The sequence below is a fragment of the Anomaloglossus baeobatrachus genome, chromosome 3, assembly GCF_048569485.1.
Source record: "Anomaloglossus baeobatrachus isolate aAnoBae1 chromosome 3, aAnoBae1.hap1, whole genome shotgun sequence".
NCBI lineage: Eukaryota > Metazoa > Chordata > Amphibia > Anura > Aromobatidae > Anomaloglossus > Anomaloglossus baeobatrachus.
Genome location: NC_134355.1, coordinates 632665497 through 632953854, shown reverse-complemented (window position 1 = coordinate 632953854; position 288358 = coordinate 632665497).

Below are 288358 nucleotides of genomic sequence, written 5' to 3'. Positions count from 1 at the left end.
TTACAATGAATACTAATAGCAGGAACAATAAAAAGTCAGGGAGCATTTTGTGCAGACAAACTATGTGACCTTCTATTGCCAGAAACCACATGACTGTGACCCGTGGCAGCAGCCCAGTAAGTGACACATCGCTGGAATCAGGGTCTCTGTCTCTACATTATGCTGCTTTAAGATTAGGTTGCAAAAACATGGTGATGGATTCCCTTTAATAACATTTTATTATGAAATTGTCCTTCAAGCAATTCTGAGCGGTTCAGCTAAGGTAGCAAAAAGAATGCCAATGTATCATTCATTATTATTCACTTTTTTCACAATTCAACTTTTAACAATTTTATTTCAATTACCACTTATAAATCTATGTTACATATAAGCTGCAATTTACATATAGCTTTCATGTAATATGTTACAATTGTGTTAAAACTATAAAAAAAAAATAAAAAAAAGGCAATAGCAAAAAATTGAAAGTGCATCAAAATGGTCTTGTTCTGAACCTGACAGCTCGGTGAATGGAGGGAAGGTGGGGGGTATGGGAGGACTGTGCACCTACCTTTATGCATGTGTCAAGTTAACAAAAAAGTGGGAAATGCAAAATTATATGTAATTAGATTTGTTCGGATCCGTTGCTGCCGTCTCCTGCCTTACGCATTGTAATTCATAGGCTGTCAATCACTGCAGCGTGTCACCGGTTTCACTTCATCACATGACTTGTTCCGTGTAACAGAATCTGATAAGGAGACAGTTTGATTGCCTGCAGCCTTTTAAGCTTTAAAATAAATGCCTTTATTGTTGTCAAGCATCCGTCCATGATGTGTTTGATCATCATCAATAGGGCTGCATAAAATGAAATGAAGTCTTTTTTCTTCTTTCATTTCACCTTAGTGTTGTGTTTTTTGCATAATATTTTCTAATTAAGGAGGAAAATTGTTAATACATTATGTCGACTAATTGCGTGCCTAAGTGTACATTCACAAGACTGTCCCGTTTTTGCGGTCCGTAAAAAAACGGTCCTGTTTTTCCTCATATGCATCCGTGTGATATCCATGTGTAGTGATGGGCGATCCCGAACTGAAAAGATCGGGGATCGTACCGACCACATAGTGATCGTGTACAGGATCCCGATCACGAGCTTTCCTGGGAAGCTCGTGTGGAGACACGGGGGTCAGTGGGTGCTCTCGTCCGCTGACCCTGCCGCCTTTAGAAAGACCGCATGGCCGAGGGCTCATCCCTACTGAACACCCGACCTCCATAACCGTGGGCGGAACACTACCCAGACAACACAGGGTGAGGGAATCACAATATTAAGACTTTATTGGATCCCCAAACAATTAAAGGCACATAGAACATAACCAGCAAAACCACAGAATGTAACCGGCAACAGAGTCTCACCCTTCCGCTGGCTCATCAGGGATTAGAATGTCCGTGCCTCAGAGCTTCCAGGGCTACTTACTCAAAACCAGCAGCACCCTGCTTTCGGCGGGCACCCACTGAGAATGGAATAACGCCAGATTTAGGAAGCTGGCTGAGGACCGCAAAGCCTGTAATCAGGTGACATGATTGTCCCAAGCTGCATTTCTTCCTTAGGTAGTCCTTGGTATCTCAGCCGAATCCTTGCATTCGATGCCGAAGTCCATATAGTATTATAATCCAGGTTCGGTAATGGCTTGCCAATCAGATCCGCAGATCCTAGATTGGTATCATGTAGCAAAAGTCTACCTGGGCAATGGACAGTCCTCCTTCTTATACACCAGAGCTCTCCATTTAGACTATTGGCGTCTTCACGATTGGTGGATAGCCTTATCTTGGGCTCTTATTGGCTAGATTTCAAGCCGTATACAAAATATCCCAAGTACTAATGGTCTCTGGCAGAGACGAGGGAGGGACAGCTTAAGTTACATCACATCTAGCAATACACATAGTGATACAATGGGAGGTTCGCATAATTGATTTGTCTGGGTATCTGACCTTCACTGGCCAAGGCAACTACATGAGTCAACAAGAACTTTAACACTAGACTCCTAAAGGTACCGTCACACTAAGCAACTTCGCTAGCAACATCGCTGCTGAGGCACAACTTGCTAGTGATGTTGCTGTGTGTGACATCCAGCAACAACCTGGCCCCTGCTGTGAGGTCGTTGGTTGTTGCTGAATGTCCTAGACCATTTTTTAGTTGTTGCTCTCCCGCTGTGAAGCACACATCGCTGTGTGTGACAGTGAGAGAGCAACAACTAAATGTGCAGGCAGCAGGGAGCTGGCTTCTACAGACGCTGGTAACCAATGTAAATATCGGGTAACCAAGGAGCCCTTACCTTGGTTACCCGATATTTACCTTCGTTACCAGCGTCTGCCGCTCTCAGCTGTCAGTGCCGGCTCCCTGCTCCCTGCACACGTAGCTGCAGTACACATCGGGTAATTAACCCGATGTGTACTGTGGCTAGGAGTGCATAGAGCAGGGAGCCGGCACTGGCAGTGTGAGAGCGGCGGACGCTGGTAACGAAGGTAAATATCGGGTAACCAACGGAAGGGCTTCTTGGTTACCCGATGTTTACCGTTGTTACCAGCGTCCTCAGAAGCCGGCTCCCTGCTGCCTGCACACGTAGCAGAGTACACATCGGGTAATTAACCCGATGTGTACTATGGCTAGGTGTGCAGGGAGCCAGCTCTAAGCGGTGTGCACTGGTATCCAAGGTAAATATCGGGTTGGTTACCCGATATTTACCTTAGTTACCAAAAGCAGCATGCTTCCACGTGTAGCGACGCTCCAGCGATCCCTGCCAGGTCAGGTTGCTGGTGGGATCGCTGGAGCGTCGCCTAGTGTGACATCTCACCAGCGACCTCCTAGCAACTTACCAGCGATCCCTATCAGGTTGTATCGTTGTTGGGATCGCTGGTAAGTTGTTTAGTGTGACTGGGCCTTAAGAGTCTTGTAGAAACAATGAGGGGCTTATCCCCCATTTATCAACAAACTATCATCACATGTGGCTGAATTTTAAGAAACTTAACCCATGCTAGGCACTGACAGAGTACATGTCGTCACAGCTCATGTTACAGATCGGGTCCACATCGGGTCCAGGGGCTGTAAAAAAAAAAGCACAATATTAAAAAACATTATTTAATATAACAGGAATTAATAGCGCTATATAAATGAATAAAATTATTATTATTAATTATTATAATTATAAAATGCAAGAATCAGTGACGAAGTTGAAGTTACGCAGGGGATGGATATTTCAGCAAGACAATGATCCAAAGCAGCGCTCCAAATCTACTCAGGCATTCATGCAGAGGAACAATTACAATGTTCTGGAATGGCCATCCCAGTCCCCAGACCTGAATATCATTGAAAATCTGTGGGATGATTTGAAGCGTGCTGTCCATGCTCGGCGACCATCAAACTTAACTGAACTGGAATTGTTTTGTAAACAGGAATGGTCAAATATACCTTCATCCAGGATCCAGAAACTCATTAAAGCTACAGGAAGCGACTAGAGGCTGTTATTTTTGCAAAAGGAGGATCTACAAACTATTAATGTCACTTTTATGTTGAGGTGCCCATACTTTTGCACCGGTCAAATTTTGTTTAAATGCGGATTGCACATTTTCTGTTAGTACAGTAAACCTCATTTCAATCCAGAAATATTACTGAGTCCATCAGTTATTAGATATATGAAACTGAAATAGCTGTTGCAAAAAAACAAATTGTTGTAATGAAAAAAGGTTAACATTAATAGGGGTGCCCAAACTTTTTCATACGACTGTATTGTTTAAGAAATAAACATCAAAAAAGCAGGGAGGGATGTGGGGGGGTGTCAGAGACAACAGCGGCCGTTTAGCGCTCACGGGCGCTTCGTCGGGTCCATGAAGCGCCCGTGAGCGTGAAACGGCCGCTGTCGTCTCTGACGCCCCCCGCATCCCTCCCTGCTTTATTGATGTCTATTTCTTAAACAATAAATGAAGATTTTTACTTAGTAAGTGTCACCTCCTTTCTTCTTTTATCCCCATTTCATCAGGCATATCATCAGACAGTTACTTCAATTTCTTGATATTTTAGCCCCTTTTTCTCTTGTTTCTTGCAGACCCATTTCCACCCATCAGAGCCTAATCTATTTACTTTTGTCTCATCGCTCCAAATCACCCATTTCCAATCTTCTGCTGTTAACTTTTCATACTGTTTTCCAAACTCTTATGTTGATGTTGAGTTGAGGCTTCTTCACCTTTTTATTAGAACACCTTTCCAGACCTGTGTAATGTGCATCGCTCGGTCCTTGCATGGACCTCTGTGATCTCACTAATACAAAGCATACAAGCTGCCTCCACTGCTGTTTGTTGCTCCAAAACTGATAGACTTTGTGATGAGCTAACTTGTTGACTCCGATATTTGGACAAAATAGGAAACAGAGGAAAGCTGAACATGCCCAACAATGTGAGTCACCATGCATCCATGGAGTGCTAGGATGGAAAAGTACACCAGGTGGACTGGAACACAGGAAAAAGAGGATCGGCAAATCCCAAAAATTTTGCTTGGACGTTATCTCTTGGCTTTTGAATGGATGGATAGACTTTATTTCGTATTCTTCCAAATGTCATGATACTCACATGATGTAATTTGACAATTTTCTTGGCAGAGAGACCACTATTGATGAGCTGGATGATGCTGTTTTTCTTTTCTGGGGAAATCTTCATGGCTGTTCCTCGATTCGAACAAGGGACCTTTTGATCTGAAATAATAATATATAACAATATTTATTCATTTATACAGCACGATTAATTCTATAGGGCTTTACAGAAATCAACCTTATAATACACTGAGCTATAAGGGAATGTGAGAACAGTTTGTAATTTGTAGTATACAGGAAGAAAAATATTTTCCACCACCAGGAGCAAAACAGTAACAATGCAGTGACATGACAACAATCTGCATAACTAATCTTATGCTAACTAGTTGCAAGTCAAATTGATGTACGAGGTAGCCAAAATGATTGTCTATAAAATGAAAGTATTCTCACGTTCTAAGCTGAAGTGGATGGTGAGATATGGAGCCTGAAAATCAAAAGTTCAAAATAAAATCAAAAGTTCAAAACATTGTTTGCTTGTCAGTGTATGTCCACCATCCTAGCATTTTTGTACTTATCCTGGGCCCCTTCTTGCTTCATATGTCTCCCATCCTGACATATTTGTCCCCCATCCTGGGGGCCTTTCTTGTATATATGTCCCTCATTCTGCCGTCTTTCATGCATTAAAAAAATAAAAATGTTCTATTCACCTTCTTCGGCTCCTGCGTCGTGCGTTGATCTGCTTTGTTGACGGGGCAGTGGCCGGCAGCTGACATTGATGTGTCTACATTGTTGACCCAAAGTAATCTCCTGCAAGACCGAAGGTCAGTGGGCCCTTAACAGAGAGGGGTAGGTCCTCTCCTATAGCATGAATGGAGGAGTGCTGTCATACGTAGCCCTTCCAAAGTGCAGGCTAATCCCTGTGGGTGGAACGGATAGGCTTAAGGACTATTTGATTCGGTTTGTGCAGTGTGACATCAGCGGGAGAATGAGGGGCCTAGTGGTGTCTATGGAGCCCAGGTGCCAGAAAAGTGGTTGGCTGATAAATTAAATGTTGGAAAAAGGTCTGGAGGGAACCCTGTCAGAACCAGAAGCGGTGCAGTGTTATGCGAATGGAAAACATTCCTGTTTTGAAGTTAAGTAAAGATCGGTTGTTTGAAGGAAACATACTGGTGTCCGCTTTGTTGACTCAGACAATGTACGGACCGTGGCGAAAGCATCCTTGCACTGGGGCGGCGACTGCTTTGCAAGGGAAACTGAGTGGCTGCGCTGTGGCCTGGTGATCCCTGCCCACATGGCTATCACTGTCTCCCTGGGCCATTCTATACTACCATGCTAAGATGGTGGACTAGTCGGGGGATATATCGCCCTTGCAACTAGTCCCGGCTTTCATTAGCATAAGATAAATGATCTTTAGAAATACTTTTTCTAAAGATCTCTTTATCTATGCTGCTAGATACAGGGATGGTTAGGCAGGGATTAGCAATATGCACAGAACTGCTCGTGGTTCTGGGTGCATATTGCACCTGACAGGTTCACTTTAAATGTCAGAGATTGATTGCGACATTTAAATGGTTAACAGAAGCAATTGGAGCTCGATTCCGGCTGCTGCAGTTAGTGGCCCATCCCGGCTATGTGGGTGGAGTGAGCTCTGCTTCTGAGCCTTCTGCACACAGGCCAGGCACACCTCAGTGCTAATATACACGTACATGATTTTGCACCAGTAAACTAAAGCAGTTGCCTGCAGAATTAAAAAATAAATGCTCACATTGATTTAAATAAATAAAAAAATGAGGTTCGCCTCAACGATTTAACGATGAAATACACAAATCACAGATCTGACAAAACAACATGTGTTTAATACCTGAATATTCTGCCTTAACGAGACATACTTCAAACAAATTAAGGTAAATTAGTTTAATTAGCAGTGTGTATTTTTCCACAAGAAATAGAGGAAAACATATTTAATTCTGCAATGTTAAACGAAAAAAATAATGGAATCATAAATAAAAAGTCTTAATTTGTACAATTTTTGCTCCAACTGACAAGCTAATACTTTGAGGCATGGACTAAGGCTATACAATATTTTAAATCAAGCTGATTCCAACTTTCCTAAACAGCAGCTGACAGATTCGCTGGACGAGGACTCATCATGGATTAACTTTTTGCCACCAAAAATGTTTCATCAGATTGGGATGCAGACTTGTTTGCTGGCCTTGTTGTTGGGTTGTTAGAGCTTTCAAACAGAAAATTTTACAACCCTATTGTCTGTGTTAAGACAAATTATCATCACAAAATGTACTTTCATCTGAAAACAACACCTTGGACCACTGAGCAACAGTCCAGTTCTTTTCCTCCTTGGCCCAGGTAAGACGCTTCTGGTGTTGTCTATTGGTCATGAGTGGTTTGACACAAAGAATGTGACAGTTGTAGCCCATATCCTGGATACGTCTGTGTGTGGTGGCTCTTGAAGCACTGACTCCAGCAGCGTCCACTTCTTGTGAATCTCCCCCAAATTTTTAAATTGCCTTTTCTCAACAATCCTTTTAAGACTGTGGTTATCCCAATTGCTTGTGAACTTTTTCTACCACTCTTTTTCCTTCCATTCAACTTTCCATTAATATGCTTGGATACAGCACTCTGTGAACAGACAGCTTCTTTAGCAATGGCCTTTTGTGGCTTACCCTCCTTGTGGAGTGTGTCAATGACTGCCTTCTGGACATCTGTCAAGTCAGTAGTTTTCCCCATGATTATGTAGCCTACTGAACCAGACTAAGGCACCATTTTAAATTTTTAGAAAGAATTTGCAAGTATTTTGTGGTAATTATTCTAATAATTCTGAGATAATGACTTTTGGGTATTCATTGTCTATAATCCATAATCATCAACATTAACAGAAATAAACACTTGGAATCACTCTATAATGACTCTATATAATATATGCGTTTCACTTTTTGTATTGAATTACTGAAACAATTTAACTTTTTGATGATATTCTAATTTATTGAGAAGCACTTGTATGTTTCATTAGTTTCAAACATTTCAGCATTATTTCCTTGGACGAAACAGAGTCATAATTTATCAGTGAATAACAGTTCCATCAACAGCCAATGGAAACGATGTAAAAGCCATATTTGTGCTTTTGTGTAGATTCAGCAAAATGGCAGACATTTCTCCAAACAATACAAGGCCATCCAAATGTGAAAAAATAAATCACTATACACACTTTATTGTTCACCTTTCAGGTCCTTTAGCTCCTCACCATCTTGCCTTGTCCTCGTTGCATTTTCAGATCACCGCTTGCACTGAATTCAGTAAGCCTTTAACTTTGGGTTAATTTTTTTCCACATATGCTTATTATGTTCTGAGAAATGGAAAGACCCCAGAGCCCAATAAATGGCATTTATTTTGATAATCTGTGCCAACAGGACAATTTGAAGAATTGCTTGACCCGTTCAGTTCTACCATTGATATTGGCGTTTTCGGAGAAGGTTAGTATGGTGTTTGGGCATCTTGAAGGGGTTTTCTGGGACTTTTATTTAAAATATGAGGGTAAGAACTAATAGACAGTTAGTAGCTAACTACCTTCCTGTTCTGCACAGAGAGGATCTCTACCAGCTCAGCTGACAATTACCCCGCTTCACTTCACCACTTATCAACAGCGTAGAATCTTCTTTCCCGGGCTGCTATGCCAATGGGGCGTCACCGCAAACACTTGCTGATCGATAACAGGCAGGATTAGCGCTGGAGAGGAGAAGCTGCTCTTTCACGTTGTCAGTGGAAGTAGCAGAATGTCAGGCAGGAGTGGTCCGTAACCACTCTCTGGCAGCTGCGATCTACTGCAGGGATTGAGCCCTGCAAAACATTGCAGCTGTGGTCAGAGCACTGTATTGTAATATCCTATGAAGGGACTAAGTGAAAATGTAAAAAAAATAAATAAAAAAGAGTTAAGAAAAATTACAAAATAAAAAAAATTACAATAAATTGTTGTATTTGTGTAAAACAAATTTAAAATCATCAAAAAAGTACACATATCTGGTATTGCCCCATCCGTAACAACCTGATCTATAAAACTAAAAAATGAAGTCACTTGTGGGGGAGCTTCACTGTTTAGGCACTCCAGGGGCTCTGCCAATGTTACATGGAACCCGTATCAATTTCAATTAAATCTGATCTCAAATATGACGCTCCTTCACTTCTTTACTTTCTACTGTGCCTCAAAAGTAGTTTTTGACCACATATGAGGTATCTGCGTAATCAGGAGAAATTGTACAAGTTCCATGGTCCATTATGTCCTGTTACCTTTGTGAAAATGAAAGCTTTGGGATTGAAATAACATTTTTGTGGTACAAAATGTATTTTTTCATTTCCACAGCTCAACGTTATAAAATTCTGTCAAGCACCCAGCGGTCCAAGGTGCTCACCAACCATATAGATAAATTCCTTTAGGGGTCCAGTATCCAAAATAGGGTCAGTTGTGGGGGAGCTCAATTATTTAGGCACCTCAGGGGCTCTCCAAACGTGACATGGCGTTCACTAACGATTCCAGCTAATTTAGCATTCAAAAAGTGAAATAGCGCTCCTTCCCTTCTGAGCCCTGCCGTGCGCCCAAACAGTAGATTTACAACACATGTTAGGTATCAGCGTACTATTAGCATTTTATTGTGCATTTTTTTCCTGTTACCCTTATGAAAAAAAGCTATCTGGTTGAAGTGACAACTTTGTAGCAAAAATTTACTTTTTTATTTTCACAGCTCAATGTTATAAACCTCAGTGAAGCCCAAAGGGGTTCAAATTGCTCACTAAACATCTAGATAAAGTCCTTGATCGGTCTAGTTTCCAAAATGGGGTCACTTGTGGGGGAGCTCTAATGTTTAGGCACATCAGGGGGTGTACAATCATGACATGGCATCCGCTAATGATTCCAACTAATTTTGCTTTCAAAAATTCAAATGGTACTCCTTTCCTTCCGAGCCCTGCCATGTGTAGATTTACACCATTCATAGGTATCGGCGAACTCAAGAGAAATTGCACAATAAATTGTATTGTGCAATATTTTTCCTTTTTCCCTTGTGAAAATAAAAGATTTGGATTTTCATTTTTTCCTCCCACATTGCTTTATTTCCTCTGAAGCACCTAAAGGATGTTGTTCTTGGATGTGGTTATGAATACTTTCAGGGGTGCAGTTTTTAGAATAGTGGGACTTTTTGGCATTTTTTTAGCCCCTATGCCTCTGAAAGTCAATTCAAATGTGAAGTGGTCCTTAAAAAAATGGTTTTGTAAATTTTGATGGAAAAATGAGAATTGCTGATAAACTTTGAACCCTTCCAACTTCCTAACTCTCTGGTTTATGGGCAATAAAATTCAAAGTTTAAAAATTGCACAATTTTCACCAAATTTCAGGGGTTGTTTTTACACATAAACACAAAAAATATTGTCAAAAATTTACCATTAACATGATGTACAATATGTCACAAAAAAACAGTATCAGAATCACTGGGATCTGCTGAAGGTTTCCAGAGTTATAACCTCATGAAGTGACACTGGATGGAATTGACAAAAATTGCCGAATCATCAAGGTGTTTTCAGGCTGGGGGCTGAATGGGTTAACGCTGGACAGAACACTAACCCTAGGAGTTGGGTAGTGGGAGATCTTTCTTTGCCTTTGTTTTACAATAGTAGTGTTTTAACAGGAGAGGAGTAGGACATTTTAAAGAGGTTGTCGTGAAAGTAAGCAGATCACAGAGACTTCTGTTTAGACTCCGGCAGTCAACTAGACTCATACTTACCAACCGGTAAAAATGCCACCCCTGAAATGTGGCCCTGGACTGTGGCTTAGCATCATGACAGTAAAAAGAAAAGCTTCTGCAGTTCGAAACTGGTTATCTTTCATGAAATATCTTTTTTTCTCAGAAGCCTCGTAGATATTCTTGGAGAGTTAGCAAGTATGGCTATAGCCTATATTTCAATCCAACTGCTGCTCTTTTAAGGCAAATTTGTCAGGAAGGTCTTGGCACCTAATGTGAGAGCAGCATTATGTAGAAATAGAAAACCGGATTCCAATAATGTGTTCCCTCAGTAACGCTTGCCGGGAAGGTGAGTGTGTGTTGTTGACCCACTGGACCAAAGACGAGATCCAGGCTTACCCTGACGATGGAGGGTCTTAACTAAGTATCTATTGGGTATTTGCAGCACCCTACAGGGCAGGTGGTTTACCTACTCATTGCCGGGCCATTGCGGGTCGGGTCAGCCTATTTTACAGGTGGCCTTGCCCCGTTCCGTTGCCCTGAGGCGTGCAGTAAATGGTGGGGAATGCGAGGCATTGGGGAAAGTTTGTCATGATGCCACCTGTGGTTTGCGGCGAGGGAGTAGCCGCCGCTGGAGAATTTCTCACCGGGACAGGTTTTATGGCAGCCAGGATGGTGTCACTCCCCACAGGCGGAGCGGGCCACGGGCGTATGATGAGGATTATAATGGCCATTGGCGCCTAAGCGCTGGGCGGTGACGCCTGTAAGGACAAGCCAACACAATCTCCGCGAGTTCAAGGGGTCTTTACTCACAACTTCAGCTGTCAGCCCAGTCGTACTATTCACCAACGTTATGGGCTCCGGATGATCCTGGATCCATGGGAGATCAGAACCGGTGCTGTAGTCTGTGGGCCCTTCCTTCCTGTGCTTTGTCGTGCGGGTCCCTGTGGCTTGAAGCACTTAGAGTCCTTTCCGTACTAGGTAGAGTACTGTTCCCTATGCCAGTAGCGTGGATCCCCTGGAGTCTGACCGTGATCGAGGCCTCAGAATCCTAGGTGCCACTTGGCTCTGGAAACTTGGGTGGTCAGAGAAGCATGAAACCCCTCTGTCTGGCAGAGTCTGATGATGCAACGTGGAATTGCACCATCCTAGGATGCTGCACCCTGAACTGCGCTGGCCCCAGGAGAACTGACACGGTATCTCTACAGCAACCGTTAAACTCCTATGTTCCACAGAAGCTACTGGGAAAGACGTCTGCTCACTGTCACTCCTGCTGGAGAACTCTCTATTGCTGCTGTGTGTGACTAGTCAATCCCCCTGGTGGCTGCTTCTCCCCTCACCCATGACCTAAGCTAGTGGATTGGGGCCCCAGCTGTGATGGCATCCTGGAAATGCCACACTGTAGGTGACTCCTTTGGTACCCAACCCTAGCCCAGTCCCCAGTGGGGAAGGGGCAACCCTTATGTGTATGTGGTTGTGTATGGTGAAACCGGCACCGACCTCCCCTGGATCCATGATCGTACTACACCTCGGTTGGAGCGCAGTACCATCTGGCGACTAGAGCCTCAAGGGCACCACATATTCACCAGATGGCAAAAAAGGGCTTGGTTGACCTTAGATGCTAGGTGCCACTCCCAGGGTAGTGCTCAGGACTGTGGCAGCTGTGCAGAGCTGAGTGACAGCAGGACAAGGGTATGGTCACAAATGGAACGGCATACACAGGACATACTGGGTAGACACAGGAACTCAGACAGGACAGTGATGGGAACATAGGAATAGACAAAGGTCATCAGAGCGACTCCGGTCATCAAGGTACAGGTTCTGGATTTCAGACATCAAACTCAGGTACAGGACATCAGGATGGAGACCAGACATCAGACACAGGTCATCAGACACAGATCAGCAGGCACTGGACATAAGACTCAGAACATTAGACTGCAGACAGAACCCAGGAATGGGTGAAGGGTTCAGGACGGTACAAGGACACAGAGACAGAGATGCATATATAGCGCCCCTGAAGCCATCAAGAGCTACACGGAACTGCATCCTGTCAAAGATGTGTCACGGGCGGAGGAGGGGACGCTGCGCTCTCCCACTGCTCGGGTCCGGCCGCCGCTGCTGCTGCTCGGTGGTGGCTCGAGCGGTGGGCCGGATCCCGGGGACTCGAGCGGCGCTCCTCGCCCGTGAGTGAAAAGGGGATTTGGATTGATTATGGGGATTTATTGTCCGTGACGCCACCCACGGCTGTGGTGATAATGGTGACACCACCGCTGCTCTGGACGGGGATCCCGGGAGCGATGACAGGGAGCAGCTTTGTTGTTAGTTCTCCCCTCCATGGGTAGGGGGTTGGTTGTCCCAGGGCCCGATGATGGGGTAGGGATGGATGGCAGGCGGGTTACGGGGCCTGGCGAGGTGCAGGGTTGCAGGGGCAGCGCTGTGCCGCATGGCACGGTGGTACTCACTCAGCCCAATGATGAAGACACAGTTCTCGGTAAAACACTCGGCTGGATGGACGGGTCCCACAGACGGCTGCGGTGTTGTTTCTCCCGGCAGGTTGATGGTGACTGCCTTTCCCTGCACCTAAGTACGGTTGATGATTCCCATGGGTTCCCACCGGTAACCCGCTCCCCAGCTTGGATATGGGCTGGAGGAGCCCCTCTTTGCCCACAGGCTCTGGCCCTGAGAAACGGTTGCCTTGGCGGTGGCGGTGTCTCCCTCTGTTGGTTGGACTGTTGCCTTCTGTCGGGACTTGACTGTTTGGAAACCCAGGAGGTCCCCTTCACTAACGGATTCGGCAAATTCACGGCGACTCCTAGCCTTGCCGGGGTCCGAAAAGCCCCTGCCAGATGGTGCTGGCCTCTCTTTGTGTACCGGTCCGTTACCGCCGGGGCACCGCCCGTCCACGGTCCTTACGGTGACTCGGATAGGCCACTCCTGTAGACGGTCACCACCGTCTGCCTTCCTTGCTGTCAGTCAGTTGCTCCACTACCACACTTTCCTCCTTCCACTTTCACTGTCAAAACTAGACTGTCTGTTTTCCCGCCTCCAGGACTGTGAACTCCTCGGTGGGCGGGACCAACTGCCTGGCCCACCCCCTGGTGTGATCATCAGCCCCTGGAGGAAGGCAACAAGGGTTTTGTGTCTGACTTCGTTCTGCCTGCTGGGAGTGTGGGGTGTGTTGATGTTGTGCTCTGTGGCCCCTGGCTTGTCCAGGGCGCCACATTTGCAGTTCTTTCCCCCAGGGACCTGAAATACCAATACCAGTTTCACACACAACATTACACATAAAATTCAGTAGGCTGCCCTCCCTAATTGGGACTGGGCCAAGGTCGGGTCAGTATGGGCACCCCGTAAACATGCTTGGTCCATTGTGGGTAATAGGATGCCAGGCAGGCTAGGGGCTCCCCAGATCCACTGTATCCGGGACTCAGGGTGAGGGAGGAGTAGCAAGAGCAGGAGCACACACACAGGAAAGGAAGTGGGAAGATTAAGCTTTCTCACAGACTGGTAGGAGTGATTCAGCCTGTCACGCAAGCAGTGCAGCTCCAGACACTGAACTGTGAGGAGCTCAGGGGTGACCTGTCAGGCTGCAGGCGTGTGGTTGCCGAAGGAGTACGGTGGAGTACTCTCGGAACCATAGCACCGACGGGGTACAGAGCCCTAGGTCAGGCAAACGCTCCAGGCAGACCTGATAAAATCTGCACAGTGAGGGTACCATCCAGGACCTTACTGACCGTATAGTCCGGGGGCACAAGCAGTGACGGGAGAACCAGGGACCGGAACAGAGCAGCAACCCTACATGGTTCAAACTGCCCGCCGTATGAGCTAAAGACTGAGAGACTACCAGGAGGGAACCCCCAGACGCTTTAAGCCACAGGGACCCACCAACTAGAGACGGGTGCAGGAGAAAGAAGCCACCAGGTCACCGTACCGGCACTGGGACTAAGGTGACCAGTGGTAAGGACCAGCCTTCTTTGGGTTGCCAGCCATAATAACGCTGTGAGTAAAGGAACTAGTTACACTGCAATCCCTTGTGTAGCCTACCTTCTTTCTGCACCTAACTCCATCACCTATCCCCTGGTGCCCGGCCCTACTTGCGGAGTGCCCAACATCCAGGCTGTCATTAACATCAGCCCCAGCGGTGAGAGACTGTGCAGCGGCGGCTCCATCTACCTAGCCGCAACCTGCAAGTGGCGTCCCGACAAAAACCTTTTATTGCATCTCCCCTGTAAATATTCCCCTTTTTAAAATCGACCCCCAGGGTCACAGAACCGGGCAACGGCCACCCAGTGACAAATCCCCTGCAATACACCGCCCGGGACCGAGTGCTCAATAGCCCTGGGGCGAGACACAGACAGGCCAGGTCCAGGAATACAGATGGGACAAGAGCAGACAATACTGGATACAGGCAGAACTGGAGCTAGCACAGACCAGAGCAACCAGCTGGAACAACACACTCGTAGTAGGTTAGAAACCTAATGACTTGATCTGGCCCTTCCCATCAGGGGGAGGGATCCTTAAATACTTAGTGTCTCCCAGTGATAGGCTGGGAATAGCTTGCAAGGTGTGCACACTTTCCCTTAAAGGGACAAGAAGCTCGAGCATGCACTCCCTGGGCTGGAGACCAGGTAACCCTGCTCGGCCATGCTGGTAAGCATAGGACCAAGTAGACATAGGTGGCGATGCAAGAACAAGCTGGCGGCCAGGGAGGTAACAGGGGTGATATCCCTGCAGGGCTAGGTGGAGAGGGATGCTGGCGCTACACCTTCATGTGCTCCTTATTGTAGTTTTTATCAAAACACTGTTTATAAGCACAAGATTATAACTAAAGGACAAGTAAACTTTCTGCCAGGTAGACCAACCAAACCCCCACCAATGATTGGCAGCTTTTAGCCTATGCACAGAGTACACAGAAAGCTGCCAATTAGTGGGTTTTACAGCGCTTAACATTCATAGAACTGATAGCTCTGCCTCAGATAAAACAATATTTAATCGAAAATGCAGCAAGCTGGAAAGTAAGCTGCTGTCAGACGGAAAACCAAAAGTCCACTAGCGGCTGTGACTGGTATTGTATTGTGAATGAAACCAAACTGCAGTGCCAGACACAGCCTAATGCAAGTGTGTCACCCAGGGCTATGGGGTACTCGGTCCCGGGCCATATATGTATGGGGATGTTGTGTCACGGTTGTATAATGGCCGATGCCCGGATCCGTGACCCTGGGGATGCTTTTTAATGGGGAATTTTTTACAGGGGAGTGAAAGAGTTTGTATTGTGACGCCACCTGCGGGTTGCGGTTATGGTGGTGGAACTGCCGCTGCACAGTCTGTTACCTCTGGGGCTGATGGTGGTGGCAGCCTGGATAGTAGGCCCTTAGCAAGTAGGGCTGGGCCCCAGGGAGTGAATATAGGGGTCTGTTGTAGAAAGATGGAAGACCACACGGTGGGGATGCAGTGCAACTTCTGTTTACTCATTGTAAGGTGGAGCTGTGGCCCTGAGGATGGCTGGTTCAGACCCCTGGTCCCTTTTGTCCCAGTGCCGGTGTGGTGACCTGGTAATCTCTGTCCCCGGCACCTCTCACTTGTGGTTAGGACCCCGTAACCTGGAGCGTTTGTGGGTCCCTTATTGTCTTTTGCCAGTCTCTCATCCGTACGGCGGGCAGTGCGAACCCTGTAAGGTTGGTGTTCTGTTCCGGTCTCTGGCTTCATCTTTATTGCTGGTGCCCCCGAATTCTTAAGTCAGTGAGGTCCGTGAAGGTCCCCTAACTGTGCAGGTATTTGTCAGGTTGCCTGAAGCTGTCGCCTGACCTAGGGTCCTGTGCCTCGTCGGTGCTTTGGTTCCAGAGTAGAGTTGAGCGCGGTTCGTGGTTCGTGGTTCTCCAGTTCTAGGCTCGAGTGATTTTGGGGCATGTTCTAGATCGAACTAGAACTCGAGCTTTTTGCAAAAGCTCGATAGTTCTAGAAACGTTCGAGAACGGTTCTAGCAGCCAAAAAACAGCTAAATCATAGCTTGGTTTCTGCTGTAATAGTGTAAGTCACTCTGTGAATCAAACTATTATCACATTTCAGTGTATAGTGTGCGTGAACAGCGCCTTCAGATCACTGCTGTTTCTATAATGGCGATCGCCATTTATTTATTTTTTTTTCTTGTCTTCCTTCCCTAAGCGCGCGCGTCTTGTGGGGCGGGCCAGCATGTCAGCCAATCACAGACACACACACAGCTAAGTGGACTTTGAGCCAGAGAAGCAACGGCATGTGTGATAGGATCTGCATGTCACATGTCCCTGCATTATAAAACCGGACATTTTCTTCACGAACGCCATTATCTGCCTTCTGCGTCTTTGGTGTCAGACATCAGTGTCGCAGCTCCGTCCTCCTGAGTCCTATAGCCGATACAGCTGTATGCGCTGCATACACAGCGCTGGACAGCTTAGGGAGAGCACATTCTAGCAGTCCTTTTAAGGGCTCAAAGCGGCAGGGTCAGAGAGCCATAGGTGACAGGTCCTGCAAACAGCAACAGCGTCTGTGTAGCCCAGGTCAGGGATTTCCTCCCTGCATTTCACCATTAGGAGGGAATAGAAAGGCAGGCTTCCATTCCTCTACCCAGAGCACCACAATCCTGCCACTGTACCCTCTTGTCCTCTGCACACTCCAACTCATTCTAACTAAGCCATTATACTAGCAAACACTCAGTGTACCTAGTGGCATCCTATACGTGGCTATTGGACTTTGCTTTAGTCCCACTAGTGCCAAGACATTTGCAGAGCGCATCTGCCTGCGTTGCACACTCCAACTAATTATAACTAAGCCATTATACTAGCAAACACTCAGTGTACCTAGTGGCATCCTATACGTGGCTATTGGACTTTGCTTTAGTCCCACTAGTGCCAAGACATTTGCAGAGCGCATCTGCCTGCGTTGCACACTCCAACTAATTATAACTAAGCCATTATACTAGCAAACACTCAGTGTACCTAGTGGCATCCTATACGTGGCTATTGGACTTTGCTATAGTCCCACTAGTGCCAAGACATTTGCAGAGCACCTCTGCCTGCATTGCACACTCCAACTAATTATAACTAAGCCATTATACTAGCAAACACTTAGTGTACCTAGTGGCATCCTATACGTGGCTATTGGACTTTGCTTTAGTCCCACTAGTGCCAAGACATTTGCAGAACGCATCTGCCTGCGTTGCACACTCCAACTAATTATAACTAAGCCATTATACTAGCACACACTCAGTGTACCTAGTGGCATCCTATACGTGGCTATTGGACTTTGCTTTAGTCCCACTAGTGCCAAGACATTTGCAGAGCGCATCTGCCTGCGTTGCACACTCCAACTAATTATAACTAAGCCATTATACTAGCAAACACTCAGTGTACCTAGTGGCATCCTATACGTGGCTATTGGACTTTGCTTTAGTCCCACTAGTGCCAAGACATTTGCAGAGCGCATCTGCCTGCGTTGCACACTCCAACTAATTATAACTAAGCCATTATACTAGCAAACACTCAGTGTACCTAGTGGCATCCTATACGTGGCTATTGGACTTTGCTATAGTCCCACTAGTGCCAAGACATTTGCAGAGCACCTCTGCCTGCATTGCACACTCCAACTAATTATAACTAAGCCATTATACTAGCAAACACTTAGTGTACCTAGTGGCATCCTATACGTGGCTATTGGACTTTGCTTTAGTCCCACTAGTGCCAAGACATTTGCAGAACGCATCTGCCTGCGTTGCACACTCCAACTAATTATAACTAAGCCATTATACTAGCACACACTCAGTGTACCTAGTGGCATCCTATACGTGGCTATTGGACTTTGCTATAGTCCCACTAGTGCCAAGACATTTGCAGAGCGCATCTGCCTGCGTTGCACACTCCAACTAATTATAACTAAGCCATTATACTAGCAAACACTTAGTGTACCTAGTGGCATCCTATACGTGGCTATTGGACTTTGCTTTAGTCCCACTAGTGCCAAGACATTTGCAGAGCGCATCTGCCTGCGTTGCACACTCCAACTAATTATAACTAAGCCATTATACTAGCACACACTCAGTGTACCTAGTGGCATCCTATACGTGGCTATTGGACTTTGCTATAGTCCCACTAGTGCCAAGACATTTGCAGAGCGCATCTGCCTGCGTTGCACACTCCAACTAATTATAACTAAGCCATTATACTAGCACACACTCAGTGTACCTAGTGGCATCCTATACGTGGCTATTGGACTTTGCTATAGTCCCACTAGTGCCAAGACATTTGCAGAGCGCATCTGCCTGCGTTGCACACTCCAACTAATTATAACTAAGCCATTATACTAGCAAACACTTAGTGTACCTAGTGGCATCCTATACGTGGCTATTGGACTTTGCTTTAGTCCCACTAGTGCCAAGACATTTGCAGAACGCATCTGCCTGCGTTGCACACTCCAACTAATTATAACTAAGCCATTATACTAGCACACACTCAGTGTACCTAGTGGCATCCTATACGTGGCTATTGGACTTTGCTATAGTCCCACTAGTGCCAAGACATTTGCAGAGCGCATCTGCCTGCGTTGCACACTCCAACTAATTATAACTAAGCCATTATACTAGCACACACTCAGTGTACCTAGTGGCATCCTATACGTGGCTATTGGACTTTGCTATAGTCCCACTAGTGCCAAGACATTTGCAGAGCGCATCTGCCTGCGTTGCACACTCCAACTAATTATAACTAAGCCATTATACTAGCAAACACTTAGTGTACCTAGTGGCATCCTATACGTGGCTATTGGACTTTGCTTTAGTCCCACTAGTGCCAAGACATTTGCAGAACGCATCTGCCTGCGTTGCACACTCCAACTAATTATAACTAAGCCATTATACTAGCACACACTCAGTGTACCTAGTGGCATCCTATACGTGGCTATTGGACTTTGCTATAGTCCCACTAGTGCCAAGACATTTGCAGAGCGCATCTGCCTGCGTTGCACACTCCAACTAATTATAACTAAGCCATTATACTAGCAAACACTTAGTGTACCTAGTGGCATCCTATACGTGGCTATTGGACTTTGCTTTAGTCCCACTAGTGCCAAGACATTTGCAGAGCGCATCTGCCTGCGTTGCACACTCCAACTAATTATAACTAAGCCATTATACTAGCACACACTCAGTGTACCTAGTGGCATCCTATACGTGGCTATTGGACTTTGCTATAGTCCCACTAGTGCCAAGACATTTGCAGAGCGCATCTGCCTGCGTTGCACACTCCAACTAATTATAACTAAGCCATTATACTAGCACACACTCAGTGTACCTAGTGGCATCCTATACGTGGCTATTGGACTTTGCTATAGTCCCACTAGTGCCAAGACATTTGCAGAGCGCATCTGCCTGCGTTGCACACTCCAACTAATTATAACTAAGCCATTATACTAGCAAACACTTAGTGTACCTAGTGGCATCCTATACGTGGCTATTGGACTTTGCTTTAGTCCCACTAGTGCCAAGACATTTGCAGAACGCATCTGCCTGCGTTGCACACTCCAACTAATTATAACTAAGCCATTATACTAGCACACACTCAGTGTACCTAGTGGCATCCTATACGTGGCTATTGGACTTTGCTATAGTCCCACTAGTGCCAAGACATTTGCAGAGCGCATCTGCCTGCGTTGCACACTCCAACTAATTATAACTAAGCCATTATACTAGCACACACTCAGTGTACCTAGTGGCATCCTATACGTGGCTATTGGACTTTGCTTTAGTCCCACTAGTGCCAAGACATTTGCAGAACGCATCTGCCTGCGTTGCACACTCCAACTAATTATAACTAAGCCATTATACTAGCACACACTCAGTGTACCTAGTGGCATCCTATACGTGGCTATTGGACTTTGCTATAGTCCCACTAGTGCCAAGACATTTGCAGAGCGCATCTGCCTGCGTTGCACACTCCAACTAATTATAACTAAGCCATTATACTAGCAAACACTCAGTGTACCTAGTGGCATCCTATACGTGGCTATTGGACTTTGCTTTAGTCCCACTAGTGCCAAGACATTTGCAGCACGTCTGCCTGCGTTGCACACTCCAACTAATTATAACTAAGTTACATTGTCAGGGATATTTATTCTTTATTATTCTGCTGTTAATAAAGCTAGACCACCACTGCAATCTTCACCACCTCTCAATTTTTACTACCACATTTTCAGTCCACAATCTTGTCGCAATCAACATGAGTGGCAAAATGACAGATGCTGGTGGAAAGGGGAAGAGGCGTGGTGGAAAAGGCAAAAAAGGTTTTGTCAGTGGGGAAGGTGGCAAAGCTCCATTATCATCTGCTGCAGATAGACCATCTACTAGCAAAAGTAAGATGTCTACTACTTATTGTGGACAATCCGATGTGCTCCCTTTTTTACGGACACGAACAAGAGGAACAAAGGTAGATGATGGGCAAAAAAGGAAAATGCTTGAATGGATCTCAAGTGGTCCAACAAGTGCCCTCTCAGCCACTTCAAGTACCGCATCCAAAAAACACCAGTCCTCTGAGTTGTCATCCCAATCACACTTGATTTCTCCCAGCTCTGAAGTCTCCATCAGCCCTGCACAGTATGGTGGAACTGAGATGGCTGAGTCTGCAGAGCTGTTCAGTCACACTATAGCCTGGGAATCAGAGGTCTGCTCCCAAGCTACAGTGAGTACAGAACAGGAAATGGTCTGCAGTGATGCCCAGAACCTTTGTGACTCTGATTCAGGCCGTGAGGACCAAGTTTCTGAGCATAATGTTGACCCTTTGTCACAAACTGTAACACCTGTGGTTATAGACAATGAGGAACATACTGATGAAGATGAGACGCAGATACCCGATTGGGATGACAACTTAAATATTCGGTCAGGGCAAGAAGAGGCTCGGTCTGAGGGGGAGGGGAGTGCAAACACAACAATTGATGATGACGTTCTAGATCCCACCTACTGTCAACCCCCAGTCAGGCACTCGAGGAGGTCAACAGAGGCGGTGGAGGAGGATGCAACCGACGACGAAGTTACCTTGCGCCTTCCTGGACAGAGTCGGAGCACTGGTAGCACGTCTACAACTGCATCCTCAGCCACCACTCTGCCTATGAGCATTATTCGGGGTGGATCAACAGGTCGCATGGCCTCTAAGCCTTGCCTAGCCTGGTCCTTTTTTCACATCGAAAAAGATCGCCCAACTCATGTGATATGTAACATTTGTCATGATTCTGTTAGTAGAGGTCAAAACCTCAGCAGTTTGACAACTTCTTCCATGAATCGTCACATGACTAAATATCATAAGTCCCGGTGGGAAGCTCACCGTGCTGCAATGCGGCCTAGCGGAGCGAACCATCCACCGCCCGCCCCTTCCAGTGCATCCGCGCGCTCTTCATCTTCTAGGACTGTGGGGACAGCTGTCACACCTGTTTTTCCACGCAAAACTTCCACCACTGTAACCGCAACAGGCAGTTTGCTTGTAAGGTCGTCAGTTGGTTTGGAAGGGGAAACAAGTGAGTGTGTACAGCTCTCTCAGACATCGATAGCACCAACGTTGGATGAAGGCAACATCATGTCTCCGCCTGCACTTTCCTCACAAACCAGCATTTTTCCAGGGACACCCTACTCAACACCGTCTACACACAGCAGCCAGATCTCTGTCCCTCAGATGTGGTCAAATAAAAGGCCACTTCCTCCGACCCATGACAAAGCTAAGAGGTTGACTCTATCCCTCTGTAAGCTGTTGGCTACCGAAATGCTGCCTTTCCGCCTAGTGGACACACAGGATTTTAGAGACCTTATGTCTGTCGCTGTGCCCCAGTACCAGATGCCTAGTCGCCACTACTTCTCTAAGAAAGGTGTGCCCGCGCTACACCAGCATGTCGCACACAACATCACCGCTTCCTTGAGAAACTCTGTGTGTGAACGGGTGCATTTCACCACCGATACTTGGACCAGTAAGCATGGACAGGGACGTTACATGTCGCTGACTGGGCACTGGGTAACTATGGTGATAGATGGTGAAGGGTCTGCTGCACAAGTCTTGCCGTCCCCACGACTTGTGTGTCAATCCTCTGTCTGTCCAAGTTCCGCCACTGCTTCTGCATCCTCTACCTCATCTGGGTCCTCCACCTCCGCCCCAAGCCTGCCTGGTCAGGCCACCAGCGTTCTCACTGCGCAGAAGGAATCACGCACCCCTCATTACTATGCTGGCAGCAGAGCGCAACGGCATCAGGCGGTCTTTAGCTTGACATGTCTTGGTAATAAGAGTCACACAGCTGAGGAGTTGTGGTCAGCTCTGCGGTCCGAGTTTAATAAATGGTTGTCTCCACTCAACCTGCAGCCTGGTAAGGCCGTGTGCGACAATGCTGCAAACCTGGGTGCGGCCCTTCGCCTGGGCAAGGTGACACACGTACCTTGTATGGCTCACGTGTTGAACCTTGTCGTGCAGCAATTTTTAACACACTATCCCGGCCTAGATGGCCTTCTGAACAGGGCACGAAAACTGTCTGCTCACTTCCGCCGTTCAAGCGCCGCAGCTGAGCGACTTGCATCGCTCCAGAAGTCTTTCGGCCTGCCGGTTCATCGCCTGAAATGCGATGTGGCGACACGCTGGAATTCAACTCTCCACATGTTACAGCGACTGTGGCAGCACCGCAGAGCCCTGGTGCAATACGTCATGACGTATAGCCTGGGCCAACGAGATGCAGAGGTGGGGCAGATCACCCTGATGGAGTGGTCTCAGATCAAGGACCTATGCACCCTTCTGCACAGTTTCGACATGGCGACGAATATGTTTAGCTCTGACAATGCCATTATCAGCATGACGATTCCAGTCATTTACATGCTGGAGCACACGCTAAACACTATTCGGAGTCAGGGGGTGGGACAACATGAAGGGGAGGAACTACAGGAGGATTCATATGCGCAAGGGACAACAACATCACCAAGGTCCAGACGTTCATCATCACCAACGCAGCAGGCATGGGACCAAGGGGGACAGGGATCGACAAGGGCGCATAGTAGCAGGCGAAATGTTGAGCAAGGTGCAGGAGAACATGAAGAAATGGAGGACGAACTGTCCATGGACATGGAAGACTCAGCGGATGAGGGAGACCTTGGTCAAATTTCAGTTGAAAGAGGTTGGGGTCAGATGTCAGAGGAAGAAAGAACGGGTAGCACCTCTATGCCACAAACACAGCGTGGACTTGGTCCGCATGGCTGCGCAAGACACATGAGTGCCTTTTTGTTGCACTACCTCCAACATGACAGTCGTATTGTCAAAATTAGAAGTGATGATGACTACTGGATTGCCACACTATTAGATCCCCGGTACAAGTCCAAATTTTGTGACATAATTCCAGCCATAGAAAGGGACGCACGTATGCAGGAGTATCAGCAGAAGCTGTTACTAGATCTTAGCTCGGCTTTTCCACCAAACAACCGTGCAGGTGCAGGGAGTGAATCTCCCAGTTGTAACTTGACAAACATGGGACGGTCTCGTCATCTTCAACAGTCTACCCGTACCAGTAGGACCGTATCTGGTGCCGGTAACAGCAATTTTATGGAATCTTTTCATAATTTTTTTAGACCCTCTTTTGCAAGGCCACCAGAGACAACAAGTCTGACACATAGTCAACGGCTGGAGAGGATGATACAGGAGTATCTCCAAATGAACATCGATGCCATGACTGTGCAACTGGAGCCTTGCTCCTTTTGGGCTTCAAACCTAGAAAAATGGCCAGAGCTCGCAACTTACGCCTTGGAGATTTTGTCGTGTCCAGCTGCCAGCGTTGTCTCTGAACGTGTATTCAGTGCTGCTGGGTGTGTGCTGACAGATAAGCGCACGCGTCTGTCCAGTGACAATGTGGACAGACTGACGTTCATCAAAATGAACAAGTCATGGATCCAGAAGGAATTTACTACCCCTGTGTCATCCTGGGGAGAGTAAATGCTTGTTGATTTGGAATGTGCTTGATGCAAATCAAAACATCCTGTTTGCAACTAGGGCACAAGTGCTGCCACTGAATGGGTGGGTGTGTGGGGCCCAATTTTTGGAAAAAAAGGGAGACTCCGCTTGGAGTAACCCTTGCTTGCTGTGTTTTTAAAAGAAGCCAAGATGAACAGAGCTGGGATCAGGAAAGACTTTGCTACCTACCCTGGTGTCATCCTGGGGACGGTTAATTATGGCGTATTTTTGAATGTGCTTGATGCAAATCTAGCTGTGAAGTGTACAACTGGGGCACAACTGCTGCCACTGAATGGGTGGGTGTATGGGGCCCAATTTTTGGAAAAAAGGGAGGCTCCGCTTGGAGTAACCTTTGCTTGATGTGTTTTTAAAAGAAGCCAAGATGAACAGAGCTGGGATCAGGAAAGACTTTGCTACCTACCCCGGTGTCATCCTGGGGACGGATAAGAATGGCGTATTTTTGAATGTGCTTGATGCAAATGTAGCTGTGAAGTGTACAACTAGGGCACAACTGCTGCCACTGAAGGGGTGGGTGTGTGTGGGGCCCAATTTTTGGAAAAAAGGGAGACTCCGCTTGGAGTAACCCTTGCTTACATTGTTTTTAAAAGAAGCCAAGATGAACAAGTCATGGGTCAGCAAAGACTTTGCTACCTACCCCGGTGTCATCCTGGGGATGGATAAGAATGGCGTATTTTTGAATGTGCTTGATGCAAATGTAGCTGTGAAGTGTACAACTAGGGCACAACTGCTGCCACTGAAGGGGTGGGTGTGTGTGGGGCCCAATTTTTGGAAAAAAGGGAGACTCCGCTTGGAGTAACCCTTGCTTGATGTGTTTTTAAAAGAAGCCAAGATGAACAGAGCTGGGATCAGGAAAGACTTTGCTACCTACCCCGGTGTCATCCTGGGGACGGATAAGAATGACATATTTTTGAATGTGCTTGATGCAAATCTAGCTGTGAAGTGTACAACTGGGGCACAACTGCTGCCACTGAATGGGTGGGTGTGTGGGGCCCAATTTTTGGAAAAAAAGGGAGACTCCGCTTGGAGTAACCCTTGCTTGATGTGTTTTTAAAAGAAGCCAAGATGAACAGAGCTGGGATCAGGAAAGACTTTGCTACCTACCCTGGTGTCATCCTGGGGACGGTTAATTATGGCGTATTTTTGAATGTGCTTGATGCAAATCTAGCTGTGAAGTGTACAACTGGGGCACAACTGCTGCCACTGAATGGGTGGGTGTGTGGGGCCCAATTTTTGGAAAAAAAGGGAGACTCCGCTTGGAGTAACCCTTGCTTGCTGTGTTTTTAAAAGAAGCCAAGATGAACAGAGCTGGGATCAGGAAAGACTTTGCTACCTACCCTGGTGTCATCCTGGGGACGGTTAATTATGGCGTATTTTTGAATGTGCTTGATGCAAATGTAGCTGTGAAGTGTACAACTAGGGCACAACTGCTGCCACTGAAGGGGTGGGTGTGTGTGGGGCCCAATTTTTGGAAAAAAGGGAGACTCCGCTTGGAGTAACCCTTGCTTACATTGTTTTTAAAAGAAGCCAAGATGAACAAGTCATGGGTCAGCAAAGACTTTGCTACCTACCCCGGTGTCATCCTGGGGATGGATAAGAATGGCGTATTTTTGAATGTGCTTGATGCAAATGTAGCTGTGAAGTGTACAACTAGGGCACAACTGCTGCCACTGAAGGGGTGGGTGTGTGTGGGGCCCAATTTTTGGAAAAAAGGGAGACTCCGCTTGGAGTAACCCTTGATTGCTGTGTTTTTTATAAATGATCCAAGCTGCACAGAGCTGGGATCAGGAAAGACTTAGCTACCTACCCTGGTGTCATCCTGGGGACGGTTAATTATGGCGTATTTTTGAATGTGCTTGATGCAAATCTAGCTGTGAAGTGTGCAACTGGGGCACAAGTGCTACCACTGAAGGGGTGGGTGTGTGTGTGGCCCAATTTTTGGAAAAAAGGGAGACTCCGCTTGGAGTCACCTTGCGGTGTTTTACATGATTTTAGAAGGGCGTGCCATGCCTATATCTGTGTGTCCTCCTCTTTTTCCTTGTCCAGCTGTTTTGTTTTCGCATGAGTATATGTCCTTGTCACTTTCCAATGTGTTTGAGTTGTTTGTCACCTTTAGGACACCTTTGAGGGTGTTTTCTAGGTGTTTTTCTGTGTTTGTGATTGCCTGCCATTGTTTCCTATGCAGTTCGAGTTCGGTTCGTCGAACGTTCTACGAACCGAACTCGAACGGGAGGTCCGTTCGGCGAACCAACCTCGAGCCGAACCGCGACCGGTTCGCTCATCTCTATTCCAGAGGTACCTGGCTGTACTGTCCTTGGCAACCACTCTCCTGTGTTGTGGGCGGGGGCCAGACCGTAGCTAAGGGGCTGCCCGTGTTCCCAGGGGGCAGGGCTTCAACTTCGCGCCCTTTCTTGGGGAAGAAGACGCTGGGTTGTTGTTTTTCGCTCCCAAAAATGGCGACCAAATGGCGGCTTTCCAAAATTTTTGCTGCGGAGCACCGCTGACTGTCCAGACCAAGGCACACTTCCACCAGGTAGGTGGATAGGTTACAATCCTGTTCGTGACGCCAAATTGTTGCGGGCGGGGGCCAGACCATAGCTAAGGGGCTGCTCGGGGATGCTCGGATCCGGGGCTTTACTGTGGCTCGAGTTGGAACCGGACCCGGGCTCGAGCAGCGGTCCGCTGCCCACAAGTGAAAAGGGGATATTTACAAGGGAGATTGTCTGTGACGCCACCCACGGTGTGTGCTGAGGTGTGGAACCACCGCTACTGTTGTGGGGCACCCGGGGGCGATGGGATGGCAGCTGGATGTTAACCCCTCTGTGGGTAGGGATGGATGCCCCGGGGCCCAGTGTATTATGAGGTGTTGCAGGGAGCAGTCTTTAGGAGGCAGGAAATAGGGAACTTACAGTTGGTAGTCGTGGTGCTAGATAAGGCTGTACTAATGTGGAGGGTCAGTAAACACAGAGTCCTTTTGTAAACCAAACTGCTGGTGTCTGGGAGCCGTGGGCGAGTAATGTCCGGGTTCCACACACGGTGCAATGAGCAGGGGCCCCTTCGTAGTCTGCTTAACTCCTCTGGTTGGAATGGGGAGTGCACTCCCCTGCACTTGTCTGGGTTCCCGTTCACGATGCCGGCGGGCCACTACCCTGCCCCAGTCCACTTCGGGTCCCCTCCTAATGCCTGACTTGTTCCCGCAGTCCAGGGGCTCCAACCCCAGACCGCTCTGCTCCTCTCTCTGCAGACTCCTTCGGCACACACCTTGCTCTTTTTCTTTCTCTCCAGCAGCCCAGGAGACACACTCCTCACTGCTCTGCCTCTCTCCTACAACTGAATTCGACTCCTCCCCTCCTGGTCTCTTCACTTCCTCCCCTGGGGGGGAAGTGTGGCTGCTCATATGCACCATGTGGGGGTGTGTGTGGAATTACCAAGGAGGATGCACTCTTCTGTGACTACCTGGCTAGGCCAGGGCGTCACACTTGCCACCTAGGTCACCGTTACACGACCCCGTCGGGAGACACGCCCGTTCCCTTCAACTGTCACTACCGGACTCCTCTGTCTGAGTGTCTCTCTGTGTCTCTTTGTCTACTCCCACCGGGCTGTCTTCTAGTGGACTGGACTAGCTCCACCTCTGGGTGGCCATCCATTGGGTCCGCACTAGTCAGTCATCCCTAATGGGGAGTTGGAAACTCAGGATGTTTTGTTGGTACTGGCACTAGGCTTCCAGGTCCCTGGGGGTAGGCCCTGCATCTTTGGCAGGATGCAGTACTTAGTAGTGCCCTGAGGGGTTCAGGGGCACTACACAAGAGTGGCGCTGTTTCTGGATAAAGACTAAACGAGTATATTGTATATCACGTCTTAAATTTAAAAAGATCTGTACACAACAGACAGTTTGGAGACTTTTTGTCACAGATTTCATTCTTAAGGAAAATTTCCTTTAAATTCACTTAGTAGAACCATTATGTAAGTTGAAGTAATGTTAGGTAAGGTGAGGGAACAAAGGCGAAAGGACAACAATAGGCCGGGACGATTAGTGCATTTGCTGTTGCGCGGAAGCCCTGATTAAGCTTTGTAATAAACAACAAACCCGCTTTTTATGTCCTTTTCACTTGTGTGAGAACTCTGGTGTCTGCTCGATACCTCTTAAGGTATTTGATGAGAGACTCAAGAAGTGACAGGCTAACACTTCACTTCCATCCAATTAACAGATCAAAGCCAGCGTTCACCACTCATTGAGGCCGGACGATTGAATTCGAGCACAGAACAAGTCCGGCGCTTTCGTGCCCCCTTTTTCATTTACAAAACGTGGATTTGAAAAAAAAAAATCTTAACAAGATGTTTGGGGTTAAAGTTCAGTTTCCATAAAGAGCAGAGTGGGAGCTCCGAACCCACCTAACAAAGGCAATCATATACAATGCAGGACAAGTTTACATCAAGAGTGTATTAAACACAAAACAGCGAACAATGCATAACCTGCATCCTTCATTATGTTCTTACAGATTGCAAAAGCCTCCTCATCTTGTGAGATCACAGAAATGAGAAGTATAGAGACATAAGATGGGGATGTTACAGACTTAACCATTTAAAAACAAACCTATTTTGTGCTTCTCAACCACAAAATTTTTGATTTATTATTTATCTTGGCAATGTAGAACGATATACTGCATCATCAAACTGTTAATAAATAAAATATACCATATTTTTTAGATTATAAGACGCACTTTTCCTCCCAAAAAAATTTGGGAGAAAAATGAGGGATGTGTCATAAAATCTGAATGTAGCTTACCAGGGGGGTAGTGGAGAGGGGTTACAGGAGGCAGGGCAATGCTGTGCTGTTCTTTGCGGCGCTGTTCTCTGCGGCGGGCAGCCCTGCTCTGTGCGAAGGGCAGCCCTGTTCTGCACGACTCTGTATAGTGGGCAACAAAGCTTTGTGCAGCAGCCATCGAGACACAGGCCATTCTGAAAATGTCGGCGGTAAGGGCTTTCAAATAATGGAGCCCAGAGTCGGCGCATGCGCAGATGGAGCTCTCGGTTCCATCTCTCATCAGCGCACACACCGACTCCAGACGCCATTTCTTTGAAGTTCGCATCACCGACATCCACAGAAAAAACAGTGCCACACCACCTGTAGCAAGCACCAGGACAGAGCAGCGCCAGCAACCAAAGCACAGAGCAGCGCCGGATGCCCCAGCCCAGCGCCGTAGCCCGCAGTGAGTATCTGGGCCCCCCTCTTTTACTGCTCCTGTATCCTGTGACCCCCGCATCACCACCGCTGCCACCCCACCTCCCCAGTAAGACACCACCAGATTATAAAATGGATCCCAGATATTTTTTTTAACCTCTTTTTATCTCAAAATTTGGGGTGCGTCTTATAATCCGGTGCATCTTATAAAATGAAAAAAATACAGTATATATATATATATGTGCCGCCCCCGTGGAAGCAGCAGAGTTGCTTGGATCCGGGTTCTCAGTGGCTCGAGGGTCTCGGTACCCGGGGGTCGTGCAGCCACTCAAATGAAGGGGGTATTTACAAGGGGTTATAGAGTTTGTGACGCCACCCCTGGTGCGCGGTAACTGGGGTGAATACCTCCGCTGCTGTTGGGTAGTACCAAGGGTGATGACGGGTGGAAGCCAGGTGTTGTGACCCTCCACGGGTAGGTGGGTGCCCCGAGACTAGTGGGAGGATGAGGCCGTGGGATGCAGGAATTGCTCTTGTACTCACTGAATCCATTAATCAGACACCGACAACCGGGTAAACCAAATCTCTGGACACCACTGCGGCTGAGGGGAACTAATTGGGGTCCCGTCCCCAATGGTGCTGCCTGGTGATCCGTGACCTGCCTCCTGGCACTAAGTATACTTCTCTGGTGGTCCCAGTGGTATGAAACTTGCCGGATCCCACTCCCCACTATGGCTAAGTGTGGGAGCTTGCTCTCAGGGTTCATGCTTGGAATTTTCTGGACCGTTTTGGGTGGAAAGTCCTATCCCCCTCGTTGCGCTAGTACCCCCGATTTTGGAGCAGTTGGGAACGAATCTTGAAGATCCGTTCTCCATGGGTAAATTATCGGGTTGCATGCAGCTACTACCCGACCTAGGGTCCACTTAACCCGTCGTGCCTCGGTCCTAGCCCGGTGATGGTGCAAGGCCGCCAATTGTCCTGCTTGACAGATCCGAGCCCCTTGCCACGATCTCCTGCGACTGGGGGTCCGACTTCTCTAGGCCCAGACCACCGCCTGCAACCTAGACAGTTTCCTTATGGGAGTCCCCGCTCCCGACCTCCTCAGAGCTCTTCACTGCTCGAGGGCTCTCCAACCGACTCTCTAGCTTACTGACTACACTCCTCACCTCCCCTCCCAGACTCCCCAGGTGGGCGACTCTTTTCCACTCAAGCCGTCCACTGGTGTGTCTCGTGGGTGTGGTGCAGGGTGTATCTAGGATTTCGATTTGCTGATGTATACACAACACCATCTGGTTAGGGACCCATAACCAAGAGGGAGGTGGATACTGCAAGGGAGGGTAGATTGTGCAATAGCCTGTGACGACCTGATAGTCCAGGGGCATCACATTAATAAATATATATATATATTGCTATTAGTAAGTCCGATATTACCGCAATAGTGTGACTATTTAGTGGTAGATACCAGTTCTGTCGACCATACATTGTATTTTTCAGACTATAAGGGCGGCTTTGCACGTTGCGACATCGCAAGCCGATGCTGTGATGTCGCACGCGATAGTCCCTGCCCCCGTCGCAGGTACGATATCGTGTGATAGCTGGTGTAGCAAAAATTATCGCTACGCCAGCTTCACATGCACTCACCTGCCCTGCGACCGTCGCTCTGGCCGGCGACCCGCCTCCTTCCTAAGGGGGGCGGGTCGTGCGGCGTCATAGCGACGTCACACGGCAGGCGGCCAATAGCGGCGGAGGGGCGGAGATGAGCAGGATGTAAACATCCTGCCCACCTCCTTCCTTCCGCATATCCTACGGAAGCCGCGGTGACGCCGGTAGGAGATGTTCCTCTCTCCTGCGACTTTACACACAGCGATGTGTGCTGCTGCAGGAACGAGGAACAACATCGGACCGTCGCGTCAGCGTAATTACGGATTACGCCGACGCTGCACCGATGATACGATTACGACGATTTTGCGCTCGTTAATCGTATCATCTAGGCTTTACACACTACAATGTCGCATGCGATGCCAGATGTGCGTCACTTTCAATTTGACCCCACCGACATCGCACCTGCGATGTCGTAGTGTGCAAAGCCCGCCTAAGACTATAAGTATATGTGGCGCCACTATGGCTTCAGGTGGCACAGGGTACTGCACCTCATCCAAGATGCAGTATTCATTTCAGATATGGAGGAGGTTATTGCCGGAAAACCAAGAACAGCATACTCAACCATCACATAACACGGGAGCTCTTCCATTTGGACTGGGCTAGGGTAGCTGCTGGGGTGACCATCATGAGGTATGGGACCTCTTGCCCACTAGTTCAAGAACCCGGGAGGCGGGGCACCAACAGGGGTAGTTAGGAGCCATCACCAGTAGTCAGTCTGTTCCGGGAGCAGCAAGCACCAGGTCGCACTCAGGAGGACATTAGCAAAGACACGGACAGTTCGGGGTCCATGGTCTAGAGCTGGAGGCTCGACCCGGTTTCTTAAGAAAGAAGGGGGATCCCACGGATTTCGGGGAGTGCAGAAGGCACTCGTGATCCGTTCCATGGCCCAGGAGCTGGGGGTGGAGGGAAACCGTAAAAAAAAGACACACAGAAGGAAACACCGGCCTCGACCTCTGAAGTATCCAGGATCGGCTGAAGCCTATCACAGTGTAGCTCGGTGCTCAAACGGCAGTGCTCTTTCAGTGAGTAAAGAACTTGAACTGCAGCCTCTGTGTCGTCCCGTTACTGCCAGCGCTTCCAACATTGCGCCCCTTCGCCATAGGCGACTACCATTCCTATCATCCTTCCTGGGGCCAAGCTCTGCTTGTGGAGAGCTGTGACACCCGAGCTGCGTTACCATCCGCCCCAGAAGAGAGAAGTCCCACAGCGGTGGCTAATAATTGGCTGCACACTACAGGTGGCATCACCCCCATCGTACCCATCCCCAGCTTTATTGACACCGCTGGGGTCCCGGAACCAGGCAAGGCAACCGCGGTGACCCAGGAGAAGAACCACGGCCTGGTGACGGGTAACCCTCAGACCCCGTAGGCTCATCATATACACACAGCTCTGCTACATATGCATATGAAAATGAACACGTATCAGCTACATATGCACATAAAGACAAATGACTCGCCCACCCCAGGACTATGGGACACCCGGTGCCGGGCCGGACTAGTCCGGTGGTAGTCAGTGGTGGCTGGGCCCGGCTCCGTGGCCCTGGTGGGTGTCAGTAGAATATGTGGCTGATGACTTTAAGTTTGTGTTCGTGACGCCACCTGTGGTATGCGGCTATTAAGCCGCCGCTGCTGTGTGAGGCCTCCGGGATGGTGTTATGGCAGCAATGGTGATACTGCTCCCCACAGGTGGAGCAATGCCCGGGGCACAGTTGGTGCTTGTGAGTGTCTATGCAGATGAAATGACAGAGGCAACTCCAAGGGTGCAGTTCAAGTTCTTTACTCACAGTTCATATCGGGGCAGCAGGACCCTTGGACTGCTGGAATCTCTGTCAGGGACCTCCGCCTTCTGGGTGATTCAGGGCGTGAAATCCGGTGCCCTTCACTTAGTGTCTCCTTCTCTGCTGTCTTCACTAGCCTTGCCTTAGTTAAGATGACCCTGGCTTGGCCTCCACTGCAGCCTCCAGGCTGGGGGGTCACCTGTCGGCTGATTACCCCTTTTCTGAAGGTCTGCTATGGGTTCTGGCCCTGGGAGCTTGCAACGTCCCTGGGCCTCGGTTTTTACTGTTTGGAGATTGTCTTTGCACTCCTCCAGTCTCTAGGGACCGTCCCCTGTCGCAGCTTAATCACTCCACCGATGTCAATGTGAAACAGGCCCCCGCAGCCCGCAGCTACCCGTAGCTGCCTCTAGGCCCTCGGCTTCGGTACCTAACAAGGACTGCTCGTGGCACCTGCAGGACTACCCGCGGCCCTGCGACCCTTTCTTTCTTTCTTTCCTTTCTCCTCTTCCTTGCCTGCCTCCGGCAGACCTCCTCCTCCCTCCTTTCTCTTGTTCTTCTCCTCCAACTACATGCTCGCTCCTTACTCTCTCACTCCCTGAGGTAAACTGACTAAACTAGACCTTCCTCTCTGTGTCTGCTCTCTGATGGCTCCTCCCACCTCCCCAGTTGCTAAGCTACCACCCTATGGGAGCAGGGATGGGTCTTACGACCCCTCCCAGCATGCAGCATGGGAGGGTTGCCTGCCACTTTCCCTGGTCCCAGTATGTACCTAACAATGGGTGTAGTGTGGATTTACCAGGGGACCGGAGTTCACTCTCTTCCTCTCCCAGAATGGGGCATCACACCGCTGATGGCGTGCAATGACCTGTGGCGACGGAAGCCTCAGGGGCGCCACACTAACACAACTCTGCTACTTGTCCATATAGACAAAATAATAAAGGAAGCTCTGCGTCACCGATTGATAGGTGCTCTGGAGTAAAATGTTTCAGAAAAAATAGGAATAACTCCGGCACACTATTTACCCACACAAAAAAAGGACAGTTGAGAGATTTTTTCATGCAAAAACTCGTTTTATTGATCAAAAATTATTTGCAATAAACGATATATGATGTTGTCCACAACAAGATGACGTTTCCGCCTACAGGCCTTCGTCAGACTGGACTTTATCTGAACATAAACAATAAGAAATAAAGATCAATCAGAATCAAAGGATAATCATGATACAGTACAAAATGTGTATACCAACATCCATGATACATGATAAGTACAATACATTCATGGAAGAGATACAATCGTCATTTAGATCCAAGTATTTTGTTTACAACATCAGAACAACAAAATAATTTTTTAAAAAAATATTATCATTACAACCTGCAAATATAGGTCAGAAATCAATCACGTACTATGTCATATCGGGCCTTTGTGCTATCATGACCAGTGAGTAGGTGACAATGGTGAGATGGCGGCTCTCCGACAGAAGGAAGTGGGAGAAATAAGATGATAAAAGGAGGGGAAGAAAAAGAAGATAATGGGAGAGAAGACTTAAAGAAAGAAAGAAAAGAAGATAGTAAGTATATGACTTACCAAAGCTTGTGTCTCAATTACAAGATCACTCAAGTGTAGGTTATAATCGGTTTGTAATTCGCATTATTAAGGGTCTGGCATACAGTGCCATGGACTTTGAAACTCATAAGTGCTCCCCATTGGACTAGTTTGTATTACTGGAGGCTACATATGACGGTTGTCAGTATACAGAATAGGGGAAAAAAAGTATTTTGTAAGGATAAATATAGGACAATTACCTGTTGTATCAATAAGGGTGTTATAGTACCGTATACATAGGTTCATTTTGGGATCATTGCCTCTGGTAACGTAAATGTGCTACATAATCCAAAACGTCAGCAGGAGAAACAGGATAAAACCTATGTTGTGGTTGAGTATAGGAATTATTAGATAAATAATACTGATATTTAAGGGTATGTATTTATATACACATGTATATAGCTGTCAGTTTTTCCACAATTATGGGTAAATGAAATAAAAACATATACCATATCATATCATCTTCAAAATACCTGATAATTATGATTGTTGGATATTTAGTCCTTATAGACAGGAAAGGTAAGTATGTACAGGGGTGTTTCTGGACCACTCTATAAGAGGGGAGGGAGGATTAAAAAGGCTACAACTCATCTATATTACTGACATAAGCATAATCGACAAGGCAATACTGCTGCATAAGGAATAGTTCATTGTTTACCTAGTGCAATGGACTGTATGTTCTATATCACCGGAGAAACCAGATATCTGTAAAGTCGTGGCACTAGTTGAGCACAAGAAAATGGAGAGAAAGAATTATAATATATTAAAGTGAATAAATAGTCAGAAAAAGAGGGTTGGTAGCGTTGACTAACCTATACCGCTGCTGGACGTGGAATCTATCTGAGTAATCCTACAATGTGAGCTGCTTCCAGCGTTCGGGCATTTATGTGGTGAGTGGGGGCGTGCACCGGTACATCATATCCGGTAGTTGGAATGCGGAAGTCTGGGGATGAAACGCAAGCTGCGCTTGCGCCGTGCATTCACCAGACCTCGCTTCCGGTTTACGGATCACTGAGGTTAAGGTCATGTGATGCTAATGTGTCGCCCTGGGACCAGGGGGTAGTCAGATCCAGGCCACGGGGTCACTTCTGTGGGTATCACGGTGGCGTGGCCCGGTCTGTGATCCCAGGCTCCACAGTAAAAGGGGATTTGGTAAGGGAGATTTATTGTCCATGACGCCACCCATGGTTGTGGTGATTGTGGAAACCACTGCTGCGATGAAGGTGCGGGACTCCCAGGAGCGGTGTTGGGATGCAGCTTAGGATGTTAACCCCTCCGTGGGTAGGGGAAGTTGGTCCCGGGGCCCGTTCGGGGATAAGCAGGGAGCAGGGCGCAGTGCTGCGGTGCGGTGCCTGAGGGCACGGGCGTACTCACAAGTAGTTCATACAGAGTCACTGGTAACTAGGAATTGCCGGTGTCCGCAGCCTTCGGTACGGGGGTGTTAGTGTCCCACACACGGTGCAGCAGCTCCTGTTGTTATTTCCCTGCAGCCAGGTGCCTTTCTCTCCACTCTCTTCCTCTTTCTCCTCAGCCGGGAACGGGGAATCCACTCCCCTGCAGTGATCCGGCTCACACTAGGTACCGTCGGGCCACCACCCTGCTCCGGCTACCTCTGGCCCCTTCCTCACTGCAGCCTGTCCCGGCCCTCTCGGAGCACGCTTCACTATCAGCCTGGGAGCTACAACTCCAGACTCCTCTTCTGTCTGTCTCTCCAAACACTCTGCTCCAGCCCCTCCCCTCTGCTCTGCTTTTCTCCTACCCTGGGGGATGTGGTTTGCCTTGCTGCACCGGTGTGAGATCAGATTACCAAAGAGGATTAACTCTTTCTGTGACAACTTGGCTTTGCCAGGGCGTCACACACCCCCTTGGTAAAACACGGCCCGTCCTCGGGCCGTCTGGCCACCAACATTTATTAAAACTGGAAAAAAAGGAAAAATAAACACATTACAATCATACATCTTCCCACATCGGGAGGTACGTTTTCTAAAACTTTAAACTGTTCTGCAGTGCACCCCGCACCTGCGGAACAGATGGCCTCCTCCTGAACTTGAGGGCGTTCAACAGGGGTGACAGTCCATAAAACAGTCAACTTTTTAACTTGTGGGTAGCTGTCCATGCTCCGCTACCACTGCCGCTGCCGCCACTCCCAGTACGGGGCACGGGTTCTGTGCTCTGCCTCCTGCTCAGAAGCCAGGCCCACTTGGATGCCCTCGGCGCCGGCTACAACCGACCTCGCTAACTGCCGAGGACTCCATCTCTCACTGGCCTGCTCCTCCTTTCTGCAGGTGCTCTCCGGCTGCTCCACAGCCGTGACGGGGTACCTGGGAGCGGCTGGCGCCACATCTGGGGCAGACTTCCAATCGGGTGCCACCTCCGTTGCGGCCGGGAGAACTGCCGGAGCCGACGTCATCACCGTGGCGGCTGGGCGGACTGCCGGAGCCGGGTAAGATGTCATCAGGGTTGCGGCTACTGCTTGTCCAGGAACGGAATTAGGCAAAGTCCTGGCGTCCCTGCCTTTACAGTCCTGGTCACATGAACTGCGGTTACTTCCTCCTGCTCCCCCTTGGTACTCGGGAGCAGTCCTTCCAGCAACTTTTAAAGTTTTCCTTTCGCTTCTGGTCCTCCGGAGCTTCACTTCCGCCCGCATTCTCAGGGGGCGGAGCCTCTTTATTTCGCGCCCACCGCTTGGGGAAGAAGGCGCTGGGCGGGAGATTTTCGCGCCCAAAATGGCGGCAAAGATGGCGACTTTCAAAATTTTTGCAGCGGATCACCGCTGACAGTCCAGAATAAGGCGCACTTCCTCCAGGTAACTGGATGGGTTCGATCCTATTCGTGACGCCAAATGTGTCGCCCGGGGACCAGGGGTACTCAGATCCGGGCCACGGGGTCACTTCTGTGGGTATCACGGTGGCATGACCCGGTCTGTGATCCAGGCTCCACAGTAAAAGGGGATTTGGTAAGGGAGATTTATTGTCCGTGACGCCACCCACGGTTGTGTTGATTGTAAACACCACTGCTGCGATGAAGGTGCGGGACTCCCGGGAACGGTGTTGGGATGCAGCTTAGGATGTTAACCCCTCCATGGGTAGGGGCAGTTGGTCCCTGGGCCCGTTCGGGGATAAGCAGGGAGCAGGGCGCAGTGCTGCGGTGCGGTGCCTGAGGGCACGGGCGTACACACAAGTAGTTCACACAGAGTCACTGGTAACTAGGAATTGCCGGTGTCCGCAGCCTTCAGTACGGGGGTGTTAGTGTCCCACACACGGTGCAGCAGCTCCTGTTGTTCTTTCCCTGCAGCCAGGTGCCTTTCTCTCCACTCTCTTCCTCTTTCTCCTCAGCCGGGAACGGGGAATCCACTTCCCTGCAGTGATCCAGGTCACCCTAGGTACCGTCGGGCCACCACCCTGCTCCGGCTACCTCTGGCCCCTTCCTCACTGCAGCCTGTCCTGGCCCTCTCGGAGCACGCTTCACTATCAGCCTGGGAGCTACAACTCCAGACACCCTCTTCTGTCTGTCTCTCCAAACACTCTGCTCCAGCCCCTCCCCTCTGCTCTGCTTTTCTCCTACCCTGGGGGATGTGGTTTGTCCTGCTGCACCGGTGTGAGATCAGATTACCAAGGAGGATTAACTCTTTCTGTGACAACCTGGCTTTGCCAGGGCGTCACACTATCGCATCCGTGCAATGGGAGTGAAAGTAACCCTGTGGTGATTGCCATTTACATTACATGCTTGTGAGTGGACTCAGTGGACGCCGATGCATCGAATCTACCGTGTCGCCACGATTATAAGATGAAGAGAAACATCAAGTTGTTGTGCAGGCCAGTGCTCTTAGTGAGGAGGATACATTAACGTTTCTGCAAGAAAGAAGAAAGTACCGGTACATCAGTGTTCATGAAAAATTATACAGCCCAGGAGCTGCAGAGGGGGGAACTTTTAGCTTTATAGCTAAATTTCTGATGACAGGTTCCCTTTAAGCTGTGAAATTTGATGTCCAGCCATCAAAAAAAGCTGTGGTATGGGCAATAGAGTATTGCTACAACGAATATCGGATTTATGTTTACTAATGCGGTCCCGGATATGTTGGGTAGTTTCACCAACATATCCGAGACCGCACGGACATTTGATGTAATAAATTACAAATGTACTGTCGCATCTCTGATCTGGAATATCTTGCCTGTTTTTGGATGTGTGAAAGAATTACCCTTAGTTACATTAGCACATTGTGCACATCCAAGGCATGGAAACGTGCCTCTCTGCTGCGTACCAAGAAAAGTTTGGCGTGGGACAACTTTAGATGATCCTAGATCAGCACGAACCAACTGATTCTTACGGTTAGGGGACCTCTTGTAACAAAAAAGAGGTACATTTTGAAATGCCTCTATTTGTGGGTATGCTGAATTGAGCAAAGGCCAGTGTTGGCATATGATCTTCCTAAGTAATGATTGAAAAGGGTGATATGTGTTGATGCATGGTATTTGATTCTTGGATGTCAGTGTCTGCTTAAATGTAGAACACTTTGTGTCCGCTACATGTCGTGGATATTCCCTTTGTTGAAATTTCAGGCTCATTTCTGCGTGTCTCATTTCCTTAATGTCTGGTTTCGTGACCAGTCTGTCTACCCGTGTATGTTGTGAAATGGGGAGGGCTTTTTTCACATGTCTAGGATGGTTGCTAGTATAGTACAAAAGGCTATTCCTGTCTGTGGATTTAACATAAATGTCAGTGACAAGGAGACCATGGTCATCCTTGATCACCATACAGTCCAAGTAATTGATCATCTTCAGATCATGGTGAATGGAAAAGGTGAGACCTGGCATAAATCGATTGAGGTCAGTAAAGAACTCCAATAGATAGTCTAATTCACCATCCCAAACCATGAATTTGTCGTCTATGTACCTTCGCCATATCAAGGCGTGTTTGGTAATGAGAGGATGGGAATGAATTGATCTTCGAAGAATCCGGAGGTCCGACTTCTCTAGGTCCAGACCACCGTCTGCGACCTAGTTTACTTCTCCCCTTGGAGCTCCAACTCCCAGCTTCCTCAGAGCTCCTCACAGCTTGAGGGCTACCACTCGACTCTCCTGAACTCCACTGACTGACATCTCCCACCTCCCTGTCTGACCCCTAGGTGGGTGGCCCTATTCCTGCTTAAGCAGCCCACTGGTGTGCCTGACAGGTGTGGTGCAAGACGTATCTAGGATTTGTGAATGCTGATGGAGGCAGTACTGTAGGATAGAGACCCAGAACCATGGGGGGTTGAATACTGCGCGGGTAAGACAGTTTGTGCAGTACCCTGTGATGACCTGAATAGTCCAGGGGCGTCAAAAGTATATGATGTGTATTTTAATATTGTTTTAGGGTCATTATGTGTGGGCCCCACACATAGTGGAGGCTACTAATGGGCCCTCACACATAGTAAGGTTTACTAAGGGGAACCTCATACATAGTGGGAGCAACTAAAGGGGAAATAATACAGTGCTGGGGGAGATTAAGGGTGCCATAATACAGCACGGGGGCTACAAAGAGGGACGATCTTACAGCATAGGGGCTACTAAGTGGGTCCTCCTACAGAGTGCGGGCTACTAATAGGGCTTTCCTACAGAGTTTGGGCTACTAATAGGGCCATCATACAGAGTGAGCACTTTTATGTAGACCATCATACAGAGTGCGAGCTACTAAGAATGAAACTATACTGTGTAAACTACTTTGGGGGCATCATACAGTGAGGGAGCCATCATACAGTGTAGGGGCAAATGTGGGGTCATCGTACAGAATGGGAACATGATACATTGTCATACAGTGGGGCCTACTAAGGGGCCATTATACAGTGTGGGGGATAGCGTGGGGCCCTGCATACAGTGTGATGCCTACTGTGGCCTGTGGGTACGATACATCATACTGTGTAGAGGGGAGATGTTTGGACATCATGCTATATTGAGGGGAGCTGTGGGTGTCGCAGGCGGAGGGGACGCGCTCGCCACGCTCGGGTCCGGGGCTTCTGATGCTGCTGCTCGGTGGCTCGAGCGGTGGACCGGACCCGGGGACTCGAGCAGCGCTCCTCACCTATGAGTGAAAAGGGATGGTTTGGTTAGGGAGATTGTTCGTGATGCCACCCACGGGATGTGGAGATGATGGCACCACCGCTGCTGGTAACGGGGATCCCGGGAGAGATGGTAGGGAGCAGTTAGGATGTTGTCTCCTCCGTGGGTAGGGGGTTGGTAATCCCGGGGCCCGGTGGTGAAACGGCAAGGCTGGATGGCTGTGGTGCAGGGTTGCAGGGACAGCGCGGCGCGGTGCCGGATGGCACTGGTGTACTCACTCAGACAATCACTGACAAAGTCTCTGGTAAACCAAAACGGCAGGGTTGGACGGGTCCCGCAGCTGGCTGCAGTGCTGTTGTTGTGCTCTCCCTGGACGGCTGATGGTGGCTGTCTTTCCCTGCACCTTTAAGAATGTTCTTGACTCCTGTGGTTGCCCACCGGTAGTCCGCTCCCTGGCGTATAGGTGCCGTAGGAGCCCGTTTTGCCCGCAAACGCTGGCCCTTGGATCTCTAGCCTGTGGCGATGGCTGTATATCCTCTCTAGGTGGACGGTTGCCTTTAATCGGGACTTGGTAGTTTGGGAAACCCCTGGGGTTCCTGTCACATTCGGATTTGACTATTGACGGCTGCTCCAAGCCTGGTCGGGGTCCGATGGCCCTGCCTGTGTGCTTAGCTTCACTCCGTTCCCCGATCCGGTACCGGCGGGCCGACGCCCGACCCCGGTCCTTACGGCTCTGCGGAGTACCACTAACTCCTGCAGACAGCCACCACCGTCTGCCAACCTTGCTGTCAGTGTCTGGGCTCCAACCCAGACACCCAAGTGTTCACTCCTCTCACTTTCACCTCCAAGACTGATCTGACACCTTTCCCGCCTCCAGGCCTGTGAACTCCTCGGTGGGTGGGGCCAACCACCTGGCTCCGCCCAACCTGGTGTGGACATCAGACTCTGGAGGGAGGCAACAAGGGTTTTTGGTTTGGCTGCTGTAACTGCCTAGGGTGGGGGTGTGTGTGTTGGTATGTACAGTAAAGACCAAAAGTTTGGACACAGCTTCTCATCTCTAGAACAACTGTTAAGAGGAGACTTTGTGCAGCAGACCTTCATGGTAAAACAGCTGCTAGGAAACCACTGCTAAGGACAGGCAACAAGCAGAAGGGACTTGTTTGGGCTAAAGAACAAAAGGAATGGACATTAGACCAGTGGAAATCTGTGCTTTAGTCTGATGAGTCAAAATTTGAGCTCTTTGGATCTAACCACTGTGTCTTTGTAGAAAAGGTGAACGGATGGACTCTACATGCCTGGTTCCCATCGTAAAGCATGGAGGAGGAGGTGTGATGGTGTGGGGGTGCTTTGCCTGTGACACTGTTGGGGATTTATTCAAAATTGAAGGCATACTAAACAAGCATGGCTACCACAGCATCTTGCAGCGGCATGCTATTCCATCCGGTTTGCGTTTAGTTGGACCAGCATTTATTTTTCAACAGGACAATGACCCCAAGCACACCTCCAGGCTGTGTAAGGGCTAGTTGACTAAGAAGGAGAGTGATGGGGTGCTGCGCCAGATGACCTGGCCTCCACAGTCACCAGACTTGGACCCAGTCGAGGTGGTTTGGGGTGAGCTGGACCGCAGAGTGAAGGCAAAAGGGACAACAAGTGCTAAGCATTTCTGGCAACTCCTTCAAGACTGTTGGAAAACCATTTCCGGTGACTACCTCTTGAAGCTCATCAAGAGAATGCCAAGAGTGTGCAAAGCAATAATCAAAGCAAAAGGTGGCTACTTTGAAGAACCTAGAATATAAGACATATTTTCAGTTGTTTCACACTTTTTTAAGTATTTCATTCCACATGTTTTCATTCATAGTTTTGATGTCTTAAATGTGAATGTACAATTTTCAGAGTTATGAAAATAAAGAAAACTCTTAGAATGAGAAGGTGTGTCCAAACTTTTGGTCTGTACTGTATGTGACTACCTGGCTAGTCCAGGGCATCACATGGGCTCATCACACTGTGTATAGAGCAGCTTTAGGAATATCATACTATATAGAAAGGAGCTGTTGGTACATCATACTGTGTATATGTCCCGGACGCGTCCCGTCCCAGAAGCGGTCGTACCGCTCGGATCCGGACATCTCTACTTATGTGGCTCGAGGGTCTCCAGACCCGGGGGCTCGGGGTCGCGCCGGTACGTGATGGGGGGGTTATTTACAGGGGAGTTAGGTAGTTTGTGACGCTACCCGTGGTGTGCGGTAATAGGGAGTACCGCCGCTGCCGTTGGGAGTAACCTGGTTGATGGAATGGGGGGCTGCCAGATGACGTTACCTTCCACGGGTATGGCCCCATGGCTCTGGATGGTGCAATGGGGCTGCAGGGGGAATCACAGACTCGCCGGTTGCAGGGGTTAATCAGGTACTCACTCAGTAGAAAGTAGACACTGACAACGTAGTAAACCAAGTCTCTGAATGCCGCTGTTTTACGAGGGGAGCTCGTCTGGGTCCCGTCCCCTCCTAGCACAGTATTTTAGAGTGTCCTTTGTGGCCCGTCAGCTTGGAGCTTTCCAGGCCTTGCTCCCTGCTATGAGTAGCAAAAAGAGCTTGCTCTCAGGAGCTCACGCTTGGGATTTCAATGGGCTGCTTTGCTTGGAAAGCCCTATCTCCCTCGTTTTGCTAGTGCCCCCGATCTCTGAGCTTCATGGGAACAGTCCATATAGGCCCTGTCCTCCGCAGGTTAATTGCCGGGTTGCCTGAAGCGTCTCCCGGACCTAGGGTTTGTGCACCCCGTTGTGCCTTCGGTCCCAAACTGGCTATTGAACTGTGGCTGCTGGCTATCCTCCAAGACTAGCCAAGCACCCAGTCACAATCTCCCGCGATCGGGTCTCCGACTCCTCCGGGTCCAGACCACCGTCTGCGACCTAGGCTGCTTCTCCTCTGGGAGCTCCAACTCTCAGCTTCCTCTCACTTTCCTCTCCTGGAGCCGACTAACTTGTCACCTCCCACCTCCCTGCCTGACCCCTAGGTGGGAGGCCCTATTCCAGCTTAGCAGCCCATTGGTGTGCCTGACAGGCTGTAGTGCAAGGTGTCACTAGGATTTGGGAGTGCTGGTGGAGGCAGTACTGCAGGATGGGGACCCAGAACCATGGGGGTTGAGTCCCGCACTGGAGATAAAGAACGTGCAGTACCCTGTGACGACCTGACTAGTCCAGGGGCGTCACATATACGGGAGCTATGGGCTCATCATACTGTGTATAGGCGAGCTATGGGGACATCATATTGTGTTTAGGGGAGGTGTGGCAACATTACACTGTGTATAGAGGAGCTGTACAGGGGAAGCTTCAGGATTTATTATTAAATTGAAAGTGGGCACTTATTGTTATAGGGGCATTTAGTGTATCGTGACTGTAAAAAGGGCACCCAGGACAATATTATTTTCTAAGGGTAAAATGTGAGCACTGTTTTCAAGGGCACTTAGGGCATTAATATATTATTAGGGTCAGTTTTACCACCCAGAGGGCACAATGTAAGCTTTTTACTATGTAATGGGTACAATAGTTAACATTATTATATAGAGCAGTAAGGGGAGGACTGTTATTGTGCCATACATCATTTTCAGTAATAGCAACACATATGGCAGCAACAGCTCAGCATTGTGGTATCAGAAGGATGAGGAGTTTGTGCAGGTTGGGAAGATATGGAGATGAAGCTAGAAATGTGAGAAGCCACCTGTTTCTGTGTTGTAAACTCTACTAACGAGTTGTGCCTGGAGGAGTTGTCATGTTGGTCTGGGCCAGATGGAAAAAAAGGAAAACTGAATGACTTCATCAGAAAAAACATCAGCTATAAATCACTTTTGATAACTGTACAGTAGTCTCTTACATGTTTTGCAGGACTGGCATCTACCATTATATGGCCGCTGGTGATGGGTGAACACTAAAATGCTTGGGTGCTCAGATACCAAGGCCAGGTATCCATCCACAGACATCTGTTTCGGGGTATTGCCCCTCATCAGTGGTGCCTTAGTACCTGGCCTTGGTGTTTCCCTTGTCATATCTTTAAACTCGTCAAGAGCTGGTTATTGACTAAAAGGGCCACTTAATATGGTGGTGGTTATGATGGTCTCCTAAAAGAGCTACTCCTTGGCTAGGTCCTTCCCGGAGGAATTTCTGGCTATTTTCTGTGTCGAGACTCCTAGCAGAGGCTCCACGGACCTTTTTGATTTGCATACTTCCCAGGGGCAATGCACCTAGGATTTCACTGTGTTTAGCGCCTTTGCTGGCTGTCGGCAGTGTTTTCTCTGGCTGGTCTCCCCGAGATCAGTGATTGTTTTGTCTTGCTGGTCTACTAGGCATTGCTCCCACCTGGCCAGAATCCTACTCGACACTGATCAGGGGCAATACCCCAAAACAGCTGTCTGTGGATGGATACCTGGCCTTGGTATTTCCATTGTCATATCTTTAAACTCGTCAAGAGCTGGATATTGACTAAAAGGGCCACTTAATATGGTGGTTATGGTGGTCTCCTATAAAGATCCACTCCTTGGCTAGGTCCTTCCCAGAGGGATATCTGGCTATTTTCCGTGTCGAGACTCCTAACAGAGGCTCCACGGACCTTTTTTGATTTGCAAACAGTAACAATTATGACTTATCCAGTGGATAGGTGAACATATTTGAATAGACTAAAAAACCCCTTTAAATAAAAAAATAATGATCTGGAATATTAAGCATTTATACATTTGTTAAAAAAAAATACCAACTTCAAGTCACATTGGGACTATTAAAATCTGTACTCAGCAAAAAGTATACAGTACTTTCACACTGGAAAATTGTACCTTTTTTTTACAATGAGTGTTATAAAGAAGGGTATTCTAAAAACAATGGCAAATTATCTGACCCCTCCCCATTCCTCCCAAACAAATATACGAATAAGTTGATCGATAAGTTTTTATACCCTAAAGTGGCGCCAATGAATATGAATATGTATATGAACCAGGTTCAGCCTTTGAGTATTAAGACTTTCATTGTAGTTATTGTTATTGTCACGGGGTGTGATACGTGTTAACTAGGAGTAGAGGCACCTAGACTGGCCCCCAGACAAGGGACCCTATGCTGTCCCTTATTCCAGAAGTATGCCAGATAGTGGCGAGGTCTGAACTGCCAGCATAGCCCTGACACCTGAATATCTCTGGTCTAACACCCCCGGGGAGGGCCAGGACAGGAAAAAGTAATCCCACAAATACCGACAGACAGGGGAAAATCAAGACTCAAACTCACTGCAAACACACACAATGGTAAATACAATACATGATCAGGGAGAAATAAAGTACAGGGAGGAAATAAACAACAAGGATATTACCATTGCACACCAAACAGCATACAACTGTTCACCAATATCTGTATCACCACACAAAAAGACCGGTATCGCTGCAGCAAAGCTAGAGTTATAGTAGGCATAAGAGACTAGGTTCCACCATTTTTTAAGAGGTGGAGGCGGCTGGGATAGGTTTTCAGCAACCTGTGATCCCAGCAGCAATTAACAAGCCAGCAGGAATTCACTTCTGCCAGACCGATCACCAGTGAGCACAAAATCGGTCGACGCTCGGCAGAGTAACTCAACAGCACCATGTGTCGTGTCAGACTCTGCAGTGGGAACAGAGTCTGAAGACTCGCAGATACCTGATGAGAGCAGAACACCGCATGACAGATATGTTGTAAAGAAATGCACACAAATTGATAAAAAAAAAAAAAGATCCTAGTACACTAAACAATTTTGTAAAGTAATATGAAGATACAAGAATGTTACCCGCAGGACATATTAACGTCAGTAAACGGTATTTTTACGTGGGATTTTTATGGTATAGTGCTGCATCCACACAGCGCTCGCCAACTCGTTTCTTTACAGTGAATGCAGGTTTATGAATGTTCCCTCGAGCACACATTTGTAAAAAGTGTAGATTTGTTCAGTTCCGCTGCTAACTGTTTAAGGTCATTGTCAACCTTTATAAATCTCTAGGCAAATCACTCCTCAGAGACTAATTCCCTCAGAAAGCAATTGTGGTAGGTCGCTCAGCGGGGAGAAGCTGAATCTTTTAAGGAAAATAAAAAGCAACTTTAAAGTTCAGTTTGAATTAGCGTCCACATTCAAAAAAAAACAAAAAACATCTTAACTTCCTATCTGTTCCTTAACACAAAAACATTCAGTGAACAATTGCTGAGAGATTTATCATTAATTCCTGCAGTTAGTGTTTTACTGTAATTTAGTATCATAAGAAAAAGGAAAATCTGCTAATTGCTGTCTTGGTGGGAATGTAAAACACATAGGCGGAGATTTATTAATACCGCCGCCGATTTTCCTTCAGTTTCGAAAATTGGAAGAAAATGTTAATACAGGCAGAGAAGTTAAAAAAGCCATGCCTAGTTTTTCTTATACGTTGCACAAAATTACCATGTGTAAAAAACATGAATAAATTAGGGACAGACTGGAAGAGAAAGAGAAAGGACCTCTACCCTTGAGGGCCCCTACAATGGATAGGTAAAGGAAACTAGGTAAAGGTAGAAGCTGTGGATTTGGTAGTGTGGTGGCAGCAGATTTATCAAAGGGTGTAGGATTTTCTGAAGAAATGGGTTTTCAAGTAGCTTATGAAGGTTTCATAGGTGGTGGAGAGTCTGAATGGTGCCAAAGAATGAATGTGCAGGATCGTAGAAATGTCTCTTCAGGGAGGATTCAAATTGTCTCTCCTGGAAAGGAGACAAACTCTAGCTCAGCGCCACCTATTGGAAGTAGCGATCCTAAAAGTCAAAAGTGGATTTTTAACAATCCTTTGCATATGACTTAGGATTTATGTCAGATCAGAATCCCAATTTGCAGACACGGTGTTTCGGGGTGCTTGCCCCTCGTCAGTGCAAAGTATGGGGTGTCTGATCTGGCTCATGAGAAGCTATGTGGGGACCACGGGAGAACACTATTCTCCTTAAGGAGACTTTGCAAGCCAGTCTGGCTGCCAGTAAGGGGACTTATAGCTGCAATGCCCCTCTGGGAAATATTCAAATTGTCTCTCCTGGAAAGGAGACAAACTCTAGCGCAGCGCCACCTATTGGAAGTAGCGATCCTAAAAGTCAAAAGTGGATTTTTAACAATCCTTTGCATATGACTTAGGATTTATGCTAGATCAGAATCCCAAATTTGCAGACACGGTGTTTCGGGGTGCTTGCCCCTCGTCAGTGCAAAGTATGGGGTGTCTGATGTGGCACATGAGAAGCTATGTGGGGACCACGGGGAACACTATTCTCCTTAAGGATAGACAATTTGCATATTTCCCAAAGGAGCAATGCAGCTATAAGACTCCTCACTGGCAGACAGATTGGTTTGTCAGTCTCCGCAAGGAGAAAAGTTTTACTCTTAAACACCACTATAGCTTCTCATACAGACAGATAAGATCTCATAATTTGCATTGATGAAGGGCAATCACCCCAAAAAGCACCATATCTGCAAATTGACGTACTGATCTGGCATCAATCCTAAGGGGCACTTTGCACACTGCGACATCGCAGGTGCGATGTCGGTGGGGTCAAATTGAAAATGACGCACTTCCGGCATCGCATGCGACATCGCAGTGTGTAAAGGCTGGATGATACGATTAACGAGCGCAAAAGCGTCGTAATCGTATCATCGGTACAGCGTCGGCGTAATTCATAATTACGCTGACGCAATGGTCCGATGTTGTTCCTCGCTCCTGCGGCCGCACACATCGCTGTGTGTGAAGTCGCAGGAGCGAGGAACGTCTCCTACCGGCCTCACTGCGGCTTCCGTAGGATATGCGGAAGGAAGGAGGTGGGCAGGATGTTTACATCCTGCTCATCTCCGCCCCTCCGCTCTGATTGGCCGCCTGCCGTGTGACGTCGCAGTGACGCCGCACGACCCGCCCCCTTAACAAGGAGGCGGGTCGCCGGCCACAGGGACGTCGCACGGCAGGTGAGTGTGTGTGTGAAGCTGGCGTAGCGATAACTTTCGCTACGCCAGCTATCACCACATATCGCTGCTGCGACGGGGGCGGGCACTATCGCACTCGGCATCGCAGCATCGGCCTGCGATGTCGTAGTATGCAAAGCCCGCCTAAGTCATATTAAAAGGCTCGTTAAAGGGTCACTTTTGACTTTTAGGGTTGCTACCTCCAATAGGTGGTGGTAGAGTTCATCTTCTCCCTCCCTTTGTCAATCTCCGCAAGGAGAAATGTTTTCCCCTTAGACCCCAGGATCTTAGAGACAGTTATGTGAGGAGTGGGCAAGAGAAAAGCAAAGAGGAAGATTTTGTGAGATATGGAGATCACTTGTGGACAGGTAGAAGGAGATTAGGTCAGAGAAGTTTTGAGGCTATGGGTTATGCTGTGTAAGACAATGTGAATATTATGAACTGGATTTTCAGGGGAATCAAGGGATTAGTCGAAGGTAGAGACAGAAGAGTAATAAGGGGAGAGGTGGATTACCAGGCAGCAGGGTGGATTCAAAGGTTGTTATATGGGAAGCCACAGAGAAACATGTTGCAGTAGTCTAGGCAGAAGATGATAAAGACATGCAATAGTATGACCCAAAACTGAGAAAATAGTGGATCCAGAAATTATATGTTTTCCATGTTGAGCTTTAGAAAGTGAGATGAAAAAGGATATAGCTAACAGACATTAAAAATCTGGATAACAGACAGGTGATATCTGGGCCAAAGAGGTCAATCTAGGTTTCATCAGACTAATAGTGGTAATGAAGGCTATCTATGAGCTCTCAGGCCAAATAATAAACATTGAGAAGAGTAGGGGCACAGAAACGTTTCGTCAAAGGCAAAGGACAGGTCTTAAAGAAGGAAGATGAAGAAAGGTTGTACCATAAGGCTTTAGTAGATAGTAGATCATTATTTTCAGTGTGGGGATCAGAAGCCAAATTTCAAGTAGACAAGCTTAACGCTAAAGTTAGATGGAAGCTGGAAGGAAATTTAAAGGTAGACGATTTCCTCATCCAGACCTTGTTGATCAGATGACTATTAAAGGAGAAGTTTAATGGTTGAATGAGTAGGTATTAGAGATTGGTTAGTCCTGGGATAAATACAATATAAAGGTCAGAATGAGGTGGGATGGAAAATGGTCAAGTACAGATTCGAGACTGTGGCTAGCCAAGGGTAAACTCTTGCCTAAGGTGCTACGTCTTGCCATCCTATTTGCTAAGGTATTCTGGATATATTTTATCCCATGCTTCCAGAAGCCCCTCCCACAAGTTGGATTGGCTTGATGGGCACTTTTTGCGTACCATACGGTCAAGCTGCTCCCACAACAGGTCAATAGGGTTGAGATCTGGTGACTGGGCTTGGCACTCCATTACAGATAGAATACCAGCTAGCTGATTCTTCCCTAAATAATTCATTCATAATTTGGAGGTGTGCTTTGAGTCATTGTCCTGTTGTAGGATGAAATTGGCTCCAATCAAGCGCTGTCCACAGGGTATGGCATGGCGTTGCAAAATGGAGCGATAGCCTTCCTTATTCAAAATCCCTTTTACATTGTACAAATCTCCCACTTTACTAGCACTGAAGCATTCCCAGACCATCACATTACCTCCACCATCCTTGACAGATGGCATCAGGCTCTCTTCCAGCATCTTTTCAGTATTTCTGCATCTCACAAATGTTATTCTGTGTGATCCAAAAACCTCAAACTTTGATTTGTCTGTCCACAACACTTTTTTACGATCTTCCTCTGTCCAATGTCTATGTTCTTTTGACCATATTAATCTTTTCCTTTTGTTAGCCAGTCTCATATATGGCTTTTTCTTTGCAACTCTACCATGAAGGCCAGCATCCCAGAGTCGCCTCTTCACTGTAGACATTGACACTGGTGTTTTGCGGGTACTATTTAATGAAGCTGCCAGTTGAGGACCTGTGAGGTTTCGATTTCTCAAACTAAAGACTCTAAAGTACTTGTCTTGTTGTTCAGTTGTGCAGTGGGGCCTCCCACTTCTCTTTCTATTCTGGTTAGAGCCTGTTTGTGCTCTCCTCTGAAGGGAGTAATACACACCGTTGTAGGAAATGTTCAGTTTCTTGACAATTTCTCGCATGGAATATCCTTCATTTCTAAGAACAAGCATAGACTGTCGAGTTTCACATGTAAGTTCTCTTTTTCTGGCCATTGACAGTTTAATGGAACCAACAAGTGTAAAGGCCCCGTCACATGCTAAGATATATCGGGTGATATGTCGTCGGGGGTCACGGATTCCGTGACGCACATTCGGCATTGTTTAACATATCGTAGCATGTGACAGCTACGAGCGACTGTTAAGCGAAAATACTCACCTTATCGTTGCTCGTTGACATGTTGCTCATTTTCATAAACTCGTTCCTCCTTCTGCGCGCCGGTTGTTCGTTCCCGAGGCAGCACACGTCGCTCCGTGTGACACCTCGGGAACGACAAACTGCAGCTTACCTGCGCAATGTGGAAGGAAGGAGGTGGGCGGGATGTTTACGTCCCGCTCATCTCCGCCCCTCCGCTTCTATTGGGCGGCCGCTGTGTGACGTCACTGTGACGCCGAACGTCCCTCCCCCTTCAGGAAGAGGATGTTCGCCAACCACAGCGAGGTCGTTCGGAAGGTAAGTACGTGTGACGGGGGTTAACGATTTTGAGCGACACGGGCAACAAATTGCCCGTGACACACAAACGATGGGGGCGGGTGTGATCGCTAATGCGATCGCATGACATATCGGCGCGTGTGACGCAGCCTTAATGCTCCAGATTCTAAACTAGCTCAAAGTAATGTCAGTTTAATAGCTTCTCTAATCAGCAAAATTGTTTTCAGCTGTGCTAACATACTTGCACAAGGGTTTTCAAGGGATTTCTAAACATCCATTAGCCTTCTTCTAACACAGTTAGCAAACACAATGTACCATTAGAACACTGGAGTGGTGGTTGTTGGAAATGGGCCTCTACACACCTATGTAGATATTGCATTCAAAACTAGACATTTGCAGCTAGACTAGTCATTTACCACATTAACAATGTATAGAGTGTATTTCTGTTTAATTTATTGTTAGCTTCATTGAAAAAAATTGTGCTTTTCTTTAAAAAAAAAGGAAATATCTAAGTGACCCTAAACTTTTGAACTGTAGTGTTTATGAGACTGTCCTGAGATTGCATTTGATCACTATACTTAGCTTTCTTGAACTTGTAGTCAATGACTGATGGTAATTTTGGTGCTATATTCATGTACTGATGATTGTTCTGGTGCAGAATTCATGCACTGATGATGGTTCTGGTAATATTCTTATACTGAATAGTCATATAAAATATTTAGTATCACTGCATTTGTAAAAGTCTTATATATTTAAATATTGAACTAATTAACTCAATTGGCAAGCATAAAAACAACAGTTAGTCCCCATCAACAGAAACATAAAAACGTTATGGGTTTCGGAAAATAGTGACGCAAAGAAAACCCATTTTTTTATAGTTATATTTTATTTAGAATTTTTAAAACCATAAGAAACCAAAGATAACATTTATTCCTGTAAAATCCATTTTAAGCATTATTCTGTATAATAACATGTATATGAGGTAAATTAAAAAACAAAAAAATGCCGCTTCCACCCCATAGGCTATGTTCACATGTAGCATTTTGCACTTTTTCACTGCTTTCCTTGTTGAAAAAAATGCTGCAAAAAAAACTTTGCAAATACGCTGAAAGAATTGATATGCTGCTTCTATAAAAAACACAGCAGTTTTCCATTTCAGTCAGGAAAAAAAACAATTGTGTGCATTAGATTTATGGAGTCTCCAAGCTTTTGCTGGAAGTGTAAAAATCAGCTTTTAATTTAAAAAAAAAAAAACATGAAAAAAAGCAGCAAAGAAATGCAGCAAAAATAAACAGACTCATAGAAATCAGCAACGTACGTTCGGATGGCTGGTATTTGGCCAGATACTGCTCCCCATATAAAGTCTATGGGGACCAGAATCAGGCACAAAGGAGTAGGAGCAAGCGCTTCATACTCACTGATCACCGGGCGGCTGTCACACTGCTCCTGCAGTAGCTCTTTCATCTTCCAGAGCCGCCGCTCATTAGACTCATAGCATATTCACGCCTTTCCTGCTCACCGGTGGCTGTGATTGGTTTCAGGCAGACACGCCCCCACGCTGAGTGACAGCTGTCACACTGCAACCAATCACAGCCGTCGGTGGCCGGGGTCTTTATCGTGCAGTAAAATAAATAAATAAATAATTTAAAAAAAAAAACGGCGTGTGGTCCCCCCAATTTTGATACCAGCCAAGATAAAGTCCCACAGCTGGGGGCTGGTATTCTCAGGCTGGGGAGCCCCATGTTATTGGGAGCCACACAGCCTAAAAATATCAGCCAGCAGCCGGCGGGAATTGCCGCATCCATTAGATGCGATAGTCCCGGGACTCTACCCGGCTCATCCCGATTGCCGTGATGCGGTGGCAATTGGGGTAAAAAGGAGTTAATGGCAGCCCATAGCTGCCACTAAGTCCAAGATTAGTAATGGCAGCGTCTATAACACACCATGACTAATCTGTAAGTGACAGTAAATAAACACATACACAGAAAAATCCTTTATTTGAAATAAAACACAAAAAGCCCCCTCTTTCACCACTTTATTAAACATACCAAATACCCCTCCAGGTCCGGCGTAATCAACACGAGGTCCCACGACGCTTGCATACTGATCCAGCGATGTCTGATACATAGTGCTCAATGCAGCCTTATTCCATGAATGAAGCTGCAGGGGTAATTCCAGGTCATTTCTCACGGTCGATGATGTCACCACATTACCGCTCGCGAGAACTTCAGGGCCTCACAAGCGGTAATAGAGTGACGTCACCGATTGACAGTGACCCTGCGAGAACTCAGACCCAAGGTCCCGCAGGGTCACTGCTGTATGAGAAATACTGTTGGGGGGAAAACACATACATCAGAAATAAAAGCTGTAATATATATCAACCTATCCATCATCTATTTATCCCTGTATCTATCCTGTATCTATCTATCCCTCTATCTATCCTGTATCTATCTATCCATCCCTCTATCTATCCTGTATCTATCTATCCCTCTATCTATCCTGTATCCATCCATCCATCTATCCCTCTATCTATCTATTATCTATCCCTCTTTCTATTTATCTATGTATCCATTATCTATCTATCTATCTATCTATCTATCTATCTATCTATCTATCCCTCTATCTATCTATCTATCTATCTATCTATCTATCTATCCATCCACTATCTACCTACAGTATCTATCTATCTATCTATCTAGCTAAGAAGACAAAGGAAGTGACACATTTTTTTTTTCAACGTGCTTTATTGCATTGAAAGCATAAAAACATTTAGCAACCCGCGGAAAAATCGCTGCAATACCACTGGAAAATCGCATGCGGTTTTCGGCTGGGGTTTGCTGCGCTTTTTTACCGCAGGTGCAGTGATCTTTCAGAGGGTGCGGAATTTTCTTAAGAAAATTCCATTTTCTAGTGAGCAGCCGAGCTGTGCAACTGGCCGTTGAGGGTGAGTGGGATGGGGCCATTTTGCAAGAAGAAGTCGGAGAAGAAGAGGCATGAGCAGAGGTTCATGATGATGGAGTGAAGGTCCAAAAAGGTGAATTGCTGGGAGCAACAATCTGTGGATATCTGTGAGTCGGACATCTTGTCCTGATCTGAGCTCAGGTTGCCCATGGAATCTGATTATGGATGAAGGGAGCAGTGGCTGTAGTCTGCAAGCCTCAGATTTGGCTCTACTTCATGCAAAATAAAAATTAAAACACACTTATCTAATGGAAGAAAGGCCCAAATGCATCTCTTGTGTCAGATGCCTGAAGGTCCTGGTTTTGCCAGTTGTATTATGAGTGGACTCAAATCTGGGACTCCGTGTTGTTGGCCACAGATGGACGAAGGTTTGGTTTCTCTCTTCCACTCGTTTATCATTTCCCTGCTGGATTTAAGAACTTTAAGCCGTGAGACCATTCCACACCCTTCTCCATGGATTTTGCTAAATCAGCCATGGACTTTGCCCAATCCTTTTATGGACTTTGCCCCATCTACCCTGGGCTGTGTCTCTTATGGGCTGTGTTGGAAAGAGGGGGATCAAAATCTGATGCCCCAACAGGGCTGAAGCATTGATTAAAAAAAATGGACTCTGTTGCGGGGTCCCAACCCAGTGGGACCAGAGTTGTGCCAACCCAAAAGGATAAAAAACACAATATCTGCCTTCCGGTTGAGAAGCTGTTATTATTTATGTGTAATAACGCAGCTCTTGTTTATGTTCTATTTGTTGTGTGGCGCCCTGGACAAGCCAGGGGCCACAGAGCACAACACCCACACACCCCACACTCCCAGCAGGCACACCAAAGCCAGAACACAAAACCCTTGTTGCCTTCCTCCAGGGGCTGATGTCCACACCAGGGGTGGGCCAGGCGGTTGGCCCCGCCCACCGAGGAGTTCACAGTCCTGGAGGCAGGAAACTGTAGTCAGTTTAGCTCAGGCAGAGCTAGAGTCTAGTTTTGACAGCAAAAGTGGAAGGAGGAAAAGTGTTGAGAGAGGAGAAAAGTGACAGCTAAGCACCCTGAAGTTGGTCCGGGTGTGTGGCCCGGACAGAGCAGCAAGGTTAGAAGACGGTGGTGACCGTCTGTAGGAATGGCCGATTGGAGTCTACCGTGAGGACCGTGGACGGGCGGTGGCCCGGCGGTACCGGACCGGTACACAAAGAGAAGCCAGCACCATCTGGAAGGGGCTTTTCGGACCCCGGCAAGGCTAGGAGTCGCCGTGAATTTGCCGAATCCGTTAGTGAAGTGGACCTCCTGGGTTTCCAAACAGTCAAGTCCCGACAGAAGGCAACAGTCCAACCGAGTGAGAGAGACACCGCCACCGCCAAGGCAACCGTTTCTCAAGGCCAGTGCCTGTGGGCAAAATGGGCTCCTCTGACCCATATCCAAGCCGGGGAGCGGGTTACCGGTGGGAACCCATTGGAACCGTACAGACATCTTAGGTGCAGGGAAAGGCAGTTGCCACCAACCTGCTGGGAGCAACAACACCGCAGCCATTTGTGGGACCCGTCCATCCAGCCGTGTGTTTTACCGAGAACTGTGTCTTCATCATTGGGCTGAGTGAGTACCACCGTGCCGTGCGGCACAGCGCTACCCTCGCGACCCTGCCCCTCCCCAGGCCACGTAACTTGCCTGCCATTCATCCCTACCCCATCACCGGGCCCCGGGACAACCAACCCCCTACCCATGGAGGGGAGAACTAACGACCAAGCTGCTCCCAGTCACCGCTCCCGGGATCCCCGTCTAGAGCAGCGGTGGTGTCACCAAAATCACCACAACCGTGGGTGGCGTCACGGACAATATCCATAATCAAAACCCCCACAACCAATCACCCCCTTTTCACTCACGGGCGAGGAGCGCCGCTCGAGTCCCCGGGATCCGGCCCACCGCTCGAGCCACCACCGAGCAGCAGCAGCAGCCGCAGCAGCAGCGGCAGCCGGACCCGAGCAGTGGGAGAGCGCAGAGTCCCCTCCTCCGCCCGCGACAACTTGGCATCACGAACAGGATCCTACCGTTCTACCGATTGGTGGAAGTACGCCTTGTGTGACCACCGGAGGTGTCCGGCCGGAAAATTTGAAAAGCCGCCATCTTGGGCGCAAAGAGTTCCCGCTCGAGCGTCTCCTCGAGTAGAGGAGGCGCGAAGGCCTAAACCCCGCCCCGATAGAGGAGGAGCCGGAAAGAGACTAAGGGGGACGAAATGGCGGCTGGTCGCATGTAAGCGCGGCTATAAAAGCAGGGACGCCAGGACCCTGTGGCCATCTTGTTCCTGGGAGAGGCCGCCAGCAAGATGTACATGCCGTCCCGAAGCACCGTAGCCCATACCTCCCAACCGTCCCGGATTCTGCGAGACTTGCACGATTTATCAGGGCTGTCCCGCACTCCCACGGCTCACAGCTGATGTCCCGGCTCCTCCCCTCAGTGAAGTGAATAAATTAAATTAAATTATCATCGGCACTGGATTTTCAGGGCGGCCGGGACTCGAACCCGTGGGACTGTGAGTTCATTGTTTCAAAGGTAGCAGCTCTAACCACTGAGCTACTGCCTCTATTGAAAGCAATAGGAAGATTTTGTTATCTTGACCTCTATACTGCAGGTGAGACACCAGAAGCAGATAATTCAGCTGCAAAGATGGATGGAGGGATGGACGAATGGAGGGATAGAGGGATGGATGGATGGATGATAGAGGGATGAATGGAGGGATGAATGGAGGGATAGAGGGATGAAAAGAGGGATAGAGGGAGGGATGGATGGATGATAGAGGGATGAATGGAGGGATAGAGGGATGAATGGAGGGATAGAGGGATGGATGAATGATAGAAGGAGGGATGAATGGAGGGATAGAGGGATGAAAGAAGGGATAGAGGGAGGGATGAATGGAGGGATAGAGGGATGAAAGGAGGGATAGAAGGAGGGATGAATGGAGGGATAGAGGGATGAAAGGAGGGATAGAGGGAGGGATGCATGGATGATAGAGGGATGAATGGAGGGAGGGATAGAGGGAGGGATGGATGCATGGATGATAGAGGGATGAATGGAGGGATAGAGGGATGGATGGATGGATGATAGAGGGATGAATGGAGGGATAGGAGGGATGGATGGATGATAGAGGGATGAATGGAGTGATAGAGGGAGGGATGAATGGAGGGATAGAGGCAGGGATGGATGGATGATAGAGGGATGAATGGAGGGATGAATGGAGGGATAGAGGGAGGGATGGATGGATGATAGAGGGATGAATGGAGGGATAGAGGGATGAAAGTAGGGATAGAGGGATGGATGGATGATAGAGGGATGAATGGAGGGATGAATGGAGGGATAGAAGGAGGGATGAATGGAGGGATAGAGGGATGAAAGGAGGGATAGAGGGATTGATGGATGATAGAGGGATGAATGGAGGGATGAATGGAGGGATAGAGGGAGGGATGGATGGATGATAGAGGGATGAATGGAGGGATAGAGGGAGGGATAGAGGCAGGGATGGATGGATGATAGAGGGATGAATGGAGGGATAGAAGGAGGGATGAATGGAGGGATAGAGGCAGGGATGGATGGATGATAGAGGGATGAATGGAGGGATAGAGGGAGGGATGGATGCATGGATGATAGAGGGATGAATGGAGGGATAGAGGGATGGATGGATGGATGATAGAGGGGTGAATGGAGGGATAGAGGGAGGGATGGATGGATGATAGAGGGATGAATGGAGGGATAGAGGGAGGGATGAATGGAGGGATAGAGGCAGGGATGGATGGATGATAGAGGGATGAATGGAGGGATGAATGGAGGGATAGAGGGAGGGATGGATGGATGATAGAGGGATGAATGGAGGGCTAGAGGGAGCAATGGATGGATGATAGAGGGATGAATGGAGGGATAGAGGGAGGGATAGAGGCAGGGATGGATGGATGATAGAGGGATGAATGGAGGGATAGAGGGAGGGATGAATGGAGGGATAGAGGCAGGGATGGATGGATGATAGAGGGATGAATGGAGGGATGAATGGAGGGATAGAGGGAGGGATGGATGGATGATAGAGGGATGAATGGAGGGATAGAGGGATGGATGGATGGATGATAGAGGGATGAATGGAGGGATAGAGGGAGGGATGGATGGATGATAGAGGGATGAATGGAGGGATAGAGGGAGGGATGAATGGAGGGATAGAGGCAGGGATGGATGGATGATAGAGGGATGAATGGAGGGATGAATGGAGGGATAGAGGGAGGGATGGATGGATGATAGAGGGATGAATGGAGGGATAGAGGGATGGATGGATGGATGATAGAGGGATGAATGGAGGGATAGAGGGAGGGATGGATGGATGATAGAGGGATGAATGGAGGGATAGAGGGAGGGATGAATGGAGGGATAGAGGCAGGGATGGATGGATGATAGAGGGATGAATGGAGGGATAGAGGGAGGGATGGATGGATGATAGAGGGATGAATGGAGGGATCGAGGGATGAAAGGAGGGATAGAGGGAGGGATGGATGGATGATAGAGGGATGAATGGAGGGATAGAGGGAGGGATGGATGGAGGGATAGAAGGAGGGATGAATGGAGGGATAGAGGGATGAAAGGAGGGATAGAGGGAGGGATGGATGAATGATAGAGGGATGAATGGAGGGATGAATGGAGGGATAGAGGGAGGGATGGATGCATGGATGATAGAGGGATGAATGGAGGGATAGAGGGATGGATGAATGGATGATAGAGGGATGAATGGAGGGATAGAGGGAGGGATAGAGGGAGGGATGGATGATAGAGGGATGAATGGAGGGATAGAGGGAGGGATGAATGGAGGGATAGATGGAGGGATTGATGGATGATAGAGGGATGAATGGAGGGATGAATGGAGAGATAGAGGGAGGGATGGGTGGATGAATGGAGGGATGAATGGAGGGATAGAGGGAGGGATAGAGGGATGAATGGAGGGATGAATGGAGGGATGAATGGAGAGATAGAGGGAGGGATAGAGGGAGGGATGGATGATAGTGGGATGGATGGATGATAGAGGGATATATAGATACACGACAGATAATAGATAGAGATAGAATCATAGATAGATAGAATCATAGATAGATTGAATCATAGATAGATAGAATCATAGATAGATAGATAGAGAGATAGAATCATAGATAGATAGATAGAGGGATAGAGATAGATAGATAGATAAATACTTTATCTCAATGTTGGTGAAAGAGTCAGATTCATTTGTTCCCATAAAACTACTATAAAGAAATGAGGAAAAAAATACAAATACAATTTTTTTTTTTTCTTTTATCTTCACCACCTTGGATTCAAACCAGCAACGTTCAAAACTTGTGTCCAGCAACCTCCTGGCTTTCCTAGCTGCTCTAGCTGTTGAGCCACTAGGATTGATGATGTCAGAGGGAGGATTTCACATAAATGAACCTACAATGCAGCCTCTTACACAGCAGATTACACAGGACACAGCTACATTGTACAGAGCAGCATCTCTATGTCCTGTATTCTAGAGGGAGAGGAAAAGAGGATTTTTTTTCTTCTAATAAAGTTACTAAAAATAATAAAAAAAAAAAATAGAATAATGTAATTTTATTGCACTTTTTTATAAAATAATAAACATCACAAATCAGCAAATAACATGGACATATTTGGTGTCCCTGTAATCGTAATGACCTGAACAACACAGCGATCAGATAATTTATGGGGATCGGTAAATGGCGGGGAAAAAAAGGCGCAATTTATTATTTTTCTTTATTAAAACCCATAAAAAATGTAATAAAAATGGATCACTGAGGCCGTGTTCACACATAGCGTAAATGCTGCATTTTTTCTGCAGGTGTCCGCGCCACGAGTGCAATAACAATGTTCTCTGATTATTGCGTGTTTGCGGTATTTTTTATACATTGTCCCCCTTATTTGATACATGTTTGTTGCTGATGTGAATCCTGAAGCTTATAAAGAAAGAAACACCAAATCCGCACAGTTCAGCGGCGTCTTTCCACGCACCAGGAGCGGAGATTTCAGGACGTCTCATCCACTTTGCTTGGACAATTAGTCCATATTCACATGTAGTGTAAATGCTGCATATTTTTCTGCTGTTTTTAATTGTCCAAGTAAAGTGTATGTGCTTCCATGAAAAGACGCTCCTGAATTCTGTGGTTTTCGGGGGGGGGGGGGGGGGTGTTTCTCTGGAGGTTTCTATGTGGAGCTTAAAAAATGCAGGAAAAAGCTTCTCTGTACAATAAAAACACTTAAAAACGCAGATTCACATCTGAACCAAAAACGCATTAAATAATGGAGAAAAGGCAGAACAAAGCAAAAATGGAAAAAACAGAGAAGATTGTTATTGTGTAGTTTGGTGCAGACAGAAACAAAAAGAAACAGAATTTATGCAACGTGTGAACACAGATTGATAGGCACAAATAAGCAACATGTCATATAGTGACACAGAAATATAAAAAAATTCTGACTGCTATGAATATGAATGAACAGTCCACGGCATCTGCTGAATGACCCTTACTGCCAAATGGGTGTGGCTAGGGGTGTGGCTAGGGGCGTGGTCAAAATTTGCCGCGGCGCGCTTTGTCCCTCTTTCCTTTCTTGAAAAGTTGGGAGGTATGCCGTAGCCCCCGCACATGGAACAGCGGCGTGGGTGGAGATCCAGACCGCGCAGCTCTATTAGAGGCTGCAGGTCAAGATGCAGCTCCTCTTGGAGGAGTGGGAGACCGACATGACGGAGGTCATAGCGACCGTGCGGAGACGCGAGGAGGAAGTTGCGGAAGGGAGGGTGAGTGACCCATGCCTCGGTACCCCTAGTGGGCCGGTCATCGTGGCTGCGGGACCCGGTCTGAACCCCCTCGCCCTACTGCCTCCCTCGCCATCCGTCCCGGCTGCCGTGACCCCGCCACTAGGCCCGCTACCACCGCAACCGGTAGCGATACCCAGCATGTCCGCCCAGGCGGACCGACCTGTAGCCGGAGCCCGTAGCCGACCGGAGGTGCTACCATGGAAAGCCCCGAAACCCGAACCGGAGGCATTCCCCGAGAGATTCCCCGAGCCGGAGCCGATAGACCGCTCCGTGCCGAAGGCCCAGCGGAAGAAAGCCCCTGTGCCCATCCCCTACACCTCGGCTGAGGTTGCGCCGGGTTGCCGCTGCAAGGCGGCGTCCAAGGCCAAGATACCGCGGGACCTTCCGCCCAGATCACCAGCAGTGGGCAGTGTTCAACAGGTCTCGCGGGGCCCGACCCGTGCGCCGGAGCTCGCAGCAGCACCGTACTGCGATAGGGAGCCGGTACCGTTGGGCCCAGAAATCGAGGAGAGGGAAAGGAAAAAGGCGGAGTTGGTGGCCCGTGCAATCCGGGAGAAAGAGAGTCTGAGACAAGCGACCTTCCGTGTCCGGGGCCCGCTGTATGAAGGCCAGGTGAGGCGGTTTGATGTCCGCCGGGGCTATGGTTTCATCTATGAACCGGGCCTGGAGGCCAAAGTCTTTATAGCCCGGCGGGATGTTAATGCCCACCTGCCAGAAGAGCACCCAGGCCGTAACCTGATGCCGGGCGACCTGGTGCAGTACACCCGGCACTGTGGGGAGAGGGGGTGGTTTGCGCTGGATGCCAAGCTGAGGGGCAGTCAGGAAGCCCGGGTTTCCGCCGCACCCTCTCCCCCAGCAGACACCGAAGGCTCGGAGTAAGAGCAGCGGAATGCTGTTGTCACCGTCCCCGTTGGGACCACAGTGTGTGTTTTAAAGTTTGAAAATGATAAGTGAATGAAACAGAAGAAACTTACCTGATTGTCAACTGTGATTTGGAACCGGTCGTAGCTGGCAGCTGGTCCCCGTTGGGACCCCCCTTCACCACTTTACATAAGAAACTACTTATGAACAGGCCTGAGAACTTGCAGGGCAACCACAAACTAGTGGCATGTAAATAAAAATGTTTGTTACAGCTCCCACCATTACCGCCTCCGGAGAGGCAGATTGGAGGAAGGGCCCGCAGTGGAGTAGGCTGGGGCCCAGCCACCACCGGAACCGGTGGCAATTCTCTGGGGGTTTCAGGGGTTCCCCATGGACGTGGGTCCCCTGAAAAGGACAGAACCCGCTCGGGCAACTTGTGCAGGACTGGGGTCAAGGGGTGCTGCCTGTTTGCTTACGGGCAGCATCAGGGCCAGGTTGCTTGGGTGGGAGAGAGCGGAAGCCGTAACCGTTTGCAACTGTTAGTAACGTTTAAGTAAGAGTACCTCCCGATGTGGGAAGAAGTTATTATAATTGTATGTCTGTTACCGTTTTTTATATTTTTCAGTTGGTGAAAATAAAACCGGTGATGGACGGGCAGCCCGCGGACGGTCTGCATTTAACTAAGGGGGAATGTGACGCCCTGGACAAGCCAGGGGCCACAGAGCACAACACCCACACACCCCACACTCCCAGCAGGCACACCAAAGCCAGAACACAAAACCCTTGTTGCCTTCCTCCAGGGGCTGATGTCCACACCAGGGGGTGGGCCAGGCGGTTGGCCCCGCCCACCGAGGAGTTCACAGTCCTGGAGGCAGGAAACTGTAGTCAGTTTAGCTCAGGCAGAGCTAGAGTCTAGTTTTGACAGCAAAAGTGGAAGGAGGAAAAGTGTTGAGAGAGGAGAAAAGTGACAGCTAAGCAGCCTGAAGTTGGTCCGGGTGTGTGGCCCGGACAGAGCAGCAAGGTTAGCAGATGGTGGTGACCGTCTGCAGGAGTGGCCGATTGGAGTCTACCGTGAGGACGTGTGGACGGGCGGTGGCCCGGCGGTACCGGACCGGTACACAAAGAGAAGCCAGCACCATCTGGAAGGGGCTTTTCGGACCCCGGCAAGGCTAGGAGTCGCCGTGAATTTGCCGAATCCGTTAGTGAAGGGGACCTCCTGGGTTTCCAAACAGTCAAGTCCCGACAGAAGGCAACAGTCCAACCGAGTGAGAGAGACACCGCCACCGCCAAGGCAACCGTTTCTCAGGGCCAGTGCCTGCGGGCAAAAGGGGCTCCTCCGGCCCATATCCAAGCCGGGGAGCGGGTTACCGGTGGGAACCCATTGGAACCGTACAGACATCTTAGGTGCAGGGAAAGGCAGTTGCCACCAACCTGCTGGGAGCAACAACACCGCAGCTGTTTGTAGGACCCGTCCATCCAGCCGTGTGTTTTACCGAGAACTGTGTCTTCATCATTGGGCTGAGTGAGTACCGCCGTGCCGTGCGGCACAGCGCTGCCCCCGCGACCCTGCACCTCCCCAGGCCCCGTAACCTGCCTGCCATTCATCCCTACCCCATCACCGGGCCCCGGGACAACCAACCCCCTACCCACGGAGGGGAGAACTAACGACCAAGCTGCTCCCAGTCACCGCTCCCGGGATCCCCGTCTAGAGTAGTGGTGGTGTCACCAAAATCATCACAACCGTGGGTGGCGTCACGGACAATATCCATAATCAAAACCCCCACAACCAATCACCCCCTTTTCACTCACGGGCGAGGAGCGCCGCTCGAGTACACGGGATCCGGCCCACCGCTCGAGCCACCACCGAGCAGCAGAAAGGCCGCAGCAGCAGCGGCAGCCGGACCCGAGCAGTGGGAGATCGCAGCGTCCCCTCCTCCGCCCGCGACAGTTGCAATATGTTTTTTTTTTATATTATCACTATTGATCTGCAGTGCTACTTTTTAGCCATCACAGTAATGATTTGCAGATATATAGGGTTTTTTTGTGTCTAGGGAATTGTTGGTAAAATCAAATTTCCCAACAATAGGATGATGTGTGTTTTTAACCACACATTTTACTTGTATGAAATGCAATGCAATGTCTTCAGGACTATTTACCTTTATACCTACGGTATAAAGGTTGGAGGTTTTTTTTCAGCGTTAGAGATGCAGCATTGTAACCATGTTATCCTTTTAAATGCATAGCATACAAAATGTTTGCAAACAAGAAATATTTGTTTTTAGAACTTTTGTAAATAAAGTTGTGAACTTTTTCAGCGTCTTCATTTAACACTAGAAGTCCCAGAAATTTCGAGCTCTCTGGGTTCCAAAGGTAGAAATGTTAAATGACCCCTCTCTGGGACTTCTAGTGTTAAACCATCAGTAGCCACCAACATGCAAATAATTAAAGAGGAAGCTTTGCATGTGGACCAGGTGGAGATGGAGGAATAAAGTACATAGGGTGATATTATGCAGCCCAGTCTCATCTAATCTTTTCAGCAAGGATTGGGTGATGATAAGGAGGAGAAGGTTAAGGAGGAGAAGGTTGAGGAGGAATAGAAGGAACAGGAGATTGTTGCCTGCGCTGCAGAGGGTACTACCCACATCAGAGGGAGGACATGGAAAGTTATCCTTCTAGTGGGGACAGGGAAGTCTAGCCTGTTGGGAGTCTGGCACACATAGCTGACTTTATGTTCCACTGCCTTTCCTGTAACCCTCACATTATATGCATCTTGGCCAACACTTCACCCTTCTCGACCCATTCTACAAGGAGAACTTTCCATCTCTCCTTCTTGCGGTGGAGAGAGCTAGTAAAATGGTACAATACCAATAGACCCTAGTTGAATAATTAGAACAAAACTTCCCATCTGACTACACTGGCAGCAGAGGTCATAGTTCCATGGGCAACCAAGGAGCCAAGAAGGAGAGATAAGGGATACACACAGAGGCAGAGGAAGGGAAAGACTATCAAAGGTCTAGGACAGTTTCATTAGACTTTCCCAAGGCCCAGGCCCTAATATGTGGGTTACTCTGAAAAGGAGGGAAAAGTTTTGGAAGATGGTGAAGGAGTACCTAACTGACTGTACCCGCATCCTCCATGATTCCTCTGTACCGTACTACTATTGTATATCCATAATGGAAACGTGGCATGAAGTCTCCCGCTACAAGTTGAGGTACTGGCCTGCCCTGCTGCTAACATTTTGTCAGAGCAGATTTTTGAGCCGACAGTGGCATGACTGATAGCATTTTCAGTTGACATGTGGATGTGCCTATCAAGCTGATTTTTATAAAAAATAATAAGGCCTAGGTTGGCCCAAGGTCTGGGTGGGCGGGAGTTCCTACTGTGCTGCCACAGGGCATCAGGCAGCCTCGAGGCTTTAAATAGACTGAAGTTGCAATATTTCTTCATTTATGTTCAAGGAGACATTTGCACATGAAAAGTACTGATCCAAGTCTCCAACCTTTCCTGGGGCACAGGAGATGCAAGGCCTTTCATCCATTCAATAAATGCAGCTTTACTGATATGAGTATAAGCTTTACTATTGTGCTGCTACCTGCATTCAGTGTAGGGAGACTTGATATTTAGGGATACTTTTGAATAACATTTAGGCAGAGTTGATTGCCTTGCAGTCGTTTGAAAGGTCTACTGCTGCTGCAACCTAAAAAAAAGTCCTTTGCAGGGCTACATAATTTATTTTCCCTATAAATATCATAAGGTTTTCAGGAATATATCAAATACTTAATTTAAAATGCGGAAGGCGTGTGGTTAAGGACGGCAAAGTGAACGTGCTGCTGATAGTGCATGCAGAGGCCAAGGCCGTGAGCCAGGTGAACCTGTGGCCTGCTGCAGCAGCACAACAAAAGACCTAACTTCCAGTACCACTTTGCAGGGGGCGTGGGAAATCACTCTTGAATCCAGAACAGTGAGAACAGGTGGTGATTGGATGGCAAATAATGCTTCCAGTCTGTTTCCCAGCACCACTCTGTCTTTCACATGGCCCAGTTTCAATAGCCAAGAGTTTGGACCACTTAATCCTCACCCTGATCCTCCTTCCTCCCACTATGGCGAGTCCCAAAAGACAAGTGTTCCAACACTAGGACACTTCAAGGAGCTCTTTACATTTCCATTTATTGATTCTGGCATTTTGCACTGTAAATTTCAAGAGAGACATGAGGAGATTGTGTGTAGTGATGCCCAAATATTTGAGCAGCCATGGTCACAAGAAGATGACAGTGGGGAGCAACAATTACTGTCTCAAGAGGTAGATGATGATGAGACACAGTTGCCAACAAGTCATGTTATTAAGTGAACAAGTCAGGAGGAGGACCAGAATGCAGAAGTGGAAGACAAGGTGGTGGACAATGAAGTGACTGACCCAACTTGGGAAGGTGCCATGCAGAAATCTCTTTCTATACTGATTGAGCTAAGAACAGTATTAATAGGGAACAAAATAGATGTAGGCCTGAAAAAGACTTTTGGTGTGAAGTTGCAGCAGCAAGGATTGTAAGGGAAACCACTGTCAATATGCCACTAATGCCAAACTTTCCATTGTCCAGCAAATCTCCCTAGATAAGACACAGCTAAAGCTAGTGTCACACATAACGACGACGACAACGACGTCGCTGCAACGTCACCATATTCTGTGACGTAGCAGCGACCATAGATGATCGTTAGTGACGTAGCAGCGACCATAGATGATCGTTAGTAAGCTGTTAAACATGTTAGAAAAAGCAGCGACGGAGCAGCGATCATAGCGACGTCGACGGTCGTTGTGTGGTTTCAGACGTAGCGTAGCGTCGCTGCTGCGGTGTCAAACACAAGGATTATCAGCTTATCAGCATGGCGCAGCGGGATAGCAGCGATCAAAAAATGACTTCGAGCATTCAGGAGCGAGCAACGATTTCGCAGCAGGGGTCTGATCGTTGTTATGTGTCACACACAGCGACATCGCTGTTGAGGTCGCTGCAACGTCACAGAATATGGTGACGTTGCAGCGACGTCGTTGTCGTCGTCGTTATGTGTGACACCAGCTTAAGAGCCTTATTAAAAGGGAATACAACAAATGTAGGCCTGAAAAGGACTTTTGGTTTGGACTGCAAACAAATATTACTGGCCTATATGACTTTAAGGAAAAACTAATACACTATCCCTTCACCAGCAGATCTCCTTACGCTATACGCAGCTAAGAGCAGCATTAATTGGGAATAGAATTAAATAAATGTAGGCCTGAAAAGGACTTTTGGTTTTATGTTTCAACAGCAATGACTGTAGGGCAATAATCCTTGCCTAGATGACTCTAATACACTATCTCTTCTCTAGCAGCTCTCCCTACACTAATTGCAGCTAAGAAGGGTATTATTAGAGAGTATAATATATTTGAATTAACCCCGAAAAGAACTTTGGAGTTAACATAGCAGCAGCAAGAAATACAAGGCAAAAATTCCTTCCTAGATGCCTCTAACACACTATCCTTCTCCAGCAGCTCTCCCTACATTATTTTGGGATACAGTGCACCAAGTATTGCGTTACTAGGTCTTATTTAGGTCTGACGACACCATGCTGGGGCCAATCACAATAATACCAGTAGCCAACATGGCTAATGCATTAGTGTGATAGGCAGGCAATTCCTGCATGTTAAGTGACGCTTAAAAAGCTGAAAGCTGAAAAACAGCTGCGAAACATGCAGGGTGGGCACTCAAGCATGGCGCTTGAGCACAAAGATATTCAATCTAGTACTGTCATGTCATGACAGGGCGAAGAGATGCCTGGTGTTTGATGCAAAAGAATGTAAGAAATCAGGGAAAAAGTTAAAAAAAAGGGGCCCTGACAATAGGGGGAGGGAGAAGGGGTAACTCCCTTGAAATTGAATGCCTATTGTTCCTAGATGGGTCCTTTCCCCCGTGCGCAATGACATGCCTAAGTCCTGGCTGACTCTGGGCTAGCCCTCGCTAGTGAGCTGGATAGCAAGACTCTAATCTTACTATTACAATAAGACAACACTGATCAAGAGACCAACAAGCAGGAATAAAACAACAAATGGAATTCTCCTGAAAGGTCTGCATAGAAGAACTATAATTGGAACATGAGAGAGTAAGTAGTGAGGTTAAATAATGAAAGGGAGTGGCAGCAAGGTGAATCAGCTGAGATTAGAGCTATATGGAATCTCAGCAGGACCAAAGAGGAATAAATAACACCTTCAACATCAAATGAAAATAAATCCCCTCTACTCATGTTAAAGATGACCTACCATCTGCTAATCACCGTGACCTATTAATCCATGATACTGCAATCGTTTCAGCTAGGCATGACACTCATGACAGTATGCCCCCCTTCTACTAGCGGCCTCTGGACCCTCAGGACTAGGTGTATTCGGATGAGATGCATTGAAGGACCAATTTCCGGACATTTACTTCTGATGGTGGTACCCACATTCTCCCCTCAAGACCATAACTCTTCCAGTGGATCAGATGTTAAAAAGAACAGTGAACAAAACGAAAATCGACAGTTGTCGCAACGTGAAACTCCAAATTACCATCAACAGTGACAGAAGGCGGGGGTTAGGGTGACGGTTCGGATGACGCAACATTTTTTTAAGCAATAATCTATTAAATATATTGTGTATTTTAAGTGCTTGAGGCAATTCAATGCGTAATGCCACAGGGTTAATGACGGCTATAACTTTATGAGGACCAATGAACTTAGGATCCAGTTTCTAGGAAAGAACTGTTAATTTAATATTTCTGGTAGATAGCCACACAGTCATTTACACAGGAGTCTAGACCTGGCAAACGTTTTTTGTTAATTTTTTTATCAGCTATGCTGTTATGGTCGCCAAGGGGTGGCGAGTGTCCGGGAGTGGACCCACTGGGCTGTACACCGGAATCCCCTGGAGGAGATAACCTGGAGCTAACCCCTATACAGGGATTGTCAAGCGCAGCCCCAGAACAACGAATGCACAACTGCCAGGACCAGTGGAGGTCGGCTCTGATGGGCTGGTTAGACTTTTAATGTCTGGTGTGGGTGGGCTCGAATGTGACAGCACAAAGGTGGTAACTCGGGCTTGACAGCATGGAGGTGGAGGCTCATACATGGCAACACAGAGGTGGTCGATCTGACGTGGCAGCACAAAGGTGGTGGCTCAGACGTGGAAGCACAGAGGTGAAGGTACAGACATGGCAGCATGGAGTTGGTGGTTAAGACATGGCAACACATAGGAAGTGGCTCAGATGTGGCAGCACGGAGGTGATAGTAGTGAGCAGGCAAGAACATGACTAGAGACATGAAACTGGTACTAGGACACGAAAAACCTGAACTAGACACAGTAGCATAATGGGATCTGAGAACTAGCAACACACTACATGATTAGGCAACATTGTTCTGGCACCTCCCTAAAGGAGAGGCAGTCTTAAATACCTTTAGGATAATTGTTGACCTCCGGGACCATTTCTGGGTACTGGGATGCCGGCCCTTTAAGAAAGGGGGTATGGCCATGCACGTGTGACGCCCTGGCAAAGCCAGGTTGTCACAGAAAGAGTTAATCCTCCTTGGTAATCTGATCCCACACCGGTGCAGCAAGACAAACCACAGCCCCCAGTGTAAGAGAAAAGCAGAGCAGAGGGGAGGGGCTGGAGCACAGTGTTTGGAGAGGCAGACAGAAGAGGAGTCTGGAGTTGTAGCTCCCAGGCTGATGGTGAAGCGTGCTCCGAGAGGGCCGGGACAGGCTGCGAGTGAGGAAGGGGCCAGAGGTAGCCGGGCAGGGGGCAGGGTAGTGGCCCCCCGGTACCTGGGTGACCCGGATCACTGCAGGGGAGTGGATTCCCCGTTCCCGGCTGAGGAGAAAGAGGAAGAGAGTGGAGAGAAAGGCACCTGGCTGCAGGAAAAGAACAACAAGGGCTGTTGCATCGTGTGTGGGACACTAACACCCCCGTACCGAAGGCTGCGGACACCGGCAATTCCTAGTTTACCAGTGACTCTGTGTGACATACTTGTGAGTACGCCCGTGCCCTCGGGCACCGCACCGCAGCACTGCTCCCTGCTTATCCCCATCACCGGGCCCCGGGACAACCAACCCCCTACCCACGGAGGGGAGAAATAACATCTAGCTGCTCCATATCATCACTCCCGGGATCCCCGTCCAGAGCAGCGGTGGTGTTCCAATCACCACAACCGTGGGTGGCGTCACGGACAATATAAATCTCCCTTAACAAACCCCTTTTACTGTGGAGCCTGGGATCACAGACCGGGTCACGCTACCGTGATACCCACAGAAGTGACCCTGTGGCCCGGATCTGAGTACCCCTGGTCCCCGGGCGACACATTTGGCATTACGAACAGGATCGAACCCATCCAGTTACCTGGAGGAAGTGCGCCTTGCCCCGTCCGTCAGCGGCGTCCCGCTGAGGAAAAATCCCGAAGTCCGCCATTTTAGCCGCCATTTTAGGCGCCAAAAACAACAGCTTGGCGCCTTCTTCTCCGAGCGGCGGGCGCGAAAAAGAGGCTCCGCCCCCTGAGAACGCGGGCGGAAGTGAAGCTCCGGAGGACCGGAAGCGAAAGGGAAACTTTAAAAGTTGCTAGAAGGACTGCTCCCGAGTACCAAGGGGGAGCAGGAAGAAGGAACCGCAGTTTATGTGACTAGGACTGTAAAGGCAGGGACGCCAGGACTTTGCCTAATTCCGTTCCTGGACAAGCAGTAGCCGCAACCCCGATGACATCTTACCCGGCTCCGGCAGTCCGCCCAGCTGCCACGGTGATGACGTCGGCTCCGTCAGTCCGCCCGGCCGCAACGGAGGTGGCACCCGATTGGATGTCTGCCCCAGATGTGGCGCCAGCCGCTCCCAGGTACCCCGTCATGGCTGTGGAGCAGCCGGAGTGCACCTGCAGAGAGGAGGAGCAGGTCAGTGAGAGATGGAGCCCTCGGCAGTTAGCGATGCCGGTTGTAGCCGGCGCCGAGGGCATTCAAGTGGGCCTGGCTTCTGAGCAGGAGGCAGAGCACGGAGCCCGTGCCCCGTACTGGGAGTGGCGGCAGCGGCAGTGGTAGTGGAGCATGGACGGCTACCCACAAGTTAAAAAGTTGACTGTTTTATGGACTGTCACCCCTGTTGAGCGCCCTCAAGTTCAGGAGGAGGCCATCTGCACAGCAGGTGGGGGCGGGAGAACAGTTTAGAGTTAAGAAAACGTACCTCCCGATGTGGGAAGATGTATGATTGTAATGTGTTTATTTTTCCTTTTCCCAGTTTTAATAAATGTTGGTGCCTAGACGGCCCGAGGACGGGCCGTGTTTTACCAAGGGGGTGTGTGACGCCCTGGCAAAGCCAGGTTGTCACAGAAAGAGTTAATCCTCCTTGGTAATCTGATCCCACACCGGTGCAGCAAGACAAACCACAGCCCCCAGTGTAAGAGAAAAGCAGAGCAGAGGGGAGGGGCTGGAGCACAGTGTTTGGAGAGGCAGACAGAAGAGGAGTCTGGAGTTGTAGCTCCCAGGCTGATGGTGAAGCGTGCTCCGAGAGGGCCGGGACAGGCTGCGAGTGAGGAAGGGGCCAGAGGTAGCCGGGCAAGGTAGTGGCCCCCCGGTACCTGGGTGACCCGGATCACTGCAGGGGAGTGGATTCCCCGTTCCCGGCTGAGGAGAAAGAGGAAGAGAGTGGAGAGAAAGGCACCTGGCTGCAGGGAAAGAACAACAAGGGCTGCTGCACCGTGTGTGGGACACTAACACCCCCCGTACCGAAGGCTGCGGACACCGGCAATTCCTAGTTTACCAGTGACTCTGTGTGACATACTTGTGAGTACGCCTGTGCCCTCGGGCACCGCACCGCAGCACTGCGCCCTGCTCCCTGCTTATCCCCATCACCAGGCTCCGGGACAACCAACCCCCTACCCACGGAGGGGAGAAATAACATCTAGCTGCTCCATATCATCACTCCCGAGATCCCCGTCCAGAGCAGCGGTGGTGTTCCAATCACCACAACCGTGGGTGGCGTCACGGACAATATAAATCTCCCTTAACAAACCCCTTTTACTGTGGAGCCTGGGATCACAGACCGGGTCACGCTACCGTGATACCCACAGAAGTTACCCTGTGGCCCGGATCTGAGTACCCCTGGTCCCCGGGCGACACACACGCACCCTTCCGGCACTCCTAGAAGGCCTGTGCATGAGGAGGCAGCTGTAGACCCTGGGGCAGAAACTGGGAGCATGGAACTGCCAGGCAGGTGAGGAGAGCAGTGAGCACGCCAGGGCCTGGGAGTGGGAGCGCACAGGGGTGCTTCACCGGGACTGGGCAAAACATATGCATTTATATCTATCCCCATAACTTTGTTCTATACCCCTTGTTATACAGAAGGGAGTGACGAAGAAAAATGTTCCTTCCCAGGAACCCTCAAACTCATCTCTACTGAAAACACAGAACTGAGGGTGAAAACCGCATGCACCAAACAATGGTGACTTACCAGTGGATCTGTGACCATAATGATTTAACGCAAATGTTGTCAAGGTACTGTATGTGAGATGACCAGTCTTCGGCGGGCTTTGCACACTACGACATCACAGGTGCGATGTCGGTGGGGTCAAATTGAAAGTGACGCACATCCGGCATCGCATGCGACATCGCAGTGTGTAAAGCCTAGACGCAAAAGCGTCGTAATTGTATCATCGGTGCAGCGTCGGCGTAATCCATAATTACGCTGACACGACGGTCCGATGTTGTTCCTCGCTCCTGCGGCAGCACACATCGCTGTGTGTGAAGTCGCATGAGAGAGGAACATCTCCTACCGGCGTCACCGCGGCTTCCGTAGGATATGCGGAAGGAAGGAGGTGGGCGGGATGTTTACATCCTGCTTATCTCCGCCCCTCCGCTCCTATTGGCCGCCTGCCGTGTGACGTCGCAGTGACGCCGCACGACCCGCCCCCTTAATAAGGAGGCGGGTCACCGGCCAGAGCGACTGTCGCAGGGCAGGTGAGTGCATGGGAAGCCGGCGTAGCGATAATTTTCGCTACGCCAGCTTTCACAAGATATTGTACCTGCGACGGGGGCGGGGACTATCGCGTGCGACATCGCAGCATCGGCTTGCGATGTCGCAACGTGCAAAGCCCGCCTTCCTGGTTCACTGAAACAAAACACCTAAGGTAAGTCTCTAAACTTCGATGTAAGTATTCAGTCTGAAAGGCTGAGGAAAAAAATAAATGCACCCCACAATGAGAACACAAAGCCCACCAAAATGTAGGTACAAATTGGGTCCCCCGATATGGAACCACATCAGGGAGGACCCCATGAAGGGTCATGATCTCCCTGATAAATATCTAAGCCAAAATTTTGACATTAGGAAGAGCAGATAAGGTAATGTGGTATGCCATCTTGCTAAACCTATCCACCACCACTAAAATCACCATTTTTCCAAATGGTCACAAGCTTTTAATGCAAGTCTATGAGAGCCACAAGGAGTCTCGCATAAACTTGCCAACTCACTCCACCAAATTGTGGTAGGTCACAAACTGCTGGAGACCGACGGGAAGAGAGCTGATAAAAGGTGGAGATGGTGGCAAATAAGTATAAAGGCGGCTTTGCACACTACGACATCGCAGGTGCGATGTCGGTGGGGACAAATCGAAAGTGACGCACATCCGGCGTCACTTGCGATGTCGTAGTGTGTAAAACCTTTTTGATATGATGAACGAGTGCAAAAGCGTCGTTATCGTATCATCGGTGTATTCTCCGACATTTCCATAATGCCGGTGCAGCGACAGGTACGATGTTGCTCCTCGTTCCTGCGGCAGCACACATCGCTGTGTGTAAAGCCGCAGGAGCGAGGAACATCTCCTTACCTGCGCCCCGGCTGCTATGAGAAGGAAGGAGGTGGGCTGAATATTTACATCCTGTTCATCTCCGCCCCTCCATTGCTATTGGCCGCCTGCCGTGTGACGTCGCTGTGACGCCGCACGGCCCGCCCCCTTAGGAAGGAGGCGGGTCGCCGGCCAGAGCGACGTCGCAGGACAGGTAAGTGCATGTGAAGCTGCCGTAGCGATAATGTTCGCTACGCCAGCTATCACAAGATATTGCACGTACGACGGGGGCGGGGACTATCGCACTCGACATCGCAGCATCGGCATGCGATGTCGTAATGTGCAAAGCCCGCCTAAGACCGAGGGCATGGAACTTAGGTTAATATTAGTAAAATAAAAAAATGCTCCAGTGGTGCTTTAAATGACAAGAAACAAAGAGTTTATGTAAATGGTGAGGATGAGTAAAGTGTCAGTCTTTGCTGACGACAGAAAAATTTGTAGGACAATAAAAGCTGAGAGAGACTGTATAACACAGCAAAAAGACTTATAAGCAAAAATATGGCAGATGAGGGTTCATTCTGAAAATTAATGTTGAGATGTAGAGTAACACACCGTGACTGGTGTAATCCTATTTTTGCATATATAATCAATGAAAATATACTCGGACTACAGACCAGAAGGACTTGGGTATTCTGGTTACAAATAAGCTGAGCATCAGCACTCAATGTCAAGGAGCAGGTGCAAAAGCAAACAAGATTTTAGGGTGTATAAAAAAGAGAGATTAGATCCCGTGATCCCAACGTATTAGTATCCCTTTATAAGTAACCTTTAAGGCCACATCTGTAATATGAGCTCCAGTTTTGGGCTCCACATTTTAAAAAGAATTCAGAAGTCAGCTCAAAGGTGGGAAACAAGATTGTTACAAGGAATGGAAGACCTCCCATATGATGAGTGGTTGGAAAAGTTGGGCTTGTTTAGCTTAGAAAAAAAATATCTCAGATCTCATTTATATGTATAAATACATGTGTGGTCAATATAAAGGACTGGCACATGACTTACTTTCTAAAGACAATACTAAAGGGGGCTTTACACGCTACAATATCGTTAATGTTTGATCGTCAGGGTCACATTGTTAGTGACGCACATCCGGCGTCATTAACAATATCGCAGCGTGTGACACTGACCAGCGACCTTAGGTGACCTCAAAAATGGTGAAAATCGTTCACCATGGAGAGGTCCCAAACTCAAAAATCGGTAAGGGTTGTTTAGCGTTGTGATTCATCGCTCATGCGGCAGCACACATTGCTATGTGTGACACCGCATGAGCGAGGAACGTCTCCTTACATGCCGCCGGCCCCAATGCGGAAGGAAGAGGTGGGCGGGATGTTTACATCACGCTCCGCTCTGCCCCTCCGCTTTGATTGGCCGGCCGCTGTGTGACGTTGCGGTGACATCGCTGTGATGCCGAATGTCCCTCCCCCATGAAGGAGGGATTGTTCGGCAGTCACAGCGACGCCGCCGACCAGGTAAGTATGTGTGACGCTGCCATAGCGATAATGTTCACTACGGAAGCGATCACAAACAATCGCATGCGCGACGGGGGCGGGTACTTACACGCTCGCTATCGCTACAAATTGCTAGTGATATTGCTACCATGTAAAGCCCCCTTAAGGAACATGGGGCACTCATTACATGTGGAGGAAAGACGATTCCGGCAGCTAAACAGGAAAGGGTTCTTTACAGTTAGAGTAGTCAGAATGTGCAATTCCCTACCATAAGAGATAATAATGGCAGATACGATGTCTTTATACAGAAAAGACTGGATGCCTATTTATGAACATACAGTAGAATATTGATGGTTAAAAATAAAAATATCTACTTAAGAAAAATGAGTCATTGACGGACTAATGTTTTTTTCACACACATTTATGTTCTTCAGCTCATCAATATTCTATTATGTACTATGAATTCCCCAAAAAGGTATAAAATAATTATCATTACAAACCAAATGACACTTAAAAAGAAGACGATGGAATATGTATCTGTTTTTAGACTTACGTTCACATCAGCTCTCTACTAAGGAGACTGAATCATGACCCAAGTAATGTTATTTCAGAAACAATGAAATAGTAATGAAGGTTTGGGAAGTCCACTCTCTCTGTACTTAGTGTGCAGGCGTCCTGCTGCGCTAATGCATTAAAAGATTTTGTTTTCCTCTTAAAATCCGCTCTTGAAGCTACTTTTATCTTTTCTATAGCTTCCTCTGACAAGGAAAGCTCTTCCAGCTTCTGATCATCACCTCTCCCTGTGGTTTCTTGACCTCATTGACTTTGACCAAGGATAAGAAAGAAAAGAACTGTGTGGTGGATCTTTAAGGTGATTCCTGTTTACAGAAATTTCTTCAGATGGCCATAGGCCAAAAAATGTCTGCAGTATGCAACAAACGTCCCAATTTCTGTTTTTATTTTTTAAGTAGAATGTGTCTTATGATTTGATCGAAAATATTGTAATTTTTTTTTTCCTGTTGCATTTGTGTCACCCAGGCAAGGGCGTACTCGCTCCCGGGCGGTTGCAAACGGGAATGTCACTTCGGGTGGCCGTTGCCCAGTCCCGTGCCCTGGGGACGCTTAATGAAATGGCAGGGGCTATTTACAAAGGATAATAAAGTTAATTTTCGTGACGACACCTGCGGTAGTGCAGCAAGGAAATAGGTGCCGCTGTTACTGCTTATGAGGAACTGGGGCCGATGGAATCAGCAGCAAGTGTGTTAACCCCCTCAACAGGTAGGGTAAACCCCAGGGTTCTCTAGGTGCTGGATGAGGTGGATAGTGCAGGAACAGGCTATGAGACCTCTTGGTGTTGGATGAGGTACACAATGCAGGAAACAGGAATACACACTGCTGGTTACCGTGGTGCTGAAGGAAGTGCAGGCAGAAAGGAATCCAAACAGGCAAAGTCCGAGTGAAACAGGGAGTCTTTACTGGGGACAGATTCCTGGTTCCGTTTGTCCCGGCTCTGTCTATGTAGCCTGGCTATGCCCCCCCCCCTCCCGTGCACTTCTCTAGCACAGCTCTGTCATAGTCCCTTGCAGACCCCGCAGCCAGCTTCTTCTCCTCTGGGCATCGTGCGATCGATCTCAGGCCTCACACCCAGACCTGACACTCAACCGGGCATCCTCCTCCTTCCTTTTCCTCTCTCTGTCTCTGTCTGGACTTGTCTGATTTTCTCCTCCACTTCACTCACCAACTCATCCCCTCCCATACAGTGACCTAGCTACAGGGGAGTTGGATTTACACCTCCTAGGCAACCTACACTTCCTGGACAGGCTTTACACCATAGGACGGCCAACCCTCTTGTGGTTCAGGGTTTTGAGAGTGTTTTAGGTGTGTGCGGGTTTAGCCAGAGCTAGGACTCCAGGAACCAGGTTGCAGATCTTAGTAGCATGACTGCAGGGGCGCTACACATTTTCTACTAATTTGCATGAAAAAATCAAGCCAAGGTGCATTGGATAACGTGCATGAAGCCTGTACCACAGCACTTGGGGCGTCTAGGGCTTTGTATGAGTGAATGGTAAAAACTCCCTGCATGATCCCGAAAGGTGCTCAATTACATTATGGTACAGTTCATATGGTAAGGAGGATTTGCTAAGCTTTGGGTCTGGATGAACAGCTTGTGTGACGCCCTGGGCAAGCCAGGGGTCACAGGTCATAACACCACCACACCCTACACCCCAGTTAGGAACACCAAGGCTAACCTAAAATCCTTGTTGCCTTCCTCCAGGGGCTGATGTCCACACCAGGGGGTGGGCCAGGCGGTTGGCTCTGCCCACCGAGGAGTTCACAGCCCTGCAGGTGGGGAAACCAGGCAGTCAAGCTAGGGAGGAGGAAGGAGAAGGAAATGGTAGAGGAGCTTGAGTGGAGGAGTAAGAGTAGAGACAGTGCAAAGGAACAGTTGGTAAAGCCTGAAGCTGGTCCGGGTGTGTGCCCCGGACTGAGACAGCAAGGTCAGCAGACAGCGGTGACTGTCTGCAGGGGGGACTGCTTGGAGGTTGCTGGAAGGACCGCGGACGGGTGGTGGCCCGGCGGTACCGGAGCGGTATACGAAGAGCAGTCAGCACCAGTGGCAGGGGCCTTTCGGATCCCGGCAAGGCTAGGAGTCGCCGTGAATTTGCCAAATCCGTTAGTGAAGGGGACCTCTGGGTCTCTCAACAAGCAAGTCCAGATTGAAGGCAACAGTCCAACCGTTACAGAGAAACACCGCCACCGCCAGGGCACCAGTTTCTCAGGGCCAGCGCCTGCGGGCAAAGTAGGGCTCCTCCGGCCCATATCCAAGCCGGGGAGCGGGTTACCGGTGGGAACCCATCGCAACCATCATCATCTTAGGTGCAGGAAAAAGAGACCGTCACCGTCAACTACTGGGGAAAGCAAGTGCAGCCGTCCGTGGGAACCGTCTTTCCAGCCGTGTGTTTTACTGAGAACTGTGTCATCGTCTCAGGCTGAGTGAGTACCACGGTGCCGCAAGGCACAGCGCTGCCCCCGCGTCCCTGCACCCCACCAAGCCCTGCATCACCCACCTCATCACTGGGCCCCGAGACAACCAACCCCCTACCCACGGAGGGGAGGACTAACATCTAGCTGCTCCATACCATCACTCCCGGGATTCCCATACAGAGCAGCGGTGATGTCAACAAATCACCACAACCGTGGGTGGCGTCACGGACAATATACTATCCCAAATCCCAATCCCCTTTCACTCACGGGCGAGGAGTGCCGCTCGGGTCCCCGGGATGCGGCCCATCGCTCGAGCCACCGAGCAGCAGCAGCAGCAGGCCGCAGCAGCCGCAGCGGCAGCCGGACCCGAGCAGTGGGAGAGCGCGGCGTCCCCTCCTCCGCCCGCGACAACTTGGCGTTACAAACAGGATCTTACTGCTCTGCCGTTGGGTAGAGGTGCGCCTTGTGACCGCCGGAGGTATCCGGCCGGAAAATTTCAGAAGTCGCCATCTTTGGCGCGAAAAGTTCCCGGTCGAGCGTCTTCTCGAGTAGTAGAGGCGCGAAGGCCAAAACCCCGCCCCGATAGAGGAGGGGCCGGAAAGAGGCTAAGGGGGACCGAAACAAGATGTCTGCGCCCGACGGAGCCGCTGGAGGTGCGGTGGTCGCAGCCGCAGTGGCACCCGTGGATGGGAATGGGCCTGCCCAGGTCCCGGCCGCGCTGGCGGGAGGTGCCGCGGCCCCCGCGCTCGCTCAGGTGATGCCGTTCTCCTTGCCCTATGCGCCCGGAGCTACCTGGCTACCGCAGTATGACGGGAAACCTGATGCTTTACAGGTCTTCCGGAAAAAGCTAAACTCGTTGCTAGAACTGTACCCCCTGACCGATAAGCAACGTGCAGCGGTAGTGCTGGGCCAGTTAACCGGTGCGGCTGAGCAGGAGGCGGAGACCTGGGCCGAGGGGGACCGGTTCTCTGTAGCCACCATCTTTGAGAAGCTACAGACTGCCTTTGAGACCCGGACTGAAGCTGAGCTGAGGATGCTGTTTTACCAGTGCCGGCAACGGTCTGTGGATAGCATTCGGGACTATGCTTTACGTCTGCAAACCGCCCTCCGCACGCTAAAGCGGGTGAATCCTATCAATGAGGCGGACAGCAACAAGATGTTAGTAGAGCAACTTGTGAAGGGGATGAGATCCCCTGAGGATCGCAAACAACTCCGGCTGTGGGCCCTAGAACACCCTGATGTGGACTTTGCCGTGTTAAAGGAACGGGCCATTAAAGCACTGCAGCCCCCAGCTTCAGAAATCTTGGAGCCAGCCCCATGGCCCAATGAGACGTCCCCCGTTGTGGTGGCCCCTGCCCTACCAACCTCTCCAATACCTACATCTCCAAGCAGCACGATGGAGGAACTGGCAGCCCAGGTCCGTCGCATGGACAGAGACCTCGCCAAGATTCTTGCTGCACTCCAACCTTTGACCAGATCTCAGCCTCCAGCACAGATACAGCTTGCCGACAGCCCTGAGGATGTCCCCTGAATGCAGCGGAGAAGTGCTAACAACCCGCGGAGCAGACCTCCAACCTGCTACAAGTGCCGTAAGCCTGGGCATTACTTCCGACAGTGCCCGTTAAACGAGCAACCCCTGGGGCCCCGGGCCAATCCTCAGGAGTAGAACCCCGTGGCCCCCCAGACTGGCAGGACCGGTATATCGGGGCCCGGCCCATCATCCCCGTGGCTGTGGACGGCATACCGGTGATGGCTCTCTTGGACACTGGATCATAGGTAACCACCATACCATACACATTGTACCAGCGGTATTGGGGGATAGACGAGCTGGCACCCCCAGATACTAGTATAACGCTAATTGCTGCTAATGGACTCCCATTGACTTAAGTGGGGTATAAACAGGTGGCTATGACAGTGGGGCAAGCTGAACTGGAACACCAGGGTATGATTGTGATCATGAATGAACCCAGTGATCATAACCCGAAGACAGTGGTAGGAACCAATGTGATGGAGCACTGTATGGGTGATGTGTTGGCCCTACTGCAACAGCTGGCCGCCACGGCGGCGGGGAGCCGACAGAGAGCTGTGCAGCGTGAGATCCGAGCCTTGATGTACCGCCAGCATGTAAACTCAACAGGAGGAGAGATTGGTGGAGTGAGAGTGATGGATGTTGCTCCGTTGATTGTGCCCCCTAGGAGTGAGATGATGATTTGGTGTAGGGCAGCAGTAGGGCCTCAGGGGCGTGACTACCCTGCCATGATGGAGCCCATACCCTCCGAGCACTGGCCCACTGTAATGGCCGCCCGAGGGGTGGTAGACGTAAAGAAGGGGAGAGTGCCCATGAGGGTGCTGAACTGTGGGGAGGAAGAAATCAGGCTTCCCCGGTATGCCACCATTGCCAAGCTGCTCACCCTGGATCCCCACACCATCCACAAGGCCATTCCCTCAGTCTCCCCACCTACTACCAGCACTCCCCCGCCTCAAGGGGAGGTAAATGTGTGTCGCCCTGGGCAAGCCAGGGGACACAGATAACAACACCACTACACCCCACACTCCAGGTAGGCACACCTGCTAACCAGAAATCCTTGTTGCCTCCCTCCAGGAGTCTGTGATGCACACCAGGGGGTGGGCCAGGCGGTTGGCTCCGCCCACCTAGGAGCTCACAACTCTGGAGGCAGGAAGTAACCAGGCAGAAAGCTCAGGGACATGAAGGAGTGAAGAGCAGATTAGCCCAGGCAGGGCTTGAGTAAAGAAGCAGAGTAGCCCAGGCAGGGGCTAGAGTAAACAACAAGAAGTGAAAGTGAAGGAAAGGAAAGTGGAAAAGGAGGAAAGCAAGAAGTGGAGAGAGCGCAGAGAGTGCGCAGAGCCTGAGAGCCCAGCTGTGTGTAGGGCTAGAACAGCAAGGTCAGCGACGGCGGTGACTGTCCGGAGGGGGACCGTTTGGAAGTTCCTGGAAGGACCCCGTTGGCTGTGTGCCCGGTGGTCTGGAGCAGTGTTCCGAAGGACAGTCAGCACCAGGGCAGGGGCCTCTCGGACCCCGGCAAGGCTAGGAGTCGCCCAATTTGCCGAATCCGTCAGTGAAGGGGACGTAGATCCCCCAGCAACCAAGTCCCGATTGACGGCAACAGCCCGACCATTACCGGGGAGACACCGCCACCGCCAAGGCACCAGTTTCCCCAGGGCCAGCGCCTGCGGGCAAAGTGTAGAGCTCCTCCGGCCCAGATTGCAGTCGGGGAGCGGGTAACCGGAGGGAATCCACCGCTACCATCAGTCAAACAGGTGCAAGGAAGAGAGACGTCACCGTCACCTACCGGGAGTGCAGGTGCAACCGTCTGTGGGACCGTCCTACCAGCCGTTGGTTTACCGTACAAACTGTGTCCGTGTCTCAGGCTGAGTGAGTACCACAGTGCCGCAAGGCATAGCGCTGCCCCCGCGTCCCTGCGCCCTCCAGGCCCTACACTTCACATCTCTTCACCGGGCCCCGGGATCACCAACCCCTACCCACGGAGGGGCAACACAACACCTGGCTGTTCCCATCACCATCCCCGGGACCCTCACACTGAGCAGCGGTGGTGCCATCACCGCAACCGTGGGTGGCGTCACGAACTATAATCCCAACAAACACCCCCCTTTCACTCACGGGCGAGGAGTGTCGCTCGAGACACCCCGGGATCCGGCCCGCAGCTCGAGCCACCAGGAGCAACTGCCGGACCCGAGCAGAAGGGGTGAGCGCGATGTGCTGACACCCTCCTCCCCGCCCGCGACAACTTGGCGTCACGAACAGGATCTTACCGCTCTGCCGTCTGGTGGAGGTGCGCCTTGTTACCGCCGGAGGTATCCGGCAGAAAAATTTCAGAAGCCGCCATCTTTGGCGCGAAAAGTTCCCGCTCGAGCGTCTTCTCGAGCAGTAGAGGCGCGAAGGCCAAAACCCCGCCCCGAGAGAGGAGGGGCCGGAAAGAGCTAAGGGGGACGGAAACAAGATGTCTGCGCCCGACGAAGCCGCTGGAGGAGCGGTGGTCGCAGCCGCAGCGGCACCCGCGGATGGGAATGGGCCTGCCCAGGTCCCGGCCGTACTGGCGGGAGGTGCCGCGGCCCCCGCGCTTGCTCAGGTCATGCCGTTTTCCTTGCCCTATGCGCCCGGAGCTGCCTGGCTACCGCAGTATGACGGGAAACCGGATGCCTTGCAGGCCTTCCGGAAAAAGCTTAACCCGTTGCTAGAGCTGTACCCCCTGACTGATAAGCAACGTGCAGTGATAGTGCTAGGCCAGCTAACCGGTGCGGCGGAGCAGGAAGCGGAGACCTGGGCCGAGGGGGACCGGCTCTCTGTAGCCACCATCTTCGAGAAGCTACAGACTGCCTTCGAGACCCGGACTGAAGCTGAGCTGAGGATGCAGTTTTACCAGTGCCGGCAACGAGCTGGGGATAGCATTCGGGACTATGCTCTACGTCTGCAGGCCGCCCTCCGCACGCTAAAGTGGGTGAACGCTATTAATGAGGCGGATAGCAATAAGATGTTAGTGGAGCAATTTGCGCAGGGGATGAGGTCCCCTGAGGATCGTAAACAACTCCGGCTGTGGGCCCTGGAACACCCTGATGTGGACTTCGCTGTGTTAAAGGAGCGGGCTATCAAAGCACTACAGCCCCCAGCTGCTGAAGCTCTGGAACCCGTCCTGTGGCCCGTCGAGACAGCTCCCGTTGTGGCGACCCCAGCCAAACCAACCTCCTTACTACCCGCAGCCTCGAGCAGCACAGTGGAAGAACTGGCAGCCCAGGTCCGTCGCCTGGACGGAGACCTTGCCAAAATACTTGCTGCGCTTCAACCTCTGACCAGATCTCAGCCCCCAGCGCAGATACAGCTTGCTGACAGTCCCGAAGATGTTCCCTGGATGCAGCAGAGAAGCGCTAACAACCCGCGGAGCAGACCTCCAATCTGCTACAAGTGCCGTAAGCCGGGCCATGTTTACCGACAGTGCCCGTTAAACGAGCAACCCCTGGGGCCCCGGGCCAATCCTCAGGAGTAGAACACCGTGGCCCCCCGGACTGGCGAGACCGATACGTCGGGGCCCGCCCTATCATCCCTGTGGCTGTGGACGGCATACCCGTGATGGCTCTCTTGGACACTGGATCACAGGTAACGACCATACCGTACACATTGTATCAGCGATATTGGGCCACAGACGAGCTAGCGCCTCCAGACAATAGTATAAATTTGATTGCCGCTAATGGACTTCCATTGACCCAGGTGGGGTATAAAGAGGTGGCTATGACAGTGGGGCAAGCTGAACTGCAACACCAGGGTATGATTGTGATCATGAATGAGCCTAGTGATCATAACCCGAAAATAGTGTTGGGAACCAATGTGATGGAACACTGCATGGCTGATGTGCTGAACCTTTTGCAGCAGCTAGCCGCCACGGCGGCGGGGAGCCGGCAGAGGGCTGTGCAGCGTGAGATCCGCGCCCTGATGTACCGCCAGCATGTAAGCTCAACCGGAGGGGAGATTGGTGGAGTGCGAGTGATGGATGTTGCTGCATTGACTGTGCCCCCTAGGAGTGAGATGATGATCTGGTGTAGGGCAGCAGTAGGGCCTCAGGGGCGTGACTACCCTGCGATGATGGAGCCCATGCCTTCCGAGCACTGGCCCACTGTAGTGGCCGCCCGAGGGGTGGTAGATGTGAAGAAAGGGAGAGTGCCTGTGAGAGTGTTGAACTGTGGGGAGGAAGAAGTCAGGCTCCCCCGGTATGCCACCATTGCCAAGCTGCTCACCCTGGACCCTCACACTATCCAGGAAGCCCGTCCACCCACACTCCCACCTACCACCAGCACTTCCCCACCCCAGGGGGACACCAAGGAGTGGCACCAACAGCTACATGTCGGCACTGATGATACCCCTACACATCACAGGGCAGGGGTACACAGGGTAGTGCAGGAGTACGAACAGGTTTTCAGTAAGCACCCCCTAGACTTTGGGCAGATCAAGGGGGTCCAACACCACATTCCCACGGGTGAACATCCCCCTATCAAAGAGAGGTACAGACCTATTCCCCCTGCACATTATCAGTGTGCCAAGGATATGTTGAAGAATATGAAGGAGGCAGGGGTTATTCGGGACAGTTGTAGTCCCTGGGCCGCTCCGTTGGTACTGGTCAAGAAGAAGGATGGTACCATGCGGATGTGTGTGGACTACCGGAAGATCAACCAGATAACCCATAAAGATGCCTATCCATTGCCTCGTATTGAAGAATCTTTGGCTGCACTGAGAACTGCAAACTACTTCTCGACCCTTGACCTCACCAGCGGATACTGGCAAGTGGCCGTGGCCCCCGAGGACCGGGAGAAGACCGCCTTCACCACCCCGATGGGGCTATGCGAATTCAATAGCATGCCGTTTGGGCTGTGCAATGCCCCCGGGACTTTCCAACGATTGATGGAGTGCTGTCTGGGACATTTAAACTTCGAGACCGTCCTGCTGTATTTGGATGATGTGATTGTTTATTCCCAGACGTATGAGGCCCATCTGGAGCACCTGGCCGAGGTGTTCGCGTCCCTTGCCAAGTTCGGGATGAAGTTGAAGCCCTCGAAGTGCCATCTGCTGAAACCCAGGGTGCAGTATCTAGGACACGTGGTGAGTGCGGATGGTGTCGCCCCCGACCCTGAGAAGATCACTGCCATCCAGAGCTGGCCGAGACCAACCACAGTGAGGGAAGTAAGGCAGTTCCTGGGTCTGGTGGGGTACTATCGGCGCTTTATAAAGGGGTACACGAAGATGGCTGCCCCCATGCAAGATCTCCTCGTGGGACAGACCAAAGGTGGTAGACCTATTGGAGCCCCACTGTTGTGGGAGGACAAGCATGAGGAGTCCTTTGGCCAGTTGAAGGCGGCCTTGACCGGAGAAGAGGTCTTGGCGTACCCTGATTATGGGCGCCCGTTCATCCTCCACACAGACGCCAGTAACGTGGGGCTAGGAGCGGTCTTGTCCCAGGTCCAGGATGGGAAGGAGAAGGTGATTGCCTACGCCAGCCGAAAACTCCGGCCGACCGAAAGGAACCCTGAGAACTATAGCTCCTTCAAGCTCGAGCTATTGGCGTTGGTGTGGGCTATCACAGAGCGGTTCCGCCACTACCTGGCGGCGGCGAAATTCACCGCGTTTACGGACAACAATCCGCTAACTCACCTGGACACGGCCAAGTTGGGCGCGCTGGAGCAGCGGTGGGTAGCCCGGTTAGCCAACTATGATTTCACCATAAAGTACCGAGCTGGTCGTGTCAACATCAATGCAGATGCACTCTCCCGGATGCCCCATTTGTCAGAAGAGGGGTGTGAGGATGACGACCTCGAGGAGATTGAGTTGCCTGCGTTTCACCAGCCGCCTACTGAGAGGGTACAAGTATGTCAGCAACGGGCGGACCTGGACCCGCGGCCCAGTCAAGAGTGGCAGGACGCCCAGGACCAAGCACCGGCTGTCCGCCTTGTCAAGACCCTGGTGGAACAAGGTGCTATGGGAATAGACCCTGCCGCTCCAGCCAAAGCCCAACGCTTGTGGAAAGAACGAAAACGGCTCTACCTACACCAAGGGAGGCTGTACCGTGAGCTGATCAACCCAAAGACCCATGAGAAAATATGCCAGTTGATCGTTCCTCAAGCTGAGGTTGCTACCGTCCTACGGGCATACCATGATGGTGCTGGCCACTTCGGGTGGAAGAAGCTGGAGATGCTGTTGCGGGAGCGGTTCTATTGGAGTGGGATGCGTGAATCGGTGGAAGCCTGGTGCCGAGAGTGCGGTCCTTGTACACTGAGGAGAAAGGACGAGACTAGCCAGAGGGCACCGTTACATCCCATAGTCACCCATCAGCCGCTGGAGCTGGTCGCCCTGGACCATGTTAAACTCACCCCTAGCCGAAGTGGGTACGCGTTGACCATGGTAGACCACTACTCAAGATTCATGGTGGTAGTCCCCGTTAAGGACTTGACTGGTCGAACCGCTGCCCGAGCGTTCCAGGCCTATTTTTGCCGACCCCATGGGTACCCCGAGAAGGTGCTGACTGACCAAGGCCCGGCTTTTGAAGCAGAAGTGTTTCACGAATTCTGCCAGTTGTACGGCTGCAAGAAGATCCGGACCACTCCGTACCACGCCCAAACCAACGGCATGTGCGAGAAAATGAATCACTTGGTCCTGGGGCTCCTCAAGACGCTACCGCTGGAAGAACGGAACATGTGGCCGGAAAAGTTACCCGACTTGGTCGACATGTACAATAATATCCCATCCAGCTCGACGAAGTGCACCCCAGCGTATCTGATGAGGGCCCGGCCTGGCCGCCTGCCGGTGGATCTGGAGATGGGGTTGGAGGCTCCGGAAGCACTCCCTTCAACGGCAGAGTGGGAAAGTCGGAGGAGGGCCCAGTACCGGCAAATCCAGGAGTATGTGGAGAAAAACCTCAGTCGAAGTCGAGAACAGCAAGAGCACCGGTTCAACCAGAAGGCGCCTGCAGGTCCTTTCCAGCCCGGAGATGTGGTGCTGAAACGGAAGAGAAAAGCCCACAAACTGGATGACCAGTGGGAGCAAGTCCCTTACGTCGTACAACCCACCGAGTGGGACAATGGGAAGACCTACCAGATCAGTCGTGACCAAGGGGGCACCCTGGCCACAGTTTCTCGGGACCATCTGAAGAAATGCCCCCCAGCGTTAAAAGCAGAGGCTGAAGTACCGGTTCCTCCACCAGTGGAAAAGGCAGCAGAGGTGATCCACACTGTCATGGGTGACTTCCCAGCAAACTGGCCTACACAGAACGGCGCGGTGATACTTCCAGTGATACTGTTCCCACAACCCGTGGATGAAGAAGTAGTGGAAGCGGTTAACCGTGAGCCAGAACCAGTGCCAGTGCCCAGGGATGAACCTGTACCCAGCCCCCCTGCACCTCCGCCTGCCCCACACTATAGCAGGGAGGAGGAACCGATTGTTCCCTCTACCCCACTGTCTAGCACCACTGACACCGGGCCCCGAAGGTCCACCCGTTCCAACCTAGGCAGACCCCCACTTAGGTACAGGGAGACCGTTCTATGAGTAAGAGGGGCCCGCAAATGTAAAAGAGTGTTGTGTGCTTGTTTGAAAAAGTTTGTTGAAAGTTTTGAAAAATGAAAAACACTGATTGAACCGAGTTTTCACCTGATTGTCAGCTGTGATTAGCAACCGGCAGGAGCCGGCACCGTTGTCCCCGTGGGGACCGTTAAAAGTTTATGCATGGGAACTAGCCATGGACAAGCCCGTGAACTCTGCAGGGCAACCACAAATGTTAGTGGCTTGTAAATATGTTGGGTACCGTTACCGTTTCCGCAATGCCGCCTCCGGAGAGGCAGGTTGGAGGGAGGGCCCTGAGCAGAGCAGGCCAGGGCCCAGCCACCAAAGGGACCGGTGGCTACCCTCTGGAGGGAAGGACAGATCCCGCTCGGGTGACTTGTGCTGGACTGTGGGTCAAGGGGTGCTGCCTGGGTTTTAGGGGCAGCATCAGGGCCAGGTTGCTTGGGTGGGAGAGAGCGGAAACCGTGACCGTACACCGTTGAAACGTTAAAATTAAAATGTGCCTCCCGTCTTGGGAAGAGTTGATTGAAAATGCTTATGATATGTTTAACCCTGTTATCCCCTTTTTACAGAAAAATAAAACCGGTGTAGGACGGCAGCCCGCGGACGGTCTGCATTTTGCTAAGGGGGAATGTGTCGCCCTGGGCAAGCCAGGGGACACAGATAACAACACCACTACACCCCACACTCCAGGTAGGCACACCTGCTAACCAGAAATCCTTGTTGCCTCCCTCCAGGAGTCTGTGATGCACACCAGGGGGTGGGCCAGGCGGTTGGCTCCGCCCACCTAGGAGCTCACAACTCTGGAGGCAGGAAGTAACCAGGCAGAAAGCTCAGGGACATGAAGGAGTGAAGAGCAGATTAGCCCAGGCAGGGCTTGAGTAAAGAAGCAGAGTAGCCCAGGCAGGGGCTAGAGTAAACAACAAGAAGTGAAAGTGAAGGAAAGGAAAGTGGAAAAGGAGGAAAGCAAGAAGTGGAGAGAGCGCAGAGAGTGCGCAGAGCCTGAGAGCCCAGCTGTGTGTAGGGCTAGAACAGCAAGGTCAGCGACGGCGGTGACTGTCCGGAGGGGGACCGTTTGGAAGTTCCTGGAAGGACCCCGTTGGCTGTGTGCCCGGTGGTCTGGAGCAGTGTTCCGAAGGACAGTCAGCACCAGGGCAGGGGCCTCTCGGACCCCGGCAAGGCTAGGAGTCGCCCAATTTGCCGAATCCGTCAGTGAAGGGGACGTAGATCCCCCAGCAACCAAGTCCCGATTGACGGCAACAGCCCGACCATTACCGGGGAGACACCGCCACCGCCAAGGCACCAGTTTCCCCAGGGCCAGCGCCTGCGGGCAAAGTGTAGAGCTCCTCCGGCCCAGATTGCAGTCGGGGAGCGGGTAACCGGAGGGAATCCACCGCTACCATCAGTCAAACAGGTGCAAGGAAGAGAGACGTCACCGTCACCTACCGGGAGTGCAGGTGCAACCGTCTGTGGGACCGTCCTACCAGCCGTTGGTTTACCGTACAAACTGTGTCCGTGTCTCAGGCTGAGTGAGTACCACAGTGCCACAAGGCATAGCGCTGCCCCCGCGTCCCTGCCCCCTCCAGGCCCTACACTTCACATCTCTTCACCGGGCCCCGGGATCACCAACCCCTACCCACGGAGGGGCAACACAACACCTGGCTGCTCCCATCACCATCCCCGGGACCCTCACACTGAGCAGCGGTGGTGCCATCACCGCAACCGTGGGTGGCGTCACGAACTATAATCCCAACAAACACCCCCCTTTCACTCACGGGCGAGGAGTGTCGCTCGAGACACCCCGGGATCCGGCCCGCAGCTCGAGCCACCAGGAGCAACTGCCGGACCCGAGCAGAAGGGGTGAGCGCGGTGTGCTGACACCCTCCTCCCCGCCCGCGACAAATGAGTGGCACCAACAGCTACACGTGGGCACTGATGATACCCCTACACATCACAAAGCAGGGGTATACAGGGTGGTGCGGGAGTATGAACAAGTTTTCAGCAAACATCCAGGGCCGGATTAAGGTTGGTGGGGGCCCCTGGGCAGAAAATCTGGTGGGGGCCCCATAAACGTTAACATTTTTAGCCATAACAGTAGAGCGCGAACTGTAGCATTTAGATATAAATTTAATGAACATTTATCTTCTCCTGTTCTGCCACATTCAGATTTACAGGACTACAATACAGATACAGTCCAGGATCACTCACAGCCGTCACTTATACACACACAGTACAATACAGATACAGTCCAGGATCACTCACAGCAGTCACCCATACACACAGTACAATACAGATACAGTCCAGGATCACTCACAGCAGTCACTTATATACACACAGTACAATACAGACACAGTCCAGGATCACTCACAGCAGTCATTTATATACACACAGTACAATACAGATACAGTCCAGGATCACTCACAGCAGTCACTTATATACACACAGTACAATACAGATACAGTCCAGGATCACTCACAGCAGTCACTTATATACACACAGTACAATACAGATACAGTCCAGGATCACTCACAGCAGTCACTTATATACACACAGTACAATACAGATACAGTCCAGAATCACTCACAGCAGTCACTTATATACACACAGTACAATACAGATACAGTCCAGAATCACTCACAGCAGTCACTTATACACACAGTACAATACAGATACAGTCCAGGATCACTCACAGCAGTCACTTATACACACACAGTACAATACAGACACAGTCCAGAATCACTCACAGCAGTCACTTATATACACACAGTACAATACAGATACAGTCCAGAATCACTCACAGCAGTCACTTATATACACACAGTACAATACAGATACAGTCCAGAATCACTCACAGCAGTCACTTATACACACAGTACAATACAGATACAGTCCAGGATCACTCACAGCCGTCACTTATACACACACAGTACAATACAGATACAGTCCAGGATCACTCACAGCAGTCACCCATACACACAGTACAATACAGATACAGTCCAGGATCACTCACAGCAGTCACTTATATACACACAGTACAATACAGATACAGTCCAGAATCACTCACAGCAGTCACTTATACACACAGTACAATACAGATACAGTCCAGGATCACTCACAGCCGTCACTTATACACACACAGTACAATACAGATACAGTCCAGGATCACTCACAGCAGTCACCCATACACACAGTACAATACAGATACAGTCCAGGATCACTCACAGCAGTCACTTATATACACACAGTACAATACAGACACAGTCCAGGATCACTCACAGCAGTCACTTATATACACACAGTACAATACAGATACAGTCCAGGATCACTCACAGCAGTCACTTATATACACACAGTACAATACAGATACAGTCCAGGATCACTCACAGCAGTCACTTATATACACACAGTACAATACAGATACAGTCCAGGATCACTCACAGCAGTCACTTATATACACACAGTACAATACAGATACAGTCCAGAATCACTCACAGCAGTCACTTATATACACACAGTACAATACAGATACAGTCCAGGATCACTCACAGCAGTCACTTATATACACACAGTACAATACAGATACAGTCCAGGATCACTCACAGCAGTCACTTATATACACACAGTACAATACAGATACAGTCCAGAATCACTCACAGCAGTCACTTATATACACACAGTACAATACAGATACAGTCCAGGATCACTCACAGCAGTCACTTATATACACACAGTACAATACAGATACAGTCCAGGATAACTCACAGCTGTCACTGATACACACACAGTACAATACAGATACAGTCCAGGATAACTCACAGCTGTCACCCATACACACAGTACAATACAGATACAGTCCAGGATCACGCACAGCAGTCACTTATATACACACAGTACAATACAGATACAGTCCAGAATCACTCACAGCAGTCACTTATATACACACAGTACAATACAGATACAGTCCAGAATCACTCACAGCAGTCACTTATATACACACAGTACAATACAGATACAGTCCAGGATCACTCACAGCAGTCACTTATACACACACAGTACAATACAGATACAGTCCAGGATAACTCACAGCTGTCACCCATACACACAGTACAATACAGATACAGTCCAGGATCACGCACAGCCGTCACTTATACACACAGTACAATACAGACACAGTCCAGGATCACTCACAGCCGTCACTTATACACAGTACAATACAGATACAGTCCAGGATCACTCACAGCAGTCACTTATACACAGAAAGTAGAGTTACTCACATATTTTTTTATTCATCCCAATGTTAAGGCAGCCAGGGCTGGCTCCAGGTTTTTGTGGTCCCCGGTTGAGTCTCAGTGGACCCCATCCACACACAGACACGCACATACACATACAGGCATACGTACATATACATATTTGAAGACAAATTCACAAAAATACATTTAAACAGACAAATATATGCACAGTCATATACACTGACATACATACAGACACAGACGCATTACAGGTGTTAATATGGAGAAGTCACAAGCAGCATCACTCACCTCCCCCGCTTGTTTCCAGCTCCTCCAGGACATGTGGCTGTGTTGCATGATGGCCATCAATAATAGACATGACTGCACACCATGCACACTGACACAGCACTGCTGTATATACATCACAGGAGGTGCTAGGGCCTACAATATATACATTACAGGAGGGGGCATAGATGTTGCTGGAGTGGCAATCAGCTCTGGTGGCGTACACATTACTGGGATGGGTGGCTTAGCGCTCTGGGGTGCCGCACAGACTGCTCTGATTCATATACACACACACACACACAGCTCTGCTTCACACACACACACACAGCTCTGCTTCACACACACACACACAGCTCTGCTTCACACACACACACACACACACAGCTCTGCTTCACACACACACACACACACACACAGCTCTGTTTCACACACACACACAGCTCTGTTTCACACACAGCTCTGTTTCACACACACACAGCTCTGTTTCACACACACACACACACTGCTCTGTTTCACACACACACACAGCTCTGTTTCACACACACACACAGCTCTGTTTCACACACACACACACACACAGCTCTGTTTCACACACACACACAGCTCTGTTTCACACACACACAGCTCTGTTTCACACACACACAGCTCTGTTTCACACACACACAGCTCTGTTTCACACACACACACACACACAGCTCTGTTTCACACACACACAGCTCTGTTTCACACACACACAGCTCTGTTTCACACACACACAGCTCTGTTTCACACACACACAGCTCTGTTTCACACACACACAGCTCTTTTTCACACACACACACAGCTCTGTTTCACACACACACAGCTCTGTTTCACACACACACACAGCTCTGTTTCACACACAGCTCTGTTTCACACACACACACAGCTCTGTTTCACACACACACACAGCTCTGTTTCACACACACACACAGCTCTGTTTCACACACACAGCTCTGTTTCACACACACACAGCTCTGTTTCACACACACACAGCTCTGTTTCACACACACACACAGCTCTGTTTCACACACACACACAGCTCTGTTTCACACACACAGCTCTGTTTCACACACACACAGCTCTGTTTCACACACACACAGCTCTGTTTCACACACACACAGCTCTGCTTCACACACACACAGCTCTGTTTCACACACACAGCTCTGCTTCACACACACACACACACACAGCTCTGCTTCACACACACACACAGCTCTGTTTCTCACACACACAGCTCTGTTTCTCACACACACACACACACACAGCTCTGTTTCTCACACACACACACACACACACACACACAGCTCTGTTTCTCACACACACACACACAGCTCTGTTTCTCACACACACACACAGCTCTGTTTCTCACACACACACACAGCTCTGTTTCTCACACACACACACACACACACACACACACACACACACACATACACACACACACACACACACACACACACACAGCTCTGCTTCACACACCACACATCTTTCTTCAGCTCTGCCCTTACCTGCTCTGATGCCATCCTCCTGCTGCTCAGGTATAGGCCGCCGTCCTCCTGCTGCTGTTCCGGTGCCGCGGCCATCCTCCTGCTCCGGTGAGTCTCCTCTCCTGGCCACGGTGCCGGTCTTCTCATATGTGGCCGCGGCGCCGGTCTTCTCATCCGCGGCCGCGACGCCGGTCTTCTCATCCGCGGCCGCGGCGGCGTCCTGCTGTGACATCCGCGGCCGCGGCCGCGTCCTGCTGTGACATCCGCGGCCGCGGCGGCGTCGTGCTGTGACATCCGCGGCCGCGTCCTGCTGTGACATCCGCGGCCACGGCAGCGTCGTGCTGTGACATCCGCGGCCGCGGCGGCGTCCTGCTGTGACATCCGCGGCCGCGGCGGCGTCCTGCTGTGACGGCCGCGGCATTGGACCCCGCAGCAGAGCAGGGAGCAGGCATACCTATGACCCCAGAAGTACAAACTACTTCCGGGGTCAGTCAGCGTCCTGCGCCCGCAGATACAAATAAATGTAGGTGCGCGCACCTCCCCCCCCCCGAAAACACAGCTGATTTATTAGACTGTCTTTACGGAGGGGGAGAGGGTGTGAAGAAGAAAAAAAAAAAATTGCTGACGGGTGGCAAGTATGGCCCTGGTGGTGGGGGCCCCCTTGGAAGCTCTGATGGTGGGGGCCCCGGGGCTGAAGCCCCGCCTGCCCCGCCTATAATCCGGCCCTGCAAACATCCACTAGACTTTGGGCAGATCAAAGGGGTCCACCACCACATCCCCACCGGTGAACACCCCCCTATCAAAGAGAGGTACAGGCCTATTCCCCCTGCACATTACCAGTGTGCCAAAGATATGTTGAGGAACATGAAGGAGGCAGGGGTTATTCAGGACAGCTGTAGTCCCTGGGCCGCTCCGTTGGTACTGGTCAAAAAGAAGGACGGTACCATGCGGATGTGTGTGGACTTCCGGAAGATTAATCAGATAACACATAAAGATGCCTACCCACTGCCCCGTATTGAAGAGTCTTTGGCCGCACTGAGAACCGCAAATTACTTCTCTACCCTTGACCTCACCAGTGGGTACTGGCAAGTGGCAGTGGCCCCGGAAGACCGGGAGAAAACCACCTTCACCACCCCAATGGGGCTCTGTGAATTCAATAGTATGCCGTTTGGGCTGTACAATGCCCCTGGAACCTTCCAACGGCTGATGGAGTGCTGTCTGGGACATCTGAACTTCGAGACCGTCCTGTTATACCTGGATGATGTGATTGTGTACTCTCAGACGTATGAAGCCCATCTGGAGCACCTAGCCAAATACGGGATGAAGTTGAAGCCCTCCAAGTGCCACCTGCTGAAACTCAGAGTGCAGTACCTGGGGCATGTGGTGAGTGCGGAAGGTGTCGCCCCCGATCCTGAGAAGATCACTGCCATCCAGGACTGGCCAAGACCAACCACCGTGAGGGAAGTAAGGCAGTTTTTGGGTCTGGTGGGGTACTACTGGCGCTTCATCAAGGGGTACACGAAGATGGCTGCTCCCATGCAAGACCTCCTCGTGGGACAGACCAAAGGTGGTAGACCCATCGGAGCCCCACTGGTGTGGGAGGACAGGCATGAGGAATCCTTCCGTCAGCTGAAAGCGGCCTTGACTGGAGAAGAGGTCCTAGCGTACCCTGACTACGGCTGCCCATTCATCCTCTACACAGACGCCAGCAATGTGGGTTTGGGGGCAGTCCTGTCCCAGGTCCAGGAAGGAAAGGAGAAGGTGATTGCCTATGCTAGCCGAAAACTCCGGCCGACTGAAAGGAACCCTGAGAACTACAGCTCCTTCTAGCTCGAGCTCCTGGCACTGGTGTGGGCTATCACCGAGCGGTTCCGCCACTACTTGGCCGCAGCAAAATTCACCGCTTTCACGGATAACAATCCGTTGACTCACCTGGACACGGCCAAGCTGGGCGCGTTGGAGCAGCGGTGGGTGGCCATATTAGCCAACTATGACTTCACCATCAAATACAGGGCCGGTTGTGTCAACATTAATGCTGATGCCCTCTCTCGGATGCCCCACTTGTCAGAAGGTGGGTGCGAGGATGATGACCTCGAAGAGATCGAGTTGCCTGCATTCCACCGGCCACCAACTGAGAAGGTACATGTCCACCAGCAACGGGTGAACCTGGATCCGCTGCCCAGTCAGGAGTGTCAGGAAGCTCAAAATCAGGCGGCCGCTGTCCGCCTAGTCAAGACCTTGGTGGAGCAAGGCGCTGCTGGGATGGACCCTGCCGCCCCAGCTGAAGCCCAACGCTTGTGGAAGGAACGAACCCGGCTGTTTCTACATCAGGGGAGGTTGTACCGTGAGCTGGTCAACCTGAAGACCCATGAGAAGATCCGCCAGTTGGTTATTCCCCAAGCTGATGTACCCACTGTTCTGCAGGCGTACCATGATGGTGCCGGCCACTTCGGATGGAAGAAGCTGGAGATGCTGTTGAGGGAGCGGTTCTATTGGAGTGGGATGCGGGAGTCTGTGGAGGCCTGGTGTCGAGAGTGCGGTCCTTGTATGTTGAGGAGGAAGGATGAAGCCAGCCAGAAGGCTCCCCTACGCCCGATGATTACACACCAACCGCTTGAGCTGGTCGCCTTGGACCATGTGAAGCTCACCCCCAGCCGAAGTGGGTACACTTACGCTCTGACCATAGTAGATCATTACTCCCGGTTCATGGTGGTTGTCCCGGTCAAGGACTTAACCGGCCGTACCGCCGCTAGAGCGTTCCAAGCTTACTTCTGTCGAGCCCATGGGTACCCTGAGAAGGTGCTTACCGACCAAGGTCCAGCCTTTGAGGCGGAGATGTTTCATGAGTTCTGTCAGTTGTACGGCTGCAAGAAGATTCGGACCACACCTTACCATGCCCAGACCAACGGTATGTGTGAGAAGATGAACCATCTGGTCCTTGGCCTCCTCAAAACGTTGCCGTTGGAGGAGCGGAACCTGTGGCCGGAGAAGCTGCCTGACTTGGTCAATATGTACAACAATATCCCGTCTAGCTCAACGAAGTGCACCCCAGCGTATCTGATGAGGGCTCGGCCCGGCCGACTGCCGGTGGACCTGGAAATGGGACTGGAAGCCCCAGAGACACTCCCCTCAACGGCTGAATGGGACACCCGGCGGAGGGTGCAGTACCGACAGATTCAGGAGTATGTGGAGAAGAATCTAAGTCGGAGTCGAGAACAACAGGAGCAGCGCTTCAATCAGAAAGCGTCTGCGGGCCCTTTCCAGCCTGGAGATGTTGTGTTAAAGCAGAAGAGGAAGACCCACAAGCTGGATAATCAATGGGAACAAATCCCATACGTCATCCAACCCACAGGATGGGAAGATGGAAAGGCTTACCAGATCAGTCGTGACCAAGGGGGCACTTTGGCCACGGTTTCCCGGGACCATCTGAAAAGGTGCCCACCAGCATTAAGGGCGGCGGCTGAAGTACCAGTTCCTCCACCAGCAGAGAAGGCAAAAGAGGTGATCCACACTGTGATGGGTGACTTCCCAGCAGACTGGCCTACACAGAACGGCACGGTGATTCTTCCAGTGATACTGTTCCCACAACCTGTGGATGAAGAAGTGGTGGAAGCGGTCAACCGTGAGCCAGAACCAGTGCCAGTGCCCAGGGATGAACCTGTGCCCAGCTCCCCTATGCCCCCGCCTGCCCCACACGATAGCAGGGAGGAGGAACCGATTGTTCCCTCTGCCCCACTGCCTAGCCCCACTGACACCGGACCCCGGAGGTCCACCCGTCCCAACCTAGGTAGGCCCCCACTTAGGTACAGGGAAACCGTTCTTTAAAAGGGGGAGGGGGAAGAAAACATGTGTGTTAAAGTGTGTTTGAAAAAGTTGTGAAAATGAAGAATTGATTACCGAACAGTCACCTGATTGCACCGTGATTTGGAAACCGGCCGTTGCCGGCACCGTTGTCCCCGTGGGGACCGTTTGATAAGTTTTGCATAGGAACTCCTATGGACAAGCCCGTGAACTTGCAGGGCAACCACAAACGTTAAGTGGCTTGTAAATAAAAATATGTTGTGCAGCTACCGTAACCGCCTCCGGAGAGGCAGGTTGGAGGGGGGGCCCGCAGTAGAGCAGGCTGGGGCCTAGCCACCACAGGAACCGGTGGCTACCCTCTGGAGGGGAAGGACAGATCCCGCTCGGGTAACTTGTGCTGGACTGGGGTCAAGGGGTGCTGCCTGGGTTTTAGGGGCAGCATCAGGGCCAGGTTACTTGGGTGGGAGAGAGCGGCAGCCACAACCGTTTAAAATGTTTGCAACGTTTAAGAACCGACCCTCCCGATGTGGGATGATGTCATAACTTGTATTATGTTTTTACCTTTTTATATATTTTCAGAAAATAAAACCGGTGTTGGACGGGCAGCCCGTGGACGGTCTGCATTTTGCTAAGGGGGAATGTGACGCCCTGTGCAAGCCAGGGGTCACAGGTCATAACACCACCACACCCTACACCCCAGTTAGGAACACCAAGGCTAACCTAAAATCCTTGTTGCCTTCCTCCAGGAGCTGATGTCCACACCAGGGGGTGGGCCAGACGGTTGGCTCCGCCCACCGAGGAGTTCACAGCCCTGGAGGCGGGGAAACCAGGCAGTCAAGCTAGGGAGGAGGAAGGAGAAGGAAGTGGTAGAGGAGCTTGAGTGGAGGAGTAAGAGTAGAGACAGTGCAAAGGAACAGTTGGTAAAGCCTGAAGCTGGTCCGGGTGTGTGCCCCGGACTGAGACAGCAAGGTCAGCAGACGGCGGTGACTGTCTGCAGGGGTGACTGCTTGGAGGTTGCTGGAAGGACCGCGGGCGGGTGGTGGGCCGGCAGTACCGGAGCGGTATACGAAGAGCAGTCAGCACCAGTGGCAGGGGCCTTTCGGATCCCGGCAAGGCTAGGAGTCGCCGTGAATTTGCCAAATCCGTTAGTGAAGGGGACCTCTGGGTCTCTCAACAAGCAAGTCCCGATTGAAGGCAACAGTCCAACCGTTACAGAGAAACACCGCCACCGCCAGGGCACCAGTTTCTCAGGGCCAGCGCCTGCGGGCAAACTAGGGCTCCTCCGGCCCATATCCAAGCCGGGGAGCGGGTTACCGGTGGGAACCCATCGCAACCATCATCATCTTAGGTGCAGGAAAAAGGGACCGTCACCGTCAACTAATGGGGAAAGCAAGTGCAGCCGTCCGTGGGAACCGTCTTTCCAGCCGTGTGTTTTACCGAGAACTGTGTCATCGTCTCAGGCTGAGTGAGTACCACGGTGGCGCAAGGCACAGCGCTGCCCCCGCGTCCCTGCACCCCACCAAGCCCTGCATCACCCACCTCATCACTGGGCCCCGGGACAACCAACCCCCTACCCACGGAGGGGAGGACTAACATCTAGCTGCTCCATACCATCACTCTCGGGATTCCCATACAGAGCAGCGGTGGTGTCAACAAATCACCACAACCGTGGGTGGCGTCACGGACAATAAACTATCCCAAATCCCAATCCCCTTTCACTCACGGGCGAGGAGCGCCGCTCGAGTCCCCGGGATCCGGCCCATCGCTTGAGCCACCGAGCAGCAGCAGCAGGCCGCAGCAGGCCGCAGCAGCCGCAGCGGCAGCCGGACCCGAGCAGTGGGAGAGCGCGGCGTCCTCTCCTCCGCCCGCGACACTTGGACCGGAGGCATTGGTGCAGTGAGATACAGCAGAGCAGGATAAGCCGGATGGCAGTTGGGATAGCTGGATTGGCAAGTCAGCATGTGGAGCAGTGTGGAACAGCAGACCTGGGTTTACCTAATAGAATGTAGAGCAATGTGGAACAGCAGAGCTGGGTTTACCGGGTAGAATGTGGAGCAACGTGGAACAGCAGAGCTGGGTTTACGAGATAGAATGTGGAGCAGTGTGGAACAGCAGAGCTGGGTTTAGGAGGCAGAACGTGGAGCAGTGTGGAACAGCAGAGCTGGGTTTACCTAAAAGAATGTAGAGCAATGTGGAACAGCAGAGCTGGGTTTACCGGGTAGAATGTCGAGCAACGTGGAACAGCAGAGCTGGGTTTACGAGATAGAATGTGGAGCAGTGTGGAACAGCAGAGCTGGGTTTAGCAGGCAGAACGTGGAGCAGTGTGGAACAGCAGAGCTGGATTTACCTGATAGAATGTGGAGCAACGTGGAACAGCAGAGCTGGGTTTACGAGATAGAATGTGGAGCAGTGTGGAACAGCAGAGCTGGGTTTACCGGATAGAATGTGGAGCAGCGTGGAACAGCAGAGCTGGTTTTACCGGATAGAATGTGGAGCAACATGGAACAGTAGAGCTGGGTTTACCAGACAGAATGTGGAGCAGTGTGGAACAGCAGAGCTGGGTTTACCGGATAGAATGTGGAGCAGCGTGGAACAGCAGAGCTGGGTTTACCGGATAGAATGTGGAGCAGTGTGGGACAGAAGAGCTGGGTTTACCATATAGAATGTGGAGCAACATGGAACAGCAGAGCTGGGTTTACCAGACAGAATGTGGAGCAGCGTGGAACAGCAGAGCTGGGTTTACCGGATAGAATGTGGAGCAGTGTGGAACAGCAGAGCTGGGTTTACCAGATAGAATGTGGAGCAACATGGAACAGCAGAGCTGGGTTTACCAGACAGAATGTGGAGCAGTGTGGAACAGCAGAGCTGGGTTTACCGGATAGAATGTGGAGCAACGTGGCACCCTCCTGTGTATGCTAATGTGACGCCCTGGGCATGCCAGGGGTCACAGGTCACAACACCACCACACCCCACACTCCAGGTAGGCACATCACAGCTAAACTACAAATCCTTGTTGCCTTCCTCCAGAGGCTGATGATTCACACCAGGGGGTGGGCTAGGCGGTTGGCTCCACCCACCGAGGAGGTCACAGCTCTGGAGGCGGGAGAAACCAGGCAGTTGAGTCCAGGCAGGACAGGAGTTGAAGAGAGGAGGGAGAAGTGGAAGGAGTGGAGGAGTAGCCTAGACAGGGCTAAAGTAAACAGCTAAGTAGAGGAGTTAAGAAAGTGAAAGTAAAAGTAGAAAAGTGGAAAAAGGAGGAAAGCAAGTGAAGTGACAGAAGAGAAAGAAAGCCTGAAGGGTCCAGCTTTGTGGAGGGCCAGATCAGCAAGGTCAGCGACGGCGGTGACTGTCTGGAGGGGGACTGTTTGGAAGTTCCTGGAAGGACCCCGTTGGCTGTGTGCCCGGTGGTCTGGAGCAGTGTTCTGAAGGACAGTCAGCACCAGGGCAGGGGCCTCTCGGACCCCGGCAAGGCTAGGAGTCGCCAGATTTGCCAAATCCGTCAGTGAAGGGGACGTAGATCCCCCAACAACCAAGTCCCGATTGAAGGCAACAGCCCAACCTGAACCGGAGAGACACCGCCACGGCACCAGTTTCTCAGGGCCAGCGCCTGCGGGCAAAGTGTAGGGCTCCTCCGGCCCAGATTGAAGCCGGGGAGCGGGTAACCGGAGGGAATCCACCGCTACCACAAGTCAACCATAGGTGCAAGGAAGAGGGACATCACCGTCACCTACCGGGAGTGTAGGTGCAGCCGTCTGTGGGACCGTCCTACCAGCCGTTTGGTTTACCGTAAAAACTGTGTCAACGTCTCAGGCTGAGTGAGTACCACAGTGCCGCAAGGCACAGCGCTGCCCCCGCGTCCCTGCGCCCACCAGGCCCTGCACCTCACATCTCATCACCGGGCCCCGGGATCACCAACCCCTACCCACGGAGGGGCAACACAACACCTGGCTGCTCCGCATCACCATCCCCGAGACCCCCATACTGAGCAGCGGTGGTGCAATCACCACAACCGTGGGTGGCGTCACGGACAATAATCATCCCCTCACCCAACAACCCCCTTTCACTCACGGGCGAGGAGTGCCGCTCGAGAAACCCCCGGGATCCGGCCTACAGCTCGAGCCACCACTGAGCAGCGGCCGCCGGACCCGAGCAGAAGGGGGTGAGCGCGGTGTGCTGACACCCTCCTCCCCGCCCGCGACACTAACAGGGTCAGAATGAGGGGTCGGCAGACTAGGCACCTTGCGGCTGCATGACACCTTCCTATGACTGCACATGTTCAGCTGGGTACAGGCACGCAAGTGAGCAATTAACACCATTCGCCGCCTGCGCTTTGGCCGACGTTTTCTCCACGTTTTCAATTTTATTTATGCCTTTAAGATGCAAATACAATTGATGTGAGCCCTGCCTGATACTGGAACAGAAGAGCCCTAATTAGTTCACTGCTTTGCCAGTATCTCCAGCAAGATACAGACTGCTTCCACGGAGCGCCATATTGGAGGACGGCACCACGCAATGAACGATGGGTGGCACGAGTACACTGTCCAGTGCTCACTGCTATTCAAGATAGAAGAGGAGACAGATTGTTGGTGGGGAGTCGGGATTAGGTTAAACTATTTTTTTACTTTTTCTTATATTATTTGGCCACTAAATGACCAGCTTTAGAAGACATCATATTATATGAGAGGCTGTGATGGACATCATACTATATATCTGGGACTGTGGTGGCAACTATACTATACAATGGGGGCCTGTGGTGGACATTATACTTTATGGAGGGATGGACTTACTGTATATTGGGACTATTGTGGATGCACTATAATGGCCGCTGTGGTGATCAACATACCGTGTAGGGAGGATAGTGTGAAGAGGAAGTACAGTTTGGAGACGCAGGCACTATAGGGCATAGTTTGAAGAGAGAATACAGAATGGATATCAATAGGGGGAGCATGAAGTGGGTGTAGCCCACACAGAGCAGGTGTTTTAACCTACTTGTTGCCAGGCCAGGGTGCAGATCCTTTGCGTCATAACAGGGTGGCCTGCCCCATTTCCGTTGCCCAGAGGCATATGCAATGGAGCGTTGAAGGGTGGTAGGGAGGCAGGATGGAGGACGGGAGAGGTATTGACGGTTAACAAAGTCTATTAGATGATTGTGACGCCACCCGTGGTACACGGCCAGGGATGGAGGCCGCCGCTGTAGGGTCTCTCACCAGGGCTGATGTTGGGTGCAGCTGGGATGGTGTCGCTCCCCACAGGCGGAGCAGGATTACCCTAGGGAGGATGACGGGGTGGTGGTAGTCCCCGTTGGCATCGCAGCGCTGGGCGCCGGCAAAGCAGATGCAGAGACAAGGGCTGCGGTTCCAGCTCTTTTTACTCACAGGTAGTTCAGGCGCTGCCCCAGAGTACCGATCTCTGCCACGATGGGCTCCAGCCGATCCTGGATAGTCGGCGGTCATTGCCGGTGCCCGTGAAAGTCTTTTAGTGAAGTGTCCCTCGGTTGCTATCCGGAACCCGGACTGAGCCCCCTGCTCCAAGCCACGGGCCCACGAAGAGAGAGAAACACTAACTCCTGTTGTCAGTGCTAGATGTTATCTCAAGCTGTGCGCAGGAAGGTTCTTCTGTAAGTGTGATGGTTGCGCCTACTTCTACTCCATGTGGTGCCCGCCACCGGTGGTTGTCGTACAGGGGTGTGCTAACATGCTATTCAATGCCCATTACCCAGCGTTATCGGCAGTGACGCATGTACCTATGTTCGTTGTCAGCACCTCAGACTATGGGTTTAGGGTCCATGCGCATGATCAGAAATCCCCGGCACATTTAGTTATGTGTACATGTCCCAGCTTTACAGAGGTTTAGTGCGCATGACTGGACGTGCTGGAACTTCTGATTATGCACACTGACCCTAAACCCAGTGTCTGAGGCAGTGACAGCGAGCATAGCTACGCACGTCACTGCCAATGACACTTTGCAATGGGCATTGAATAGCATTTTAATACGCCCCTGTGGGTGTACGAACATGCTAAGAGGGTGGACTAGTCCCTGCACTAATTAGCATATCATAAAGAATCTTTAGAACTACTTTTTCTAAAGTTCTCTTTATCTATGCTGCTAAATACAGTGACGGTTAGGCAGGGATTAGAAATATGCACCCAGAACTGCTCGTGGATCTGGGTGCATATTGCACCTGACAGGTTCCCTTTAAGGCTCTGTTCATATCTGAATCCTGTTTACTATCATGATAGAAAATCACAGACAATAGCGGGACCAGCAGCAAATGATGGACCTTTGTGAATAGTGACATAGAATTGGATCTGTCAGCTTTTGCCATGAACAAAACTAATGGATTCAGTGATAGAGGTTCAGCATGTTCTGAGTGTGTTCACTAAATACAGTACATGAGCCATTTTTTTTTAGTATTTTTTAGCTTTCTGCACTTTCCAGGCTTTTGTTGGTGTGAAAAGTTTCCAAGTAGACCATCTGGCTGACCAGATTTACAGACAGATGCAGGATTGCAGATCCAGTAACAGCCTATCAGACTTCTCATTGTAGCAGCAATATGCAATGCGTTTTGAAGACAGAATTTCATTACAAATGGTCATTTTTCACATCTTACATATTTGTTAAGAGAATGTCACATTGTTGCTTGCCTTCTCTAATTAATGAGTTTTACCCACACTGTTGCAAACTTAAAAATTATGTACAAAGCCACACAAACTCCAAAAACAAATATTTCCACGTATGGGTTGTGGCGTGACGTTTGCCATGAGCCGCTCCACAAAACCAATTAAAAATGTGCCTATTTACAACAGGTGCTGGTGAAGCTCTTAATAATCATGCTGAAGATGCAAGGGTTATTAAGCCACAATCTAGTCACCAGTGAGGACGAGCTTGTCCGTCTGTGACGAGAAGGTGAATATTTTTTGCTGTGGAAGTAGTATGTCCTGATTTATTCCTTCCTTATTTGCTTTCTTTTGCAGCCCCCTTACACCATTTTGTAACACAAAAATGTTGCCTCCCATTGAATTCAATGGGTTCAGCTAGGATCGTCAATCTGATCGGCAAACCTAGATTGGTCTGGCGATCCCGATCTGATCCTCAGCAGGATCACTCATCTCTAGTCAGGATACAAACATGCTCTATAATGACTATCTAGTGACTAATGACCATTTATCCTTTTACCTCTTTGCTCCCAATTCTTAATATTTCCTTATCTTGCAAATAAGATGGTCTGCATCATCTGGGACAAACTTCAACAACAGTAGTTCAGACAATAACTTCTTGTTTTACTCCTCTATTGCCCTGTCTATAGCCTGAGGTAATGCACCATATGTACCTGTCACCCAAGTGACAGGAATGAGGGGTGACTTGAAGGGAGACCCTATGCTGACACTCAGACTAAATGTACCATAGGCGTTTCCTTAACCCAGAGGTACACTTAAAGGTAGCGAGGTCTGGGCACCCAATGTCGCCTTTCCTTGTCCCTAATGGTAAGACCCACTTCCACAACCCACCATCTGGAGGAAGGGTGAGGACATAAGTAGATAACCCTACTGACTAAACTGGACAGACAGGGGTAGAAACAAAACTGACTCACACCTAATACCAACAATAGGGAACAACAAAAGCTGTACAGGGAGGAGAGAACACAGAAAGGAGAAAGTAACAAAACAAGCTAACTTCACACACACACACACAAAACAGACAGCCATAGCAGCAGCAGCAGCCCCAAGAAAGCCTGCTCACAGCTCCAGGCCTAGCTCCAGACTGAACTGGATAACCAGCATCCTCTGCAGCAAGCAGAGGGCATGTATCCAGGCCGGAAGTGGTCATCAGAACAATCACCTGGGCAGAGTTAATGAGCTTGCAAGGAAAACTGACATTAACTCTGCAACTGCCAAAATAATAACATACTTTTAGGCTATGTGCGCACTTTGCTTTTTTTTAGACGTTGCATCTTTGTGCGTTTCTTGTCGCTAAAAACGTACAATAATGCACCAGTGGTAAAAATGCAACGGTAAAAATGCATGCATATTTCTGCGTTTCGGTGCGTTTTTGGCTGCGTTTTGCTGCGTTTTTGATCATTGAGTTTTTCTGCGTTTTTCCAATGCATTGCATGGGTGGAAAATGCAGTAAAAAGCAGGAAAGAATTAACATGACCATTTTTTTTTGCAGCTCAAAAACGCAGCTAAAAAAAATCTGTGTGTGGACAGCAAAAATGAAAACTCATAGACTTTGCTGGGGAAGCAAAGTCATGCATTTTGAAGCCATAAAATGCACAAAAACACACCCAAAAAATGCGCAAAAACTCCACGAAAACGCATTGTGCGCACGTAGCCTTAGGGGTACTTTGCACGTTGCGACATCGCTACTGCGATCTTGTCAGGGTCAACTCGAAAGTGACGCACATCTGACGCCGGTAATGGCGTTGCAACATCTAAAACCTAAATGCGCTGATAAACGATCGCAAGAGCGTCCAAAAACCGGTGATTGGTGTAGTGTCGGTCATTTCCATAATTTCGCTGCAGCGACAGGTACGATGTTGTTCCTTGTTCCTGCGGCAGCACACATCGCTGTGTATGAAGCCACAGGAGCGAGGAATATCTCCTTACCTGTGTCCTGCCTGCAATGAGGAAGGAAGGAGGTGGGTGGGATGTTTACGCCCCGCTCATCTCCGCCCCTCCACTTCTATTGTCCGCTTGCCGTGTGACGTCGCAGTGACGCTGCACGACCTGCCCCCTTAGGAAGGAGACGGGTCGCCGGCCAGAGTGACGTCGCAGGGCAGGTAAGTGCGTGTGAAGCTGCCGTAGCGATAATGTTCGCTACGGCAGCTATCACAAGATATCGCATCGGCGACGGGGCGGGGACTATCGCGCTCGGCATCGCTACAATCGGTTAGCGATGTCACAGCGTGCAAAGTACCCCTTAATGTGTAATGCTTTAGATGATAAAAGAGACCCTGAGCCTTTCACTAACCTTAACAAGAGGTGACCGTGACACTAGCTAGTGCTGCTCACCCCCACTTCAAGCTTGCTATAATGCAGACAGTTTTTGCCGGGCTCCACATCTCTACGCTCTCTGTCAGCCCGTCTGACAGGGTATGTCTGACCACTTTTTAAAAAACAAAAAAAAACAAAACAGGAATCTTTTATGTGTTGGACCACATTTGTCATCTGTTATAACCATTGCAAAAGATTGTGTATAAACTTTTAAATGATGTTTGTCCAAATTTGTCATAGTCATCTATTTTGAAGGACATTTATGTCGTGTATGAGCAGCTTTACCTTGATAATAAGTAGATAAAGTGTTAGAAAATTAGTTGTTTGTGCCTTGCTCTAATCACCTTCGTTAAAACCATATTTTGAAATATATAAAATGTGCTGATGAAATATTACAGCTGCAGTAGAGCTGGATTTGTCAGTCACTGTCTTTATGTCAATTTTGATTTTATAAGTGGTAGCAAGCGCCCATCTCAACTTGTGCGTCTAATATTCACATTATCTACATTTTACTCCCTTTTTATAACAAAGTTAAAAACACCAATTAAATATTTTTTAGAATTTTCTAAATTCTCTATTTTTTTAATTAGATATTTTTAATTTTGTCATTTTTTTTTGCTCTTTTTAAATGACAAGTCCTTTCCATCTTTTAAGCTTTAGTAGAATTTTTTTTCTTCCTCCTTTAAGATAACATATCCACATTGTCTATCATCAGATTTTGAAATATCTTTTTGGTTAGGAGACGTTCTTCTTGCAGACGCCGCTGCACAGTGTCTTTAGTCTTCATACAATAACCCCAATTTATTTCCACTTGGAAGATGAGAAATTATGTAATTATGCCAGGTTGCCATGAGCTACCCGCTTCCCAAATAGGCTTGACCGTTACTTTGCATGTCATGTACGATCCAATTAATAGATGCTTCACATCACTGAGGCTTCCTCAAAACTTTTTTGTTCTCAGGCTTGTCAATCAGACACTCACCATTCCTTTCAGCTTAAGCCTTATTAACCTGCATACTGGATTTGACTGATGATAGGCTAGGTGGAACAAAAAGAGCATACTCTCAGGTTCCAAATCCTGTCATCTAAGTTCAGAGGGTCCCGCAAGCTCCCTGCAAGAGATGAAAGAATCGCTCAAATGTCTAATCATAACCAACAAGTGCCTACTGAAGAAAAAGCCAACCAAGCCCCCCCTACTGATAGAGATATCTACTACAGAGGAGGAAGCCTTTGGAACTAATTGTACAGATCGGTATTGTCTACATAGGTTTCCTCGTGGAATGGCATTTCCATGCTGGGAACAGCATGAATAATCTACATTCAGCGCAAACCTGGCAGAGGCATCAAAATTCAAATCAAAGACTCTACAAAAGTGTCAATTGCACATCGTCTGCCTTGGCAAAGGTTAAGAGAAATGTTTATTTTGGTCTCATTCAAGTTTGTCCTCAAATGTCCTGTATAGATAAAAAAACAAAAAGAGCAACGCAACTATCTGTCCCAAGAAACCAAATCATGGTATTGAAGGACATCTCAATGGTGGCTCTTCTTCAATATGTATTCTCCAAGTTCCTATGACTTAACAACTCCCGTTAAAGGGAACCTGTCAGCAGCTTTGGGGCCTATAAGCTGTGGCCACCACCAGTGAGCTCTTATATACAGCATTCTAACATTCTATCTAAATGGGCGTTGTGGTGGAGTTGGGTCATATGGGCGTCTCTGTTCTCCAGTGCCAGCACCTCCTCTTTCGGCCATCTTCGTCTTCCTTCTGAAGCCTGGGACAATAACGTGTCCTACATCATACACACTCGCCGGCATTGAGGTCCCATGTAGGCGCACTACAATACTTCGATCTGCCGTTCTCAGGGCAGATCTAAGTGCGCCTGCGCAGGACCTCAATTCCGGCGAGTGTGGATGACAAAGGACATATCATACACCCAGGCTTCAGAAGAAGGATGACAAAGATGGCCGAAAGAGGAGGCGCCGGCACCGAAGAACAGAGACGCCCATATGACCCAACTCCTCCACAGTAACCGTTTAGGTAAGTATTATAAAGTGATTTTTACATTCTACACAGCGGCTTGGGCTCTGATATACAGCATGTTAGAATGCTCTATATAAGAGCCCACTGGTGATGGCTGGAGCTTATAGGCCCCAAATCTGGTGACAGGTTCCCTTTAATCCCAGTGAACAAATATCCTTATAAATACCTATTGTGAGAAGGCGACCGGTTACATCATTAATGGTTGGTATGTATCACACAAGTGGTGGGAGCCTCAGGAATGCTGGCAGTTGTATTGACACAGTTTTTGTTGCTTCAGTGTTCACAAGGGTGAGGCTCACAGGTGGCTGGAGAGATGGGTGGGTCTGGCCACCAACGTGTATCATTAAAAAAAAAAACTCAGAAAAATTCAAATTTATTAGAAAATCATTAAAAAATTAGAAATTCTCAATACACAATTACGTGTGATACCAAGTAATAAAACTAACAAGGGAAGTTAGCCCTAATTAGCCCTACTCTTAGGGGTACTTTACACGTTACGACATCGCTAGCATCGGCTAGCGATGCCAAGCGCGATAGTACCCGCCCCCGTCGCACATGCGATATGTGGTGATTGCTGCCGTAGCGAACATTATCGCTACAGCAGCTTCACACGCATATACCTGCTCGGCGACATCGCAGTTGTCGCGGGCGGAGGAGGGGACGCTGCGCTCTCCCACTGCTCGGGTCCGGCTGCCGCTGCTGCTGCGGCTGCTGCTGCTCGGTGGTGGCACGAGCGGTGGGCCGTATCCCGGGGACTCGAGTGGCGCTCCTCGCCCGTGAGTGAAAAGGGGGGTTTGATTGTGGGGATTTATTGTCCGTGACGCCACCCACGGTTGTAGTGATAATGGTGACACTACCACTGCTCTGCACGGGGATCCCGGGAGCGGTGAGAGGGAGCAGCTTGGTTGTTATTAGTTCTCCCCTCCGTGGGTAGGGGGTTGGTTGTCCCGGGGCCCGGTGATGGGGTATGGATGGATGGCAGGCGGGTTACGGGGCCTGGCGAGGTGCAGGGTCGCAGGGGCAGCGCTGTGCCGCACGGCACGGTGGTACTCACTCAGCCCAATGATGAAGATACAGTTCTCGGTAAAACACTCGGCTGGATGGACGGGTCCCACAGATGGCTGCGGTGTTGTTTCTCCCGGCAGGTTGATGGTGACTGCCTTTCCCTGCACCTAAGTATGGTTGATGGTTCCGATGGTTTCCCACCGGTAACCCGCTCCCCAGCTTGGATATGGGCTGGAGGAGCCCCTCTTTGCCTGCAGGCGCTGGCCCTGAGAAACGGTTGCCTTGGGGGTGGCGGTGTCTCCCTCAGTTGGTTGGACTGTTGCCTTCTGTCGGGACTTGACTGTTTGGAAACCCAGGAGGTCCCCTTCACTAACGGATTCGGCAAATTCACGGCGACTCCTAGCCTTGCCGGGGTCCGAAAAGCCCCTGCCAGATGGTGCTGGCTTCTCTTTGTGTACCGGTCCGGTACCGCCGGGCCACCGCCCGTCCACGGTCCTTACGGTAACTCGGATAGGCCACTCCTGCAGACGGTCACCACTGTCTGCCAACCTTGCTGATCTGTCCGGGCCACACACCCGGACCAACTTCAGGCTGCTCTCTTACTACTTCCTTCTGCTCACTCTCACTACCAAACTCAATCTGCCTGGTTTTCCCGCCTCCAGGACTGTGAACTCCTCGGTGGGTGGGACCAACCGCCTGGCCCACCCCCTGGTGTGATCATCAGCCCCTGGAGGAAGGCAACAAGGGTTTTGTGTCTGACCTCGGTGTGCCTGCTGGGAGTGTGGGGTGTGTGGGTGTTGTGCTCTGTGGCCCCTGGCTTGTCCAGGGCGCCACACTGTGACTGCCGAACTATCCCTCCTTCAAGGGGGAGGTGCGTTCGGCGTCACAGCGACGTCACCATGACGTCACTAATCGGCCGGCCAATCGAAGCGGAGGGGCTGAGATGAGCGGGACGTAAACATCCCGCCCACCTCCTTCCTTCCGCATTGCCGTCGGGACGCAGATAAGGAGATGTTTGTCGCTCCTGTGGGTTTACACACAGCGATGTGTGCTGCCGCTGGAGTGACAAACAACATCGTACCTGCGGTCGACCCGACATTATGAAAATGAACAACACTACACAAATCACCGATTTTCGACACTTTTGCGATCGTTTATCCGCGCATCTAGGATTTACACGTTGCAATGTCGTTACCGGCGCCGGATGTGCGTCACTAACGACGTGACCCCGACGAGATTTCGGAAGCGATGTCGCAACGTGTAAAGCCCCCTCTACTCCCTAATCCTACTCTTGTCTTTAACCATCTATTATAGAGAGTGGTTCATTTTGGGCCCATGGCCCCTATAAATTTTCCCTAGGCTGTTAGGGGGGCTTTACACGTTGCGATATCGCTTCCAAAATATCGTCGGGGTCACGTCGTTAGTGACGCACATCCGGCGCCGGTAGCGACATCGCAACGTGTAAATCCTAGGTGCGACGATAAACGATCGCAAAAGCGTCGAAAATCGGTTATCTGTGTAGAGTTGTTCATTTTCATAATGTCGGGTCGACCGCAGGTATGATGTTGTTTGTCGTTCCTGCAGCTCCACACATCGCTGTGTGTAAACCTGCAGGAGCAACAAACATCACCTTTCCTGCATCCCAACGGCAATGTGGAAAGGAGAAGGTGGGCGGGATGTTATGTCTCGCTCATCTCCGCCACTCCGCTTCTATTGGCCAGCTGATTACTGATGTCACGGTGACGCCGAGCGCACCTCCCCCTTGAAGGAGGGATTGTTCGGCAGTCACCGCGACGTCGCCGAGCAGGTATGTGCGTGTGACGCTGCCGTAGCGATAATGTTCGCTACGGCAGCAATCACCACATATCGCATGTGCGACGGGGGCGGGTGCTATCACGCTCGACATGGCTAGCTGATGCTAGCGATGTTGCAACGTGTAAAGCCCCCCTTAGTCTTGGTGGAGCCTTTTTTATTGGTACTGTACAATATCTTTCGTATTATTCTGAAATTTAATGTGCATCATTTTCTATCTATGAGTGTGTCATGTATATTATTATGTTTGGTTAATGTCCTTCATCCCATTTGTTTAGGGCTTGATAGGGTCTGGAGGGACAGCCGTCGGTGAGTGGGGGAGCTACAAGCGTAGGATTAGGGTGCCAACCTCTGCGGCAAGGTAGGAGTAAAGGGGGCTTTACACGCTGCGATATCGTTAGTGAATTATTGTCGGAGTCACGGTGTTTGTGACACACATCTGGCGTCATTAACGATATTGCAGTGTGTGAAACCTATGAGCGACCTTAAACGATCACAAAATAGGTCAAAATTGTTTGCCGTGGAGAGGTCGTCCTGAAACCAAAAATCGTTGTCTGCTTATTATTGATGTTGTTCCTCGTTCCTGCGGCACCACACATCGCTGTGTGTGACACTGCAAGAGCGACAAACATCTCCTTACCTGCGTCCCGCCGGCAATGCGGAAGGAAGGAGGTGGGCGGGATGTTGTGTCCCACTCATCTCCACCCCACCTCTTTTATTGGACGCCTGCCTTGTGACATAGCTGGGACGCCGCACGAGCCGTCCCCTTAGAAAGGCGATTCACCGGCCAGAGCGATATCGCAGAGGAGGTAAGTCCGTGTGACAGGGACTAACGAGGTTGTGCGCCATGGACAACCGATGGAGGCGGGTACGATCGCTTGCGATCTCGCTAGCGAGATTGCAGCATGTAAAGTACCCTTAAGAGTAGGGCCGATTAGGGCTGGCTCCCCTTGTTAGTTTTAGGACTTGGTATCACACGTTGTTTGGTGTTTTTTGCTAAGAATTGTGTATTGAGAATTTCTCATTTTTTAATGATTTTCTAATAAATTTGAATTTTTAGTATTTTTTTTCTTTAATTATACTGAATTCTGTACTTCTAAATGTATTTCTTCAGTTTTCTATCTGGCCACCTACGTACCCCCGCCCAAGAGTGTGTTTGATGTGTGGCTGACAGGTCATATGTCAGGTGTAATGGAGTCTGCTGTTTGCAGATGGGGAGAAAGTATGCTGGAGGTCAGTCTGGGATTTAGACTGAGAGAGACTGCAGCCAGGTTGGCGAGTGCTGTGGCTGCAAGGACGAACCTCTGCTTAGAGGTGCGTACACTGGCAGGAGCCAGTGTGGGGAGGCAGCCATTCCTTCAGTGTGGACTTGTTAACCTGTGGAGAAAGGTATCCAAAGGCCTTGTGTGTAACATGTATCATGTTTGCAGTTAATGAGGTGAGGTATAACTTTCCCAGAAGGATTTTGGCTTATGGACATTTTGGCAACCTCAGGCTTGCTTTTTATGCCTCTGTGTAAGCAGTGGGGTCCTCCTGGGTCTCCTGCCATAGCATTTCAATTAAATAAAATGTCAAAGGATGGTTTGCATAGACACTAATCCACCATAAACAGGGGTGGGATTCCAATTTTTAACAACAGGTTCTCTGGAAACCCCGCCCATTTGAAAACCACACCCATTATGTAACCACACCCATTTTGTTAGCCACACCCATTTCCCCGCACTTTCCTCAACCAAAAAATACAAGTAATTTAAAGTATAATCTCTTTCCCCTTCTTCCCTTCCTCTACCGTCACTCTCCTGTCCAACACCAGTTCTTCCAGTCACTGTCAGTCATATTGTATTAAACAGTTTTTCTACAGTTTTTAAAAATTATTACTAAAGGAGCCCTGCTAAAATTGGAATGGGCGACCTTCCCCATACAGATCCCATCCCACGTGGTCTCTTTCCCCCTTCAGATCCCATCCCATTATGGTCCCCACACAGATCTAATCACATTATGGCCCCTTTCTCCATGCAAATACCATCCTATTATGGCCTCCTCTCCTCATATAGCCACATATAGCGCTCCCCTCTTATGTGGCTCCTCTCCCCATATAGCGCTCCCGTCTTATGTGGCCCCTCTCCCCATATTGCTCCCCTCTTAGGTGGCCCCTCTCCCCATATAGCCACATATAGTTCCCCTCTTATGTGGCCCCTCTCCCCATATAGTGCTCCCCTCTTATGCGGCCCCTCTCCCCATATAGTGCTCCCCTCTTATGTGGCTTCTCTCCCCATATAGTGCTCCCCTCTTATGTGGCCCCTCTCCGCATATAGCCACATATAGTTCCCCCCTTATGTGGCCCCTCTCCCCATATAGCGCTCCCCTCTTATGTGGCTCCTCTCCCCATATAGCGCTCCCCTCTTAAGTGGCCCCTCTCCCCATATAGCGCTCCCCTCTTAGGTGGCCCCTCTCCCCATATAGCCACATATAGTTCCCCTCTTATGTGGCCCCTCTCCCCATATAGTGCTCCCCTCTTATGCGGCCCCTCTCCCCATATAGTGCTCCCCTCTTATGTGGCTTCTCTCCCCATATAGTGCTCCCCTCTTATGTGGCCCCTCTCCGCATATAGCCACATATAGTTCCCCTCTTATGTGGCCCCTCTCCCCATATAGCGCTCCCCTCTTATGTGGCTCCTCTCCCCATATAGCGCTCCCCTCTTAAGTGGCCCCTCTCCCCATATAGCGCTCCCCTCTTAGGTGGCCCCTCTCCCCATATAGCCACATATAGTTCCCATCTTATGCGGCCCCTCTCCCCATAAAGATGCCATGTTATGCGGCCCCTCTCACTGCATCTTCGGCCCACTGAGCGCTTACCTGCAGCGGCGGCCTCTCCTGTGTCTCCCGTCCTCCTCCGCGGCACTGTGCAGGCACACTGACGCTGACAGACGGCAGGAGGAGGAGCTACCTCCTTACACTGCCGTCCCCTCTGCAGCGTCAGCGCGTCACTGCACGCCGGGTCAGGGAGCCGACAGGCTCCGCTAAACCAGGAAGTGCGACGTGGAGGGGCGGGGATTCATTTGTGCTAGTGTCTTAAAGAGACACTAACACAAGTGAATACAGAGAACCGGATCGCCGGAGCTGTTTCTTGCCGGTTCTGGGAACCGGCTGCTATTTTAACAACCGGTTCTCCAGAACCGGACAGAACTGGCTGAATCCCACCCCTGACCATAAGCCTTCAGGACAACTTGGTTTTTCTTGGAACTTGATTGGGGCGGCTTATTCGCCATCTGGACTATCCAGTGTTGGAACCTTTCATGAATTTTTTTCTGCCATCCACATCCAGGGAGATTAGCGACAGTACCATGGTTTGTAAATTTTTAGCTTATATTGCGCATTGTGGATCTCTGAAGATGAATGTTTAACCTTGAGATTATTGATATTTTAAAAAAAAAAATTGGTTCTCAAGTCCTCAGACAGTTCTGTTCTCATATTTCTGTTCTTATGCTTAGTGTGGCTCACACAGACAAACAGTGCAAAGTATGAGTCATCTTCTTCCCTTTATATCTGGTTTCAGGTGTGATTTTCATATTGCCCACATCTGTTACTTGCCATAAGTGAGTTTGAATAAGCAACATATGCTTGAAACAAAGATTTGTAAAAACACTTACCCTTGGTGCTTTCTTCTTTGCTTCATGCACATGTGCATTAAGCCCGCTTTACACACTACAATATATCTTATGATGTGTTGGCGGGGTCACGTCGTAAGTGACGCACATCCGGCATCGAAAGGTATATTGTAGTGTGTAACAGCTACGTGCGATTGCAAATGAATGGTAAAACGTTCAGCGCACGCACGTCGTTCATTCCTCATGAATTGAACGTCAGGTTGCTCATCATACCCGGGGTAGCACACATCGTAGTGTGTGACACCCCGGGAACGATGAACAGATCATACCTACGTCCTGCGGCTCCCGGCCAGCAATGCGGAAGGAAAGAGGTGGGCGGGATGTTTACGTCCCGCTCATCTCCGCCCCTCCGCTGCTATTGGCCGGCTGCTGCGTGACGTCGATGTGACGCCGAACGTCCCTCCCACTCCAGGAAGTGGACGTTCGCCGCCCACATCGAGGTCGTATGGACGGGTAAGTACGTGTGACGGGGGTTAATCGTTGCGGCACATTCAACAAAATTGACTGTGCCGCATATACGATGGGGGCGGTTACGATCGCATACGATATCGTATGCAGAATTGTAACATGTAAAGCAGGCTTTACAGGAAAGTGCAGTCTTTAGCCAGTGTAGAAGTCATTCATTCAACCACAAACTGATGCAGAGGAATAAGTGCTACCATAATCCTATTACTACTGCGAATTCATGTAAAGTGTAAGGAAGAGATCATAAGAATTGGAAAACTTTCAGATAAAGCACAGGAAAGTTCTCATATGGAACATTTGGAATGTGAATCTTATACCCATAGGAGATAATGACCGGGGTATATTTAGGTTACATCTCTCATATATTGTCTTTATTCATCTTCTGAAATCAATCTTCCATTACTTTCTGCTCTGACCTGCAGGAACCTATGAGAAAATTGTTCCTGAAATTATCTACGTTCACCTAACAAAGCTGGCACTGTTGAAAAAATCATGCATATAATCAGCTAAGGAATTTCTGGGAAGGTCCAAGGATAAGAGATACCAGAGTTACAACGTCACTTTTCTATCCTCTACTGAAATAAGAGGAAACGATATTTCATAGCATTGTGATGATGGAAATGAACTGAGATTCCTCCAGTTGTCATAGTCAAGGACATTTAGCAATGTCAACCCTTATGCGGGCGTCACACAAGACGATCTATCCTGTGATCGCACGATTGATCGTACCCGCCCCCGTCGTTTGTGCATCACGGGCAATTAGTTGCCCGTGGTGCACAAAGTCGTTAAACCCCCGTCACACGCACTTACCTGCTGAGCGACGTCACTGTGGGCGGCGAACATCCACTTCCTGAAGGGGGTGGGACATTCGGCGTCACAGCGACGTCACACAGATGCCGGCCAATAGAAGCGGAGGGGCGAAGATGAGCGGGATGTAAACATCCCGCCCACCTCCTTCCTTCCGCATTGCCGGTGGGACGCAGGTAAGCTGTGTTCATCGTTCCCGGGGTGTCACACGGAGCGATGTGTGCTGACCCGGGTACGATGAACAACCGGCACAGAGAAGAAGTAACGACTTTTTGTAAATGAGTGACGTGTCAACGAGCAACGACAAGGTGAGTCATTTTGCTCGTTCACTGTCGCTCGTAGCTGTTACATGCTACGATATATCAAATGATGCCGGATGTGCGTCACTTACGACGTGACCCCGCCGACATATCGCCCGATATATCGTACCGTGTGACGACCGCATTAGTGTACGGTTCCACTTGTGTTTTACAATAAAACATCGGATTGCTCTCACTCTAGTGCAAAACTATGGGGCAGTGTCCTCCTGCAATTGATTTCTCATGCCATAGCGGCACGTAGAATGAATTGCAGCATACTGAGTTTGACAGTAAGTTTCCGCTCACGCACCCCTGTGCAAGTCTATTGAAGCGTGTGAAACATCGCACTGCATTCGCATGTCATCCGACTGCAGTGCGATATACACAGAGACAGTCTGGGGAGGAGATGGGTAGAAAGTGCTCCCTCCCTGTTCTCCACAGCTGTGATAGAAATACAATCGCAAGATCGCATAGACTATCAAGAAGCAAATTGTGTAATCTTTAATTTTTTTCCTTAGATTCCTCGGTCCTAGGAAAAAAATCAGACATGTGCACTGCTTCATTAATAACAGTCATCCGAGTGCAATCTGATGTTTGTTGGATACTACTCAGACTGAAACTACGGTCGACTGCACAAACCCTTAAAGCAATTTTGCATCATGTATGAATTTAGTACTTTAGCATATTACATGTAATTTATTAAAATTATTGCCCAATTAAGATAATCAGTGGTCACTTTTTATATGCCCTTATTAGAATTTATGGATATTTTAGGAAAGAGGTGGGCAACAAACAAGCTCCTCTCCCATGGATTAGAAATTCTCAGAAATTAGTACATGTTGTACATGGAAATCATTCCAATAAACGAGCTGGGACCATCAGAACAAGAGTTGGATTTCCATGGCTCAAAGCTTTCACTAGTCTCCTATGTGACATGCGATGTATACAGCAGAATCTTAATGTATCCTATAGGATGTATGCACAGCAGTCTCTCCTAAGTGATGTATATAGAGCAGTCTCCTTTTCTCCTATGTGATGTAATATATAAATTCTGGTACCACTAGTGGCAGTTGAGCAGGAACTTATTTCTTCTATCCTATGTGATGTATACAGCAGAGCCTCAGTTTCTCCTATGTAATGTATACAGCAGAGTCTTAGTGTATCATATGGTGTATATATAGTAGAATCTCAGGGGCACTTTGCACACTACGACATCGCAGGTGCGATGTCGGTGGGGTCAAATTGAAAGTGACGCGCATCCGGCGTCACAGGCGATATTGTAGTGTGTAAAGCCTTTTTGATACGATTAATGAGCACAAAATCATCGTAATCGTATCATCGGTGTAGCGTCGGTCATTTCCATAATTTGCAAATGACCGATGTTACGATGTTGTTCCTCGTTCCAGCGGCATCACTGTGTATGAAGCAGCAGGGGCGAGGAACATCTCCTACCTGCGTCCTGCGGCTCATGCCAGCTATGCGGAAGGAAGGAGGTGGGCGGGATGTTTACGTCCCACTCATCTCCGCCCCTTCGCTTCTATTGGCCGCCTGCCGTGTGACGTTGCTGTGACGCCGCACGACCCGCCCCCTTAATAAGGAGGTGGGTCACCGGCCAGAGCGATGTCGCAGGACAGGTAAATGCGTGTGAAGCTGCTGTAGCGATAATGTTCGCTACGCCAGCTATCATCATGATATTGCAGCTGCGACGGGGGCAGGGACTATCGTGCTCGGCATCGCAAGCATCGGCTTGCGATGTCGTAGTGTGCAGAGTGCCCCTCAGTGTATCCTTTTTAAATATACGGCAGAGTCCTAGTGTATTCCATATAAAATATATAGCAGTCTCACTGTATCCAAGTCATGTACACAGTAGAGTCTCAGTATTTCCTATGTGATGTATATACAGCAGTCTCAGTGCATCCTATGTGGTGTATACAGCATAATCTCAGTGAAATATACAATAGAGACTGTGTACCTTATGTGATGTGCAAAAGGGTAAAAATATTTAGAACTTTTAACTTTCAGGCTCCATAGCTCACCATCCACTACAACTTTGAATGTGAGACTTCCATAATTTTACAGACAATTGTTAGGTTGACCTAACGGTCACAGCTGTTGCCAGCGATGTCCGAATGCAGAGAAGGTACCGGTGACCCCCCCTCTGCTACTCCGTCTCAATGAAAACAAGCGAACGCCGTTATACACATAAGACTGGAGATGTGCGGCTCCGAATAGAAAGTGTATTGGTATTGTTTACATTACAAAGTTATACAAAGTTGATTAGGGCGTAACTATGCAACATACATATTCATTAATTTACATTCATTAAGGCGTGGATTGCATATTCCCAGCAAGAGAAATTAATATAATGACTTATACTCCCATAACAGTCTATGACGTTTCTTTTTCCATAACAAGAATGTTTTTCAGTCGTCTCTAAGTCAAAACATTCTGCGTCCTTGAAGTTGGTCTCATAGTTTATTACGCAAATAAGTCTGGTTCGGTCTTGCCAGGGAGAATGAATTTCTATTATTTTCTAAGTCAGTGAAAAAGGTTAACTCTTTCCTCACAATCCCCCCTATTGGCGTGATTGATGGACAGGGGGCCATCGAGAAGCTTTGGACTATAGAGAAAGCAGGCTAGCCTCCAGATACTTTCTGAGCCGCGGGTTTGCTCAGGGAGTGTCGTCTCACATCCGTCACCCAGGACTGCCTGCATGCCTCTCGATAGGAGTCTCATCATGATACGCCAAGGTGATTTCTAGAGGAAAGAGTAGAGAAGAGAAAAAAGGCATATTAGTGATTTCTTACGGGTGCTGAATAATCATTGTATCTACATTGCTTCAAGCAGCGGGAAAACAAAGCCATTAGCAACTTGAACACTACATAAGCAACTAGTAAACAGAGTAACACTTGGAACACTGATAGTCTGTTGTAACAGCCTCCCCATTGAAACACTTTGTTTATTGGGACTGGTATGGCTAAGTATGGCATGGAAGAGGCTGTCACAAGTGCGTGTGTACATATCCAGCAGTCTGTGATCTCAAGTTTTTCAGCTAACACTTCATGATGGGTCTCAAATGAATTCTGCCGTGGTGTAGAAGGCCCCAAAAAGGGAGTACACATAGAAATACTTATCAGCAGTATTAGGCCTTCTTGCAGTGGCTGGCATGGACCCATGTCGATCTCCCCTCAAGTTTGACGGAGGTTGGAGTGGTCAGCTGGACAGTCAAAGGCCCATCGAATCGTGGCTCAAGGGTCTTTCTCACGTGCTTCTTTAGGTAGACCCGGTCACCAGGCTTTAGAGAGTGGGTTCCTGGAATGGCATCAGGATCAGGTAGAGAAGAGTAGACCCTTTGGTGGGTTTCAGTTAGTCTGTTCTGCAGGGAAACAACATAAGATGTTAGGCTATCACATTGCAGGTGTAACTCCTGCGGGAAGTAGCATCCTAATCTGGGTGCACTACCAAAGAGTATTTCAAATGGTGAGAGCCTGTGCTTTCCCTGCGGGGTGGTCCTTACAGAGTAAAGAGCTATGGGGAGACATTCTGTCCATGGTCTACCAGTCTCCTCCACTGCCTTGGCTAGTTTGAGCTTTAGAGTGCCATTTAACCTTTCCACTTTCCCTGATGATTGTGGGTGGTAAGGCGTGTGTAAGGCTGACTGCATGCCTAACAGGGCACAGGTGTTCTGAAAAACTTGTCCAGTGAAATGAGTACCTCGGTCTGACTCTATGACTTCAGGGAGTCCAAACTGAGGCACCAGCTCACAGGCCAATTTCTTTGCTGTAATTCGGGCTGTGGCTGAACTGACAGGGTAGGCCTCTGGCCATCCTGAGAAGAGGTCTACACAGACAAGTACAAACTCGTAGATGCCATGTTTTGGCAACTGTATATAGTCTATTTATACTCTTTGAAATGGGGCAAACGTCTTTGGCATGTGTCTTTGCAGGGATTTAGTTAGCTGGCCTGGATTGTGTTGTTGACAGATGTGACAATCCTTTATTCTCTGGGAGGCGTATTGTCTGAAGCCGGGGGCTATCCAATATGGTTGCATCTGGTTCATGATTGAGTTTGTGCTACCGTGTGTGGGATAGTGGAGTACTTGGAAAATGGCAGGGAACCAACTGCGTGGCAGGACGGGAAGTCCGTTTAAGCGCCAAATCCCCTCCACCTTTTCTGCCCCCTTGGCCCGCCATCCGGCCTTTTCTTCCTCAGAGGCGTTTTCTTGTGTCTCAAAGAGGTTCTGCATTTCTTCCTCCGTCGTTGACACTGTTTCCGTCTCCTTCAAAGGGAGTAAGGCTGCTTGTTTTGCTGTTTGGTCGGCCAAGCGATTTCCCCTTGCCTCGGGTGTTTGAGCCTTGGTGTGGGCAGCAACCTTTATGATTGCTAGCTGTTTTGGTATCAAGGCTACTTCCATTAGTTTCTTCACTGAAGCTCCATGCCTGATGGGATTTCCTGTTGCTGTCAGGAATCCTCTTGTCTGCCAGATAGTGCCAAAATCGTGCACAATGCCGTGTGCATAGGCTGAGTCCGTGTAGATGTTCGCTGTTTGTTCTTCCAGAAACTCAATTGCCCAGATGAGGGCAAGAAGTTCTGCTTCTTGAGCAGATATGCGTGGAGGTAGCGGTTGTTTGGCTAAGACTGCATATAGAGTCACTACTGCAAATCCGGTGTGGAACTTGCCTGCTTCATCAGCGTATCTGCTACCATCCACAAAAAGTTCAAAGTCTGGATTTGTAAGCGGTGTTGCCTGTATATTGTGCAGGGGCTTTGCCTCATGTTCAATGAGTTCCTGACAATCATGATCAAATGGTGCACTGGTACGTTTGTCACTCTCTTCTGTCCTCTCTTCTGTCACTCTCTTCTGTCCCCCCTTCTAAACTTGTAAAGATCAGCAGATCAGCAAGGTTTAGACTTGTAACTCGAGCAAATGAGATGTTTGGGGGTAGCAACAGCATGCACTGGAGTCTGACTTATCTTGCCATGGAGAGGTGTTTCAACTGCACTTGATTGAGAACAGCATAAATGTCATGGCTGGTAAGGATGGTAGTCGGGAAATCGAGTGAGATTTCAGATGCTTTCTGCAGTATATTTGAAACTGCTGTAACGGCACGGACACAGGTTGGTGCTGCTTTTGTGACGTCGTCAAGTTGAGAGGAGTAGTACCCGATTATGTGATGTTTGTCCGTCTTCTGGGTGAGTACTCCTACGGCAAATCCTTGAAGCTCTGCTACGAACAGATTAAAGGTGAGATCATAGTTTGGTAGTGCCAGAGCAGATGCATCAATCACTAGTTCCTTGAGCTTTTGAAAGTTTTGTCAAGCTTCTTCTGTAAGGGAAAAAGGAACATTCTTTGTGCAATCATACAGCGGTTGCATGAGTAGTGACGCATTGGGAATCCACCGTCTGCATTTATCTCTGCTTGCTTTGCATCCTACTTCTGCCAGAAAGGTAAGCATTTCTCTTCACTAGGGAAGCACAGTAGTAAATCATCCACGTACTGGTAGATGTACTGCGAGAGGTAGCGGGAGGGGGGATTGTCTCAGCTGCGGTGGCGTAATTCCAGGCTTGACTGAAACTTTTACTGTGGGCACGGGTAGTGTGCCGAGGTCAGTTTTTTATGTGGACCAGAGTTTTGCAGGAACTTGTAGAAGTATTGGATCCGTGTTTACTTCACGTGTAACATCAGATTCTGGTTGATCTTCTATCATCTGGAGAGTGCACAGGACTTCTTCTGGGATATCTTTTGGAATTTGCAGGATAGCAGATCCATCTTCATTGTAGACAATCTGAGCTTGTAGTCTTGATAGTAGATCGGCTCCCACTAGGGCATCTCCACCCAGGGGGGACACTAAGAATTTAGACACGAACATGTGTGGTCCCAGTTTCACCTTCAGTGGATGTGTTATTGGGATTATCTGGGCTTGTCCATCAAATCCGGATACTACAGTAGCTTCAGATGAGATGGATCCTTCAGGCACTAGGTTCCTGGGGTTCAGGAGCGTGAGGCTCCTGAGTCCACCAAAGCTCTTATTTCCTTGTTGCCAATGTGAAGGGGGACATGTATAAATGGACCTCTGGCATCCCTATCCCGTGCTGCCGCAAGTCAGGCAGTCTTCTCCTCCTGACTCTCGGGTCGGTTTTGAGTGTCCCTCTTCTTCTTTCTACAGTCTCTGATCACGTCCTCTGACTCCACAATAGTAGCAGGTCGGAGCCTTCTTTCTTGTACCTTCTGGCTGGCCGTCCACTGCTGCTATGACAACTTTCTTGTTGCTCCTTTTATCCTTTGCGTCGGTTTCTAAGCCACTTGCTTTGTTGACTAGAAGATCTATGTCTTCCATGTTCCTCCATTCTGGGCAGCACGCTTTCAATCTTTCTGCCAGAGGTGCATGTATTCCATCCATGAAGGATCTTACCATCAGGCGACGTATTGCACCCGCTTGTAAGTCCAGCCCTTCATTTGCGAATGACTGCATCAATCTGTAGTAAAATAAGCTGACATTCTCCACAGGACCTTGATGCACTGGTCCCATTGTGCCCTTAGTTCTTTGCTCCTGGGCGCAGAAGAGACTGAGTCTTATCATGAAGTCTTGGCCCGATTCCACATTACGGGTATCGTCCGGAGCATGTCCTGTCAGGTGGGCAGTGAGTTTGGCATACAGTTCGGGAGACATTTTAACTCTACACAAACCTTCCATGTCCAACCAAGTGCTTCTGTAGGAGACCTGTATTTGGTTCAGGTAACGTGAAAAACTGACTGGGTTTCTAGTCGGGTCTGGAGCATTTTGCTCTTCTTTCCACTACGGGATAAAGAGGCACTGGTGCTGTGGCTTGTGGCTTGTAGCTTGTGCTGTGGGGCTGCACAGGCTAGGCATGTTTCACTCCAGTCCGGATTTTGTTGGCTACAGTTTGTGCAGGTCCATTCCGGGGATCCTGCTATTTTTGGAGCTGTTCCAGGAGTAGCTGACAGGTACGGAGGAGGCTGCTGATTCTTATTAGCCTTCTTCGCAGCTTCTTCCCATGTGTCTGATTCTTCATGGTATATCCAACCTTGATCGTGGGCTGTTTTTGCCATGTCAGAAAGAGTTCTGACTAGTTCAGTCCATGATTTATCTGCTATCACTCCTGCTCTAGTAGCTGTTATTGTATCCCATTTGTTGGGGTCCAATTGATCCTTCCCCTTCAATCCAAATGTCTTGAAAACTTCCTTGGACTGACTGGCTGTTCTTTTGCTATGATAACACGTAATGAGATGTTGCAGGGTGCATCCAGCTCTTCTGTCTTTTGATATTCGTTGCCCATTCTTCTTCTTCTATCTTCTTCAGCTTTTAGACCCTTGAACGTCCTTTGGACTAAACCTACCTATCCTGGAGATACTCAGAGACTAACTCCTTTTGTATTCCTACCTAAGGTGAGGTCTAGAACCACCTTTCCTGGAAGTACCCAAAGACTGATTCTTGATGTGTATTCCTACTGAAAGGTGGTGTCCTAACTTCAGAGGGGGCTGAGAATGTTGAATGGCGCTGGGTTACCCTTCTTGTAACAGAGATACACTCTATATCCGATAGCAATGGCAAACAGGGCTATTCCCACTAACACTAGGGCAGTGAATATCACATCCATTGGACAGAGCAGGTACACTATTCCCTTTCAACACTCACTGATGTATGGGATCTATGACAACCAACAAGGACAACAGCACAGAAGTAAAGCGCAGGAGAGCAGACACACGGAGAGGCAGAGAAACACAGAGAAACAAACAAACAAGGCACAGAAAACATCAGCTGGCAAGGCTCTCTCAGAGTTCAGTGGAAACCCGCCAATAACCCAGTTTCTACTCACAGTGTACCATTTTGCGCGTTGAGGAGAGGGGAGATCAGATGTGGGGAGCATAAAGAGAAGAATAAGGTTCAACTCTTACCTGGCCAGGTGTTTCTGGTCCCCACGTCTGGTCCACTCCTCCTCTGAATGGCAAGATAGTCCACTGCGTCCTGGGATTAGAAACACGGGTCCCTGTTCGGGCGCCAGATAATGTTAGGTTGACCTAACGGTCACAGCTGTTGCCAGCGATGTCCGAATGCAGAGAAGGTACCGGTGACCCCCCCTCTGCTACTCCGTCTCAATGAAAACAAGCGAACGCCGTTATACACATAAGACTGGAGATGTGCGGCTCCGAATAGAAAGTGTATTGGTATTGTTTACATTACAAAGTTATACAAAGTTGATTAGGGCGTAACTATGCAACATACATATTCATTAATTTACATTCATTAAGGCGTGGATTGCATATTCCCAGCAAGAGAAATTAATATAATGACTTATACTCCCATAACAGTCTATGACGTTTCTTTTTCCATAACAAGAATGTTTTTCAGTCGTCTCTAAGTCAAAACATTCTGCGTCCTTGAAGTTGGTCTCATAGTTTATTACGCAAATAAGTCTGGTTCGGTCTTGCCAGGGAGAATGAATTTCTATTATTTTCTAAGTCAGTGAAAAAGGTTAACTCTTTCCTCACACAATCATCATGGCTATCTCATATATATTTATACCTATTTAAGATATGATTAGTTATGCAGATTCTTGTCATGTCACTGTATTGTCACTATTTTGCTCCTAAAAAAAAAATCTAAATTTTGATTTTTATTATTTTGTCAGTGTTTTGTAAATCCAATTTGACTTTCCACACTACCCACATTTTCCTGTGCATGCTTTATATCATATTCAAGCCTTTCTCAATGGAAATCTACTCCCAGGTTTCTTTTACTCACTCCCAATGTTGGTGTATACTGGTTGGCTCACTTGGGCATGCATACAGCTTTTTCTACAACTCTACCCACAAGTGTTCGATTGCACTGAGGTCTGGGGACTGTAGGGGCCAATCCAGCAGCTCTACTTCATCGTCATTGAGCCTTTCATTCTTTAATTTCGATGTATGCTTCTGGTCATTTTCTTGCTGGAACACTATGTCGTCCTTTTCATACCCATAGTACTTGAGTGTATGAAGTAACTCATCTTGTAAGATACTCACATATAGATCAGCATTCAGACCACCATCGATCCTGGTCAAGTGTCTAACGTCTATAGCTGTGAAACAATCCCTTATCATCAGGTTTCCTCCATCAAACTTTACAGTTCCTTCACTTTCTCGATCTATTAGCCCCTTTTTCTGTTGTTTCTTCCAGACCCATTTGCCCCCATCAGAGCCTAGTCTATTGACTTTCATCTTATTACTCCAAATTACTCGTTACTGACCACTTTTTGAACTTTTTTGCAAACTCTATGCTTCTTATGATGATATTGAAATCAAGGGTTCATCTTTTATCTTTTTTCGGGCCCCCATTCCAGACTTGTGTAATTTGAGTCGCAATGTGCTTGCAAGAATGTCTGTGATCTAAGTATTATGAAGCATACGAGCTGCCTCCACTGCCGTGTTTGTCACGCCAGAACTGATGGACCCTGTGATGAGCTTACCTGTTTCGCTTGGACGTCCACCTCTTGGCTTTTGCATGGATGAATTGACATAATTTCTTATTCTTCCAACTGTCATGGCGACACATGATTCAGTTTAGCAATTTTCTTGGCCAAGAGACCACTATTGATGAGCTGGATGATGCTGCTTCTTTACTCTTGGAAAATCTTCTTCTTTGCTGCTCCTCAATTTGGACCAATGATCTTTCGCTTGGCAACCAACCTAATAACACACTGAGCTATTAGGGTATGTGAGAACAGGTTGTAATTTGTAGTATACAAAAAGAAAAAGATTTTTCCACCAGCAGGAGCAAAACAGTAACAATGCAGTGACATGACAACAATCTGCATAACTATTCATATGCTAAATAGCTGTAAGTTAACTTTATATATGAGATAGCCAAGATGATTGTCTATAAACGGAAGGTCATCTCATGCTCAAAGCTGTAGTGTATGGTGAGATATGGAGCCAGAAAGTCAAAAGTTCATATGATGACGGTACATTACTTTTTTTTACTATTTTATGTATCTTCATACTGCAGAGTCGTAGTGTGTACTATGTATTGTAGTTTCACACTGCAGGGCCTCGGTATATCCTGCGTGATGAAGATTCAGTCAGCTTCCCATGACTCCTGCTTGTGATATGTTTCATTTTGTCAACTCTAACAAGAAAGAAGCAGGGTAGTATAATATGAATCTGCATCATATAGGATACACTGGAGAAGTTGTCCCCAGTGTTCACAGACAGTATAGAAAAGCAGTGAGAATTAGTAGTTTAATGACATCAGCTAATTATCATGGAGACTTAACCTATTACATCATATCTTCAGCTACATGAGGGTAATATAGGGGAATAAAAAGGGCAGAGTATGGAGGGAAGAGTCTGAAAGCTGCCTGGAGAAATTTCATAGGTAATGATGAGATGATCTTTAAAATTCCAATTTGCCATCCTCGATGTATTTTTCTTAAAAATGTGACTTATGGCAAACATTTTTTTTGTAAGTATCTCAATATTGTAACAATTAAACTTGTTCTGAAAATACACAGGGGAGAGATGAGAGAGAGAGGATCCCTCTGATCATAAGAGCTTACACTACAGGAGACAGCGAGGACCCACTGAGCATAAGAGCTTACACTATATAGGAGAGAGAGAGAGCGAGAGAGAGACAGAGGGGAACTAGCTGACCATAAGAGCTTAAACTTTAGGGGAAAGACAGAAAGGACCTCGATGACCATAGGAGCTTACACTCTACAGGAGAGTGAGAGGACCCCGCTGACCATAAGAGCTTACACTCTACAGGACAGCGAGAGGATCCCACTGGCCATAAGAGCTCACTCTATACAGGAGAGAGATGACCCTGCTGACTATAAGAGCTTACACTTTACAGGAGACAGAGAGGACCTTGATGACCATAAGGACTTACACTCTACAGGAGAGAGAGCGAGAGAGAGAGAGAAAGAGGACCCCACTGACCATAAGAGCTTACACTTTACAGGAGAGAGGATCTTGTTGACCATAACAGCTTACACTCTGCAGCAGAGATAAAGAGAGGAGCCCACAGACCATGAGAGCTTATACTCTGCAGTAAAGAGAGCAGATCCCGATGACCATAAGAGCTCACTCTATAGGAGAGAGAGGACCCACTAACCATAAGAGCTTACACTCTATAGTATAGAGATGGGACCCACTGACCATAGGAGCTTATACTTCACAGTAAAGAAAGTGGACCTTGATGACCATAAGAGTTTATGTGACGCCCTGGCCAGGCCAGGTAGTCACAAATAGGCCCCTACACAACACCTTCCCTCTCAGGTGACATTAGCCGACCTTAAAACCCTAGTCACCCCCCCTCAGGGCTAGATGGACACACCAGGGGGCGGAACCAGGCAGTTGGAAGACGCTCACCGAGGAGTTTAGACAGCCCGGGGTGGGAAAGTAAACAGATTTTGTTAGAGTTCAAGTTGGAGAGAAGTGTGGGCTGGAGCTGTGTGCAGCTCCAGCAGAGGCGAATACCCCAAATTGAACGGCGCCAGGGTAGGAGCCCTGGTGCCACTGGCTAGGAGGCAGACGGCGGTCTCTGTCTGCAGGAGCCGGGAAGATGACTCGGTGGAACTGAGGTGGGCCGGGACAGGGTTGCAGCCCGCCGGTACCTACCCGGGGAACCAACTCGGAAACCGGAGCACACAGGGGGGTACTCGAACCCTGAAGCCGAGACCAGAAGCGACTGGGACCAGCTAATTAACCGATTGAGGCCAGGACTAGAGGTCCTGTCCCACCCAAAGTCCCGATTGAAGGCAACAGCCCACCGAGGGGTATAGAAGGCCACCGCCAAAACTCAGAGATCCCACGGGCCAGCATCTGCGGAAAAGGGCTCCTTAGGCTACAACCAGCGGACTCCTGGAGTTGCAAGCACAGGCAGTCCATCGTTCTAAAAAGTGCAGGAGAAAGACAGAGACCACCAGCTGGGTGGGGGACCAGAACGCAGCTGGCTGCGGGTACCGACCACCATCACCTTTGTTTACCAGAGACTCGTGTGTTTCCTTCAATAGTGAGTACACCAGCACCCTGCGGTCGCCCATCTCCCTGCACCAACAAATGCCCAACGGGTCCCGGGGCCACCATCCCTGCCCACGGAGGGATTAACAACTTGCTGCACAACATCTCCCCCTGGTGCCCCGTAACTGCAGCGGTGGTGTCCAAACTCACCACATACCGTGGGTGGCGTCACGAACCTAGTACGGCTCAGCCCGTACATATACGTCCTACATCCACCACCCCCAACCCTATTCATTCGCAGTGTCCGCGAGATGACCCGGGTCTGGAGACCCTCGAGCCACCCACCGGAAGGCCCGGACCCGAGCAGCGTCAGGCTGCCGGCACGGGGGCGGCACATTTACACTCTACAGGAGAGATAGGACCCCACTAACAATAACAGCTTACACTCTACAAGAGAGAGGGCCCCACTAACCATAAAAGCTTACACTTCATAGGAGAGAGACTTACCCAGTGACTTCAGAGATAGTAACAACTGTGCTTCTCTGGGATCTGCTGATCTGTGATGTGCCAAGCACTTACCACTACTGTACAAAGTATGATAATTTGCTAGATGTCATATCATAGATGCATGACAGTATATGATGGGGAGGTCATGCAGCATTGCAAAAAGACATTAGCCCTATCTTTGATGCTTCAGCTGTGTGGAAAATATATATTTAGCCGACGTGCCGTATTCATCCTGGGTAAAACGGGGGTCATTCACCGGTGCACAAAACAATTCATACAACACACAGCTGCCCTCCCACTGGGACTGGGCTAGGGTAGGTGCTGGGGGTGGCCATCAGGAGGTATGGGACCTCCTGCCCACTAGTTCAGCAACCCGGGAAGCAGGGCACTGTCAGGGGGAAGTGAGTGGCAGCATCACACAGCAACAGTTAGAGTTTGAGCCTGGACCAGCAGACAATCAACAGCAGACAAGCGAGAGAGGAGACAAAAGAACAAGGGACCCGTGGCTTGGAGCTGGATCGGCTCGGCCCGGCTTCTTAGGAAGAAGGGGGATCCCAGGGCTTGTGGGGAGTGCGGCAAGCGCCCGTGACCCGTTCCTCTGACCGGATGCTGGGGTGGAAAGATTACCAACAGAAAAGATACACAGAAGGGACACCGGCCTTTACCTACGAACTATTCGGGATCGGCTGGAGCCCATAACAACGGATCCCTTCACTCCAAAGGTGGTGACTTCTCAGTGAGTAAAGAACTTTGACTGCAATCCCTGTGTCGTCCCATCACTGCTGGCATGTCACCCTCACGCCGCCATCAGAGACTACTACTCCCATCATCCCTGGGGTCTGAGCTCTGCCTGTGGAGTGCTGCACCAACTGAGCTGCGCTACCATTTGCCTCAGGGGACACCTCCCGCAGCGGCGGCTCCTATATAAGCCGCAAACCACAGGAATACAAACTCTTCTCCCCTGTAAACAACCCCTCCATCTTTATTGACACCGCCGGGCTCACAGAACCGGGTGTGGCCGCTGTGACATCCCCCCCCCTACACCGGCCGGCCCGGTGACGAGTAACGCCCCAGACCCCGTGGGCACGTCATATACAGTATATATATATATATATATATATATAAATATTATATATATATATATTATATATATTTGCAAGCCTAAAAGGATTTGAATTTGTGTTAAATCACAAATTTTAGGAATTTGTCTAGAACTCGAGCCTCTGCAGATTGCTCCACTCATTTCTAGTGATGATATCCTGTAGTTCACGCAACGTTCTTCACATACTGTAAGAGACTGATCTCCTGTGTGCATAGAAAAGTATGCACTGGAGTGGATTACACATGACACAGCCACCCACAAAGACTGAGCTAAGATTAAACAAACTACAAAGCTAGAATATATCTAAGTGAATTAACATTTTATGTGCAGCGGAAATGTTACGTTAAACACATTTTTAATAGGAAATAAAATTCTGTAAAATGGATGGCTTATATGTTTTCTGATCAAAAAATGTCAGCTGTTTCACAATATTTGCATGTATAATATTAGTGCAGTTCATGCAATTATTCATGGTTGCATAGTGTTTGTATACGTGTTTGTAATAAAGACATGTATTAGCTCTGAAGAATCTGTATCAGGCATAGAAAATACAGGCTGTTTTGTCACCGAAACGCGTGTAGTACGGTATCTGTCATGTTTTTGCCTTTCTAGTATTTTATTGAAGTAGCATGGCTCGCAGCAAAGGCTTATCTCACATTCACATTAAATGAATACAAGATGTTGAAGGTGCAAATTTATTACAATGTTAATCTTTGCTAGAAGGCTTCCTGATCTCGGCAGTAGTGAAGGTTACAATCTCGCTCATTTGTTATGCTTCGTTCAGTTCTGTTATCTTACTTTGATCACCCAAGGGGCTGAATTGCCATTCCTTATGAAGATATTGAAACCGGTTGACTTTCAAGCAGGAAAGATAATGTTTTCATTTTTTTTTGCCATTATTTTTTTTTTTTACTTTTTCTAAGCCAACTTAATTTAATTATTTACCAACTTAAACACGACCGATTATTGAGATTTTTTTTTTCTATAGAGTAAAATGGACATTCCAATCTACGTCTTTCGGCAACGGAATCTAGTTGCAGGTCAGTTTCTAATGTATGAAATGATTTAATAGAAAATGGGGCCTTCAGGAACAGCCCCTGATTATCTTTTACAAAAAAGTTATTGTTGTAATCTCTAACAAAATCGAAATATGTATATTCACTGGAGGGAATTTATCAAAGTGTTTTTATAACTGTTTCCTAGCTCTAAAAGTTGCACATTTTGGTGTGCGCCATTTTTGTGCATAAAACAGTGTGACTATTTGATGTTTTTCACTACTCTTGCCACTTTTCCGGACATGGAAGTAATTATCTATCTAAATGTATTCATGTCATGTCACAACCTTGTTATGATGAGGTGGGGTGGAGCACTGATCTCCCTGAACTCCTCGCTTTCCTTCCCTGCAGGGATGCACTCTCAATCACTGCCGTAGCCGGCTCCCTCCATGCTGCCCGGCATCCCCGCGGTCCCTGTTATGGCTTCTCCCTGCTTCCCCCTTCCGAGACCTGTGCGCGCACCACAGGTCCTCTGGGAGTGCACGTAGAGCGTGTGCATGCACTCCGGCCCTCTTAAAGGGCCAGCACATCACTCCTAGGAAGTGCCTCTAAGGCTGAAGCCACACGGGGATTTTTGCAAGTCCTTGCGTGACACTTGGCTCACGGTCACAGCACAGCGGGAGCTGAGTGTCATGCAAGTGCCATGCGACTGTTGTCCGATCGTGCGATTAGACTGCAGCTGCGGAGGGGAAGGCCAGTGCTGCGGAGGGGAGGGCCAGCGCTGCGGAGGAGAGGGCTGGCACTATGGAGGAGATGTCCAGCACTGCGGAGGAGAGGGAGGCATTTATCTCCCCATCTCCTCCGTTGCCGGCTGATGCGAGAATAGCACTGCACTCGTGTTATGCCGGTGTAATGCGAGTGCAATGTGATGTTTCTCTCGCCCCCATAGACTTGAATGGGTGCGAATGAAACAGGATTGCATTGCACCCACAGCATGCTGCAATTGTTTCCTTGGTCAGATTAGGGCTGAGAAAATAATTGCTCATGGGAGCTGCCCCAAAGAGTAATATTGGTCTGAGTGGAATGCGATTTTTTTTTTATCTCATTCCACTCGCTCCGTATTACTCGCCATGTGTGCTGACCCTAAGCCTATCGCTGATAGGCACTGGGTACATTAGGCGCGCTCCCACTAGAGGAGGTGCATGATCAACAGTGTTCAACACCTTGAGTTCAGTTAGTTGTGTTCTGTCTAGCTAGCTAGTTGTCAGGTCCCCGTTTCTGCCCTGTCTGTCCTGTCCTGCCTGTCCTTGGTCCCAGCCCATTCTACCCTACTGGGACCTAGTTCCAGTTCTATCTTGCCTGTACCTGGTCCCAGCACATCCTGCTCTGTTGGCACTTGGTTCCAGTACTTGCTATCTCACCATCCTGTCCTGATGGTTTTATTTATTGAGTTCCCAGACATCTTTTTTTTTCATGCTGTTCCCATTCCATTTGAGTGTTGTTTTCATCCATTTCAGCAAGTTTTCAGCCTCCTAGCCTTCCTGGAGAAATGCCCGAGTTCCCCATTGACATCTGTGTAGCCCAGGGATAAGGGGTACTCAGATCCTGGCCAAGGGGTCACGTAGGTGTGCGGTGGCGTGACCCGGTCTGTGATCCCAGGCTCCACAATAAAAGGGGGATTAAGTAGGGGAAATTGTCCGTGACGCCACCCGTGGGCTGCGGTGATAAGGTGGTGGCACCGCCGCTGCCTCTGGGGACCGTGCCCGGGACTGGTGGTGTGGGGCAGCAAGGTGGAATCCCCTGCACGGGTAGGAGAGGTGTAGTGTAGTCCCGGGGCCCAATTGGGAGTTGTGGTGGTGGCAGGGATTGCAAGGAATAGTACACTCATGGTTCGGTTATCGTGGTGCTGGATGAAGCAGATTGATGTGGAGGGTCAGGAACGGAGATGGAAGAAATACTCAGAGTCTTTTGTCAACCAAATTGCTGGTAACTGGTGCCCGTGGCTGCTGTGAGGACGGGTCCCACACCCGTGTGTGTAATTCAGGTGTTGTTTTCCTGCCTGATGTCTGTGTCTGTGTCTGCTCCGTGCACCGGTCCGGACAGGGTCCCGACAGCTGGCACCAGGGGGGGCCACTACCCTCTCCCAGTCCACTTCGGGTCCCCACAAGCGGCTGGCCTATTCCTGAGGCCCTCACTACCAGTTCTCCTAGCCCCACACAGGGGCTGCTTCCGGACTCCTCTCCTCCAGTCCTGCAGACTGACTGAAACCTAAACTCTGCTCTGCTCTTTCTAAGCTCCTCCTGCCCCTCCCTTTTCATGGGGAGGGGGTGAGTGGGACCTGATTGGATGGTGTGTTTCTGTGTGTGGGAAACTCCCCAAGGGAGTGTGAGATCTGCACCAAAAACATGGATGCAGACCTCTGTGACACCCTGGTTTTGCCAGGGCGGCACACATCCATTATACTTGTTAATAGAACCCGTTTAAGCGTTCTGTGACACCCTGGCGCTGCCAGATGGTCACAGAAAAACATTCACTCGACATAACACCATCCCACACCAGGTACCATTTGCCACAAAATCCTAACCACCACCCTCAGGGTAAGAAGGACACACCAGTGGGCCGGACCAGGCGGATTGGGAGCGCCCACATACGGGTCTTGAGGATCCAAGGGCGAGAACAAGTCAGTTTGAGTTTGCAGTCTAAGCTTAGAGTTGAAATTGGAGGTCAAGTGGAGAGGAGTGACAGTGACAGACTGTCAAGGGAAAGCTGAGCCTAGTGGAGGGTAGCCAGGGTAGTGTCCCTGGTCTACTGGCTAGGTGGCAAGCAGTGGACCGTGTCCAAAGGCAACGGGAGTCCGGTCGCAGAAAATCCAAAGTGGACTGGGACAGGGTTGGAGCCCACCGGTACCGACAGCGGACATCCGGTCCGGAAACCGTGCACAGGCTGGGGTACCTAGACCCTAGTTAGAAGACAGTTGCAAGCCCCTTCTCTAATTCACGAGGCCGGGAGCAAGGTTCCAGACATTGCTTCAAAAGCTTTAGCTCAGATAGAGCGAAACAGCTGCCCACCGTGGGGAATAGAGCATCCGCACACACCCACTGAGATCCCAAGGGCCAGTTTTCGCGGGCACGTCTCCCAACCAGAACACACCGGGAGCGAACTTCCCCGTTTCATACGGAGTTGTCCAGAATTGTGGAAAATTACAGAGAGGTGGAGGAAGGGACACCGGTACACCAGCCAGGTGTGGGACCCGAGTACACCCGAACGTGGCAGCCAGCCACTGACACCTTGGTTTACCAACAGACTTGTGTGTAATTATTTAACAGTGAGTAAACCAGCATTCCCCGGTCCGGCCTGGCGCACCACCTCCGGCCTACATCACTCCCCGTGTCCTGGACACTGAGCCCCGGGGCATCCACACCTACCCACAAAGGGGTTAAACAACCAGCTGCCATTCCATTGCCCCCAGGTGCTTCCCAACAGCAGCGGTGGTACTCCATATTACCACACACCGTGGGTGGCGTCACGAAGTATCTACAGCAATCCCCATACATATATGTGACGCCCTGGACAAGCCACTCTGGCTGGGTCCGTCCCCCACACACGCTGAACCGGAGCAAGCAGAAAGTGCTCCACACTGGGAGCGGCGGCAATGGCAGCTGCGCAGAGAGATCGATGCCCGAGAAGGGTGTAGAGCGGATGTGCATGCCCGCATGTATATGGAGGAAGATCGCCTGCAGCGAGCTACCATCGGGGTCCAGAGCGGTGCACCATGTGAAGGTGGCACTAGAGCCCCACGAGTGAGAATGGACTGTTGAGCCGCAAAGGGCAGCGGTCCACCGCTGCAAGTTGTCCCCCGGGGGGAACCACCTGTATGTGTTTAAAGTTTTGAAAGTTTAAAAATGAAAATGAGTGATCAACCGAAGTTCATCTGATTGTCTGCTACTGCTGATTGAACCGGTTATTGCCAGCACCGTTGTCCCCGTGGGGACCGTCTGAAGTTGCGTAAGGGACTCCTTACAGACAAGCCCGTGAACTTGCAGGGCAACCACAAACTAGTGGGATGTAAATAATGTTGTTGTTGCAGCTTCCACCGTTGCCGCCTCCGGAGATGCAGATAGGAGGGAGGGCACGCAGTGGAGCAGGCTGGGGCCCAGCCACCACCTGAACCGGTGGCTACCCTCTGGGGGTTCCAGGGGCTCCCCTTGGACGTTGGTCCCCTGGAAAGGACAGATCCCGCTCGGGTAACTTGGTGCAGGACTGGGGTCAAGGGGTGCTGCCTGTTTTCTTAGGGGCAGCATCAGGGCCAGGTTACTTGGGTGGGTGAGAGCGGAAGCCGTAACTGTTAACCATTTGAAACCGTTTGCAACGTTTAAGAAAAGTGCCTCCCGTTGTGGGATGATGTTACTATACTTGTATGTGTTTTTATCTTTTTACAGTTTAAAGGAAAAATAAAACCGGTGTTAAACGGGCAGCCCGCGGACGGTCTGCATTTTGCTAAGGGGGAATGTGACGCCCTGGACAAGCCAGGGGTCACAGGTAATGACATCACCACACCCTACACCCCGGTTAGGCACATCAAAGCTAGACCCAAATCCTTGTTGCCTTCCCCAGGGGCTGATGTTCACACCAGGGGGTGGGCCAGGTGGTTGGCCCCGCCCACCGAGGAGATCACAGTCCTGGAGGCGGGAAAAGAGAGCAGTTTAGTGTTGGACGGGAGAGTGTGAGGAGGAAAGTGGTAGTAAAGTAACTAACTGAGAGCGTCCGGGTGTGTGCCCCGGACAGAGACAGCAAGGTTAGCAGACGGCGGTGACGGAGTGGCCTATCGGAGTTGCCGTAAGGACCGTGGACGGGCGGTGGCCCGGCAGTACCGGACCGGTACACAAGGAGAAGCCAGCACCATTGGCAGGGGCCTTTCGGATCCCGGCAGGGCTTGGAGTCGCCGTGAATTTGCCAAATCCGTCAGTGAAGGGGACCTCCGGGTTTCCAAACAACTAAGTTCCGATTGAAGGCAATAGTCCAACCGTATGAGAGAGACACCGCCACCGCCAAGGCACCAGTTTCTCAGGGCCAGCGCCTGTGGGCAAAGAGGGGCTCCTCCGGCCCATATCCAAGTCGGGGAGCGGGTTACCGGTGGGAACCCATCGCAACCAACAGAAATACTAGGTGCAGAGAAAGAGACAGTCACCGTTAATGACCGGGGAAAAACAACAGCAGCCGTCCGTGGGAACCGTCTTTCCAGCCGTGTGTTTTACCGAGAACTGTGTCATCGTGTCAGGCTGAGGGAGTACCACCGTGCCGTGCGGCACAGCGCTGCCCCCGCGACCCTGCACCTTACCAGGCCCCGCAACCCGCCTGCCATCATCCCCTACCCCATCACCGGGCCCCGCGACAACCAACCCCCTACCCACGGAGGGGAGAAATAACAACTCAGCTGCTCCCTGTCACCGCTCCCGGGATCCCCGTCCAGAGCAGCGGTGGTGTCCACACAATCACCACAACCATGGGTGGCGTCACGGACAATCTCCCCAAAACCAAAACCATTCCCCTTTTCACTCACGGGCGAGGAGCGCCGCTCGAGTCCCCGGGATCCGGCCCATCGCTCGAGCCACCGAGCAGCAGCGTTCGCAGCAGCAGCGGCAGCCGGACCCGAGCAGTGGGAGAGCGCAGCGTCCCCTCCTCCGCCCGCGACAACTTGGCGTCACGAACAGGATCTTACCGCTCTGCCGTCTGGTAGAGGTGCGCCTTGTTACCGCCGGAGGTGTCCGGCCAGAAAATTTCAGAAGCCGCCATCTTTGGCGCGAAAAGTTCCCGCTCGAGCGTCTCCTCATACAGTTTTTGCATATTGAATTGTCTGTCCCCTCTGTTTCACTCCTCCCATTTGTCACAGGTGTTTTTAATTAGCAGGAGACTGCAAGGAGGGGTTTTGCCTTTTTGTTCTCAGTTCACATACTGGGGGTTTGTGGAAGGTGAGTTGTCCAGCTCCTTTCACAGAGTGCTGGTGCTGTGCGGAGGCCATTGCTGAGATGGTTTTGTGTCAGTGGGGTGGGGGGGCCTGGAGCCCTAGGGACTCAGCCTTGCAGCATGGTGTTGTGAGGCACCAGGTCACCAGCCCTGCTGGTGCACTGTCGCTTTTGGCAGTGGTTGGTGTGCGACGCCGCACCTTTTACATATATCCAAACTGTCCCGGATACAGCGGGACTCTCACGCTTTTCAGCCTTTGATCCCGAGTCCCGCCCGTGAGCCTATGTACCCCGTGGCTCTGCCCACCCACTGTAGCCCCGCCTTGCTGTTTCTCCCTTCTATTCATTACAGAGTCGAGCGTGCACCTTGAAACTCCTGTGACTGCTGCTGAGGTATGAATCACCCCCTGCAGCAGAGCTGCCCCCCCTGCAGCAGAGCCGCCCCCCCTGCAGCAGAGCCAACTCCCCCAACCCCCCCCCCTTCCCCCCCTGCACCAGAGCGGACATCCCCAGCTCTGGAGCCTGTGCTTCTCTGCAGCTGTTCTCTCTGACTCCCCTGTGTTTGCTTCTCACTGCTGGAGACACATGGGGAATCAGGAAGCTGAGGAGAAAGTGCAATCAGCACTTATCTCTCCTGCAGATAGCACTGGCCAGTAATAACCTATGCAGCAGAGTGACATCTGCCAGACTTCTATTAGCTAACCAATCAGTGGTCTCCTGCCTGTGGAGCTGCTGGGTCCTAGCTGTCCAACAGGTTCAGCTCTGCTTTATCCTGGCTCCCCTACCAGTTAAAGGGAACCTGTCTGCAGAAATTTCACAATAAAACTAAAAGATTCCTCCTGGGCTGCATTCTAGAAAGGTTCCTGTTGCTATTGTGCCCCCTTTTAAACCTAAATAAAACTTTATAAATTCTTACCTTTTTGTATGCAAATGTTTTTTTATGGTCACTGGGGTGGGCTGTTTTTTGTCCGTTATTCCCCCTCCTGCCGCTTTACGCAGTCCCCCATTGCTCATTTACATACATGAGGATGCCTTCCTCATGTAACTGTCCTCCCGAGGTCTCGCGCATGCCCAGTGCCACTCTCGCGGGACTGAGCACTGTGCAAAGTGTGAACGCTTTTGAGGTGATTGCGCAGGCGCTAGATTATGGGCGGTGCTGTGATTGTCCAAGTACCTGCCCATAATCTCGTGCCCACGCTTTTCCCTCTGCCTCCAATGTTATGCGCAAACGCTGGCCATATGAACCATGTTACCTATTATCACGGGCACGAGATTATGGGCGGGTACTTGGATGACGCTGCTGATGACAATCACAGCGCCGCCCATAATCTTGCGCCTGCGGTAATAGGTGACGTGAGTTCATATGGTCAGTGCTTGCACATAACAGTGGAGGCAGAGTGAGAAGCGCGGGCACGCATACCTCCCAACCGTCCCGGATACAGCGGGCCTGTACCGGATTTCAGCGGGTGTCCCGGTGTCACGATCGTGAGGCTTTTGTCCCGTGGCTCCGCCCACCTGCTCTCTCCCTGTCTGACTTTCTTCCCCTCCTAATGCACATGAGCAGAGCCAAGTGCTGCTTCACTGCTCTGGCTCTGTGCTGCCGCTGTTATTAGTGGGCGGCAGCAGCACTTTCCTGGCTGCCAGCGCTTTAAATCGGCACCTGCAGCTCAGCGTGCACTCACTGCTCACTGCTGGGCTGTTTGTGTATGGAAGTGCATCTGTGGGCGGAGCTACCGAGCAACATGCTGAGCTCTGTCCACAGATGAAGAGACTGCAGGAAGAGGAGCTTAACACCAAGGAACGCTGTATGTGACCCCCCACCTACCCAGAGCTGTATGCCCCAACCCCCTCCTCACCAGAGCTATATGCCTCCAGTCACCCCTCTCACCACATCTGTATGGCCCCCTCACCAAATTTGTATGCCCCCCAGCCCCCACACCAGATCTATATGCCCCCCAGCACCCCCCAGCTCTGTATGCCTCCAGCCCCCCCCCACCAGATATGTATGCCCCAGCAGCCCTCTCCTCACCAGAGCTTTATGCCTCCAGCCACCCCTTCTTCACCAGATCTGTATGCCCCCCATCCCCCACACCAGATTTGTATACCCCCCAGCCTCCACACCAGATTTGTATGCCCCCCAGCCCCCCCCAATATCTATATGCCCCCCAGCACCCCCCAGCTCTGTATGTCTCCAGCCCCCTCCCACCAGATATGTAACCCAGCCCCACTCACCAAGTGGAGACCGCAGGAGACCACAGCTGCCTGTGCCTATGATCAGGACTCGCTGTGTCCTGGAGGCAGCGGGTCCTGACCTGCGGGGCTGCAAGCCTCCTCTGCAGGAGAACGCAGGAGAACGCAGCTGCTTGTGCCCACGATCAGGGTTCAGTGCGCTGCGGTCTCCTGCTGTGTTCTCCCTACGGAGGACCCATGCAACTGCAGCAAACAATTGACATGCTGCAGTCTGGAAAGACGCTCCGCAGGTCAGTGTTTGCTGCAGAAAAAAACAAGCACAGTGGGCACAGGATTTCTAGAAATCCCTCCACTATGCTTGTACTGTACAACGCAGTGTTTTAGACACAGCAAAAACACGCTACATGCTAAACGCTGCAAACACTGATCGTGAGCACGCAGCCTTAAACAATGTGATCAGCAGTGCTGAAAAGGATTGGATGTGGGCATGACAAATTGCAAAATGGGTGTGGTTAGGGGGCGTGGCTTAAAATTGCGCGCCGCATACTTTGTCCCTCTTTCTCATCTTTAAATGTTGGGAGGTATGCCTTTTAAGGCTTAAAAAAAGTTAGGGATCCGGTCAAGAGTTTTACCATGACGTGGCAGTGGGCTTCATACAGTCTGATAAGAATGTTAAACCAAGAACCTCATGTTCACGTATTTAAATTTTTGCCTAATGGCATTAGATCAAAGAATGATTTTTGGATGTGCGATTCATGTCTTTTTCTCCAGCTATTGCATATTGGTGTTTGCTTATTACTACCTATTACTGTTTTTAGAAATGAAAAGTGTGCAGGTAAAGCAATATTATTGTAGAAAAAAATGTAATTTGTCACTTTGTTAATCCTATTCGCCTTAATCTCTGTGCAGCAACTGAAAAATTAACAAGTTTTCTAACAGCAGTTTAGTTTAGTTTAAGGGGTGCATTTTTCAAAATGGTGTCACTTCTGAGGGTTTTCCAATTTTTCACACCCCCAAAGTCTTACCAAAACGTAATAGGTCTGTAAAAAATTGAGTTTGTAAATTTTTGTGAAAAAAAAATTAAAAATGTATTCTAAATTTTAACCCTTTAAAAATTGTAATGAAATGAAAGGACATTTGAAAATTTATTCTAACATAAAGTAGACATTGAAAATGTTATTTTTTAACTATTTTGTGAGGTACGACTATCTGGTTTAAGAATATAAGAATTGGGAGTTTGAAAATTGCTAATTTACCATCAAATTTTAGATAATTTTATAAAATACAGAAATCTAGTAACTTAAATTTACCGATACCTTTAAAGTACACTGTGTCATGAAAAAAAACAATTTCAGTATCAGTGAAATATATAGAAGCATTCCATGTGTCAACTGTGTTTTTTTTTAAAGAAAGTAACAAAAAGTTTGAAATTGCAAATTTTTCCCAATTTGTAATTTTTTTTTGTTTTTTTTATAAAGAAAACATATTGATCTAAATGTACTATTATTGTAAAGTACAATCTATCACAAGAAAAACAATCTCAAAATATCCTTAATGAGTAATTCCAGTTATTGACACATTTAGTTACTTGTAAAATTTGACATCTCCTGTCAAAATGACTATTATTGTGGGAACAGTTAAGCAAGTTGAAAATGAAATGATCTCTAAAAGACATTAAGTTAAATGTGACAAATTTCCTTATATTTTATTATACATTTTTTTTTTTTTTTTTTTTTTTATCTCTTACATTTGAAAAATTACATAAAGGAAAATGAGTCGATGCAAGAGTTCAGGCCCCCTTGGAGATTTTTTTGCTCAGAAAATTTTGACCAAGGTTTCAGACCTTAATTAGTCTGTTAGGGGTATTGCTTGTTCACCGTCATTGATAGGAACGCCCAGGTGGTGCAAATTTCACAGCTTATAAAAACCCAGCCTCCTTTAACTTTGTAGCGAAAAACAGCAGCCCTGGGTTCATCTAAGCAGCTGCCTAGCACTCAGAAAATGACAATGATGGAGGCCCACATAGCAGGAGAAGGCTATAAGAAGATAGCAAAGTGTTTCAAATTTTCCTTTCCTCAGTGTGACAATTTGATAAGTAATTAAGAAATGGCAGTTAACAGGAACAGTGGAGGGCAAGATAAGGTCTGGAAGACCAAGCAAAATTTCTGTGAAAGCTGCTATTAGGATGTCTAGAGAGGCAAAACATAACCCCTGATTGACTGCAAAAGACCTTCAGGAATATTTAGCAGACTCTGGAGTTGTGGTACATTATTCTACTGTTCAGAGACACCTGTACAAATATGGCCTTCATATTATAGTCAAAAGAAGAAAACCTCTCCTACGTCCGCACCATAAAATTCAGCATCAGAAATATGCAAAAGAACATCTAAACAAGCCTGATGCATTTTGGAAACAAGTTCTTTAGAACGATGAGCTTAAAATAGAACTCTTTGGCCACAATGATCAAAGATATGTGTGGAGAAAAAAGGGCACAGAATTTCAGGAAAAAACATCTCGGCAACCATTAAGCATCGGGGTGGATCAATCATGCTTTGGGGTTGTGTTGCAGCCAATGACACGTGGAACATTTCATAGGTAGAGGGGAGAATGGATTAAATGAAAATTCAACCAATTTTAGATGCAAACACAACACAATTTTTGTTTTGTAAAAAAAAGCTGAAGATGAAAAGAGGATGGGTTCTACAAATGAATAATGATCCTAAACACATGTCAAAATCCACAATAGACGACCCCAAAAAGCACAAGCTGAAAATCACTGAAAATCTGTGGCTAAACCTCAAAAGAGCAGTGCATGCAAGACGACCCAGGAATCTCACAGAACTGGAAGACTTTTCCAAGGAAAACAAGAATTGAAAGATCCTTGGCTGGCTACTAAAAGTGTTTATAAGCTGTGATATTTGCCAAAGAGGGTGCTACCAGGTTGTAACCATGAAGGGTTCCCAAACTTTTGCATTGGCCCGTTTTTCTTTTTTGTTAATTTTAAAATGTAAAAGATGAAAATATTTTTTTTTTGCCTAAAATACAAAAGAAATGTGTCTTTTAGAGATCATTTCATTTTCAACTTGCTTAATTGTTCGCAATAATGGTAAGTTTGACTAGGGGTACCAAAACTTTTACATGCCACTGTGCACATTCCAGATTTGTAAAAATGGGGCTGCTTCCTAAAGTGCCAAATAGTCTACATCGTTAGGGTTTAAGGGATTAATGCACGTTGTATAAAAACTTCAGAACAATGCGAAGTGAGGCATGCTCACACTATCAGTAGTAACAGAGACCATTGTATATTGATAAATGAAAGGAAACATTTACGTTTAATTTTAGTATTTTTTTCTTTCTTCAAACCCAAATCGAAAATTACATTCTCTGGCATTGATCCTGGAAATGACAAGAGCTCTAAATTCACAGTACAAGTCTGGAGTCTCCAGGGGGAGGCCTGCCATGAAGAATTTAGTTATTTAATTCCCTCTCGAGGGCTGGCAAAATATCAGCTACAGAGAAGAAATCAAATTATCTAGGTCTGCTTTGGCAAACGTGGCTATTGTCAGTAGGCCAGGCGTTAATTCACTCGTATTCTTGTTTGTCACCATCTGAAGGTCAATTGAGAGCCAGGTTGCTGGTGTAATCTGTCAGCTGCAGTGATGCACAGTGTGAACTAGGTGGTGCAAGGACAATCCAAGAGTGTGATCCTTGTGCCAAGCACTAGACTTCTGACAGTCATTGCATTGTGCACTCTAAGAAAAAGGAAGATTCAGATAACCCCTTATTATGGAAGAATGGAATATACAGTATATGTAGTTCAGTTCTACATACAGTTTATATACAGTACAGACCAAAGGTTTGGACACACCTTCTTATTCAAAGAGTTTAAGAGTTTTCTTTATTTTCAGGGCTCTGAAAATTGTAAATTCACATTGAAGGCATCAAAACTATGAATTAAAACATGTGGAATGAAATACTTAAAAAAGGGTGAAACAACTGAAAATGGGTGTTCTAGGTTCTTCAAAGTAGCAACCTTTTGCTTTCATTACTACTTTGCACACTCTTGGCATTCTCTTGATGAGCTTCAAGAGGTAGTCACCGGAAATGGTTTTCCAACTGTCTTGAAGGAGTTCCCAGAGATGCTTAGCACTTGTTGGCCCTTTTGCCTTCACTCTGCGGTCCAGCTCACCCCAAACCATCTCAATTGGGTTCAGGTCTGGTGACTGTGGAGGTCAGGTCATCTGGCATAGCACCCCATCACTCTCCTCCTTAGTCAAATAGCCCTTACACAGCCTGGAGGTGTGTTTGGGGTCATTGTCCTGTTGAAAAATAAATGATGGTTTAACTAAATGCAAACCGGATGGAATAGCACGCCGCTGCAAGATGCTGTGGTAGCCATGCTGGTTCAGTATGCCTTCAATTTTGAATGAATCCCCAACAGTGTCACCAGCAAAGCACCTCCACACCATCACACCTCCTCCTCCATGCTTCACGGTGGGAACCAGCCATGTAGAGTCCATCCGTTCACCTTTTCTACAAAGACACGGTGGTTGGATCCAAAGATCTCAAATTTGGACTCATCAGACCAAAGCACAGATTTCCACCGGTCTAATGTCCATTCCTTGTGTTCTTTAGCCCAAACAAGTGTCTTCTGCTTGTTGCCTGTCCTTAGCAGTGGTTTCCTAGCAGCTATTTTACCATGAAGGCCTGCTGCACAAAGTCTCCTCTTAACAGTTGATCTAGAAATGAGAAGTTGTGTCCAAACTTTTGGTCTGTACTGTATATAATCTGACAGATTATCAAATATTCTAGATTATAAAAGGGATATTATCATAATTCCTCCTCTCTGTGTTCAAGGCGTTCTGGGTCAGTTGGGTGAGTGACAGCTCAGTCATCCAATCTCATTCATGGAGCTGGGTTTTTGCAGGTGTTCCCTATGTCTTGTAATTGCCTAGCTTTGTAGCTGAGCAGCTTTTTCCTAGACTTCTGCTCAGTTGTGTTAGTTGGCCTCTTGTATCTGTGTCCTGGGAATAGGTCTTCCTGATCTTTGACTTTGATTGACAATCCTTCCTAATTTTATGTATATATATATTTTTTCCATATATGTATATAATAAAAAAAACTACCAATTGTGAATTAACTCTTTCCCCAGTTGAAAATAAAGACTTATAAAAATAAATAAATATGCAAATGCATATACTTTTTATTTTTTAAGTCTTTTTTTTTTCAACTGGGAAAATAAGTTCATTCACGATTTGGTACTAAAAAAAATGTTTTAGGTTTTGTATAACTCCTTCAGCCCCCGGGCATTTTGCGTTTTTTCCGTTTTGTTTTTTTCCTCCCCTTCTTCCGAGAGTTGTACATTTTTTATTTTTTTATTTTTCCGTCAATCTTGCCATACAAGGGCTTGTTTTTTGCGGGACGAGTTGTACTTTTAAATGAAATCATAAGTTTTACCATATAGTGTACTGTAAAATGGCAAAAAAATTCCAAGTGTGGAAAAATTGCAAAAAAAGTGTGATCGCACAATAGTTTTTGGGATATTTTATTCACCGTGTTCACTATATAGTAAAACTGATGTGTCATTGTGATCCCTGAGGTCGGTGTGAGTTTGTAGACACCAAACATGAATAGGTTTACTTGTATTTAAGGGGTTAAAAAAAATTCACAAGCGAGTCCAAAAAAAAAGTGGCGCACGGTTTGCGCCATTTTCCAAAACCCGTAGCGTTCTCATTTCTCTTGATCTATGGCTCAGTGATGGCTTATTTTTTGCATCTCGAGCTGACGTTTCTAATGGTACTATTTTTGCGCAGATGCTACGTTTTGATCGTCTGTTATTGCATTTTGCGCAAAATTTGCGGCGACCAAAAAACGTAATTTTGGTGTTTAGAATTTTTTGCCGCTACGCCGTTTACCAATAAGATTAATTGATTTTATATTTTGATAGATTGGGTGTTACGGGGGAACCGGCGGATTAGGACCAGGTGTTGTGAATGTTAGTTATGTTTTGGCTGCTGGGAGGCTCCCTCTGGTGGCCAGGAATGGTTTGGACTTGGACCAGGTGTGTTGTGCAATGGGCGTTTCCTTTGCTAACTCTCTGATTATTTAAATCCTGGTCTGATAGCAGGCTATGCCGGATGTCAGTTGTTCTTTGTATCTCCAGCCTGCTTCATTCTGCTCCACACCACATCTGCCCCAGATAAGTGCTTTGCTCTTTATTTATTGTTTTGTTCTTTTGCTCTTATCTGGGTTTGTCATTTGCTGTGGTTGTTTTCAGTTTATTTGCATGCAGGGATTTTCCCCCTCAGTTGCTTGGCTGGGGAACTCCCTGCAGTTCTGTTTGGAGTATAGCTCCTTTAAGTCCATGTGTTTGTGGCTTTCTGAATTTGTTATGATTCTTGTTTTCTGTTCATTGGTATGACAAGAGCACCTGGTATAGGACGGAGTTCAGATCGTGTAATCTGAGGGCCTTTTTGTACTATCAGGAATTTGGAGTTTTGCAGGGTTTTTCTCTGGCCACCATCAGTCCCTTTCCTGTCCTTTCCTATGTTAGTCAGTGGGGGCCTCACCTTTTGCTAATCCTGTCATCTATCTGTGTATTGTGTTTTTCCTATATCACCGCAGTCTTTGAATGTGGGGGGCTTGCTATTCTTGTCTATTTTCTGAGGCAGAGAGTTATTCATCTTTCCTTCCTTTAGGATAGCTAGTTCTCTGGCTGGGTTCACGGTGCACAGGATGTTAGTTCACCCCTCGGCTACTTCTAGTGTTGATGGTTAGTAAGGGGATGGCGGCCAGATTAGTTGCCAATGCTCTTGTCACCTTTTACCAATGATTTGTGGTGGTCTTCCATGGTTCCAGATCATAACAACCAGGGGGTATACATCCCAATCGCCATTCGGGGCCCACCGTGCTCCAGATGGAAATGGAGCTGCTGGCACCCTGTGGGTTAGGCGGAGACTATAGAGCGGATGACTCAGAGATAACCCAGGAGACCTGGGAACTGGTCACGTGTGTAGGGACGTGTCAAACAGGACGACAACCCAGTTAGCATTTTGGTGGAGCGGGCGCTACTCCGACCACGTGTGTAGGGAACACGTCAGGCCGGATGGTGACCAATTAGCGTGACCGAGAAGACCGCTGCGACAGCGCCCTGTCGGCCACGTGTGTAAGACACGTCAGGCCGAGCGGTCCTTCGATTAGCGTTTCTGGTCACCACTCAACTGGCCACGTGTGTGAAGGACACGTCAGACCAGGTAGTCACACCAGTAGCATTTGACTGGGAAGCCGAGGAGAGAAATAGGGTTCACACACCCAATCCAGGGACACCCTGTTAACTCCACAGGGTTCTGGAATACGCTGTCCGTGCGCGTAGAGGGCACTCTCGGACAGGTGACGCAGCAGGTATGCTGTCCGTGTGCGTAAGAGGCACAACTGGACAGGTGACGCAGCAGTTAACGCCACTGGTCTGCTCTAGCACAACACGAACGGTATCAAGAAAGCATGGCGCCTGACCCTCATGTGCTGAGCCACGAATCTCGGCGTGACAAGCACAGTTCGCCTAGCCCTACCTACCGCTTCCAACAAGGCTTATGCCACCATGAATTCTAAGTGAAGACTGCGCACCTCCATGTTGTCTCCAGCCCCTTTTATAACCTGGGTCCGCCCCAAACCCAGGGTGGAACCACCAAGGTCCAATAGCAGAGTGCCATGTCATCAGTGACATCATCAGCGACCTATCCGGAACCGCAACGTCATTGATGACCTCATGGCAGCCACGCCCCAAACAGTTCACCAGTCATCGTCTGACGACCAATGATGAGGTGCCAGATCATAGGGGCGGGCATCTGCGAGCCAGTCCGGAGTAGCCATGTCATCAGGACACCTGACATCCTCTGCCCTATCGGGGCCTGCCACCTCACGGACATGCTCAGTGTGGTCCTTACCGGACCTAACCTCTGATGCACTAAGTGCCTGAGCATGCTCAGAACCCTGAACAAGACTCAGAAATCAGACTACCTGCCTGTGCATGCTCAGTAGGCACATCCCAGAACTTAGACACAGCACGAAGTTCAAGTACCTGTGCAAAGAGGCTGTTAGGATTAATTGTGGGAGCATGCTCAGTAGCCTGAACTGAGGACTTAGTCTCAGAAATTACACGATCAGGCTGAGCATGCTCACTAGGCAAAACACCGGGTTGAGACTCTGGCTGGGGTAAATCGGCGCACGCATGCGCACTAGCCGCCTCTCCACACTTAGACGTGGTGGAAGGAGCAGCCAACTGGACGACCCGAGGCACGGCCAAGAACGGCAGCCGGAGCCTGGGTGCAACAGGAACCGCAGCAGGCTGCTTGCGGCTATGGCGGCGCCGGTTCGCAACATCAGGCATTTTTGCGATCCAAATATTTTTTTATTTTTTTAACCCTTTAATTTTCAATGCGGTGAATGGTGGTGGGGAGGGGTAATTTGAACTTTTATTTTTTTTTATTTTTTTTTAATTTTTTGAAACTTTTTTTTTAATTTTTTTTATTTTACTAGTCCCCCTAGGTGGCTATAGTGATCAGCAATCCGATCGCTCTGTCCCTATCTGCAGATCTCAGCTACACAGCTGAGAACTGCAGATATGGTGCTTTACTTTCAATGCCGGCTGTATTCCTTGATTTTTTCTCTCTTGAACCAGGCCTTGGTTTTCTTGGCTGTGTGCTTTGGGTCGTTGTCTTGTTGGAAGATGAAATGACGACCCATCTTAAGATCCTTGATGGAGGAGCGGAGGTTCTTGGCCAAAATCTCCAGGTAGGCCGTGCTATCCATCCATCTTCCCATGGATGCGGACCAGATGGCCAGGCCCCTTGGCTGAGAAACAGCCCCACAGCATGATGCTGCCACCACCATGCTTGACTGTAGGGATGGTATTCTTGGGGTCGTATGCAGTGCCATCCAGTCTCCAAACGTCACGTGTGTTGTTGGCACCAAAGATCTCGATCTTGATCTCATCAGACCAGAGAACCTTGAACCAGTCTGTCTCAGAGTCCTCCAAGTGATCATGAGCAAACTGTAGACGAGCCTTGACATGACGCTTTGAAAGTAAAGGTACCTTACGGGCTCGTCTGGAACGGAGACCGTTGCGGTGGAGTACGTTACTTATGGTATTGACTGAAACCAATGTCCCCACTGCCATGAGATCTTCTCGGAGCTCCTTCCTTGTTGTCCTTGGGTTAGCCTTGACTCTTCGGACAAGCCTGGCCTCGGCACGGGTGGAAACTTTCAAAGGCTGTCCAGGCCGTGGAAGGCTAACAGTAGTTCCATAAGCCTTCCACTTCCGGATGATGTGCCCAACAGTGGAGACAGGTAGGCCCAACTCCTTGGAAAGGGTTTTGTACCCCTTGCCAGCCTTGTGACCCTCCACGATCTTGTCTCTGATGGCCTTGGAATGCTCCTTTGTCTTTCCCATGTTGACCAAGTATGAGGGCTGTTCACAAGTTTGGGGAGGGTCTTAATTAGTCAGAAAAGGCTGGAAAAAGAGATAATTAATCCAAACATGTGAAGTTCATTGTTCTTTGTCCCTGAAATACTTCTTAATACTTTAGGGGAACCAAACAGAATTCTTGTGGTTTGAGGGGTTGAATAATAAATGACCCTCTGAATAAACTTTTCACAATTTAAAAAAAAAAAAAAAAAAAAAAGAAATAACATTCTTTTTTGCTGCAGTGCATTTCACACTTCCAGGCTGATCTACAGTCCAAATGTCACAATGCCAAGTTAATTCTGAATGTGTAAACCTGCTAAATCTGCAGGGGGTGAATACTACTTGTAGGCACTGTACCATTGGTGCAACCTGTGTGGCTGTACAGGGGCCCAAGAGGTAAGGAGACCCATTCATACCATCAAAATGTCACTGGAAATGACAGGAAAGGGTATTTCACCAGAGTGACTGGAAAGGGTATGTCACCGGAGTGACTGGAAAGGGTATGTCACCGGAGTGACTGGAAAGGGTATGTCAGCGGACTGACTGGAAAGGGTATGTCACCGGAGTGACTGGAAAGGGTATGTCAGCGGTGTATAGAGGTATTACTCCTGCCTCTGATGATAACGAAACTGCTGTAAACTCTTTTTGAAAGTACAGGAAGTATGAGTGAAGAGAAGAAGACCAGAACCGAAAAAGGGGCAGATAACGATGTGAGGTGGCAGGACAGGTGAGTGGAAGGTGAGTCAAATATACCTATTCCTGGCGATCAAGACACATTTTATGCAAAACCTGAATTAAATTTACCAGCCAAGTTCAAGACTTTTATTACCATACTTTTACACATATTAAAACATTTATATTATCAATATATATTTTGCATACTACCAATGTGTAATAATTACATAAAATATTTGGGAGTTCATTAACTGAAAAGTGATTACACATGGGAAAAAAATGTGCAAAAATGTGTAAAAATCAATTGCTTCAAAAATATAAAAATATTTCATACTGGTGTTTTATTGCAGTATGTAAAAGAATGACAGCTAGGTTCTTAATTATTCTGATTTGTACAAAAATTTGGCCTAGTGTGTATTTTTAGGATAGGGAAAATTGTAATATGAGTCCCACTGGGGACGGATGGGAGTATATTCCCTGTACAATGCGGCGAGTATGTCATTTAAATTATGAGTAATGAATAAAAGAGAAATAGGTAAAATGTGCTCTCTGGGAGTATGGAGAATATAAGCAAACTGAAAGCATTAAACTTCCTAATATATCTTGGAAATTATGCTTGCGTTGGCAGAAAGCATATGTTTACATATGCTCGTCCATATGGTATGGGATATAAAGATCCTATTTAACATCCGTTGGCACAACAATACATAACATAACATACATTGCCCAACGTCCTTTTTGTAAATAAAAGACATTTAGAGTAGCCCATTTCTGCCCATAAATGAGCACCAATCCACTATACAAAAGTCGATCAGCAGTCATGTATGGCACCGTAAGAGTGACATGGGCTGTATAGGGATAGAAGAACCATTGGTGAAAATAGTGCCTAATGACTAGCATGAATTTCCAGATGAATAACTATTTTATTTGCTGGTTGGTTAATCAGCGTTGCGCTACCCATGGGGGAGCACAGTAGTGAACCCACAGAACCACAGAGGACTGTGACAGCTGACCGCAGAGATGGACTCGGACAAAGCTTGAGGGAAGGAAAGAACTTTAATGATCAGAGCTCGACCAGAGCCAAACAACAAAAGGTTCTAGAGAAGAGTCCAGAGATCAAGTACAGAGAGCACAGGAATAGTCCTAATACCTGTAGGTATGGCAGAGTAGCAATGCACAGCAGGTACGACCCGAGCACTAGAGAAGTCCGGTCCAAAGTGGAGGTCGATGGTAACACTGAGCCAAGCCTTGATCCAGTAGTTGCAAGGATGTTGACACAGGCAACTCAGTAAGGACCTGCTCTGTTGGTGCTTGATCCGATCCAGCGGGCTGAAGCGGAGTGGTAACTAGAGATGAGCGAACCGGTCGCGGTTCGGCTCGAGGTCGGTTCGCCGAACGGAGGTCCCATTCGAGTTCAGTTCGTCGAACGTTCGACGAACCGAACTCGAACCGCATAGGAAACAATGGCAGGCAATCACAAACACATAAAAACACCTAGAAAACACCCTCAAAGGTGTCCAAAAGGTGATAAACAACTCACAACACAACAGAAACACATGGGAAAGTGACAAGGACATATACTCATGCGAAAACAAAAGAGCGTAACGAGGAAAAAGAGGAAGAGACACAGATATAGGCATGGCACGCCCTTCTAAAATCATGTAAAACACCGCAAGGTGACTCCAAGCGGAGTCTCCCTTTTTTCCAAAAATTGGTCTACACAGACACCCACCCCTTCAGTGGCAGCACTTGTGCCCCAGTTGTACACTTCACAGCTAGATTTGCATCAAGCACATTCAAAAATACGCCATCCTTAACCGTCCCCAGGATGACACTGGGGTAGGTAGCAAAGTGTTTGCTAAACCATGACTTGTTCATCTTGGCTCCTTTTAAAAAAACACAGCAATCAAGGGTTACTCCAAGCGGAGTCTCCCTTTTTTTCCAAAAATTGTGCCCCACACACACCCACCCATTCAGTGGCAGCACTTGTGCCCTAGTTGTACACTTCACAGCTAGATTTGCATCAAGCACATTCAAAAATACGCCATTCTTAACCGTCCCCAGGATGACTCCGGGGTAGGTAGCAAAGTCTTTCCTGATCCCAGCTCTGTTCATCTTGGATCATTTTTAAAAAACACAGCAAGCAAGGGTTACTCCAAGCGGAGTCTCCCTTTTTTCGAAAAAATGGGCCACACAGACACCCACCCCTTCAGTGGCAGCACTTGTGTCCTAGTTGCAAACAGGATGTTTTGATTTGCATCAAGCACATTCAAAAATACGCCATTCTTAACCGTCCCCAGGATGACTCCGGGGTAGGTAGCAAAGTCTTTCCTGATCCCAGCTCTGTTCATCTTGGATCATTTTTAAAAACAATGTAATTAAGGGTTACTCCAAGCGGAGTCTCCCTTTTTTCCAAAAATTGTGCCCCACACACACCCACCCATTCAGTGGCAGCACTTGTGCCCTAGTTGTACACTTCACAGCTAGATTTGCATCAAGCACATTCAAAAATACGCCATTCTTAACCGTCCCCAGGATGACACCGGGGTAGGTAGCAAAGTCTTTCCTGATCCCAGCTCTGTTCATCTTGGATCATTTTTAAAAACAATGTAAGTAAGGGTTACTCCAAGCGGAGTCTCCCTTTTTTTCCAAAAATTGTGCCCCACACACACCCACCCATTCAGTGGCAGCACTTGTGCCCTAGTTGTACACTTCACAGCTAGATTTGCATCAAGCACATTCAAAAATACGCCATTCTTAACCGTCCCCAGGATGACAACGGGGTAGGTAGCAAAGTCTTTGCTGAACCATGACTTGTTCATCTTGGCTCCTTTTAAAAACAATGTAGGCAAGGGTTACTCCAAGCGGAGTCTCCCTTTTTTCAAAAAATTGGGCCACACAGACACCCACCCATTCAGTGGCAGCACTTGTGCCCTAGTTGCAAACAGGATGTTTTGATTTGCATCAAGCACATTCCAAATCCACAAGCATTTACTCTCCCCAGGATGACACAGGGGTTGTAAATTCCTTGTGGATCCATGACTTATTCATTTTGATGAACGTCAGTCTGTCCACATTGTCACTGGACAGACGCGTGCGCTTATCTGTCAGCACACACCCAGCAGCACTGAAGACACGTTCAGAGACAACGCTGGCAGCTGGACACGACAAAATCTCCAAGGCGTAACTGGAGAGCTCTGGCCATTTTTCTAGATTTGAAGCCCAAAATGAGCAAGGCTCCATTTGCAAAGTCATGGCATCGATGTTCATTTGGAGATACTCCTGTATCATCCTCTCCAGCCGTTGACTATGTGTCAGACTTGTTGTCTCTGGTGGCCTTGCAAAGGAGGGTCTAAAAAAATTATGAAAAGATTCCATAAAATTGCTGTTACCAGCACCAGATACAGTCCTACTGGTACGTGTAGACTGTTGAAGATGACGAGACCGTCCCATGTTTGTCAAGTTACAACTGGCAGATTCACTCCCTGCACCTGCACGGTTGTTTGGTGGAAAAGCCGAGCTAAGATCGAGTAACAGCTTCTGCTGATACTCCTGCATACGTGCGTCCCTTTCTATGGCTGGAATTATGTCACAAAATTTGGACTTGTACCGGGGATCTAATAGTGTGGCAAGCCAGTAGTCATCATCACTTCTAATTTTGACAATACGAGGGTCATGTTGGAGGTAGTGCAGCAAGAAAGCACTCATGTGTCTTGCGCAGCCATGCGGACCAAGTCCACGCTGTGTTTGTGGCATAGAGGTGCTAACCGTTCTTTCTTCCTCTGACATCTCCCCCCAACCTCTTTCAACTGAAATTTGACCAAGGTCTCCCTCATCCGCTGAGTCTTCCATGTCCATGGACAGTTCGTCCTCCATTTCTTCATGTTCTCCTGCACCTTCCTCAACATTTCGCCTGCTACCATGCGCCCTTGTTGATCCCTGTCCCCCATGGTCCCATGCCTGCCGCGTTGGTGATGATGAACGTCTGGACCTTGGAGATGTTGTTATGTCTTGCGCATATGAATCCTCTTGTAGTTCCTCCTCTTCCTGTTGTCCCAACCCCTGACTCCGAATAGTGTTTAGCGTGTGCTCCAGCATGTAAATGACTGGAATTGTCATGCTGATAATGGCATTGTCAGCGCTAAACATATTCGTCGCCATGTCGAAACTGTGCAGAAGGGTGCATAGGTCCTTGATCTGAGACCACTCCATCAGGGTGATCTGCCCCACCTCTGCATCTCGTTGGCCCAGGCTATACGTCATGACGTATTGCACCAGGGCTCGGCGGTGCTGCCACAGTCGCTGTAACATGTGGAGAGTCGAATTCCAGCGTGTCGGCACATCACATTTCAGGCGATGAACCGGCAGGCCGAAACACTTCTGGAGCGATGCAAGTCGCTCAGCTGCGGCGCTTGAACGGCGGAAGTGAGCAGACAGTTTTCGTGCCCTGGTCAGAAGGCCATCTAGGCCGGGATAGTGTGTTAAAAATTGCTGGACAACAAGGTTCAACACGTGAGCCATACAAGGTACGTGTGTCACCTTGAACAGGCAAAGGGCCGTACCCAGGTTTGCAGCATTGTCGCACACGGCCTTACCAGGTTGCAGGTTGAGTGGAGACAACCATTTATTAAACTCGGACCGCAGAGCTGACCACAACTCCTCAGCTGTGTGACTCTTATTCCCAAGACATGTCAAGCTAAAGACCGCCTGATGCCGTTGCGCTCTGCTGCCAGCATAGTAATGAGGGGTGCGTGATTCCTTCTGCGCAGTGAGAACGCTGGTGGCCTGACCAGGCAGGCTTGGGGCGGAGGTGGAGGACCCAGATGAGGTGGAGGAGGCAGAAGCAGTGGCGGAACTTGGACAGACAGAGGATTGACACACAAGTCGTGGGGACGGCAAGACTTGTGCAGCAGACCCTTCACCATCTATCACCATAGTTACCCAGTGCCCAGTCAGCGACATGTAACGTCCCTGTCCATGCTTACTGGTCCAAGTATCGGTGGTAAAATGCACCCGTTCACACACAGAGTTTCTCAAGGAAGCGGTGATGTTGTGTGCGACATGCTGGTGTAGCGCGGGCACACCTTTCTTAGAGAAGTAGTGGCGACTGGGCATCTGGTACTGGGGCACAGCGACAGACATAAGGTCTCTAAAATCCTGTGTGTCCACCAGGCGGAAAGGCAGCATTTCGGTAGCCAAGAGCTTACAGAGGGATAAAGACAACCTCTTAGCTTTGTCATGGGTCGCAGGAAATGGCCTTTTATTTGTCCACATCTGAGGGACAGAGATCTGGCTGCTGTGTGTAGACGGTGTTGAGTAGGGTGTCCCTGGAAAAATGCAGGTTTGTGAGGAAAGTGCAGTCGGAGACATGATGTTGCCTTCATCCAACGTTGGTGCTATTGATGTCTGAGAGAGCTGTACACACGCACTTGTTTCCCCTTCCAAACTAACTGACGACTTACCAAGCAAACTGCCTGTTGCGGTTACAGTGGTGGAAGTTGTGCGTGGAAAACCAGGTGTGACAGCTGTCCCCACAGTCCTAGAAGATGAAGAGCGCGCGGATGCACTGGAAGGGGCAGGCCCTGGATGGTTCGCTCCGCTAGGACGCATTGCAGCACGGTGAGCTTCCCACTGGGACCTATGATATTTATTCATGTGACGATTCATGGAAGAAGTTGTCAAACTGCTAAGGTTTTGACCTCTACTAACAGAATCACGACAAATTTTACACATCACATAATTTGGGCGATCTTTTTCTATGTTAAAAAAGGACCAGGCTAGGCAAGGCTTAGAGGGCATGTGACCTGCTGAGCCCCCCCGACTAGTGCTCAGAGGCAGAGTGGTGGCTGATGATGCAGTTGTAGACGTGCTACCAGTGCTCCGACTCTGTCCAGGAAGGCGCAAGGTAACTTTGTCGTCGGTTGCATCCTCCTCCACCGCCTCTGTTGACCTCCTCGAGTGCTTGACTGTGGGTTGACAGTAGGTGGGATCTAGAACTTCCTCATCAATTGTTGTGTTTGCACTCCCCTCACCCTCAGACCGAGCCTCTTCTTGCCCTGACCGAATATTTAAGTTGTCATCCCAATCTGGTATCTGCATCTCATCGTCATCAGTAAGTTCCTCATTGTCTATAACCACAGGTGTTACAGTTTGTGACAAAGGGTCAACATTATGCTCAGAAACTTGGTCCTCACGGCCTGAATCAGAGTCACAAAGGTTCTGGGCATCACTGCAGACCATTTCCTGGTATGTACTCACTGTAGCTTGGGAGCAGGCCTCTGATTCCCAGGCTATAGTGTGACTGAACAGCTCTGCAGACTCAGCCATCTCAGTTCCACCATACTGTGCAGGGCTGATGGAGACTTCAGAGCTGGGAGAAAGCAAGTTTGATTGGGATGACAACTCAGAGGACTGGTGTTTTTTGGATGCGGTAGTTGAGGTGGCTGAGAGGGCACTTGTTGGACCACTTGAGATCCATTCAAGCATTTTCCTTTTTTGGCCATCATCTACCTTTGTTCCTGTTGTTCGTGTCCGTAAAAAAGGGAGCACATCAGATTGTCCACGGTAAGTAGTAGACATCTTACTTTTGCTGGTAGATGGTCTATCTTCAGCAGATGTTAATGGAGCTTTGCCACCTTCCCCACGGACAAACCCTTTTTTTCCTTTTCCAACACGCCTCTTCCCCTTTCCACCAGCATCTGTCATTTTGCCACTTATGTTGATTGCGACAAGATTGTGCACTTAAAATGTGGTAGTAAAAATTGAGAGGTGGTGTAGATTGCAGCGGTGGTCTAGCTTTATTAACAGCAGAATAATAAAGAATAATTATCCCTGACAATGCAACTACGGCCCTTAAACTGGCAGCATAAATTGCTAGTATAATGGCTTAGTAATAATGAGTTTGAGTGTGCAATGCAGGCAGACGTGCTGCAAATATCTTTGCACTAGTGGGACCATACAGAAGTCCAACAGCCACGTTTAGGATGCCACTAAGTTCACTCAGTGTTTGTGTCGCGGGCGGGGAGGAGGGTGTCAGCACACCGCGCTCACCCCTTCTGCTCGGGTCCGGCAGCTGCTCCTGGTGGCTCGAGCTGTGGGCCGGATCCCGGGGTTTCTCGAGCGACACTCCTCGCCCGTGAGTGAAAGGGGGTGTTTGTTGGGTGTGGGGATTGTTATAGTTCGTGACGCCACCCACGGTTGTGGTGATTGCACCACCGCTGCTCAGTAGGGGGGTCCCGGGGATGGTGATGCGGAGCAGCCAGGTGTTGTGTTGCCCCTCCGTGGGTAGGGGTTGGTGATCCCGGGGCCCAGTGATGAGATGTAAGGTGTAGGGCCCGGTGGGCGCAGGGACGCGGGGGCAGCGCTGTGCCTTGCAGCACTGTGGTACTCACTCAGCCTGAGACGTGGACACAGTTTGTACGGTAAACCAAACGGCTGGTAGGACGGTCCCACAGACGGCTGCACCTGCACTCCCGGTAGGTGACGGTGATGTCCCTCTTCCTTGCACCTTTGTTTGACTTGTGGTATCGGTGGATTCCCTCCGGTTACCCGCTCCTCGGCTGCAATCTGGGCCGGAGGAGCTCTACACTTTGCCCGCAGGCGCTGGCCCTGAGAAACTGGTGCCGTGGCGGTGGCGGTGTCTCTCCGGTTCAGGTTGGGCTGTTGCCTTCAATCGGGACTTGGTTGTTGGGGGATCTGCGTCCCCGTCACTGACGGATTCGGCAAATTTGGTGACTCCTAGCCTTGCCGGGGTCCGAGAGGCCCCTGCCCTGGTGCTGACTGTCCTTCGGAACACTGCTCCAGACCACCGGGCACACAGCCAACGGGGTCCTTCCAGGAACTTCCAAACGGTCCCCCTCCAGACAGTCACCGCCGTTGCTGACCTTGCTGTTCTGGCCCTCCACAAAGCTGGACCCTTCAGGCTGTCTTTCTCTTCTGTCACTTCACTTGCTTTCCTCCTTTACTACTTTCACTTTCACTTTCTTAACTCCTCTACTTAACTCAACTTCACTCTTGCCCTGCCTGGGCTACTCTCTGTTGTTACTCCTTCCACTTCCTCCTCCTAGACTCATCTGCCTGGTTTCTCCCGCCTCCAGAGTTGTGAGCTCCTCGGTGGGCGGAGCCAACCGCCTGGCCCACCCCCTGGTGTGCATCATCAGACTCCTGGAGGAAGGCAACAAGGATTTGTAGGTTAGCTGTGATGTGCCTACCTGGAGTGTGGGGTGTGGTGGTGTGTGACCTGTGTCCCCTGGCTTGCCCAGGGCGACACATTCCCCCTTAGCAAAATGCAGACCGTCCGCGGGCTGCCGTCCTACACCGGTTTTATTTTTCTGTAAAAGGGGTAACAAGGTTAAGAAAACATAAATAACATTTTTAATCAAAACTCTTCCCAAGACGGGAGGCACATTTACTTAAACGTTGCAACGGTTTACGGTCACGGTTTCCGCTCTCTCCCACCCAAGCAACCTGGCCCTGATGCTGCCCCTAAAACCCAGGCAGCACCCCTTGACCCACAGTCCAGCACAAGTTACCCGAGCGGGATCTGTCCTTCCCCTCCAGAGGGTGGCCACCGGTTCCTTTGGTGGCTGGGCCCTGGCCTGCTCTGCTCAGGGCCCTCCCTCCAACCTGCCTCTCCGGAGGCGGTATTGCGAAAACGGTAACGGTAACCAACATATTTACAAGCCACTTAACGTTTGTGGTGCCCTGCAAGTTCACGGGCTTGTCCATGGATAGTTCCCATGCAAAAACTTTTTAACGGTCCCCACGGGGACAACGGTGCCAGCTCCTGCCGGTTCAATCACAAGGCAAATCAGATGAAAAACTCGGTAATTTTCATTTTCCTTATCATTCTTTTGCAAACTTTCAAACAAACTTAACTCACTGGTGGTCCCAACGGGGACTGCTGCTACGGGCACCCACGGCCCTACTCCGGTCCTCCAGGCTCCAGTGCTCCTTCCAAGGGAGGGGGCGCGGCGCTTGCTAGGGCCTCTGGGCTGCCCTTCAATCTAGCGTCCAGCGCAAACCACCCTCGCTCCCCAAAGAACCGAGTGTACTCGACAATATCACCCGGCATCAGATTACGGCCAGGATGCTCCTCGGGCAGGTGGGCATTCACATCCTGCCGGGCTACAAAAACTTCGGCCTCCAGGCCCGGCTCGTAGATGAACCCGTAGCCACGGCGGACATCAAACCGCCTCACCTGCCCCACGTACAACGGTCCTCGGGCACGGGCGGTCGCCCGCCGGAGGTGCTCCTTCTCCCGGATCGCTCTGGCCACCAGTTCAGCCTTTTTCCGCTCCCTCTCCTCGATCTCCAGGCCCAGCGGTACCGGCTCCCTATCCCAGTACGGCGCTGATGCCAGCGCCGGCGCACGGGTCGGGCCCCGCGGGACATCCAAAACGTTACCCACTGTCAGGAAGGTGGGCGGCGTATCCCGCGGTGTCATGGCCTTGGGCGCTGCCTTGCAGCAACAACCCGGCGCCACCTCAGCCGAGGTGTGGGAGATGGGCATAGGGGCTTTCCTCTGCCGGGCCTTCGGCTCGGAACGGGTCATCGGCTCCGGCTCGGGGGGTTTTTCAAGGGATGCCTCCGGTTCTACTTTCGGCGTCTTCCACGGTAACACCTCCGGTGTGCCACGGGCTCCGGCTACAGGTCGGCCCGCCTGGGCGGGGACGCTGGGTACTGCTACCGGTTGCGGTGGTAGCAGGCCTAGTGGCGGGGTCACGGCCTCCGAGACGGGTGGCGAGGGAGGCAACGGGGGGAGAGGGCTTGGACCGGGCCCCACAGCCGCGATGACCGGCCCTGCAAGGGCATCGGGACGTGGGTCACTCACCCTCCCTTTCTCCGCCTCCTCCTCGCGTCTCCGCACGGTGGCTACAACGTCCGCCATGTCGGCCTCCCACTCCTCCATGAGGAGCCGCATCCTGACCTGCAGCCCTTGACAGAGCCGCGCGGCTCGGACCTCCACCCACGCCGCGGCTCCAGGCGCGGGGGCCACGGCGTCGCGGGACGGCATCCACACGATGGCCTCTCTGGTTGCCTCCAGGAACGGTATTCTTGCAAGGTCCTGGCGTCCCTGCTTTTATAGCCGCAGCTACATGCGTCCAGCCGCCATCGCGTCCCCCTTAGCTCTTTCCGGCCCCTCCTCTCTCGGGGCGGGGTTTTGGCCTTCGCGCCTCTACTGCTCGAGAAGACGCTCGAGCGGGAACTTTTCGCGCCAAAGATGGCGGCTTCTGAAATTTTCCTGCCGGATACCTCCGGCGGTAACAAGGCGCACCTCTACCAGACGGCAGAGCGGTAAGATCCTGTTCGTGACGCCAAGTTGTCGCGGGCGGGGAGGAGGGTGTCAGCACACCGCGCTCACCCCTTCTGCTCGGGTCCGGCAGCTGCTCCTGGTGGCTCGAGCTGTGGGCCGGATCCCGGGGTTTCTCGAGCGACACTCCTCGCCCGTGAGTGAAAGGGGGTGTTTGTTGGGTGTGGGGATTGTTATAGTTCGTGACGCCACCCACGGTTGTGGTGATTGCACCACCGCTGCTCAGTAGGGGGGTCCCGGGGATGGTGATGCGGAGCAGCCAGGTGTTGTGTTGCCCCTCCGTGGGTAGGGGTTGGTGATCCCGGGGCCCAGTGATGAGATGTAAGGTGTAGGGCCCGGTGGGCGCAGGGACGCGGGGGCAGCGCTGTGCCTTGCGGCACTGTGGTACTCACTCAGCCTGAGATGTGGACACAGTTTGTACGGTAAACCAAACGGCTGGTAGGACGGTCCCACAGACGGCTGCACCTGCACTCCCGGTAGGTGACGGTGATGTCCCTCTTCCTTGCACCTTTGTTTGACTTGTGGTATCGGTGGATTCCCTCCGGTTACCCGCTCCTCGGCTGCAATCTGGGCCGGAGGAGCTCTACACTTTGCCCGCAGGCGCTGGCCCTGAGAAACTGGTGCCATGGCGGTGGCGGTGTCTCTCCGGTTCAGGTTGGGCTGTTGCCTTCAATCGGGACTTGGTTGTTGGGGGATCTGCGTCCCCGTCACTGACGGATTCGGCAAATTTGGCGACTCCTAGCCTTGCCGGGGTCCGAGAGGCCCCTGCCCTGGTGCTGACTGTCCTTCGGAACACTGCTCCAGACCACCGGGCACACAGCCAACGGGGTCCTTCCAGGAACTTCCAAACGGTCCCCCTCCAGACAGTCACCGCCGTTGCTGACCTTGCTGTTCTGGCCCTCCACAAAGCTGGACCCTTCAGGCTGTCTTTCTCTTCTGTCACTTCACTTGCTTTCCTCCTTTACTACTTTCACTTTCATTTTTTTAACTCCTCTACTTAACTCAACTTCACTCTTGCCCTGCCTGGGCTACTCTCTGTTGTTACTCTTTCCACTTCCTCCTCCTAGACTCATCTGCCTGGTTTCTCCCGCCTCCAGAGTTGTGAGCTCCTCGGTGGGCGGAGCCAACCGCCTGGCCCACCCCCTGGTGTGCATCATCAGACTCCTGGAGGAAGGCAACAAGGATTTGTAGGTTAGCTGTGATGTGCCTACCTGGAGTGTGGAGTGTGGTGGTGTGTGACCTGTGTCCCCTGGCTTGCCCAGGGCGACACATTTGCTAGTATAATGGCTTAGTAACAATGAGTTTGAGTGTGCAATGCAGGCAGAGGTGCTGCAAATATCTTTGCACTTGTGGGACGATACAGAAGTCCAACAGCCACGTTTAGGATGCCACTAAGTTCACTCAGTGTTTGCTAGTATAATGGCTTAGTAACAATGAGTTTGAGTGTGCAATGCAGGCAGAGGTGCTGCAAATATCTTTGCACTAGTGGGACTATACAGAAGTCCAACAGCCACGTTTAGGATGCCACTAAGTTCACTCAGTGTTTGCTAGTATAATGGCTTAGTAACAATGAGTTTGAGTGTGCAATGCAGGCAGAGGTGCTGCAAATATCTTTGCACTTGTGGGACGATACAGAAGTCCAACAGCCACGTTTAGGATGCCACTAAGTTCACTCAGTGTTTGCTAGTATAATGGCTTAGTAACAATGAGTTTGAGTGTGCAATGCAGGCAGAGGTGCTGCAAATATCTTTGCACTAGTGGGACTATACAGAAGTCCAACAGCCACGTTTAGGATGCCACTAAGTTCACTCAGTGTTTGCTAGTATAATGGCTTAGTAACAATGAGTTTGAGTGTGCAATGCAGGCAGAGGTGCTGCAAATATCTTTGCACTTGTGGGACGATACAGAAGTCCAACAGCCACGTTTAGGATGCCACTAAGTTCACTCAGTGTTTGCAAGTATAATGGCTTAGTAACAATGAGTTTGAGTGTGCAATGCAGGCAGAGGTGCTGCAAATATCTTTGCACTTGTGGGACGATACAGAAGTTCAACAGCCACGTTTAGGATGCCACTAAGTTCACTCAGTGTTTGCTAGTATAATGGCTTAGTAACAATGAGTTGGAGTGTGCAATGCAGGCAGACGTGCTGCAAATATCTTTGCACTACTGGGACTATACAGAAGTCCAATAGCCATGTTTAGGATGCCACTAAGTTCACTCAGTGTTTGCTAGTATAATGGCTTAGTAACAATGAGTTGGAGTGTGCAGAGGACAGGAGGGTGCAGTGGCAGGGTTGTGGGTCTGGGTAGAGGAAAGGAAGCCTGCTTTTCTATCCCTCCTAATGGGGAAATGCAGCGAGGAAATCCCTGACCTTAGCTACACAGACGCTGTCATCTTGTGTAGCTGTTAAACTCTGTTTTAAACTCTGTCACCTATGGCTCTGACCCTGCCGGTATGAGCCCTTAAAAGGACTGATAGAAAGTGCTACCCTATTCTGTACAGCGCTGTGTATGGAGCGTATACAGCAGTATCGGCGATAGGAGCTGTGCCAGTGATGTCTGACACCAAGGACGCAGAAGGCAGATAATGGCGTGCTGGAGGAAAATGTCCGGTTTTATAATGCAGGGACATGTGACATGGACATCCTATCACACATGCCATTGCTTCTCTGTCTAAAAGTCCACTTAGCTGTGTGTGTGTCTGGGATTGGCTGACATGCTGACCCGCCCCACTACACGCGCGCGCTTAGGGAAGGAAGACAAGGAAAAAAAAAAAAAATGGCGATCGCCATTATCCATACAGCAGTGATCTGAATGCGCTGTTCCCGCACACTATACACTGAAATTTCATAATAGTGTGAGTCACAGAGTGACTTACACTATTACAGCGGAAAGCCAGCTAGGAATAAGCTGTTTTTTTTTGCTGCTAGAACCGTTCTCGAACGTATCTAGAACTATCGAGCTTTAGCAAAAAAGCTCGAGTTCTAGTTCGATCTAGAACAGCCCCAAAATCACTAGAGCCGCGAACTGAAGAACCTCGAACCGCGAACCGCGCTCAACTCTAGTGGTAACAGCTGGGCAGGTATGGTCTCTGTAGAGCGCAGGGACCCAGGTAAGGACTGGAGCAGCAGACAGGCACGGCCAGCTCTGAGTGGAGGCAAGGTACAGAGATTAGGAACAGGAGCAAGGTTTAAACAAGACAAGGAACAGTGACCTGATGGGTAGCAACGCCACACTAAGGGACAGGAAGATGTTGCTCAGGCACCTCCCAGAAGGGGGGGATGCCTTATACGCCCAGAGCCTCCACGTGATAGGCCAGGAAGCACTTCCAGGTTAAGGCGTTTCCTGCCCTTCACATCCCAGCAGAATGCAGCAGGTGTCGCCTAAGGAAGGTCCTGGAAGACCTGTTAAGTGCATGCATCCTTCTGGAAGAACAGGCCACAGGCAGAGAGCTGGAGGAATGTTCAGGAATGCGATCCAAGTGGGTAACCTGTATGGAAGGAAAGACAGCGGGATGGGCAGACTGTACGGAGCTACATGCTACTCTAGGTATTGAGGGAAGTGTAGTGTCAGTAAGCCTTTCCTGTTCTGGTTCCTTCACGAGTTGTGGGAATGTTAACACAGGGACTATCACTGCTCCATTTTGCATGGGCCAGTCTTCTGGAAAATCACCTAGAATGGTACTGATCATCCTCTTCTTTCGTTCCACCACTGAAGGTTGGGGCTGGGGTTCATCTGGAACTCTTAAGGGTTCTTCCTTCATCCTTGCTGTAAAGGCAGGTCTTCTGATTGTCAAAGTTAGAGGGTTGCACCACGTAAGGTTCCTTCTCCCACTGCTCATCCAGTTTGTGTAGTTTTCTCTTCCTCTTCAGTACTATTTCATCTGGTTAGAAAAGGGTAGCATTTGCCTGCTTGTTGAAGTTCCTCTCTTGCTTCCCTCTACTCTGGTTCAAATTCTCTTCAACATACTCTTGGATCTGTTTATACTGGATCCCAGTCCGCCTCAGGTGAGTAAGCTTCAGGCAGTTCAGCCTCCATTTCTAAGTCCACTGGGAGTCTCCCGGGTCTAGCTCTCATCAGGTAAGCAGGTGTACATTTGGTGGAGCCCACAGAAATATTATTGTAGATGTCAACAAGATCCGGCAATTTTTCAGGCCACCGGTTCTGCTCCTCGAGTGGAAAAGTCTTCAGCAGGTTGATTACTAGGTGGTTCATCTTTTCGCACATCCCATTGTTTGGGCATGGTAGGGTGTGGTACGTATCTTTTTACACCCATACAGACAACAGAATTCCTTAAAGATTTCAGCCTCAAACGCTGGACCTTGATCAGTGAAGACTTGATTGGGATAACCATGTGGCCTGCAAAAGTGTGCCTGGAATGCCTTCGCTGCTGTGCTGGCAGTTAGATCTTTGATGGGTACCACTACCAGGAACCTTGAATAGTGACCCACCATCGTGAGTGCATAGGTGTAACCATTCAAAGCATAGTTCCCGGTTGGTGATCTCAGAGAGGCAGTCTTCCTAGGAATCTGTGAGAGCCCTGCTCAAGCTCCTGAAAAGCTGATGGAAACCTATGCAGAAGGTAACAGCCTTTAACACCTTGTGTGTATACTGACCGGGTCAGTTACTAATGTGCTAATATGAGGGACTGTATCCAAATCAATGTGTGTAATACCTTAGTTAAACTGACTGTAATACAGTGTATGCTCCTTTAAGCTGGAAGAGGCTTTTGTATTTAAGTTGCAAGTGTGGTTTATGAGACATTAAATTAACCAACTGGACTTTTAAATGGAAAAGTATTCCTGTGTGCCTCAGGTATAGCAGCCAAGTGAGTGTCCCCCAATACATTCAGTGACCGCAGCCTCACAACATCTAGTTGGCATGTGACCGCCTGTATGCAAACTGCATACTTGCAGTTACATGCATAAGTGCATTTGTGTGCAGAATAATTAAGGGGAAGTAATCCTGATTCAGTGATATGTTAATTACTTGGCTGCTTAAAAAAGTGTTTTATGTGCTCCTGATATACCAGATTTCTCAATGCTAAGCTCTCTATAAGCCTCTCCACACCACTGATTAGCAATTTGCTGTGTATACTGTGCATAGGTAGAAAGCTGTGAAAGTGGTGGGGGCGTAGTTGGAATACCTGGCAGCAGGTTTACTTTCCATCTAGTGATAATCACCTGCTGATAAAACTATGATTTTATAAAAACTACTTTAAGCAGCACAGTAAGTGACACCATTGGAATCAGTGTCTCTAGCTCTACATTATGCTGCTCTCAAATTAGGTAGCAAAAACCTGGTGACAGATTCCCATTAAAGGGTCCATGTGCTTTATAAATTGGCCTCCTGCCCAACCAGCAGGGGCATAGTGTCGGTTGTCAGCTCCCAGTGCAGGGCAGGTATTGTGCCACATAACACAGAAATAATGCCAACTGTGTGTCCCCAAATAACAAAATAAGCCCTTTGAGAGTATAGATCTCTATCCACAGTGCGGTGAGAACGCTAAATGCTCTTCCAAGCTCACATGGGAGGTTAGAGAAAACTTTTAAAGCATTAAACATGAACTTCTTTGTAATGTATCAAACCTATTAAAAGAAGTGCATCACCACCATTTCTCAGCCTGCTTCTCATGGGCAACCACTAGAGGGAGCTCTAGGACAGCTGTGCACAGCCTATGACCTTTATACAGGGAAGAGCCAGGAATACACTGAAAAAACTTAACATACAGGAATCTCTAGGAGAACTGCAAAATTTCTAGCAACTAATTTCTAAGAGATACCATACAGGACATGATATTAAGTCTATGAAAGAGGCACCGTGATCTACTGTAAACCAGCTCCACTTTCAGTCACAGACTGTCTACACTGCACACTGATGAAGGTCTATGTTAGACCAAACATCTGTACTGTATCTGGTCAAGCTTATTAAATAAAATGCAAGTTTATTCAATTATTTGAGTGCCAAGTATTTGCTCTTTGCTACATCCGGGACTGGATCCTACTTGAGCACCTAACACACAGAGGTGCCGTGTTTATCCACAATCTAATTGGTTGCAGTCATTTTGCTGTATATTAGTGTAAAAAAATAAATAAATAAATAATTTTAAAAAAAAGTACATTTGCACCCACCATATTTTGATAGCGGGTAAAACAACAGCTGTAGGCTGCAGCCCCCACCTCTGAACTTTATAGTGGCTGGATATCAAAATAGAGGGGAAAAAAAAGGGCCCCCCAGTTTTGATACCCAGCAATGGTAAAGCAGACAGATGGGAGCTGGTATTCCCATGATTATTGGGCCACCCAGCCTAAACATACTGGCCTGCAACTGCCCAGAATTCTCACATCTATTAGATGCGACAATGCCGGTACTTTACCTGGCCCATCCTATTTTACCCTGGGGCAGTGGCAATCAGGGTAATATAAGGGGTTAATGACAGCTGTGGTTTCTCAGCTGCCATGAAGCCCTAGATTAAAAATGGGAGGTGTCTATGTGACCACCTGCATTACTAATCCTGTAAGTGAAAAGAAATAAAACACCCCTTTATTAATCCCATAAACAAATAAATCATTAAAAAAATGATGTAGCGCTCCGCTATATTTTTGATTCTCAGTACAGATAAAGCGGACAGCTGCGGGCTGCCACCCCCATCTGCCTGGGTTTACCTTGGCTGGCAATCAAAATACAGGGAAGCCCATTATTTATTTTTTTTTTAATTACTTAAAAAAATAATTTTAAAAATTGCATGGGCTCAAATGGCATGACAATTGTTTTTGCCATTTGCGTTTTGAACTGCAAAGCTGAGTTTTTGCCCAAATTTCTGCCACAAAAAGGCACCTTTTTGAACAGCATTGTGCGCACAAGAAACACAAATTCCCATAGACTTTGCTTGAAAAGCAGAACACATCCATTTTGGCATTAAACGCTGCAGTTGAAAAAGCAGGTAAAAAGCAGGTAAAAAGCAACGTGGACACATAGCCTAATACTGAAAATCAACGAGTTTTGAGCCAGACACCGTGTGACACTAGCATCATCTATACACAGCTCTGGTTCACATTTGTATTTTTATTTATGGTATCTGCGCTTAGCTATAAGAATTCAGCTTGTAAAATAACCTTCTTCAGGAATCTTCTTATGTGTCTCCTGCAGTTGAGTTAAGCTATCTGATGAAATCATTTTGTGTGAGTACTGGTCCATATAGATATCCAAATAAACAGTGTTTCAGGAGATGCGCACTTGCAGCCTAGCTATGGGGTCAGAATAGCGACCATTTCTCTTGTCTATACTATATTCTAAATATTCTAAATAATGATTTTCTAAATTTGCTAATGGACAATTATCCAAAACTGCAAAAACTTAGACTTATACGCCAAGAAGACAGAATGACCCAGATTCATGTTTATTATACAAACTGGAAATAGAAGTACCTCTCTCCTTACTGTACATAATTTACAAGAATAAATACGACATTGTTTGTGATATTTTACAAAGCTATCATCTTTTACATTCTACATAGAGATAGCGCCTATCACCCACTGTGAGAGTCTCTGTGTCAGAGGCAAGAAAAAAAGCGCGGAGAAAAACAATATGTAATCCCAGTGGCATCACTTGCAGAGTAACTGGCGGATATTATTTACATTATGTACATACGGCTTATGCATAATGCAGACTTCTCTTCAAGTTTGCGGTGTCTTGGTGAGCAGGTGAATGCGAGAAAGAAATATAATGCAAATATTCAGACTCTTATGTAGACAAGCATTGTACCATGATTGATATTTCACTGTGATCTCAACTCCAAAACCTGAGCAACTTAATCATACTGACTTGTGCTTTCTTTATGTCTAACGATCATTAATTTCTAAGATAAATATGGCTGGGGAATGTTTGTCCTCGGTGAATCGAATGCTCCTGTCTATCTCCCACCTCCGATATCCACTGTGTGAATCGTGAGTCTCTTCCGCGCCTTTAGTCATCCTCAGTGTTTTCTCCTTTTCCAGAGGACAATGATGCACCAACTGCAACACGTAATTAATCTTGGGCCCCAGGCTCCCCAAGGAGAGCCTGTTAACCCCAACACAATAGATGAAAGTATTGTATCCTCGGAGTTACCCTTCTGACCTCCGCCACCTTCTTCATGCACTGTCTCATCCTATACCATATTGAAGAATAGGGTTTAGTAAGGATCATCCTAGAGGTTTGATGGTTGGTATTGACCCTTTACATCTAGGGTCCTGATTTTAGTACTCTTATCTGTGCAAAGAAAGAAACAAAGCAGCACATTTTTTAATGTTAGTGAATGATATCAGACATGGGTATGGTTATAGGAAATGCATACATAGCACGCACATTGGACACAATACCCGAGGGGGCGCAAAAGGTTTCTTTACTTTATAAGAAATCAGGAATATTACAAATGGCACCATCACAAATTGGGGTGAAGGAGCTTCAACTCACATCTCTGAATGTAGAATTGCAGACAAGTAGCTTAAATCTCCTAGCCTACAATGCCTTATGTCATGGAGCCCCCCTATGCCTTTTATAATACAGGTCTCCTCAACAGGGTCTGGGTGCAGCTTCAACTTTTACACCCCTTATAGTTAAACTTGTGAATTAAATGTCTGCAAATCATGTAGCTCTGCTTTTAGTTAATCTGGCTGAAAGGGTTTAAGGATGCTTCATGGTGGGTGGCCTTGTTATAGGTTTTTCTAAAGGCCTATTTACAGTGCGTAATGCACAGTGTTAAATGCCTGCCATCATTATATAAGTGGAGGAGGGGGCTGTAGGGGCATTATATTATGTGTGTGGGGTAGCTGTATGGACATCATACTGTATGTACATGGGCTGTGGAGGCATTAAACTGAGTGTGGGTGAGCTGTGACAGTGTTGCGGGCAGAGGAGGGGACGCCGTGCTCTCCCACTGCTCGGGTCCGGCTGCCGCTGCGGCTGCTGCGGCCTGCTGCTGCTGCTGCTCGGTGGCTCGAGCGATGGGCCGGATCCCGGGGACTCGAGCGGCGCTCCTCGCCCGTGAGTGAAAGGGGATTGGGTTTTGGGATAGTTTATTGTCCGTGACGCCACCCACGGTTGTGGTGATTAAGTGGACACCACCGCTGCTCTTTCTGGGGAGCCCGGGAGTGATGGTATGGAGCAGCCAGTTGTTGGTTTGCCCCTCCGTGGGTAGGGGTGTTGGTGGTCCCGGGGCCCAGTGATGGGGTTGGTATGGTGGACAGGCGGGTATGGGGCCTGTGGAGGTGCAGGGGCGCAGGGGCAGCGCTGTGCCGCACGGCACGGAGGTACTCACTCAGCCAGTAAACACGACACAGTTCTCGGTAAACAAACGGCTGGTTGGACGGGTCCCTCGGACGGTTACGGTGCTGATGTTCCCTGCGGTTAGCGGTGACAGCCTCTTCCCTGCACCTATGTAAAGTCTTTTTGGTAGCGATGGGTTCCCACCGGTTACCCGCTCCCCGACCTGGACATGAGCCGGAGGAGCCCCTCTCTTGCCCGCAGGCGCTGGCCCTGGGAAACTGGTGCCTTGGCAGTGGCGGTGTCTCCCCTTAACGGTCGGACTGTTGCCTTCAATCGGGACTTGGTTGTTAGGATACAGAGGTCCCATTCACTGACGGATTTGGCAAATTATGGCGACTCCTAGCCTTGCCGGGATCCGAAAGGCCCCTGCCCTGGTGCTGACTGTTCTTCGTATACTGCTCCGGTACCGCCGGGTCACCACCCATCCGCGGTCCTTCCAGCAACCTCCAAGCAGTCCCCCTGCAGACTATCACCGCCATCTGCTGACCTTGCTGTCTCAGTCCGGGGCACACACCCGGACCAACTTCAGGCTTTCTTAACTGTTCCTTTTTACTCCTCCACTCAAGCTCCTCTACCACTTCCTTCTACTTCACCCTCCTAAACTGCACTGCCTGGTTCTCCCGCCTCCAGGGCTGTGAACTCCTCGGTGGGTGGAGCCAACCGCCTGGCCCACCCCCTGGTGTGGACATCAGCCCCTGGAGGAAGGCAACAAGGATTTTAGGTTAGCCTAGGTGTACCTGCTGGGAATGTGGGGTGCATGTGATGTTGTGACCTGTGACCCCTGGCTTGCCCAGGGCGTTACAACAGTATTATACTATGTGAAGCTGTAGAGGGATCATACTAAGTGTGAGGGAGCTGTGGGGGGCATCATACTGTGTCTGAGGGAGCTGAAGGGCATCATACTGTGTCTGAGGGAGCTGTGGGGGCATCATACTGTGTCTGAGGGAGCTGTGGGGCATCATACTGTGTTTGAAAGAGCTGTGGGGGCATCATACTGTGTCTGAGGTAGCTGTGAGGGCATCATACTGTGTCTAAGGGAGCTGTGGGGGCATCATACTGTGTCTGAGGGAGCTCTGGGGGCATCATACTGTGTCTGAGGGAGCTGTAAGGGCATCATATTGTGTCTGAGGGAGCTGTGGGAGCATCATACTGAGTCTGAGGGAGCTGTGAGGGCATCATATTGTGTCTGAGGGAGCTGAAGGGCATCATACTGTGTCTGAGGGAGCTGTGGGTGCATCATACTGTGTCTGAGGGAGCTGAAGGGCATCATACTGTGTCTGAGGGAGCTGTGGGGGCATCATACTGTGTCTGAGGGAGCTGTGGGGCATCATACTGTGTTTGAAAGAGCTGTGGGGGCATCATACTGTGTCTGAGGTAGCTGAGAGGGCATCATACTGTGTCTAAGGGAGCTGTGGGGGCATCATACTGTGTCTGAGGGAGCTGTAAGGGCATCATATTGTGTCTGAGGGAGCTGTGGGAGCATCATACTGAGTCTGAGGGAGCTGTGAGGGCATCATATTGTGTCTGAGGGAGCTGTAAGAGCATTATATTGTGTCTGAAGGAGCTGTGAGGGCATCATACTGTGTCTGAGGGAGCTGTGGGGGCATCATACTGTGTCTGAGGGAGCTGTCAGGGCATCATATTACATAGTCACATAGTTACTAAGGTTGAAAAAAGACCTAGGCCCATCTAGTTCAACCTTCCTCCACCAGTTCTACATTTGGTCACTAAGTCATTTATAACAACAATGTTTTGTGTACTGAGGAAATCATCCAGCCCTTTTTTGAAAGCTGTTATAGTATCTGCCATTACTACCTCTTGTGGTAGGGCCCTCCACAGTCTGACTGCTCTAACTGTAAAGAACCCTTTCCTATTTAGCTGCCGGAATCGCTTTTCTTCCACTCGCAGTGAGTACCCCCTGGTCCTTAGTATTGTCTTTTGAAGGAATAAGTCATGTGCCAGTCCTTTATATTGACCACACATGTATTTATACATATAAATGAGATCTCCTCTGAGATGTCTTTTTTCTAAGCTAAACATATCTAACTTTTTCAACCTCTCATCATATGGGAGGCCTCCATTCCTTGTAATAGTCTAGTTGCCCGCCTTTGAACTGACTATCTTCTGAATGTCCTTTTTAAAATGTGGAGCCTAAAACTGGATCCCATATTCCAGATGTGGCCTTACAACTGATTTATAGAGGGGTAACAATACGTTGGGATCACGGGATCTAATCTCTCTTTTTATACACCCTATAGCCCAGTTAGAGAATGTTCCATTTATGACTACTCTTTGTTTCCTATCTTTTAGCCAATTCCTTACCCAGTTGCATATAGTTTCCCCCAGTCCTTGCTTCTGGAGCTTTAGTATAAGGCTATTATGTGGTACAGTATCAAATGCCTTTGCAAAGTCCAAATAAATCACATCAGCTGCATTACCAATATCCAGGTTTGCACTTACCCCCTAGTAGAACCCCAACAGGTTGGTTAGACACGACTTATCTTTCATGAATCCATGCTGTCTGTCAGTTATTATATTATTTTCTGCAACATATTTTTGCATGTCATCCCTTAAAATGCCCTCAAAAACTTTGCATACTACTGATATCAGGCTTACTTGACGGTAGTTGCCTGGATATATCCTCTTACCTTTCTTAAATATCGGTACCACATCAGCAATCCTCCAATCCTGAGGCACTAACCCTGTTACAAGCGAGTCTAAAAAGATGAAATACAAGCGGTCTGTCAATTACGGAGCTAAATTCCCTCAATATTCGTGGATGAATGCCATCTGGCCCAGGGGATTTGTCATTGTTTAATTTACTTAGACGTAGGCATACTTCTTCTTGTTTTAAATTAATTATATCGGGTGGTGAACTTTGATTTTTCACTTGTTGAATGATCCATGGTAGTCAGTTCCTTGGTGAACACAGATGAGAAATGCCTATTTAATATCTCAGTCTTTTGTTTGTCCTATATAACTAATTTGTTATTATATTTTAAGGGGCCAATACTATCCTTTGTTTTCCTTTTGGCATTAAGGTATTTATAAAAGATTTTGGGATTTATTTTAATGTCATTGGCGATTTTTGTTTCAGTAGCTAGTTTTGCTTGTTTGATTTCTTTTTTGCATTGCCTATTGATATCTTTATACTCCTGAAATGCTATTTCTGTATTCTCAGCCTTCAAGATTTTAAACGCCGTTTGTTTTATTATACTTTGTACAGTCTTATTTATCCATAGTGGTTTCTTTTTATTCCGGGACATTTTATTACCAAAGGGTATACGTTTTTTACAGGACTCTAGTAGTATATCCTTAAACTTTCCCCATTTATGTTCAGTATCCCCAGTTACCATGACTTTGTCCTAATCTACACATTTAAGCTCTTCCCTTAATTTGTTGAAATCAGCTTTCCTAAAATTCCAGGTTTTAGCATTTCAGCTTTGGAATGTTCTATTGAATATTACTTTGAAGCTTACCATATTATGATCGCTGGTGCCCAAGTGCTCCCGGACCTGTAGATCTGAAATTGTATCCGGTCTATTTGACAGGACGAGATCTAGCAAATTATCTCCCCTCGTCGGTTCATCTACCATCTGAGAGAGGAAATGGTCTTAAATGGTAGATAAGAATTTACAGCTTTTAGCACAACCAGAAGATACTATGTCCCACTGTATGTCTGGATAGTTGAAATCCCCCATAATAAGAACCCGATTATTATTATTAGCTGCCTTTTCAATTTGTTCCAGCATTTCACCCTCTATTTGTTCAGGTATGTTAGGAGGCTTATAGCAAACTCCAATTAGCATTTTTCCATTATTCCCCTCCCCATGAACATTTACCCATACTGACTCTACATTGTTGCAGTTCCCCCCAATGTCATCATTCAACACAGGTTTTAGGTTAGATTTGATAAATATACACACCCCACCACCTTTTTTGTCTTTCCTGTCCCTCCTAAATGTACTATAACCCTATATGTTTGTCACCCAGTCATGGCTTTCATCCAGCCAGGTTTCCGTAATGCCCACCACACCATAATCCATGGTTGACATAAGAGTCTCCAATTCATTCACTTTGTTTGCAAGACTTCTTGCATTTGCCAGTAGACATTTAATAGTATTAACACCTTTATTACTCCTAGCCTCCCTACGTTCCTTGCATTTCCCATCCCTCCCTAATCCTTCATTGACCCCTACCGTCTCACTGTCTCTATCTGCTCTATCTATCCCCTTTTTTGCTGCACTACCCTCCCTCTCCCCCAGATCCTAGTTTAAAAGCTCCTCCTTCCGTCTGATCATTTTCTCCCCCAGCACAGCTGCACCTTCCCCATTGAGGTGCAGCCCGTCCCTACTGTAGAGCCTGTAGCCAACTGAGAAGTCAGCCCAGTTTTCCATGAACCCGAACCCTTCCTTCCTGCACCAATTTCTAAGCCATGTATCTCCCTAAGCTCCCGCTGTCTTTCTAGTGACGCTCGTGGCACCGGTAGAATTTCTGAAAACACCACCTTGGAGGTCCTGGACTTCAGCTTCTATCCTAGTTTCCTGTAATCATTTTTAAGGACCTTCCACCTACCTCTAACTTTGTCATTAGTACCAATGTGCACCATGACCGCTGGGTTTTGCCCAGCCCCACCCAGCAATCTGTCTATCCGATCCGCAATATGCCGAACCCGAGCACCCGGCAGACAACACACTGTTCGGCATTCACGGTCTCGGCGACAGATGACCCTGTCTGTCCACCTAATTATAGAGTCCCCTACCACCAACATCTGTCTGGGCTTTGCTGCACTCCTATTTCCCTCCTTCCCACAGCAGTTGTTTCCTGGTTGCTAATAGCAACGTCCTGCTGTAGTGACCCTAGTCCTGGCCCTTCATTCCTAATATCAGCCAAACAGGCATATTTACTAAGTTGTGCCAGGTCAGGACTAGGCTCCCTGACACTTTTCCCCCTACGTCTTCTTCTAACTGTTACCCAACTACCTACCTCTGGGTCCTGATCTTCTCCACCTCCACCCTCCTCCATATCACTGGCCCCAGCCATAGAAAGCTCAGTGAGCTCTAAACTCCTCTCCAGGTTTGCAATGCCCCTGAGTGTTGCAAGCTGCTTATTTAGATCAGTTACCTTGGCTTCCAAATACGCAACATGTTTGCATCGAGTGCAGACATATTCACCCTCGAACGGCTGTTCAAGGCATGCATACATCTGACAAGATACACACCTGGTAGCATTGTCCATGAAGCACCTATTAAATGGGGATAAACGTTAAAGTAGAAAAACAAGAAAAAACAAACAAACAAACAATGGGAAACGTATAAGGATAAATTCAAACTATGTTCTTGTGTCAAACTATGAAATTGTGTTTAAACTATGCTACACTTATCTTCAACCCCCGCACACTTTGCTTCAGTACCTCGCACGCCCAGCACCTCGCTTGCTCTGGCTGGTTTATATAGTTCTACAAGGTGTTCTAGAAGCTGCCAGAAGCTTCTAGAAACAGGTGTGACTAATACTACTGATTAAATCCCAAGACAAACTTTTTTTTTTTTTTTTTTTGCTTTTTTAGCAGTATCACAGACAAACAAACAATTCCCTAATGAAATTAAACAATTACAGTTATCACCACTATGAAATTGTGTTTAAACTATGCCACACTTATCTTCAATCCCTGCACACTTTGCTTCAGTACCTCGCACGCTCCAATATTGTGTCTGAGGGAGCTGTGGGGACATCATACTGTATCTGAGGGACTTGTGGGGGCATCATACTGTGTCTCAGGGAGCTGTGGGGGCATCATAATATTTATGGGGACAGTATACTGTGTGTGGATGGGCTGTAATTGTAATGTAATATTCTATGATTCTGAGGTTATGGGTCATCATGATATGTGTGGAAAGCTGTGGTTGCATTATATTGTATGTGGGGGGTTGTGCGAGCATCAAACTGTGTGCACATGGCCTGTGTGTGTACATGGGCTTCCAGTTCTAGGAAATATTCCTAATATTCCTTCTATAGCAGTGCTTCTCAACTCCAGTCCTCAAGACCCACCAACAGATCATGTTTTCAGGTTTTTCTCAATATTAGACCGGGAATAATTCCATCACCTGTGCGACATTAAGGAGTTCCTGAAAACCTGATTGAGGAAAATCTGAAAACATGATCTGTTGGTGGATCTTGAGGACTGGAGTTGAGAAACACTGTTCTATAGCAAGTAGACCAGTTTCTGCGGTAATCATTTTTCTCATTTGGGTTGATGGCATGAGAATACCTAAAAAATATTGGATATCATTTACAGTGACATAAATAGAGTTCTGTGAGTGCCGGTGTAAAATGGGGCCCCAGCCAGCATATTAGATAGATGTATGGGCCACTTTAATAATGTCCATTATCATGGAATAATGTCCCCTATCCTGTAATACTGACCCTCGTCCAGTAATAATTTCCTCCATTTTGTCTCCCATCCTGTAATAATGCCCCCTATCCTTGCCCCATTCTTTAAGAATATCCCCCATCCTGTAACAATGTCCCCTATGTCGATCATCTAGACTCAACCCCTCTTCTGGGGACGCACTTACAAACAGTCCTCTAATGAGCAGGCCCCCGCGTGTCCGGTATCAAAGGTCGACCCTTAGGATCTTTTCAATCAATGTTTGGGCTTCTTGTGTTTCTCCTCACTTGGCACTCTCCTGTCCTCCTCCTACATCCTACCCTATTTATACTCTCTCCCCTCCTTTAATTTAACGTCTTTCTATTTAAGGGTGTTAGGAAACCAGTCACTGGGTCACTTTGCCACCTTGCGGCCACTCACCAAAGTACACAGTTCTGACTAATACATTTAAAAAACCTTTATGTGTGCTAGCCACTTCTTCAGGGGTGGCAGAGCCCTGTACCCCCCTTATAACTTGCTTGTCACAGACATAGTACCTTAGCAGCTGCAATGCAACCCCTTTTGCTTGCATTGAGATTGGCTGCAGACATCTAGTTGGAATGTGACCAGGAAAATGTATGATGCGCCAGGAGCGATGATCCTGTTCGGGGATGCCACAGTGCTCGGTCAGCGGGACAACAGGTAGGTTGGTTTTATTATTCTAGTCGTGACGCCATTCTTGGTACTTGTGGTCAGGGGTAGGTGACCGCCACTGCCGTTTAACGAACATCTGGGGGTGGTGGTATCGGCAGCAAGGTGGTATGGCCTCCCGAGAGTGAGGCCGGCCCCAGATGCTTGGGTGTATGGGTGTCGAGCCACGGGTTGCAAAATAATACAGGCAGAGTCCAGAATGTCTTTTAACTGCTTTACTCACTTTTTGCTGGTCGGTAAGATACCCGGGTGATGCTGAGATTGTACCAGGAGAAACCAGGAACTCCGTCAGGCCAGATTGAGGGTAGCCACTAGCTCGCCTTCCTAGCACTCCTTTTGTTTGGGAGGACCCCTTACTGGTAGTATGGTGGGATTCCTCCAGGGAAGATGCTTCTGACTTCACTCCCCTCCCTGGCCCGTCTGCCGGCAGCATAGACCTTGGTGAGATGGCGCCTGGCACTGTCTCCTTATGGGTCCCCCTGTTGCTGCTTGGGCTCGGACTCTGTGTTTCTGGTGAGGTACCTCCAGTACCCTCACCGGCAGGTTCAGCAGCTAGTTACACTTGAGGCTACTCTGGGGACCTGTCTCCCCGTGCGTGCCAGAATACCAGCAGTCCCCGTACTCGGCCACCTCTCTGCAGGTGTCTTTCAGGCTGACCCACAGGTACCCGTTCTCCCCTGCCAGCTGCTACCACACTTGCAGTGTCTCCCTCTTGCTTCCTCCCTTCAGACTTTCCTGCCAAAACTAACTACCAGCCTCTCCACTCTACCCCCTGACAAAGAATTGTAAGCCCGCCCCCCTGGTTGGGGACTGCCCAAGGGTCCCATCTAGTGGTGTTGGAGACCTGGTTGCTATTTGTCTGTGTGTACACACCCCATTCTGGCCTTTGGAGTTTACCTGGAAGCACTGTCCCAGCATGGCTGCAGTACTCAGTGGCGCCTGACCAGGTCAGGGGCGCCACATATGCATATTGCATTCCTGCGTTTACATGACTGCCCGCTCCTGGCACTCGTTTCTGAGAATCCTGACAGCGTGCACTGTGCGCAGTGAGGATTCACAAATCTGAAGTCAATTATAGTGACTGCACATGTGTCGCCCAGGGATAGGGGGTACTCAGATCCGGACCAAGGGGTCACTTCCGTGAGTATCACGGTGGCGTGACCCGGTCTGTGATCCCAAGCTCCACAGCAAAAAGGGGATTAGGTAAGGGAGATTGTCCGTGATGCCACCCGTGGGTTGCGGTGATGAGATGGTGGCACTGCCACTGCCTCTGGGGACTGTACCCGGGACTGATGGTGTGGGACAGCAAGGTGGGATCCCCTCCTCGGGTAAGGGAGGTGTAGTCCCGGGGCCCAGTTGGGGGTTGTGGTGGTGGCAGGGATTTCAGGGAATAGTACACTCACAGTTCGGTTATCGTGGTGCTGGATGAAGCTGGATTGATGTGGAGGGTCAGGAACGCAGATGGAAGAAATACTCAGAGTCTTTTGTAAACCAAATTGCTGGTAACTGGTGCCCACGGCTGCTGTGAGGACGGGTCCCACACCCGTGTGTAATTCGGGTGTTTTTCTCCTGCCTGATGTCTGTGTCTGTTTTGTACACAGGTCCGGACTGGGTCCCGACAGTCGGCACCGGGGGGCCACTAACCTCTCCCGGTCCACTTCGGGTCCCACAAGCGGCTGACCTATTCCTGAGGCCCTTACTGCCACTTTCCCCAGCTCCGCACAGGGGCTGCTTCCAGACCTCTCTCCTCCTGCAGACTGACTACCGCTCAAACTCTGCTCTGCTCTTTCTAAGCTCCTCTCACCCCCCTCCCTTTTCCTGGGGAGGGGGTGAGTGGGGCCTGATTGGCTAGTGTGAATCTGTGTGGGCAACTCCCCAAGGGAGAGTGAGATCTGCACCAAAAAGATGGATGCAGACCTCTGTGACACCCTGGTTTTGCCAGGGCGGCACACACAAGGCCCTGTCACACACAGAGATAAATCTGCGGCAGATCTGTGGTTGCAGTGAAATTGTGGACAATCAGTGCCAGGTTTGTGGCTGTGTACAAATGGAACAATATGTCCATGATTTCACTGCAACCACAGATCTGCCAAAGATTTATCACTGTGTGTGACGGGACCTACACTTTCGTGCCAAACCTGGACAACCCTTTTAATATCCATTGTGTTTCTGTTTTAAGCTTTATTTTATTATGTATTGTCTAAAAAAATCAAATACATTTTACATGAGTGTGTATGAACTTTTTGTATTTATACTGTATTATGACATTCTACCCGTTACTTTGCTTACTGTTTATGTATTATATGTGTTATATGTATTAATAGACATAACTTTCATTTAAATACATTATTGCTCCCATCTGTGTTGGCTTTTTTCTCTTTAAACTTGCACATTTCAGTTCCTTCACTGCAACTCAAGTTCGTACCATCAGTATCAACATTTGTTATATGCACATCCATGGCCTCCCATGATGTGATGTCATTTCTTGTCTGCCTGCCAGATGCATGATCTGTACATAAGAGAGCAAAGTCTTCGCAGGAATTGACCTGATGTGAACCTGCACCATAATTCTATGGCTTTAGTGGTTCATGGCCCATAACTATAGAAGAATCAATATAGTCACACCTGCCCTGTACTACAGCACTCAGGATCTCTTATGTGTTCCCTTCCATAGAGACTTTTCCCTTAGTAACATAAATATTAGATTCTAAAGCAGGAGTGTCATAATCATTGACTCACATGTTATGTAAGGGCCACTAAAAGCCAATAGAATGGGGAGGACGAGTCACAAAAATTGGTCTGTAAAGCAGTTGCCTTAATATTTATACAGTGTGTCCACCCATATCCTATCCACCGCCATTAACCTGAGAACAGCGGGAGCTATAGGCATAAAAGTGGTGTCTAGGTATAGTAAAGTAGCCATGCGCTACACAATGAAACCACCTATAGCGCCACCTGGTGGAAAACAACGGAGTTAGCATTTTTATCTCGAAAACGGAACAAGATAGAGAAAAAAAAGTGAATTACAAAGTTGTAGGGCATCATCAATTCAATACAAATCGACACCTTGCATACAGAAATGCTATGATAAGAATGTGTAAAACTCACAAGGCTGCGGACGTGAAGCGATACCTCATGGAGACCTTCCTACAAGTCATTGGGTATGGTGGCTGTGTGGAGTGGCCTCCACGCTCACCTGACCTGACGCCATTGGACTTCTTTCTGTGAGGTCACATCAAACAGCAGGTGTAGTGCATCATCAATTCAATACGAATCGACTCCTTGCATACAGAAATGCTATGATATGAAACCCATGACCCCCCCCTCCTATAACATTAAATGCTGGTCACGCATATGGCGCTCATTTAACTTTGATGCTCAAAGTGGCCCCCGTCAGCTGCAATGCACATCTGGACTCTGCACAGCATACTGTATCTTGCTGCACGTTATGCAATATGGTAGGTGACACGTTTGCACAAGCATCTGTGATACGTCGTCGTAGGTCCTGCAATGTTGGTGGAGGGGTCGCATACACCAACCTTGCAGGTTGCAGGTTGGTGTATGTAAGGTATCATCATAGTTAGTATCATAGTTTTTAAGGTTGAAGGGAGACTCTAAGGGTATGTGCGCACGTTGCTTTTTACCTGCTTTTTACCTGCTTTTTTGCTGCTTTTTCTTCTGCGCTGTTTAATGCCAAAATGGATGTGTTCTTCTATTCAAGCAAAGTCTATGGGAATTTGGGTTTCTTGTTCACACTATTGTTGTTCAAAATGCTGCCTTTTTGTGGCAGAACTTTGGTCAAAAACTCAGCTTTGCAGTGCAAAACCCAAATGGCAAAAACAATTGACATGTTGCTTCTTTGAAAAGCTGAGTTTTTGACCAAAGTTCTGCCATAAAAAGGCAGCATTTTGAACAACATAGTGTGAACAAGAAACCCAAATTCCCATAGACTTTGCTTGAATAGAAGAACACATCCATTTTGGCATTAAACAGCGCAGAAGAAAAAGCAGCAAAAAAGCAGGTAAAAAGCAGGTAAAAAGCAACGTGCGCACATACCCTAAGTCCATCTAGTTCAACCCGTAGCCTAACATGTTGATCCAGAGGAAGGCAAAAAAAAACCCCAATGTGGCAAACAAGCTCCAATGGGGAAAAATTTCCTTCCTGACTCCACATCCGGCAATCAGACTAGTTCCCTGGATCAATACCCTGTCATAAAATCTAATATACAGTTAGGTCCAGAAATATTTGGACAGTGACACAATTTTCGCGAGTTGGGCTCTGCATGCCACCACATTGGATTTGAAATGAAACCTCTACAACAGAATTCAAGTGCAGATTGTAACGTTTAATTTGAAGGTTTGAACAAAAATATCTGATAAAAATTGTAGGAATTGTACACATTTCTTTACAAACACTCCACATTTTAGGAGGTCAAAAGTAATTGGACAAATAAACCAAACCCAAACAAAATATTTTTATTTTCAATATTTTGTTGCAAATCCTTTGGAGGCAATCACTGCCTTAAGTCTGGAACCCATGGACATCACCAAACGCTGGGTTTCCTCCTTCTTAATGCTTTGCCAGGCCTTTACAGCCGCAGCCTTCAGGTCTTGCTTGTTTGTGGGTCTTTCCGTTTTAAGTCTGGATTTGAGCAAGTGAAATGCATGCTCAATTGGGTTAAGATCTGGTGATTGACTTGGCCATTGCAGAATGTTCCACTTTTTTGCACTCATGAACTCCTAAGTAGCTTTGGCTGTATGCTTGGGGTCATTGTCCATCTGTACTATGAAGCGCCGTCCGATCAACTTTGCGGCATTTGGCTGAATCTGGGCTGAAAGTATATCCCGGTACACTTCAGAATTCATCCGGCTACTCTTGTCTGCTGTTATGTCATCAATAAACACAAGTGACCCAGTGCCATTGAAAGCCATGCATGCCCATGCCATCACGTTGCCTCCACCATGTTTTACAGAGGATGTGGTGTGCCTTGGATCATGTGCAGTTCCCTTTCTTCTCCAAACTTTTTTCTTCCAATCATTCTGGTACAGGTTGATCTTTGTCTCATCTGTCCATAGAATACTTTTCCAGAACTGAGCTGGCTTCATGAGGTGTTTTTCAGCAAATTTAACTTTGGCCTGTCTATTTTTGGAATTCATGAATGGTTTGCATCTAGATGTGAACCCTTTGTATTTACTTTCATGGAGTCTTCTCTTTACTGTTGACTTAGAGACAGATACACCTACTTCACTGAGAGTGTTCTAGACTTCAGTTGATGTTGTGAACGGGTTCTTCTTCACCAAAGAAAGTATGTGGCGATCATCCACCACTGTTGTCATCCGTGGACGCCCAGGCCTTTTTGAGTTCCCAAGCTCACCAGTCAATTCCTTTTTTCTCAGAAAGTACCCGACTGTTGATTTTGCTACTCCAAGCATGTCTGCTATCTCTCTGATGGATTTTTTCTTTTTTTTCAGCCTCAGGATGTTCTGCTTCACCTCAATTAAGAGTTCCTTAGACCGCATGTTGTCTGGTCACAGCAACAGCTTCCAAATGCAAAACCACACACCTATAATCAACCCCAGACCTTTTAACTACTTCATTGATTACAGGTTAACGAGGGAGACGCCTTCAGAGTTAATTGCAGCCCTTAGAGTCCCTTGTCCAATTACTTTTGGTCCCTTGAAAAAGAGGAGGCTATGCATTACAGAGCTATGATTCCTAAACCCTTTCTCCGATTTGGATGTGAAAACTCTCATATTGCAGCTGGGAGTGTGCACTTTCAGCCCATATTATATATATAATTGTATTTATGAACATGTTTTTGTAAACAGCTAAAATAAAAAAACTTGTGTCACTGTCCAAATATTTCTGGCCCTGACTGTACATAACTGGTAATATTACATTTTTCAAGAAAGGCATCCAGGCTCTGCTTAAATGTTAGTAGTGAATCACTCATTACAACATCATGCGGCAGAGAGTTCCATAGTCTCACTGCTCGCACAGTAAAGAATCCTCGTCTGTGATTATGATTAAACCTTCTTTCCTCAAGACGTAGCGGATGCCCCCGTGTTCCAGTCGCAGGCCTAGGTGTAAAAAGATCTTTGGAAAGGTCTCTGTACTGTCCCCTCATATATTTATACATTGTGATTAGATCCCCCCTAAGCCTTCGTTTTTCCAAACTAAATAACCCCAAGTTTAATAACCTGTCTTGGTATTGCAGCCCACCCATTCCTCTAATAATCTTGGTCGCTCTTCTCTGCACCCTCTCCAGTTCAGCTATGTCCTTCTTATATATCGGTGACCAGAATTGTACACAGTATTCTAAGTGCGGTCGCACTAGTGACTTGTACAGAGGTAGAACTATATTTTTTTCATGAACACTTATACCTCTTTTAATACATCCCATTATTTTATTAGCCCTGGCAGCAGCTGCCTGACACTGTCCACTAAAGTGAAGTTTACCATCCACCCATACACCCAAGTCTTTTTCTGTGTCTGTTTTACCCAGTGTTCTACAATTAAGTACATAATCATAAATGTTATTTCCTCTACCCAAGTGCATGACCTTACATTTATCTACATTAAACTTCAATTGCCACTTCTCAGCCCAATCCTCCAATTTACATAAATCTCCCTGTAATATAAATTTATCCTCCTCTGTATTGATTACCCTGCAGAGTTTAGTATCATCTTCAAATATTGAAATTCTACTCCGCATGCCCCCAACAAGGTCATTTATAAATATGTTGAAAAGAAGCGGGCCCAATACTGACCCCTGTGGTACCCCACTATGAACTGAGACCCAGTCCGAGTACGTACCATTAATAACCACCCTTTGTTTCCTATCACTGAGCCAGTTTTTAACCCAGTTACACATATTTTCCCCTATCCCCATTATTCTCATTTTATGTACCAACCTTTTGTGTGGCACCGTATCAAAAGCTTTTGAAAAGTCCATATACACAACATCCACTGCATTTCCCTGGTCCAGACTTGAACTTACCTCTTCATAGAAGCTGATCAAATTAGTTTGACAGGATCGATCCCTCATAAACCCATGTTGATACTCTGTCATAAGGTTATTTTTCTTGAGATACTCCAGTATAGCATCTCTCAAGAAACCCTCAAGGATTTTACCAACCGTAGAGGTTAAACTTACCGGCCTATAATTTCCCGGCTCAGTTTTTGTCCCCTTTTTGAATATTGGCACCACATTTGCTATGCGCCAGTCATGCGGTACCGACCCTGTTATTAAGGAATCTGAGAAGATTAAAAATAATGGTCTATCTATCACAGAACTCAATTCCTGTAGTACTCTGGGGTGTATGCCATCCGGGCCCGGAGATTTGTCAACCTTAGTGATTTCGAGGCGGCGGCGTCTCGATCTCGATTCGTATTGAATTGAAGGTCTCGATTCGTATTGAATTGTTGATGCCCTACAACTTTGTAATTCACTTTTTTTTCTCTATCTCGTTCCGTTTTCGAAATAAAAATGCCAACTCCGTTGTTTTCCACCAGGTGGCGCTATAGGTGGTTTCATTGCGTAGCTCATAGCTACTTTACTATACCTAGACACCACTTCTATGCCTATAGCTGCTGCCGTTCTCAGGTAAGTGGCGGTGGACAGGATACGGGTTGACACACTACATACAATCTGCCATACTGAAGCGCCACCATATTCTTTTTTGCTGTACACAAAATATTCACTACACCAGTTGGGCCTCAACTAGTGGTTTGTAGCCCCATGTATATGCTCAGGCAAGTGCCACTCTGACATGGTGTCTACAGGTGAAGAGAATATTAAACCAAAAAAAGAGATAAAGATCCATATCAATCTAGAAATTTGACTGCGCAAATCCCACCATATTTGTCAAATATACAACCGAAAAAAGGTGTGTTCTGCAGGTATAACCATTCAATAATTCCTAAAGCATCCATTATGGTTAGAAAATGTATCATATTTTATTCCATCATATTTACAATACAAAGTTTATTTATTGCTGGTACTCACAAGAAATTAAAAATCTACCCCATAAAAACATACAAAAAACAATCTGGTGCAGTGTGGAACAGCCAAAATGTCCATCTAAATGTCAATACATATACATAAATCCCTGGGTATCAATGAATATAGACAGATCTGATAACCTAGCATAACTAGAGTAAAGTGCAAGTGCAATTCAGTGGTTATGCATTCAAGCTGGAGCATAGATGTCAAATAGCAGCCAGTTATGCAGCCCAAAAACCATGTTTAGAGGTAATCATAGGGTTAACACATTTCCCATCATCAAAAACAATGCATCATTCAAGGAGATCATCACAGCATAGATAAAGTATATAAAACAACCTAATGCCAAGAGACGAGGACCTCCGTTAAGGCTAGTAGGTATCAGGATTCATTAAATAACCAACCCAGGTGGCAGACCACAGCGCCCAGGACCTCGACGCTCGTTTCGCCCCTCGCATTGTCAGGAGGTCCTTGGGCTGCAATACTGGCTGCTATTTGACATCGATGCTCCAGCTTGAATGCATAACCACTGAATTGCACTTGCACTTTACTCTAGTTATGCTAGGTTATCAGATCTGTCTATATTCATTGATACCCAGGGATTTATGCATATGTATTGACATTTAGATGGACATTTTGGCTGTTCCACACTGCACACTGTTTTTTGTATATTTTTATGGGGTAGATTTTTAATTTCTTGTGAGTACCAGCAATAAATAAACTTTGTATTGTAAATATGATGGAATAAAATATGATACATTTTCTAACCATAATGGATGCTTTATGAATTATTGAATGGTTAGACCTGCAGAACACACCTTTTTTCGGTTTCTACAGGTGGCAGCATTACTTGTTGGAGGGCACTCAGGGCCCTTCAAACTATATTACATGACAAGGGGTCCCTGGGGCATTATTACTTTACAAGTGCCACGCAGACTATTATAAATTGCAAAGAGGCACTTGGGCACTTATTTCATAAGGTGGCACTCATGAGATTATTACTTAACATGGGAGCACTGAGGGCATGATTACGTGATAAAGGGGCACTTTGGGGGTAAATAGTTTACATGGAGGCACTGCTGGCATTGCTAATTGATAAGGAGGCACCTAGGGCATAAAAGACTTTACTTTATAAGCAGCCAATTCAAATAGGCAGATCATTTGGCATGTAAGAATTCTTTTGGATGCAGTCAGACTGCTGTATTATACTCCCAAGGATCACATCCCAATCCTTAGGCTGGCTGTCTGCTCTCCTGAACCGAGAATGACAACTGCATAGAAAAATATGCTGTCATGCTTAGGTTCGGAGGGCAGACAGCAAGTCCGAAAATTGTGATGCGATCCTTGGGCGAGTAGTACGGCAGTATGACAGAACCTTTACATAGCGTGTGGCTCGTGTCAATCTTTCCAAGTTGAATTTCACTCTCAAGGTAAGAAAGGTTGGTGACCCCCTACCCTTCAGTGTCAGTCCAGTGCTGGTAAAATGCAAGGAATCTAGAGTAAACCCACAGCACCACCAAACACTGTATAGATCTCACCCTGGTTTGAAGCAAACCTTAGTTATCATCACCAGACCTAGACCTCCATTGTGTCACTCATCTTTCATATCTGCCCCTAAAGAATAAATGATGATATTACGTGTTTAGAAATAATTCTCTTCAGAGAAGAATCTGGATCTAGAATAAGTGCTGCTGTTCTCCCGAATTGTGGAACTGCTGTTCTTTAGCATCTGCTCCTCTCCATCCCTGAGATCTGGCCCCCTCTTCCAAGTTAACCAATCTAGTCGATGACTGCAACGACTTTGGCAGGACTGGTCAACGATCTTATATATATGTGGCCTCCTGTTTCACCTGCCCCCGACAGATAACATCAAACGAAAAAAGGTTAGTTATTTCAGTGTCCAAACCTTTTTGTTTTCAGGGGAGATAAACCACCACTTAGAACAGCTTTTCCCACTTTCCTTTTTGAAAACAAAGGTATGATCATCCAAATTGACCATGCATGTGTAGCACCCACGGGGCAAGGGGTTTAACTGTTACTAGTTGCCAGGCCATGATGTTGGGACTGGGGATGTCACGGGTGGCCCTGCCTGGCTTTGTGGCCCCGAGACGTACAATATAAAGGGAGGTACAGGTAATGGGACGGAGAAAATGAGGGTAGTGGTTGTGCATGAGGGCGAGGATGATTGGAGTTGTCTCGTGACGCCACCTGTGGTACGCAGCCAGGGATTAGCTTCTGCTGCTGTCGCTGTCCTCAGAGGTGGATGGTTGTAGCAGCTAGGATGGTTCTGCTCCCCACAGGTGGAGCGGACCCCGGGGAGGATGATGAGGGGATTAGTTGCCGTTGGCACTGAAGTGCAAGGCGCTGGCAAGGACAGTTGGACACAGTCTCTGCAGTTCAAGGATTCTTTACTTACAGTCCAGTTGTCTCCCCTGCTGTACCGATCTCCGCCGTGCTGGGCCAGTTGATCCTGAGCAATTCGAGGTCACCACGGGTGTTTCCACTGTGAGTCCTTTCTGGTCGGGGTCCCTTCAATCCCAGTGTGTCGACTGTGGAACAGGCTGAGGGTGTTTCCTGCACTCTCCGCAGACCTTGGAATCCCATGTATCTGTAGAGTACCCGGGCTGAGCTACCTGCTCCAAGCCGCGGGTCCTATGGTGCTCCCAGAAGTGTGAGGTAAAAGAAGATTGGACCGAGGTCCCAACTGTGTCCCTCACCCCAAGCTGTGCCCAGGGTTGACTGCTTACGTGTGAAGATGCTCCTTTCCTTTTTCCCCAAATGGTGCTAACCCCCTAAGTGGTTGTCCTAGTAACTGAGAAAGTCCCATGCCTCATGATGGCCATGGCCACCCCTCCGCCTACCCTAGTCCAGTCCCAGTGGGAAGACACCTAACTGTGTTTGGTGTGTGAATGTGAGAAACACCAGCGATTTACCTCTCCTTCCCAGGGATAAGTACTACACCTTAAGTGAGATGCAGTATCATGTGGCCCCGTGGCGACTGAAGCCTCAGGGGTGCCACACATGTGTATAAGGTAGTTGTAAGGAAGAGCTGTCAGTCAAACAGAAGTTATTAGATTAGTTTATCAGAACTTTTGTATTTTTGAATGTCCACATGCTTTTTGGGATTGAGACCTGGGGAGTTTAGGGGCTATAGACCCAAACTGTCAATGTTTTGTTCATTGAGCACCTTAGTTATCACTTTTGCCTTGTGACATGGTCTCCATTAAGCTGGAAAAAGGTTGTCCCTCAACAAATTGCTCTTGTATCATTGGAAGACAGCTTCTTGAAGGATGTTTAGATCTCATTCTTTTTTCTTGGCAGTATTCTTGTGGAGCCGTCTATATGGATGAAAAGTAACTCCATTCATGACTTTTGTCTTGACATAGTAGCCTTCACATTTCTTCTATGGACAATCATCAGGAGGTTTTATCAGAAAAAATAACTTTTCCCCAGTCCTCTGCAGTCCAATCTTTGTATTTGATGCAAAGTTACTTTCTCTGACTGTGACATCTGGAAGAATAATTCTTTGGAAAAAAAATGTGAGCGTTGTGTTACGCCAATAGTAAAGCATCCTGAAACCATTCATGTGTGGAATGGGATCTAAATGTCCTCCAAGAGAAACTTCTCCCAATCCAGGAATGTGGTAATGATGCTTTTACTAGTATGATAGAAGTCATCACTTTTGCTTTGTGAAATGGTTAAGTGGCTCGGAGAAGAAGACATTGACATTTTGAGTCCATGACCATTAAAGTTCCAAGATTTCAATTCTATTGAGAACATGTGGTCAATTGTAACAGAGCAGGTGGACAAACAAACACATAAAAATTGTAATAGACTGCAAACACTGATGAGGCAAGAATGGGTCATTCATTATCAGTCAGGATTTGGCCAAGAATCTGAAAAACAGCTGCCAGGGCGAAGGGCAGCAGTACTGAAAAATAATGGTCAGCATTTCATAAACCTGATGTATTTGTCAGTACAAGTTAAAAAACTTATGAAATGCTGATAATTGTATATCAATAACCATAGAAACATCTAACAGATTTTATAACAGTGAAGTCGTAAACTATGTGAAAACCAAAATTTGTGTCTGTCTTACAACTTTTACCACAACTGTATCAGGTATAGGCTTTATATTTATTGTTGCCCATGCATAAGTGGAGCTGCGCCCCACCGTGTACATGTACCATGTTTTGTAGTGTCTTGAATACTATAAGATATATGTGTTTGTATCTACGGCTGCCATCTAGTGGTGAGTAGACTTTAGATTAGATGTTAGATAAGATAGGGTTAAGGTAGTGGAAGGAAGGAGTGGCAGATGTCAGGAAAGAGAATAGGGGGAAGGCTCTAGAGGGGATGAGTAGAGAATAGGGTTTGAGTGTGAGAATACGCGGTATTGGTGCTAGGGTCAGTCAGAGAACCCTGAGGTCCGTAGCCTACGACTCACCCCGACAGGCTTAGAGACTCATCCAGCTAGAGAGCCGTCAGGGCCCAGAATCAGACGTAGGTGAAAGGAGTTATGGGAAGGTGGCACAGACATTAGGAAAAACTTTCTGACACTGAGGGCAGTCAGAGAGTGGAACAGGCGACCACGGGAGATTGTGAGCTTTCCATCAATGGAAATCTTCAAGCAGAAACTGGATAAACATATAACTGGGATGATTTAGGAAAACCTGCACTTACAGGGTGTTGGACCCAATGGCCCTTGAGGTCCCTTCCAACTCTACCATTCTATAATTCTATGACCCCAGATCTTGAGGACTTGAGAATAGTGTAATTCAAAAGTACAACTCATCCCGCAAAAAACAAGCCCTCATATGGCTATATTGTCTATTATGGCTCTTGGAAGAATATTAGGAAAAAATTAAATTGAAAAATGAAAAATCGCCTGGGGGTGAACGGTTTAAAGTCGTTTCTTCATACTGGAAATAGAAATTCTAATGTTTGGATTTAAAGGAGGACATGTCTTTTTTAGTAAACTATTGTATTCCCAATATTATCACATTTTTGCATCATCTTATGTTAGAACTCTTCATTTAATGTTTCACTCTTATTTCCCTTGAAACATTATGGATAATTGACAACTGGGTGTGACTTATTTGGGGAGCATCGCTAGACGCTGACACTATCCAATCTGTCACACTGTGTAAGGCCTCCTTCACACGTCCGTGTCTCCGGTACGTGTTTGGTCCGTTTCCTCACGTGCCGGAGACACGGGCACATGTAGACCCATTAAAATCAATGGATCTGCGCTCACGTGCGTGTTTTGCCATGGACCGTGTGTTCGTGTGGAGCATACGTGTGCCCATGTGCTCCACACGTAGAAATGTCTGTTTTTCTTCGGCATCACGGGTGTCACACAGATTGCATATGGACCACACGGATGTGTTACGTGTGACACGCACCGGAGAAAAGACATGTGTCTGCAAGAAAAAAAAATCTTTACTCACCTTCTCCAGCCCTCCTGTCTCTGCCGCTGCTGTCACTTGCTTCCGAACCCCTCTCATTATGCTCATTGCATATTCACTTTACTGCGGCCGGAAGCAGCAGCAATGGGGAGTCGGCAGGACCGGAGACCGAAGATCAGCACCACGGACAGCAACGCCAGGGACAGGTGAGCAGAAAGTTCCTGTTCTCCGTGTGTTATCACGGATAGGACATGGAGAACACAAGTGTGCCATAAACACAGCACATGGAGGGCAATACGCACCTTTGACACGTGCGTGAAAAATGTGCGTGATTTTCATGGACGTGTGAAAGAGGCCTAAAGCATAGTCCTTTGACAAAGGGGATGTTCCCACCCAGTTGTCCATTAAATTTGTAAGAGGAATAATATAGGAACATAAATATGTTGAATTCTAAGAAAATCAGGACATCATGAGAAGTGGTGATGGATCCTTTAGAGGTTTTTCCATTAGTAAAGTAATGATAATGCATAATATAACAGCGTGGCAATTCTAATCTGGAAAGGAAGAAATTTAAGGCTCATAGAGGTGCCACATGGACCCATATAATGGCTAATGAGTGATCCATAATACGAGATAACATGGTGCCTAGCCCATTTTTGTCTTTAGTAGTCAGTTAGAAAGCCATCACTTGTTATGATGACCTTAAAACTCATGTCTCATTTACTCTCCAGATAATATGTTTGCATATAAGTTTACGAGGTTTTTTATGATAGACTTTATAGAGTTAATGTTTAAAACAATTCTAAAGATAAATGAAGCTATCATACGGGAGGCTTGTTGTCAGCAATATTACCACAGTAAAAATGTTATTTCATTTACAACCTATTGATTACAGATAACATCTCTTCCGCTGCAGGGTTTAGAAGAGTGAAAAGGATCTTTATTTCCATTTATCTGCAACATTTATGTCCGGAATCTGCCCTGGTTTCAGCAATTGTCATTCCAATCTGATAAACTTCTACGGGAATGAGACAAGAGACGAAGGTATCTTCATTTTATGGAAGAGCGCTTTGTCTTTTGCAAGAAATGTAACATTCTTTCTAAACACTCGTCTACCCTGGACTGCGAGTTATGACTTATTTAAGACGTCTGAGAGTTCTATCCAGACCTAAATATAAGAGAGGAAAAAAAACAATCCGTATTGTGTCGGCAGATGAAGAGTGATTTGCTGCAAAGAGAATGTAATAATTTGTATATTAGTCCTGAATTGGTCCTCATAAAGATTAGACCAACGCCAATATCTAAATCATATAAAGGAAAATGCGCAAATGACATATATTAGATTAAAAATATTTTTTTATTGATAACTAGCTGTACTACTACTAGCTTCGCCCAGGCTAATAACTGTTTTTTACAAAATAGAATGTATTAACAAAAATTTATTCTGCACACAAAAACCACAAAACAAATAGATAGAAATGTAATTATTAAACAGCAAAAACTAAGCTAATAGAAGCATTTCACAACATATATTTCAACACCACAGATATTCCACACAGATTTAACTAAATTGGCCAAGTAATATGCTCCGTCTGTCTCTTTCCAGGTCTGTCTCTTTCCAGGTCTGTCTCTTTCCAGGTCTGTCTCTTTCCAGTTCTGTCTCTTTCCAGTTCTGTCTCTTTCCAGGTCTGCCTCTTTCCAGGTCTGCCTCTTTCCTCGTCTGCCTCTTTCCTCGTCTGCCTGTCTCTATCTCTTTCTTTGTCTGTCTCTATCTCTCTGTTTCTTTCCCCATCTGTCTCTTTGCAGGTCTGTCTCTTTGCAGGTCTGTCTCTTTCCCCATCTGTCTCCCCGTCTCTTTGTCTGTGTCGTTCCCTGTCTCTCTCTTTCCCTGTCTGCCTGTTTTTGTCTGTCTCTATTTCTCTGTCTCTTTCCCCGTCTGTCTCGATCAAGGTCTGTGTCTTTCCCCATCTATATTTGTCTGTCTCTCTGGCAGTCTGCTCCTTCCCTCTCTGCCTGTCTCTGTCCCTGTATGCATGTCTGTCTGTCTCTTTCCCCATCTGTCTCTTTCCAGGTCTGTCTCTGTCTGTCTCTTTCCCCGTCTGTTTCTGTCTGTCTTTTTCACCGTCTGTGTCTGTCTGTCTCTTTTACCGTTTGTCTCTGTCTGTCTCTTTCCCTGTCTGTCTCTATCTCTCTGTCTCTTTCCCTGTCTGTCTCCGTCTGTCTCTCTCTCTGTCTCTCTCTATCCGTCTCCCCGCCGACATCTTATTACCTCACATATAAGCTTCTTATACCATGAATGTCTTTTGTTCCTATAGCAACAACTCACAGCTCCTACTAATAACCTGTAGTTCCAGGCTCCATTTACTTTAATGAAGGCATGCTTTTTGGAGAGTAACTGTGAAGCGTGGGGTTAAATTTTCCTGTCAAAACATAGTCTACCACGTTCCCTGGGTCACATGAGGTGTCTGTGCAAAATTTTGTGATTGTAAATGCGACGGTGTGGATACACTTTTCGTTTCACTTTTTCCCCATTATGTAGATTGGGGCAAAATTGATTGGTAAATTGGAATGCGCGGGGTTAAAATTTCACCTCACAACATAGCCTATTGCGCTCTTGGGGTCCAGACGTGTGAGTGTGCAAAATTTTGTGTCTGTAGCTGCAACGGTGCAGATGCCAATCCCGGACATACATACATACACACATACAAACACACATTCAGCTTTATATATTAGATATAATTAAACAGAAGGTGGATATGATAACAAAAATAGAAATAACGAGGACATAATACACACTAGGTCAGGTGAATATGACAAATAGAAAAAATCTACTCAAATTAAAATAGTAGCATGATTGATAAATAATAAAACTACTAAAGATGAAAAATATCATGTATTACTACAAAGAACCCCAAAGTACAATAATTAAATATCAAAATGAGCATGAAAAATGGGGAAATTCCGTATACAGATATATGTTTATACCCCCCTGGGCTGTACAGATGGAACAATACCAACCAGGGAAATGATGTAAAAGTGCACAGCATAAAGAATAAATGCTTAGTGGTAGCAAGAAGCATGGAAGGTATATGCCTAGTAGTAAACAGCAGAGGCAGGAATCCAGTTCAACCAAATAACCAATATATAGCTGCTGAAGCACAATACATACTATGATGCCGGAAGGAAAAGAAGGAAAATACAGATAGAAACAGGGGGAATAATAATCAAAAAGGTGGTTAATGCTTGGCCCAAGGTGTTCTGTGTCCTCTAACCCTACGCGCATTTCGACGTGTAATCTTTTTAAGACTACACATCGAAACGTGCGTAGGGATTGAGGACACAGCACACCTTGGGTCAGCTTGGAAAAAGACAACGTCATTCTAGAATACTGTTTATAAGAGCCCAGGCTGTACTGTAACATGCAAAAAAAACACTTTAAAATACTCACCTAGGGGACGGTCTGGTCCGATGGGTGTCGCTGCTCTCACTCCGGCCTCGTATGGATGACATGTCCTGCATCATCCACCCAGGCCGGCATTGAGATCCTGCACAAGCGCACTTTGATCTGCCCTGCTGAAGGCATATCAAACTGCTGTAATGCGCAGGTGCGAGGAAAGGTCAAAGACTGCCTGCGCATGCGCACTACAATACTTTACAATACAATACTCCAAAAGCATACTGATAGGGAATTTAGTTTATGAGCCCCAATGGGGACAGTGTTGCCAATGCATGTAAAGTGCTGTGGAATTAATAGTGCTATACAAAGGAATAAATATTATTATTGTTGTTATACTTTGATCTGCCCTCAGCAGGGTAGATTAAAGTGTGCTTGCGCAGGACCACAAGGGATGTAGGACGTGTCATACAGATTGGGCTGGGAAGAAGAAAGATGGCGATCACAGCACAGAGGAGGCGCCGGACCTGCGAGCAGTGACGCCCATCAGACCGGGTGAGTATAATAAAGGTGTTTTTTATGTTATACAGAGCAGCCTGGGCTCTTATATACAGTATTCTAGAATCTTGTATATAAGGGCTCACTGGTAGTGGCCACAGCTGATAAGGGAAAAACCTGGTGACAGGTCCCCATTAATCATGATTAAGTATATTTTTTGTGACTGAAATGCGTAGAACTTGTGTACTGTTTTACATTATATTTTTTAGTTTTTACACCTTTTTTAAATGATGGAACTTTAATAAAGATGGAATTTTTACCCTTAGACCCTGCAGCTTGAGGATTCCTACTCATTCCTGATCTCTCTCACCTGGAAGTTGGTGTAGAGCCTCCGTGCACCGCACTTATGCCACATTGGCTTAGTCTGGTGAGCTGAATACCTTTTTTTCTCGTTTGTTATGACAGTCTAATGTGTATGTGAATCTACTCACTCTCTCCCACCAAATGACATCGAGGGATATAAGAATCCAACATGTCTGGTTTTGGATTGCCGATACCTTTGTCCTCATTGAGATAAGACACTGTCAGATAAGTCTGTGAGAGGCTCTCTCGTAGAGAACACAGGAGGATTCGGCAGACTTTTCGCTCTAGTGTAGGAAGGATTTCGGAGACATAGCTGCCAATCAAGTGATTAGCCAAATGATGGTTCAGCCAACAGTTATCCATTCTATATGGGGCCCCTTTTCAGTACATTGGCAATAAAAAGTGTCACAATCTTTGTGGTATGTTCACATGGTTAAGTAATCCTTTGACATTTGCATTCATTTCTGATGGAATGTTATCGAATTCTTTCAGAATTAAGGTAGGATTTCACTTCCAAATCCTCACGCGATCCAAAATGTGAACATAACCTTTAACTTAATGTTTTTTTTCTGGACTAAAACATTGATGACCTATGCTTAGAGCCAATGTACACTGCCCAATTGCGGATATTAAATGACGGCTAATGTGAGGCTATTGGCGATTGTCTAACGGCCTATTTAGATAGGTCAAGCACACTTCAATGTATGCAGAACAATTATTAACAAAATTATTCTGGGCATGAACAGTATCACATCATGATCCTAGCAGTATTTCTCTTGTTTAAACTGAATGATGTTGTCGTGCGCCGAGCGTATCCGAATATGCTGATTACTTCTACTGCGTTGGACTCTGTTCACATTGCAGAGTCCCACAGGCAACCTGGTCTCTCTTAAGTGCTCAGCTTGGCAGGGACACACTGGCGGCTCAACCCTGAATAAGGGACAGCACAGATTCCCTAGACTAAGGGGTACTTTGCACACTACGACATCGCAAGCCGATGGTAGTGATGCCGAGCACGATAGTTCCCGCCCCCGTCGCAGCTGCGATATCTTGTGATAGCTGCCGTAGCGAAAATTATCGCTACGGCAGCTTCACATGCACTTACCTACCCTGCGACGTCGCTGTGGCCGGCAAACCGCCTCCTTCCTAAGGGGGCAGGTCGTGCGGCGTCACAGCGACGTCACAAGGCAGGCAGCCAATAGAAGCAGGGGGGCGGAGATGAGCGGGACGTAAACATCCCGCCCACCTTCTTCCTTCCTCATTGCAGCCGGGACGCAGGTAAGGTGATGTGCCTCGCTCCTGCAGCTTCACACACAGCGATGTGTGCTGCCGCAGGAACGAGGAACAACATCGTAACATCGGTCCTTCCGAAATTATGGAAATGACCGACGCTACACCGATCATACGATTTCGATGCTTTTGCGCTTGTTAATCATAGTAAAAACGATTCATATACTCCGATGTCGACAGCGACACCGGATGTGCGTCACTTTCAATTTGACCCCACCGACATCGCACGTGCGATGTCCTAGTGTGCAAAGTACCCCTTAGGGTCAGCTCAGGAGCCCCTGTGCCATCTGTACTTTTCGTGACAGATGCTTTACCAATTTTTAGACTTGTTTAATAAATGTGATTTCACTTTACAAACAATATTTTTTCTTGTTCATCGCGTGATTGACAGCCCATAGGAAGACAATTGCATGAAAGGACAGGGGTGTCCAAAACCGGACCTGTGATGATCAGCAAAAAGCAATGGAACTTGATTTTCTACCCTTGTACATCAACTATGTGCAACCCAACCTAGTGCTATAGTTCAGTAATTTGCCTTCAAATATATGTTAAAAGGGTTTTCGAAGACTCTATTGTTGATGATCTATCTTTAGAGTAAAATTAATGAAGTTTTAACTCCTCAGACACCCATCGATTATCTGATGGAAGGGGCTATGGTAATGTGAAAGTAGTAAGCTATGTGCATTTTGTAGTGACCATGAATGGTTTTGCAAGCTCTCTCCAATGCAATTTAATGAGCGGTGGATTGCAGTTCCATCACAGCAAAGCACACAATGTATAAATCTGTGCTCTGCCACAGCACCTTTAAGTAGTTGATTGGTGGGATCACAGCTATAAGCATAGGATATAGTGATAAACATCCTGGAAAAAATCTTTAAATACATTTTACAGCATAGAAATGAGTCAATAAGTGATAATATTTTTCAAAATCAAAAATCTTCATATTCAATAAAAACTTTATCATTAATTATGATAGGACATATAAAGTGTATATGGTTTTAATCATCGGAAGATTTTTCACCAAATGAAGAAAATTCTTCCACTTTGTTCTATTCATATTCTCAACCATCATATTGTCATGCGCTATAAGGGGATAGCTGTGGACCTGTGCTACTAGACTGGCCCTCAGGATAATGAGTCCTAGCTGTCCCTTATTCCAGAACTTCTTCTGATGGTAAAGAGGTCTGGACCACCAATCTAACCTTACTCTAATACCCCCTCTCCTCCACCCATGGGGAGGACCGGGACAGGAGTCATTAATCCCCCCCACAAATAGACACCGGGGAAGAACCAAAACTCAAACTCACTGCAAACACACACACACAGGTATAGACAATACATGCTCAGGGGGAAATAAAGAACATGAAGGAAATAGACAACGAGAATATTTCCACAACACACAAAATAACACACAGAAGATCTCCACAAACTGGATTACCACAGCACAAGGACTGGTATCCCAAAAGCTATAATCGGCATGGGAGGACCAAATGCACCATCTTAAAAAGGGCAGGCAGTAGCTGTGATAGGTCCCTAACAACATGTAACTCCAGAGACAATCACCAGGCTAGCAGCAGTTAACTCCTGCAAGCCTGAACCAAAGAAAACATAGCTTAGTTGACGCCCGAGCCTGTCTGAGAAGCTCAGAGGCCTAATAAGAGACCTACTGTGTAGTGTCAGACTCTGCTGTGTGAACAGGGTCAGATTCCACCATGACACTGGGTGAGTTTTGAGCTAAACCCCGTGGGACACATCATCTCTCATGAATAAGCCATTGAAAAGCCCTCAGGAAATACTTGTCATAAAGAAAGCAAGACTTCCCAGCCAAAACACAAAACATCTTAAATAGGGGGCAAGACTTCTCAAACAGAAGGCAAGTTTATCTAATTAGAAGGCAAGACTTCCCAACAAGAAGGCAAGACTACCAAACCCAAAGGCAAGACTTCCCAAATCAATAGGGAAAACCTTCCAACCTGAAGGAAAAAGTTCCCAACTCATAGGCAATTGTTCCCAAAACAGACGGAAAAGCTTCCCAATCCAAAAGGCAAAAAGCTTCCCAAATACAGGGCAAAACTTCCCAACCAGAAAGCAAGATTTTCCCACCAGAGTCCAAGACTTATCAACCCAAAGGCAAGACTTCCGAATGAGATAGCAATACTTTCTATTGAGAAGGCAATAAGTCCTAACCAGAAGGCAAAACTTCTCAACGAAAAGGCAAGATTTCCAACGAAAAAGGCAAGACTTCTCAAATCAGAAGGGAAAACTTCCCTACCCAAAGGTAAAACTTCCCAAACAATAGGAAAACTTCCCAACTGTAAGCCAAGACTTCTCAGAGGGCAAGACTTCCCACTCATAAGGCAAGATGTACCAACCAGAGGGCAAAACTTACCAACTGAAGGGCAAGAATTCTCAAAAATAAGGCAAAACGTCCTAACACAAGGGTGAGATTTCCTTACCAGAAGGCAGGTCTCTTCAATCAGAAACCAAGACTTTCTAAGCAGAAGACTATCTTTTTAAGAAAATAGGCAATACTTTCTATTCCAAAGGCAAAGCTTCTCAAACAGAGTTTAAGACATCACAATAAGAAAACAAGACTTGCCAAATGGAAGGCAAGTCTTTCCAACCAGAAGGCAAGACTTCTCAACCAGAAGGCAAGACTTCTCAACCAGAAGGCAAGACTTTGAAGAGGTGTTACTTATTTGAGAAAGAGAAGTTGACATCAAGCACATTATAATGCTGGTTGTAAAATAATATTCGAGATCATAATACTAAGGCTCTTTCAAAACTTGATCTTTAATGAACAATGATCAAAATGGGTCACGAAATATAACAAATATGTGTATAACAATGCATCACCTATTACATCCTCCCCATACATGTTCACACATACACACCTCACCAGTAAACGTGTAACTCTTCTTTATTACTAGAGTTGAGCGCGGTTCGTGGTTCGTGGTTCTCCAGTTCTAGGCTCGAGTGATTTTGGGGCCTGTTCTAGATCGAACTAGAACTCGAGCTTTTTGCAAAAGCTCGATAGTTCTAGAAATGTTCGAGAACGGTTCTAGCAGCAAAAAACCAGCTAAATCATAGATTGGTTTCTGCTGTAATAGTGTAAGTCACTCTGTGAATCACACTATTATGACATTTCAGTGTATAGTGTGCGTGAACAGCACCTTCAGATCACTGCTGTTTCTATAATGGCGATCGCCATTTTTTTTTTTTTTTCTTGTCTTCCTTCCCTAAGCGCGCGCGTCTTGTGGGGCGGGCCAGCATGTCAGCCAATCCCAGACACACACACAGCTAAGTGGACTTTGAGCCAGAGAAGCAACGGCATGTGTGATAGGATGTCCATGTCACATGTCCCTGCATTATAAAACTGGACATTTTCTTCCAGGACACCATTATCTGCCTTCTGCGTCTTTGGTGTCAGACATCACTGTCGCAGCTCCGTCCTCTGAGTCCTGAGTCCTATCGCCGATACAGCTGTATGCGCTGCATACACAGCGTTAGACAGCTTAGGGAGAGCACTTTATAGCAGTCCTTTTAAGGGCTCAAACCGGCAGGGTCAGAGAGCCATAGGTGACAGGTCCTGCAAACAGCAAAAGCGTCTGTGTAGCCAAGGTCAGGGATTTCCTCCCTGCATTTCACCATTAGGAGGGAATAGAAAGGCAGGCTTCCATTCCTCTACCCAGAGCACCACAATCCTGCCACTGTACCCTCCTGTCCTCTGCACACTCCAACTCATTATAACTAAGCCATTATACTAGCAAACACTCAGTGTACCTAGTGGCATCCTAAACGTGGCTATTGGACTTTGCTATAGTCCCACTAGTGCAAAGACATTTGCAGAGCACGTCTGCCTGCATTGCACACTCCAACTTTTTTAAACTAAGCCATTATACTAGCAAACACTCAGTGTACCTAGTGGCATCCTAAACGTGGCTATTGGACTTTGCTATAGTCCCACTAGTGCAAAGACATTTGCAGAGCACGTCTGCCTGCATTGCAGACTACAACTCTTTTTAACTAAGCCATTATACTAGCAAACAGTCAGTGTACCTAGTGGAATCCTAAACGTGGCTATTGGACTTTGCTATAGTCCCACTAGTGCAAAGACATTTGCAGAGCACGTCTGCCTGCATTGCACACTCCAACTTTTTTAAACTAAGCAATTTTACTAGCAAACACTCATTGTACCTAGTGGCATCCTAAACGTGGCTATTGGACTTTGCTATAGTCCCACTAGTGCAAAGACATTTGCAGAGCACGTCTGCCTGCATTGCACACTCCAAGTTTTTTAAACTAAGCAATTTTACTAGCAAACACTCAGTGTACCTAGTGGCATCCTAAACGTGGCTATTGGACTTTGCTATAGTCCCACTAGTGCAAAGACATTTGCAGAGCACGTCTGCCTGCATTGCACACTCCAACTTTTTTAAACTAAGCCATTATACTAGCAAACACTCAGTGTACCTATTGGCATCCTAAACGTGGCTATTGTACTTTTGTCTATTCACACTATTGTAAACATATTTGCAGCACGTCTGCCTGCATTGCACACTCAAACTTTTTTAAACTCAGCCATTATACTGGCAAACACTCAGTGTACCTAGTGGCATCCTAAACGTGGCTATTGGACTTTTGTCTATTCACACTACTGCAAATCTATGTGCAGCACCTCTGCATGACAACCTCCTGCTCTGTTTTTAATAAGCTATAATGATAGCACAAAATACTGCCATTTAGTGGCATCATAGAACTGGCTGTTGTATTCCATTAGTGCCCCACTGGTGCCAAGCTATTTCTAGCACCTCTACATCACACCCTCATGCACATTTTGCTACGCTAATGTTATAGCAAACTCATGGAATTCATTGCGGCATTTCATAATTCGGAGGGATAGAAAGTCAGGCTTCCTTTAGCTTTTCCTTCTGTTCATAGACAGCATCTCCAAGAGCAATTTCCCCTCCACGTCTAAGTGTGGAGAGGCAGCTAGTGCGCATGCGTGTGCCGATGTACCCCAGCTGCAGCATAATTACAGTGTTTCGCCTAGTGCGTATGCTCAGCCTGACTGTGCCATTCCTGACGCTAAGTCTTCTTTTCGGGATACAGCGCATGCTCCCACACTAAGTGTGAAAAGCCTCTTTGCACAGGTGCTTGCATTCCGTGCCGGGTCTAAGTCCTGTTTTGTGCCTAGACACCATGCTAAAGCTGATAGTCTTTTTTCAGAGACTGTATTTCATGCTACTGAGCATGCTCAGGCACTTCCTGCATCAGAGACTAGGTCCGGTAATGAACTCTTTGGCCCTGGCCCTGATGTGGGGGTCCCATATAGACCACAGGGCATCAGGTGTCCTCCCAAATGGCTTGCAGAGGCCCACACCTATGACTTGTCACCGCATTAATGATGGTCAGACGATGACTGGTGAGGTGTTTGGGTCATGGCAGCCATGAGGTCATCATTGAAGTTGCGTTTCCAAATAGGACGCTAGTTATGCCACTCATGACGTGTCACTCTACTTTTGTCTCCAGGAGGTGCATTGTGGTTCACCCTGGTTTGGGGCGGACCCAGGTTATAAAAGGGGCTGGAGCCAACAAGGAGGTGCGCAGTCTTCTATTATGCTCCGAAAGAGCACACCTCCATGTGTTGAACCCATTGCGGCTTTAGGCCAGAGGTAGGCAGGGATAGGGTGGTGGATGCAGGCCACCACCACAGTTGGTAACGCAGAACGGTTAAGACCAGCTCCTGTCCTACCAGTCCTGCTTGTGCAGCCCAGTGGCATTAACAGGCCTGCTGCTGCTGATGCGCCTGCTGTCCACAGGTGTGGCCCCTACGCACACGGTCCCCTACGCACACGGTCAGCGTACTCAATGGCCCCTGTGTTGTTAACAGGGAGTTCCTGGGCTGGGTGGGCATGTGGACCCTGTGACGCTAACAGGGCTCCCAGTCTCCAGATCCGAATGGCGTCTAACTCGGTTCAGGCTACTATTAGTTTCATAGCCACACAGCTCTGTATCCTCCACCAAACCTTCAAGTTGCCAACCTCTCCTTTTCCAACTGGGAGCACGGTGGACACTGACTGCTGATGGGGATATATACCTTTCTCTTTCTTTTCTTATTAATTTTCGTTATATAGCGGTCACAGATTATATACCACTTTATCCAAATCTGCCAGTCCCACTGTAACAGATGGTGTTTCTTCAGCAAATGTTACAGTTGCTTAACCACCAAATCCACGGACCAAAACTTTTTTCCCCTTTCCAACACACCTGTTCCCCTTTCCAACAGCATCTGTCCTTTTTCAACTCATTTTGGGATATGACCAAAAGTGCAACTGTGCAGGGACACCGTACTCAACGCCATCTCAGCACAGCAGCCATCCCTCGGTCCCTCCGATGTGGACAAGTAAAAGACCATTTCCTCCTATCCATGACAAAGCGTTGAGATTCACTCTGTGCAGCACTGGTGTTTAGTGGAAAAGTAGATCTAAGATTGCGTACCACATTCTGCAGATACTCCTGTATACGTGCGTCCATTTCTATGGCAGGAATTAGTTCGCCAAATTTTGTCTTGTACCGGGGATCTAACAGTGTGGCAACCTAGTATTCAGGATTACTTCAAATTCATACAATCCGAGGGTCATGTAGGTAGTGCAGCAAGAAGGCGCTCATGTGTCTTGTGCATCCAGGAGGACCAAGTCCTTGGTGTGTTGGTGGCAGAGAGGTGAGAATCGTGCATCCTTCCTCTGCCCTCTCCCCACAACCTCGCACAACCGAAATGTGAGCAAGCTCTCACTCATCTGCTGAGTCTTCCATGCCCATCGCCAGTTCGTCCTCCATTTCTTCATGGGCTCCTGCACTTTCATCAACACTTTTTGCTGATACTATGCGCCCTTGTTAATCCCTCTCCCTCACCATGACTGCCGCATAGGTGCCGCTGACCATCTGGACCTCGTAGATCTTGTTATCCCTTCCGCATATGACTCCTCCTGTACTTCCTCCCCTTCCTCTTGTCCCAACACCTGACTCCGAATAATAATTACAGTGTGCTCCATCATGTAGATGACCAGAATTGTCACGCTGAGAATGACATTGCCAGTGCTAAACATCTTCGTCGACATTTGTGAACTGTGTAGCAGGGTGCATAGGTCCTTGATCTGACACCACTCCAGCAGCGTGATCTGCACCACCTCTTGATCAAGTTATCCCAGGCTATATGTCATACCGTATTTCAGCAGGGCTCTGCGGTGCTGCCACACACGCTGCAACATGTGCAGATTCCAATTCCTGCGTGTCGGAACATCGCATTTCCGGCGTTTAACTGCCAGACCCTAAGACTTCCGGAGTGATGAAAGTTGTTGAGCTGCTGTGTGCGCACGATGGAAGTGAGCACATAGCGAGCGTGCCCGCTGCACAAGGCCATGTAGGCCGTGATGGTGTTTTAAAAATTGCTGGAGAATTCGGTTCAACACGTGAGCCATAAAAGGCACGTGTGTCACATTGCCCTGAGGATGGCCCGCAGCCAGGTTTGCATCATTGCCGCACACGGCTGTTAAGTCACCAACGGAGTCCGCTCCGTCAATTTGTACTCCGGTCGCCAGGTGACAACGTGTTCCTTTCATGAATAGTGCTGATGATGGGAGAGTAGTCGATGCCAGCGGCGCAGGTGGACGCAGGTTATGCTCACCCACTGGGCTGCATTACCTTGACAGATGCAGAATCTCTGGCTGAATGTAGCTGGTGGGTATCTCACAGATGAAATACCATCATTCAGCTACAACCAATGGGAAGACACCACACCCTTTTTTATGCCCATCCTGTCTGCAGACCACTGCCAGACATAGCTATGAACCTCTGGTTAATTTTACCCCCAGTTCAGTTTTATGATTTTGTGTGCTTGTTACCTGACTACTTTTCCTGCTTGCTGTTTATGTACCTTGTTGGCCGATCCGCATTTCACCTCTGCTTGTTTTCTGATTAAGTCCTGGCCGTCCCATTCTGTTCCTGTTCCTCAATTAATGTTTTGACCCTGCCTGACTACTATTCTCTGTAATAGTGGTGTGACTCACATTTCCCATACATTTCAAAGTAAAACTTTGACCGCCTGATGGCATTGAGCTCTGCTGCCAGCATAGTAAGGAGGTGTGTGGTAGTCCTTGTGCGCAGTTGCAAGGAAGGGTGGCCTGACCACACAGGGTTTGCGCCAAGGTGGAGGACCCACACGAGGTTGAAGAGGCAGAAGCAGTGTATTAACTTCTACATACAGAAGAAGGATTGAAACAACTCGTGGGGACGGCAAGACTTGTACAGCAGACCCTTCTCCATCTCTCACCATAGTTTGCCAGTGCCCAGTCAGTGACATGTAATGACCCTGTCTATGCTTACTGGTCCAAGTATCTGTGTTGAAATGCACCCTGTCGCACACAGATTTTCTCAAGAAAGTGGTGATGTTGTGTGCGACATGCTGGTGTAGCGCGGGCATGCTTTTCTTGGAGAAGCAGTGGTGATTGGGCATCTGGTACTGGGGCACAGCGACAGACATAAGGTCTGTAAAATCCTGTGTGTCCACTACGCGTAAAGGCAGCATTTCGGTAGCCAACAGCTTACAGAGGGATAGAGTCAACCGCTTAGCTTTGTCATGGGTCGCAGTAAGTGGCCTTTTATTTGACCACATCTGAGGGACAGAGATCTGGCTGCTGTCTGTAGACGGTGTTGAGTAGGGTGTCCCTGGAAAAATGCAGGTTTGTGAGGAAAGTGCAGGCGGAGACATGATGTTGCCTTCATCTTGCCTTCAGATCTGTTCATCTTGTATTATTTTTAAAAAACACAGCAAGCAAGGGTTACTCCAAGCGGAGTCTACCTTTTTTTCCAAAAATTGGGCACACAGACACCCCATCAGTGGCAGCACTTGTGCCCTAGTTGCAAACAGGATGTTTTGATTTGCATCAAGCACATTCAAAAATACGCCATAATTAACCGTCCCCAGCATGACACCGGGGTAGGTAGATAAAGTCTTTGCTGAACCATGACTTGGTCATCTTGGCTCCTTTTAAAAACAATGTAAGCAAGGGTTACTCCAAGCGGAGCCTCCCTTTTTTCCAAAAATTGTGCCCCACACACACCCACCCATTCAGTGGCAGCAGTTGTGCCATAGTTGTACACTTCACAGCTAGATTTGCATCAAGCACATTCCAAATCCACAAGCATTTACTCTCCCCAGGATGACACAGGGGTTGTAAATTCCTTCTGGATCCATGACTTGTTAATTTTGATGAACGTCAGTCTGTCCACATTGTCACTGGACAGACGCGTGCGCTTATCTGTCAGCACACACCCAGCAGCACTGAAGACACGTTCAGAGACAACGCTGGCAGCTGTACACGACAAAATCTCCAAGGCGTAACTGGATAGCTCTGGCCATTTTTCTAGATTTGAAGCCCAAAATGAGCAAGGCTCTATTTGCAAAGTCATGGCATCGATGTTCATTTGTAGATACTCCTGTATCATCCTCTCCAGCCGTTGACTATGTGTCAGACTAGTTGTCTCTGGTGGCCTTGCAAAGGAGGGTCTAAAAAAATTATGAAAAGATTCCATTAAATTGCTGTTACCAGCACCAGATACGGTCCTACTGGTACGTGTAGACTGTTGAAGATGACGAGACCGTCCCATGTTTGTCAAGTTACAACTGGGAGATTCCCTCCCTGCACCTGCACGGTTGTTTGGTGGAAAAGCGGATCTAAGATCGAGTAACAGCTTCTGCTGATACTCCTGCATAAGTGCGTCCCTTTCTATGGCTGGAATTATGTCACAAAATTTGGACTTGTACCGGGGATCTAATAGTGTGGCAAGCCAGTAGTCATCATCACTTCTAATTTTGACAATACGAGGGTCATGTTGGAGGTAGTGCAACAAGAAGGCACTCATGTGTCTTGCGCAGCCATGCGGACCAAGTCCACGCTGTGTTTGTGGCATAGAGGTGCTAACCGTTCTTTCTTCCTCTGACATCTCCCCCCAACCTCTTTCAACTGAAATTTGACCAAGGTCCCCCTCATCTGCTGAGTCTTCCATGTCCATGGACAGTTCGTCCTCCATATCTTCATGTCCTCCTGCACCTTCCTCAACATCTCGCCTGCTACCATGCGCCCTTGTTGATCCCTGTCCCCCATGGTCCCATGCCTGCCGCGTTGGTGATGATGAACGTCTGGACCTTGGTGATGTTGTTGTCCCTTGCGCATATGAATCCTCCTGTAGTTCCTCCCCTTCCTGTTGTCCCACCCCCTGACTACGAAAGTGTTTAGCGTGTGCTCCAGCATGTAAATGACTGGAATTGTCATGCTGATAATGGCATTGTCAGCGCTAAACATATTCGTCGCCATGTCGAAACTGTGCAGAAGGGTGCATAGGTCCTTGATCTGAGACCACTCCATCAGGGTGATCTGCCCCACCTCTGCATCTCGTTGGCCCAGGCTATACGTCATGACGTATTGCACCAGGGCTCGGCGGTGCTGCCACAGTCGCTGTAACATGTGGAGAGTTGAATTCCAACGTGTCGCCACATCGCATTTCAGGCGATGAACCGGCAGGCCGAAAGACTTCTGGAGCGATGCAAGTCGCTCAGCTGCGGCGCTTGAACGGCGGAAGTGAGCAGACAGTTTTCGTGCCCTGTTCAGAAGGCCATCTAGGCCGGGATAGTGTGTTAAAAATTGCTGGACGACAAGGTTCAACACGTGAGCCATACAAGGTACGTGTGTCACCTTGCCCAGGCCAAGGGCCGCACCCAGGTTTGCAGCATTGTCGCACACGGCCTTACCAGGCTGCAGGTTGAGTGGAGACAACCATTTATTAAACTCGGACCGCAGAGCTGACCACAACTCCTCAGCTGTGTGACTCTTATTCCCAAGACATGTCAAGCTAAAGACCGCCTGATGCCGTTGCGCTCTGCTGCCAGCATAGTAATGAGGGGTGCGTGATTCCTTCTGCGCAGTGAGAACGCTGGTGGCCTGACCAGGCAGGCTTGGGGCGGAGGTGGAGGACCCAGATGAGGTGGAGGATGCAGAAGCAGTGGCGGAACTTGGACAGACAGAGGATTGACACACAAGTCGTGGGGACGGCAAGACTTGTGCAGCAGACCCTTCACCATCTATCACCATAGTTACCCAGTGGCCAGTCAGCGACATGTAACGTCCCTGTCCATGCTTACTTGTCCAAGTATCGGTGGTGAAATGCACCCGTTCACACACAGAGTTTCTCAAGGAAGCAGTGATGTTGTGTGTGACATGCTGGTGTAGCGCGGGCACACCTTTCTTAGAGAAGTAGTGGCGACTAGGCATCTGGTACTGGGGCACAGCGACAGACATAAGGTCTCTAAAATCCTGTGTGTCCACTAGGCGGAAAGGCAGCATTTCGGTAGCCAACAGCTTACAGAGGGATAGAGTCAACCTCTTAGCTTTGTCATGGGTCGCAGGAAGTGGCCTTTTATTTGACCACATCTGAGGGACAGAGATCTGGCTGCTGTGTGTAGACGGTGTTGAGTAGGGTGTCCCTGGAAAAATGCAGGTTTGTGAGGAAAGTGCAGGCGGAGACATGATGTTGCCTTCATCCAACGTTGGTGCTATCGATGTTTGAGAGAGCTGTACACAATCACTTGTTTCCCCTTCCAAACCAACTGACGACCTACCAAGCAAACTGCCTGTTGCGGTTACAGTGGTGGAAGTTGTGGGTGGAAAAACAGGTGTGACAGCTGTCCCCACAGTCCTAGAAGATGACGAGCGCGCGGATGCACTGGAAGGGGCAGGCGGTGGATGGTTGGCTCCGCTAGGCCGCATTGCAGCACGGTGAGCTTCCCACCAGGCCATATGATATTTATTCATTTGACGATTCATGGAAGAAGTTGTCAAACTGCTGAGGTTTTGACCTCTACTAAGATAACCATGCCAAATGTTACAGATCACATAATTTGGGCGATCTTTTTTTATGTCAAAAAAGGACCAGGCTAGGCAAGGCTTAGAGGCCATGCGACCTGTTGATCCACCCCGAATAATGCTCAGAGGCAGAGTGGTGGCTGAGGATGCAGTTGTAGACGTGCTACCAGTGCTCCGACTGTGTCCAGGAAGGCGCAAGGTTATTTCGACGTCGGTTGCATCCTCCTCCACCGCCTCTGTTGACCTCCTCGAGTGTCTGACTGTGGGTTGACAGTAGGTGGGATCTAGAACTTCATCATCAATTGTTGTGTTTGCACTCCCCTCCCCCTCAGACCGAGCCTCTTCTTGCCCTGACCGAATATTTAAGTTGTCATCCCAATCGGGTATCTGCGTCTCATCTTCATCAGTATGTTCCTCATTGTCTATAACCACAGTTGTTGGAAAGGCAGCATTTTGGTAGCCAACAGTTTGCAGATGATGAAAGTCAACCTCCAAGCCATGTCATGGCCTTCTAAAAGCATGTAAAACACAGCGAGGGGACTCCAACCACAGTCTCCCTCGTTTCCACTAACTGGGCCACACACACCCCACTTGACTGGCATCGGTTGAGCCCCCTTTTGAAAAAGAAAAAGATGCTTTGCATGAAGCACTCTCAAAAATACGCGTGCCTTTCCCGTCCCCTGGCTGACCCAGGGGAAGAAAAGTCCTCTGAGAGCCATGACTTGTTCATCTTGGTTCTTTTAGAGACACAGCGAGGGGACTCCAACCACAGTCTCCCTCGTTTCCACTAACTGGGCCACACACACCTCACTTGACTGGCATCGGTTGAGCCCCCTTTTGAAAAAGAAAAAGATGCTTTGCATGAAGCACTCTCAAAAATACGCGTGCCTTTCCCGTCCCCTGGCTGACCCAGGGGAAGAAAAGTCCTCTGAGAGCCATGACTTGTTCATCTTGGTTCTTTTAGAGACACAGCGAGGGGACTCCAACCACAGTCTCCCTCGTTTCCACTAACTGGGCCACACACACCCCACTTGACTGGCATCGGTTGAGCCCCCTTTTGAAAAAGAAAAAGATGCTTTGCATGAAGCACTCTCAAAAATACGCGTGCCTTTCCCGTCCCCTGGCTGACCCAGGGGAAGAAAAGTCCTCTGAGAGCCATGACTTGTTCATCTTGGTTCTTTTAGAGACACAGCGAGGGGACTCCAACCACAGTCTCCCTCGTTTCCACTAACTGGGCCACACACACCCCACTTGACTGGCATCGGTTGAGCCCCCTTTTGAAAAAGAAAAAGATGCTTTGCATGAAGCACTCTCAAAAATATGCGTGCCTTTCCCGTCCCCTGGCTGACCCAGGGGAAGAAAAGTCCTCTGAGAGCCATGACTTGTTCATCTTGGTTCTTTTAGAGACACAGCGAGGGGACTCCAACCACAGTCTCCCTCGTTTCCACTAACTGGGCCACACACACCCCACTTGACTGGCATCGGTTGAGCCCCCTTTTGAAAAAGAAAAAGATGCTTTGCATGAAGCACTCTCAAAAATACGCGTGCCTTTCCCGTCCCCTGGCTGACCCAGGGGAAGAAAAGTCCTCTGAGAGCCATGACTTGTTCATCTTGGTTCTTTTAGAGACACAGCGAGGGGACTCCAACCACAGTCTCCCTCGTTTCCACTAACTGGGCCACACACACCCCTCTTGACTGACATCAGTTGATGCCCCTTTTCAAAATGAAAAAGATGCTTTGCATGAAGCACTCTCAAAAATACGCGTGCCTTTCCCGTCCCCTGGCTGACCCAGGGGAAGAAAAGTCCTCTGAGAGCCATGACTTGTTCATCTTGGTTCTTTTAGAGACACAGCGAGGGGACTCCAACCACAGTCTCCCTCATTTCCACTAACTGGGCCACACACACCCCACTTGACTGGCATCGGTTGAGCCCCCTTTTGAAAAAGAAAAAGATGCTTTGCATGAAGCACTCTCAAAAATACGCGTGCCTTTCCCGTCCCCTGGCTGACCCAGGGGAAGAAAAGTCCTCTGAGAGCCATGACTTGTTCATCTTGGTTCTTTTAGAGACACAGCGAGGGGACTCCAACCACAGTCTCCCTCGTTTCCACTAACTGGGCCACACACACCCCTCTTGACTGACATCAGTTGATGCCCCTTTTCAAAATGAAAAAGATGCTTTGCATGAAGCACTCTCAAAAATACGCGTGCCTTTCCCGTCCCCTGGCTGACCCAGGGGAAGAAAAGTCCTCTGAGAGCCATGACTTGTTCATCTTGGTTCTTTTAGAGACACAGCGAGGGGACTCCAACCACAGTCTCCCTCGTTTCCACTAACTGGGCCACACACACCCTACTTGACTGGCATCGGTTGAGCCCCCTTTTGAAAAAGAAAAAGATGCTTTGCATGAAGCACTCTCAAAAATACGCGTGCCTTTCCCGTCCCCTGGCTGACCCAGGGGAAGAAAAGTCCTCTGAGAGCCATGACTTGTTCATCTTGGTTCTTTTAGAGACACAGCGAGGGGACTCCAACCACAGTCTCCCTCGTTTCCACTAACTGGGCCACACACACCCCACTTGACTGGCATCGGTTGAGCCCCATTTTGAAAAAGAAAAAGATGCTTTGCATGAAGCACTCTCAAAAATACGCGTGCCTTTCCCGCCCCCTGGCTGACCCAGGGGAAGAAAAGTCCTCTGAGAGCCATGTCCACATTGTCAGTGGACAGACACGTGTGCTTATCTGCCAGCAGACCCCCAGCAGCACTGAAGACAGGTTCCGAGAGAACGCTGGCTGCAGGACACGACAAGATCCCCAAGGCGTACGTGGCGAGCTCAGGCAATTTATCCAGATTGGAAGCCTAAAATGAGCAGGGCTCAAGTTGCACATTAATGGAATCGATGTTTCCTTGCATATACTCATATATCTGTGTGTCCTTCTGTTTTTTCCTTGTCCAGCTCTTTTGTTTTCGCATGAGTATATGTCCTTGTCACTTTCCCATGTGTTGTGAGTTGTTTGTCACCTTTTGGACACCTTTGAGGGTGTTTTCTAGGTGTTTTTCTGTGTTTGTGATTGCCTGCCATTGTTTCCTATGCAGTTCGAGTTCGGTTCGTCGAACGTTCGACGAGCCGAACTCGAACGGGACCTCCGTTCGGCGAACCGACCTCGAGCCGAACCGGGACCGGTTCGCTCATCTCTATTTATTACATCCTTTTCTGCTGAATAATAGTGAAAAACTTCAAATGCATCCTATAAAACTAGTTTTATATATTTGCTCTGGTCTTATGCCTAGAATATAAAATACTGCCCAGATTAAGGGCTCATGCAGACAACCATATAATAGAGTCATAATATGGCACTCATAGACTTATACATAAATCCGAATGAAAACAAATCACACATGGGCTAGAGGTCTGTGCTCATTCAGATCATGTTTATAGGTTTAATCTGAAACTAAAGTTTATAGTCTGGGATTAACCTTTGGATTCTGTTTTCTAACCATACTAAATAGCACTAGAAATGGTGTGAATCGATTTGCAGGACCCAAACTTGTGGCCAGGTCAGTACACCGTGGCCGTTGAACAGGAGCCCTGAGAAAAAACCCCTATCTCTTGGCATTCATAGCTCTTTTTTTGATTAGCCAGCTTGGTATGACATCACATATGTATCACACAACCACGATGAAGTCAATACAGGCCACTTAATGAAAAGAGGAGCCAGGGATGCAGTTGAGTAAGAGGTGGCTCACATTGCTCCAGTCCAATAGCAAAGATTACTGACTAAGCTCAGGCTCAGATCTTGCAATCGATTTGCATTATCTATACGTACTATGCTATTTAATTTATCAAATACATATGATAGTGTACACACTTTGGTCACTGAAAGTCAATTCCAGTCATATTGGCATGCAGTTGAATATGTGTTAGACATAAACTTGAAGACAATTTTAGAGGAATATTTTTCCAAACATATGCCCTAAAGGTACCGTCAAAGTTTCTAAACTCCAGTGTCATGTGCATGGAGCCTTGAAGGGTTGTTCTAGTATATTGATGTAAATGACCGAACAACAGTTCATCAATATCTGATGAGTGGAGGTTTGACACAAAATATGCCCACCTCTTCCGACAAGCCTGCAACCTGCCGTAACCCTCAGTCAGCTATAGCACCGCATTACCACCTCCACCTTCACCTACTGTATCCTCACCCATCCCCTGTAGACTGTGAGCCCTCGCCTGCAAGGTCCTCTCTCCTCCTGTACCAGTCTGTGCCTTGTTTTATTGTACTTGTCCCTATTATGTGTACCTGTTTTCACATATAAAGCGCCATGAAATAAATGGCGCTATAATGATAAATAATAATTCCCACCAATCGGGTATTCTCAGCCGACAGTCTAAGGAATTGTGGGGCTGAACAGCACAGTTCAGTCAATGGCTTAGTGGTCACTGCCAGCAATGAAAACAGCTGCTCAGTGTGGGTGTCGGATGCCCACTGATCTGATATTGATGACCTATTCCACAAATAAGTTGTCTGTTATGGGTATGTCCTGCTTTGAGGGTATCTCTACCAGAAGGTCCCCGCGCCTGATTGTGCACAAGTCTTCATCTTATGTTTAAATGTATTTGCTTTCCTTTGGTGATGTAGGGGTTTAGGACTCTCTTATCTGGCTATCCTTTGAAGCATTAATTCCATGTACAGCTCTTTTTGACCACTCCCCTTCGCTATAAATAGTCACGTGTCTTAATGTCTGATGCCAGTTATAGATTCTCATATCTAAGCTGTCCACTGTGAAAGAAGCTGAAGTTTCGTGATAATTGCAGCTATGGTGTTAGCTGTATTGGAGTTTCTTGGAGTGTTGTCCTTTAGTGTCTATTTCCCCATCTGTTTTCCTATGCTTATGTTTGATTCTTGCCATGGTGAGCCTAGTATCCGTGCCAGCCTTCTCACTAGCCAGGGTCAGTTCAGGGTAAGCAAGAACCTAAGTATGTGATTGGAGACAGGGGGAAAAAGAAAAAGTATAGGGACATTAGGGAGTGCAGGGTACAGCCTATGGGGAGTGCAGGAGGTGACCCTGCTCCCATCTCCTTAGCACTAGGGCCCAGAGTTGTATCATGTTTCCGGTATACCTGTTTGTTGCAGTGCTCACTGGGAGTTCCTCTATTCCTGGCAGAACCCCACTCATCACTGCATGACAGCATCAATATCAAAGCAGTAAAATAATTAATTCAGAGCAGCACTATGTCTCTACAGCTCTGGATTCTGGAACCACACCCACTCCATGTGCTGATATAGAACACCTCTATAGGACAATGTTTCCAGCCGATATACATTCCAATAGGCTTCATAGAATGGAGCATACTGAAATTTTTATTCTCATGAAAATTTGTGCCAGAAACCTCTATGGACCTTTGTGTTAAAGGGGTTGTTCCCTTTTAACTATAATCTAGTCCTTTCCGGCATTTTGTTTAAAAAAAAACCCCAAAAAACAAAAACAAACAAACCATTCTGTACTCACGTTCTCCCTCGTCCACTGGCTAAGCACCACTGATGCTCCCAGGTTTTAGCATTGGATGCAGTACAAACTTCATTTTGATAGTGCAGCAGCTAATCAGTGATTTGAGCGACTCCGAGCAGGGCAATTGAGTGTAGACAGAAGGCCCTACTCAGATATATTGATATGATATATAACTTTGGGTAAACAGGTCGGCACTGAGAAACCCAATTAGACGAGCTTTGTCCAACAGCGGTCGGAAACTGGTAGCAGGATCAGGACCCCAAGGGTTGAAGGTAACCACGGCCATGCAGAACTCCAGGATTTTACTGAGTGGAACTGTGGTGTCAGATAGTGACGGAGAGGACAGTGGAACAACAGTTATAGTACCATGAGCTATGGAGCAGTCAGAAGTAGACGTGTGCTGTAAAATCAAATGTTCCGTTCCTACAATATTCAAGTGTTGTGTCCACAGTAATGATATGAAGGAGATCCTGTGCATAACTATTAGAAAAAGAGTGTTGAATGAGAACAATGCATCTATGTCTATTAACCTCTGGTGGGAAATTTCTGATATGAACGAGTGCCTGAATAGAGGTATGTCTTGCACACACAAAATCCACACACCCCATGAGGAAGCCCGCCAACAACAATCCCTTTCCCTTGGCACTGTGGAGGGAACCGTGGGTGCGGGCTAAGGAAATAGATAAGTCAAGCCAAAGTAGAAGGAGTCCCTCACCTGCGGCTACTTCAGGGTCCAGCCAGTGCCCCCGGCCTCCCCTCTTCACCTTCATGACCAGGTCATTTTGTTCATTTCTTACCAGTGTCATTTTATTACATAATAACTCTAGAATGCTTCAACAAATCCCAGTGATTTTGAGACAGTTTTTTTTTGTGAATATTGTACTTCATGATTGTGGTAAATTTAGGACGATATTTGCATTTATTTCTGCAAATATTGAAAATTTGTCAAATGTTTAAAATGTTGCAATTTTGAATTTTAATGTTTCTAAGGCTTCTTTCACACGTACGTGCCTCCGGTACGTGTTTGGTCAGTTTCCGCACGTATCGGAGACATGCACACACGTAGACCTAGGTATTCCAATGGATTTGGATACACGTATGTATTTACGGACGGAACGTGTGTCCGTTCTGTACTTACGTATGTCCGTGTGTTTCTCACGTCGACATGTCTGTTTTTCTCCGGCATCACGGGTGTCACACGGAACGCAAACGGGTCACACGTAACACAAACGGACCACGCGGATGTGTTCCGTGTGACACGCACCGGAGAAAAGACATGTGTCTGCGTGAAAAAAAAATAAAAAATCTTTACTCACCTTCTCCAGCCCTCCTGTCTCTCCTGCTGCTATCACTTGCTTCCAACCGCCGCTCATTATGCTAATTGAATATTCACTTCACTGCGGCTGGAAGCAGCAGCAGCGGGGAGTCTGCAGGACCGGAGACCAAAGATCAGCAGCACGGACAGCAAAGCCAGGGACAGGTGAGTAGAAAGTTCCCGTTCTCCGTGTCTTATCACGGATAACACACGGAGAACACATGTTGGCAATAAACACGGCTCACGGAGGGCAAAACACACCTCTGACACGTCCATGAAAAACGTGCGTGGTTTTTCACGAACTTGTGAAAGAGGCCTAAACCAAAGAGTTATGTCACACAAAATAGTTAATAAATCACATTTTCCACATATCTCCTTTACATCAGTACAATTTTTGAAACATCATTTTTTTTTGTTAGGAAGTTACAAGGGTTCAAAGTTTATCAGCAATTTTTCACTTTTCCAACAAAATTTTTTAAAAAAATTATTTTAGGGACCACATCACATTTGAACTTTGAGAGGCCTAGGTGACAGAAAATACCCAAAAGTGACCCAATCTAAGAACTGCACCCCTCAAACTGCTCAAAACCAAATTAAAGAAGTTTATTAACCATTTAGGTTCTTCATAGGAACTAAAGCAAAAGAAAAAATGCACATTTTACTTTTTCGCACAAAAATGTTACTTTAGCCCCAAGATTTGCGTATTCACAAGGGTAACAAGAGAAAATGCACCATACAATTTGTTGTGCTATTTCTCCTGAGTACACCAAAATCTCATGTATGGTGGAAATCTATTGTTTGGGAGCTCAGCAGGGCTCGGAAGGGAAGAAGTGCCATTTGAAGTTTAGAGTGCAAAATTATGTGGAAGAGACAGCGGACGCCATGTCGCAGTTGGAGAGCCCCTGATGTGCCTAAACAGTGGAATCCCTCCACAATTGACTCCATTTTGGAAACTAGAACCCTCAAGGAATTTATCTATATGTTTGGTGAACACCTTGAACCCCCAGGTGCTTCACAGAATTTTCTAAGTTTGAGTTGTGAAAATGAAAAAATACATTTTTACCATATACATGTTGCTTTAACCCCAAATCTTTCATTTTCACAAGGGTATTAGAAGAAAATGCTCCATACAATATGTTGAACAATATCTCCTAACTATGCCAATACCCCATATGTGGTGGAAAACTACTGTTTGGGTGTATGGCAGGGCTTGGAAGGGTAGAAATACCATTTGACTTTAAGAAAGCAAAATTAGCTGGAATCGTTAGCAAATGCCATGTTGCGTTTGGGGAGCCCCTAATGTGCATAAACAGTGTAAACCGCCCAAAATTACTTCAATTTGTAAACTAGACCCCTCATAGACTTTATCTAGATATTTGGGGAGCACACTGAACCACAAGGTGCTTCACATAATTTTATAACATTGCTTTAACCATAAATCTTTTTCATTTTCACAAGGTGCACAATACAATTTGTAGTGCAATTTCTCCTGTGTTTGCCAATACACCATGTGTGGTCAAAAACGACTTGTGAGGCACAGAAAAAAGTAAGTAAGGGAAGAATCGCCATATCTGAGTTCAGATTTAGTTGCAATAGTTTGCGGGTGCTGTGATTTCTGCAAAGCGCCTGAGGTGCCTAAACAGTGAACCCCCCCGGGAGTGATCCCAGTTTGGAAAATAAACCTCTCAAGAAATTATCTAGGATGTTTGGAGAGCACCTTGAACCCCCAGGTGCTTCACAGAATTTTATTACGTTGAGCTGTGAAAATTTAAAAAAAAATAAATGAGTTTTTAACCACAAAAATGTTGCTTTAACCCCAAATTTTTCTTTTCCCTAGGGTAACAGAAGACAATGGACTATACAATTTGTTGCCCAATTTCTCCTGAGTATGCCAATATGTGGTTGAAAACTACTTTTGAGGCACATAAAGTAAACCAGGGAAAGAGCGCCATATTTTAGTTCAGATTTAGTTAGGAATGGTCCTGGGGTACCATGTCCCATTGGCAGAACCGTGTTTGGCCACATGACAGGGTTTGGAAGGGAAGGAGTTCCATTTGATTTTAGGAGCACAGATTTTCCTAGAATAATTTGCAGACTCTATTGCAGAGCCGCTAAGTGCCAGAACCCCCTCAAGTGACGACATTTTGGAAATTAACACCCCTCTAAGCGCTCATTTACTGGTGTAGTAACAATTTTGTCTCCAGAAAACACCCATGTAGTGGAAGTTGTAGAATTAAAAATTGTAAATATGCACTTGTGATGCCCAGTACATTGCAGTGCCCATATATTGTGCCCAGCTCATGTTTCTGGAGACACACTCTGTAAATTAAGCAGGATCTCCTCACTACAATAATGGCAAACATGTGGACATTAACCGTGGTTTGGCACATTGCTGGGCTCAGAAGAGAGGGGGGCATTTGGATTTGGAAGCCCAGATTTTGCTGGATTTAATTTTTGAGGGGAAGCCATAGAGTTGTTCCAGAGCCTTTTTGCTACCAGTAACATTTAAGCCCCTTATATTTCCATTAATAGATGATGGACATGACACGGCCTGGACAAGATGACATTTTCAAGGGTATAATTTCTAGTTATATACGCCTTTTTGATTGCGTTTTTATTGAACTTTTTTTCAGCTGTACGATGAAAGGACATAGTTTTTGCTGCATTTTATTTTATTTATTTATTTAATTTTTCTATGGTGTCCACTGAAGGGGATAACTAGTTTAAAGGCCCCGTCACACTAAGCAACATCGCTAGCAACATCGCTAGCAACATTGCTGCTAACTAACAACTTTTGTGACGTAGCAGCGATGTTGCTAGCGATGTTGCTGTGTGTGACATCCAGCAACAACCTGGCCCCTGCTGTGAGGTCGTTGGTTGTTGCTGAATGTCCTGGGCCATTTTTTAGTTGTTGCTGTCCTGCTGTGAAGCACAGATCGCTGTGTGTGACAGCGAGACAGCAACAACTAAATGTGCAGGCAGCAGGAGCCGGCTTCTGCGGAGGCTGGTAACCACAGTAAACATCGGGTAACCAAGAAGCCCTGTCCTTGGTTACCCGATATTTACCTTTGTTACCAGCCTCCGCCGCTCTCCCTGTCAGTGCCGGCTCCTGCTCTGTGCTCATGTAGCTGCAGGACACATCGGGTTAATTAACCCGATGTGTGCTGTAGCTAGGAGAGCAGGGAGCCAGCGCTAAGCATTGTGCGCTGCTCCCTGCTCTGTGCACATGTAGCTGCAGGACACATCGGGTTAATTAACCCGATGTGTGCTGTAGCTAGGAGAGCAGGGAGCCAGCGCTAAGCATTGTGCGCTGCTCCCTGCTCTGTGCACATGTAGCTGCAGCACACATCGGGTAATTAACCCGATGTGTGCTGTAATTAGGAGAGCAGGGAGCCAGCGTTAAGCGGTGTGCGCTGCTCCCTGCTCTCTGCACGTGTAGCTGCGTGCGCTGGTAACCGAGGTAAATATCGGGTTGGTTACCCAATATTTACCTTAGTTACCAAGCGCAGCATCTTCCACGCGGCGCTGGGGACTGGTCACTGGTTGCTGGTGAGCTCACCAGCAACTCGTGTAGCAACGCTCCAGCGATCCCTGCCAGGTCAGGTTGCTGGTGGGATCGCTGGAGCGTCGCAGTGTGACATCTCACCAGCAACCTCCTAGCAACTTACCAGCGATCCCTATCGTTGTTGGGATCGCTGGTAAGTTGTTTAGTGTGACTGGACCTTAACACTTTTATAGATCGAGTTGTTCCAGATGTGGTGAAACCAAATGTGTACTTTTTCAGTTTATTTTTTGTTTTACATACAGTAAATATACATATTTATTGGTATAGCTTTTTTATTGTTTTTTTTCTGATTTTTTTAATATTTTTACAATTCTTGTTTTATTTTTTCTTTACTTTTCTACTTTTGTCCCTATACATTACCGCTTACTGCCCTGATCACAGTTATAGGGCATTGCAATACAGTATAGCTGTCAGCGCAGCACTGACAGAAGCATCTGGGATCATGCTCCTGGCATGATCCCTGATACTATTCGTACCTTGATGATCCAGAGGTCATCATGACGACCTCAGGTCACTATGGCAACAATTGCGCCCTTGAGATCACATCGCGGGGGTACCGTTAAGGGGGGGAAGAGGGAGTGCAATCCCTCTTCCAGACCCCTAAATGTTGCGATCAATATTGATCACAGCATTTAGGGGGTTAAACAGCCATGGACGAAGTGGGGACCAACCCTGGCTGTGAGAGACGGGGATCGGCTGTTGGGCAAGCCAAGTCCCTGATGGCGATCGTGTGGGCATTGGTCCAGTGCTCCCGTGATCACCATAACATACTGGGTATGTCCTTGGTCGGGAACGCACTGACCATCAGAACATTTCCAGTACGCCCAATGTTAGGAATTGGTTAAATCAGGTGCTGTGGAAAAATTTGTAGCATGCTGCGTATGGCCATGTAACTCAGATGAGACTTGCCAGTGCAATTCTATGGTGCAAGAAAAAAAAAACGGATGTCACATGGAACATCCTAGTGGTATCCATTTTTTACTACTACATTACCATTCTGTAGCACAGAGCACTGTAAATCAGGGGTCGAGAACCTTAGGCTCGCGAGCCACATGTGGCTCTTTTGATGGCTGCATCTGGCTCGCAGACAAATTTTTAATTAAAAAAATACCGTATTTTCCAGTTTGTAAGACACACCTTTTTCCCCCAAAACTTGGGGAAATATGGGGGTGCGCTTTACAAACTGCATATGACTTACTGGGGCAGCAGTGGTGGTGCAGAGTCGGCGATACTGCTGGTTCATAGGGTGTTGCGGTGGACTACAGGCTGCTTTGAATTTCCCGCATCTAACGAGATCAACTTCAAGAAAATGGCTACGGAGGCAGCGCATGCACAGATAGGACTTCCTTTTCTTGAAGTCCATCCCGTCGATCTGCGCACCCGCCATGGCCATTTTCTTGAAGTCGATCTTGTCAACTGCGGGAGATTCAAAGCAGCCCACCAGCAGATTAATGGCGCCCGCCGCTGTAACATCCCACGAGCCCGCAGCAGTATCACCGACACTCCACACACTGACCCTCTTGAGCCGCGACACCCCCTCCTCCATGCTCGCAGCATCACCTACCTTGCCTCCTGGGACCTTCTGAACCACTCCACGACCGCCGGTCCCCCCTGGGGAGTATGGCTCTCACGGAATTACATTTTAAAATATGTGCTGTTTATGGCTCTCAGCCAAAAAGGTTCTCGACCCCTGCTGTAAATGGTCCTGTAGATGACCTTGTCGGGGGGGTGGGACACACCACAGTGCATAGAGAAAAAAAAAATCACACAATTGCATAGTCCTCACACGACATGAGCAGGACACTGATCCAACTTTCCTGGATTAAAATTGGACCGATTTGTTATACACTAGTGTGAGCGAACACTCATTCTGTTTTTAGGTTTTTTTCCATATTTTTTTATCAAGGGAAAAACAAAATGCAAAATAAATATTTAATTTAGGAAACAGAGTATAGTAAAAAAAGAAATGCAAAATCCCAACAAAAACCCCCTAAAAATTAACGAATGTACACTGCACATTTTGCACAGCAGCAGATGCTATAATAACACCCGGAAATAAAAAAAGAAAGAGAAAATGAAAATTAACCAAATAAAGCAGAATATTCATCAAATCGCCTGGCTCTTTATGCAGATTTCATCACATTAGAGCAAATTAACATTTTTAATTAAAGCCCAGAAATACACCATTAGTAGACTTCTAATTAACATATTAGTCTGAACTATGTAGTGATCCTACATTGGCCTGTTAGTTAACTAGTAATTAACATGTAAAAGTCAATTGTTCTTTATCTCTGAGTTTAATGATTGGCCTATGTACAGGACATCTGAGGTAGGAGTCATTACAGCCTCATTAAGTGTATGCAAGCATTTTAATTAGGGCAATAAAAAAATCTTTAAAAGATATGATTTTTGGATGATTACCAGTGATCAGCGAGCATTGATCGGAGCGAGCAAGTCAGAGCCTCAGACTCAATTCAAGTAACGTAGATAATGGAAGGCAATGGGAAACTCAAACAATTTTCCAGAAGATTCTAACAGGACGGCTGTTTCATTCATGAAGAAGGGACTCACAAGGCCTATATGGACAATGCAAGAACTGCCAAAAATTAGAAGGAAGAGGAACTCCGATACACACTATATCTAATATATAAAGCTGAGTGTGTGTGTGTGTGTGTGTGTGTATGTGTATATATGTGTGTATGTGTGTATGTATGTATGTCCGCTAAAGGAATTTGCACCGTTACATTTACAATCACGTCATTTTGCACAGACACCCCATTTGACTCAGGGAATGTCATAGACTATGTTTTGAGGGGAAAATGTAACCCCGCACTTTACAGTTACACTAAAACAAACCTGCCTCCATTAAAGTCAATGGAGCTGGGAGCTAGATGTCATTAATAGGAGGTGTGAGTGGTTGCTATAGGCAATGAAGGACATGGTTAGTATAAGAAGCTTATGTGTGAGGTAATATGATTTCTGTGGAGAGACAGAGACATACTGAGAGACAGACAGGCACAAACAGACATAGACACAGACAGACAGAGAAAGAGGCAGACAGTGAAAGAGACAGACTGACAGAGACAGAGAGAGAAAAAAGGCAGACAGACAGAGAAAGAGACAGACAGGGAAAAACACAGGGAAAGAGACAAACAGAGGCAGAAAGAGAGACAGACAGGGAAAGAGACAGAGACAGACAGGGAAAAAGGCAGACAAAGGCAAACAGGGAAAGAGACAGACAGAGACAGAAAGGGAAAGAGACAGACAGACAAATGGAGACAAAGAAAGCACAGGGAAAGAGACAGACAGGGAAAGAGACAGACAGAGACAGAAACAGACAGGGAAAAAGACAGACAGACAAAGAAAGAGAGACCGACAGAGAAAGAGACCGACAGGGAAAGAGACAGAAAAAGACAAAGAGATAGACAGACAGACAGGGAATGTGTACAGAATCAGAACTAATAGCATATACATGCAGTACCAGAACCCCTAACAGTACCAAAATACATCCCTATAACTGCTATCAGTAATGGAATACATCACAAGAACCACCATCAATACAATCAATACATGAATACAGGACCACGTTTACTACCCTAATCAATTGTAATGAATGGTAGGTCAGCCCCATATACACTAGTAGCACATGAACCTAAAACTTCCATTATGTCCTTAACAATAGTAAGAAAATGCTGGGAGTTATTATCAGCATTTATCAGACTGCTGACCATAGAAGAACCATAGTACTGATGACATGAGGTAGTCCACAATAATACTGCCCAGGTCACAGATTCTAATGCAGTAAAAGGATGCAGTAGCCCACCTTGATAAAGATGGAGGCAATACAGGTGCAAAATACTGCTGAGACGACCACTCACAACCTACCAATTCATGGAGGGGGTGATTGCTCAGTATTAAGAGTGCAAACAAATAAGGCTTGTAAGGGTGATCGTCCCACACAAGTAGTGCGCAGTGCCTGGCTTACAGCTTATTAGTGACGCTTATAGTATTAGATTAGGTGGGCTGCCCAGCACTCTATCGGTGCACCCCATCATCACAGACACACTAGCTTACAAGACCAACATAGTGTAAAAATATATATAATGCATTTATGTGGCATTGGTAGATATTTTGTAGCTGCCATTACCATTTACCATTGCACCCCAGTACAGGAATAGAGACCACAGGCCTTAGGCTATGTCCCCACGGGGAAATTGTGCTGCGGATATATCCGCAGGACATTCCGCAGGAGCTCCCAGAAATTCGCAGCACAACTTTGTCTGTTTTAATGCTGCAGATGTACAGCGGAATGTCGTGCGGATATGCTGCGGGCATTCTTCATTGAGGATACAGTACCATGGCTTCAGCACTGCATCCTCAATGCAGAACAAGTGCTGGAGTGATCGGGGAGTTCATACTTACCTCCGACACGCAGCACTCCACTTTCCAGCCGTGTCTGTCTGCACTTTGCAGGAGAAGGTGGGCGGGCCTGAACTAGCTCCGGCTGTCACATGACCAGAGCTTGTGCAGGCCCCGCCCACCTCCTGCTCCTGCCTCCACTTTGCTCCTCTGCACTGGAGGAAGTGACTCAGGTGTCTTCTATCAAGGCAGGTAAGTATGGGACCCTGCAGAAAGATCCACAGGAATAATTCACATGCTGCAGATTTTTCCGCAGGGAAATTCGCATTATTTCCGCTGCGGAAAAAAACGCAGCATGGGCACAGCAGTTCCAAAATGCCATAGAAATGGCTGGGGACTCGCTGTACTGCGGATTTGTGAAAAATCTGCGGAATTTCCATGAAAAAATTGCGGTAAATTATTTTCCGCAGCGTGGGCACATAGCTTTAGGCTGCTTCTACAAAGTAGCTGCAGGACAGAAGAGCAAGCGTAAGGCTAGAATATCAGCCAGCCCTAACTTATGCTACTTTGCTAAGTGTTAGAATATTTCTGAGGTCATTGGCTCAAAAAGGCTTCCTTGGACAGACTAGGAGCAGCATTTCTGTTGGTTCCAAAGAAACCCAGGCCTACACTCTTGAACCTAAATACAGGGATAGTTTTATCACTTTAAGGTTGAAAGACACAAGTCCATCAAGTTCAGCCTAAAAGCTAATGTGTTGATCTAGAGGAAGGCAAAACCCCTATGAGACAGATGCTAATTGCCCCATATTAGGGGAAAAATTCCTTCCCAACTCCACATATGGAAATCAGACTAGTTCTCTGGATCAATGTCCCATCACAGAATCTAGTACCGATGACATGCAATATTATATTATTCACAAAAGGCCCACAGGTCATCAATGAACCTTATTTTTTAAGAATTAAGGCTTACAAGATCATGTGGCAGACAGTCCCATAATCTCACTGCGCACACTATAAAAATTTGGCATCTAAATTCCTTTAGACAAAAGGGAATGAGGAGCTTGAGGCTAGAGTGGTTGAATTAAAGGGAACCTGTCATCAGGAATTTGGCTTTCAACCTAAACGTTTCCCCCTCTGCAGCTCCTGGGCTGCATTCTAGGAAGGTTTTTGTACTTTTTGTGCCCCTTTTTAAACCAAAATAAACACTTTATAAACTTGTACCTTTCTGTTTGAAAATCTTGTTAATTTTCCATGGGGGCGGGCCGTGTGGCGTCCGTTGCTGTAGCTTACGCCGTCCCCCATGCTCCAAATCATGCCTCATAACGCCGCCCACTGCGCCGAGGTCCCGTGCACGCCGGGACACCTAGTGACGTGGTCGCATGCACGAGAGTATGGGCGGCGCTGTGATTGCATCGCAAGTGCCCGCCCATACTCTCGTGTGCGCGCTCGCCCCTCTGTACGTCGCTCAGATCCTCTGCTTCTCCTGTGCTCCGCTCCTCCCATCTATTTCCTGCTGCAGGGTACGATGGGAAGGAGGTGACGTCGGGCCGGCGCAGAACGCTGGAGGCAGTGGGGGAAAGGGCGGGCACGAGAGTATGGGCGGGCACTTGCGATGCAATCACAGCGCCGCCCATACTCTCGTGCATGCGACCACGTCACTAGGTGTCCCGGCGTGCACGGGACCTCGGCGCAGTGGGCGGCGTTATGAGGCATGATTTGGAGCATGGGGGACGGCGTAAGCTACAGCAACGGACGCCACACGGCCCGCCCCCATGGAAAATTAACAAGATTTTCAAACAGAAAGGTACAAGTTTATAAAGTGTTTATTTTGGTTTAAAAAGGGGCACAAAAAGTACAGAAACCTTCCTAGAATGCAGCCCAGGAGCTGCAGAGGGGGAAACGTTTAGGTTGAAAGCCAAATTCCTGATGACAGGTTCCCTTTAACCCTAAGGAAAATAAACTAATTAAAGTTTTTTTCCTAAATGTTAGGATCTGTCTAAGGCCATCAGCTCAAAAGACTTGCTCGGAGAGATGTGATACAAGCCACTCTATTCTGCAGGTTCCAAAGGATCACTGGCCTTCACCATTACACCCCTGTAGGCCTAAAACACACTTCCGCAAAAGAAACGTACGTGTCTCACGGTCCGTTTTTCAGGTCCGTGTTCCGGTTTTTTAGGGGCGTTTCTCCGGTACGTATGACATCCGTGTGATGGCGTATGCGAGCCGTGTGTGTGTGTGTAATGTCCGTATTGACATAAAATACGTACGTGTGCTGTCCGTGTGTTGTTCGTTTTTAAAGGCCCGCATTCTTACCCAATTAACATTTTTAATCATTCATCTTGAGATCCTGGTGTTTTTGTTTGCGACCAATTGACCTGATAGATTGGTAACAAGTGTTTCAGATTTTGTGATTAAAAATGGACACGGACGATACGTGCTGAACACGGACATACTCCGTGTGCGGTCCGTGCAGGCACGGATCCATAGACTAAAGCGGGTCCGTGCCTGCGTGCTGCCAGCCAAAAACGGACATGTCGTCCGTGTGGAAAAGCGCACACACGTACTTACCACATGGACACACGTTCCGTGTGATTTTACGTGTGTGTGCCATCTACCATTGAATAACATGGGTCTCCGTGTCTCCGTGTCTCCGGTACGTGCAAATACGTACCGCACACGTACAAAAAAAACGGATGTGTGTTGCAGGTCGTACATGGATAGACAGTTACCACAGGCCCAGGGTTACAGAATAGCTGCTGACCAGAGGAATTCTTTTAATTAATAAATTGGTGAACGAGCACATGTGGGAGGGTCTATCTTTTTCCTGTGTGCACGTTTTTTAACTCTACACTTGCCGGGTTAGTAATGGGGTGTCTAATAGATGCCTATCTATTACTTGTCCCTGGGCTTGATGCCAGCTATTAATTCACAGTCGACATTAACTCCAAAATTATTACCCCGATTGAAACTGCACCAGGGCAAATGGGAAAAGCTGGACAAAGTGCCAGAATGTAAAAATTTCATCATCAAATTTGCATCTCTTGGCCCAAAAGTGCAAAAAAAACGGTTTTCATGTAATTTTGATGTGGTTTTCTGCAAGGAGGTGCAAATTTGGTACTAAAATCTGGTGCAGACATTTCAGCACCAAATTTGCACCTCCTGGCAGAAAACCGTGTCAAAACCATTTTTTTTTTCCATTTTTGAGCCAATAGATGCAAATTTGGTGATGACATTTTTATACCATATTCATGCACCAATCTACACCTCCTGGCAAAAAAAAAAAATCCCATAATACCATATGCAGTAGTGATGTGGGTTTTTTTTTTTGCCAGGAGGTGCAAATTGGGAATATACTGTTGAAATTTCAGTACCAAACCTGCATAACTTGGAAAAAAATATGCGGTTTTCTGCTAGGAGATACAGATCTGTGAACCAGTAAAGTCAGTGACCTCACCCCACCTCATTCTCAGGCTGGGGAGGCCCATCCTTATAGACCAAAATATACATAAACTGTAATGATGTATGGAACTTGACAAAGTGAATTTCAACTTTTGATGCACCAGATTCAAACTCAATGTTATGCTAATATCAACATGGCTGTCTTCAAGGACAAACACATGTACAGTTCCCCTTGCTGGCGACATGTACGCGGATGGTGGCGCTACATTGACGATATTTTCCTACTTTGGGATGGTAAAGAGATGGACTTACATATGTTTCATGAGAGTTTGAATTTGGAACATAGGGACTACAAGGTTCCTGTATTTTAACTGGGGAACACAAGTGGAATCAGAAGACGTTGTCCTAGCAGTGGACAATCCCTGTAAAAAAAAACTTTTAGAAAAATATTTCTATTTACTCTTGTATAAAATCCACTTTGAGTTTTTGTGCTTTTTCTGCTTGAGCAAAATTTGAAAAGTTCATCACTTCAATGATGTAATTAACATCAACCTAGACAATCAAATGAAAATGTTGCTTAAAACGCTCCAGGAAAAAACGGTTTCACAGCTCCTCAAAACCATTTCAGGAAAAGAAAAACTTCTTAAAAAAGGAGAATTTCCTGAAATGGCTTCTGTCTTTGCTCTCTTAAAAAAAATACATAGTCTAACTTTTTTTTAAGGCTCTTTAGTGCACAAAGTCGCACATTCCGACAAATTTTGCAAAATATAGCTGGCATACGTGAAATCACTCCGGGAGGGGATAAGACTTAATTTGTGAAGGATATAGTGACTGTAACGCTACCACTAGGGGGCGCAGGTACACAGGAGAGATGTAGCTCTCCTGAGCGTAATGCGGCATCTGCCCACTAGATGTCACCAGTATCTAGATGGGGAGGTAGCAGAATGGTCATACAAGCCAAGAGTCAGAGTCGGAAGGTCATGTCAGTGCAAAGGAGGAAGAGGAGCCGAAGTCACGTGGAAGCCTAAGGTTGGTAACTGGGAGGTAACATCAAGTACAGATGGGGAGCAGAACCATGGTCAGAGATCAAGATGATGTCAGAAGCCAAAGGGGAACATAAGTACAAAAGGTGGGGGGGAGCGGGACTGGGGGAACTAGACAAACGGAGGGTCAGGAAGTCAAGGAGCACAGACAAGAAGGACTGAGCGGAGGACAGGGAGAATTGTTGGGGTAGCGGTACGAGGATCAGAACGAACTCACGGGAACTGAAGCGCACACTGCAGAGCAGGAACTATGACTGGCGAAGTTCTGGTGGAAACAGCACACAGATAAAGCAAGGCAATTACCGAAACGAGGCACCAAACAAGCCACGCCCCACCGGCAAGGATTTAGGGAATGCAAACAACCGAGCAATAGACAAAACCCAATGGCTCTGCAAGAGCAGAGCCAAAGGTGAATCGTAACAGTGACTTTTTGAAAAGTCACAAATCAAAAATCTGGTGAAAACATATGGAAATCCTAAAGTCAGCCCATGATAGCGAACATTATAAAAAACAAACAGGTGAACACTATGATCAACTTTAAAAAAAGTCCCAAATAAAAAGAAGAATAAATTGTAAATAAAAAATATCGAAAAGAAGACAAACAAAAAAGCAAATACAGTAACGAATCGGGCTCTTTGTCTTCAAATGGTCCATGCTCTTCTTCAGGATTAACACCCAAGGAGCATTATCAATTATTATATTTTGTTTTAAATATTTTTTTTCTTTCTGTCCTATTTATTTATTTTTTTTACATTTTTGAGTTAAGAATTTTCCATCAATGATGGTGACAAATATATGGTTTCCTTTGACCATGCTAAATAGAAAGTGATTAGAGATGGCTTGATTTCGTGCTAACGACTACAGACCTTCTTCATTGTCTAGAAGGAATATAATTGCTTCCCAAGGAAGCTCAGCTGAAATAATTTTATTAGTGTGAACTTGATTACGGTTATAGGAAAAGCCAATAATATATGACCAAGCATACGAAAGAGTGTAGGAGGCAAATTATTCATTACCCCCCCCACTCCTCCCTAGATAATGAGGGCATAAGGGGGCTTTAAAGGGACGCTATCTGCAGCAGGAAACTGCCAAAGAACGTGGGAACACAGCCCTTGTGCATTTTTCTTTCAGCTCCGTTGATCAGAAGATTGAAAAGCTTGCTCTACCTACAGGGGTCCTCTGTTCAGAACCTACAGCACAATTCTAATCCATCCTCACCTCCTTTAGAATGACAGCGAAAACACAAAGCTCAGAGGTTTAGAACAGCTTAGCATTCCTCCGAAACAAAAATCTTAATTCCTTTTCAAATTTTTTTTTTTTTTTTTAAATCTTAAGAATTAATTAAAGTTGTTCTTATATGATAAAGATGGATATAAACAGATTTAAGGTATCTAATACTTTTAAAGGAGCTTTATTAGTCTTTATAAGTGGATTTAGCTTCTATAAAAACAACGTCCGAATCAGTTTCTTGTTGACACGAGAGTAAAACTTTTTCGGTGACTTTGCCAAAAGTTCCAAACAGTGGCTTGCATGTGTCGCTTAGCAGCATTGTTGGGAAGGAAAGGATGTTGTCTGTATTGTTTTCACAAGTTCCTAACCTCCCGTGGTATTTGCTACGCTTGCACTTTAACTTGACAAGCAGGTGAGTTGACCCCCGGGTACTTTTCCAGCTTATTCACTTAAACCTTTCCTCCAAGGAGGGCACACATCAGACATGCTGGGGCCTATTCATTATGCAATGTTTTTGAATAAGAAAGAGAGGGCGGACTTTGTAACAATGAGCAATCTAGTTTCTCAAATCATTGCTTGTAATTGTGCAGTAAAGTTGGCGGGAGGGCGTGCGGATCAAGAAATTAAACCGCAATATGGAATAAGCAATAGGGTCAGCCCAATAAAATGCTAAAATGCTTCTCTACTGGTATTACCCTTCCTCTACCTACACCAGGTGGAGGAGAATATATCGTAAATGTATCCCATTATCCAAATATTGTACTAACTATTGTTCAATACCTACTATATATATATATATATATATATATATATATATATCGTACAGCCCAAAAGTTTGGATACACCTTCTCATTCAAAGAGTTTTCTTTATTTTCATGACTCTGAAAATTGTAGATTCCCATTGAAGGCATCAAAACTATGAATTAACACATGTGGAATGAAATACTTAACAAAGAAGTGTAAAACAACTGAAAATGTGTCTTATATTCCAGGTTCTTCAAAGTAGCCACCTTTTGCTTTTGATTACTGCTTTGCATACTCTTGGCATTCTCTTGATGAGCTTCAAGAGGTAGTCACCGGAAATGGTTTTCCAACAGTCTTGAAGGAGTTCCCAGAGATGCTTAGCACTTGTTGGCCCTTTTGCCTTCACTCTGCAGTCCAGCTCACCCCAAACCATCTCAATTGGGTTCAGGTCTGGTGACTGTGGAGGCCAGGTAATCTGGCGTAGCACACCATCACTCTCCTTCTTAGTCAAATAGCCCTTACACAGCCTGGAGGTGTGTTTGGGGTCATTGTCCTGTTGAAAAATAAATGATGGTCCAACTAAACGCAAACCGGATGGAATAGCACGCCGCTGCAAGATGCTGTAGTAGCCATGCTGGTTTAGTATGCCTTCCATTTTGAATAAATCCCCAACAGTGTCACCAGCAAAGCACCTCCACACCATCACACCTCCTCCTCCATGCTTCACGGTGGGAACCAGGCATGTAGAGTCCATCCATTCACCTTTTTTACAAAGACACGGTGGTTGGATCCAAAGATCTCAAATTTGGACTCATCAGACCAAAGCACAGATTTCCACTAGTCTAATGTCCATTCCTTGTGTTCTTTAGCCCAAACAAGTCTCTTCCGCTTGTTGCCTGTCCTTAGCAGTGGTTTCCTAGCAGCTATATTACCATGAAGGCCTGCTGCACAAAGTCTCCTCTTAACAGTTGTTCTAGAGATGAGAAGGTGTGTCCAAACTTTTGGTCTGTACTATATATATATATATATATATATATATATATATATATATATATATTTATATATTCTATCATACTACCATATTAGCAAATAATTGGTATATCACGTGTATGAATAAATAAATAAATACAGTGGAGGAAATAAGTAAATATGTTTTTGATCCCTTAGGGTGTAGTGCCCTACACCATGCTGCTCTCAGAGGTGGTAGCAATAACCTGATGTCAAATTTGCCTACATCTGCAGTGGAGGACATAAGTATTTGATCATGGGTGGCATGGTGGCTCAGTGGTTAGCACTGCAGTCTTGCAGCGCTGGGGTCCTGGGTTCAAATATCACCAAGAACAACATCTGCAAGGAGTTTGTATGTTCTCTCCGTATTTGCGTGAGTTTCCTCCGGTTTCCTCCCACACTCCAAAAAACATACTGGTAGGGAATTTAAATTGTGAGCCTCAATGGGGACAGCGTTGCCAATTTCTGTAAAGCACTGTGGAATTAATAGCGCTATATAAATGAATAAATATTAAATAATATCCTTTGCTGATTTTGTAAGCTTGCCCACTGACAAAGACATGAACCGTCTATAATTATAATGGTAGGTTAATTTTAACAGTGGGAGATAGAATATCCAAAATAAAATCCAGAAAATCACATTGTATAAATTATATGAACTTATTTGCATTTTGCAGAGAGAAATACTTATTTGATCCCTCTGGCAAACGACTTTTTTTGGCAAAAAACTTAAAAAAAAAAAAATTGCCAGTGAAGGTAACACCAAGCAGTGGGGGTTAGCAGCCAGTAGCTGCTTGGGTTACCCTTAGCTAGCAATAGAAAATGTAGCGGGAGCCCATTTATTCTTTTTTTACCCCTAACCCTAGGGTTAGGCTTATGTGTTTGGGATTTTTTTTTTTTTATTTTTTTAATGAATTTAAAAAAAAATAAAAAATGGACATGGGCTTCGCCATATTTTTGTATGCCAGCCAGATACAGCAGGCAGATACGGGCTGTCCCCAACCCCCAGTTGCCTATTTGTACCCAGCTGGGAACCAAAAATATAGGGAAGCCCTTTTTTTAATTATTTCATGAATTTCATTAAATAAAATAATTAAAAAAAACAAAAACGACGTTGGCTTTGCCCAATTTTTGTGTCCAGCCAGGTACAACTAGGCAGTTGGGGACTGGAATCCGTAGTACAGGGTGGCCCAGCTTTCTGGGCCTCCCGCTGTGAATTGCAGTCCACAGTCGCCCCAGAAAATGGCACGTTTATAGACGCGCCATCTTCTGGTGCTGTACCCAACTCTTCCAGCGGCCCTGGTGTCGGGTGGCTCGCTAAGTAATAATGGGCTTAGGGCCAACTGTGTATTGTGTATTGTGTATTATCAGCTGGCTCTAAACCCGGAATTCATGGTGTCATGCCAATATTAGACATGGCCACCATGAATTTCTAGTAAAGATAAAAAAAAAACACAACATAGAGAAAAATATTTTTATTAGAAATAAAACACAACACAATTAGTGACCCCAACTTTATTGAACTAAAGAATCCCCCCTCCACCGTAGTCCTGGGTCGAGGGTCTCGCAATGTTCAATCCGGATCCAATATCATCTGATCAATTTGCCAGAAGGCAAACCGATCAGATGATGTGTCAGGTTCAAGAACCTGAATCAGATAACACATCAGCTGATTGTTTAAAAGCTGTTTAAACAATCAGCTGATGCATCAGTAGAAAAAAAACTATACTCACCTCAGTGCAGACTCCTGGGACATGTCTGATCAGCTCCAGGACCAGCCGGTAAGCAGCTGATGCGGTCACCTGACAGCATCATCTGATCGTTTAAACCAGTTGGGCGGTAAAAAGCTGGCCAGCTTTTATGAATGATCAGCTGATATATCATCTGATTGTTTAAAAGCCAGGCGGCAAAAACCCAGCCGACTTTTCATCACTGGACTTAAACGATCAGATGATGCTGTCAGCTGATCGTGTAAACCGGCTGGGTGGTAAAAAGCCGGCTTTTGACCGGACTTAAACAATCAGATTATGCTGTCAGGTGACAGCATCAGCTGATTACTAGGAGGTCCTGGAGCCGATCAGACGTATCCCGGGAGTCTGCAGAGAGGTGAGTAGCTATTTTTTTTTCTACTGTTCACTTTTGATTTTGCTTAGCAGTGAATGTACAGGCAGAGAGAAGCTGCCACACATACTCTACTAAGTGAAAGTGCATGTCACACATGCCACACGGGAGGAGGAATACAGGATTCTTCATCCCCCTAATACTCAGACAACATTGTTCCCAGCAGTGACCTGTGAGTCAGAAATGCTTACAGGGGTCTTCATGCTGTTCCCATGTCATTTGAGCACTGTTCTTACACATTTGTGACATTTTTAGGCTTTGTGCACACCGCCGGGGGTGTCACCGGAAAAATGCTCAAGTTTCCCATAGGTTAACATTGGGCTCGGTGCTCGGGTCGAGCACCCGAGCATTTCAATATGCTCAATCCGAGCATCGAGCACCCGAGGATTTTACTGCTCGCTCATCCCTAAAAGGGATCTTTAGAAAATGTATTTCTAAAGATCTGTTACCCTATGCTATTGAGCACAGGGACTAGGGCATTATATCCCCTGACTAGCCTCCCTTTTAGCATGTTAGCACGCCCCCAGGGGTGTACTAACATGCTATTCAATTCAGCATCATCAGTGATGCCGCACGTACTTGTGTTTGCTGTGACCGTGCTTCTGAATGCTGGGCACTTCCAGTCATGCGCAGTATAAAGCCAGGTGTACATGTTCCAGCTTCAGAGAGGTCTACTGTGCATGACTGGAAGTGTCGGGCATTCAGAAGCACGGTCACAGCAAACACAGGTACACATGTCAACGCTCGTGACACTGCATTGAATAGAATCTTAGTACACCCCTGTGGGTGTGCTAACATGCTAAAAGGGCGGACTAGTCGTGGGATGTAACGCCCTTGGGACTAATCCCCACGCTCATTAGCATAAGATAAAAGAGCTTTAGAAGTACTTTTTCTAAAGATCCCATTATCTATGCTAGTGTATATGTAACACCCTGGGGTCAAGGCGGTTTTACCTGACTCGTTGCCGGGCCCGGGCTGTAGATCCTCTGCGTTGTCACGGGCTGGCCTGGCCCAATTTTGTGACCCCGGGGCGTACAGGAGGGAGGATCATGGGGATAGTAGTAAGATGAATGTCGTGACACCACCTGTGGTACGCGGCCAGGGAGTAGCCACCGCTGCAGAATTCCTCACCAGGGCAGGTGTTATGGCAGCCGGGATGGTGTCGCTCCCCACAAGCGGAGCGGGATCCAGGTGGATAGGGCAGTAGTCCACGGGAGTGCCGGCGCTGGCAAAGACAGAGACGACATAGGGGGGCTGCAGTTCAAAGTTCTTTTTACTCACAGTTCTTAAGATGGAGGTCCCGCTCTCCGCTGCGGTAGGCCTCAGCCAGGCCCGAGTAAATCGGAAGCCATCACCGGTGTCTGTGGAGTGTGATACGTCCTTTCCTTGCGCTTGGTTGTGGATCCCCGTGGCTTGAAGCGGCTTGGGGATCCCAGTATCTCTGTTAAGTGTCCCATCCCGTATGCAGGTGCCGTGGATTCTCGCTGTGGGGCCTGACTGCAATCTCAACCCCAGATCCTATGTGTCACTGTGCTTCGGGAAAATGGGTGGTGGGAAATGGGACTTGAAATCCCCTTCAACAACATAGATTATAATCTGTACTAGGGCTTCTTCAACCTGTCAGCGCTGGCACTGTGGGAACAGTTAGGTTCGATCTCCAGCTACTATGTTCTCTCCTCTGTCTCACTATCTCCACCGGCTGCCTCTCGCCCTCTTTCAGTCTGGCCGGTTCTAGCAGGAGAACCTCTCAAGCAGCTCTCTCTCCTGCGACCGTGTTGTTCAGAGTCTCAGACTTTTCTGACTAGAAACTGGTTGTGTGTTTCACTCCCTCACTCAGTGCCCCAACTCTTGGGAGGATTCTTAGTAGCTGTTGCCCGGGTAACCTGAAATTCCCCAGACTGTCTAGCTTCCTGTGTAAGTGGTGACTCATAGCTAGATGCTTTGTGTACTGAGAAAACAAGTACCGGTGGTTAACTCCTTCATCACCCGAGTCCAAGCATTGCACTTTAAGTCAGATACAATACTCTGTGGCGAGTGAACCTCAGGGGCACTACATATACAGGGACGGTTCTGATGCTCCATAGGCTTGGATTTAAGTAATTGAGGAACGTTGTGGGAATTGATGGACCTGAGAACATTAGTCTTTAACCCCTTCACCCCCAGGCGATTTTCCGTTGTTTCTTTTGTGCTCCCCTTCTTCTGAGAGCCATAACTTTTTTATTTTTTCGTCAATCTTGCCATATAAGGGCTTGTTTTTTGTGGGACTAGTTAAACTTTTAAATGAAACCATACGTTTTACCATATCATGTACTTGAAAACAGCAGAAAAATTTTAAAATGTGGAAAAACTGGAAAACAGTGCTGTGGCGCCCTGGACTAGCCAGGTCGTCACAGGTAACACACACACACCCCCACCCCCACTAGACAGCAACATTAGCCAAACACAAAACCCTTGTTGCCTCCCTCCAGGGTCTGATGTCCACACCAGGTGGGGCGGAGCCAGGTGCTTGGCCCCGCCCGCCAAGGAGTTCACAAGCCTGGAGGCGGGAAAAAGAGCAGTGAAGTTCAGGAGGTTGAAGTGAGAGGAGTGAAGTGGAGAGTGTCTGGGTTTGTGGCCCAGGCACTGACAACAAGGTTGGCAGACGGTGGTGGGCGTCTGCAGGAGTGGTGATACAACGCGGAACCGTAGGCCCGGGGTCGGGCGGTGACCAACCACCCTTTTCACTCACGGGCGAGAAGCGCCGCTCGAGTCCCCAGATCCGGCCCACCGCTCGAGCCACCGAGCAGCAGCCGCAGCAGCGCCGGACCCGAGCATTAGCGAGCGCAGCGGCGTCCCCTCCGCCCGCGACAGTGCAATCGCACAATAGCTTTTGGGATATTTTATTGACTGTGTTCAATATATGTCAAAACTGATGTGTCTGTGTGATGCCTCTGATTGGTATGAGTTTGTAGACAACAAACATGTAAAGCTTGGCTTTATCTCAGGGGTTCAAAAAATTCAAAAGTTTGTCCAAAAAAAGGCACACTTTTTGCACTACTTTCCGAAACCCATAGCGTTCTCCTTTTTCGGGATCTATGGCTCACTGATGGCTTATTTTTTGCATCTTGAGCTGACATTTTTAATGGTACTTTTTTGCTAAGATACTGTGTTTTGATTGCCTCCTATTGCATTTTGTGCGAAATTTGCGGTGACGAAAAAACGTAATTTTGTCGTTTGGAATTTTTTGTCGCTACATCATATACCGATCAGATTAATTGATTTTATATTTTGATAGATCTGGCATTTCTGAATGCAGCGATACCAAATGTGTGTATATGTTTTTTATTTTTTTAACCCTTTCATTTTCAATTGAGCGAATGGGAAGTGATTTGAATTTTTAGGAGTTTTTACTTTTTTAAATTTTTTAAAACTTTTTTTTAACTTTTTTTTATTTTACTAGGTCCCCTTGGGGACTATAAGAATCAGCAGTCTGATTGCTTGTTCCTTTCTGTAGATCAAAGCAGCATTGCAGTCTGCCGGCAGGGAGAGAAAGTGAGATAGCTACAGGAGTTATCACATGACCCTGTGCTACCATGACAACCATCGGAAGTCACATGATCATGCCATGTAACTTCCAATGGTGGTGGGAAAGTGAATGTTTACCGCGGCGCACTGTTTCATCTCGCTGTCAAATTTTGACAGTCAGATATGAGGGGTTAATAGGCACAGTTTGAACATGCATCCACTCGTGCCTGACAGGCACACATGTCAGCTGTTCAAATCAGCTGACATGTGCGTGGATCACTGCGGGCTGCCCTCAGCAGCCCACAGGGATTATAGTGTCATGATCCATGACATACCCAGTACGTCATGTGTCATGAAGAGGTTAATAAATTGGTGAATGAGGGACTGTCTCTTGTTTTCATTTCTCTCTTTTTATGTCTTTCAGGCTTCCATTTGTGGACTACGTCGGAAGCCCTGAAATATGTCGGATCTGCATTGTTTTTTTTTATCTATCTATATATATATATATATATATATATATATATATATAAATATATATATTTATTTATATATATATTGGTGAACCAGGGAAAGAGTTGGGGAGTGTTTTTCAAATAAACTTTTATTGTGTGTATGCTTTTTTTCTTTTAACTTACTGGTTAAGTAATGGGGGTGTCTGATAGACATTTCTCAATTACTATCACAAGGGCTTGAAGCCAGCTGACACTACACAGCTGACATTAACCTACAATTATCATTACCCTGATTGCCACCGCACCAAAGTGAAGAGCTGAGGTGAAACACCGGAACTGGCAAATCTTATGTGATGCACCACTTCTGGGATGGCTGTGGGCTGGTATTTTTAGGCTGGGAAGGGCCAATAACTATAGATTTCCAGCCTGATAATGTCAGCACTCTGATCACATACTCGCATAGCACTTATCCCCTTTTCTGGATAAATGTCAGAAGCCATTATTTACACGCAGATGTGAGTGAACCCTTAGTATATGAAACAGCTTCCCCCAGGATTCGGATCCCAGAGCCCTATGTCTCTCTCCCTGCTCCCTCCCTACTGCAGGCAGAAAAAACAGCAGTGGGGAGTGAGCACTGTGGGTGGTCTTGATCAATTTAGTTAATGCCTTCAATTCTGTGGTCAATAGAGACCGCAGCATCCATGGAGTTTGACAGAGGGTTGGGACTTTATCCATCTGCTATTAATACCCTGTGATTTTATCACAGGAGTTGATGCAGCTTATCCATGACAGCCGGGGCCTGATCATGGCTTCCAGTTCTCTCAGTCTTTTACCTATTTGTCATTATTATCCTAACAGGCAACAATTATGTCTAATACAATGTATTCCAAAGCATTATGCAAACGATCAAAAAATCTCACAAATTCTCCAAAATAGTGGGACAAAAAAAGCTAATATAATTTGATAAGATGTCATAAAATATAATAATAATAATAAAAACTCAAAAATGTTATTTTTTTTAAAAGTAAATAAAAAAAACACATACACTCTTGGAAACTGAAATTGCACACCAAGACGGAAAGGTTATGCAATTATGAAAATAGACAGGATAGTAATATGTAAAGGATGAAAAAAATGAACATGTAGCACCCACGGGGCAAGGGGTTAACTGGTTACTCGTCAATGTCGGGTCTGGGGATGTCGCGGGTGGCACTTGCCCAATTTCGTGGTCCCGAGGTGTACAATAAAGAAGGGGTGAAGGGTGATGATGATGATGGTGGAGAAATTATGTTGTGACGCCACCTGCGGTACGCGGCCAGGGAATAGCCACCGCTGCTGTCACTGTCCTACAGGGCAGATGGTTATAGCAGCTAAGATGTTTCTGCTCCCCACAGTTGGAGCGAGCCCTGTGGAGGATGATGGGGCTGTGGTAATGGCGGGCGCCGATGCATGGGGTGCTGGCGCCGGCAAGGACAGGCGGACACAGTCTCTGCGGGTACAATGTTTTCTTTATTCACAGTCTTGGTTTACCCGGGAGATGCCGGTCACCGCCGTGATGGGCCCCAGCCGATCCTGAGAGATTCGAGGTCACCACAGGTGTTCCCACTGTAGTCCTTTCTGGTCGGGGTCCCTCCAATCCCGGTGTATGGGGAATGTGGAACAGGCTGCGAGTGTTTCCTGCACTCACCGCAGGCCCTGGAATCCCATGTAGCTGTAGAGAAGCCGGGCTGAGCTTTAAGCTCCAAGCCGCGGGCCTCGTGGTGCTCCCAAAAGTGTGAGGTAAAAGACGATTGGACCAAGGTCCCAGTGTGTGCGTCACCCCAAGCTGTGCCTGGGGCTAACTGACTATGTGTAGAGATGCTCCTTCATTTTTCCCTAAGTGGTGCCCGCTCCCCAGGTGGTTGTCCCAGTGACGGAGAAAGTCCCATGCTTCGTGATGGCCACCCTCCTCTCTACCACAGGCCATCCCCCTGGTGGGAAAGCACCTAACTGTGTTTTGCGTGTGAATGTGAGAAATACCAGCGATTAATCCCTCCTTACCCGGGATGAGTACTACATCTTAAAGGAGATGCAGTACCCTGTGGCAACTGAGGCCTCAGGGGCGCCACAAAAACATTTTCAAAATTTCTCGATTTATTCAGATTCAAGTATTCACGCTCAGAAATCCCCACCATTACAGCCTTGACTGTTATCAATCAGGTTATTAATAGAGATGAGTGATACTGATTGGCAAATATCAGAAAATGTTAAAATCGTATGATCTATTCGTTAGATAAGGATTGGACATCCGAAAATTTACAGCAAAGTCAGCAATCTTGCCAATGATCGGTAAATATTCGGATGGCAAAAACTATCCTCTCCCTTCCCATTACAGCCATGTCAAGTATTGGCATGGCTGTGATTGGCCACTGTAAAAAAAGGAAGCAAAAGGGTAAAAGCAGTACATACTTACCGAGTCTCCCTGTGGCAGCAGCGCATTATATACTGCTGGTATAAAATAAATACATTTTAAACATGCCATGCAGACCCTCTATATATTGATACCAGCACAGATAAATCGCACGGCTACAGACTGCAGCTAACATCCGTGCGATTATCTTGGCTGTGTATCAAAATAATAAGCATGCAGTCCCCTCCAATTTTTCTACCCAGCCAAGATAAAGCCCAACAGCTGGGGGCTGGTATTCTCAGGCTGGGGAGGCTTATGGTTATTGCCCCCCCCACCTAAAGATAGCAGTCTGCAGCTGCCCAGGATTGTCGCATCCATTAGATGCAACAATCCCAGAACTTTACCCAGCTCTTCCTGATTGCTGTGATGCAGTGGCAATCAGGGTATAGGGGGTTAATGGCAGACCACAGCTGCCACTAAGCCCTACATTAGTAATGGGAGGCATCTATGAGAGACCCTCATTACTGTGAAAAGAAATAAAGACAAACAGAAAAAAATCCTTTATTTGAAATAAAATGTAAAAAAAACACTGTCTTTCACACCTTTATTAACCCCCAAAAGACCCAGGTCCGACGTAATCCACACGAGGTCCCACATCGATTCTAGCTCTGCTACACGTGAACTGATAGCGTGTGACCATGGAACAATGACCAACTTCTGTGAGCTTCAGGAAGAAACTGAGCCTCAGCGATCAGCGGTGACATCACTCAGGTTAGTTGCGGTCACAGCTGGAGGTTCCCACACCCATCCACCTGTGATCACCGTTAACCTGACCTCAGGCACCTCAAGGGACCTTCTGAGATGGGTCACTGAGTTGATTGACTACAACTAACCTGAATGACGTTACCATTCATAGCTGCAGTCATTCATTTTATGCCTGGACCTCACAGTGAGCAGTCACTGTTCTATGCACGCTGTGCCTTCAGATCTGCAGAGCTGGAATTGTTGTGGGACCTCATAGTGTGGATTATGTCAAACCTGGGTGTTTTGGGGGTTAAGAAATTGATCAAAGAGGCTGTTTTTTATTTTTTTTAAATAAAGGATTTTTCTGTGTGTTTCTGTTTATTTCTTTTTACTTATATGATTAGTAGCAGGGGGTCTCATAGACCTCTACACATCACTAATCCAGGGCTTAGTGGCAGCTTTACAGTTGTTATTAACCCCTAATTAGCCCGATTGCCACCACACTAAAGGCCCAGTCACACTAAACAACTTACCAGCGATCCCAACAACGATACAACCTGATAGGGATCGCTGGTAAGTTGCTAGGAGGTCGCTGGTGAGCTGTCACACTAAGCGACGCTCCAGCGATCCCACCAGCAACCTGACCTGGCAGGGATCGCTGGAGCGTCGCTACATGTGGAAGCATGCTGCGCTTGGTAACTAAGGTAAATATCGGGTAACCAACTCGATATTTACCTTGGTTACCAGCGCACACCGCTTAGCGCTGGCTTCCTGCACACCTAGCCACAGTACACATCGGGTTAATTACCCGATGTGTAGTCTGGCTATGTGTGCAAGGAGCAGGAGCCGGCACTGACAGCTGAGAGCGGCAGACGCTGGTAACGAAGGTAAATATCGGGTAACTAAGGTAAGGGCTTCTTGGTTACCCGCTGTTTACCGTGGTTACCAGCGTCCGCAGAAGCCGGCTCCTGCTGACTGCATATTTAGTTGTTGCTCTGTCGCTGTCACACACAGCGATGTGTGCTTCACAGCGGGAGAGCAACAACTAAAAAATGGCCCAGGACATTCAGCAACAACCAACGACCTCACAGCAGGGGCCAGGTTGCTGCTGGATGTCACACACACCAACATCGCTAGCAAGTTGTGCCTTAGCAGCGATGTTGCTAGCAATGTTGCTTAGTGTGACGGTACCTTAAGGCAATTGTAAAGAGCCTGATAAAGTGCCGTGATAGTTGCATCTAATGGATGCAACAATCCTGGGTGGCTGCAGGCTGCAATTCTTAGGCTGGGGAACCCAATAAGCATGGGTCTCCCCAGCTTGAGAATACCAGCCTGCAGCTGTCGGGCTTTATCTTGGCTGGGTATCAAAATTGGAAGGAACCACACGCCGTTTTCTAAAATCATTTATTTAAATATTTGTTTTAAAAGCCGAATGCGGTTCCTCTTATTTTTCTACACAGTCACAATAAAGGGCACAGCTGGGGGCTGCAGCCTGTAGCCATGGCTTTATTCATGCTGGTATCAATACAGGGGGACCCTACCACATTTTTTTTTTAATTTATTTATCACCAGTATAAGGACACAGATAGCGTTTGAGATTCCAACCAATCACAAACGCTGTCACAGCGGGTTGAAGCATGGCCTAATGGCAGACAACCAGATACACTGGTGGAAAGGGATAGCAGTGAATATGTATGAGGGCTAATTATCGGCCCTAGAAGTAGCGTTGCACCCGCGGGGAGACTTGGTAAGTATGTACTGCTTTAACCCTTTTTTATTTTCTTTCTTTTACAGCCCCCCTCCACCTTTTTGCAACACAATTTTGCATCCCATTGAATTTAATGCGTTTGGCTAGGATCGCCAATCCAAACGGTGATCTCAGGCGGGTTTGGTGATCCTGAACTGATCCGATCCTTGGCAGAATCATTCATCTCTAGTTATTGATGGTCGATTGAGAAATGTTCTGCCGCACTGAATGCACTTGGGCAAATCATCAAAATCCGCTGCTGGCAGCTCCCTGTATAATTGCCAACCAATGACGTCAGATATGTGCTCAATGGAAAACAAGTCCGGAAACACTGCAGGACATGGTAGCACGTTTAGGCCATGCAGGCTGCTCATAGCAGCAAGAGCGTCGTTGTGTTGAAAAACGCCTCTTGTCATTGTAAATGACAGTGGTCATCGTATTGTTTTCTCTAGATTTAAACATACAGCTCTTTATGTTAAGTAATTTTAAGATTTACTTAATCTAAATAAGAAAAAAAACAGAATTATCCCCTTAGGAAAAGCTAACATAAGAATGTCATGTTGAGTTGAACCACTATGAAGATTTAACCGGTGTCTCTAAGTGCCAGTATTATTTACACTCATTAAATGTATGAATTATTAATTATACAGTACTTACGGAAACTTGAAAAAGATACCATGACGCCAAAACTGCAACTGTTTCCGGGAATTATCAACTAGTATGAATTTATCTATGAGAAGACAGTTATGGGAATAATAACACTATATTCAGCACTATATATGGAAAGGTTATAATAAGGGGATTATATTAGTTAGGATTAAATATGTTTATAAACTTATAGAATGTCTATTTGTTTTGTTTACTTGTGATGATCAAGAAAAATAGAGGGAAACTTTAAGGGTATGTGTACATGTTAAGTACACGCAGAAAAATAAAAACACAAAACTTTTGTTTTTGCTCCCATTTTTCATGAGGTGAACTCTAAGATCTAAAGGGTGCTTTACACGAGACGATCTATCGTGCGATAGATCGTCGGGGTCACGGTTTTTGTGACACCTCCTAGCGACGCAGTATCGCTCACAAATCGTGAGTCGTGTACTCGTCGCTAGGTTTCATAAAATCGTTTATGAAACATGGCGCCGCTTGTTCATCATTTCCGTGGCAGCACACGTCGCTCCGTCCCTCCGCTTCTATTGGTCGCTGTGACGCCGAACATCCCTCCCCCTTCCGGAAGTGGATGTTCGCCGCCCTCAGTGACGTCGCACGGGAGGTAAGTACATGTGATGGGGGGTTAACTAGTTTGTGCGCCACGGGCAATCAATTGCCCATGATGCACAAACGACGGGGGCGGGTACGATTGATCGTGAAATCGCACGATCGGTCGTCCCGTGTAAAGCAGGCTTAAGACTTTTTCTATGTGCATAAAAGGCCTTTTTCTCTCAAATATTGTTCACAAATTTGTCTAAATCTGTGTTAGTGAGAGCTTATCCTTTACCAATCCATCCATCTCACAGGTGTGGTATATCATGATGCTGATTAGACAGCATGATTATTGTACAGGTGTGCCTTAGCTTGGCTACTTTAAAATGTGCAGTTTTATCACACAGCACAATGACAGAGATGTCGCATGTTTTCAAGGAGTGTGCAATTGCCATGCTGACACTAGGTATGTCCATCAGAGCTGTTGCCCATTAACTGAATGTTCATTTTTATACCATAAGGCGTCTACAAAGGCATTTCAGAATTTGGCAGTACATCCAACCGGCCTCACAACCATGTGTAACCTCACCAGCCCAGGACCTCAACATCCAGCATCTTCACCTCTAAAATGGTCTGAGATAAGCCACTGGGACAGCTGCTGCAACAATCCATTTGTATAGCCAAAGAATTTATGCACAAACTGTCAGAAACCGTCTCAGGGAAGCTCATCTGCTGCTCATTGTCCTCATCGGAGTCTCCACCAGACTTCAGTTTGTCGCTGTAACTGATTTACAAGACAAAATAATCACTGATCTCAGGAAGACCAGCCAGAGAAAACACTGCCGGCTGGTCTCCCCGAGATCATTGATTGTTTTATCTTGTTGGTCTACTAGGCATTGCTCCCACCTGGCCAGAATCCTACTCCACACTGATGAGGGGCAATAACCCAAAACAGCTGTCTGTGGATGGATACCTGGCCTTGGTATTTCCCTTGTCATATCTTTAAACTCGTCAAAGAGTTGGATATTGACTAAAAGGGCCACTTAATATGGTGGTTATTGTGGTCTCCTAAAAAGAGCCACTCCTTGGCTATGTCCTTCCTGGAGGGATATCTGGCTGGTTTCTGTGTCGAGACTCCTAACAGAGGGTCCACGGAATATTTTGATTTGCTGTAACTGACTTGAAAGAGTAACTACTCACATTTGATAGTGCCCAGCATGTTGGAAAAGTGTTCTCTTCACGGTTGAATCCCGGTTTTCACTGTACAGGGCAGATGTCTGACTGCATGTATGGTGTCAAGTGGGTGAGTGGTTTGCTCTTGTCAACATTGTGAATCGAATGACTGATGGTGGTGGAAGGGTTATGGTATGGGCAGGCGTATGTTATGGACAATGGTACTGTAAAATTACACATTTTAGAGTGTCCAGCCTAAGGCACACCTGTGCAATAATCATGCTGTCTAATCAGTGTCTTGATATGCCACACCTGTGAGGTTGATGGATTAATTCGGAAAGGAGAAAGCGATCACTAACGCAGATTTAGATAAATTTATTAACAATGTTTGAGAGAAAAGGGCCTTCTGTGCACATAGAAAAAGTCTTAGATCTTAGAGTTCAGCTCATGAAAAATGGGAGGAAAAACAAAAGTGTGACATTAACATTTTGTTCAGTACATTTGCTGCAGAAATTTGGCACCATTTCTACATCTATATGGGTAGGGGGGAAAAAAACTTTTTTTGCCTTGTTTTTGATGCGCCTTTTTTGTGCAGATTTTTTTCCATCCATTCATATGGGTAAAATCTGCAGCAAAGCATTAAAAGAATTGACTTGCTGCAGATTTAAATCTGCACCAAATCTACATGGCAAAAATACTCAATGTGGGAAAGAGACTTCAGGATTCTTATTCACTTTGCTGGAATTAGGAAACCCTTCAGGTTTTTGTAACAAATCTGCACTGAAAAAAACGCATCGAAAACGCTACCTACGGAAATGCGCACAGCCGAAGACGATGCTCCAAGAAGGACGAAAGAGCCATGGTCTCTCAAGTGCTACCTATACAGTTGTGCTCAAAGGTTTACACACCCTGGCATATTGTTTGCTTTCTTGCTCTTTTTTTCAGAGAATATAAATAACACAACATTTTTTTCCACTCATGGTTAGTGGTTGGGTGAAGCCATTTATTGTAAAACATCTGTGTTTTCTCTTTTTAAATCATAATGACAACCAAAAACATCCCAATGACAGTGATCAAAAGTTCACATACCCCAGTTCTTAATACTGTGTATTGCCCCCTCTAACATCAATGACAGCTTGAAGTCTTTTGTAGTAGTTGTGGATGAGGCTCTTTCATATTTTCAGATGGTAAAGCTGCCCATTCTTCTGGGCAAAAAGCCTCAAGTTCCTGTAAATTCCTGACCTTTCTTGCATGACTAAGTTTCCTGTACCTTTGTAGCTCACACAACATCCCCACACCATCAGCAATCCACCTCCATGCTTTACAGTAGGAATGGTTTTCCTTTCATCAAAGGACTTGTTGACACCTCACCAAATGTAACATTTATGGTTGTGGCCAAAAAGTTTTATTTTGGTCTCATCACTCCAAATTACCTTGTTCCAGAAGTTTGGAGGCTTGTCTCTGTGCTGTTTGGTATATTATAGGCAAGATACTTTCTGGTATTTGCGCAGTAATGACTTTTTTCCAGCAACTCGACCAAGCAGCCCAGTTTTCTTTAAGTGCCTCCGTATTGTGCATTTTGAAATTGCCACATTGCTAGATTTCAGTGGGTCCTGTATTTCTGCTGATGTTGTTTGTGAATTTTTCTTTGCATCCCGAACAATTCTCCTACCAGTTGTGGCCGAAATTTTTGTTGGTCTACCTGATCGTGGTTTGGTATTTACAGAGTCTCTGATTTTCCATTTGGTAATCACAGTTTGAACACTGCTGACTGGCGTTATCATTTCCTTGGATATAGTTTTGTATCCCTCACCTATTTTATACTGGTCAACTTTTCCCATAGATCTGTTGACAATTCTTTTGCTTTCCCGATGACTCACAATCCTGAAATGTCAGTGGCTGGAAGAAAGATGCAAGAGTCTGTCTAGATCCCAGAAACTCACTCAGCTTTTATTCACACACACTGATTACAAGCAAGCAGGTCACAGGTGAGGATGTTACCTTTATTAGCCAATCAAACCCATTTGTGTCAACTTCTGTGCATGTTATCAGGCCAAAATCACCAGGTATGTGAACTATTGATCAGGGTCATTTGGATGGTTTTGACTGTCATTATGATTTAGAAAGAGAAAACACAGTAGTTTGACAATAAATGCCTTAACGGTGGCTCGAGCAGTGGGCCGGATCCGGGGACTCGAGCGGTGCTCCTCGCCCGTGAGTGAAAGGGGTGGTTTGTTGGTGTTTGAGATGTCGGTTTGTGACGCCACCCACGGTGTGTGGTGAGGTTGGGGCACCACCGCTGCTCTGTACGGGGGTCCCGGGAGCGATGGCAGGGAGCAGCTGAGATGTTTCTCTCCCCTCCATGGGTAGGGGGATTTTGGTAGTCCCGAGGCCCGAAGTTGTTATCTGTTTGGTGGATTGCGGGGCCTGGCCGGGTGCAGGGTCGCGGGGCAGCGCAATGCCAGACGGCACGGTGGTACTTACTCAGCCAGTAACGCACACGGAGTCTCTGGTAAAACAAACGGCTGGATGGACGAGTCCCACAGATGGCTGCGACGGTCACTCCCGGTAGGTTGGCAGTAACTGTCTCTCCCTGCACCGGTGCTATGTTCTCGGCCCCGATGGCTTCCCACCGGTAACCCGCTCCCCAGCGGTAGGTTGGCTAAGGGAGCCCCTGTTTGCCCGCAGGCTCTGGCCCTGGGAGCTCTAGCTCTGGCGGTAGCTTTCTCTCTCTCACGGTTTGGACGGTTGCCTTCAGTCGGGTCTTTACTGCTGGGAAACACGGGAGGTTCCCGTTGCTGATGGATTTGACCGGTTTAACGGTGACTCCTAGCCTGGTCGGGGTCCCTAGGCCCTGGCGGATGGTGCTGGCTTCTCTTTGCTCCCCGATCCGGTACCGGCGGGCCACCACCCGTCCCCGGTCCTTACGGTTGTGCGTCAATCGGCCTCTCCTGCAGACGGTCACCACCGTCTGCCAACCTTGCTGTCAGGTGCCCGGGCCACGTACCCGGACACGGCCAGTCAGTTCCTCCACTACCACTTCCCTGACTCTCACTCTCTACACTCCAAACTCGACTCCTAACTGTTCTGCAGGACTGTGAACTTCTCGGTGGGAGGAGCCAACCGTCTGGCTCCGCCCCACCTGGTGTGGACATCAGCCCCTGGAGGGAGGCAACAAGGATTTGTGTCTGACTTTGATGTTCCTAACCGGGGTGTGGGGTGTATTGTTGCAGTACCTGTGACGTCCTGGCTTGTCCAGGGTGCCACAACTGCTTCTTAAGGCTCCAATGCACATTATAGTCAACTGAACACGATTTCTGCAAGACCATGGGACAATGTAATGTGTATGGTTGCCCCCTATTCTTTCTGCCAGATGTTATTGGGGGAGAGAAGGATGGGACAGATTGATTATTTTGTTCTTCTGCTAAATATGTCTCTACCTGAGATGTCTGGTTGTAGATTATTCTGCACTACCCTTAAAAAGACAAAAGACAAAAAAATGCAAATTAAATCTTTATTTAGCTCTAACATATTCCGCAGCGCTTTACTGTCAGGAACACTGTCGACATTGGGGCTCACAATCTAAAGTCCCTATCTATATGTCTTTGAGGAAACCAGAGAACCCGGAAGAAACCCACGCAAAAACGGGGAGAACATACAAACTGCTTGCAGATGGTGTCCTTGGTGGGATTTGAAACCAGGACCCAAGTGCCGGTTTTATTAGTGACTGGGCCTCGGATGACTCTACCACAGGCCCTTCCTCCAACCAGTCCTCTCCAGTGGGCGTTACAGTCCTGGTGGTTGAAGAGTAAGAAGGTAAAAGGGGGTATATACAAAAGCCCAAGAATGTCTTTGGGTGGCTTCTGCCAGTCCTGAGGCCATGGTCCATAACAACAGGGGTAAAGGTGGGTTAAAACAGGGAAAGGGGGTAGCCGGGTTTCGCTACCTATCTACTCCTTTTCATTTTTATGAAGGTGCATGTGGGAGGCAAGGCATGGCTTCTCATCAACCATTACCCATTTCTTCACGTCTAGGGCAAACCACCCCCGCTCTCCACAGTGACTTGTGTAGCTGACAATGTCTCCGGGTTCCAGATCCCGATCTGGATGGCCGGTTGGCAAGTGAGAGGCTACATCCCTCCGGGACACAAATATCTCTGCTTCCAGTCCCGGCTCAAAATGAACCCCCACCCTTTTTGGGGGTCAAAATGGCGGACTTGCTCTCGGTAGGTCGGGCCCCAGACTCGGAAAGTAGCTTGCCGCAGGCAGTCCTTTTTCCGGTAGGTCTGGGCAAGTACACCAGCCTTTCTTTTCTCCCTAGCAGCTATTTCTCTGCGAAGCTGCCGCTGCTGCCGCTCCCATTATGGGGCATGGTCTCCATGCTCCCCCTCCTGCTCAGGAGCTGAGCCCGCTCGGATGCCCTCGATGCCGTCAAGACAGGCCTCTCACGTTGCTGTGGGCCCCACCTATCAGTGGGCTGCTCCTCACTCCTGCAGGAGCACACCAGCCGCTTCTCAGCCGGAACAGGAAGCCTGGAAGCCATTGGTGCTGCAGCTGGGAAAAAGACTGCTATGGTTGCTGCCTGCGCGGTGGCCTGACTTGGGACCGGGACAGACGTCATCGGCGGTGCGGTCAGGCCCGGGACAGATGTCGTCGGGGTTGCGGTCTGGCTCGAGGCCGGATGAGATATCATCGGGGTTGCGGCCTGGCTCGGGGCCAGGACAGGTGCTGAGGTGGTGGTGAGTACAAGGCCCGAGGACCCAGGAACTTTGTTCTCCTCCTTAGACAGTACAGGTTCCGCTGCTGCGGACTGAGGCAACGGGTCGATTGGGGCGTTGGCCGCGGACACGGTGAGGAGGGAGGTGGTGTGATGGATGGGAACAGGCCAGACCCCTCAGCCGGGCAGGCCAGTTCCTGGGGAACATAAGAGCGTGGGTCTCCGCTTATCCGATCTTCAGAGGCCATCTCCATTTCGCGCGCCCGGACAGATGTAGCCAGGCCCTTTATTTCCAACGTTCACTTTGCCAATATGAAGTAGGCTTGGGCCTGGATCCTCTGGCACATCTTCTCCGTCAGCTCCTCTATCCAGTCAGCGGTTTTGGGCACCGCCCGCCAGGTTGCTGTGACATCTTGCAGCGTTGGTGTCCAGGAACGGGTTTCTGCAGAGTCCTGGCGTCCCTGCACATTATCAGCTCTGGTCACATGCCACTCCCTCACCTTCCCCTTTGGTTTTCAACAGCAATCTCCGGATGCCTTCACAGGAGGTGGGCGGAGCTTCATACTCCTGCTTGTTTTGGGAATGAGGATGGTGAGGTTGTTGTTTTTGGTGCCAAAATGGCAGGCAAGATGGCGGCAGTCCAAAAAATTTCAGCATTTCACAGTTCAACAGTCCAGAAAAAGACGCACTTCACCCAGGTCAGTGGATGGGGTAAGTATCCTGTTCGTGACGCCAAAAAAATTGTTGCGGATGGGGGGTACAGACCACAGCAGGGGGCTGATCGGAATGCTGGGATCCGGGATCGTTGCTATGGCTCAAGTGACAGCCAGACCTGGGCTCGTGCAGCTGTCCGTCGCCCACAGCAAAATAAAAGGGGTTATTTACAGGGGAGAGTTAGTCAGTGTGACGCCACCTGTGGGTTGCGGTGATTGTTGGTAACACCGCCGCTTCCTTGGTATGGGGCACCTGGGGCTTATGGAACGGGGCAGCAGGACGGTATCCCCTCCACGGGTAGGAGAGGTGTTGTCCCGGGGCCCAGGTGTAGGTGATATGCTGGGACACAGTCTGCAGGACTGGACCGGATGATACCAGTGTACTCACTGTTTTGAATAAAGTCACAGAGAGTTCAGATAGTAAACCAAGTGCCGGATACCGGTAGCCTCCGGAGGGGTGTGCTCGGGTTCCGCACACCGGTAGACAGGACAGGGGCCCTTCCTCCTGCACTTCTGCGTTGTTCTCCTGTGTGTTGACTAGTCCGTATGAAATGGGGAAAGTCCACTCCCAGTGACTTTTTTGTGGGAGCTGTGGCCCGCGAGATCTGACCCTTGGGATTTTTACAGGCACTTGCAGATGCCCTATCCCCAGCGTTGGGCTTCCGTCTCGCTCTATCTGGGCTGCTAGTGGGACAAGACATGGAATCTTGTCCCCTGCTGGCTAATTGACAAGGTGATTGCAGCTGTCCTCGCCCTAGGGTCCAGGTACCCCGACTGTGGACGGCCTCCGGACCGGATTCCCGTTGTCGGCACCGGCGGGCTACAACCCTGCCCTGGTCCACTTAAGGTCTCCCGCGACTGGATCTCCGTCGCCTGTGGCCCTGCTCTGCCGTCTGCCACCTAGCCAGCTCAGGTAGTCCGGTAGTCCGGAAGCTACAACCCCGACTACCACCTCACTCCTCTCACTTCCACTGTCTCAGCTTAACTTCCTCTTTCCTCCCCTTGACACCTCAGGACGCCTAAGTGGGCATCACCATCTGCCTGGCCCCGCCCACTGGTGTGTCCCTATTGTCCTAGGGGGGTGACTGGGCTTTTGTGGCTGGTGTATGTACCTGTGTGTGGTTGTGTTGGAAGGCCAAGGAGGAGAGAATCCTGCACCTTGTAGAGGGGTGCAGTCCTCTGTGACACCTTGATTTTGTCAGGGCGTCACACAGGCATTACAGTCCATTTAACATTATCTCAATGACCCCGACCAGTATTCAGACATGGCTTTCAACACCGTTACCTTCTGCAGAGGTTTGTTTCCAGGGCATCACAGCCCTCCATACACTAATCCCAGCGAACTCTCTTCTCCCAGTGGGTCTCTTCAGGGAGGCTTCATACCTCTATCCAGAGTTTAGTAACCTCCTCAGTCTCTCTCAGACGATGCTTCTCTCACAGACCACCAATCTCTATATTGGCTGCAGTCTCTCCACATGCCAAACACACAAACTCCATTTTACCTGTATCATATTGTAGCGCTCCTGAAGCCCTCAGGGTGCTACAAGGTTCTGAATCCCCACCAGGATGCAGGGCTTACCCCCTTAGGGACCCAGAACCCCAGTGCCGGTAACATCAAGAACCCAGGTAATCCCAGTGTTCCCCAACAATCCTACATACAATGGTACCCAGCTAGGGTGAGACCATGGATGGCCACCTAGAGGTGGAGCCAATCCAGTCCACTAGTTGACCAGGTGGGAGGTGCAGACTGTGGAGAGTAGTCAGGGAAAGTGTGAGACAGTGAAGGTGAAGGGTGTGACTGAGCAATATCCTGACTCGGGTTGACGGTGACCTGGTACCCAGGAGAGGTGGTTGCCGGTGGAGTACTCCCGGAACTACGCACCGACGGGGTACAGGACTCTAGGACAGGAAAGAGCTTCAAGCCAACCTGTTAACACCTGCACAGCAAAGGGGACCATCAAGGACCTTGCTGACCCTAAAGTATCCGAAGACTCAGTAGCAAAGGGAGAACCGGGGACAGGACCACAGACTCCAACCTCACAGTGTTCACGCTACCGTCAAGCAGACAGAGTTGGACAAACCACAGATCGGGGACCCCCAGTGACCCATTTACCAGAGACTGGTGCAGGGGAAGAAGGTACCAGAGAACCAGACTGGCACTGGGACGAAGGGGACCTGGAGGCGAAACCAGCCGACCTCGGGCAACCAGTTAACACCCAAAAAGTGAGTAAATGAGGTGCACTGAATACCTGTCTGGGCTCCTTCTTCCGACATCCACAGCACCATACACCTACTGGGGCAAAACCCTACTTGGAGAGGGACTACCATACTAGCTGCTCATACCATCAGCCCCAGTAAGAACATGCTGCAGCGGCGGCTCCCTACACTTAGCCGCAACACTGCAAGTGGCATCCCAAATAACTTTATTCACAAATCACCTGAAAATATTCCCCATTACAAAAAGGGCCCAGGGCATGGAATCGGGCAACGGCCACCACGGTGACATTCCCAATAGAGACACTGCCCGGTACCTAGTACCCCATATCCCTGGGTGCTACAATGACACAGACACACCCATGGGCGAGGTATATAGGTGGCCAGACCCACCCATCTCTCCAGCCACCTGTGATCCTCACACTGTGAATACTATAACAAACATTTGTGGCACTAAAAGTACCAGCACTCCTGAAGATCACATCACTTATGTGGTACATACCCGCCATTAATAGTGTAGCCGGTCGTCTTCTCACACAAATGATATGTAGTGGATTTTTTTTATTTAATTGATGTGATGAGGATTTTTTTTTATGGAATTTTGTAGTATATATGCAGTGCATATACATATTTTAAGCTGATGTGACTTATAAATAGCAATCCTTGTCTTTCCTTTATGGCGTTTGTGTAAAATAATGTAATATTTTATTCATTTTTACAATTGCAGATACGGAATTAATTTTTTTTCTAACAGCTCTTCATATTGGCTATAATACATCGGTCTGTGCTTTGGTTTGAAGCCTTGCTGCCCATCAGTGGGTGTTTCTGTTACCCCACCTAGAATTTCTCATGTTATTTTAATTTTGCGCCAAATTCAGCATACACCATGTGCCATTTGCTAAATTTTGCGCAGTCCATATATTTAGGGGAAATAAAATCATACTGTAAGCGAAACGCTCATCGGGTACTGTGGGGCCTGGCCCTTACGTAGTGCTCTCTGGAGTTGTAATTGCATTTACAGTGTACACTTAGGCACTTGCCGTTTTCCTATATTGTGTTGCTATTTTTGACACACTTGTGTCTGATATTATATGCCTTTATACTTACCCTTGTAACTTTTATAGTGATATTACTATGATACATTGATTTATTAATTCTAAATATTTATATTTATGTATTCTATTTATTATTGCCTTTCACTTTCTATAAACCATACCAGTACAGTTTGCAAGGTGTCCCCCTTGGTTTTTCCTTGTACTTTCTGCAGTTTCATGCATGGTTTCGAAACTTTTTAAATATTTTCTTGAATACAAATATATATATTTTTAATATATTTGGCATTAGCTTGCATCCTTTTTTGGTGTATCTTGTAAAAGAGTATATTCAAATATGCCCCTACTTATACATTAACCTTTTCATTTAAAAATGCTTCTAATGTAACTATTCAGAAGTAATATTATTATGTATTTTTGGACGTACAAATGCCAGAAAGTCAAATACAGAAATACTGTATATAAGATCCCAGGTCGCTCTATATAACATGAAAAACAGCTTTATTATACTCACCTGGGGGCCGTTAGGTCAGATGTGCATCCCTGGTCTCGGTCCAGCACCTCCTCACTTCCATCCATTGTTGTCCTCCTTCCCAGCTCTGTGTTGATGACGAGTTGTATGTCATCCACACAGTGTCCTCCAGAATAAAACTAAAAATTGAGCTGGAGCATGAGGTGGTACACATGCACGTTATAAGCACATGTTCACACCAGCCATAAGACGACGAAAACTCAAGATAAAAATAATATGAAAATATACCCCGCTTTACCTAAATAAAAGCATAATGCATATAAACATAGGGCACTATTTTGATCAAAAGAGAGTAAAACCATCCCACCGCAACAATGCGTACCCAAATCTGGCCGATACCTAACACTTTCTAGTATTAAAACTTTACCATTTGTCTAACAGACATCAATAAGAATAAGAACACAATCCTGACTATGGACACACAGCCATGGGAAGCAATGGATGAAATGCTCAGCTCAGAGAAAAGGGGACTCCACACTATTTGTACTGAGTACAAGACACTAAAGAAAAATACTCACACTTCTCTCTGACCTGCTGAGGGCAGCGCAAAGTACTATAATGCGCAGGTGCAGGGAAAGGTCAAAAACTGCCCGCACATGTGCACTACAATACATTGATCTGCCTCAGCAGGTAAGAGAAAAATGAGTGCGCACAGGACTGCAATAGAGGCCTCTGTGTGGATGACGTAGGACGCATTATCGACACAGAGCTGCGAAGGAGGATGGGTCATGGAAAGAAGAGAGGAGGCGCCGGACTTAGACCAGGTGAATCCATCGGACCCCAATGAACAGCAGGTGAATTGTTTTTTACGTTATACAGAGTGGCCTGGGCTCTTACATACAGTATTCTGGAAGGCTGTATATAAGGGCTTACTGGTGGTGGCCGCAGCCTTTAAGGGACAAATCTGATGACGGTTTCATGATTTTTCTGTGCAGAGCATTTTACGTTTGGAGATGCTCAGCTGTGCTTTCCTGAGTTACTGAGCTAGCAGCCTGATTAACAGTGCATGATTCCATGTTGGTGCCGATCACTCAGCTGTTCCAACTTCCTGGTAATTGCTCAGGCTTCTTTATGGAGCATGCTCAGCCAGAACCTTACCAGTTGTATTCTCTGGTTCTGCAGTTGTGCTGTTGGCCTATGTCTCTGTTAGTATTCTGATCTTGGTTTCCTGACCCTGTACTGTTATTTGACTTCTCTCTGCCCACTTGTGACCATGGCTCTATTTTCTTCCTTAACCTATTACGTGCTCTCCTGGATTTCTGACCCTCGGACACTGACCTGACTACAACTTTGTTTACTCCTTGTGCTCTTAAACTCCCGTTACCAGACCCTGGCTTTCCTGACTACTCTTCCAGACATACTACCTGTAAGTAGTGACTAACATCACAGACAGGTTCTCTTTAATAACAGGAAGAAAATGGAAAAAAACACCATTTTTTTGCACAAACGAGGTATGCTCCAAAATTTGCAAATTCTTTTCTGCTACAATTTTGGCCGACAATCCTATAGAAATTCCCTCACATGAGGAAGAAACTCCACAGAATATCTAATATTTTTTTTTCAGTATCTTTTTGTGGTTGTCATCTGTTCATCATTTTGTTATATTCTTTGTAAAAGTAAGTATCTGGAAAATAAATATTCCATTTTACAGTGTGACATTTTTGCCCATATTCATCCATTGCAGCATTTACCAGTAAATCCGTATTGCTCTCCATGCTTGGTCTAAGGAGAGATTCACTAATGTGGTGATAAACCTGGAAATATTTCATCCCGCAGACACTAACCATTTATAAAGTGTATTGACTGGAAGAAGTAAAAGCTCTGGTCGGTTCCTTTAGGGAATTGTATTCATAGAATTACATGGGATCTGGATATGTTTTGCTCTTTGTGGAGAACGTTCTTTGATTTATGACTTCTTTGTCACGACTTTGTGAACTTCTTTCAGTGAATCATACATAATAAATGTCAGTCTGTCTATGTGTCCTTATTCTGATCAGCAGAGTAATAGCTTTTTGACATATTAGGCAGATTGTCACAGATCGGTGTAGACATCCAAGCTAAGTAAAAAACGTACACTTTGTGATGGAAAAAGAAAATAGTGCTACGTGATTGCATAGTAGAATAAATGGTAGGCCACAACAAGTTAAAGATTTGCAATATTTCATATCCAGCCTTACATTTCCAAACCTTTCCTTAAGGAGTCTAGTTTTTCACAATACAAATTTAATACATCATCGTGACATGCTTGCAAAACACTCAATAGGCTGCAGTGCACATTACAACCACTAGGCGTCCACACACAGAGCTGAATGAAGCTCCATGCATTGCGTAGTGGCCAGGACTGGTACTGCAATCTGTCTCCCATTTACTTGTATGTGGACGAAGCTTGTAGTATCATTTACAGCAGGGGTTGGGAAGCTTTTAAGATGAGAGAACCATGAACGCCACTTATTTTAAAATGTAATTCTGTGAGAGCCATACTCACCGGGGGGGAGCGGCAGTGGTGGAGCGGCTCAGAAGGTCCCAGGTCTCAGGGTAGGTGATGCGGCGGGCATAGAGGAGGGGGTGTCGGGGCTCAAGAGGGTCAGTGTGTGGAGGGTCGGTGATACTGCTGCGAACTCGTGGGGTGTCACGGCAGTGGGAGCCATTTATATGCCGGCGGGCTGTTTGGAATCTCCCAAAGTTGATGAAATAGACTTCAAGAAAATGGCTGCAGAGCATGCGCAAATCAAAGTGATGGATTTCAAGAAAATGGCTGTGGAGTCCTATCTGCGCATGCAACGCCTCCACGGCCATTTTCTTGAAATCGATCTCGTCAATTGCAGAAGATTCAATGCAGCTCGCAGTCTGCCGGCAGATCAATTGTGCTCGCTGACGTGACACCCGACGAGCCTGCAGTATCGCCAACCCTGCGCCACCACTGCTACCCCGGTAAGCCATATACGGTTTGTAAGGCCCCCTCAATTTTCCCCCTAGTTTTGGAGGGAAAAAAAGTGCGTCTTACAAACTGGAAAATACAGTATTTTTTAGTAAAGATTTGTCTGTGAGCCAGATGCAGCCATCAAAATCTGGCTCGTGAGCCATAGGTTCCCAAACCCTGATTTACAGGCACAACGCAATGTATTGAGCACTGCCGCTACAATCAGCTGATCAATGGAGGTGCCATGAGTTAGACCTCCACTGATCTGATTTTCATAACCTATCCTAAGGATGACATGATTTTTAAATTTGGAGTTATGCTTTAATTTCTCTTTCAACTAGTGACAGAATTCAATGATCTTGTGAAATGGGGGAGTGGATTTAAGCACCCCTGTAGCATAGCAAACCATGGATAAGCTTCAATATTGTTTCTCAGAAAATAAGACCTACCCTAAATACAAGCCCTAGCAGCTTTTTTGGCTTTTAAGGCCCTACCTCCCTGCTGTGCAAAGACACTATAGGGAAGTTGGGGGAAATTGATGCCCCTGTCCTGCTGTCTGCCTGAAAGGTTTTTAAATCTCAAGATTCCAAAATGGGTCTACAAGTTGTGTCTTGTCTGTACGGGCAGGGGTTTTGGAGCAAGAGGCACTAATCCTGTCACTCACTTAAAATATACTGTATTTTTCAGATTGTAAGATGCACTTTTTTGCCCCAAAATTTAGGGGGAAAATGGGGAAGCATCTTATCCAAATGCAGGTTACTGGGGGGAGTATTCTCTAAGATTTCAATCTGCGCATGTCCTGCCATTTCGCTGAGGTACATCGTGTTCATCACTGGGAGATAATGGCGCCTTCCTTGCTCTGCCAGTTTACCCCCAGCCCGGGGCCTGTGGCACCTCACCACTCATGCCGCGGCCAGCTTCCTATGACCCTGTAATTCACCCGGAAAGCTATATTCAGCCTATATGATGGACCATAAGACTACAAGACCGACCCCCATTTTTACATGAAAAAATATTTTTTTTCCCTATTTCTTCCCCTAAATTTGGGATGTGTCTTATAGTCCGGATCATCTTATAATCTCAAAAATAAGGTAACCCCTACTCCAAAAGAACCTCTAGTTAGGGTTCAGTTTTCCATACCATTATCCTGAAACAGTGCTTGGGCTACACTTTCAGATTAAGTAACTTCTATTGTTGTATGTTGCCCCATTGTGTTGCTGTAAGCCTCTGAAATTTTATAGTCGTGCGTTGGCTATTAATGCAAAATTAATATTTACCCTTCCCCCCTCTGTAATCCCACCCACCCTTCTGTGCCGACATCAGAGATTGGGTGCAGTCAGAATTATTATTATTATTATTTATTATTATAGCGCCATCAATTCCATGGCGCTTTACATGTGAAAGGGGTATACATAATGGGGACAAGTACAATAATCATAAACAATACAAGACACAGACAGGTACAGGAGGAGAGAGGTCCCTGCCCGCGAGGACTCACAGTCTACAAGGGATAGGTGAGGATACAGTAGGTTAGGGTAGAGCTGATTGTGCAGTGCTGTATCAGACTGAGGGTTACGGCAGGTTGTAGGTTTGTCGGAAGAGGTGGGTCTTCAGGTTCCTCTTGAAGCTTGGCAAGGTAGGCGAGAGTCTGATGTGTTGTGGCAGAGCATTCCAAAGTATGGGGGAGGCACGGGAGAAATCTTGGACGCGATGGTGGGAAGAGGAGATGAGAGGGGAGTAGAGAAGGAGGTCTTGTGAGGATCGGAGATTACGTGTAAGTAAGTACCGGGAGACTAGGTCACAGATGTAGGGAGAAGACAGGTTGTGGATGGCTTTGGTTGTCATGGTTATGCTGTGTTACTCGCCCGAGGATGCATTGTAATCTTCGGACTGGCCGTCTGCTCTCTTAACCTGTGAGTGACAGCATCTGTTTTTAAGCTGCTGCCACTCTCTGGTCAGGAGAGCAGATGGCCAGTCAGAGGATTGTGATACCGTGCTCGGGTGAGTAAGGGTAAGTGCCAACGATGAGTTTTACTTGCGTTTTTGCCCTGCGTATTTTTGTTGAGTAAAAATATGCAGCATTTTACAGTATAAGAAAAGTGGATGGGATTAATAAAAATCTCAGGTCCACTGTGCTTATTTTCTATGCTGCGTAAACTGGCCTGCAATGCGTTATTCTGGTCCACAGCATTTTGATTTATCCATGCTGAGTTTTCTGTGTGGAATTTCGTCATAGACTTCTATTAGATGTGGAAAATCTGCAGGTATAAAATGCACATACATTTTTTTTGTGCATTTCCGCTGCGTAAATGCATATTGTGTATTGTAAGAAATAATTTCCAAGAGGATGTTATAAGGGGGTTAAGGTGTTATTAGACAGTAGGATTTTTTTAGCGATAGCGGTTGACGAGTGAATACTTATCACGTTGTTATCGTGTCTACAAGCTGAATATTACAAAAGCAAATGTCCGCTCGAAAGATCGATGGAAAGTTGCTAGCTCTTCACAAAAGCATGTAGAATATAACAGCTTTAAAGACTTATTACTGTCACGTCCACTCCTGAGACTTCTGCTTCGATGAGCAGGCGCCGCCGTATTCCGGCCATGGACTGTGCTGGCAATAAGGGAGGAGTTGGCGCCAGTGGCTCTGGTGGGCGCACGCTCTGCCCATCAACTAAGCTGGGTTTCTTTGGGGCCTGCAGTACCACTGGCTGAATGTAGGTGGCATGAGTCTTCCAGCTGAAATTGCCACCTTTCAGCTACAGCCAATGGGAAGACACCACACCCTTCTTATTCCCCCTTCTGTTTGCTGGTCGCTGCCAGATATATATATTTTTTTCCTTCTGGTCTTTAACAAATAGTCTTGTAGTTCACTACTTGTTTCTGGTAAACACCCTGCTCTGTATATTGATTCCCGTGTTTGACCCCTGCCTGCTCATTGACTAATCTCCTGCCTGACATTTTTGCTGCCATCTCCAGTTTTGACCTTAGCCTGATTCCTGACTTTGCTCTTGCCTGTCATTTTTGTCCCTTTTTGTACCTCCTGGTTTCGATTCTACCTGACGGCTACTCTTCTTGGGATTGCAGCCTTTCCATAGACAGCGATCTCCGGGACCCTGTAGTAATTCCAAATCCCTTTATAAGGGTTAAAGGATTTCAGGGTTCTCGAGATCCTACTTAGTGAGCGTCTTGCCTCTAGCCTTTCTGTGACAGCCATCCTGAGACTGTGGTTCCAGGAAGCGATAATTTTTAAGCAAGTTGAAAGATCTGGCTTTGTGAGAATTGAAGAACAATATTACGACCACTAGCATCTATTACACATTGCGAATCTCGTTGTTTTTAGAAGTATATTGTGATTTTACGTGTGATTTTTGTCCTGACTAATAAGGGCTTTAGGCCCTCCTCACTCTAATTGTATTGAGTCTTTTCTTCGTTTTTGCATTCATAGTATCATAGTATCATAGTTTTTAAGGTTGAAGGGAGACTCTAAGTCCATCTAGTTCAACCCATAGCCTAACATGTTGATCCAGAGGAAGGCAAAAAAAACCCAATGTGGCAAACAAGTTCCAATGCGGAAAAAATTTCCTTCCTGACTCCACATCCGTCAATCAGACTAGTTCCCTGGATCAATACCCTGTCATAAAATCTAATATACATAACTGGTAATATTAAATTTTTCAAGAAAGGCGTCCAGGCTCTGCTTAAATGTTAGTAGTGAATCACTCATTACAACATCATGCGGCAGAGAGTTCCACAGTTCCATTAGGATCGAAGAACTAAGATTGAGAAGACCATCAATTTTCTGTAGCCCGTTTTTCATGTGTTGTATTGGTTACTGGCTACTTAGACGTTCTAGTAAAACTTCTAAGAAGCTTAGAAATTCCAACTCTTTTTTTAACCAGATGGGATAATTGGCAGGAGACAGTGTCCAGGGAAATTCTTTGCATTCCTGCTAATCAACAACCACAGTCCTACCTTGTCATATGCAGAGAGGTCTTTTAACAAAGGATAAAATAGTTTTGTTTTCTATTAATGTTTTTGTTGTTTTTCTAAGGTCCCACATGGAGAGCAAACATGGCCTGGAAGAATGTTATGTCAAGTACCTCCCATAATGCATTGTCGGTGCTCAGTGAACTGGAGTCTCCCAAAAAAGTAATACCTCATTTTCATCTTGCCTAGGATTCCCCCCTTTTCTTTGCTGTGAAGCTGCACTAATCCTGCATTCAGTACATCCCACACCCTCTGCTTCCACTCATGATCTCCCCTCTCTCCGGGCTATTGTTTTCTTTATCTGTGCCTTTTTCTTCCATGGATCTCCTTGAAAGCTCTTTCACAGAAAGAAAGGAACAGTCCTATTATGGCTAACTTAGCTCTATTCTTTTTTTCTTTTTTTTTCGTCTCCTTTATTTTATTTTTTTTTTAGGTTTTGTTTTGCTTTTTTTTAAAGCTTCCGACTGAGCTTTGCTTTTTAATCTTCTTGAGGCGTTCAAGATGTCACTTGCCTGTGATGACCAAAGACAATGGAGAAATCCACCAGGCTTGAATGCCATGTATTTTGAATAAATCATGTTGCTTTGAAGAAGAGAGCTTTCCTAATGTCCGTGCACTTTACTGACCATCTTGGTGGCTTCCTTGAGTGGACTTTTAAGATTTTAATAAATAACTGATGTTTACTGAAGGGTAGTGATGAGCGAGCATGCTTGTCACTACTCGGTACTCGCACGAGTATCACTGTACTCGGGCTGCTCGGCGGGGACCGAGTAATCTCGCGATACTCGTGCTTTACTCGTGGTCTTCATTTCTGCATGTTGGCGCTCTTTTGAGAGCCAGCCCTCATGCAGGGATTGGCTGGCAGACCACTGCAATGCCACAGCCCTGTTAGTTGTGGAATTGCAGTGATTGGCCGGCCTGCACAGCGTCACCGAGCCTTTATATAGGCCGGCGCGCTGTGCTCTGCTCACAGCTATTCTGACAGTGAGTGTAGGGAGAGTGTCGCTGATTCAGGGAAAGCTTTGCGGCCCTTTATAGTTAGTTCCGGAGCAGGGCTGCAAACAGTGTGACCAGAAGTCCTTCTCAGGACTATTCTAGTTGTATACAGGCAGGCAGGGTATAGCCAGGTCGGAGTACAGTAGCAGAGTCCTTCTCAGGACTATTGTTGCTATATACAGGCAGGGTATAGCCAGGTCGGAATACAGGCTAGTGACCAGAAGAGTCCTTGTCAGGACTATTGTAGCAGTATACAGGCAGGCAGGCAGGGTATATATAGCCATTCCTAGTGGTGACCGTATACCAGCCTTCATCATATCTGGGGCTGGTGTACACAGTGTAAAACAGTCCAGATAGTGTCAGACTTCTCAGTAATTGTCGCTCCTAAAAACCAGTTAGGTTCTTATTGCGTCCGTGCTTGCATTTAAAAACAGCACGTGTGTGGCAGTCGGTGGCAGGGTACAGGTGCGCGTTTTGCACAAACTATTATATAACGCACAAGTCTAGTGTATAATACACGTCAGTCAGCAGTGTCTGATAGTGTCAGACTTCTCAGTAATTGTCGCTCCTAAAAACCAGTTAGGTTCTTATTGCGTCCGTGCTTGCATTTAAAAACAGCACGTGTGTGGCAGTCGGTGGCAGGGTACAGGTGCGCGTTTTGCACAAACTATTATATAACGCACAAGTCTAGTGTATAATACACGTCAGTCAGCAGTGTCTGATAGTGTCAGACTTCTCAGTAATTGTCGCTCCTAAAAACCAGTTAGGTTCTTATTGCGTCCGTGCTTGCATTTAAAAACAGCACGTGTGTGGCAGTCGGTGTCAGGGTACAGGTGCGCGTTTTGCACAAACTATTATATAACGCACAAGTCTAGTGTATAATACACGTCAGTCAGCAGTGTCTGATAGTGTCAGACTTCTCAGTAATTGTCGCTCCTAAAAACCAGTTAGGTTCTTATTGCGTCCGTGCTTGCATTTAAAAACAGCACGTGTGTGGCAGTCGGTGGCAGGGTACAGGTGCGCGTTTTGCACAAACTATTATATAACGCACAAGTCTAGTGTATAATACACGTCAGTCAGCAGTGTCTGATAGTGTCAGACTTCTCAGTAATTGTCGCTCCTAAAAACCAGTTAGGTTCTTATTGCGTCCGTGCTTGCATTTAAAAACAGCACGTGTGTGGCAGTCGGTGGCAGGGTACAGGTGCGCGTTTTGCACAAACTATTATATAACGCACAAGTCTAGTGTATAATACACGTCAGTCAGCAGTGTCTGATAGTGTCAGACTTCTCAGTAATTGTCGCTCCTAAAAACCAGTTAGGTTCTTATTGCGTCCGTGCTTGCATTTAAAAACAGCACGTGTGTGGCAGTCGGTGGCAGGGTACAGGTGCGCGTTTTGCACAAACTATTATATAACGCACAAGTCTAGTGTATAATACACGTCAGTCAGCAGTGTCTGATAGTGTCAGACTTCTCAGTAATTGTCGCTCCTAAAAACCAGTTAGGTTCTTATTGCGTCCGTGCTTGCATTTAAAAACAGCACGTGTGTGGCAGTCGGTGGCAGGGTACAGGTGCGCGTTTTGCACAAACTATTATATAACGCACAAGTCTAGTGTATAATACACGTCAGTCAGCAGTGTCTGATAGTGTCAGACTTCTCAGTAATTGTCGCTCCTAAAAACCAGTTAGGTTCTTATTGCGTCCGTGCTTGCATTTAAAAACAGCACGTGTGTGGCAGTCGGTGGCAGCGTCAGGCTCCACGTTGTCCCTGGATAGAGACGTGCATGAGGGCCTCAAAACATTGTTCCCATTGCAAAGGAGTGGGTCTCCTGTCGTTGTAATGTCCATTCTGCAAAGAATGGGCGAAAAAATTTACCACTGGGGGTATACCTGAAACAAAGGCCTAAGTATTGCAATTTGTAACGGTCATCATCATGGTGGCGCATGAGGAGAAGGAGGAGCAGTCCAGCGATTAGCCAAACTCCAGAAGTGTGTACCCATGGGTGAGTGGAGGTACATGGCAAACTTTAAATTCCGCTCTCATTTGCTGGTGGTGTGGTGAAGTCTGGCCCAATCCAACCCTTGTTCATCTTGATCAGAGTCAGCTTGTCAGCATTTTCAGTTGACAGGCGGGTGCGTTTATCTGTAATGATTCCACCTGCGGCACTAAAAACACGCTCTGACAAAACGCTAGCAGCAGGGCAGGCCAGGCCTTCCAAGGCGTAGAGAGCCAATTCATGCCACGTGTCCAGCTTGGATACCCAATAATTGTAAGGCACAGAGGAATGTCGGAGTACAGTTGTTCGATCTGCAAGGTACTCCTTCAGCATCTGGGCAAACTTAGGATTTCTTGTGGCACTACCCCGCACCTCAGGGGCTGTGGTACGTGAGGGGCTGAGAAAACTGTCACACATCTTAAAGACTGTTCCCCTACCTCTGGCGGATTGGACTTGTGCCTCTCTCGGCTGTACGCCTCGGTTGTCCACTGATTCATGACCTATGCCGCTAGCGTTTTGTGAGGGGAATGCTTTGCCTACTTCCGTGACTATGGCCTTCTGGAACTGCTGCATTTTGCCTGACCTCTCCGCCTCGGGAATAAGAGACATAAAGTTCTCCTTTTAGCGTGGGTCTAACAGTGTTACCAACCAGTAATGATTGTCGGCCAAGATGTTCTTAACGCGAGGGTCACGAGACAGGCAGCTTACCATAAAGTCAGCCATGTGTGCCAGACTCTTAACAGCCATCACTTCAGTATCCTGACCGACACGATGACTGAACATGCTGTCCTCCTCCTCCTCATCATCTACCCTGTCCTCTGGCCAGCCACGCTGAACCGAGGATATGACTGCATGTCATATCCTCAATTTGGCCAGAGAGTTGCTCCATGTCTTCATCCTCCTCCTCGTCATAGTCCTCCACTGCACGTTGTGATGAGACGAGGCTGGGCTGTGTGTTATCATCACCCACACCCACTACTGTTTCTTGCTGAAACTCATCGCGCTCCGCCTGCAATGCATCATGTTTGTTTTCTGAGCAGAGACCATTTTAGAAGGCAGAGAAGCGGTATGGTGACGCTAATAATGTCGTCATCGCCGCTCACCATCTTGTTGTAGTCCTCAAAGTTTTGGCGGATGGTGCATAGGTCGGACATCCATCTCCACTCCTCAGGTGTTATGTGTGGAGTTTGACCCATTTCCCGACGGCTTAGGTGATGCAGGTACTCAACAACTGCCCTCTTCTGCTCACATATCCTGACCAACATGTGCAGAGTTGAATTCCAACGCGTGGGGACATCACACACCAGTCTGTGTGCCGGAAGATGCAAACGGCGTCTTAAGGCGGCAAGGCCGGCTGAAGCAGTAGGTGACTTTCGAAAATGTGCAGACAGGCGGCGAACTTTTACCAGCAGATCAGACAGCTCTGACTATGACTTTAGAAACCGCTGAACCTCGAGGTTGAGCACATGGGCCAAGCATGGAACATGTGTCAGCTGGCCTCGCCTCAAAGCCGCCACCAGGTTCCGGCCATTGTCACACACCACCTTTCCTGGCTTTAGGTTCAGAGTTGTGAGCCAGTGATCTGCCTGCTGTTTCAGAGCTGTCCACACCTCTTCTGCATTGTGGGGTTTGTCACCTATGCAGATTAGCTTCAGCACTGCCTGTTGCCGCTTCGCCGAGGCAGTGCTGCAGTGCTTCTGTGTCGCCCTGGACAAGCCAGGGGCCACAGAGCACAACACTTAAACACCCCACACTCCCTGCAGGCATATCATAGTCAAAACACAAAATCCTTGTTGCCTTCCCCAGGGGCTGTTGTCCACACCAGGGTGTGGAGCCAGGCGGTTGGTCTCCACCCACCGAGGAGGAGGGAAAACACAGGCAGTGAGAGTTAAGCTAAGGAAGTGGAAGGAGGAAAGTAGTAGAGAGGAGAAAAGTGACAGCAAAGAGCCTGAAGTTGGTCCGGGTGTGTGGCCTGGACAGGACAGCAAGGTTGGCAGGATGTGGTGACCGTCTGCAGTGGAGGCCGATTGGAGTCTGCCGTAAGGACCGTGGACGGGTGGTGACCCGGCCGTACCGGACCGGTATACAAAGCGAAGCCAGCACCATTGGCAGAGGACTTTCGGATCCCGGCAAGGCTTGGTGTCGCCGTGAATTTGCCAAATCCGTTATTGAAGGGGACCTCAGGGTTTCCAAACAGCCAAGTCCAGATAGAAGGCAACCGTACAACCGTGAAGGGGAGACACAGCCACCGGCAAGGGCAACCGTCTCCCAGGGCCAGCGCCTGTGGGCAAAAGGGGCTCCTCCGGCCCATATCCAGGTCAGGGAGCGGGTTACCGTTGGGAAACCATCACTACCAACACTTAACTTCGGTGCAGGGAGAGACAGTCATCACTAACCTGCAGGGAGGAACAACCGCAGCCGTCCGAGTGACCTGTCCATCCAGCCACTTGTTTTACCCTGAACTGTGTCATCATCATTGGGCTGAGTGAGTACCTCCGTGCCGTGCGGCACAGCGCTGCCCCTGCGACCATGCACTTCATCAGGCCCCGCAACCCGCCTGTCATCCATCTCTACCCCATCACCAGGCCCCGGGACAACCAACCCCCCTACCCACGTAGGGGAGAAATAACAACAAAGCTGCTCCCTGTCACAGGCTCCCGGGATCCCCGTCCAGAGCAGCGGTGGTGTCCACACAATCACCACAACCGTGGGTGGCGTCACGGACAATATCCCCAAAACCCAAACCACCCCTTTTCACTCACGGGCGAGTAGCGCCGCTCGAGTCCCCGGGATCCGGCCATCGCTCGAGCCAACGAGCAGCAGCAGCCGTAGAGCTGCGTCAGCCGGACCCGAGCAGTGGGAGAGCGCACCGTCCCCTCCTCCGCCAGCGACACTTACAGCTTGGGACTGGTGTGGAGGGTAAAGTGGATCAGGATGCGCAGGAGGAGGAGGAGGCTGAGGAGCATGACATTCCGGAGCTGTAGAGTGTGTGTGAAACCCTGACTGAGGTAGGGCCTGCAAAACTTGGTGTGTGAAGGACGTATTCCGTCCCTCGCTCAGACTGGGTCCCAGCTTGCACAATATTAACCCAGTGTGACGTCAACGAGATGTAGCGGCCTTGCCCACATGCACTTGTCCACGTGTCTGTGGTTAGGTGGACTTTGGCTGAAACAGCGTTGTTCCGGGCACGTGTGATGTTTTGTGACACGTGGTTAGTTATGCAATGCGGGGACGGCACACAGGGAGAAATAGTGGCGGCTGTGGACCGAGTAACGTGGGACAGCTGCCACCATCAGTTCGCGGAATGCTTCTGTCTCAACCAGCCTAAAAGGCAACATTTCCAGCGCAAGCAGTCGCGAAATGTTAGCATTTAGAACTGTGGCATGTGGGGTGTTGGCAGTGTATTTGCGCCTGCGCTCAAAGGTTTGCTGAATGGATAACTGAACGTTGCGCTGGGACAAGGACGTGCTTGATGATGGTGTTCTTTCTGCGTAGGCAACTGCAGGTGCAGGAGTGGAGGAGGCTTGTTCGCAGGCAGCATGGACAGGGGATTGGCTCGCATGCACAACCAGCGAAGACGTAGCAGTGACATCAGCAAGCACTGCTCCTCGACTCTGTTGTACTTCCCACAAAGTCGGGTGCTTGGCTGACATGTGCCTGATCATGCTGGTGGTGGTCAGGCTGCTAGTTTTGGTACCCCTGCTGATGCTGGCATGGCAGGTGTTGCAAATGGCCTTTTTAGAATCATCTGGAGCCAACTTAAAAAACTGCCAGTGTCAGAGTTCCTGGTTTTCCAGTTTTCTTTTGAAAGAGCTTGCCCTTTGTTAACATGGAGTTTTCTGTTATGTTGCCCTACTTCCTGTCCATCTGTTTAAAAGCCGCCCCTAAAGCTTAGTCCAGTGCCTGAGTATACTGCTTCCTGTGTGCTCCTGCCCTGCTGCTTTTGGTTCCTGATTGTTATTCGGATCCTCTTGGAAAACAACCGACACCGACTCTGGACTTCATCTGGTATCATCTAGCTGTACCTGGACTCCGTTTGCCGTCTTTGGTCGGAACTTCTGCCCGGTTCCTTCCGTTTAATACCACTCTGGACTCACATCACGTACAGACATTTTTCGACTTACCTATTGCCCTTTTGTGTCCCGGCTGCTGCGCATTTAGGGCTTCTGGGGTGATTGCCAGACAGTCCCTGTATAGGGGTTTGCTGTTGGTGGTCTCCCTGGGGGAGTCCGGTGCGCGGTACCGGGAATTCCCTTTCGCTCAGTCCCTGGAAGGTATTTCCTGTATTTATGTTCTACTGTGTTTTTGTTCCGTTTATGTACATATTTGCTGGTTGCATATTATAAATGTCTTGCACCAAGAACTCGTCTCTGGTTGTCATTGCCCTAACGCAATCGAAATCCTCAATACATACAATAGTATTACAGCCAGACTCGGGAAGACCTAACATTTGTACAGGCACCTTGTGTCGTGTTGTTCCGGGGAACAGTTGACTGACGTCTGCCTGGGGCCACCACTCTGCTTCTTACTGCCTGTTGTGATGCTACGCCTCCCTCCCCCTGTGCACTGCTGTCCTCGCTCTGCATATCCTCCTGCCAGGTTGGGTCAGTTACTGGATCATCCACCACGTCGTCTTCCTCTTCCGCACCCTGCTCCTCCTCCTGACTTCCTGACAATTGTGTCTCATCATCGGCCACCCCTTGTTGAGACACGTTGCCAACTTCGTGAGAACGTGGCTGCTCAAATATTTGTGCATCTGTACATACAATCTCGTCATGGCCCACTTCAACAGGAGCTGGCGAGAGGCCAGAATTTGTGAATGGAAACGTGAACGAACAGCTATTCCGAGTGTCCAAGTGTGGGATCAGTAATGTCCGTGGACGTGTACTCGGCCTGGTGGTAGGAAGGAGGATCAGGTTCTGAAATGTGCGGTGCAGTATCACGGCTACTGACACTTGACCGTGTGGAAGACAGAGTGTTTGTGGTGGTGCCAATCTGACTGGAAGCATTATCCGCTATCCAACTAACAACCTGTTGACACTGGTCTTGGTTCAAGAGGGGTGTACTGCTGCGGTCCCCAAGAATTTGGGACAGGACGTGCGAGCGACTAGATGTGGCCCTTTGTTGTGGCGAAATTAGAGCTTGCACACAACCTCGGTGTCTGCCTGCACCACCATCACGTCCACTTCCTTGTTCGTTGACAACGCCCTTGCGCATTTTGCAATGCTGTGCTGATGTGTATTCACTAGACTTGTGTGTTATATCCAAGTTTGTGCAAAACTCACACAAATGCAGCGGAAAGCTGCCACCAACAGGCACACACGTGCGGTTTTTAAATGCAAGCACGGAGGCACTAAGAACCTAACAGGTCTCTATCCAGGGACAACGTAGAGCCTCCCAATGTTTGGCTTCCCTGCCTAAGGGCTATACTATAATACACCCACTTCCTTCCAATGGGCACTTCAGGTTTACAGGCCTTCATGCACGTCTCTATCCAGGGACAACGTGGAGCCTCCCAATGTTTGGCTTCCCTGCCTAAGGGCTATACTATAATACACCCACTTCCTTCCAATGGGCACTTCAGGTTTACAGGCCTTCATGCACGTCTCTATCCAGGGACAACGTGGAGCCTCCCAATGTTTGGCTTCCCTGCCTAAGGGCTATACTATAATACACCCACTTCCTTCCAATGGGCACTTCAGGTTTACAGGCCTTCATGCACGTCTCTATCCAGGGACAACGTGGAGCCTCCCAATGTTTGGCTTCCCTGCCTAAGGGCTATACTATAATACACCCACTTCCTTCCAATGGGCACTTCAGGTTTACAGGCCTTCATGCACGTCTCTATCCAGGGACAACGTGGAGCCTCCCAATGTTTGGCTTCCCTGCCTAAGGGCTATACTATAATACACCCACTTCCTTCCAATGGGCACTTCAGGTTTACAGGCCCTCATGCACGTCTGTATGCAGGGGCATTGGTGAACCTCACAATTTAGGACTGCCCTGGCAAAGGAAAATACTACAAAGACTCACTTCCTCAAAATGGGCACATTAGACTCAAGAGGCCTTCATGTACGTCTCTTCTCAGGGACATCGGAGTGCCACACAATGTTTTCACGTAAAATCTTTCATGTATTGATCTCAAAAAGTAACATACACCAGCTCTATCTCACTATTGGGTATGTGCCCTTAACATTTCCGCCATGAAAAATCATTTTGGGGTCATTTTGGAAGGTTTTCTGGTGAGTCCGTAAAAATGGCGTAAAACGCGGACAAAATTGTTCACAGCTGTGACTTTTGAGTGATAAATGCTTCAAGGGGTCTTCCCCATGCTGTTGCCATGTCATTTGAGCACTCTTCTGAGACTTTTGTGACATTTTTAGGGTTTCTCCATGCTGCCGGGAGGTCATTTCACAAAAATACTCGGGTCTCCCATAGGATAACATTGGGCTCGTTGCTCGGGCCGAGTACACGAGTATCTTGGGAGGCTCGGCCCGAGCTTCGAGCACCCGAGCTTTTTAGTACTCGCTCATCACTACTGAAGGGCGTCTTGAAGAAAATGAGTTTCGGCTAAGACCTGTGTTTGACAAATACAAATACTAGTCATTATATCATAATTATCATTGTCAATACTGCAGCACAGGAAGGTTAAGGGTAATAAAAAAGAAAGAATTTTTAAATTTAGAATAAAAATAGAAAAAGCTAAATAGACAGATAGATAGTATATAGATAGTAATGAGATTGATAGAAAAAGAAATAGATATTACACCCGTACAGTGGGGGAAAATAAGTATTTCATACCCTACCGATTTTGTACGTTTTCTCACCTATAAAGAATGGAGAGATCTGTAATTGTTATCTTAGGTACACTTCAGTTGTGACAGATGCCCCCCCCCCCAAAAAAAAACTCCAGTAAATCACATTGTATGATTTCTAAATAATGAATTTGCATTTTGTTGCTTGAAATAAGTATTTGATACAATAGAAAAACAGAACTTAATAATTGGTAGAAACCTTTGTTTGCAATTACAGGGGTCAGATGTTTCCTGTAGTTCTTGACCAAGTTTGCTCACAGTGCAGCAGGGATTTTGGCAACTTGTCCATACAGATCTTCTCCAGATCTTTCGGGTTTCGGGGCTGTCACTGAGCAACATTGAGTTTTAGCACCCTCCAAAGATTTTCTATTGAGTTCAGGTCTGAAGAGTTGCAGGTCAACTCCAGGGCCTTAAGGAGCCACTCCTTAGTTGCCCTGGCTGTGTGTTTCTGGTCATTGTTAAGCTGACTTAAGACCCAGCCATGACCCATCTTCAATGCTCTTACTTAAGGAAGGAGGTTGTTTGCCAAAATCTTGTGATGCATGAACCCATCCAGCCAACCTTCAATATAGTGAAATCATCCTATCCCCTTTGCAGAAAGCAGCCCCAAAGTATGATGTTTGCACCCCCATGCTTCATGGTTGGGATGGTGTTCTTGGGGTTTTACTGAGCCTTGTTCTTCCTTCAAACATGGCAAGTAGCGTTGATACCAAAAAGTTCTATATTCGTCTCATCTGAACACATGGCCTTCTCTAATGTATCCTCTGGATCATCCAGATGGTCATTGGCAAACTTCTAACAGGTCTGGACATGTGCTGGCACAAGCAAAAGAGAGACCTTGCATATGTGACGCCCTGGACCCCAGGGGTCACAGGTAACAACATCCACCACACAACACACACACCCCATCCCTTGTTAGGACACACCCGTCACCCGAAAGGGAGACCTGATGCCTCCCTCAGGGCCGGTAGCGCACACTAGGTGGGCGGAGTCAGGCAGAAAGACACGCCCACCGAGGAGATTACTGTCCTGAGGCAGGAAAGACAAACAGTGGAGTTGAGAGTTGGAGTTGTGGAGTGACAGTGACAGAAGGTGTAGAGGAGAAAAGCTGTCAGGGACCCGGGTTGGAGCCTGCGATCCCCATAACGTCAGGCAGGTAGACGGTGGTGGCCGCCTGCAGGAGTACCGGTATAGCAACCAGCAACCAGCGGAACCGTAGGGACCGGGCCAGGGTTGGAGCCCGCCGACTCTGAACCGGGGAGTCAACCATTTACCGGAGCACCATAACGTCAGGCAGGTAGACGGTGGTGGCCGCCTGCAGGAGTACCGGTATAGCAACCAGCGGAACCGTAGGGACCGGGCCAGGGTTGGAGCCCGCCGACTCTGAACCGGGGAGTCAACCATTTACCGGAGCACCAGAAACCGGGTACTCAGACCCCATCCTAGCTTAGAAGTCACTGAGTTTAGGCAAATTCACTGATTGCAGTCTGGACCTCACGGGTTCATCCTCACCCAAAGTCCCGAAAGAAGGCAACAGCCCACCGATACCAGGTGAGAGCCACCGCCAAGGGCCAAACATCCGAGGGGCCAGTACCTGCGGGCAACCGAGGGCTCTTCCGGCAGCTAAACGCCAGGGAGCGGGCTACCACTGTTCAGGCAGGGGAGCCAAAAGTCAAAACAAGAGGTGCAAGGGAAAGGGGCCACCATCAGCCTCACAAGGGACACAAGCAGCCGGCTGCAGGACCCGATCAAACTTTGGTTTACCAGTGACTCTGAGTGTGAATTAATAGTGAGTACACCAGTGCCATACGGGCACGACATCACACCGCAGCACGGCGCCCTGCACCCCAACAACATCATCGCCCGTCCCGCCGGGCCACGGGACACACCGCCCCTACCCACGGAGGGGCTAACATCCAGGCTGCGCCTTCAACACTGATCTCGGGAGCCCCCTTCACTCCAGCCACAGCGGTGGTGCATCCCGTCACCACGACCCGTAAGTGGCGTCACGACCCGTACAACGACAACGCGGCCCCTGGCTGCGAACCTCGTCCCACACCACCACCCCACTGCCTCCCCTTAACAGAGCAACGTGGCTTCCGGTCTGGAGGCGCTCAAGCCACCGACAACCCGAGCCCGGACCTCGAGAGGCTCGGCCTGGCCAGGGAGCGGCCGAGCCCCTCTCAGGGCGGTACACATACCCTGCAGTATTTTAATTCATGATGGCGTAGTGTGCTACTAATGATAATCTTTGAGATTGTGGTCCCAGTTCTCTTCAGGTCATTGACCAGGTCCTCCCATGTAGTTCTGTGCTGATTCCTGACCTCTCTCAGAATCATCCTTACCCCGCAAGGTGAGATCTTACATGGAGCCACAGACTAAAGCGGGCTTTACACCCTACGATATTTCTAGCAATTGCTAGCGATATCGTACGCAAGAGCACCCCCCGTCGTGCATGCGATATCGTGCAATCGCTGCCGCAGCGAACGTTATCGCTACGGCAGCGTCACACGCACTTACCTGGTTGGCGTCGGCGCTGTGACTATCGAATAATCTCTCCTTTAAGGGGGAGTGCGTTTGGCGTCACCGCGACATCACCGCGACGTCACTAAGCGGCTGGCCAATCAAAGCGGAGGGGCGGAGATGAGCGGGACGAACATCCCGCCCACCTCCTTCCTTCCTCATTGCGGGCGGGATGCAGGTAAGGTGAGGTTCCTCGCTCCTGCGGTGTCACATACAGCGATGTGTGCTGCCGCAGGAACGAGGAACAACATCTATAAACAACCATTAACAATTTTTGGTTTTAGGTACGACCTCTCCATGGTAAACGATTTTCACCACTTTGGAGGACGTTTAAGGTCGCTGGTAAGTGTTACATGCTGCAATACCGTTAAAGACACCGGATGTGCGTCACTAACGACGTGACCCCGACGATAAAACATTAACGATATCGTAGCGTGTAAAGCCCCCTTAAGACTGACAGCCATCTTGTGTAATTTTCTAATAATTGCGCCAACAGTTGTTGCCTTCTCACTAAGCTGCTTGACTATTGTCCTGTATCTCATCTCAACCCTGTGCAGGTCTACAATTTTGCCCTTGGTGTCCTTAGACAGCTCTTTGGTCTTGGCCATCGTGGAGAGGTTGAAGTGTGATTGATTGAGTGTGTGGACAGGTGTCGTTTATACAGGTAACGAGTTCAAATAGGTACAATTAATAAAAAAAGTGGAATATAAATCTGACGTGTCGTACAAATTGATTTTACTTATAAAGCATAAATGTATGCACCCAAGACAATGCTTTGAATGATTACAAAATTCCAGTCATACAATAAAAATTGTATTAGGCCCACATATGTGCCTTAAAAGTGGAGGCCTCGTGTATTTCTTTCAATAATTACACTAGTCTACCCCCCAAAAGTTTTTACAGGTGACAAGGTTTTTTAAATGGAATCAAGGTATTCTGAGGATGCTAAAAAATCCCATTACTTTTGCTGAACTGGTTCAAGTTTTTGAGATAATGGGCATCCATGTAAATAATGCTTTCCCCCAAAGCGACTAGTGTGTGCTAAGCAATGCAATATTTTTTATCTGTCCTTTGACTCTTTAACGGTGTCTTAGGTAATGAAATATCACATATAATTATTTTGTATTGCAGTTTGTGGGCCTACAGTGCTATACAAGTGACTTTTTGAAGCCAGAATTCTACTGTGAAAGAAATTAGCTACATTGAAAGTTTGTCAACTCAGTCTTGGTTTATACCCAAAAAGTTCTGTCTTCGTAAGTATATAAATACATGTAAAAATAATGACTTCATCAGGAAGAGCCTGCATTAACAATCCTGATGTACAGTATTCTGCTGCATGTGTAGAGAGTACATGGTTGAAAAACAAGAAGAAATATCCCAGACTTTGCACGTCGAGTATACCTGGCTTATTGTGGAGTACAGGTAGAGACCAGGATAAAGCGGGCTTTACACGCTACGATTTTGCTACAGCGATCTCGTTGGGGTCACGGAATTTGTGACGCACATCCGGTCGCTGTAGCGATCTCGTAGTGTGTGACTCCAAGTGATTTTGGATCATTGCAAAAACGTCCAAAATCGCTCCTCGTTGACATGGGGGTCCGCTCCCAATTATCGATACTATTGCTTTCCCGTTGTTGTTCCTTGTTCCTGCGGCAGTACACATCGCTGTGTGTGACCCCCGTAGGAACAAGGAACATCTCCTACCTGCCGCCGGCCACAATGCGGAAGGAAGGAGGTGGGCGGGATGTTCGTCCCGCTCATCTCCGCCCCTCCGCTTTCATTGGGCGGCCGCTCAGTGACGTCACTGTGACGCCGAGCAGACCACCCCCTTAGAAAGGAGGCGGTACGCCGGTCACAGCGACGTCGCTATGCAGGTAAGTATGTGTGACGCGGGTGCGCAATTTTGTGCGCGACGGGCAGCGATATGCCCGTTTCGCACAAACAATGGGGGCGGGTCGCATGCTAGCGATATCGGTACTGATATCGTAGCATGTAAAGCCACCCTTAAGGCTACTTTACACGCTGCGATATTGGTCCCGATATCGCTAGCATGGGTACCCGCCCCCATCTGTTGTGCGACACGGGCAAATCGCTGCCCGTGCCGCACAACATCGCACAGACTCGTCACACGGACTTACCTGCCCGGCGAACCGCCTCCTTTCTAAGGGGGCGGTCCGTGCGGCGTCACAGCGACGTCACTGAGCGGCCGCCCAATAGAAGCGGAGGGGCGGAGATGAGTGGCCGGAACATCCCGCCCACCTCCTTCCTTCCTCATAGCGGCCGGGACGCAGGTAAGGAGAGGTTCCTTGTTCCTGCGGCATCACACATAGAGATGTGTGCTGCCGCAGGAGCGACGAACTACATCATTACTGCTGCAGTAACGATAATCGAGAATGGACCCCCATGTCACCGATGAGCGATTTTGCACGTTTTTGCAACGATGCAAAATCGCTCATCGGTGTCACACGCAGCAACATCGCTAATGCGGCCGGATGTGCGTCACAAATTCCGTGACCCCAACGACTCCGCATTAGCGATGTAGCAGCGTGTAAAGCCCCCTTTAGTCTTGAGCTTCATGTATGGTTTGAAAAACGTGTGTGAAGCACATACAACAAAATCAAAAGGTGAAAGCAAAAGTTTAAATTAAATGTTATATAGAGAATCGAAAAAACACTCTGATGATTGTTTTTTTCGTGTTGTAAAGATTAAAGGATTTAATCATTACAAGAAAACTCGGTGGGATTATCCTGATTTGGATTCAGCAATTCGACCTACCGTGTTTTTCCAAAAATAAGGCACTGTCTTATATTTTTTTTGACCCCCAAAAAAGCACTAAGGCTTATTTTTGGAGGAGGTCTTATTCATTGGACAAACAGTATTGGAGGGTAAGTTTACCCCCCCAAAAAAAGAAGACACCCCCCACTTCCCAGGAGACTCATACTCACCAGACCCGGACGTCTGCGTGGCTCCCAGATCCTCCTGTGATCTCCGGTGGGTGCTGCACGCCGTTCTCGCCTGCTGCTGGCTGACATGCTGACACACACACACACAGCAGATCACACACACACACACACACAACCGATCGCACACACACACACACACAGAAAATCGCACACACACACTCGCACACATAACATCCAGAGCAACCGGCCGCAGGGAATGATGGGAGGAAGTCACGTGCCCGGCCGCAGGTCCTGTTCTGCAGGTCCTTGCGCTCCACCACACTGCCTCTCAGGATTCTGCCGGCGAGAAGAGATGTGTCGCTGGATGTGGTGAGTATGTATGCAATCCGATGTGAGTGGAATCCAATGTTTGTGTGTGTGATTTGATGTTTGTGTTGCGGGCAGGGAACAGACCGCGGAAGGGGGGGGCTGCTCGAGACGCTCGAATACGGGGCCGTGGGGGAGGCTCGAGGGGAAGCCGGACCCGGGTCTGAGCACCCGTTTGTTACCCGCAAGTGAAAAGGGGGTTATTACATAGGGGAGGTTTTGTCAGTGATGCCACCCATGGTGTGCGGTGATTGTTGGTGACACCGCCGCTGCCGCTGGAGGTGATGCCCGGGACCGATGGAGTAGGGCAGCTGGATGTTATCGCCTCCACGGGTAGGGGAAGTGTTGTCCCGGGGCCCCGATACAGGTGGGATGGTGCTGCGGAGCGCAATCTGCAGGGTTGGACCGGATGGTGTTGGTGTACTCACAATTCCTGAATAAATTCACAGTGTCCAGATGGTAAACCAAATTGCCAGTGACCGGTGACCTCCGGTGGGTGTGTTCGAATCCCACACCCTGGTACAGCAGGCAGGGGTCCCTTCCTCCTCCACTTAATGTTTGCATCCTTTTTGTCAACTACTCCGCATGAAACGGGGAAGTCCACTCTTGGTGATACTGTGTGTTGGGAGCTGTGGCCCGCGAGAACTGACTCATGGGATCTTAGCAGGCAATTGTGGAGCCCTATCCCCCTCGTTGGGCTTCTCTCTCGCTGTATCTGGGCCTTCTGTGGGACAAGACCTGAAATCTTGTCCCCGACTGGTCAATTAGTAATGTACGTGAAGCTGTCCTTGCTCTAGGGTCCAGGTACCCTGTCGTGCACGGCTCCAGACCGGATTCCCGCTGTCGGTAGCGGCGGTCAACAACCCTGCCCCGGTCCACTTAAGGTCTCCCGCGACCAGATCTCCGTTGAATGTGGCCCTGTCTGCCGACTGCCACCTAGTCAGTTTGTCAGTAGTCCAGTAGTAGCTCCAACCCCTGACTACCCTATCACTTCACACTCCTCTCTTCACTCCTCCTGTCCCTTTTTGACTCTCTGTCTCACTGACTCTGGCCCCTCCCATCACACCTCATAACCCCTAGGTGGGCGTCACCATCTGCTTGGCCCCACCCACTGGTGTGTTCCTATTGTCATGGGGGGTGTCTAGGCTTTGCTGGCTGATGTTGTGTACCAGTGTGAGGATTGTGATGGACAACCAAAGAGGAGGGACTCCTGCACCTAGAAGAGGGGTGCAGTCATCTGTGACACCCTGATTTTGTCAGGGTGTCACACTCCCCCTTGGTAAAACACAGCCCGTCCTCAGGCTGTCCGGCCACTGACATTTATTAAACTGCTTCTGCAAATGTAAAAAGGTATAACATAAAGCATTATATGTATTTCATCCTTTTACAGGTAGGCACATCACTTAAACGTTGCAAAACAGTTCTATTCAACCATTCCACCTCAAAGAGTCCCAGTGTCCCAGAACCCTCTGGCCTGGAGCTTAGCCACCGGATTAGGTGGTGACTGGGCCCCGGCCGACTCTACCGCAGGCCCTTCCTCCAACCAGTCTTCTCCAGTGGGTGTCACAGTCCTGGTGGGCAGAGGAGCAAGAAGGCTATTGGGGGGTATTTACAAGAACCCAAGAAAGTTTTTGGGTGGCCTCTGCCAGTCCTGAGGCCATGGTCCATAAAAACAAACAAGGGAAAGTAGGGGTTAAACAGGGAAAAGGAGGTAGCCGTGTCCCGCTACCAAATTACTCCTTCTGTTCATAACGGTGGCGGTGGGAGGTGGGGCATGGCTCTCTATCGACCATCATCCATTTTCTCACATCAAGAGCAAACCACCCCCGCTCTCCACAATGTCGGGTGTAGCTTATTAAGTCCTCGGGTTCCAGATCCCGATCCGGATGTCCAGTAGGCAAATGGGAGGCTACATCCCTCCGGGACATAAAAATCTCGGATTCCAGTCTCGGTTCGTAGATAAACCCCCATCCTTTTTGGGGGTGAAACTGGTGGACCTGGCCTTTGTAAGTTGCGCCTCTGACCCGGAAAGTGGCCTGCTGCAAGCAGTCCTTTTCCCGGTGGGTCCGGGCAATCACTCCAGCTCTTTTTTTCTCCCGGGTGGCTATCTCCCTGCGGTGCTGCTACTGCTGCTGCTCCCAGTATGGGGCACGATTCCCGGGCTCCTCCTGCTCAGGAGCCAGGCCCGCTCGGATGCCTCGGCGCCGGCTACAACTGGCCTTTCATGTTGCCGTGGGCCCCATCTATCAACGGGCTGCTCCTTTCTCTTGCAGGGACACACTGGCTGCTCTTCAGCCGGGATGGGAAGCCTGGAAGCTATTGGCGCGGCAGGTTGATTAGAAGCAGGGACGGGTGTCGCCTGCGTAGTGGCCTGGCTCAGGGCCGGGTCAGACGTCATTGGCGGTGTGGCCAGGCTCGGGGCTGGGACGGATGTCATCGGCGGTGCGGCTATGCTCGGGGCTGGGACAGATGTCATTGGCGGTGTGGCTAGGCTCGGGGCCGGTACGGATGCCATCGGCAGTGCGGCCAGGCTCGGGGCCGGGAAGGATATCATCGGCGGTGCGGCCAGGCTCGGGGACGGGATGGATGTCATCGGTTCGGGGTTGGGACAGATGTCATTAGCGGTGCGGCCAGGCTCGGGGCCGGAACAAGTGCCGGGGTGGTGGTGATTACAAGGCCTGAGGACCCAGTAGCTGGATCCTCCTCCACGGATGCTACGGGTTCCGCTGCCGCAGGCTGAGGCAATGGGTCGGTCGGGACACTGGACGTGAGCAGGGGTGGTGAAGGAAGTGACGTGGCGGACGGGAGCGGGCCGGGTCCCTCAGCCAGGCAGGCCGGTTCCTGGGGAACACAAGGGCATGGGTCTCCACTTACCAGATCCTCAGAGGTCATCTCCACTTCATGCGCCCGAATGGTTGCAGCCAGGTCCTTCATCTCTGACGTCCACTCCGACAGCATAAGGTACACTTTGGCCCTGATTTTTCGGCACATCCTCCTGGGCTGTTCCTTCACCCAGTCAGCGGTCCCAGGAACGGGACTTTCCGGGCACCGTCTGCTGGGCTGCGCTGACATCCTGTCGCCTTGGTGTCCAGGAATGGGTTTCTGAAGAGTCCTGGCGTCCCTGCAGTTTAGCAGTTTTGGTCACATGCCTCACTCTTGCCCCCCCCCCCTTGGTTTTTCAACAGCAGTCTCCGGCTGTGTTCACAGGAACGTGAGCGGAGCTTTAGACTCGTGATCTTTTTCGGGGATGAAGATAGCGAGGTTGTCCTTTTTGGCACCAAAATGGCGGGCAAGATGGCGGCAGTCCAAAAAATTGGAGCGTTTCAAGGGTTAACAGTCCAGGAAAGGCACACTTCACCCAGGTTAGTTGTTGGGGTTAGTATCTTGTTCGTGACGCCAAGTTGTTGCAGGCAGGGGACAGACCGTGGAAGGGGGAGCTGCTTGAGATCCTCGGATCCGGGGTCGTGGCGGAGGGGAAGCCGGACCCAGGCCTGAGCACCCGTTTGTCGCTTGCAAGTGAAAAGGGGGTTATTATATAGGGGAGGTTTTGTCAGTGATGCCACCCGTGGTGTGCGGCCATTGTTGGTGACACCGCCGCTGCCGCTGGAGGTGATGCCCGGGACCGATGGAGTGGGGCAGCTGGATGTTATCCCCTCCACGGGTAGGGAAGGTGTTGTCCCAGGGCCCCGATACAGGTGGGATGGCGCTGCGGAGCGCAATCTGCAGGGTTGGACTGGATGGTGTTGGTGTACTTACAGTTCCTGAATAAATTCACACAGTGTTCAGATGGTAAACCAAATTGCAGTGACCGGTGACCTCCGGTGGGTGTGTTCGAATCCCACACCCTTGTACAGCAGGCAGGGGTCCCTTCCTCCTGCACTTAGTGTTTGCGTCCGTTTTGTCAAACTACTCCGCATGAAACGGGGAAGTCCACTCCCGGTGATACTGTGTGTTGGGAGCTGTGGCCCGCGAGAACTGACCCGTGGGATCTTAGCAGGTAATTGCGGAGCCCTATCCCCCTTGTTGGGCTTCCGTCTTTCTCTATCTGGGCCTCCTGTGGGACAACACCTGAAATCTTGTCCCCGACTGGTCAATTAGTAAGGTGTGTGAAGCTGTCCTTGCTCTAGGGTCCAGGTACCCTGTCGTGCACAGCTCCAGACTCGATTCCCGCTGTCGGTACCGGCGGGCTACAACCCTGTCCCGGTCCACTTAAGGTCTCAAGCGACTGGATCTCCTTCGCCTGTGGCCCTGTCTGACGACTGCCACCTAGTCAGTTTGTCAGTAGTCTGGTAGTCCAGGAGCTCCAACCCCTGACTATCCTGTCACTTCACACTCCTCTCTTCACTCCTGTCCCTTTCTGACTCTCTGTCTCACTGACTCTGGCCCCTCCCATCACACCTCAGAACCCCTAGGTGGGTGTCACCATCTGCTTGGTCCCACCCATTGGTGTGTTCCTTTTGTCATGGGGGGTGACTAGGCTTTACTGGATGATGTTGTGTACCAGTGTGGGGATTGTGATGGAGAACCAAAGAGCAGGGACTCCTGCACCTAGAAGAGGGATGCAGTCATCTGTGACACCCTGATTTTGTCAGGGTGTCACATTTGCGTGTGATCCGATTCTTGTGTGTGCGATCTGATTATGTGTGCGATCTGATTGTGTGTGCGATCCGATGTTTGTGTGTGAGATCTGATGTGTGTGTGAGAGATCTGATTGTGTGTGTGTGAGATATGATTGTGTGTGTGTGTGTGAGATCTGATGTGTGTGGGTGTGCGATCACTGCAGGTGCTCTGCTCGGCGTCTGGGGAGTATGATTGCAGGGTACCCGCTGTCTACAATGAAATATCCTGCAGTATCTGTATCTTTTTTTAGCTGCATGGACACTTCATTATTGATCCGTGACTAGGGCTTATTTTCAGGTGAGGGCTAAATAAAAACTTTGCTCCGAAAATGCTGAAAATCCAAACTAGGGCTTATTTTTGGGGTAGGTCTTATTTTTGGAAAAACACAGTATTCCACATGGCAATGACGTTCCGATACCAGTGTTTAACAGACAACCAGATCATTCATTGTCAGACTCTGAAGAGAGGCGGGGATTGGAGTATATGACAGGTAGTAGCAGTGGAAGTGAATTTGAGGGATTCGAGGCCTCAACCATTAAGCCAAAAAGAACTCCATGACCTGATTTGAGCCCTAAATCTGTCCAAGCAAACATCTGACGTTTTAGCGCCCAAACTAAATGAACAAAGTCTTAGGGGTACTTTGCACACTACGACATCGTAAGCCGATGGTAGCGATGCCCAGCGCGATTGTCCCCACCCCCATCGCAGCTGCGATATCTTGTGATAGCTGCCGTAGCGAACATTATCGCTACGGCAGCTTCACACGCACTTACCTGCCTTGCAACGTCGCTCTGGCCGGCAAACCGCCTCCTTCCTAAGGGGGCGGGTTGTGCGGCGTCACAAAAATGTCACACGGCAGGCGGCCAATAGAAGCAGGGGGGCGGAGATGAGCGGGACGTAAACATCCCGCCCACCTCCTTCCTTCCTCATTGCAGCCTGGACGCAGGTAAGGCGATGTTTCTCACTCCTGTGGCTTCACACACAGCGATGTGTGCTGCCGCAGGAACGAGGAACAACATCGTAACATCGGTCCTTCTGAAATTATGGAAATGACCAACGCTACACCGATTATACGATTTTGACGCTTTTGCGCTCGTTAATCGTAGTAAAAAGGATTCACATACTCTGATATCGACAGCGACGCCGGATGTGCGCCACTTTCCATTTGACCCCACCGACATCGCACCTGCGATGTCGTAGTGTGCAAAGTACCCCTTTTATAAAGGTGGCAGTTAAAATACAGCTTATCGAACAAGAGAAGAGAGACGTCTCCCATATTTCAACCGAGAGAAAGAAGTTGTATACTACAATGATATCCCAAGAATTGTACTTCAAATGGGACTAACAGAATATTGACCAGAAAATTGCTGACTTTGATAAACAATTCCAAATAAAAGCTTGAAATATGTTCTCTTGCACAATTTTAACCATTATGCATCTCTTCCCATCGCTCACTCAAACAAACTTAAGAATTAATATAAAAATGTAAAAATCGTATTACCATATTACAGATAATCTGTTATCATGAACATCAGTAGTCGATTTGTGTTGATCTGAAGATAGTGAACTTCTTGCTTGGTCAGAAATCTGGATACACAAAATACCCATGTTTTAGGGGCCTCTGGGATATTAGGGCAAAGCAAGACTATTGGACGAAAGTGTAGAAGATAATTCCTCGGCACACAAATGAGAAAGAGTCCGCAAAATGTAAGGAGAATGTACAGAAAAAGAGAATATAGTCCCTATGAGAAGTTCAACATTTTTAATTATAATTCAATCCGTTTTTGATAAAAAGAATTTATCCTTATTGAAAATTATTGAACAGCAATATTATGAAGTAATGTGGATGTTATAAGATGTGCCTGCATATATGGTATCATGGTGTGCAGCGGAGTCTTTAGGAAACTCCGCATAACTATCCGAAATCGGCCACCGGCGCTTTACATGTGAAAAGGGGTACATATAATCATTGTTGGACTGGCTACTGGAGAAGCCTCCAGTAATACCAGGCCTGGCTTTGGTCACCTGCATTGAACTCCGGAGCTCTCACCTCAGCTGTGGAGTGCAGCCTGGACTGAACTCAGGGTTTGCAGGACTGAACCGTGAGCGCCAACTGATTCCCTGGCAATTGCACCTCAGTTCATGACAGCTGCGGACAGGCTGGGCTGAACTCCGTAGATCTCACCTGAGCTCTGGAGTTCAATCCGGCCTGACTTGAACTGAACCGCAATCGCCGGAGAATTAGTCAGCACTTGGGGTTCAGTCTTGCAAACCCCGAGTTCAGTCCAGGCTGCACTCCGGAACTCAGGTGAGAGCTCTGGAGTTCAATGCAAATAACCACAACCAGGCCTGATATTACTGGCTGTTTCTTCGGTAGCCAGTTCGACACTGTATATGTCGCGGGCGGAGGAGGAGACGCTGCGCTCTCCCACTGCTCGGGTCCGGCTGCCGCTGCGACCGCTGCTGCTCGGTGGCTCGAGCGATGGGCCGGATCCCGGGGACTCTAGCGGCGCTCCTCGCCCGTGAGTGAAAAGGGGATTGGTTTTGGGGATTTATTGTCCGTGACGCCACCCACGGTTGTGGTGATTGTGTGGACACCACCGCTGCTCTGTATGGGGATCCCGGGAGCGGTGACAGGGAGCAGCAGAGTTGTTAGTTCTCCCCTCCGTGGGTAGGGGTTGGTTGTCCCGGGGCCCGATGATGGAGAGTTAGAGTGGTTGACAGGCGGGTTATGGGGCCTGTTGGGGTGCAGGGGCGCATGGGCAGCGCTGTGCCGCACGGCACAGAGGTACTCACTCAGCCCAAGGATAATGACACAGTTCACGGTAAACAAGCGGCTGGTTGGACGGCTCCCTCGGACGGCTGCGGTTTTTATGTTCCCTGCAAGTTAGCGGTGACTGTCTCTTTCCTGCACCTAAATACGGTTGTTGGTAGCAATGGATTCCCACCGGTAACCCGCTCCCCAGCTTGGATATGAGCCGGAGGAGCCCCTCTTTTGCCCGCAGGCGCTGGCCCTGAGAAACTGGTGCCTTGGCGGTGGCGGTGTCTCTCCAATATGGTTGGACGGTTGCCTTCAAATCGGGACTTTGGCTGTTGGGAGACCCAGGAGGTCCCCTTCACTGACGGATTTGGCAAATTCACGGCGACTCCTAGCCTTGCCGGGATCCGAAAGGCACCTGCCAATGGTGCTGGCTTCTCTTTGTATACCGCTCCGGTACCGCCGGGCCACCACCCGTCCACGGTCCTTTCGGCAACCTCCGATCAGCCTCTCCTGCAGACGGTCACCGCCGTCTGCCAACCTTGCTGTCTCAGCCCGGGGCACACACCCGGACCAACTTCAGGTTCTGTTGCTGTCACTTTCTCCCTCACTTCAAACTCCTCTCTCTAGCTCCTCTACCACCTCCCTCTCACTTCAAACTCTAAACTTCATCTCCTGTTTTTCCCGCCTCCAGGACTGTAAACTCCTCGGTGGGCGGAGCCAACCGCCTGGCCCACCCCCTGGTGTGGACATCAGCCCCTGGAGGAAGGCAACAAGGATTTTGTGTTCTGACCTTGGTGTTCCTGCAGGGAATGTGGGGTGTGTGGTGGTGTCATGACCTGTGACCCCTGGCTTGCCCAGGGCGTCACATATATAATAGGGACATGTTCAATAATCACAAACAACACAAGGCACAGATTGGTACAGGAGGAGAGAGGACCCTGCCCGCGAGGGCTCAAAGTCCACAGGGGATGGGTGAGGATACAGTAGTTTACTTACTGACTCTCCCACACGGCTGTAACACTACTTCCGAGGCCGCTCATTATCCTCATACATATTCACTGCTTCCCCAGCCCACCATAAATACTTCAATCTTATAAGTATATTCTATGTGGCAGTAATGCAGTTCAAAATACTATGCTCAATGTTTGTGTACCGCCCCACGCTCGGCCGCAGCCGAGCCGCTCAGATCCGGGCTCGTTGGTGGGTGGCTCGAGCGCATCCGGACCCGGCGTCACGTCGCTCTTGAAGGGGATGCTGGCGTTTTCAGTAGGGGGTTAGGTAGGTGCACGGCCGGAGCCGTGCTTGAGTTTGTGACGCCACCCACGGGATGTGGTGAAGGTGTAGACACCACTGCTGCAGTTGCGGGGCACCCAGGGGAGATGGTAGTGCAGCAAGATGTTAACCCCTCTGTGGACAGGGATGATAGCCCCCGGGGCCCGCTGGGGATAGCTGGGCGGTGCATGGCGATGTGCGCAGCCGGAGGGCACTGTTGTACTCACTGTTATTGACACACACAAGTAACTGGTAAACCAAGTTGATGGTGGTCGGTGCCCGCAGCCGGCTGCGGTCGGGTCCCCCACCCGGATGGTGGTCTCTGCCTTTCTCCTGCTCCATGTTGTGTAGATGTAGAGTGCCTGCGCTTCAGCGACGGGAGTCCGCTCCCCGGCTGTGTATATGTCGGGAGAACCCGTTTGAACGCAGACGCTGGCCTGTGGGATCTCTCTGCCTGTGCGGTAGCTTTCTATCCCCCTCGGTGGGCTGTTGTCTTTAGTCGGGACTTGGGTGGGGAAGGACCTATAGTCCAGACCGCAATCAGTGAATTAACTCAGTCCAGTGGATTCTGGACCTCGTTTCAGGGTCTGAGTACCCCCCTGTGTGCTCCGTTTCCGAGTCGGTTCAAAGGGTTGGTACCGGCGGGCCACTACCCCATCCCGGTCCACCACTGTTCCACCAAGCCGTCTTCCTGGCTCCTGCAGGCAGAGGCCTCCGCTTGCCTCCTAGCCAAGGTGTTCGGGCTACGACCCTCACACCTGTCAGTCCGTCACAGGCCTGTCCTACAGGCCTGACCTCCTCCACTGAACTCTCAAACTGCACTGCTCTATTTCCTGCCTCAGGCCCTCTGAACTCCTCGGTGGGCGTGCCAACCGCCTGGCTCCACCCCCCTGGTGTGTTCATCAAGCACTGAGGGAGGTGACTAGGGTTTTTGTGATTGGCTGATGATTCCTTTTTAGGGGACCGGTGTTGTGTAGGGTACTAACTGTGACTACCTGGCTAGTCCAGGGCGTCACATTTGTATCTATCTTTGTGCATATACTGTATATCTTTACCGTGTATATTGCAGTCACAGCAGCTTGCATCTATTCACATTTCCTTCATTCTGGTAGGAGGTGCTGGTCAGTTTCTTTTGTGGATAGATATTATTTTACTATATTTATTTCGTTACTTATATAGCAACATTATTTCTGCAAAGCTTCACAGACATCATCCTCGCTGTCCCCATCGGTGCTCACAATCCAAATTCCCTATAAGTATAAGTATGTCTTTGGAGAAATACTGATAGGGAATATGGGAAGTTGGACACACTGATAGATTTTCCCATATCAATCATGAGAACAAGCTGAAATTCAGATAAAAGACAGTCTCATTTACTCTAATTGTTTGAGACATAGCTTGAATGTGTATACCACAAGACATGGCCACTGGGATCTCTGTGGGGGTTTGTGGTCTTCTCCATCCCATAACAAACCCACGTTCATGCGTCGATTCAGATCCATCAGCTTGAGATAAACTGTGAATATTGCCCTTTGTCCTGGGACGCATTCTTTCATGCATTGTATAGTGGCTATTTACGGATTTAAAGGCTCATTTGCACAAATCTTTTGTCTGACATCTCTGTGCAAAAAAAAAAATGAGATGGCTCCTGTGTCTGGGTTATGCCCTGAAGCTCCTGAGACTGAAGATTTACATGCTGGAGTTTCCTTGTTTTCCAGCCCGGGGAGAATGACAGCGATTGAGAAAGAAATTACCTGTCTGTCAACACTGTTTAACAGGACTGCGGATTAATCTGTAGCGCCTGGTTACTTCTCCTTCTAACAGTCATATCACTGCTACAATTTATTTTTGCATTTTAAGCTTAGATTTTGAAATCATTAGAATGTATATTAATAACCTTTTAATTATATACAGACATTGAAGGGGCAGAGGCAGACAGATGTCCACCTTTGTAAGGAAAAAGAGAATAACTCATCTCTTTATAGGGGTTTCCTTAACTTCTTCAGCAGAACACAGGTCCTTGGCCTTCTGGCTTCTGCTTGCCAGGGGGGCGGTGCACTCCCTCATTGACAGTTCGGACCAGAAGCATTGTTAAGCCCCCGTCACATTTAACGACTTACCAGCAATCCCGAAAGCTATGTGACCTGATAAGGATCGCTGGTAAGTCGCTGGGAGGTCGCTGGGGAGATGTCACACAGTCAGTCAGATCTTACCAACGACGCAGTAACGATCAGCAACCTGTATAACGATCTCAGCGGGCGTTGGGACTGTATTAGGACTCGGAGGTCGTTGGTAGGCGTCAAACACAGCAGGACATCCCCTTTGAAGAAAATGGTCCCAACCATTCAGCAACGACAAACTGTTGGCCTAAACTGTGTGCTCTCTGATGTTGCAAGCAGAGGCAGAATCAGAGGGAAAAACTTATAACTGCTGCTCTTTTTGACTAGGAGACCGGCCAGTGATTATGTACTATAGCAGTAGCCGGTAACCTTGGCAGTGAGAATTCAAATTTAAAACACCGTCAAATTTAAAAATACGACATTTTTTAGAACGTAGAGGATTTTAAATAACAAGTAAATTGTAAAGTTGTGTGTTTTTACAAGTAATTTGCAATCTTAAAGGGAATCTGACAGCAGGATTTCACCCTCCAAGCTATTCATATGCACATGCAGCTCTTTCAAAAACTAATCCAGCAATACCTTTGCATGGACAGTTCCTTCCTCCTTCCAATTGATATGCAAATGAGGCTGAAGAACTATCAGTTTATCCGAAGCCTCTGTCATTAGTGGTGAGAGGTAGAGGTGAGCGAACCTGAGATTTGGTGTTTGTATAGAACACAAACTTTACAAAAAAACCCATAGAGTTTGAGTTTGGGTGCTTTATGTTTGCAATCTACTTGTGCAAGCATCACTGTGCTCGGGTACACTCGGTGCTCAGCCCAGTGCGAGCCGCTTACAGTGTTTGATCGGCTCACTCTAGGTGTAACAACTATTTGTGATAAGGGAATGTAACAATAAGTGGGTGAAGACAATTTTTCCCCCATTGCTCTATGCAATGCTTTTTGCTGGCTTCATTATTTCCTTGATGTCAAGTTAGCAAATATGGACTAAGGTGTCAGACTGATCCAAAAAATAATTATTTAGATGAAGCATTTGCCCATGTAACATGTTTGGGCTGGATTTACATGTCCAATTCTCATCCGTGATCAGTGATCAATTAGAGATCCGGCGTCATAGCGACGTCACATGCCAGGCGGCCAATAGCAGCGGAGGGGCAGAGATGAGCAGGACGTAAACATCCCTCCCACCTCCGCCTTCCGCATTGCAGCCGGGACGCAGGTAAGCTGATGTTCCTCTCCTGCGGCTTCACACACAGCGATGTGTGCTGCCGCAAGAAAGAGGAACAACATTGTACCTGTCACTGCACCGGCATATTGGAAATGTCGGACACTACACTGATGATACGATAACGACGCTTTTGTGCTCGTTAATCGTATCAAAAAGGATTTGCACACTACGATGTGGACTGCGACGCCGGATGTGCGTCACTTTCGATTTGACCCCACCGACATCGCACCTGCGATGTCGTAGTGTGCAAAGCCCGCCTTAGATTGCCAATTTGCAAATATTGCAACACGTTTCTCATCTGTGAAACGTATCAGCTCAAAAAAAGCTGGAAAAGGTCCAGTAATTCACATATTTAGCTCTGAAACATCGTATCTTAAAGGAACCTGTCAGGTCCAATATGCATCCAGAACCACGAGCAGTACTGGGTGCTTATTTCTAATCCCTTCCTAATTGTCCCTGTATACACTAGCATAAATAAAGGGATCTTTAGAAAAAGCATTTCTAAGGATCTTTTACCGTATGCTAATGAATGAGGGCACTAGTCCCCTGGGCGTTAGTTCCCCGGCCAGTAGCCCCCATTAGCATGTTAGTACATCCCTGTGGGCGTGCTAACATGCTAATGGACATGCAGTGTCACAGGATGATCTCACCTCTCTGCTGCCATCGTGTCCATTGCTGAATTTCGGCTCAGTGCGCATGATCCCAGAGTTTGGGTTATGCGCACTACTTCAGTTTGAAGCCACCTGGCTTCATTGTGCGCATGATGCAACCTCCGCTGTCATGCGCACTGAGCCGAAATCCCCCATCAGACGGCGATGACAACCGGAGAGCCAGAGAGGTGAGTGAGATCATCCTGTGATGCTGCATATTCATTAGCATGTTAGCATGCCCACAGGGACGTACTAACATGCTAATGGGGGCGACTGGCTGGGAAACTAATGGCCAGGGGACTAGTGCCCTCACTCATTAGCATATGTCGCGGGCGGGGAGGAGGGTGTCAGCACACCGCGCTCACCCCTTCTGCTCGGGTCCGGCTGCTCAGTGGTGGCTCGAGCCGTAGGCCGGGTCCCGGGGGTTTTCCTCGAGCGGCACTCCTCGCCCGTGAGTGAAAGGGGGGTTGTTTGGGGTGTTGGGATAATGTCCGTGACGCCACCCACGGTTGTGGTGATGTGTAGCACCACCGCTGCTTAATGCGGGGATCCCGGGGATGGTGATGGGAAACAGCCAGGTGTTGTGTTGCCCCTCCGTGGGTAGGGGTTGGTGATCCCGGGGCCCGGTGATGGCTTGGGAGGTGCAGGGCTTGGTGGGCGCAGGGACGCGGGGTCAGCGCTGTGCCTTGCGGCACTGTGGTACTCACTCAGCCTGAGACTTGGACACAGTTTGTACGGTAAACCAAACGGCTGGTAGGACGGTCCCACAGACGGCTGCTTTGCTTCCCCGGTAGGTGACGGTGATGTCCCTCTTCCTTGCACCTGTATGTACGGATGGTTGCGATGGGTCCCCACCGGTAACCCGCTCCCCGGCTTCAAGCTGGGCCGGAGGAGCACTACACTTTGCCCGCAGGCGCTGGCCCTCAGAGACTGGTGCCCTGGCGGTGGCGGTGCCTCTGTTGTACAGGTTGGACTGTTGCCTTCAATCGGGACTTGGTTGTTGGGGGAATCTACGTCCCCTTCACTGATGGATTCGGCAAATTTGGCGACTCCTAGCCTTGCCGGGGTCCGAGAGGCCCCTGCCCTGGTGCTGACTGTCTTTCGGAACACTGCTCCAGACCACCGGGCACACAGCCAACGGGGTCCTTCCAGGAACTTCCAAACGGTCCCCCTCCGGACAGTCACCGCCGTCGCTGACCTTGCTGTTCTGGCCCTACACAAAGCTGGACCTTTCAGGCTTTTCTTCCTTCTTGTCACCTCACTTGCTTTCCTCCTTTACCACTTCTATCTCTTTACTTTCACTTGGTTGTTTACACTTGCCCTCCCTGGGCTCTAACTGCCTGACACTTCCTGCCTCCAGAGCTGTGAGCTCCTTGGTGGGCGGAGCCAACCGCCTGGCCCACCCCCTGGTGTGCATCATCAGACTCCTGGAGGAAGGCAACAAGGATTTCTGGTTCAGCTTAGGTGTGCCTACCTGGGATGTGGGGTGTGGTGGTGTTGTGACCTGTGTCCCCTGGCTTGTCCAGGGCGACACATTCCCCCTTAGCAAAACGCAGACCGTCCGCGGGCTGCCGTCCTACACCGGTTTTATTTTTCTGTAAAAAGGGGATAACAGGGTTAAACAACATGCATAACATTTTTAATAAATTCTTCCCAAGACGGGAGGCACATTTACTTTTAACGTTTCAACGGTATACGGTCACGGTTTCCGCTCTCTCCCACCCAAGTAACCTGGCCCTGATGCTGCCCCTAAAACCCAGGCAGCACCCCTTGACCCACAGTCCAGCACACGGTACCCGAGTGGGATCTGTCCTTCCCTCCAGAGGGTAGCCACCGGTTCCTTTGGTGGCTGGGCCCTGGCCTGCTCTGCTCAGGGCCCTCCCTCCAACCTGCCTCTCCGGAGGCGGCCTGCGGAAACGGTAACGGTAACCAACTTATTTACAAGCCACTAACGTTTGTGGTTGCCCTGCAAA